At 50.3% G+C, this 285906-nt stretch overlaps 2 protein-coding genes and 1 pseudogene across 6 annotated transcripts; 1 reads left to right on the top strand and 2 right to left on the bottom strand.

The window, feature by feature from the left end:
• Positions 1-7077: 7077 nt before the first annotated feature.
• Positions 7078-7161, bottom strand: LOC143839188 (U4 spliceosomal RNA; annotated as a pseudogene).
• A 63456-nt stretch (positions 7162-70617) lies between these two features.
• LOC143837279 (igLON family member 5-like) lies at positions 70618-224173 on the top strand. 2 transcript variants are annotated; one of them, XM_077336909.1, is made up of 8 exons: positions 70618-70779; positions 185549-185627; positions 192628-192860; positions 199818-199937; positions 202335-202466; positions 212094-212214; positions 221218-221369; positions 224009-224173. In XM_077336909.1, exons 1-8 carry the CDS (start codon positions 70728-70730, stop codon positions 224107-224109), a joined length of 990 nt encoding a protein of 329 aa, XP_077193024.1. In that variant the 5' UTR covers positions 70618-70727; the 3' UTR covers positions 224110-224173. The 2 variants fall into 2 exon arrangements, with proteins under 2 accessions (XP_077193024.1, XP_077193023.1); XM_077336908.1 differs by having other exon boundaries at positions 221215-221369.
• Positions 224174-248657: 24484 nt separating this feature from the next.
• LOC143837277 (V-set and immunoglobulin domain-containing protein 10-like) lies at positions 248658-283335 on the bottom strand. 4 transcript variants are annotated; one of them, XM_077336905.1, is made up of 12 exons: positions 283015-283335; positions 270215-270544; positions 269763-270026; positions 266439-266726; positions 264556-264810; positions 263096-263371; positions 260567-260854; positions 258878-258985; positions 256923-256984; positions 255590-255715; positions 253525-253596; positions 248659-252674 (listed from the first exon to the last, which is right to left on the bottom strand). In XM_077336905.1, the coding sequence occupies exons 2-12, from the start codon at positions 270330-270332 to the stop codon at positions 252582-252584; spliced, it is 1950 nt and encodes a 649-aa protein (XP_077193020.1). In that variant the 5' UTR covers positions 270333-270544; positions 283015-283335; the 3' UTR covers positions 248659-252581. The 4 variants fall into 4 exon arrangements, with proteins under 4 accessions (XP_077193019.1, XP_077193020.1, XP_077193021.1 ...); XM_077336906.1 differs by lacking the exon at positions 283015-283335 and adding an exon at positions 281362-281458; XM_077336902.1 differs by lacking the exon at positions 283015-283335 and adding an exon at positions 280539-280753.
• Positions 283336-285906: the final 2571 nt, after the last annotated feature.

Below are 285906 nucleotides of genomic sequence, written 5' to 3'. Positions count from 1 at the left end.
GGGTCTGAACCCTTCTCACTTTTCCCGTCATTTCTGGGAAACTGCAAGCGGCCTGTTATGTGGCTCTTTGTTTTTAAGTATCCTCTTTTCTCTTTGGGACTATTTCCTCAATAATGCTTGCTTTCCCCCCGTTTTTTTGTAATGTGGCCATTGCCCTTTTCCCATCAGGGCTTCAAATGTGCTCCGTCTGTTTTGCGTGTGGAAAGAGGCCAATGAATTTCCAAGTGTTTATCAGCCTTGGCTGATGCTGGGAGTACAATTCCCGAGGGGAAATACAATCAGGAGCATGTGCATACTACATCCAGCATGGATGCACCACTGTTACGGGCTGGTCAAGAATGCTAGGAGGTGTGCAAACTTTATTGAATGCTTGCCAAGGAAACTCGCAAGTACTGAGCTGAGGCAGACAATTCAAATGGCTCCCCCTGGGGCGGTAAGGCCAGAACGAGACGTGCCGCTAGGGGCCGATTACCGTCCTCACAGCAATCCACAGAGGAGTAAACATTTCCCAGGCTTCAATCAAAACGGGGACCTTTAAATATCTCTGTAAGACATAAAATGCCATGTCTATTATGCATTCCAAACCAGATTCCCAATATTTTGAAACCACTGGGTAATTTCAGAAAATAGTCATCAAATCCACTACTAGGGGGAGAGTATTGCCAAACAATCCGATCCCCCCACAAGTAGGGTTGTGAAGTCCCTGGCTGGATCTGTACGGAGCTTTTATTCCAATCCCAGGTTGATTCAATCCCTGCCGTCGACAATGAATGCGATTTCCACTTTGTTTTGGGGCAATTTAAATTTTGCTTCTGCGACAAGCATGATTGATCCGGAGTGACCCTACCTTTCCCCTGCAATATCCTGCAATGGATATAACTCTCGATATTTGAAAAATCGGCATGAGTAAAGGTTCAGCTGTCTGCTTTCCCTGAAATAACTTGCTGCTGAGCCTCCAGCGTTGGGGCCAGAATAGCTTTCAGCATTGTTCTGTCTTTCTCCATTTTATCCTCACAACGCTCCTGCGAGGTGGGTTAGGCTAGGGAGAGTCACAGGCGAAATGGTGGCAACCCCTGGAAACCCTTTTAGAGGGGAAGGGAGAATGGGGTGGGGCAAGGTGGTGTTCTGATTAGACACACTGGTGTGACATTCTTGCCTTTACTGTGGTTCGAAGATATTTATTTTACTTTGTGCTCCAAATTTTGATAAAGTTTCGCAGGCCCGAAGCCTTCCAGGGGAGAGCTGCAGTGGAGTGTTGGTTTTGTGCTGATATATTCCCACACAAATGGGGTCGAAGAAAAGACAACACTCTCCTCCCGAGCAACCAGACTGCAGATCTGAGAAAAAAACAAAGTCAGTTCAGAGCTGACATGTGATGTTGTGATGTCACTTCCTGTTGGTACTTGTAAGTGGTGCCACAGCCCCCTAGGAATCCGTCTATCTCTGTGGGAACTTAGTCAGACAAATTCCTTGAGTGTTGTGAGGTCACTTCCAAATACAAACAGAAGTGACAGTGTGAATCTTCTCATGATGTTGCTCCTAAAGGAGGGAAGAGGCCCAAGTGCACACCAGAGCCCGAGTGCAGGAGGTTCCCCGTCGCCCCCCAGGAGAATGATAAGCATAGCTGAAGGTCATCCAGGAAGCTTCCACGGCTGAGCCTTGGAAGCCCGTGAGTCAGAAAAACAGATTACTGCGCTTTGTAACATTGTGGTAGGTCAAAATGGAAATCATGCTTTAAAATACGAAGTGCATCTTTTAAATTTTAATGCCCACGCGAAAAATGAATGTTGAGCAGCCCTGGCCCTGTAAAGCAAAACCTCGTGACTGAGAAAGGCGGTGTCCTCCTGGGGCCGCCTGCAATTCAGCTCTGGGATCCTTATTCCAGAATGGCAAGCTCAGGAAATTCAGCTCCGGGACAGCAGTGAAAGAGTGCCCCTGAGCATGCACAGAATCCTCTCTCAGCAGGCATGCTTGCATTTAGAACTGCCAGAGGGTGTTGTGATGGGATGGCAACAGGAATAAACAGCTTTAAATGGGGATTAGATCAGGGGTAGTCAAACTGCAGCCCTCCAGATGTCCATGGACTACAATTCCCATGAGCCCCCTGCCAGCGTTCGCTGGCAGGGGGCTCATGGGAATTGTAGTCCATGGACATCTGGAGGGCCGCAGTTTGACTACCCCTGGATTAGATAGATTCACAGAGGAGAAGTCTATCAATGGCCACCAACCATGATGACTGAGAGGAACCACCACCTTCAGAAGCACTAATCCTCTGAATCCCAGAGCCAGGAGGCAACATGAGGGGAAGGCCTTGGCCTCTACTCCCTGTTGCTGGTCCTCCAGAGGAACTGGTAGGCCACTATGTGGAACAGGAGGCTGGATTAGATTCAGGGGACCAGATTTTAACATTGGTAAAGCAGGACACCACTGACCGGGGGGGGGGGGGGGGTTCTTGATTTAAAAATTGGTCTATATGGAGCAACAGAAAGTTTCATAGAATGCATAGAACGCAAAAATAGTATTGTAATATGTATTTTTAAATTTCAACATAAGTACAATTTGACAGGTACCCCCAGATGTCCCTCCAAAAGTGGGGCAATCTGGCCACCTTAGATGAGATGGAATGCTGGTCTGACCCGACTGGGGCTCTGCTAATGTTCTTAAAGGTCTCGTGTCTCACCAGGTAGGCCTAGAGGGCTTCTGGAATGACAACCCATCTCCAGATAACAGAGATCAGTTCCCCTGGTGAAAATGGTTGCTTTGGAGTAGGGTTGCCAAAATACCTGGAGATTTGGGGAGTGGAGTCTGGGGAGGGACCATAGCAGGATATAATAACCCCATAGAGTCCACCCTACAAAATGGCCATTTTCTCTATGGTGCCTGGAGATCAATTGTAACAGCAGGAGATCTCCAGGTGTCACATGGAGGTTGGCAACTATGTGTTGGATGGTGGCCTCTCTGCAGGGGTGGACAAACTGTGGCAGGGGCTCATGGGAAGTGTAGTCCATGGACATCTGGAGAGCCACAGTTTCCCCTTTCAACTTCAGAACACTTTCTGTTTCAATGGGGGAGGGATAGAGGAAGACCCGAGTTCAAATCGATCTGAATTCAGCAGGATCCACAACGGAAAAAACAAATAAGTGCAGAATCAGCCCTGGAGAGTCACAGTTTGGCTACCCCTGCCCTATAGTGATATGGATTGTGTGATTTAAGAATTATTTGCTGACTGCCTTCTTAAACTGCCCAGGGACACAAGTCGGATCTCTTCTCAAGCCAGAGGTGGTCATGCCAAATAAGTAAATACTTTACGGCGTAACTTATAAATGTTCTCGGAGGGGCGCACGGGAGCTGATGCCCCTGCCTCCCCTTCCCTCTTGCGTAGAATAATTGTGCCATAGCAGAAGGCTCTTGTCTGTATTCATGGCCGTCTTTTTGAGTGAAATGGCTCCAGGTATCTCTGAAAGCCAATTAATTAGTTGACAAACGAGAGCCTAATCCAATTAAGACCCATTTTCCGGGTGTAATGAAAAAGGGTTCTCGCATAGGAAAGGTAGCAGCAGAGTTAATTTTTTTTTAAATGGTCAATTTGGCCTCCAAACAGGAAAAAATAATCATAACATCTTAAGAAGTGTTTACTCAGAAATTGGTCACCCACCACTGAGAAGCAGCTGCCTCCGAAAAGGGGGAGATGCCGGAAGCCCGTCTCCCGGGGATGCTTGAGATGTGGAGGATGCAGCCACCTCGCAGGGAGGCGGGAGAACGTGGCAGATGTTTTAACGGCACAACTCTGAGGTAAAGAAAGAAGCACTTTGCGTGGATTGAGGCAATTTGCCATGGCAGGGTAACATTATGCCTGTCTCCCACAGAAACCACACAGTGCTGGGGGTGGGTGTGCTTAAACAACCAGGGAGCCCATTCTGGGGACTTCTAGCCAATTAGGGCTCCAAGGTCCCTGGACTTTATTATTATTATTATTGTTATTGTTATTGTTATTGTTATTATTTATTCTATTTATTTATTTATTTATTACCATAGAATCATAGAATCAGAGTGGGAAGAAGAAGAAGAAGAGTTGGTTCTTATATGCCGCTTTTCCCTACCCGAAGGAGGCTCAAAGCGGCTTACAGTCGCCTTCCCATTCCTCTCCCCACAACAGTCACCCTGTGGGGTGGGTGAGGCTGAGAGAGCGCTGATATCACTGCTCGGCCAGAACAGTTTTATCAGTGCCGTGGCGAGCCCAAGGTCACCCAGCTGGTTGCATGTGGGGGAGCGTAGAATCGAACCTGGCATGCCAGATTAGAAGTCCGCACTCCTAACCACTACACCAAACTGGCTCTCTGGCCCTTCCATGAGGAAGGGACCTCATGGGTCATCTAGTCCAACCCCCTGCACTATGCAGAGCAAGATTTATAGCCCGACACTCCCAGTTCGAGATGCCTCATGGCGGGTAACATAGTACAAAAAAAACATAATAAAACTTCATAAAACAGTATATAAAATCATCCCTCCCCAGTAGCGAAAAAACAAACCTCTCCCCATACCGCTCCCATAATCCCGTGCTTCAGGAGACAGTTGGAGGGGTACGCTGGATGCTTTTGCCCATTTGGTTCGGGGGGCGCTAGATCAAACAAATTTTATTATTATTGCTAATGAATTAATAAATTAATTGCTGTACTGTCCTCCCATGAGGCTGAGGGCGGTAAGCAACATACATTCACAACAATAAAACGTGCATATTAAGTGCCTTAAAAGCAATAAATAAATCACAGTGTTAAAATCTCAGCATCTCAGCATTACCAAGCAGTTTTCCAATGCAACCTATTAGGGGGCATTCTCCATGGGTGGGGGGGCTGTCTGGGGGAGGTCCATTTGAGGTTACTGGGATCACTGGCCTCAACCAGTGGAAGAGCTCCCTTTTGCAGGCCCTGCAGAACTGGGACAGCTCCGACAGGGCCCTGATCTCCTCCAGGAGCTCATTCCACCAGGACGGGGCCAGGACGGAGAAGGCTCTGGCCCTGGTTGAGGCCAGACATACTTCTGTGGGGCCAGGGACTACTAGCTTGTTGGAGTTTGCCAAGCACTACGCTCTTCAGGGGACATAAGCAGAGAGGGTACACCAAGCCCAGACCGCGGATGTCACTGAGGGCAAGAACCAGCACCTTAAACTTGATCCAGAATTCGACCCTAAGTCAGTGGAACTGGGGCTGATGCGCAGAGAAAACATTCTTGCCCCTTGGTTGAATGCTATGAATAACTACGTTAGGGAGACCGACCCTGAGGTAGGTCATGGATCTGTATTGGCCAGGAATTGGTCAGCCACCATTGAGAAGCGACGGACTGCAAGGAGGAGGAAACGGGAGGCCGTCTTACAAGGACCCTTGAGGAGCGACGCATGCAGCCACCTTGTGCGCAGGAGAAGAACATGGCAGAGGTTTTAACTGCACAACTTTGAGGTAGAGAAGGAGCTGCTGACACAACATGAGGCAATCACATTTGCTACAGCAGGGCAACACATTATAGCAGGGGTAATCAAACTGTGGCCCTCCAGATGTCCATGGACTACAATTCCCAGGAGCCCCTGCCAGCGAATGCTGGCAGGGGCTTCTGGGAATTGTAGTCCATGGACATCTGGAGGGCCGCAGTTTGACTACCCCTGCATTATAGAGTCCAGGGGCACCTTTAATACCAGCCAAGTTTTATTCAAGGGGTGAGCTGCTGTGCATGTACACAATTCTTCAGAGAGTGTGAAACGGAAACCAGGCTGCTTGTAGATGTTTATACCATGCCCCAGTGGTGTGGCTGCAGGATTTGTGTGATGGGTAAGGGGACAAAGATGAAACCATCGCCACTCACCTGTGGCTGAGGCGTGGAGAAATCCTTCCCACCACTTGGTCGGATGCTGCAGATAACTGAACTACCTGAGCCGTGTAACCCACCCTGAGGCACCTCAGCTATCTATGCAGGTGGTCTCGGTCTGTAGAGGTGGGCCACTTTTCAAACCAGCCCCTCTGATCTGTAGACGTTAGCAGTTAGCTACCTTAGGCTCATCATACAGGGCGACCAAGTTTCTCTCCCCCAGGCCACTGGCAGGGGAGGGGGTGAGTATGGGTTGCCAGCTCCAGGTTGGGAAAACCCTGGAGGTTTGGGAATGGAGGTGGGGAGACAGGGGTCTCCCCTCAGTGGGGTGCAATGCCACACAGACCATCCTCCAAAGCATCTGTTTTCTCCACTCGTCTGGAGACGAGCCTTAATCCAGGGATCTCCTGGCCCTAGTGGAGGCTGGCCTCCTCAGTTTATCTCACTTGATGGACAAGTGGCCCAGGGAGCGAGGTTATCCCGTGGTCTCCCTCCACACAAATACAGCGACACGGCAGATATTTGGTTGCTGAAGTCGGCCGCGAAGTTGTCTGCTTACACCCTACTCAGTGAATTGCAGGCAAACCGGAACGGGGAGGCAGAGGAAATGCGCCTCGAGCTACGAGGGGGAAATTAGTGCGTGAAGTTAGCGCCACAGCTGAGGGGAAACGGCGCTTAGCAGATGTCTCTGCGGCAGGTCTCCGTGAAAGCACAGACGCACCAATAGAAGAGAAGTGGCAATCGTATCAGCAGCATAGAAATGGAGGGGGGGGGTAGGGAATGAGTTAGTTATTGGACTAGGATTCGGGAGATCTGTGTTCGAATCCCACCCAGCCTTGGGCTGACCCCACAATTGCTGTGAGGACAGGATGGAGGACGGGAGAATGAGTGCTCATTAGGGCCAAAGGTGGGAAACGTTTGGGGAGAAAGGAAGGAAATGTTCTTGGTTGTGTGGGTGGATCTGCTTGAGGTCTGCGGCAGGATCCAAGCTGACATGTTCTGGATCCTGCGGAAAGCTCAACAGGGTCGGCCCTGGCTAGCATTCGGCTTCCCCAAGGAAGTCCAGGGTTCCTCCACAGAGTCAGGCGGTGGCAAATCACACCTGAGCGTCTCTCACTTTGAAAGCCCAATGGGGTCGCCGTATGTCTTCCGCAACTTGACGGCAAAAGACCCCCAGCAAAACATGTACGGTTAAGCATGCATAAGTCAAGTCGTCATGGTGGAGTATTGAGGGAAGATTTCAATTAGCAATAGTCACTCCTCGGATTAACCTCATTGCCTACGGTATTGCCACCACGCAAAGCACAGATGACATGAGTCCTCGGGATTTTACAGGGCACTGATAGGGCATCCTGGGATTGGTTCCTATATGCCGCTTTTCTCTACCCGAAGGAGTCTCAAAGCAGCTTACGTTCGCCTTCCCTTTCCTCTCCCCACAACAGACACCCTGTGAGGTGGTGAGGCTGAGAGAGCCCTGATATTATTGAAGAAGAGAACTTGTTCTTATATGCTGCTTTTCTCCACCTGAAGGAGTCTCAAAGCGGCTTACAGTCACCTTCCCTTTCCTTTCCCCTCCACAGGCACCCAGTGAGGGAGGTGAGGCTGAGAGAGCCCAGATATTACTGAAGAAGAAGAAGAGTTGGTTCTTATATGCCACTTAGAGAGCCCTGATATTCCTGCTCAGTCAGAACAGCTTGATCAGTGCTGTGGTGAGCCCAAGGTTACCCAGCAGGCTGCATGTGGATGTGGAGTGGAGAATCAAACCCTGCTTGCCAGATTAGAAGTCTGCACTCCTAACCACTACACCAAGCTGATGCCAGGGAAGCCTCTGTTCACGTTCTCCCTGCCCTCTGCTTGGGCCCTTTTTTTATCCTTCAGGCACAAAATGCTGGACAGGGGCCGAGCTCTCCTTCAGCCATTCCCTTGCATGTTTGCCATTTACTTGGGTCCTTCCGTTGAGCTCTGTGGCTCCCTTGTTCTGGCAAAAAGAGCAGGTATTGATCAGAAAGAGAGGAGGCGGAGAAATTTACAGTCCGACATCTCCTTGCGGATTCTTGCACCCTTCAAGCTCAGCTGGACAGCTTCTCTGCATCTGCATGCTGCAGTCCAGATGTTAGTTTGGGTCCTGCCCGGGTAGCAAACCTCCAGGCCTGCCCTGGTGACCTCCCAGAACAGCAATTGATTCCCAGATGACAGATATCATTTCCTGAGGAAGAACAGCCATTTGGAGAGCGGGGTGTGTGGCATTATACCCAGGGTTGCCAACATCCAGGCGGACCCTGAAGATCTCCTGGAATTGCAGCCTGGGGAGGGAGTTCTTTGGGGGAAGGGAAAGATCTCAGCAGGATATAATGCCACCAAATCCATCCTACAAAGCAGGCCTTTTCTCCAGGGGAGCTGATCTTGGCGATCTCTTTGGATCACTTGTAATAGCAGATCTCCAGGTGCTGCCTGGCAGTTGGCAACCTTATCAAATGGGCAGGAGAAGCCTTTTCTTCACAGCACAGAGGCTGAGCTGAACGCCTGCTAATTCTGCAGATCGAGGTGCGCTGCAGGCTCAACGGCCAATACCTACGCAGCCATTTTGTTTCTGGATATGTTGGGGTGAGAGTTGCTCCCTTCCGCAGGGGTTACAATGGGTTCTTGCACGGTCTGAGTTGGTCCTAAGAACCTGGAATTCTGCAAGACACTAGACAACCTCTTGTTAAATAACTGGACACCACTACCTGAGCCAGGAAGAGCCTGCAGGCGTTCTTCCATACGTAAATGGGTGTTTTGGGTAAAGAAAACCATTTTGGCATGGCCGGTAGTTCCGCGTGAGTTGCAGGCACGTCTGAATTTTCCTCAATGTCCCTTTATCCTCCTGCCCCCATTCAATATCCCCAAACCAGAGTTAGCGTCCTCCAGAGCTCTATTCATTATAAAATTATGAAGGGTGAGTGGACCGAGAGAACATTTTTGTCATTTCTCAGAGCGTTAAAAGACACGTCTGTGGAACGGATTGGAAGTCAGTTCCAGACGGATGGAATGAAATATTTCTTCTCAACAAGTCTGCCATGAGTTGAGAGAGCTTTTTTTTGCCACAAGATATGATGCCAGTCACTGGCTTGAGTGGTTTAAAAGGGCTTAGATCCTCTAGCACCTTTTCTGGCACCCACCAAGTATTTTTAGGAAGAGGATGGGGCTGGGTCGGACTTCTAATCAACTACTGGAGATTTGCTTGTCTGTGCAATTTTTTTTTTTAATGTCGCGTCAACAATATCTGACAACACCGCATAAGGATCTACACCAGGGGTAGTCAAACTGCGGCCCTCCAGATGTCCATGGACTACAATTCCCAGGAGCCCCTGCCAGCATTTGCTGGCAGGGGCTCCTGGGAATTGTAGTCCATGGACATCTGGAGGGCCGCAGTTTGACTACCCCTGATCTACACTGTGCTATTGAAGTTAAGCTGTGCCAATCAATTTACGGCTGCCTCTTCCTCTTAGGGCAGCCATTCTGGGGCAGCCATTTTGATACTGCACTCAACATGCTGCGACGGAAATCCAAATGTGTTAGCAGGCTCAAAAAGGATGGGCACCCCCCTGGCTTCGACAGCATCACAGCGGGTCCATCATCAGCCATTAGCATAATAGAACATCCAGGTTCAGGGGCAGTCTACCTCAGGATACCTGACGGAAGGAACAAACAAATGCGAAGGAGAGGGACCAAACTGCTTTCTGGGGTTATCCACACCCTGGAAGGTCTGTGTGACCTGGACCTTACAAGTGGCATATTAAAGGGTCTGTTCATGTATTAATGTGCTCAGCCTCTTGTGGCGCAGAGTGGTAAGGCAGCAGACATGCAGTCTGAAGCTCTGCCCATGAGGCTGGGAGTTCGATCCCAGCAGCCGGCTCAAGGTTGACTAAGCCTTCCATCCTTCCGAGGTCGGTAAAATGAGTACCCAGCTTGCTGGGGGGTAAATGGTAATGACTGGGGAAGGCACTGGCAAACAACCCCGTATTGAGTCTGCCATGAAAACGCTAGAAGGCGTCACCCCAAGGGTCAGACATGACCCGGTGCTTGCACAGGGGATACCTTTACCTTTACCTTTAATGCGCTCAGAGAAGTATACGTAATTGCACATCTAGGCTGTTTACAGTCTCAGACTTTGTTAACCCCAGCAATCTAACTGCATCGGACAGGCCCCTTCTGACCTCTGTGTGGAGTCCTTTAAAGAGCACCTCTTCCCTCACAATTATCCACTATGGTGCCATGGTCAGAGTGTCAGACTGGGATCTGGGGAACCCAGGGATGAATCCCCCTCTTCCCTGAATACTCGCTGGTTGACTTTGGCTCAGCCGAGCACAGAGGAGGGGAAAAGAATGTAAACGGCTTGGAGGGGAAAGATGGGGTCGAAATGGTGCAAATGAATTATCTCCCATTATGATCTCGGAAGACCAGCCAGGTTAATCGCACTAAACCAGTGGTCCTCAACCTTCCTGATGCCGTGGCCCTTTAATGCAGTTCCCCCTGTTCTGGTGACCCCCAACCATAAAATGATGCAAGGGTTCATTCACAGAAATTAAACCGAAACTGACCAATGGAATGAAGATCCATGGTTCACGATTGTATATGAATTGGTTTTTTCCCGGGGTTTCTCAGTTCAGTTCTGCCTCTTGTCCCATCATGCCGATTTTGCTCTTTTCCCGCTGCTCCAGACAGACAAACGCTCTATCTCGATCTACTCAGCAAGGCTGTTGTGTAGATGGCGCCCTCCCGGCCAAGCTGCTTGCCCTGCTGAGACCCCTGTGAAAGGGTCGTTCAACCCCCCAATGGCTCCCAACCCCCAGGTTGAGAACCACGGCACTAACCCTTTGGACGGGAATGCCAGAGGCCCTCCTGGCCCGACAACCTCTAAAAACGTCGACATGACAGTGAACGGGGAACCTGCTTTCCACAGCCACCAAAAGACTCACAAAGCCCAGGGCTGTGACCACCAGAGAACACCACCTTCCCACGGTTTCCCCTTTTTCGTGCAAACTGAGATCTTCCCAACTCCCAGCCCCCCACACACCTCTCCAGAATAAGTTACAGCTTAATGACGCTTCTTCCATCCTGTGCTTTGCTTAACAGCAGGGGAAAGGGAGCGTGTCTCTTTGGAGCCCGTGATGGATCATCCAATTTAGCCCCAACAAAATGAAGTGTGAGTGAATCCATTGACAAACTAGCAGGGAATTAATTTCCATCAGGGTTAACCAGTCGAGCGCTGTGGCGGGGAGATTTCGGAAAGGAGGCCCTCTCGGAAGGATCCAGGCGGTGCCGATTAGTTACCCCTTAACACCCTTTAAGCAGCTTGTCACCCACACGGCTGGGATGGGTAATAGGGTGGGTTTCGCCCCCTGCTCTTACCGGATTCATTTATACATCCGAGGCAGTTCTTTATCGTTGTGTCTGTGGCGATGAGCAGAGGGCGATAATTATCCCATGGTGATGTATGGGGAGGGTTAAGGGACACGAACTTGCATCTGCTTAGTTGAAGGACTGCAGGGGTCTTATCTTAAGACCAAGGAAGAAGTGAAAGCATTTGGGGGGGGGCACAGTGGTCCTCTGGGAGGGAAGCCGTCATGGCATCGCCCAATCTTGGAAGCTAAGCGGACCAGTCCTTTGAGGGGAGAACACGGAGGAAGGCTCTGCAGAAGAATGTGATGGCAAACCTTTGCTTCCCCCTGAAATCCCTTTGCTGGGGTCACTGCAAGTTGGCCGTGCATTTGACAAACACACACACGATCTCTGCAATGGGAGCCCACGTTTTTAAGAACAGTGATGTCATCCCCTGCATTTTACTGTGTACATGGAAGGTCGTGGTTGTAAGAAATGTAGGTTTGCGTTTGTCCCAGGATGGAGATATACTGTCCCAGGACATGGAGGTTCCATTGACACTGTATATAATAAATTAGGGCTGCCAGGTCCGGGTTGGGAAATTTGCAGAGATTTCAGGGATATGGCCTGGGGAGAGTGGGGTTTGGGGAGGACAAGGACCTCGGAGGGCCATAATGAGATATTGCGAAATAGCCATTTTCTTCAGGGAAACTGATCTATATAACCTAGAAGTCCGGGGTAATTCTGTGAGATCTTCAGGCTCCACCTGGAGGTTGGTAGCCCTAACAATTATAACATGATGTTACCTTAATTAGGCCTTCTGTGAAGGCTGACCCACTTGCAGAGTTTTCCTTCCTTCCTTCCTTCCTTCCTTCCTTCCTTCCTTCCTTCCTTCCTTCCTTCCTTCCTTCCTTCCTTCCTTCCTTCCTTCCTTCCTTCCTTCCCTTCCTGCCTGCCTGCCTGCCTGCCTGCCTGCCTGCCTGCCTTCCTTGAGGGCAAGATAACAATCTCACCAATAAATACAATACCATCACCACAGTTTAAAGGTGACAAAGATGACAGGCATAACGGTTGCTACTAGACCCATGGTCCTCGTTCACCAATTCCCGGCAGTGTCAACAGATAAAAAGCTGGGGCGGTGGATGGCCCCAGGGGGACCCAGATGCCATAAGGACTATAGAGGACCCGATTTTATAGCCCAATATTCAGCCCGGCCTCAACCGGAAACTTGGTGGAGGAGCCACGAACCCACACTTATAATAAACACTATATTTACATGAATGGTCCTCCCCCCCCCCCAGCTATGACATCAAAAATTGGAGGAAGTCTTTTTAATTTGGCGTACAAATAGCAAATATTTAAAGTATTATTTTTTTTAAAAAGCATCAATTATAGATTGCCCATCCCAGTGATGAGATCGGGGTGGTTTATAACAGCTGGGAACCTTTAAAACTATAAAAACATCATAAAACACGATAAGCTCCAGAGCTGTCAGAGTTTAGCTGGAGAATTCAGCGTCTATGATGGGGAAATATACAGGGAAGTTTCATATGGGGAGACACATGGAGAGGAGAAAAGGGAAGCCCACAGTACTTCTAGGCTGGCTGAGTCTCAACCGTAGGCCCAGTGGAAGAGTGCCGTTTTGCAGGCCCTGCAGAATTTTAATCCTTTGTCAGACAGTGTTGTGTCTGTAGACCTGCCGAGGCCCGAATTTGACGTCCGAAGGCAGATCATAAGACTGCACTGCAATTGATCGATCCCTTCTGCCAGATCCAGTCAGCTTACAGTGAAACTGACCAACACAGCGGACTGGCAGGAAGATCGGATTGGCTGTGGGCTTCTTTGGTTCAGATTTTGCTGGGGTCACACTAAAGAGCTGAAATGAACTCCCAGCATCCTGGGCTCTGAGCTCACGGATTTAACAGGCAACTCATTCTACCAGGCGGGAGCTAGACCCAAACAGGCCCTGACTCTGGTCGAAGCCAGCCGTATCCACAAAAAACGGTGGGAATAGCCTTTATTTGGGGAGGGGAGGTACTTTTACAATCAGGGTAATCTGCCTTCCAGGTAAATACACAGGGCTGCCAAGTCTGCTGGGAAACTTGTAGAGATTTGGGGGGTGGAGCCTGGGAGGGTCAGCATTTAGAAGGGAGGCCCACCCTCCTCAGCAGCTGTCCCCCCCCCTGCCCCCGATCTCTGAAAAGTGGCGTTCCCCTGTGATTCTGGGAACCTCCAGGCCCTGCCCACCTCCAGGAGGGACCTGGGGATTTAGAACTCATCTCCAGACTACAGAGATCAGTTCCCCCTGGGGGAAAAAGGATGCTTCAGAGGGTGGACCCTGGGGCATATAACCCGCAGAGGTCTCCGTCCTGCCCAGGCTCCATCCCTAAAGTTCCAGGCATTTCCCAACCTACATCCAGCAACACTCCCCCTCCCCATGCCCTGCCAGTGGCTGGTAGCCACCTGGCAGCCCTAGAGGTTGGCAACCATCTCCAACTAGCGGGTAATAGCCAGTCAGCATGTTTTCCAGATGGCTTGCATTGGGAGGGGGGGTGCAGGCTTTTCAGAAGTGAATCTGATGAGCTGTAAAGTTTGGGGGCCAGTTACGATTGCTGGTGTTTTAACCCACTTTAAACAGAAGCATGGAGTCCTTGGCCATTGGGTGGGGGGGCTCTTGCTTGGCTTTTATTTCTTCCTCCCTCTCCCTCTGTCCTCCCCGCATTTACTGGGTGACCCAAACTCCCGAAAATGGACCCAGGCTAGCATTTTGTTCTCCTCTCTTCCCTGCCCGCATTGGAACTGTCTCCTGCCCATAGAATCATAGAATAATAGAGTTGGAAGCGACCTCATGGGTCATCTAGTCCAACCCCCTGCACCATGCAGGACCTCACATCCCAATCGCTCATCTACTGTCACCTGCCACCCCCTTGAACCTTCACAGAATCAGCCTCTCCGTCAGATGGCTATCCAGCCTCTGTTTAAAAATTTCCAAAGATGGAGAACCCACCATCTCCCGAGGAAGCCTGTTCCACTGAGGAACCACTCTGTCAGGAACTTCTTCCTGATGTTTGGACAGAATTTCTTTTAAATTAATTTCATCCCACTGCATCTGATTCTCTGGGGCAAGAGAGAACAACTCTGCTCCATCCACTACATGGCAGCCTTTTAAATACTTGAAGATGGTTATCAAATCCCCTCTCAGTCGTCTCCTCTCTAGCTCCCGCAATTCCCAATGCATTCTGCACCTTGGTGCACTCTGTGGAGTGTAAGCCACAGTGCACTCTGGGGAGTGTAGTCCTCTGGGTACCTGCCCATCATAAGACCAGACAGCCTGAAGACTCCATTCCCCAGGGATTTGAAGTACAACAGTTTCTAATAATTGGAAACAACGTCATGGAAGTTGGTGGAGGTGGAAGAAAGGCAAAATTCTGAACTCTGCATTTGCAATCCACTTTCAGTGCACTTTGCAGCCAGATTTAAACCTAGGCAACGAATCCTCTTGCTACAGTGCTTTGGAAGTGGATTGAAAATGGATTATTCAGCATGTGTGAAAGGCGAGGGAGGGCGCTCGCAAAGGGTCACTGGAGGGGATTAAAATTGCATCATTAATCATGTAGGAAAGCGCTCAGATTGTTCTCACTTGGTTGCTTGCTGGTTGGCCACCTAGGACCGTTTCTGCACTGGGAACTTTGGTGCCCTGGCTCCTCTGAAAGAGCACCAATCCAGGGTGGATGAGGCGCACTGGGCCAAATGTGGGAAGAGGTGGGCAACCTGCCCCAACTCAGTCTCCAGCCTGCACCCCAGCATGAAGCTTCCAGTATGGAAACGGGTCCCTGTTTTGCTGGCCGGCTGACTCCTACTGGCTGCAGTGGTTGCCAATTACAGGTTGGGAAATTTCTGGAGATAGGGGAAGGGGCGCAGAGCCTAGGAAGGGTAAGATTTGTGGGAGAATGCCAGAGTACATCACTTTCCCCAGGGGAACTGATCTCTGTAGTTTGCTGAGCATTTGTAATTCTGGGAGATCTCCAGACCCCACCTAGAGGTTGGCAACCCTGGGTGGCATCCTGGAGCTGCCATTGCCACGGATTGGGCCCTGCCCCTTCTAAAACACCACGGGGAGGGAGAAGATGGGTTTGTCCCTTTAATCCATATAGAACTTGGCAAATTCCTAATGAAAGCAAGCAATCAGCCAAGCCTTGCCAACAAAAACACATGTATCTCTAGGATGCCACAACATTCCCCCATCAGAATATCTCCAAGTTGGGAAGGTGGGTGTGATTGCCAACCTCCAGGCAGGGCCTGGAGATCTCCCAGACACATTGACTGCCTTGCCTTTCTCCCTTCCCAGCAAAATAGGGCCGTGTAGCTTTCTCTTACATCTCTTTTTCCGCGCCTGGCTGGGCACCAAACTGGCAAGCTGCTCCTGGCTTCGCTTCCGGGTCTTGGTTCTGGTGGCCGCTGAAAAATACATCCACCCCTTCTGCCTTCTTATCAACAGAAGCCACAGGCCTTGAACGCTGGCCATCATCCCTGCTCTTTGTACCCCAGCCTCATCCTTCCCGAATGACGTGGAGGTCACTGGCAGGCAAGGCCGATGCTGGCAGCTGCTAATCCTGACCCACAATAGGTGCTGGCACCGGTCGGTGCCAAGCGTCTTCCTCCTCTCCCCTTCCCCTTCCCCTTCCCGTACGTCCTCTCCGGCCCCCGCTTATTTTTGTTTGCCTATTTGGAAACTTCCCAAGCTCAAAACTAAAGGCCGAATGAAGAGGCCTTTGTCCCGAGATCCCCAAACAGACCAGAGGTGACCCAGGTGAAAGTCTAATATGGGGCTCTTCGGAGGAAGCCGACAGAATCGCTCCCTTGAGAATGACCCTCTATTTTCAGTTCCAACCTGATCAGATTCAAGACTCGTTTTTAATCTCAGCTTGTCGAATGAACACAACTTTCTGTTTTGTAGAAAAACGGGATCTCTGTCCATCTCTCTTCCCTCCCTCCTCCCTCCTTCTCAACTTTCTTTTCCTGATTTTTTCCCCCCCAAACCAAACTAATCAAAGACAAACGTGTTGTTACAAGGCGTTCTTGTCACCTCGGCCCACTTTGGGAAAAATCCACAATGAATATCTGGAAGATCCAGTATGAAATCCCCGCTCTGTTAGGGAAATTGAATGACTGACCTTAGGCCAGGGGGTTTGTTATTTTTGTTTGTTTGTTTGTTTGTTTGTTCCTTAGATTTTTAGCCCGCCACTCTCTGGGGACCTGTGGCAGGATACAATATAAGCCCACCCATAAAACATGATAAAAACCCCATCCCATAACAAACAACAAAGCGAAGATAAAAGAGGGTCGAACAAGATTGGTGGTATAGTCCCTCCCCCTATGCCTGCAGCTGTCCACCCCCAAGGTGGGGCACACCGGATGTTATTGTATAACCCGAGGAGGATCCCCTGTTGTTCCTGGCTCTGACCTCAACCAAAACTTGACAGAAGAGCTCCGTTTTGCAGGCCCTGCCGAACTCTGATAGCTCCGTTAGGGCCCTCAGCTGTCCCAGGACCAAAAAGGCTCTGGCTGAGGTTGAGGACAGCCATGCTTCTTTGGGGCCACCGACCTCCAGTAGATTAGCACCTGTAGAGTGAAGTGCCCTGTGGGGGGCATAAGGAGACAAGTGGTCCCTCAGATAGGCAGGGCCCAAGCTGCAAATGGCCTTAAAGGTTAGCACCAAAACCTTGAATTTGATCACGGTCAGCACAGGCAACCAATGCAGCTGCCTCAACACAGGATGGATATGGGCCCTCTGAGGTGTACCGGTGGGGACCCTAGAAGTTTCATTCTACACCAGCTGGAGTTTCTGGGTCAAGGACAAGGGTAGGCCTGTGTAGAGTGAGTTACAGAATTCCAGCCCAGTTGCGTGGATCACTGTGGCTAGACAGCCCAGGGGAAGATAGGGTGCTATTAGCCTTGTTTGGCGAAGGTGGTAAAATGCCATGTGGGCTACCTTTGTTGCCTGGGCCTCCATAGAGAGGGTGGCATTCAGAATCACCCCCAGATTCCTGGCTGAGGACGAGATGTTAAGTTGCACCACAGCCAAGGTGTGTAGGCATGCTTCCTGGTCTGCCACCTTTCTGCCCAGCCATAGGACCTCTGTCTTGGATGGACTGAGTTTCAGGCGACTCTGCTCTAACCATCTAGCAACAGCTTCCAAATACCTGGCAAACGTATCTGGGGAGGAGTCCAAGCAGCCATCCATGAGGAGATAGAGCTGGGTGTCATCCACGTACTGGTGACACTCCAACCCATAACTTCAGACCAGCTGTTAAATAATGCAGGGGAGAGTGCCGTCCCCTGTGGGACCCTGCAAGGGAGTCGGTAAGGGTGCGATAATTCCTCCCCCACTGCCACCCTCTGTGTCCGGTCCCAGAGAAAGGAGCACAGCCATTGAAGGACCGTCTCCTGAATCCCATCCCTGGTCAGGTCAACAATTCATGGCCGACCATGTCAAACACGGCTGACAGATCGAGCCTCATGATGATGGCTGAACCTCCCTGATCCAGCTTGTGCTGCAGATCATCCATCAAAGCAACCAGCACCATCTCCACCCCATGGCCAGGACAGAAGTCCTGTTAGGGGCAAGGCCAGGACCTCTTCTGCAACAGGAATTTGGCACAGCCCAGCACTCATCCGGTTGCAGAGCTCATTCCCGCTTCTGGAATCATTCCCTTGTCACGAGCCGACTGAGGTCCTGAGTTATGCCAGGCCAAGGCCCGCCGCAGGCTAGCGCCGATGTTGTCTGGAAGTGGGGATTAGCCCTGCGACTGGACGAGTGCTGGACCAGGTTGAATTCCTGGTGCAGAAAAGGTCCAGGGTTACCAAGCTCCAGATGGAGCTGGAGAATTGCAATTGAAGGTGGCTGGAGAGTCTCATCTCCAGGGCAGCAGAATTCAGTAAGCCTGGAGAAAACAGCTCTTTTGGAAGGTGAGCCAGAATGAAAAAAATATATTCTAAACACTTCCTTGGAGATTAGATATGGACATTCAAATGTTCAATGCTACTCCAAGTACTACTTGCTCCCCACCCCTTTTTTGGGATATCCAGCCAACATATAAACCCTCGCCAGCTTATTCATCAAGGAGGGTTTCTCTATGGGCAAGAGTAAACCCTTTTATTTCAAATGTGTCATGGGGTAGGTTACAATACAGTACAAAAACCTTTAATGGCATCCACAATACAAAACAAAAGACATGGGGTAGGTTTCACCAGATTCCTGCACTGGAAAGGGACTGTTTGCATGGTTGAAAAATTTGCGACACACTAATCCATATTGTACAAAATTGTCCAGCCTTATCAAACCAATGAGCTGTAATTCAGGATTATCTGTCTGTTCTAAATTAAAAATGTATTTATTTATTTTATTTATTTAGATTTATATACCGCCCTCCCCGAAGGCTCAGATCTAAGTTCCTTATTATAAAATCTGTGCTCTGTGAAAGGGATCTCACAAAGCTTGTTAAAATTTCTGATGTCCTTGGGAATATGTGGAGAGTAAACCGTCGTCATTTCTTAACTCAGAAGGGACAAATTTAGTTACGTATGGAATAACTCTTGATGCGGGTGAAGGAGGAGAATGCAAAAGGTGGCTTGAAACTAGAAAACCAAGATCATGGCATCCGGCCCTCTCAATTCCTGGCAAATAGATGGGGAAGAAATGGAGGTAGTGACAGATTTTATTTTCCTGGGCTCCAAGATGACTGCAGATGGAGACTGCAGCAAAGAAATTAAAAGACGCTTGCTCCTGGGGAGGAAAGCTATGGCAAATCTAGACAGCATCCTAAAAAACAGAGACATCACCCTGCCAACAAAAGTGCATCTAGTCAAGGCTATGGTCTTCTCAGTTGCAATGTATGGCTGTGAAAGTTGGACCATAAGGAAAGCCGAGTGTCAAAGAAGTGAGGCTTTTGAACTCTGGTGCTGGAGAAGACTCTTGCGCGTCCCTTGGACTGCAAGGCGAACAAACCGGTCAGTCCTAGAGGAGATCAGCCCTGACTGCTCCTTAGAAGGCCAGATCCTGAAGATGAAACTTAAATACTTTGTCCACTTCATGAGAAGGAAGGACTCCCTGGAGAAGAGCCTAATGCTGGGAGCGATCGAGGGCAAAAGAAAGGGGACGACAGAGAATGAAGTGGCTGGATGGAGTCACTGAAGCAGTCATCGTGAGCTTAAATGGACTCTGGGGAATGGTAGAGGGCAGGAAGGCCTGGAGGATTATTGTCCATGGGGTCATGATGGGTTGGACATGACTTCGCAACTAACAACAATGGAATAATTCATTTTTTTCAATATTTAGACATGTCTCCCTTGTCTTTGTGATGTGTTATGCCAGTACAGGTATCCTGAATCCTTGGAAGATGGACTCCATGGTATTATAATCCACTGAAGTCCTTCCTTTCCCTAATCCTTGCCCTCCTCAGGCTCTATCCCTAAAATCTCCAGGTGTTTCCCAACAAGGAGCTGACAAGCCTGTTTCCCTTCAGAAAAGGGTGCTCTGCTCTGCTGAGGCCCCTCCTCTACACAAACCACACCCTTTCCAGGCTTTCCCCCCAAATCTCCAGGACTTTCTCAATCCGCAGTGGGCAACCCTAGTAACTACACAGGACTAACCTGGGCGGAGTCTGCACGGGGATTTTTATCCGGTCCCACTCCGAATAAATCCCTGCCATCTATACTGAATTCGATTTTCATTTTGATTTTTGGTGCTTTAAATCTTCCCCCTGCAACATGCATGATTAAGCTGTGGTGACCTTACCTTTCTCCTGCAATATCCAGGAGCGGATATAACTTGGTATAATTGATCAGACTGCTGAGGTAGAGAAGCAGAATGTCCTTGATTGGCTGGATGCCAATTCAAAGACTTCCTGGTTCCTGGTTGCAAAGCTTTCCTCCCAAGATTTATTTTTTGTCCTCCTTTTCGAATCTGCTTTAAAGTGACTGTGCTCCAGAATCCCATACTTCTCTCAGCAAAGATTTGCCTCATTCTCTGAGAGGCTACTGCTGACTCTGCTCAGCAAGGCTCCCCTATCCTCCACCCACCCGCTCACTTCTAAACGAAAGGAAAGATATGAGCAGCCTCATGTTCAAATGCAGAAGGCTTTCTGTTTCAATTCGGGGGGGGGGGGCGGAGGACAAAGCAGGAAGACTTGGGTTCAAATCGAGCTGAATTCAGCAGGATCAACAGTGTGTGTGTGTGGGGGGGGGAGAAAGTAAGTGTGGAATCAGCCCTGTTGTAGTCTCTCCTTTTGGCTGAAGAAACCTACCCTAAATCGATAAAGTCATCAATGAATCAATAAAACCAATCCATAGTGCCCATCGATAAATCTTAACTAGCCAAGCTCAAGCTGTCAGTCGGTCGGTAATTTAATGAGTTCTATGAGTTGTTACAAAATCGGAAAGATATTTCACACATTAATTGATGGGCCTATTAAATACATTTAATGTATGGCTAGCCCTGCGTACACTATATGGATAGAGTACAGTGGATCGCAGCTGGATTTCTCTGCCTTAGCATGAGATTTCAAAATCATAAAGACTGTTGACTTGCCAAGAGCCTTCACTATAACAACCTACCAGCAAGGGGGAAACACAAGCAACTCCCCCCCCCCCAACATTTTGGGTTTTTGCCATCCTTTACAGGCATCCGGCCAGATGAAAGTGTAGCCTGGCAGTAACATCCTGGCTAACTGGCAACTCCTTCTGTTCCTCCCAGCATCAGCATGACAGGGATGCACAGAGAAAGGTCAGAGATGGAAGGCTACTGCAGCTGTATCATCTTTAGCTACTGTGCAGTTGCTGAAAGGAAAGTCACATGTCCCCCAGGTTGCGCTCTGACAACCCTCAAGAGGGATAGAGAGAGAGCTACACCTTGAGGTGAAGAACTTCGAGGGGAAGAACATGCAGGTGGAAAAGTCAGTCCCTAACTTCTCCCATTATACATAGAACCATAGAATCATGGAAGGGGCCACACAGGCCATCTAGTCCAACCCCCTGCTCAACGCAGGATCAGCCCTAAGCATCCTAAAGCATCCAAGAATCCAAGCATCCAAGTATATATGCACATCTTCTTTCTTTTTATCCTTTAGCTGGTGATTGGTGGAGCGGGTTGTCCTCTCAGCCGATATGCAACTGTAGGTGCCGCTGGAATTTTTGCCTTGTTTATAATCTGTTTCCATTCTTGGTGATTGGTGGCAGTAGTTTGGATAGTCAATCGCTGGTTTCTAAGGTCTTCTTGGATCTGTTTAAGCCATGTTTTCGTTGGCGCCAGTCGTTGGATCTTCCATTCAGTTGGTCGTTCTCGCCAGAGGAGTTTATGTCCCCGTCAGCACAACAACAAGAAAGTTGGCCCCTCGGCTGGATGATGGGATGAGACAATTAGTGATTTTTCACCTGCCACCTTATTCATAGTAGTAGTAAATTAATTAAGGGTAACTTGGGGATTTTTATTATGTTTTTACTCTTCTATTGTCTGTAAACCGCCGTGAGCCCAATTGGGAATGGAGGTATATAAATTCAAATATGAATGAATGAATGAATGAATGAATGAATGAATGAATGAATGAATCTGCTGGTGTTACTTCTGGAGACATGGCCAAACCATCGCAGTCTGGGCATGTGGATTTGTTCTTTAATTTGCGGCTGGTTGTCACATTTTGTCCAAATTGTCTCGTTTCGATTATGGTCACATGGAGAGACACCCAAAATCTGCCGCGGGCATCGCATTTGGAAGGTTTCGAGTTGTTTATGTCAGGTTTTAGGACAATCCATGTTTCTGATCCATATTGGCAGGATTAGAGTCCAAAAAAAAGACTCTTCCTGTCATGATTGATACAGTAAGGAAACTAGAAGCCCATTGGCTGCCACATAGGGTGGTTTTTGATGGTTTCAGGTGGCTCTCATCAATTGAAGTGGACCAGTTGATGGCCTCAGTAAGGATGACCAATTGCCCCTTTGTTGCCTGCCTGTCTTGGTTACTCCATGGGGGTGACCAGCGGATAGGAGTCCCTCTCAGGGATATTATCAATCTCTCCCTGCTAATCAGGGAGTTCCCTGAGGTGCTGTTGGAGGCAGTAGTGCTAAAGAAACCATTGCTGGATCCATGGGACCTGTCCAACTACCTCCCAGTCTCACATCTTGCTCTTCTGGGCAGCTGCTAGGGTTGTCACCGGTACAACTCCTAGCATTCTTGGAGGAAATTTCAGTGCTCAATCCATACCTGTTGGGCTTCTGTCCTGGCCATGGGGTGAAGATGGTGCTGGTCGCCTTGTTGGACAATCTCCAGCAACAACTGGAGCAGTTTGACAATTCTCGTAAAGTTAGATCTGTCAGCTGTATTTGATGTGGTTGGCCATGAGCTTTTGGCCCACTGGCTCGCTCAGACTGGGATTTGTGGGATTGCTTTTCAGTGGCTCCTCTCCTTCCTACAGAACCGGACACAGGGGGTTGCAGTGGGAGAAGAGATGTCACACCCCTATCGACTCCCATGTGGACTTCCTCGGGCGCAGTCCTCTCCCCAGACTTTTAAACATCTTTATGCATCCTCTGGTCCAGCTGGTCTGGAGTTTTGGGGTGGATTGTCATCAGTACATTGATGACACCCAGTTCTATCTCCTCATGAACAGCCTCCCGAACTACCCCCGTATACATTGGCCAGATGTTTGGAAGCCGTAGCTGGATGGTTAGAGCAGAGTCGCCTGAAACTCAACCCCTCCAAGACAGAGGTCCTGTGGCTGGGAAGGAAGGGGGCAGACCAGGAAGTGTGATTGCCTGACCTAGCTGGGGTGCATCTTAGTATCTCAGCCTGTGCTAGGAATCTGGGAGTGATCCTTGATGCCTCCCTTACTATGGAGGCCCGGGTCACAAGAGTAACACACCTGGCATTTTTCCATCTTCGCCAGGCAAAGCTTCTAGCGCCCTATCTGTCCCCAGAGCACTTGGCCACAGTGATCCATGTGACCGTCACCTCCAAAATTGACTTCTATAACTCGCTCTAGGTGGGTCTTCCCTTGTTCTTGACCCAGAAATTGCAGCTAGTGCACAATGCAGCAGCTAGGGTCCTCACAGGAACATCTTGGAGGGTCCACATCCAGCTGGTGCTGAGGCAGCTGCATTGGCTTCCGGTTGCAGCCCAGATCAAGTTCAAGATCAAGCCTTGACCTTTAAGGCCCTTCATGGTCTAGGAACGATCTATGGCCTTATGCTCCCCACAGGGCTCTGCGCTCTGCGGGTACTATTCTGTTGGTGGTTACTGGCTCTCAAGAAATTTGCCTGTCGTCAACCAGGGAAGGGGCCTTTTCAGTCCTGGCCCCGACCTGATGGAATGAGCTCCCAGAAGAGCTGGGGGCCCTGATGGAACTATCTAGGTTCCACAGGGCCTGCAAGACAGAGCTCTTCTGCCAGGCCAGAGCGCAGAAGATCCTCTGAGCCCCTTCATTGGATGAAAACAACTCAGCACCCCTGGAAATATTTGCTCTGAGGCATTGAGAGAGTAGAGGCGGACTGTGGGGGGGGGGGGAGAGGGAGGATGAGTTTGGGTTTTCTTATTGCCAGTTACTATTTATAATGTTAATGTTTTAAATAGTTTTATGTGATGTGAGGATTTTATTCTGTCACCCACCCGCAAGACGTTTGACAAGAGCGGTGGGCAATAATTAATTAATTATTTAAAATGCCGATTGCGATGCTGGGATCAGGAGGTGAATTTCTTCCAGGCCAGAAGATTCTGGTGGGTATGGAATTTGGGTCCCTGCGGGTGGGCAGGTAGTCATGAGTTCCTGCATTGTGCAGGGGGTTGGACTAGATGACCCTGGGGTTCCCTTCCAACTCTATGATTCTGCTAATGGCATATGGAAAGAACAGCATGACATGCAGAAATGAATGGATGAACCATTAAACTGTAAAAAGCAGCAAATCGAAACCTCTGACCAAAAATAGCTGGAGCTACTGGGTGAGGCTGATAGGATACTATGTAATTTTTTTTAATTGCCATATTCATTATCCACCTTTCTCACAGGGACAAAACGATAACTGCACAAACACGGACACTTTCAGACATATTAAATAATGCAGTTTCAATCCACTTCAGTAAACAGTAAAATCCAGTTGTTCTCTGGCTGCCTCCAAGCAGTGGCTGGACAGATCCTTATCCTGGATGCTTGAGGCTGATCCTGCATTGAGCAGGGGGTGGACTAGATGGCCTACATGGGTCTTACCACTCTAGGATTCTATCAGTCTAGTTCAGCAGTGGGATGGGCTGCCTAAGGAGGTGGGGAGCTCCCCCTCGCTGGCGGTCTTCAAGCAGCAGTTGGACAGATCATTATCCTGGGTGCTTTCTGCTGATCCTGCATTGAGCGGGGGGTGGGACTAGATGGCCTGGATGGTCCCCTTCCCACTTTAGGATTCAGAAGAAGAAGAGTTGATTCTTATATGCCGCTTTTCTCTCCCTGAAGGAGTCTCAAAGCAGCTTACACCCCCTGTGGGGTGGGTGAGGCTGAGAGAGCCCTGATATCACTGCTCAGTCAGAACAGCTTGATCAGTGCTGTGGCAAGCCCAAGGTCACCCAGCTGGCTGCATGTGGGGGAGCGGGGAATCAAACTCGGTTCCTAACCACTCCAGCAAGCTGGCTCTAGCTGCAAAGTGTGTCAACAGTGGATTAAAAGTGCGTTACTTAGTACACGTGTGAAAGTGCCTGCTGTGAGTCAGTATAATCAACAACATGGGACATTCAATAACCGATGCATTAGGATTGTAGACGTCTGGAACTGACCGGAACGAACTGGAGCATGGCATAAGTATCCGCATGACACGTTAAGCGGTACAGGAATTACATACTGTGGTCCTATTTACAACAAGCTCTACCCAGCAGCGAAGGCCACAGTCCCTAATCATTTATCCAAGGAAGTCGGAGAACCATTTCGAACAGGGCAGCCCTGTTACTCTGTGCAGAAAAGCCCTCTGGGTTTGTTCAGGTTAGCATCCTTCGCAGAAGGTTTCCTGACATCTTTGGGCAGGACATTCCATAGGTGGGAGGAAGTGGACCAGTGAGGGGAGGGTGGGACATCTGGGACACCCTAACCCTCTTGTGGCACAGAGTGGTAAGGCAGCAGACATGCAGTCTGAAAGCTGTTGCCCATGAGGCTGGGAGTTCCATCCCAGCAGCCGGCTCAAGGTCGACTCAGCCTTCCATCCTTCCGAGGTGGGTAAAATGAGTACCCAGCTTGCTGGGGGGTAAACAGTAATGACTGGGGAAGGCACTGGCAAACCACCCCGTATTGACTCTGCCATCAAAACGCCAGAGGGCGTCAGGCATGACCCAGTGCTTGCACAGGGGATACCTTTACCTTTTTTAACCCAAATATTCTGAAGCAAGGCTTTCTGAAACCCTGGAGTTTATTGTCAGCTCTGAAGGCTTTCCTGAATGGTTGGGAGTTAATTAATTTTTAATATATATCTATTTCAAATATGTTAAACATTTATCGGGTGAGACGACCAAATATGGTCATGTTGACCCCCCCCCCCTCCAATGGTCAATGATGGGCCTGGAGGAAATCAGGAAATCAGTTGTCTCCAGGAAATCAGTTGTAATAGAAAATCTCCGGCCACCACCTAGAACTTGGCAACCTTTGTTTGTATCAACCCAGTGGCTCTTTGAAGCCAGGTGGAAAGCAGGCATGCAGCTTTGTGGGACTACGGTTGCCAAACCCCAGGTGTTGGCTGGAGATCTCCTGGTCTAACAACTGACCTCTAGTTGACAGAGATCAGTACCCCAGAGAAAAAGGTGGGTTTGGAAGGTGGACTCCATAGCATTATATCCCCTCCCCAAACCCCTCCCTCCTTAGGCTCCACCCCGAAAATCTCCAGATATTTCTCAACCTAGAGCTCAAAACTCTAGTAAGATCCAGTTTAGAAAAGACGTGATAATGCATTGAATGCCCTTGCAACCTGCCGCCTGGTTATAACCCCTCCAAAACGGAGGTCCTATGGTTGGGGAGAGGAGGACAGGAGCAGGAAGCGCACCTCCCATGCCTGGATAGGGTGCCATTGACACCTGCACCAACCGCAAGGAATCTGGGGGTGAGCTTTGATGCCTCCCTTTCCATGGAAGCTCAGGTCACAAAGGTAGCCCAAATGGCATTTTTTCATCTGCACCAAGCATGGCTACTAGCATCTTACCTGTCCTCTGAACACCTGGCCACAGTGATCCATGCAACGATCACTTCCAGATTGGACTACTGTAACTTGCTCTATGCAGGCCTACCCTTAGCTTTGACCCAGAAATTACAGCTGGTACATAATGCGCTGTGAGGGTCCTCACCGGTACATCTTGGAGGGCCCATATCCAGCCGGTGCTATGTCATCAGCACTGGTTACCAATCTGTTTCTGGATCAAGATTAAGGTATTGGTTTTAACTTTTAAGGCTATATGTGGCTTGGGCCCAGCATATCTGCAGGACCGCTTGTCTACCTATGGCCCCTGGGACATTCACCTGGCCTCGACCAGGGCCAGGGCTTTTTCAGCCCTGGCCCCAGCCTGGTGGAATGAGCTCCCGGAAGACCTAAGTGCCCTGGTGGAGTTACCAGCTTTCCGCAAGGCCTGTAACATGGAGCTCTTCTTCCAGGCGTATGGTTGAGGCCACGTTGAGGTCCTGGAATGACCATCTGGGGATCCCCTAGAGCTGGTGAGATCAGGTCCCTCATTCCTACGGAAAGAGCTCCGGAGAGCTAGCTGGACAGGGGTGGGGGGAGCAGACGGGGGGAGGGGGTTAACTCCAACTAATAGTCGTCTTTAATGTGTTTTATGTGCAGGGGATTTTAAGGGTTCTGTGTTTTATCATTTTATTGTAAACCACCACGAGTTTTTGAGAGTGGCGGTATATGAATGGATGGATGGATGGATGGATGGATGGATGGATGGATGGATGGATGGATGGATGGATGGATGAATGAATGAATGAATGAATGAATGAATGAATGAATGAATGAATGAATGAATGGAAAAAAAACAATGTGTGTTCATTTGTGGAACGAAGCTAAGGACCAGTCCCCGGATAAAAGTGCGGTTTTGATCACACCGTCCGCAGCATACGTGTGGAATGTAACATCAACATCACTCAATGCACATGTAAAGAAAAGCCAAGCGTATGTACAGCCATGCAGGATGTACACTCATTCAATGTAAGATGAGGAGACAGCGACCGAGGGACGGCACACCCCCCTGCGGGAAAGTGCTTTTGAGGCATCACATTTCAATCAAACCTCAGAGAGAAGAGAAGAAAGGAATTCACCCCAAAGAGGTGAAAGTTGGCCATCTCCCCTCTTCGCCAGGGGGAACAATGTGGGGGGAACCTGGTAGCAAATGAAGTTAAATACCCTATTGTCACGGAGAAATTAACACCTTATAAATCACCCCGACAGGCGCTGGTTAAGGACAATTTTCTTCCTGTCAGGTCTCCTGGCGCATGATGTATTGGACAATATTTCCCAGGCTGCGCGGAGAGGTTTAGGCCCGAGGTGTTGCCATAACAACATAATTTTGGTCAGAGGTTTTATCTATATTGCTCCCCTCTCAATATGGATATAATAGAAATATTTGGGGTTAGGCTGAACCTCGAAGAGACAAAGATTCAACTGCTCCTTGACACGGAAAAGAAAGGGGGGGGGGAACTCTTCCGCTGATGCGCGAGGGCTTGGGTCACACACAATCGCAGGCTTTGAGGTTAATACAGCTGTGACTGTGTGTTCCGGCTTGGCCTTTGTGCAAGCCTCTGCATCCCTTGTGCTTGTTCTCCTTTTATTATTAGTGTTTTCTACACAGCCCTTCTCATGTTCAAGAGGCAGTAAGGGCTCTCACAGTGCTGGACATACGAGGGAAACGTGTTGAAATAGACCCATGTGGCTGTTCCCATTTTACAGATGGAGATGTGAGGCTCACAGCTGGTGGGGTCTAGTGGTTCAAGGAAGCGGAGAGATCTGGGTTCAAATTCTCTGTGGTCAAGCCCACTGGGAGATCTTAGACTTCTCATGTTCTCTCAGTTGTAAAGCGGCTGCCTCCGGCGCGGAGCCTGTATGGTACCCACCGGAAGGTTGGCCTGTGTCCACCTCTTCTGAAAGGCACAGAGCCCACAAGAGGTGCTTCAGGAATGCTGGCAGAGTTTAAATATGCAAAGGATAAGCACAGTGTAGAGAGAGTTTAAATACGCAAAGGGTCTGTACAGCACTGGGTGCTTAAAGGATAAATAACTTGATTGAGAAAAGAAACAACTTTGTAAAGGAGAGAGGAAAGAGACTGTCCTAACAGTCCGACTGACTGTAGTTTAAGAGGCAAGCAGGGAGGAAGTCTACTCAAAGGAGCAGGAAGTCTCCATTACAGCCAATCAGGACACGAGGTGATGATTGGGAAAATACCAGGAAATTCCTTATCTGAATATGCTAGCTATGCATCTCCTCTGATCCCACCCATAGCTTCGTATGCTGTTGAATATTCCAGCAAGACGACCCCCACAGAGTTATCACCTTTGGATTGACAGGGGGTAGTCATTTGGAAATCGTGAGCCCCATCCTAGGGAGTGATTTCCCTAGGAAACACCAAACATGATCTGATTTTGGGACTGCTGCCCACTCAAGTGCCTCCCAGATGTCCTGCTCTGCATACCGTACCTTTGACACACGTCACAGTGAATGTATGTATCATCAGTGCATCCAACAGCCAAGTGCATTTGGCTGTTGTGGCTTTTCTAGTGTAGCCTAGTTGTTTTAGTCCCTGATGTTTTGCCAGTAACTGTGGCTGGAATCTTCAGAGGTAGGACATGCCAAGATGGTGATTTCTCTGCGTGGTCATGCCATGTCCTGCCTCTGAAGATGCCAGTCTGAGTGACTGAAGAAGAAGAAGAGTTGGTTCTTATATGCCGCTTTTCCCTACCCATAGGAGGCTCAAAGCGGCTTACAGTCGCCTTCCCTTTCCTCTCCCCACAACAGACACCCTGTGGGGTGGGTGAGGCTGAGAGAGCCCTGATATCACTGCTCGGTCAGAACAGTTTTATCAGTGCCATGGCCCAAGGTCACCCAGCTGGTTGCATGTGGGGGAGAGCAGAATCGAACCTGGCATGCCAGATTAGAAGTCCGCACTCCCAACCACTACACCAAGCTGGTGAAATGTCAGGGACTAGAGCGACCAAATCAGAGCCACACAGCCCAGAAAACCCAGAAAACCCAGAACAACAACAAGAGCAACATACACAACAAGAATGTAATTGGGAATTCCTTTAAATATACAATTGATACTTTAAAACTTCCAATACTGAATAATCCGTCACCTCACAAGGGACACTGTTCCGATGTTGAACGCACCTAACATTGCCAGGAGATTTGGGGGGTGGAGCCTGAGGAGAGTGAGGTTGGGGTGGGGCTTCAATGGGGGTATAATGCCATAGACTCCACCTCCCAAAGTGGCCATTTTCTCCAGGTGCACCGATCTCTGTAGTCTGGAGATCAGTGGTAACCCCAGGAAATATCTAGGTATCACCTGTAGGTTGGCAGCCCTAAACACAACTCTATCTACCTATCTGTCTGTCTGTCTGTCTGTCTGTCTGTCTGTCTGTCTGTCTGTCTGTCTATCTATCTATCTATCTATCTATCTATCTATCTATCTATCTATCTAATTTATCTGTATTGTTTCTGTTCTGTTTTATGTGAATCTCCGGAGCCTTCGGAGAGGGTGGTATACAAATATAATAAGTAAGTAAGTAAGTAAATAAGTAAGTAAGTAAGTAAGTAAGTAAGTAAGTAAGTAAGTAAGTCTATTGGATCCTACACTTGTAATCAGAAGGCATGTGGGAACATACGGAATTCCTACAGGTTGCAATTTGACAGTTTGCTTTTTACTTTTAAACCTCTTGTTGAACAGGTTCCCATAGCTTCTGAGGCCCGGGTTACCTCTGCTAAACAACCCCCCCCACACACACACACACACACACCGCCTGCCCAGTGTCGACCTCTTCCTGCCTTTGGGGTCTTCCTTCCCACAGCAAATGGCTGAGCTATACGAGCCAAAGGGTTTGGAGGGAAATGGACGGGAGAGGCAGTTAAAATGATTTTCAAATGGATTTCTCAGCATGATTGAATTGCCTTTCCCCCCCTCCCCTTTATGGTATTATTTTCATGTAAAAGACCCGAAGCACCAAGTGTCTGGAACTCCATATATCATCCTCATTCTCTGTACTGAGGAATGCAATACGGATCCGAAATACCTGTGCTGAGGCATTTGCCCGTGATTGTGACTTGGCACCGGGCTTCATGCCAGAGCAGTAGCCAGAGCTCTTCTTCCTGGACATACAGAGTCGGCACCATAACTTGGGGGGAGGGTCTCTTTGCATGGTACCCTCAGTGGGATCCAAGAAATTGAGGCTGCTTCCATACTGGAGTTTAGCTCCACTCTGCATCTCAATCTGGAACAGGTTGCTCCATAGTTCCCACCTTACCTTCTCCTCCATTGGTTCCTCTGTCCCCTTCTGCGGTTTCCCCTAGCTTACACCAACGTTTTTCAAACATGTTTATCTCTATGGTTGCCAGCCTCCAGGTGAGGCCTGGAGTTCTCTAGGGATAACAATTGGTCTCCACAAATCAGAGAATAGTTCCCCCTGTGAGGGTGGATGGTAGGATGTTGAATTTCTCATCCCCAAACTTTGACATCTCGGTTTGTCTTGTGCAGAGTTTCTGATTTTATCAACCTGAGCACAGAATCTAGCTACCCAGCATGTCGTCTGATGATTCCTGTCAGAGAGGAGATAATTTAACTTAATTGTGTTTGACTGCCCAGGAAACCCATTGAACAAAGGGCTAACAATTTCCATGTGTATGTATTTTACTGTAAAACAGGCAGTTGAAAATTATATGTGTGATTGATTCAATCTTCTCTTGTAAACAATTACAAAGCCTCTGTTTATAAAGTATTTTCTTGAATTTCCCTTCCAAAACTGCAGAAAGCGATGCCTTACTTCTAGTTAATGTGAAGGTCCTTCTAGGACTATCTTAACACAGCCCGTGGCGCCGCAGGCGCCGCGGACTAAATAAAGCTGTAAGGGCTTAGTGGGAGGAGTTAGGGCGGGCTCTGTCCGGGATGAGGAAGGGTTCCGATTGGCCCCTTCCTCCAGACAGACCATCGGCCGGGCCAATCGGCAGCCGCAAAGTGCCTGCCGATTGGCCCGGCTGATTCCCACCCTGCCGACAAGTGAGCAACTGCAAGCCGCGCAGAGCCGCCTCCGATGCGTCAGGCCGCTGGCCAAGGGAGCCCCCACCAGCCACGCTGCGCGCGACTGCCAGGGGCTCCCTTTCCTAGCGTCCACTGTATTTTTCGTACAGCGGGCTTGATTACTAGTTGGAGTAGATTTTTAAAAACCTGTTGTGGGTATGGCGTTATAGCACTATTGCACTGTAGTGATATCTCTGCATGGCTTAACAATGTTACCCAAAAGCACCCAGTGAAACTAAGATCATAGGAAGAGGCCCTTTTGCCTGTCGTTCAAAGAAGTGTGACTGGGGGAGCCCCACAATTACGAAACAAGAACCCCAGGGAGGTGCACCTGGCCCCCACATTCTAGATCTTTAGGAGGCATCTGAAGACGATTTTATTTAGGGCTGCCTTTGTTTGGTTCTTCTGCCTACTGGCAGTTTAAAATTATTGATTTTAGAGCATGGGTTTTTATGTATTTTATTATTATTTACATTATAAGAAGAGTTTTTATAGCTTGTTTTTAAAATTCGACAAGGAATCTAAAAGCGGTTTACATTCACCTTCCTTTTCCTCTCCCCACAACAGATACCCTGTGAGGGAGGTGAGGCTGAGAGAACCTTGATATTACTGATATTACTGAAGAAGAAGAAGAGTTGGTTCTTATATGCCACTTTTCTCTACCCGAAGGAGGCTCAAAGCAGCTTACAGTCACCTTCCCTTTCCTCTCCCCACAACAGACACCCTGTGAGGGAGGTGAGTCTGAGAGAGCCCTGATATTACTGAAGAAGAGTTGATACTTATATGCCGCTTTTCTCTAATCGAAGGAGTCTCAAAATGCCTTACAATCACCTTCCCTTTCCTCTCCCCACAGCAGACACCCTGTGAAGGACATGAGGCTGAGTGAGCCCTGATGTTACTGAAGAAGAAGAAGATTTGGTTCTTATATGCCACTTTTCTCTACCCGAAGGTGTCCCAAAGCGGCTTAGGGAGCCCTGATATTACTACTCAGTCAGAACAGCTTTCTCAGTGCTGTAGTGAGCCCAAGGTCACCCAGCTGGCTGCATGCGGGGAAGGAGCGCAGAGTCAAACCCAGCTTGCCAGATTAGATATTCACACTCCTAACCACTACACCTCAACATGCCCTGGATTTAATGTGACATTGGGGACCTCAGGATGATGCTCTGATTTTGGGGCAACAAATCTACCATATCATAGAGCTTTTCCCCCAAAACCAGACTGTTCCCCTGACGTCCGCATTATGCCTACTTTACTTCCTAATCACGTTGGGAGAAACGTGGGCACCTCACTGGAACGTGTGATGACCTTCCCAGCTTCCAGTAAGTCCACCCTCCTATCCCCATAGGCTGGCTAGAGGGACCTGGCAACCTCATAACTGCTGTCTTATAAAGTAGAAAATGTGACTAATACATGTTTTAAATAATTAAATCAACAGCAAAGAGGCCGTATTTGCTAGCACTTAATCATGCAGTCCACGGGAATTTGCAAAGGGAGAGGATATGTATTTCAAATGCAAGGGTTTGATTCCCACCCCCTTCCTGGTGCTACCACTTGTGGGCTGCACATGGCTATGCCTGCATCTCTCTCTGTGCGTGACGGGAGTTTGTATATCTTAAAGCCCTGTTTATTAACTTCCAGATAATTTTCTGCTAATATGAGCTTGTAAGCCCCATAATAACTTCTTCATCGTCACATTATAAACCTTTGACCTTCTCCTCCAGCCAATTCTCAGTCATAAAAAAACACACACATCCATAAATACTTAGCACAGGGCTGGCCACAGCTATTACCGAGGGGCAAGCCAAAAGAGGGCAAATCGACCGTATTTTTCCAGGGTCGTTACAATGGATGCTCATTTGAGTGGGGTTTCTGCAGAAACTACTTTTGCTTCTCTTCCATCTGCAGGTGGAAAGGACTCCCTGTCGAGTTCCTTAACTGGAAAACAGGGTCTGATACTACATGATGAGTGACGCCAGCCTCTCTGTAGGACCAGGGGAGTGCCACAAATTACAGCTCATCTCCAGACTACAGAGATCAGTTCCTTTGGAGAAAATGAATGCTTTGGAAGGTCAACTGCATCGGGCTGTAGCCCTGTCCTCCATCACCAAATCTTTCCCAGCCCTACCACCCCAAATCCCCTGCTGATGGTCAGGGTGACTCATAACTATAATACAGCAGTAGTTTCTCTAATGCAGTGGTTCTCAATCAGGGGGTTGGGACCCCTTTGGGGGTCGAACAACCCTTTCACAGGGGTCACGGCAAGGCATGCAGCTTGGCCAGGGGCGGGGGAGGCGCCATCCACACAACATCCTTGCGGGATAGATCGAGATAGAGCGTTTGTCTGGCTGAAGCAGCGGAAAAAAGCGAGATCTGCATAGTGGGACAAGAGGCAGAACTGAACTGAGAAACCCCGGGAAAAAACCCAGTTTATATACAATCATGAGCAATGGATCTTCACGCCACGGGTCAATTTTTGGTTTAATTTCTATGAAAGAACCCTTGCATCATTTTATGGTTGGGGGTCACCACAACATGAGGAAGTGCATCAAAGGGTCGAGGTATCAGGAAGGTGGAGAACCACTGCTCTGATGGCTCCATTTTCAAGGAACACTGCCATGCTGATGTCTCCTGAGGTTGGTTCATCCTGGAAAAGGATTCTGAGGCAAATTTGAGGGAGTGACGCGGCTCCCCTGGAGCACAGAACCATAGAGTTGGAAGGGGCCACACAAGCCAGCTAGTCCTACCTCCTGCTCAATGCAGGATTGTTGTTGCTGTCTTTCAGGACTGTCAAATTACACATTGGGAAATTCCTGAAGGCTGGGGGAGGGGCTAGCTTGAGGGTGGTAGGGTTTGTGAATGGGAGGGACCTCAGCAGATTGCAAGACCATAAAGGTCATCCTCCAAAGCAATTATTTACCCTCCGGGAGAATTGATCTCTGTGGTCTGGAGATCAGTTGTGATTCTGGGAGAACTCCAGGCCCCACCTGGAGGTTGGCAACTATTTTCAGAAGAAGTTGTGCTCTGTTAGCGATGAATTCGGCTCTCTTGCTCTCCACTCCAGCTCCATCCTTCTGTTTCCAGACACAGTACAAAGTCTGGACCTCCTACCTTTAAAATCCTACTTGGGGCTGTGGTGGGAACTCTTGTTGGGAAATCTTTGGAGATTTGAGGGCAGAGATCAGGGAGGGCAGAATTCGGGGAGGGAGCACAGCAGAAATGTGGCATGTGAGCAGCTACGTGAAGCTGCCTTTTTCTCCAATGCAACCGATCCTAGAAAATCCCAGACCCCACCAAGAAGTTGGTCACCTTAGGCTGGGCACTCCAAGGCCCACCTTGTCACCTATTTACAGCCTCCATGTTAAGATCCTCTTCTCAGATGCTTCCCTCTGAACCCCTGAATGAAGAAATGAGGCAGATGGCCAGTGGAGATGGGTTTACTCAGTAGTAGAGCCTCCCCTCTGGAACACCCAGCTTGGTGTTGTGATTAAGAATGGCGGCCTTTAATATGGTGAGCCGGGTTTGATTCCCCATTTCTCTTCCATAGGAGGCCAGCTGGGTGACCTTGGGCCTGTCCCAGTTCTCTCAAAGCTCTCTCAACCCCACCTACCTCACTGGATGACTGTTGTGGGGAGAGGAAGGGAAAGCAATTGTAAGCTGCCTTGAGACTCCATGAAAGTAGAGAATAAGCAGGGTATAAAAACCAACTCCTACCCCTCCTCTTCTTCCTTTGGCATGCCTATCTCAAAGCCCTTTGGGTAGTTTGAGTCAATGCTATTGGCTGACTGAGCGGGTGTTCTGGCAGATCAGACAGAATTAGGGTTGCCAAATCTCCAGGTAGTGGCTGGAGAGTCAACTTGGTGTAGTGGTTTGATTCCCCGCTCCCCCACATGCAACTAGCTGGGTGACCTTGGGCTCGCCACAGCACTAAGAAAGCTGTTCTGATGGAGCATTAATATCAGGGCTCTCTCAGCCTCACCTCACTCACATGGGCTCTGTTGTGGGGAGAGAAAAGGGAAGGAAAATGTAAGCCACTTTGAGACTCCTTCAAGTAGAGAAAGGCGGCATATAAGAACCAATTCTCTTCTTCAGTAATATTAGGGCTCTCTCAGCCTCAGCTCCCTCCCAGGGTGTCTGTTGTGGGGAGAGCAAAGGGAAGGTGTGTATAAGAATCAGCTCTTCTTCTTCTTCTTCTTCTTCTTCTTCTTCTTCTTCTTCTTCTTCTTCTTCTTCTTCTTCCCTCCATCCTCAGGCTCCACCTCCCAAATCTCCAGGTATTTCTTAACTGGGAGCTGTTTACCGACTACAATTCCCCTGTGCTCTGCTTCCTCCATGGCTTTCTCTCCCTGCCCACGAGTGAGCGGGTGATGGGAGGTAGGATTGCCAGAGCCGGGTTGGGAAACTTCTGGAGATTTGAGGATGACTTCTAGGGACCTCAGTGGAGTACACTGCCACAGGGCCCACCCTACAAAACTTCAATTCCCCCCCCCGGGTTATTTATCCCTGCTGTCTGGAGATGAGCTGTCTTTCCAGGGGAGCCTCACCTCCCACCTGGAGGCCAGCATGCCTGCTGGACTTGTGCCAGCTGGACGAAGGGCTCACGCTTGCCTCATTCGAGTGGCACCTCAGCCAGTTTTTCACTGCGTCCCAGACCTTCCTCCACACCCAACGCCCACTGAAAAGGAAAGCAGCTCAAACCAAAGGAAGGAACGGAGACCAAATTTCTCCTACTGTACTGCCGGCACATATTTCAACCACGCGACCGACGCCATCTATTATCATCAAAAACGGCTTTGTGTTTGATGCTATGTCAGCGACATCATATTAATAGCACTGACAACGTACAAATGCGCATTCACAAATAGAGATACACTGGGGGGGGGGGGTGCCAGGCGAATCCCAGTTCCCTGTCAATCCGTCATCAGGTAACGAACAGTGAAGAACACCCTCTGAAAAGGAGGCTCTGCGTCTCCACGGCTGTTTAAGACCATCAATACAGTTGGGGGGGGGGGGAGAAGAAAATAAAATTCCACACGAGAGACCTTGAAAGTATTCAAATGCTTAATACAGCCGGGGAGTTGACAGGTGGAATCCAAATGGCTTTCAGTTGCAATTCCCCCTCCAGAGGGGGGGAACATTAGCATCAATCATCGTAAATGTTCCTCTCTTTTGATATGCAGGTAGATTACATATGAAAAGTTTCTATTAAGGTGTGCTCCTTGGCTAAAGACGAAAGACAACAGGCCCTCCCTGGATCCTGTCTTTTGCATCTGGATTTTGCTTTGTCTCCGAGCCCGGGAAACATTTTTGCTATTTGCTCTGTGTGTGTGACTGGATGCTGGACTAGATAGACCAGTGGTCTGATCCAGCAGGGCTTTACTTATGTTCTTAAAGTTGCAGATTCAATTCCCGGCATATCCAGTTCAAAGGCTCTGGATGGAGGGGATACAAGAATTCTGCCTGAGACCTTGGACTGCTGGACCGATCTGAGTTTAGGACTTGGAAACTGAGATGCAGTTCATTCTTACAGCGACTTGAAAAGTTTTGTCTTCTAGAAACAGAGAAGCCTGCTGCCTGCTTGGTATAGTGGTTAGGAGTGCGGGCTTCTAATCTGGCGAGCCGGGTTTGATTCTGAGCTCCCCCACATGCAGCCAGCTGGGTGACCTTGGGCTCGCCACAGCATCTGAGAAAGCTGTTCTGACCGAGCAAGAATATCAGGGCTCTCTCAGCCTCACCCACCTCACGGGGTGGGGGGAGAGGAAAGGGAAGGCAAATGTAATCAGCTTTGAGACTCCTTCAGGTAGAGAAAAGCAGCATATAAGAACCAACTCTTCTTCTTCTGCACCGGCCTCTGTGTTGCCGCCTGATAAGAAACAGCTGAACTCTGAGCATGGACTCATGAAGAGACACAACGGAACAACTCCTACCAGGTGAAAGATTCCGAAAGCAGAGTTCCTCGCCAGTCCCATCAAAGCATGCACTCAAAACCACCCATTTCGGAGGGGCAGTTTGGGCTCCTAGGAATCTCTAATCATTGAATTGATTTCTTGCCACGTGTTAGTAAGAAGGCCCTCGAATGCAGTTTGGGGAATGGCCGAGGTAGAATAATGTAGCTTTTTCTACGTTTTCCTCAGGGGTCGGGGAAGGGTCATGGACTCTCTTGCATTAGAAGACGTCGGGGTGGTATAATTAAGAGCATGAAATAGGACCCTTTGACCATGCATAAAAAGGTTCAGCATAGGGGCTGACCTTTGGCCTCCGGCGACCGTCTCCAAAGGACGGAGGGACCACCCTGCTCACGCGAACATTTATTAAAAGCTGTCCTGGCAAAAAATGAAAAATCCCCTCTTCAGCACAACTATTAACCGTGCAGGGCTGCCATCCTCCTTTGCTCCAGATTGCCCTGCGCTATCAAACATGACACCCGATGAAAAATCAAAGCAGAAGGGCTTTTTTTTTTTTTTTTTTAGGAAAGAAAAGAAAAGGAATCGGTATCCTTCAAAGCTACCGTCAGAGACACAGACGGAGGGGGGCGGGGAGAAGGGAGAGGATTTCTACAAAGGTGATCGATCGGGGTGGGGGTATATCAATTGTAGAACCTGTTTTCTAAATGTCCCGTTAATTAGAATGGAGGACGTCGATGGGAATTACGGCCTTGAATAAATACCCCGGCCAAACATATGGCTTTGTTAGGCTTAATAGGACAATTACGGCACGTTCGATACAAATTAATAATTTATCCTTGAAATTATTTTTCCTCCAAGGTTTAAGTAATGTTGCCATCAGATCTGGGCATTGATATCGATGGGCCAGACGTCCGTGCGCGGCGACCACGGGGAAGGGGAGAGGCGGAGGGACGGGAGAATTTGTTACGGAGCGGAGGGGAGGCCGAGCCAGCCTGGTGCAGGGAATGTTTTGTCAGGGGAAAGGCATCTGGGACACCACGGTAATCACCACCATCATTAAAATGTGGGCTAACAGTGGCTTGCCTAACTTTCTGTGGTTGCCAGCTCTGGGTTGGGAAACGCCTGGAGACTTTGGGGGTGGAGCCGGGAGTGGGAAGGATTTGGGGCAGGGAGGAACCTCATTGGAGCATAAAGCAGCCATTTCCTAGGGGAGCTGATATCTGTCATCTAAAGATGAGCTATAATTCTGGGGGATTTTGAGGTCTCACCTGGGGACCGGCATCCCTAAAAATTGTGCTGGGGAATTAGTAGTTTAGGGATGTTGCAGATTTTACTCATAGAATTATCTTCTACCTCTTTGAAAGCCAGTTTTGAACAGACCATGAGATACAGAGAAAGTGGCCAGCCTCCTGGTAGGGTTGTCAGACCCCTGGGGGGACCTGTAAACTGGCATGGGGGAGGTAAGATGGGGGTAAGAGGGGAACCCTACAGACTGAGTCCAAGGTGGCATGGCAACAACTCTTCCAGCATGCTCTGGAAATGATGTCATTGCATTGCCAGTGACATGGGGACAATCTGGTATTTGCGCAAAAACTTTATGGTAGAAGCTGCTTTTACCATAGAGGATTTGCTAGGGATACCGGGCCCCCACTGGGGCTGGGGGAACTCCCACTTTAACTTTGCTTCCCCACTTTGGGGGTTTCAGTAAATGGGGAAAATGCCCCCCAAACAGCTGCTTTTGTGGTGACCCTGCCCCCCAAGACCTCCACTCCCCACTCCCTGCCCCACACTCACTGGGAGCAGGAAGTATGTCCCAATGTACTGACATCATCTGGAAGTGATGTCACAATGCCAGCATTGTTGGGGATTGATGCTCTGGGTTTGGGGCAAAACTCTATGGCTTGAAGCTGATTTCTGTACCATAGAGTTCTCTGAAAAGCCAGAGTGTGGCCCCTGATGTCTCCAACGTTCTGATGTCACTTCCTGGTGATGTCAGCAGCACACCGGACACTCTTCAAATAAATGTGGGGAGAGGTTCTCGAGAACACTCCTCCGAAAGCCCGGTAGCTCCTGGCAACCCTAGTTTCTGCCCAAATACCAGAGTATCCACTTGTCTCTGGTGATGGGATGATGTCACTTCCTGTGCATGCCACAAGTGACATCACTGATCTCCAGCGACAGGGGTCTAGGCCTCAGTTTGCTACTGATAAGTCCCCTTACCAGCCAGCAGATTGGCACCAGAGGGAGAGGCCTCAGACTGGGGGATTCTCCCACCCACTGCGGAGGTCTGGGAACCCTATCCCCACCTGTACAATTTTTGCCCTGGGGTGAACACATGGAGACCATGAAAGGAACTGACAATTCCTCTCAATGGCTACTTCCACATGAACACATGACTAAAAGACGACATCGGTCTATGTGTATTTTGGACTCTGAACTGTAACACACGGCATCTGTCTCTAGGCCTAAAATGAGCACCCTTTAGCCCGGAGTTGCTCTGGGTCTTCTCCTTTCCTTGTCCAGCCCATGATCTTTCTGGGCCACGGATTCTGTTTTGCTCCTTCCGCACAGGGCACGGAACACTGGAGCTCATATTAGTGATGGAAGGGAGGAGTGTAATAGTGGGGGAGATGGAGGCGATGAGGTATGCGCTGGGCCATAATCCCCGCAATAATGACACGCCATATTTCACCGTGGAAGTCTCCTTTCTGAGTGGGAGAAGTTCTCTTGCTGACGAGGCAGCATGAAGGATTCCTCCTGCTTCTTGTGGGTTGGCAAGTGGGAGGGAAGCATGAAAATCAATGAGATATCAGTGCCTGTGGTTTGAGAGACAGAGAAATAGACCGCAGCAGAGATGCATCATTTTTGACAGAGACGGGCTCCCTCCTCCCCCGGCAACAGAAAGGGAGTCATAAATGTTCTGCAGCACCTAGAAGCATAGATTCATAGCATTGGAAGGGGCCATCCAGGCCATCTAGTCCCACTCCCTGCTCAATGCAGGATCAGCCTAGTGCATGCAGGATAAGGATATGTCTAGCAGCTGCTTGAAGACTGCCAGTGAGGGGGAGCCCCCAATCTCCTTAGGCAGCCCATCCCACTGCTGAACTAGACTCACAGAATCCTAGAGTGGGAAGGGGCCACAAGGGCCATGTAGTCCCACCCCCTGCTCAATGCAGGATCAGCCTAGTGCATCCAGGATAAGGATATGTCTAGCAGCTGCTTGAAGACTGCCAGTGAGGGGGAGCCCCCAATCTCCTTAGGCAGCCCATCCCACTGCTGAACTAGACTCACAGAATCCTAGAGTGGGAAGGGGCCACAAGGGCCATGTAGTCCCACCCCCTGCTCAATGCAGGATCAGCCTCAAGCATCCAGGATAAGGATCCGTCCACCTGCTGCTTGAAGATCTCCAGTGAGGGGGAGCTCCCCATCTTCCGAGGCAACAATTTTACTGCTGAACTACTCTGATTGACCTCCAACATGGCTTTGGCCTACTGTAAAAAGGTAAAGGTATCCCCTGTGCAAGCAGCGGATCATGTCTGACCCTTGGGGTGATGCCCTTTAGCGTGTTCATGGCAGACTTACTACGGGGTGGTTTGCCAGTGCCTTCCCCAGTCATTACCGTTTACCCCTCAGCAAGCTGGGTACTCATTTTACCGACCTCGGAAGGATGGAAGGCTGAGTTGACCTTGAGCCGGCTGCTGGGATGGAACTCCCAGCCTCGTGGGCAGAGCTTTCAGACTGCATGTCTGCTGCCTTACCACTCTATGCCACAAGAGGCTCTTTGGCCTACTGTGGTGGTCCTGAAATGATGCTTTGGCGGGGGTCCACTGTTCAAGTTTTGCTTCATCACCTCACGGATGCCAGATTGACTTTAGGATGAGGGGATGCCAGACCAGAATTCAGCATCATTTGAGACAGTCATTCCGCACAGTCCCTGTGGAAGAAAGACTGAGGATATTCAAAATATCTGGCCGTGTGAAGTTTCAAACCCAACATTTGAATCTGCTCAGTGAATGTGAAGTTTGACCTTAGAAAAAGAGCAGTTACTAAGTTCCTAATTTTCCTGGTAGCTGGCTGAGATTCAAAATGGATTACCGAATTTGAAAACAATGCAGTAAGAACTGTATCAGACACACTGCACGTGAAAGGTCCCCTCTGGGCACCGTTGAGGCAGGTGACACCTTATCTGTTTTAGAAAGTGGGCGGGGCCAGAGGGGGCTTTTGCTAAGGAAAACCTTCTGAGGGCTGAGCAGATTGGTTTTTAAAGTGGTTTTGGCAGCAGCTGCTACCACAGCACTGTTGGCAGAGTTTAAATATGCAATGAATGGTGAAGCACGCAAATGCTTAAAAGAATAACAGTTTTTTTAAAGAAGAGAAACAAGAGGAAAGTTCTGTTCTGCACTCCTTCTGTTGTTCAAGAGTACCATGGACAGCTCCAGGTGGGGAAAACCCAGGTTATTTTGAGGGTAGAGCCTAGAGATGGTGAGGTTTGGGGAGGAAAGGGACTTTGATGGGGTATAACTCTTCTAAGGAGTCGTTTTCTTCAGAGGAACTGATCTCTGTTGCCTGGAGATGAGTTGGAATTCTGTGGGATCACCAGGTCCCGCCTGGAGGCTGGCATCCCTATCAGGAAGCAAGGAGGGAGGGAAATGTGCTCAAGGGAGCAGGAAGTCTCCAATGAGCCCATCAGGATCCTGGAGGGGACTATTTGAAACAAAATATTAGTAAGCTCCTAATCTAACTTTGCTAAATACGTATCTCCTCGGATGCCTCCTTCTTACGCTGTCGAATCACACACACTACACGCACAGTTGGTCAGGCTGTGGCTCGCCAGACGTCCATGGACTACAATTCCCATGATCCCCTGCATCTGGATAGCCACAGTTTGGCCACCCTTCCCTGCGTGACTGGAGGGAAGCTGCAGTAATTGACTTCTGTGTGTGTGCCTGGCTCTACCACCCGCAGCAGCCATCTTGTGGCGGCCATTTTGAGCCCAACACACTGCGACAGATCTTCAAATGTGCGCTCAGGTTCAAAAAAATTGACCCTCATACAACAATGCCATGAGACAGGGTCATGGTATTAGAAAACGATGCAATAAAAAGCTGTATTCCAGAAAGAATGACAAAACTGAGAAGGCTACAAGTTAAGAAGCCGTAAGCCTCCTTGTGTGTCAGCTATCCCAGGGGTAGTCAACCTGTGGTCCTCCAGATTTCCATGGACTACAATTCCCATGATCCCCTGCCAGCAAACGCTGGCAGGGGATCATGGGAATTGTAGTCCATGAACATCTGGAGGGCCACAGGTTGACTACCCCTGAGCTATCCGGAGCTGTCTGGTGACACCCCGTTTATGTCAGTGAGGAAATAATGCAAAAGAACTATTTACTTGGCATACTATAATATAAGATTGAATGGCATACCTTCAGAGTTAAGATCTGAGGAGATGAAATACAGAGGAGGAAATTAAATACTGGAGGAGGTTAAGTACTGGAGAGTTTTTATCAAGAAATCAGAAAACTGATCATAACTGGAGGGCATATTTTGGCAGTCACGGGATCTGGGGAAAGCTCAGTCCTAAAACAAAGCAACATCCTTGGTGTTAGCTGAAACAGTTTTCACACTGCCTTTGAATTCTATCTTGGTATCTGGTTGCTAATGGATTTTCCCCTGTCATTTCAAACAGACCCATTTTAGTAACCAGCTGCTAGTGGAATTTACTTACCTGTCTATACAAAACAGCTTGCTTCAGGTTATCAATGCATGGCTGAGCTGCTTTTTGCTGTAGTGGTTAGGAGTGCAGACTTCTAATCTGGCGAGCCAGGTTCGATTCTGCACTTCCCCACATGCAGCCACCTGGGTGGCCTTGGGCTCACCACAGCACTGAGAAAGCTGTTCTGACCAAGCAGAAATATCAGGGCTCTCTCAGCCTCACCCACCTCACAGGGTGTCTGTTGTGGGGAGAGGAAAGGGAAGGTGAATGTAAGCCACTTTGAGACTCCTTCGGGTAGAGAAAAGCGGCATATAAAAACCAACTCTTCTTCTTCTTCTTCTTCTTCTTTTGAGGGAACTTGCTTTCTTCCATTTTCTGCTCCTTCATTGCACTTCTGAACCTTTGTGGTGTGCTTTTTAAAATGTCTGCAGTGCTTCCATGGGGCTTCCCCTACCCCCTGCCCTTTCCCACCATGCAATCTTTTGTGGACGTTTTAAAAATGTCCTGTGTTGAGCGCTACAGCAATAAACCAATAGAGCATTCCATTGAGATGCTACTACAGTGGTGCACTATAGCACTGTAGCGCTGTGTTCGTTTAGCACTATAGCGCTCAACTTAGAATGTTAAAAATAACAACCTACAAGGAAGATTGTACAGCCAAAAAAGGACGGAGAAAAAATCGGCACTGTTTGAAATGACCATTGTGTTTCAGAGAGCTCATTAACATAAGGAAATTCACTGTATGAACGCCTTCCCATCCCTATATCATGTTGCTCAAATTTGAAAACAACAAATAACATTGGGTTTAGAATGTAATGTGAAAATCTTCTCAAATGCTCTTGATAATAATACATAATTCCATTCCATTCCATTCGAGTCCATTAAGGCAGGAGGGGAAAGGCTGTGGACCCCGGCTGTTCCAGGCTGATTCGGACGCCGCTGGACACAACCCTAGTTGGGAATCCCTGCTCTGGATTATAAATATCAGTTTTCGAGGAGGAAAGTCAGCTTCAAAGGTGTATTGCATGGCGTCGAATCCCAGCTGAACTCCTTCCTCTCCCCAGGCACTGCTTCCAAATCCACAGGCATTTCCCACCCTTGAGTGGGCTTCCCTACTGAGTTCCCATCTGCTGATTCTCAGCTGCAAATCCCCCCTTCTTCAAATGGCCACAGAAGAGGGCAGCGAGAACCGGCCGGTGTAGGGAGGTGTCTCACCCACCTGACTGTCATTTCTCCCTCGCAGGCGCCCGCTACCCAAACTCTACATTATTGTTATGAGGGAAGCATGGGACACTATGCTCATCTCCTAATATCTGACGCTGCTCTTTAGTACTGTTAATCTTTCTGTTGATCACTGTGTCATTCAAACTGAGCTCTTAAATACCATAATTTGCAGAACTCAGTCTAGCTGCAAAGTGGCTACACGCAGCACAAAAAATAATTGGTGTTTTAACCAGCTAGGCATGGTTTGATGATATAATCCCATATTTTTTATAGAACAGGCTAAAACCTTTGCCCTTTTCTCAGCAGCAGCCCCTCCCTCCCCCCCCCCCCATCCCCAATTTCTTGGAAGGATTGCAGTGATGTCACGGGATATGTATGAACATTCTAACTCCTGAAAAGGGAAAAGCGGTCCGAGAGCCGAAGCAGATAAACAGTGCAGCTTTTAGAAAGGCAGTAGAAAATATTACTAGGGAGTAACATACTCAGGGCTGAGGAATGTGGGTGTGATTTGTGTGCTATAGGCACATAAAAAGAGCATTGAATGATGGAATGTTGAAGGCCACAGAGTTCAAGACATTAGGAACGATACGATGGGGGAAAGGGGTGGGTTTCATATTCTGATTTGAACCAACCAGCCAAATCTTCGCCTGGAGGGTTCATCTTAGACTTCTAACGGGGTGTGCATTGTGTGAACAGGACGCTGGACTTGATGGGCCTGTGTTCTGATCCAGCATGGCTCTTCTTACATTCTCAGCAAGAGACACGTGACAGGGAGGTATTGTGGCTCTGCAGCGGAATGTCTGCTTGGCATGCAGAAGGTCCAATCTCCAGCATCTCCGGTCAAAAAGGGTCAGTAAGAAATTACACGAAAGATTTCTACTGGAGACTCTAGAGCAGGGGTGGTCAATCTGTGGTCCTCCAGATGTCCATGGACTACAATTCCCATGAGCCCCTGCCAGCGCTGCTGGCAGGGGCTCATGGGAATTGTAGTCCATGGACATCTGGAGGACCACAGGTTGACTACCCCTGCTCCAAAGAGCTGCTGCCAGTCTGAGTAGAAAATATTGACAGGATTGAGGGTCAGATTCAGTAAAGGGCAGCTTCAGGTGTGTTCATGTGTGGGTAAGGACAGGGACTATGTCCATTAAAATAGGCAGGGCTGCCAGCTGTGGTCGGGAATATTCCTGAAGATTTGGGAGCAACCTCAGCGGAAAGTTTTGGAAGGGATTTTGCCTAGAATCGGTGGTCTGTCTTGGAGTCCACCCTACAAAGCTGCTGTTTGCTAAGGGGAACTCATCTCTATAACCTGGAAAACTGTTGTAATTCCAGGCGAACTCTCGAAGTTAGCTCCTGTATGGGGGGCTGTTTGCGAGTGGTCCTTCTTGTTGTTGGCAGAGTTTCGACAGGCAGAAGAGCAATGCTGTTTAAAAGAAGACCATCATTTTATTATGAAGAGAAGCAACTTCGGGTTGAAAGGAAGGAGAGAGTGCCACTTAACCATCTCCCTGTTGTCTGCAGCCATTCTTCCCTTCTGCAGTTCGTTCAGCCTGTTCAGGAGGCAAGCAGGGAGGAAGTGTGCTCGAAGGAAGTCTCCACAGAGCCAATCAGGAAAAAAAAAATCCAGGAAGTTCCTAACCTAGCCATGCTAAATACACATCTCCTTCTTCATTTGTTTCCGAATCAAACACAATACAGACCTTGCATGCTCCTGGCTAGCGTGACTTCAGACCCTGAGAGAACCATGTCCCTTTTTATATTCCCAACCACTTATTGTTTAAGGCAGTGGTCCCCGACCTTTTTATCGCCGGGGACCAGTCAATGCTTGACAATTTTAATGAGGCCCGTGGGGGGGGTAGTCTTTTGCCAAGGGACGTTGCTGCCACCGCCTGAGCCCCTTCTCTGCTTGCTTTCCCACCGGTGCCCCTGACTTCCCGCCATCCACTGGGGGGTGCTGCCAGCAGCAGCTGTGCAGTGCCACACCGAGGGGGAGCCCCAGCCATGGCGACCACTGGAAAGCACCACTGGAAAGCACCAAAGGTGAACCAGCAGCAGCTGGGGAGGAAGATGAGGAGGAGCCACAGCCCGGTACCAACTGATCCACGGACCGGTACAGGTCCTCAGACCGGGGCTTGGGGACCACTGGTTTAAGGTACTTGAAATCACACATATGCGCGCTGTGCCAGTTTTCCAGGCAAGTCTGCTAAGGGTCCACGAACGCTGACATCTGCCACGGAAAAGCAGGATTGTGCTAATGAAGATCCCTCCACTCCCGGCAGGGTTCCAGTTCCTTTCCTTTCCCGTCTCCACTGGTGGGAGGCACGGAACTCCTCCGAGCTTGGCCTAGCCAGTCCTCTCAAGGGCAGCCAGGTAATGTAAGAGTCTGCTGGTTTCCCATTGATCCGAGCACCATCCTGGCTGCGTCAAAGAGGCCCAAGTAACCTAGAAACCACTGGGGAATCGACCAGACAGTAAACTGGCTGATTGATTTCCTATGGCAGGCAGACACATAGGAGGTGAGGATGGAACGAACAGAGCGGTACAAGGTCTAAATGGAGAGTGTGCATCACAGCTGTGCAGATGCCTTAGGGCTGTGCCATAGTGGGGAGAAGGAACGCGCTACCCCCTTGACTGTGTGTTGAGCAAGGGGTTTTGGCCTGCTCTTAGTAGGGTGCCGTTTCCAGTTCAACGGGGTAGAGGTGAGTACAGGTAAGGGGTTTGGAGTCCAAGACGTATGAAGAAAGGTTGGGGGAGCTTGGTCTGTTTAGCTTGGAGAGGAGACAACTGAGAGGGGATCTGATAACCATCTTCAAGCATTTAAAAGGCTGCCGTATAGAGGATGGAGCAGAGTTGTTCTCTCTTGCCACGGAAAACCAGATCCAGTGGGATGAAATTAATTCAAAAGAAATTCTGTCCAAACATCCGGAAGAAGTTCCTGAGAGTCAGATCGGTTTCTCAGTGGAACAGGCTTCCTTGGGAGGTGGTGGGTTCTCCACCTTTGGAAATTTTTAAACAGAGGCTGGAGAGCCATCTGACTGAGAGGCTGATTCTGTGAAGGTTCAAGGGGGTGGCAGGGGACTGGATGAGCGATAGGATTGTGAGTGTCCTGCATTGTGGGAGGGGGGTTGGACTAGATGGCCCAGGAGGTCCCTTCCAACTCTATGATTCTAGGTCCTTCATGGGACCTTAAACAATAAATCTGCATTGCCAACCTCAGTTTATGAAATACCTGGGTGGGGGTTTGAATGAGGGGAGGGACCTTTTGGCAATCAGAAGCCTTTCTAGGCCAGATCTCCATCTAGCCCTGGCAAGCACCAGGAGAGATGTCAATGGGCATCAGGCGTCCATGGGTACCGTCTTGGGGACCTCTGCCCTTCAGGGGCCTGTCCCGCCTCCCAAGATATCGCAGCGGTTTCCACATTAATTGACAAGTCTAAGTTTCTAGTCCACAAGAGCTTTATGTGCATATTCTACCCCAACTGCTTCTGCCTTCCAGTACTCTGGCGGAGGCTCTGCGATTAACTGTCAAGCGCCGGGAACTTACTTTCACCCTATTGTAAAATTAAACTTGCTTCTCTTAACACGCAAGAGTGGACTGCGCATTCCGCTCTTTGTTTTTCACTTCCGGCTGCCCTGCATTCATCCACCCCCACGGCTCGAGCGCATCTTTTGTCCGTGCTGTCCCTGCATCCCATTAACCAGAAAAATTCTGGCTGCAAGCCTGTGGTTTTCTGACCCGCGGAAGAGTGCTCTCTGAGGGCGAGCCTACGTGAGTTCACAACAGCCACGTGGACGCTGCCGGGAAACGATTCCGCACGGCTTCAGCTCGACAAAGTGGGCATTGACTGGGGCTGCCAGCTTCCTGGAGTGGCCTCGCTGGCACCGAAGCCGGCCTCATCCCTGCCCTCCCAGCATCTCACCGGGCAGCCCTGAACAAAGCTGCACCCTGCAAAGCTCACGGGAGTCAATGGGCTTAGAAGTAGGGTCAGCAACCTCCAGGCGGGGCCTGGAGTTCTGGAGTTATGATGAATGAAGAAGCAGCAGCAAAGGTGGGTTTTATATTCCCCTTTTCACTTACCCCAGGAGTCTCAAGGTGGCTTACAACCCCCTTCTTCTCCCCACAAAACAGTCAAAGCCTTGGTGGAGGGTGTCACTCCTGGATGTTCGTGTTGCACTATGCAAGATCTGTGCTGGGCATGGCTCTGCTGCATTATTCCCTTCTGAAGTTTCACCTTTCCCTACCTGCAAATATCCAGGCAGTAAAGCAGGAGCTGGCAAACCTCTCATGTTCCACTATCTACTGGCTTGGCCAATGTGATTTTGTTCACCCCATGTTAGTGACCCGGTACACAGTGGGTTGGTATGTAACACTGCCATGTTTCTCTCATGGAATCTTCTTGGCTACATAACCCACTGGGGAATAGGGATGCTAGCCCTCCAGATCTCCCAGAATTACAGGTCATCTTCGGACTAAAGAGACCTGTTCCCCTGGAGAAAATGGCTGCTTTGGAGGGGGGACTCCACAGATATTCCACTGAAGTCCCTCCCCACCCCAAATTCTGCTCACTCCTGGCTCCAACCACCAAGGTCTGTGCTGCACATGATTCAACAGCATATGAAGAATATCCTGCAGGGGGCATCGGAGGAGCTCTGTATTTAGCATAGTTACATTAGGAACTTTCTGATATTTTCCTGCGTCCTGATTGCGTCCACTGGAAGCTTCCTGTTCCTTTAAGCGCCATTCCTCCCGGCTTGCTTCTCGAATTACGACAGTTAATCAGTTAGGACTCTCTCTCTCTCCTCTCTCCTTTACAAAGCTTTTTTTTTCCTCTTCAGAATAAAAGTATTCTTTATGCAGTTGGTGCTTCGAATCTCCTTTGCCTAGTTAACCTCTGCTGACAATTCAAAGGTGGTAGGGGTGTTGCCAAATGAGTAGAGGAGATGATGTTTGGGTCAGGGTGACTTTAGCTCACAGGACAATGATAACTTTTGTATATGGATGAATGTCCGGGATGGTTTTAATGGGCTTTTAATGGGGCTTTTAATGGGGCTTTTAATGGGGCTTTTAACACGGACAAACTGTAATCCCCATGAGCCAGTTATGAGAGTGGCGGGCAAGGAGTCGAAGCAATAAATAAACAAACAAACAAACAAATAAATTTTATTGTCATTTTTTCAGCCCCTTTCCCACCTCCTCCCACCCACTTAGTTGAGAGCCGGATCAAGGTAATTGACTGTATTTAATTTCATACCCCTTAATGTGTTTAAAGTAATCCCTTTCGCCTAATCTGACCCTGTTAATCTCTTCATCTGTTTCATCCCCTTAAACCGTTAAACTGTAATCCTTAATCTGTGTACTGGAAGAGTCTTCCCTCTGCCTCCTCCCTCTTTCTTCCCGTCTCCTCCTCTTACTCTCCCTGCCTGTCTGCAAGAGTCCTGCATAAACTCTGGGGTTGCTCAAAACATGAGTGTGAACAAGGACTTCCACAAACTTTCTTTCCCATTGAGGAGGTTGAGTGAGAAGACAGCAGAAGGTTCAAAGCTGGGAGTGCCTTGGAGTTAAGAGTTGCCAGCTCTGGGTTGGTGAATTCCTGAGTATAATGATTTATTACCCAAATGCTGCGGCTACTGCTGACTCTTGTCCCCTTCTGTGAATGCTTTGTTAAACTTGCTCTGGGATTCTGTTCTCCCCCAAAGGGATGCAGCTGGATAGCCATCTGATGGAGAGGCTGATTCTGTGAAGGCTCAGGGGGGTGGCAGGTTACAGTGGATGAGTGAGAGGGTTGTGAGTGTCCTGCATAGTGCAGGGGGTTGGACTAGATGACCCATGAGATCCCCTCCAACTCTATTATTCTATTATTCTGTTCTCTGAGCTCACAGGGTGGATAATGCTGGATACGATTGCATTACCTCTCCTCGTATGTCACATTTAGCAGAAGGTGGTCAGTTAGCCTTAGTTGGAGAAATATGTCATTGGGGGCCTGAGATCTTGTGTTGGCCAGAATTGAACCCAGGACCTGCTAGGTCATTAAGTCATGAGGCTTCCCTGCCTCTTGGAACCACTTGTGCTGAAGTTCAGCCAAGACTCCTCACCTGTTGGCAACAATGTTTTAAAAAGAACCAGCTTAATTTTTAGCTTTTGAAGGAACAGCTCAGCCTTTTAAACTCTGAGCGTTTGAAAATGATGCATGTGGGTCAAGAAGCAAAGCTAAGTCATGGGAGAACAGACCATCTATTGCATCAGCAGAGTGGTCCTTATCATGTTCTAGGAGTGCCAGCCTTTGGGGGGGGGTAGAACTCTACCAGAAGGACCGCAGAATTACAACAGAGATCAGGTCCCTTGGGGGAAATGGCTGGTTTGGAGAGGGCCACATTATTCCCTTCTGACGTTCCTCCTTTCCCCACCCGCAAATATCCAGGCAGGAGCTGGCAACCCTCCCGTGTTCTGCTATCTGTTGGCTTGGCCAGTGTGAATTTGTTCACCCCATGTTAGTGACCCGGTACACTGTGGGTTGGTATGTAACACTGCCATGTTTCTCTCATGAAACCTTCTCAGCTACATAACCCACTGGGGAATAGGGAGGCTAGTCCTCCAGATCTCCCAGAATGACAGGTCATCTCCAGACTAAAGAGACCTGTTCCCCTGGAGAAAATGGCTGCTTTGGAGAGCAGACTCCATTGCATTACACAATGCTGAGATCCCTCCCCACCCCAAATCCTGCTCTTTCCTGGCTCCACCTGGCTCCAGATATGTCCCAACCCAGAGCTGGCAAACCCTACTGGGAAATCAAAATGGCATCTACCGTGGTCCTTGATTTGCTGTCTTGGCCAATGTGATATTGTCCTTGTGAGGAACCATATGTTAGTATGTAATGCTGAGATGTTTCCTGCATGGAAACTTATTGCCTGTGGAATGTCACCGGTCCCATTTGCTGGGTATTCAGAAGGGTCCTTTCTAGGGTTCCCAGGTCCCCTTTGGTCATGGAGTACAATGCCATACAGCCCACTCCGCAGAGGAACAGATCTCTGGCTTCTGAAGATGAGCTGGAATTCCAGGGGATCCCCAGTTCCCGCCTGGAGGTTGGCATCCCTAGTGCCTACTTTGTTCCTAGAGTTGCCAATGTGAATTTGCCTGTGCTAGAGTGACATTGTGATATTTCAAGCATGGAACCATATAGTCTACATAATATAACAGAACATTTTCGGACCTCACTGTAGCTGTCAGGGCTGAGTATTGACAGGGGCTGAGTATATCTTTCTGGCACGGGACTGTAAGGCCAGGGAACGGAGGGTGGGGGACGGGGGGTGGGGAGACGTCTCTTACAGACTTTATTTTTAAATGAGATTTGGCTATGTGGAGGGAACAGGGGCAAACGGGTAAGTGAAATCATGTGGTTTTCCACCTCTGACATTACTATGACTCTGACGGGATTCTGAAGTCGTCTTTTTGTCCTTGTTATCCTGGCATGCCTTAATATTGCCAGTTGCTGCCCTTTGATGCTTAATAAAAAACTCTTAATAAAAACAAATGGAATATTCTGTCGTAACGACTCTGTGGCACGTGAAACCCCAGATCCTGGAAACCCACAAGAGTTTTAAGAGAGGTGCAAGAGGTCTTTGGGGTTTTCGGAATATAAAAACCTGCTGGACGGGGCCCCAGATGCATGAGCCGCAATCCCTCTTGAAAAGCCGAAATCAGAGCTCTGAAGAAAATATTTCGCCGCTCGCCCCAGCATGCCCTGTTTCCATTGAAGTTAAATCAGTTCAGCAGGCTTTATAGTTGGAAAACCTGAAAGGCCACCTGTGTGAGCCCCTGTATGCTGCTGACGGTACAAAAACGGTCCATTCTTTCTCCAGTACAGTTATAAAAAAAATATTTTAAAATTATAAAAAATAATATGCATTGTCAAAAATGTTCTTCTTCCTCCTCTTTAGAAAAAAAATACATTATCCGATCATCTGTAAACCGCCCGTGGCAGCGCGGGCGCCACGGACTAAATAAAAGAGTAAGCCGTTCTGGGGCGGGATGTGTCCGGGATGAGGAAGGGTCCAGATTGGACCCTTCCTCATGACAGACAATCGGAGGGACCAATCGGCAGGCACTTTGCACCTGCCGATTGGTCCCTCTGATTCCCAGCCCCAGGAACTGCGAGCTGCGTGCAGCGCGGCTCGCAGTTGCTCCCGGCCTGACGCAGCGAGAGGCGCGAAGCTCCCTGCCCGGCGGCCTGATGCGGCGAGAGGCGCAAAGCGCCTCTCGCCGCATCAGGCTGCCGCCGCCGCAACCCCAGGACTGCTCCAAGAAACAGGATTCCGCCGCCGCTTCTCGGCCTTTTGGCTATGATCAAGTGTAGGACTCTGCTGCCGCAACCCCAGGACTCCAGGGACACATGCAGCCACTCGCCGCCCGCTCGCCACCCGCTCGCCGCCGCCGCAAGACCCGCCGAAAGACTGCAGGTAGTACCCCCCCCCTAACCCACTCTCACTGCTAGCGCCCATTGCATTTCAATCTGCAATGGGCTATATTTCTAGTTAGTAATAAAATAATTGTTTATTTGGGGTGTGGCTTTTGGAACCAAGGGGTAGGGGCTTTGATTATTTGGGGCATGTTCTTTGGAACCAAGGGGTAGGGATTGTGTTAATTTGGGATGTGGCTTTCGGAACCAAGGGGTAGGGATTATGTTTATTTGGAGCGTGGCCTTTAGAACCAAGGGGCAGGGATGGCTGGACCTGGGGGCGGGGCTTCTGTCTGCAAGCACATCTTCTTCTCAACTGAGAGCCAGTTTGGTGTAGTGGTTAGGAGTGCGGACTTCTAATCTGGCATGCCAGGTTCGATTCTGGACTCCCCCACATGCAGCCAGCTGGGTGACCTTGGGCTCTCCACGGCACTGATAAAACTGTTCTGAACGGGCAGTGATATCAGCGCTCTCTCAGCTTCACCCACCCCACAGGGTGTCTGTTGTGGGGAGAGGAAAGGGAAGGCGACTGTAAGCCGCTTTGAGCCTCCTTTGGGTAGGGAAAAGCGGCATATAAGAACCAACTCTTCTTCTTCTTCTTCTTCTTATCATTTGGCTCTGCGTTAACCTTGAACCGTTTTCTCTCCCCTTCCGCTGCCACCGCCTTCTCTTCCTCCTTCTCTCTGTCACTCTGCCTGTTCTTCACTTCTGGACTGAATGAGTCGGAGACGGCTCCTTTGTACCTGTTAACTATCTTGGGCCCACCATCCATGACGCCACTTAAGACCTTCATTACTATGTGCGGCACGAGTTTAATGAAGTGGCTGAGCTCTTGTACTGCATAATGAGGAGGGCTTCGCGCGGCTCATTATATTTGCTTCTCCTTTTGTGCAAATTCTGTTTCTACACTCCAGAATTCAAAGAACAATCATCAGAAACGGAACAATTTTTTTTTTTTTAAATAATAAAAGGGAGGGGAAAGAACCCGGCCTCTTTTGAAACGGTAACCCCCATTATGAATGTGTTGGAAGACTTTGCCCCAGTTGAACCCTTTTGGACATGGGGAGGTTAGATCTAGCGCTGGAAGGGGAGGGGGGAATTAATTCCACACGTGAAAATCGACAATAGATACGTTTTATGTGGGTCTTTAGCTTCCCTCTTTGTTTAATTTTTATCAAACGGATGTTCCCATTAGTTGTAATGCTGCTGAGTTCAAGTGTCCAAATTTAGAAATGCCCTGGACATTTGCACGTCTTTTAATTATCTTCTCGTTCACTGTCTTTACACAAACAGTATCAAACAACATTCTTTTCCTTATTCTGAAGAATTTCCACCCTGCCTTCCAACTCTCTCTCTCTCTCTCTCTCTCTCTCTCACACACACACACACACACACACACACACACACACCTTAATCCTACTCTTGTGCCAAGGAACCAGGTGGGAATATGAACCCCAATTCCCCCCCCCAAAAAATGTACACTAACCACTGCACTGTACCGTCTCTCAAAACAACGAAATGAAAAAAAAAAAAGAAGACAATGGATTTAGAAGACGTTGTCTGTTCAGAACTGTGCTGTTCAGCTAATTGCAATGAGAAATAAAATACTTATCTCCCCAAAACAGGGAATGGAGTGGTCAGCATTCTGGTAGCTTATTTAAACCAGAGGTTTACAATCCATCTGAAATGCTACAGTGGCCCAGATTCCTGGGCTGACATAATGGTGGCAAGCATTCTCTCTCTTTGCCCCAGGGCAACTCAGTGAAAGGAGGAAAAATGGACCCAGAGAGGACCCAAAAGTCAAAAATGGGTCCCAAATGGTGTCCTGGATCAGACTACCCCTGTCCTAGAGGACCCTCATCTAGCTGTTCTTCTGCAGATTTATACGGCTATCCTCTGAAACATATTTATACCCTGTTTTTCATCCCAAGGGAAACCCAAAGGAGGGTACATTCTCCCCACTTCCATTTTATCCTGAAAACGACAACCCTGTTAGGTAGGTTAGACCTGGCCCAAGGTCTCCCAACATATCTCTGTCGAAGGCATTCGGAACTGGGCTCCCCAGTTCTCAGCCCAACCCTCCAGCCATGACACCACCCTGGTTCTCTCAACAGGAGTTCCTCTTCCTCCTGTTTTTCATAGTGCCTAGACATGATATTGCCCTGACTGGAATGGCCCAGGTGTGACTGATCTAGTCAGATCTCAGAGGCTAAGCAGAGCCAGCCGTGGTTAGCGCTTGGGTGGGAGACCCATGAGAGCATCAAGGGTATCACACAGAAGCAGCACATGTTAAAACACCCCTGCCGTGTCTTGCCTTGAAAATCCTACAGGGCTGCCCTAACTTGGTTGCGATGTGATCTTACCCAGAGATAGGGCTGCCAACCTCCAGGCAGCACCTGGAGAACTCCTGGGATTACAGTTTATCTCCTGGTGGGCTAGAGAACCATTTCCCTGTCGCAAATGGTGTCAGCAGGGCAGACAAGTCATTGATATGCACACGCTGTAATTTAGGCTAAAGCAGGAAAAGGCTTAGTTCTGGAAGGACATTTCTGATAGTGTAGAGGAAGAGATAGGATAGGAGCTGCCTACATCTCCAGCGCAAGAGAGAGAGTGATGGAGAGAAGCTTCTGTGAGGAAAGAGGAAATTGCCCTGAGAGTATCAGTCTAGGGACAGACAAAAGGCACACTTAAAAGACAGAAAGGTCCTAAACTCTCTGGCCTATCTCATAGAATAATAGAGTTGGAAGGGACCTCATGGGTCATCTAGTCCAACCCCCTGCACTATGCAGGACACTCACATCCCGATCACTCATCTACTGTAACTCCTTTGCCTTCACAGAATCAGCCTCTCCGTCAGATGGCTATCCAGCCTCTGTTTAAAAATTCCCAAAGGTGGAGAACCCACCACCTCCCGAGGAAGCCTATCTAACAGTCTTCTCGCTGCCCCCTTCAGGGTTTTCTTCTTCCTCTTAACTTTGTACACCAGACATTGCCTTGATTAAAAATTTGGTCCATGTGGAGCAACAAATATTTGCATAGAAGGCATAGAACGCAAAAATAGTATTATAATATATATTTCTTAATTTCAACATAAGTACAGTTTGCCAGGTGCCCCCAGACGTCCCTCCAAAAGTGGGACAATCTGGTCACCTTACTCTAGCGCAGGGGTAGTCAAACTGCGGCCCTCCAGATGTCCATGGACTACAATTCCCAGGCGCCCCTGCCAGCATTCGTTGGCAGGGGCTTCTGGGAATTGTAGTACATGGACATCTGGAGGGCCGCAGTTTGACTACCCCTGCTCTAGCGCCTTCTGCCCCACCAGGGTCCCTCCCCAGCTTTCCAAGGCTCCCCCCCCCCCAAATAAAACTCCAGGTACTTCAAAACCCAGAGCTGGTAACCCAAACCAGAGAGGGCATCCTGAGAAGAACCAAAAGGGGCGGGAATAAGACGAAAGCCAGCAGTGCAGGATTGTTTGAGCAGTCTGTGACAGTGCCTCCCCCCCCCCCCCGCCATGAACACTTGGTTGGGGGGGGGCTCAGTCAGACCCTGGCAGCGAGAACCGCAATTATCCCTGTTTGTTTGTGTTTGGTGTTTGCGAGCAATAAACGAAATTAGTTTTGGGGGTCCCTGCGGGAGATCGAGGGGAGGTCACGTGGCCCAGGCGGGGTGGGTGGCGGGGTGGGGGCCAGGTTTCCTGGGTCCTTTGGGGAAGGAGGGCCAGGCTGACTTAGGGGAGAAGGAGGGGGGGGGGGGGTTGAGGAACAAGCCATATCAGGCCTCTGCTCCACGTTGGTTGCTCCGCACTGTCTCACCCAATGTAATCGACTTAATGACTTCCTAACTAATTAAATGTCTGCCACAACTGCCACTGTTTACCATTTATTTAGCAAATGAGTGATACGCCACCGTGCAGAGGAAAGGAGCCATGCCGCTTTGGCTCAGAGGGCAACCCGTTTAAGCTACGGGCACCGGTCGCTGCCATCTGGCCAAGGGCGGCCTCCACCCGGTCCCCGGGGGCCTCCATCCAGCTCCCAATAATGCCCCCCCTGTGGGGTTGCCAGATCCAGGCTGCGAAACTCCTGGAGGCTTGGGGGGGTGGAGCCTGGGGAGAGCAGGGACCTTAGGGGGACACAGTGTCCTAGATTCCTTCCCCTCCCAAGTATCTGTTTTCTCTGTGGGAACCAATCTCTGTGGACTGGAGATGAGAGCCAGCTTGGTGCAGGGGTTAGGAGCGCTGATTTCTAATCTGGCAAGCTGGGTTTGATTCCCCGCTCCCCCACATGCAGCCAGCTGGGTGACCTTGGGCTTGCCAGGGCACTGATAAAGTTTTTCTGACCGAGCAATAATATCAGGCCTCTCTCAGGCTCACCCACCTCACAGGGTGTCTGTTGTGGGGAGAGGAAAGGGAAGGGGATTGTAAGGCGCTTTGAGCCTCCTTCGGGTAGAGAAAAGCGGCATATAAGAACCAATTATCTTCTTCAGTAATATCAGGGCTCTCTCAGCCTCACCTCCCTCACAGGGTGTCTGTTGTGGGGAGAGGAAAGGGAAGGCAAATGTAAGCCACTTTGGGACTCCTTCGGGGAGAGAAAAGCAGCATATAAGAACCAACTCTTCTTCTTCTTCTTCTTCTTCTTCTTCTTCTTCTTCTTCTTCTTCTTCTTCAGTAATCTTAGGGCTCTCTCAACCTCACCTCCCTCACAGGGTGTCTGTTGTGGGGAGAGGAAAGGGAAGATGATTGTGAGCTGCTCTGAGACTCCTTTGGGTAGAGAAACACAACCAACTCTTCTTCTTCTTCTTCTTCTTCTTCTTCTTCTTCTTCTTCTTCTTCTTCTTCTTCTTCTTCTTCTTCTTCTTCTTCTTCTTCTTCTTCTTCTAGTAATTCTCTGGGGTCCCCAGGTCCCACCTGGAGGCTGGCATCCCTAACCTGATAATATTCAAGGCTTGCTCCTGTTTGGAATTCTGCAATTCAGAATCCATAGGCAATTCATTTGACTGTCAAATTATTCCTCAGCCCTTGGGACAGGTGGCAAACATGCAACCTTTAGCGTTGCTGAGCTGCCTTTATCGCCTGAGAACAATCAGTCGCAAAACAGGGGCGGGGGTGGGTGGGCGGGTTAGGGTTGTTTGTTCTTATCTGTCTTGGTTTTAAATTCTGTTCTCCCACTGTTGTGCACCGCCCCAAGTCGGCTGGCCGGGAGGGGCGGTGTAGAAGTCAATTAATTAATTAATTGTTGAATTAATATTGCAGTCACGCCTAATCAGTTCTCAAATACCGGTGTGCGTTCGAGCAGGGACCGGCGAACATTCAGAGGGGGGAAATTAAAGGAGGACAGAACGACACACAAAAGGCAGTTTCTCCCCAAACCTCCTCATCTTGAGATCCAGATTGCCAGCCTTGGGTCTCGAGTCTAATAAGATGTTTGCTTCATAGGACAGTTCACGGAGCATAGGGACGGAGGGACGGAGGGACGGAGCACAGAAATTGAGGGACTTCTTGGCTGGACTGAAGCCTCTGCCGTCTGCTTTGCAATGGCCTTGGGCAACCCACCCGTTCTCAGCCGCAGCCCCCGCCAAATGGGGATCGTAATCCCAAACTGTTTTACTAGGTGCTTGTAAAGATGCCTCTGATAATGCTTTCAGCATTCAAAAAGGGCCGCAATAAATGCACCAGCGTTTAAGGGATGCACGATCTCACCCAATCTGGCATTTATTTTATTTAAGGCAGGGCCGAGAGAGAAAGCTACCGGCCCAAGGTCACCTAGCAAACTCCCACGGCAGAGCGAAGATTCAAACCCGGGTCTCTGTGATTCTATGACACTGCTCTAGCCACTACTTTGTACTGGACTGCATGCAGTTGGATCCTGTGTTTTTCTACCCTGCTGCACAGTCTTCAGGGCAGGTGAGGTGGGATCTCATCTTCAGGCTGCAGAGATCCGTCCCCCTGGAGGAACAGGACAATTTGGAGGGTGGACGCTGTGGCATTGCCCCTCACGGAGATCTCTTTCCTCCCCAGGCTCCATCCCCAAATCTCCAGCAATTTCCCAATCTTACTCTCTAGTAGAGACCCATTCCTTTCATGGGATCTGAACTCAGGGCCCTCAACTTGGCTAGTGCCGACCCACACTGGAAAGCTCATTTGCAAAGCAGTGAGAAGCAAGCTGGGGAAGGAAAGTAGCAGGATGCAGAATCAATCATAGAATAACAGAGTAGGAAGGGACTTCCTGGGTCATCTAGTCCAACCCCCTGCACTATGCAGGACACTCACAGCCTTATGGTGAGGCATTTGGAGACCAAGACGTATGAAGAAAGGCTGGGGGAGCTTGGTCTGATTGGTCTAGAGAGGAGACGACTGAGAGGGGATCTGATAACAATCTTCAAGTATTTAAAAGGCTGCCATATAGAGGATGGAGCAGAGTTGTTCTCTCTTGCCCCAGAGGGACAGGCCAGAACCAATAGGATGAAATTAATTCAAAAGAAATTCCTTCTCAACATCCGGAAGAAGTTCCTGACAGAGTGGTTTCTCAGTGGAACATGCTTTCTTGGGAGGTGGTGAGTTCTCCATATTTGGAAATTTTTAAACAGAGGCTGGATAGCCATCTGAAGGAGAGGCTGATCCTGTGAAGGCAAAGGGGTGGCAGGTTACAGTAGATGAGTGATAGGGATGTGAGTGTCCTGCATAGTGCAGGGGGTTGGATTAGATGACCCATGAGGTCCCTTCCAACTCTATTATTCTATGATTCTATGATTCTATGATTTTATGATTCTATTGCTCATCCACTGTAACCTGCCACTTCCTTGTGCCTTCACAGAATCAGCTTCTCCGTCATTTGGCTATCCAGACTCTGTTTAAAAATTTCCAAAGATGGAGAACCCACCATCTCCCAAGGAAGTCTTGTCAGATCTTGGAAGCTAAGTAGTGTCAGTGCTTGGATGAGAGGCCCCCAAAGAATGCTCCGCAGAGGAAGACGATGGCCAACCACCACTGCTTATCACTGGCCTGGAAAACCCCTTCCTGGGGTCACCGTAAGTTGTCTGTGACAGGACAGCATTTTCCACACACACAAATGGCAACTTGATTTGCCTTCCTCCTCCAGCTTCCTGCCTACCATCCATCCTGCGGGGAGAGCATAACAACCTAGTTGAAGGATAGGGGTCATATCTTTTGCAAAAAAAAAAAAAATTGTGTTTGAAAGTCTGAAAGGGGCTTTGATGGAGATCAGCTTTGCTCAACCTGGGCTGCTGGGCTACTGACAGCTCAGGTCTTGCAAAGGACGCCTAGGTCAGAAAATTCAAGCCTGGGGAAATACTGAACTCAGAGCGACACCTTGGGGGATGGAGCCTCAAATGCACCTTTTTCTCCTGCTGTTGAATCAAAGCAATGAGACATCCGCTCCGGCTTGCCACGTGCGTTCTTTCCTTGCTGCTGTGGGTGCCTCCCTCGCCACCCGTTTCCAGCTCCTCTGATGCTGCGTGCCCGGCCAGTGGGTCCACTGAACCCGATCTTCTCTCCTTGGCCCCAACGGATCAGACCCACGGCCCCTGCCTAGCGCTGAAGCGTGAAATTCGATTACAACGTCCCTATCATTAGCCTCATTGCTATAGCAACAGATGTTATTAGCAGTCATAAAATTCCCCAACCCCTTTATTAAATCTAACTGTGGAATTTGACTCCTTGACCCGCTGCGTCTTTTGCAGCTGTTCGGTGATCGGTGCACGGGGGGGGGGGGGGCGTGCTTTGCTTTGCTGCCCCAAAAACCTCATTGGTAACTATGTTGAGGGACGTATCACTAGTGCTCATCTTGCTTTAGGGTTGCCATGTTTCAAAATTAGCCCCACTCCTGCGCTTTAGCAGCCATTGGTCTCATAGAGATTTTGTCAGGGGAGATATTCCCACCAAGTCTTCCCATGTACGAAGATGTATTGCCCGTTTAATTTCTCCAAAGTAGATTTCTGGAGACAGCAGGCCGGGCTCATTCCTCATACCGTGCGATCTTTAAGAAAACGTTAAGAAAACGACTAACGCGTAAGAAAGCTGGGTAGCCCCCATGATCATTCCTGCCCTCTCAGTCACTGGCTGAGCTGCTGTGTGCTATCCTGGAATGTTCACCGACATTCTAACTTGTGAAGGGAAGGGGCAAAAAGCGTAGCTCCGGCAAAGGGACGAGGAGGGCGTAAAAGTCTCTCAAGTTTCCCAAGAGGGAAGACCTCAGTCAGGGGCCTGAGAGAGAAATGGTTGTGTGCTGTTTGGCAGCGAGCGGAAATTAATTAATAGGCCTTCATTGTTATCACCTGACTTCCCCCTGCTGGATGACTGGCAGGTGAATGTGTGCACCGAGTCGCTGACTTGCCAGGAAAGAAATGTCTTTGAACGTGATGCAGAGTGCCATCAAAATTCGAACAGGGGTTCTGCGACAGCTCATTCACACGCACGAGGCGTCACTTGGTGGGACACCCAGCAGATGAGATTTGTACAAGAGTCGCCAACTTTTATTATAATTATTTTTTTGCAGTCTGCCTCTAACAGGACGTTGTCTGGCCAAAGAGTGGCAGGCGATAATGTTATTTCCAGGCCATGAAAAAACACCATTGGCTCATTTCTGCCAATCTAGCTGTACTTCGGGTGGGAGTCCCTGACCTTTGAATGTCTGGGGGCACATTTGGAATTCTAACACAGCAGGGTGGGTGGGGCCACAAAATGGCTGCCCCAAGAGGCGGAGAGAGCCACAAAATTACGGCCACGGCTTAACTGGTGAGGTTCCTTGTCTCTGGTGGCCACTGCTACCAAAGCAATTAAAAAAAAATCTGCACAACCAATCAAGTCTCCAGTAGTCACCCTTGCTGGTGAAAAGCCCTATCTGGCACCACCCACTCTCTAAAAACTTAGGACAGGCCCCAGAAAAGGTATAATTGAGTGCCATGTTGGAGTCCCATGACTTAGAGCAGGGGTAGTCAAACTGCAGCCCTCCAGATGTCCATGGACTACAATTCCCAGGAGCCCCTGCCAGCGAATGCTGGCAGGGGTTCCTGGGAATTGTAGTCCATGGACATCTGGAGGGCCACAGTTTGACTACCCCTGACTTAGAGGATCCTTCCTCAACCTTTTAACCAATGAGAAACCCCTGAAATATTCTTCATGTACCGAGAAGCCCCAGAAATGGTGTGATCAGGAAGAATATGGTTGGGAAGCAGAGTTGTAGACACGCCTGGGGACCCTCCTTTTCCCACCCCCTCTAGTCCCCTCAGTGGCCATTTTGGGAGGGGTGAGTGGGTTGATACGACCATCTATGGTCCTCTCACCCGCTAAATGTTTAACATATTTAGAAAATATATTATAAATACATTCTTTCCCACCCATTCAGGAAACCCTTCCAGGGCCATCAAAAAGAAAAAAATCCAGGATATCACAAAACCCTGGTTGAAAAAAATCTGAGTTAGAGGTACAAGAACAGGCCATGCTGTGTGGTCAGTTGGCAATGTGGTTTACGGCCTCCCTGAACTGGGAACTGTGGGGAAATTTAGCATCCGTCTTTTGCCGTAATAATATCTGCTCTGAGAAAAGACCACGAAGAGTAAAGCCACGGTGAATCTTCTAGTCCTTAAGGCACCACAGTGAAATTCTTTAACTTTTCTCTCTCTCAGCAAGGCTTCTTTCTGTGAATTCAACAGGCAAAGTTTTTTTTTAACATGACAGGGGAAGTTTCACTTGTTGAATTTCCTTGGGGCATACAGCAGCTATAAGTAAAAGAGCCCAGCCAACAGAGTTGGCCAAGATCCTTACAGAAGGATGCCCTGGGAATAAGAGATGGCTCAGGTGTTCCGAGCAAATGAAACAGAGAGAATCGAAAAAGAACCCCTCTCTCTAGCCCCCCTCCCCAACGGCCTCCTTGGGAATTGCTCATATTAATGATGCTCTCCCTATCCCAGAAGCTGAGTGCTTCATCGTTAATGGTGTAAAGAGGACCAATTAAACCCCTGGTAATTAGCATCCATCACTGGCTCGCCAACATCAGCATTTCTGGAACTGATATCGCGTCAAAATTAATAGGCATAGGTTGCGGTAGGTGGCGCTGTCCATGGAGTCATGGTGCCGACCCACATCAGCCTGCTGTGTCCCCCACTAGGTGGCGCTGTCCATGGAGTCATGGTGCTGACCCACATCAGCCTGCTGTGTCCCCCACTAGGTGGCACTGTCAATGGAGTCATGGTGCTGACCCACATCAGCCAGCTGTGCCCCCCACTAGGGGGTGCTGTGCCACTGGAGGGTGGAGAGTAGCTGTCGGTCCTCAGTCAATGAGAGAAATCGGCTCAGTGGGTTTTTCCCTGGTCTTCAACGTCCCTGGAAAAGAGGGTTGCCATATTTACATTTGTCATTGTTAGTAATGACAAGAGGATAAACACAGGAGGCTCTCAGATAACTCATAACAAGAAAATAAAAGACCTATCCTTATGGCATTAAACAACAATAAAGGATGTTTTCAAACAACGTCCTTTCCTGAGTTTATTTTTCGTTTATTTCTTCCCAAGGACGTCCGCCAGAACGGATTTCCAGATAAACTCCGTTTTCTACTGTCTTTTCCTCAGTGGCAAGTCCTCTCACCTTTTAAAGACAATTAATTTCAGTAGGTTTTTTTCACAACCTCAATCAACACAAGTAATATTACAAATTGGCCAGTGGCTCAAAATAGTATGGAGATCCTGGTCCAAAAAGGCGAGATACAGGGATGGCCAAACTGAGGCTCTCCAGATGTCCATGGACTACAATGTCTGCCACGATTCAAAGGAAATTGGAGAACTGAAAGCCACAGGATCCTTGTTGGGAGAAAAGGGGTATAAAGGAACATTGCCAAGTGCCAACCTCCAGGTAAGGGCCTGGATGGCCTGGGAATTACAACTGATCTCCAACGGACAGAGATCGGTTCCCCTGGAGAAAATGGCTGCTTCGGAGGGCGGGCTCTATGGCCTTATGGCCTGCTGAGGACCCTTCACTCTCCAAACCCCGCCCACATGAGACTCCACCCCCCAATCTTCAGGTATGTGTCAAGCAGGATCTGGAAAACCCTTGATAGAAATGATATCTGTCCTAGGCTCCTGGGACCTTCGTCTGGCCTCAATCAGGGGCAGGGCCTTTTTGGCACTTGCCCCAACCTGGTGCAATTAGCTCCTGGAAGAGCCGAGGGCCCTGGTGGAACTACCTAGGTTCTGCACCTGGATCGCTTCCACCAGGCGTTTGGTTGAGGCCGGGTGGATGATCGGGGTTGTCAGCTGCAGTTCCCCCTGGTTATGCACTGAGATCAACAATTATCATTATATAATATAATACTTATATTATATAGGTTATGCATAGACTTCTAGGCTGGAATAGTAGAGCTGGGACTGAGAGACTGTCTTTTTGTATTTATGTCACCATTTATTGCTCTGTTTTGTAACTTTATTGGGGGGGGGTTATGTTTTTTTATTGTGATTTTTATTAGTTTTACTAGCCAGAAAGCCGGTTGCAGCCAGGGATGCAATGGGTGCTAGAAGTGGCCCCCATGACATGGCCGCAGCCTGCCTACCTTCGGGCTGCACACGTGGTGGCGGGTCCAGACATCCTGAAGGGTCCAAAGGTGTGTGAACAGGGCAGCCACGTCAGGGTGTGGGCTCAGACGGGCTGAGCAGCAGCCAGATCAGCATGCCACAGGTCCGCCCCCCTTGCTGGGACTGCAGCTGTGAGCAGGGTGAGCAGAGGTGGGGCCAGCGTGGCGCAGGGCCACTCCCCTTGGCAGCCAGGCTGCGTCTGCTGGTGAGCCTGCCGGAGTGCCGCACAGCTGCCTTGTGGGTGTGGCCACTCTAGGTCCAGCCCAATTGTCCTGATTGGCCCGTGAAGCATGTCTGGCCCGAAATGGACATGCTCTGCCCACCATGGCTGTGCACAAATATATATAACAGATACTAAGGATATTTTAAACCACCAGGAGACGGATGTCACCATGAGTGGCCACATATGAACTAAAATATCAATAAATATAAATAAATATCTACCTGCTATGTTTCTGAGTCTCAATAACAGAAACACCCAAGAGTAAAACCATTATTAAAAAGGTGACAACTTTAAATGGGGTGAGGGGAAGGTGGTCTGATCCCGGGTTCAAGGATGGCCCTCCAGGGAGCTCTCCTGTCTCCCTCAGACGGCAAGGGGTCATGCAGGGGTCTTAAGGGGTCATGCAGCACAGCAGCAATTTCAGAGGCCATGACTAGAGCTAAGCTGCAGTCCAGGAAGCACATCCCAGAGCCACATGCCAATGAAAGAGACTTGAGACTTGACCTCACGCTTGCCTCGGAGCCTGCATACGCCGTGTGGACTGCTTGAAAGGAGCATTTCGGAACTGCACAGCCGAACACAATTATCATTCTCAGAGACAGCACACGACACCGCGACACACCTGCGCATTTCCCCCTCGCCGGTGCGCAAACATGTTTTGTTGCTCACAACCACCTCCGGTGACATTTCAAGAGGGAGCAGAAATCTTCGGGACTGGGAAATTCAACTCTAGTGTCTTTGTGCCGTCGAGGGTATCTATTTATTACGTGAGGCCATCAATTCCCTTTTGTCTCTTTACCCTCAGGTTGCAGCTGAAAACCCCTTAGGGTTCTCGAGGCATGAGATGTTCAGGGTTGGTTTGCTATTTCTCTGCCTCTGCACGGCAGCCCGGGGGTTTCTTGGTGGTCTCTCCCTCCAAGTATTCCCCAGGGCTGATCCCTGCTTTGCTTCCCATGAGGTCTGGCTAGCCTGGAGCCGCCCAGGGCAAAGCAGAGGCAGAAGGGATATGCCATTGCCTGCCCTTGCATAGTGACCTTGCTCTTCCTCCGGGGCCTCCCATGCAACTTCTAGGCCAGAGGTAGTCAAACTGCGGTCCTCCAGATGTCCATGGACTACAATTCCCACGAGCCCTTGCCAGCATTCGCTGGCGAATGCTGGCAAGGGCTCCTGGGAATTGTAGTCCATGGACATCTGGAGGGCCGCAGTTTGACTACCCCTGTTCTAGGCAGAGTTGACCCTGCTGGATTCCAAGAACAGAGCAGATTCTGGAGGAATCTCCAGCCCCTGCCTGGAAGTTTCCAAAATAGAAAAATACGACCGGTTGGCTATCAACCCCCCCCCCTCCCATTTTTGTTTATCCTTGTTCCAATTTATTGTAAAAGACTAATCACTTCCATAATTAATATTCAATAGATAATGTCTTCATATCTGTGATGTCATGGTTATAGGCATGAAGACACAAGTCAAACCCAAACGGGTTCTGGATAAACACAAATTCTTTCTCAGTACCCCGTTTTCAATGTCTCCTTCCTCGGTGGTTTTATTTTGAAATGATTCGTGTCGCAATATCATCAGGTGTTTCATATCAACAGTCCCTCAGGCTCAGCATTTCATGGAGGTCTCCTAACTCCTGTATGGAAACATTGAAAACGGGATATTGAGGGGGGAAATTGTTTATGAAGAAGAGTTGGTTCTTATATGCCGCTTTTCTCTACCCGAAGGAATCTCAAAGTGGCTTACATTCCGCTTCCCTTTCCTCTCCCCACAACAGACACCCTGTGAGGTGGGTGAGGCTGAGAGAGCCCTGATATTCCTGCTTGATCAGAACAGCTTCTACCCGAAGGAATCTCCACACTAGACACCCTGTGAGGGAAGTGAGGCTGAGAGAGCACTGAGATTACTGAAGAAGATTTGGTTTTTATATCCCACTTTTCTCTACCCGAAGGAATCTCAAAGCGGCTTACATTCACCTTCCCTTTCCTCTCCCCACAACAGACACCCTGTGAGGGAGGTGAGGCTGAGAGAGCCCTGATCTCACTGCTCGATCAGAACAGCTTTATCAGTACTGTGGCTAGCCCAAGGTCACCCAGCTGGTTGCATGTGGGGGAGCGCAGAATCGAACCCGGCATGCCAGATTAGAAGTCCGCACTCCTAACCACTACAACAAACTGGCTCCGGAACCCATTTTGGTTTGGTTTATGTTTTCATGCCTATAACCATGACATCGCAGATATGAAGATATCTATTGAATAATAATTATTGAAGTTATTCATCTTTTTGAAGAAACTGGAACCATTCTAAACAAAAACAGATTCTTTTTTGATAGCCAACCGGTCGAATTTTTCAATTTGAGATGCTTCCATTCGACCAGCTCTCTTTTGCAGCCACCTGGAGGATGGCAAACCTGCCTGTAAGGTCATTTGCCCAAGAGACAGTGTCAGTGAGTCCCTCTCAGGGTGGAGTAGGGATTTCGGTCCTTCTCAGACGCCCTCGTGGCAGCAGTCCCAATCTCCTCTGCTATGTGGCGGGAAGCACCCTTCAGTCTCAGCCATTCGTGCCATCCAGCATGAATAAAGTTGTTAAATAAAACGGACAGCCCTCACACAGAAGGACTGAGTTTTCTGAATGGCAGAATTGTTCTCTCAGAAATGCATTTTTCCCCTTTTCCTGGAACGGCACATTCTATGTGAGATTGGCCTTAAAAATGAAAGGCCCCCTGTGAAACACTGCTGCTTGGAGTGACACTTTACATTTTACGCTGCCTGGCGTTCGCAAAGTGCTTTTGGCTCCTCATAGTGTCTCACAGATCCACCGCTGGCTGTCAGATTTACAACGCCCCTGTGTGGTAGGCTGCAGCCAGAGTGCAGAGAAGGGCAGGGGGGCTCACCTGGTGAGTTTACAGCAGAGATGAAATACACACCAGGGGGGGAAGGTTGGGACCCTTGAATTGTTCTTCAATTGACTAAGAAAACTGCTCCCTCTGAGACTGGTTCAGATATGGGCTGAAACTAGGGTTGCCATCCTCCAGATGTCCCCTGGAGATTTCCTGCTATTACAATTGCTCTCTTGATGACCAAACTCAGTTCTTCTGGAACTTTGTACCTCTCAGAGGTCCCTACTGTCCCCCAAACCCACCTTCCCCAGGATCTACCCCCAAATCTCCAGGTGTTTCCCAGACCTGGCAACCCACAGGGGTATTGCTCGCTCCCCACTGCTTTCCACAGCCAGCCAGAGTGGTGTAATGGTTCAGAGTGATGGACTCTAATCTGGAGACCTCCTCCACATGTAGCCAGCTAGGTGACCTTGGGCTAGTCACAGTTCTTTTAGGATTGTTATTACACAGTTCTCTCAGAGCTCTCTCAGCCCCACCTTCCTCCCGGGTATCTGTTGTGGGGAGAGGAAGGGAAAGGAGTTTATAAGCTGCTTTGGGATTCCTTTGGGTAGTGAAAAGCAGGGTATAAAAAACCAGCTCTTCTTCACTGTGGAAAAGCATATTCCTATATTTTGTGTGCAAGCCAGAGAGCCAACTTCAGCTTGGCGGGAGATCATTTGAGGTCTGGACCCCTCCGCGATCTGATTCGGGCCCTTCCCCAGCCACTATTGATCAGTTTTAAAACTTGTGCCTGAATTTCCCGGCATCGCTTCTAGTTTGCTTAGGGTCAAATTAGACATCCCAGTGGGAGTTCTGTGAACAGACCTCCTGTGGTTTTTTTGAAAATTGTGAATTGTGGCTCTGTGTGTTTGCATGCTTGAGGGGGGAAGGGGAGTAATTGAATCAGGCAACAAGGGTAACAGTGATGGGGAAGGAATAGGGTTGCCACCTCCAGGTTGGGAAACGCCTGGAGATTCGAGGGAAGGACAGTGCTGGGGAGGAGAGGGACCTCGGCTGGATACAGTGTCCTGGAGTCCCCCCCTCCAAAGCAGCCATCTTCTCCAGGGGAACTGATCTCTGTCATCTGGAGATTAGTTGTAATTCCAGGAGATCTCCAGGACCCATCTGGAGGCTGGAAACCAGGGGGGGGTAACCCTTTCCTCTCAAGCTCATTTTATTATTTAATCCCCCCCCCTCAAATGTCCAGTACCAAATAGATACCTTGTTTTGGCACCGTTAAGATGGACAACGTTTAATTCTGGGCATATGTTTTCTTGTGTCTCCCGCAGCCTTTAGCAGCCGTGTGGGGTGCCAGCATTCAAAATGGCCAAGGGCGGGCCCAGGGTTGCCAACTCTGGGTTAGGAATTTCTGGCGATTTAGGGATGGAGCCAGGGGAGGGCGGGGCTGAGGGAGGGGATGTGATGCCATGCTGGCCACCCCCCAAAGCAGCCATTTTCTCCAGGGGAACGGATCTCTGAAGTATGGAGGTCCGGTATAATTGTGGGAGAGCTCTAGGCTCCACCAGGGGGTTGGCAACCTCAAATCATACTGCTTGGCTTTGGGCATGGTGGGTATGCTCAAAGCACATGGGCAGAAAGGAATGTGACATGTTTCTCAAGCAGAATTTTTAATGGTGTGTGGGGGGGGAGGGTTCCAGGAGTCAAATAAAGGCAGAGATTTGAAGAGGGATTCCATGGATCAAGCGATCCACCACTTCAGCCGTGGTTAAACTGAGGAATCCAGTTCCCTGGGACATCATCCCCCCCCCCCCCCCCCCGTCCTCCAATCCTGTCTAGCTCTGGCTGTGGCTAGCTTGTGAACTATTATTTTTTTAATTTTGACTTTCCTCCAGGGAGCTCAGTTCCGCCTCGTTTCCCTGGAGGAAAGGGCTGCTTTGATTCCCCAATGGAGTCTCAGAATGGCTCCCAGCCTCGTCTCCATTTTAATCCTCACAACACCCCTGTGAGGTAGGGCAGGCTGAGAGTCCGCAACTGGCCCACGGTCACCCAGCCAGCCCTCATCCATGGACTCTGACCTGGGTCTCCGAGGTCCTTCCATTGTCCCAGCGCCCACTGGGAAGTGTAATGGGAAGGGATCAAGAGAAGGAAAGATTTGGAGGCAGCGTGTCATTTGAAAGATGGACCTTTGCAGGGCGGATTCCTTGACTCGGCCTCAACGTTTGGAAGGGTGGGGGAAATAAATGAGGGGGTGGGCCTGAACGGCAGATTTCCCCATGATTTTCCAGACAGAGCGTGTTCCCCTCCCCGAGATCATACAGACCAGCTAGGATTTGGGGAGGGGGTCTCGCGCAGCAGCCCAGAGAGGCGGCTCTTGCCCTGCCTTTCACCCAGCAGCCGTGCCCTTGAGCATGTGCAGAGAGCCCCCTTCTCTGCACGTGCAGAGAGCGGCTGCAGGGGGGGGCAAGGGTGAGGGATTGGAGGTCCAAATCCAAAAATGGGGGGGGCTCCTAAAAAGGGGAGGGGGAAAGAAAATGTGCTGCGTGGGGGGGGGGGGGGGTTAGCTTTGCAAAGTAGCCCGGGGGGGAGAGAAGAGGGGAGGCTTTGGAGTTGGGGACGGGATGGGGGGTGGGGGGGAGGAATTGCCTCCACTCCTCCCTCCCTGGTCTCCTAGCAGAGGATCGTGGGGGTGGGGGCGAGGTAAGGCGGGGGGGGGGGGCAGGGAAGGCGAGAGCTTCGCCGGGATCTCTCTGGGCTTCCCTGATCATGTGCCCGGGCGGGAGGGGAGGGGTGGGGGGGTCTACCTCCTCTCCCCCCCCTCCTTCCCCAGCATCGCTGCAGTAACAAAGAACCCCTCATAAATCAGAGTCCCCCCCTCCTCCCCCGGCCCCTCCCCCGGCCTCCTCTCCTCCCCCCGCATTGGCCGGGCTCCCCCTGCCTGCTTTGCATAGCCGCGCCCCTCCCCGTCCACCCCGGCCCCCGATTGGCCCCGGCGGGCGCCTCCCTCCCCCTCAGCCCGGCCGTCCGTCAGCGGCGACCGCCCCCTCCCCCGCCGCCCCCCCTTCCCCGTCCTCGCCCCCCCCCCCTCCTGAGATGCAGCAGGGCTGGCGGGCTGGCGGCGAGAGGCAGGCCGGCAAGCAGGCAAGCAGGCAGGCAGGCAGGCGGCAGCTCCCTCCCGCCCGCCCTCCCTCTCCTCCTCCTCCTCCTCCTCCTCCTCCAGCACCACCGCGCGCCCCGCGTCTCTCCCGCGCCCCTGCCTCGCTTGCTCCTCTCGTCCGGCCGCGGCGCCCAGGCAGAGCGAGCCATGCAGGGCGTCGAGCTGCTCTCCCGCCTCGCCGCGATGTTCCTCTCGCAAGGTACCGCAGTCCGGGCCCGGGGGCTGGGGCTGGGGGCGCGGGCGGCATACCCAATGCCTACCTTGGAGGGGGGGCGCACGATGCGGGGAGACCCTGCCGCGTGGGGGCACGCCTTGGCCGGGGCAGCCCCCGCTGGGACGCGGCTCCGCTGGGGCTGGGGGGGGGGGTCTACCTCTTTGGATTTCCGCTTCACTGCGGGGGGGGGGGGTGTATGGAGGGGGTCCCGAATCTTGACAGGTGCCCCCCCTCCCGTGGACCCAACCCCGCAGGGGACCCAACCCCGCAGGGACGCACCATTCCGGTGTCACGGGCGCCCCCACCTTCTCCTCCTCCTCCTCCTCCCGCGACGAAGTGTCACAACAACTGCAGGCGTGCGGTGGGGATGCGAAACGGAATGCGGCCGTCGGGCGGGCTCGGGCTCCCTTGGGAGGGGGGGGGAGAGGGATGCCCTCCTGCCTCTGCCCCCAACTGGCCTCGGGGCGCGCTCCGGTGCCTGCCACGGGGTGGTGGCGGGGGGTGGGGGGTGGGTGGGGAGAGGCGCCTCGGAGCAAGCCGGGCGCAGATCTGCAGAGGGGATGGGGGCGCCGTGGAGGAACACTGGGCGCACTGTCTGGCGCTGGAGGGGAACGGGAGGGCGATGCGCGCGTGTGTGTTTGTCTGTGTGTGTGTGTGTGTGTGTGAGTGCACGGTGGCGTTTGGAGAGGCGAAGGGCCGATCAATGAAAGGTTTGTGTGGACGGCCGTGGCTGGCCAGACGTCCCTTCCTTGTGTGGGGAGAAATAGGGGTGGGTGGGGGTTGTGTAATATTGGAGGAATGGGGTGGGGGTGGGGGGGGCTGGCAGAAGGTGACAGAGGTGACGCTGGGTAATGGTGGCAGCGAAGACGAGCAGAATATTTATGGACTGGAAGCGCCCAAGGTGAGACGGTGCCGGAGAGAGAGGCAGGAGGACCAAGCCGGAGAGTCCCCTTTGGGAAGGGGGATCTGTGGCTCTCCCCAGGCTTGCCTGGGACTCAGTGGGACTTCTTTCCAAGGAAAACGTGCTCGGTGAGGTTGAAGTGGGTGGGGTGCAAACCTTTCCCCCTCCTCCCTCTCGCTGACCCACCAGTAAAAGCTTTTGAGGGGTGTGTGAGTTTAGGGGGTAGGGGGAGCCTGTGGGAAGTTCTGGGGCTCACCGCCAGAGCTTCTGAGTGGGATGGAGCTGGCCCCATCGGGAGTGGCATTGTGGGAATGAACATGACGTGACAATTGTGCTGGTTTTGGAGCACATGTCATTCTTGGCCTTCTCCGGCTGGCTGCTGGTCTTGACAGGGGAGGGAGTGGGGATGGCCGTGTGGATCAGCAACCGGGGCAGAGGTGACAGTGCGGACCGCCGGGGCTGCTTCTGGTGTCTTGAATTGGGCTCATGTGTGGTTGACGTTTCGGGTGGCCCCGATCGGCTGTTGGCTTAAAAAAACGACTGGGTCAGATGGCTGAGGAGTCCGGCGTTTTGTTTCCCGACAGTGGCTAGCGAGATAGACTTCAAATCCCACAACCACCTTCTCCTGTTTGCCTCCACCATTCAGAGGTAGACTGCCTCTGAGCATGGAGGCTCCGGGTGGCTGGTGCTGAGTCGCTGATGTTAATTACGCCTTGTACAAAGGAGTGTTTTCGTTTATGTCTCTGAAAGCTGCTACCAAACAAATTACTCGAGTGACCCTAAGCTCCACGGCTATCAAGAAGGGGAGAAGAATTTCTCTCCCTCTTCTATTCTCTTCAGATACTCAGGTTCTGGCCAGGCAGGAGGTGTGGGATATTAATGGTGACAACTTCCATGCGGGAGATTGCCACAGTGTCATCTAGTGTCTGCAACTATGTTGTTATTTTGTGGTTCTTCCTGCTCCGCGGGTAATGTCTACAAAGGCCGGACTGCTTCTTTTCATGTGGCCAGCCGAGACTCCTGCAGTACCTGCATGTTTATCACACCAGAAGCTGTTCTGGCCTAGAACCCACATCCCCAGTTGCGGGCCTGAAAGCTCCGACAGCTACAGAAACGTCGGGACTTGTACTGCAGGATTCCTGGCCTGCTTGGACGTCGTGCCACATCCAGCTTCTGCAAACAGAATTTCTGGAGTGTGATTTGACCTGAAAAGCAGTCACGGAGGGCTCCGTGCAGAGCTGTGGTTCTGGGGAAGGAAGGGTTAACTCTTCCCTCTCCTCATGCCATTTTCCCCCAATTGAAAAAAAAGCACCCATTCCTAAGGACGGAGGCCCTTCTCTCTGTCTTTCCCTTTCCAGGACTTAAAACAGCGATTTCTAAGTGGTGAAACCAACAGTGGGCGAGTGGGGGGGGGGGATCAACGCAAGCACCCCTCTGTGCCCCCTGCAGCTGCTTTCTACAGCCCAGATCCACATCTGGAGTCTGAACGGTGGAGCTCCAAGCAGAGCAGTCTGGCTTCGCCAACTGACCTTCGAGGGTGGATGTCCTCATGGGCAGGGGTGTTGGGGTGGATCCTACCCCACTCAGGAAAGCTATTTGATTTATCAAACTAAACTCTATCCCAAGGGTGGCCGAAGTGTGGCTCTCTGGCTGTCCACGGACTACAATTCCCATAAGCCCCTGGTTTTTGCCCTGACCTGGGCAGCCTAGGAGCTAAGCGGGGCCATTCCTGGTTAGCCTTCCCGGTTAGGAATGCCAGAAGTAGCTGCCGTACAGAAACAAGCAATGGCCAATGATCTTTGTTAGGCCCTTGCCTTAAAAACCTGCTGGGGTTGCTGTAAGTCAACTTGGGCCTTGAAGGCAGACAGCAATGGACTGCCTTCCCTTTTTGGCTCGAGTCCCTCCCGTTTAAGAAGTCTTCCTCCAAATTGAATGACTCTTTTGTCGGAGGAAGTGCCAACTAGCCCATTATGCCGGTGGAAGGCTCCTTGGAGAGTGGTTGGATCCAGCCCGTAATCATTGGGATGAGCCAAAGCAGGCGAGGATGAGATTCCTTTTTATTTATTCCTCTGCATGATTTACAGACCCCCGTGGGCTCCAGGCAGGTTGCACGGAGAGGATGGGCCATTGGACGAACAACGTGAGGGTGATTTGGGGTGCAGGACCTGCCAGGAGCCTAAAAACCAGAGTGGAAGCAAAGTGTATATATTAGCCTTGGGATGAAATTAATTCAAAAGAAATTCTGTCTAAACATCCGGAAGAAGTTCCTGACAGTCAGCGTGGTTCCTCAGTGGAATAGGCTTCCTTGGGAGGTGGTGGGTTCTCCATCCTTGGAGATTTTTAAACAGAGGTTGGATAGCCATCTGACAGAGAGGCTGATTCTGTGAATGCTCAAGGGGGTGGCAGGTTACGGTGGCTGAGCGATAAGGTTGTGAGTGTCCTGCATAGTGCAGGGGGTTGGACTAGATCAGGGGTCATCAACCTGTGGTCCTCCAGATGTCCATGGACTACAATTCCCATGAGCCCCTGCCAGCGTTTGCTGGCAGGGGCTCATGGGAATTGTAGTCCATGGACATCTGGAGGACCACAGGTTGACGACCCCTGGACTAGATGACCCATGAGGTCCCTTCCAACTCTATTATTCTATGATTCTAAATAATGGAACAAATTCCATAACGGGACCCAGTTCCAGCCACCATGCACCATCAAAGAGACTTCCGCCCCTCGTGTTTGGCCCGAGTAGCTTTGTAAATCAGTTAGTACTCTGGAGTTCTGTTGCCTGTGTAGGAAAAACCCTCTCGAATCATGCCGTTTTGTGTCGTGCATGGACACAGGCGCCAGGAGAGCTGCGGAGGGGCGGGGGAGCCGTCCTGAGCTGTCCTGTAAGGTGGGGGCCACAACAGAGAAGGCATTTGAAGGGGCAGTTATCGATTTGGCCTATTTTTTGGGTTGACACCTGCAGAAGACCTTGCCCCAATGTCTTGCTGAGCAACAGCCAGATTGGCACTCAGCCATAGTCCTTTGGCACCGAAAGAACAGTGCCAGCCTCCATCTGGATGTGCCATCTTTTTTCTTCCAGTGCTGGAACCCCGTTTCTGAAACGCGCATGCACCGACTGTGCACTCTTTCAGACACCCCGTTTCCTCTTTGAAGAAAAATGTCTTGAGCTTTCAATGGTTAATTCTCAGCTTTTGGGTTTGTTCCTTGCTGCTTGAGTGCAGCCCTGTTGTGTGGGTTTCAGTTTTGATGTACTTGGGTTGTGGGTGTGTGGGTGTGTGTGTTTTAAAAGCTTCCTTTTCTTTACAAAATTTGTTTTGGGTGTGGAAAAAAGCAGGAAGTACAGAGCTTGAACGGAAAAAAAAACAACAGGGAAGGTAATCCTAAACAGAGTTACACCCTTCTGAATTCATGGATATCAGTGGATTTCGAAGGGTGTTCAGGATGGCACCATGAGAGATCAGACGGCAGCTAAAGGGTAAGAAGGCATCTAAAAGTCAGACTGTAAATCCATCTAGCCCAGCTGCCAGTTTGGAGACTGCCCCCTTTGGATCATCGAATCATAGAGTTGGAAGGGACCTGCAGGGTCATCTAGTCCAACCCCCTGCAGAATGCAAGAAATTCACAACTGCCTGCCCATCACAGTGACCCCAATTGCATGGCCAGATGATGCCTCCCCCCGGAAACCAGAATCTAGTCTGGCCTGGAAGGAATTTGCCTCCCGGCCCCAAAGTAGTGATGGGCATTTCCCTGGGCATGCAAGAAAGGGCCACAAGAGCCAAGCACTGACACAATCCCTTCTTCCCATCTACTCACAATTTGCCTAAGCTCACAGAATCAGCAGTCTAAAGTCACTTCATTTGTCTGCTTGTTTACTTCATGTCTACCTCTGCCTTTCTCCGCAATAGGGACCCAAAGTAGCTTACCTCATTCTCCATTTTAGATTCACAGGAATCCTGTGAGGTAAATTAGGCTGAGGGAATGTGAATGGTCCAAAGGCACGTGTAGTAGAGGGGGGATTTGAACCCAGATCCTCACACAACGCTTTAAGCATTGCCCCAAACTGGCTTTCTTTCATAGCCCCTCGGGGCGGGGTGAGGGGAGTATTTTGTTGACACCAACCATGGCCGTTATCATGGCACCTTTAGACTTCTGTCATGCGCATGGGGTAATGCACTTTCAGGGCACTTTAGCTGTCATTTGAGACCAAATTTTCCAGAAAACCCAATAGCAAATTATTATTGTTATATTGCTTATTTAATTTATATGCCACTCTTCCATACTGGCTCAGGGCAGTGGACATCAATGAAATAACAAGCAAATAAATTACTTAACATTAAGTTCCAGGAAGTGAGGGTTGCTAGCAACCCTGCTCCCTCCTCTCCCCCACTCCTCCTTAAGATGTTCAGATAACTGAGATTTGAGGCTTTGTTTTTTCCGCCGTGGTCGATTCATTTTGTGTGTGTATCTTTTTGCGGTTGATTGATTTGTATGTGTTTCTTTTCTGGGATTTTAATTGGGGAGTTTTAGGGGATTTTTACCCAGTTGTTGTAAGCCATCCGGGAGTGGCGGGGCATAAATCGAATTAACAATAACAATAACAACAGTACGAATAAGAACAACAACAACAACAACAGTAAAAACCATTCAAAATTACCTCTCATAATTGAATCTCCAGTCAGCAGCGTCATCGGTGTAGTCACAAATATGTAGAAACATATTTGATATTCTCCAGGGGTGTTTTGCTAAAGTGATTGCTAAAGTGCCTTGAAAGTACATTATCCAGTGGGCACTTTCAAGGCACTTTGGCAGTTGTTTGGAACAGGAAAATCCAGTTGCAAACTGTTGATAAGTCCAGAGAAAGTGCATTGTCCACAGTTCACTTCCAACACACTTTACCAGTCGTTTTTCATAGGAAAATCGAGTTGCAAAGAAATGCTAAAGTGCATCTAAAGTACCTTGTCCGACATGTATGGAAGCTGCCCGGCTAGGGTTTTCTCCTCTGCCTGGCAGCCGCTCTCCAGGGTCTCAGGCTGAGAAAGGTCTTTCCTCACACCTGCTGCCCGAGAGCTTTGACTACAGATGTCAGGCATCGAGCCTGAGGACCATCTGGATGCAAGGCAGGTGTTCTGCCACCGCTATGATCACCGTTATGGCGATGACACCTTGGGTAGGGTTGAGATCATTTGCACAGAAACGATTAGCGGGAAATCCTGAAGGATGAAAGCTGGTTGGTGTCTGGGTGCGGGAGGCAAGCCGGCACTTGTGTGTGCCGCGCATAAAGCTTCTTTCTACGGTGTCAGACCATGGGGCTATTGAAGCCACTTATGGTCTCTCTGCAAACTCTCAGCAGCTCTCCAGGATCTCAGGCAGAGTTTTCCCCCATCATTTACTACCTGATTCCTTCAAGTGGAGATGCTGGGGATTGAATTTGGGACCTTCTGCTGAGGATGCTGGGGATTGAATTGGGGAACCCCTGCTGGGGATTGAATTTGGGACCTCCTGCTGGGGATGCTGGGGATTGAATTTGGGACCTTCTGCTGGGCATGCTGGGGATTGAATTTGGGACCTCCTGCTGGGGATTGAACTTGAGACCTCCTGCTGGGGATTGAACTTGGGACCTTCTGCTGGGCATGCTGGGGATTGAACTTGGCACCTTCTGCTTTATGGCCAAGCCACAGCCCCTCCCAGATGATGTTGGTAGTCCTGCTGGTTGGTGTGATGGTTAACAGGATCAAAGACACATGCAAGCCATGCCAGTTACCACAGTTGCCAGCTCTGGGTTGGGAAATACCTGGAGGTTTTGGGGGTGTAGCCCTGGGAAGGCGGGATTTGGGGAGGGGTTGAATGCCACATATTCCACCCTCCAAAGCTACCCTTTTCTCCAGGGGAATGAATTTTGGTTGTCTGGAGATGGGTGTAATTTTGAGAGATCTGCAGCCATGTCCGGGAGACTAGCAACTCCAGGTTGGGATTGTGGAACTAGTTGTCCATCTCCAACCGCTGTGATGTTGTGGACCATATCCAAAGTAGGAGGCCAGGTTTCCTGTATTTATTTGTAGTCTGGCCAATCCAAAGGCTTCATATTGCTTGCCAGTCACAGGGGTTGATACTGCGTGCCCCAGTGGGAACAGGTTTTGAAAGTTGGAGCATATGTTGTCCGTGATGGTTCACAGGCTAGATCCCAACCTGAGGCCATTAAAGTAGCTCTGGAGCTCTTAACAGGAAAGGAGAAATTGGCTTTCTGTTCTGGCTCATCCATGTGCCACAAGGGGGAAATATTCCCCACCAGAATCAGGTCAGATTGACTAGCGGTTGTTCTGTTTCTTCTCTGTCTCACGTGGCTCCTTGGGAGTCACCTAGGTCAAGGTTTGCCAGCTCCTGGTTGGGAAATTCTTGGAAATTTGGGGATGTGATCTTGGGAGGGCGGGGTTTTGGAAGAGGAAGAAGGTCAAGGCGAGGAAGACCTGATTGGGCAGCAGTTCTCAACCTTCTTAATGCCTCGACCCTTGAATCCAGTTCCTCGTGTTGTGATGACCCCCAACCAAAAATTATGCAGGTGTTCTTTCACAGAAATTAAACCGAAACTGACCATGGCGTGAAGAGCCATTGTTCACGATTGTATATAAATTGGTTTTTTTTTTCTGGGGTTTCTCAGTTCAGTTCTGTCTCTTGTCCCACCATGCCGATCTCGCTCTTTTCTGCTGCACCAGACAGACGGACCCTCTATCTCAATCTACCCCGCAAGGCTGTTGTGTGGATGGATCCCCCCCCCCGGCCAAGCTGCTTGCCCTGCTGTGACCCCTGTGTCCCTCCCCCCAGGTTGAGAACTACTGTGATTCGCCCCCCCCCGGCACTAGGCAACGTTAAGGTCATCTGTTAATTATGCACCCCTCTTCCCACTCCACTTATTAGATGTTTTATTGGGGGGGTTGGGTGACTGAGGACTACTGCCATGTTGTTTGGTTCGTTGTTGTATGTTTTTGTTTTGTGTCCTTGGATTTAATGGAAATTGATTGGGGTTTTGGCATGGATGATTGTAACCTGCCAAGAGCCGGTTTCAGGAGTGGTGGGAAATAAATTTAAATAATAACAATAATAACAATAAATTTAAATAATAATAAGGTTGAATGCCATAGATCCCACCCTCAGGTTCTTCATAATCTGGAGATCACTTGTAACTACAAAATATCACTTGTAACTTCAAAATATCTCTAGGCTCCACCCTGAGGTTGGTCACCCTATCTGGACCTGTTCTATGTACTCAGCTTGTCCCTAGTCTCTACATATGAATATAAGAGAAGCCCCGTTGGAGCTCCCCACTTCCTTAGCAGCCCATTCCACTGCTGACTTCTGTAAATTTCCTCCCAATATCTAGCTGGTACCATTCTACGTGCAGTTTTAATCCATTACTGCAGGTCCTCTCCTCTGATGCCAACAGGGACCTTTCCCTGCCCCCCTCAAAGTCACAAGCTTTAAAATATTTAGATTCAAGTGGGTAGCCATGTTGGTCTGAAGTAGCACAACAAAAATGAGTCTTAAAGGTGCTACTGGACTCAATTTCTGTTTCAAATAGTTAAAGAGAGCAGTCATGTCCCCTCTCAACCTCTTCTTCCCCAGGCTGAACATTCCCAAGCCCCTCAGCCTTTCCTCCTAGGGCTTGGTCCCCAGGCCCCGGTTCATCCTCGTCACTCTCCTCTGAACCCTCTCAATTTTGTCCACATCCCTTGTGAAGTGAGGCCTCCAGAACTATACACAGTACTCCAGGTGGGGTCTGACCAATGTGGTATAGAGCGGGACTAGAATATCTTGCGGTTTGGATGTGATGCTTCTGTTGATCCAGCCCAAAACTCTCTTTGTCTTGCTTACCTCCACATCATGCTGTCTGCTCATATTTAGCTTACAGTCCACAAGGACTCTAAGATCTTGTTCACACACACATACACTGCTTCCCAGATATGTATCTCCCACCCAGTATGTATACTTCTCATTTGTGTGACCCAGAACTCTGCACTTCTCCTTATTCAATTGCATCTTGTTCTCACTTGCCCACTTTCCCAGCATGTTCAGCTCTTGTTGAATTCTGTCTTCTGGGCTGTTCACTGCTGTTCCCAATTTGGTGTTGTTTGCAGACTTAATGGGGAGTCCCTCCTCCCCCTTATCCAGATCACTGATAAAAATGTTGAAAAGTACCAGACCCCGTACCAAGCCCTGAGGCACCCCACTGCTCACTCACCTCACATCTGATGAAATACCATGTCTGACCTGGAGGTTGGTAACCCTACCTCTGAAGCAGGATTATTATGAGAGTCTGGCCTGTCAAAGAAGTTTGCCTTGGAAATGGGGTTGGATCTGGTGCCCTAAGTATATGGAACGTAGACCTATGTAGATAGATCAAGGTTACACTCTGTTTGTAGCAGTAGAAAAGAGCAAGAGTCCCATTGCATCTTAAAAGACTAACATGATTTGTGTCAGGGAAGGAACTTTTGTGAGTCAGATACTTGAAGGATCTGAAGACCTGAAAACCGTTCGGAAAAAGTGAGGCATGACTCACGAACGCCCCTACCCTGCCACAAATGCTGTTCCGTGCTTTTGGACCCTTGATCTATGTATCAGAGAGACAGCCCCTACTCCAGAGAACCAGGTTTGATTCTCCCCTCCTCTTCCACATGCGGACAGCTGGGTGACCTTGGGCCTGTCACAGTTCTCTCAGAGCTCTCTCAGCCTCACCTACCTCTCAGGGTATCTGAAGTGAGGAGAGGAAGAGAAGGCGATTCTAAGCGGCTTTGAGACGCCTTTGGGGAGTGAAAAGTAAGATACAAAAACCCAGCTCATCGGTTCAAGTTCCAGGTGATCTCCAGGCCCAATCTAATGTGCACTTACTCTTCTGTAACTTGTTATTCTGGCTCTTACTCCTGTTAAGTAGCTACTCATATATTTATTATTGAAGACATAGTTAGATTGTTACTAATACCGGTTCTGTATGAAAATCGGAAAAAAAATTCTTTGTGACTATTAATTAAGTACCAGCAATGTCCCCCCCCCTTTATTTACCCTGTGGGTTTTTGAAATCACTAACTTAAAAAACAACAACATGGTTTATTATGTCCCTCTTATACTTTGCCACTGAAGAAAATATTTCTGAAAACACCTAATAACCGGTCTGCGTTCTGGGATACTTTGGTTTGGGAACAAAAGAGGGCTTCTTTTCTTGACTTCCCCTGAGCAGCCTGTTTGTCAGCTCCCTTGATAGTTTGCTCTCCCCAAGTCTGACAAGTCATTGTTCCAACCTGGGGATTGGGAGCCCGGCTGCCATATCCCCCAAAAGTGGAGTCTCCTGTCTTTCTACTCCACAGATCCTTAGGCACTTGCTTCTGATTTCCTAGCCGAAAGTGGTTGGTGTCTGGTTTTCCGCTGCCCGTCGCTAGCTCAGCTACACGCTTCCCCCGCTGCAGGCAGAAAAATGTCTACTGCTATATCCACTGCAAGTCCAATACAAGGGATTATGCTGGGGGTGTCCATGACAAGGATGCCAGGGCCGCCGGTCGTGTCAGGAGAGATACGCTTGGTGTTTTTACCTTTCTCGTTGGCAGGCTCTGTTCCTCTGCAATTTGGGGTGGTGTTTTTTTGTGCCATCCTGTCCGGGGCTGGCTTCCCAGCAATTGGCGCACGCATACCAATGAGACTGGCAGTGCTTGTTTTTGTGTCTGTGGCACCGCTGGGAGTCCACGCCGCTTGCCAAGTTCGGATTTCAAGCTTTCTCATACCAGAGGATTGAAGGGATCCTCCGCAGTCTTCTGCCTGTGAGCAGCTCCAGAGGACTCCACCAAAAAGGACTAGGGGGGGGGGGGGAAAGTTCTCTGTTCGTTTCTCGGGATGTGCCGGAAGATACGGTGGGCTGGATTCGGCAGTGTGTGGGTGTTTTTTTTGGGGGGGGGAGGGGAAGGAATTGCATGGTATGGGGGGAGCATCTCTCACGGTTGGCGCAGCTGTTGCCCCATCACGGCTCCCTCCAGCTTCACTTGGGTCTGCAGAAACATACGCAGTCTCTGGAGCATGAAAAGATGCATTGTGGCCGGCGTCACGAAAGACATTGTGGTTGTAGTGGTTTTAAGTTTGAGATCCGAATGAATTCCGGATCCGTTTCAAGGTTTCGGCTCTGGCCTTCAAGGCCTTCCGTGGTCTGGGCCCTGCGGGTCTCAGGGACCACCTCTCTGAATATGTTGCCCAAACGTATACATTCGAGTAGTACTAGCCAGGTTCCCTGGCCCCAAGGAACTACGGCTGGCCTCAGCCAGAGCCAGGTCCTGGTGGAATGAGCTCCCAAGCAAGATCAGGACCCTGCCTGAACTATCAGTGATCTGTAGGGCCTGCAAGACAGAGGTCTTCCGCCAGGCCTATGGTTGAGGCCAGGTAGATCACAGCTTTATAACAGCCGTGGCTAATATCGGGCCTTCCCCCTGCCCCCTCTGCCCTCCTTTCCTTCCCCGTTCCCTCCCTATATGCTAACATCTGCTGGCTACCACTTGACCTCAGTCGTCAAAATCGATGCAACCGTGTTAAATTGTGGGCTTTATATAATTTTAACCGGGTTTTTTATCTTTATGAATCATTGTTTTATTGAGTTTTTAGACTCTGTAAACTGCCCCGAGATGGGTAACCGAGAGGGGCGGTATATAAATCATGAAACAAAGAAAGAAAAGAAGTATCGTGCCAGGAATGAGGAGCTCCAGGTGACTTCTCAATCTTCCAAGAATCTCCTGTAGGATGATCACTCTCTGTTTGTCTAACTCCTTCTATCTATTCTAAATATATTTCTTGTGCTGGGCCTCGAGCTCCTTGGAACATGACTGGGTTCATTTGGGTAGCCATGTTGTTCTGAACCCACAACACAGGGTTTGAGGCCTGTGGCACAAACCTTGTGTTGGGACTTCAGGGGATAGACCTACCATCAGACCCTTGATCCATTGAGGTCAATATGTGTATTCCAGGGGTGGCTCATGGGAATTGTAGTCCATGGACATCTGGAGAGCCACAGTTTGGCCACTTCTGGTCTAGTCAAACTGGCAGTGGCTCTACAGGATCTCAGGTAGAAGTCTGTTTGCGTCACTTGTTGCCTCATCCCTTTAACTGGTGCTGAGGATGGCACTGGGGACCTTCTGCATGCCAAGAAGATGCCCTGCCACTGAGTGGTGGTCCCTGCCTAACTAGCAACACAGGGAGCTCCCTTATATTGAATCAGATCTTTCACCTATCATGGTCCATATTGTCTACTCCGGGTTGCCGCAGGTCTCCAAGGACCCAGGCAGAGGACTGAACCTGGGGATTGAACCCGGGACCTGCAGGGGATTGAACCTGGGACCTTCTTTATACCGTGCTAGCACTGTACCATTGAGCCACAGCCCCTGCCTAATGAAACACATGAGGGTGCTTTAGATTATCAGATCTCCATTCTTTCACAGTATTGTCTACTCTGACTGCCAGTGGCTCTCCAAGGTCAGAAGAAGAGGTCTGCCAGGGATTGAACCCAGAATCTTCTGCACTAAGAACTCAGAATCTTCTGCCACTAAGAAGAAGAGCTGAGTTTTTTATACTCCACTTTGCGCTATCCATAGGATATCCAAGTGGCTTAAAAACACCTTTTGCTTCCTTTCTCTGCAACAGACACCTATGAGGTCAATGGGGCTGAGAGAGCTCTGAGAGAAGTGCTCTGTGAGAACAGCCCCAAGAGAATTGTGGCTGGCCCAAGGTCACCCAGCTGGCTGCATGTGGAGGAGTGGGGAGTCCGCCCTGGTCCTCCAAATTCGAGGCGGCCACCCTTAACCACTGTGCCACGGCCCATTCCCAAAACGTAGTTAAAGAAAAAGACAGAGAGAGCCTTTAGAACCCCTTGTTTGGGATACGCAGTTCAAACATTGTGCACTAAATGAGCATTTGAGTTGTATGCCAACTCTCGCTTTTTCAAACCAAACTCCCCCAAATCTGGCAGGGAGCCCAGGGCCCGCATCCTGGCAGGGACATCATTTTCTCCGCTCGGCTGGCAGTCCTCGTGGGTGGATGGGTGCAGAATCCGGCATCGCATGAAAGACAGGAACTCCCTTCCACCGAGTGTGTGTTCTTATTGTCTCTTTGGAACGGCAGAGGCTCTCCAGGGGTCTGCGTTGCAGAAAAGCTTTTCCCAGCCCCTGTGGCCTGAGATCCTTTCTCTGTGGGCGCCAGGAAAAGCATCTTGGCAGGGGGCAATGATTTATGAGCTGAGGAACTTCTGTGGGGCGGGTGGGGGGGGGAGAGGAGATACAGAAGTTCTTTCCTCCCCCGTCCCCCTGGGTCGAAAATTCTTTCCAGAATGACCCAGGTGTAACCACCAGGGCTACTCCATCCTCCGTCCTAAAAATATGAAATAAAACACGATAGTCGGACGAGCCAGATTGCCCTCTGAGAGTAACTGCAATCTGGTTCTTGTGTGGACGGTGCAAACAAAGCTAATTTGCACCAAGACTCTTTCATTGTATCACCTCCCCCCTTTATAATGCCTTCTTATTTCTCTCCCTTGTCCTGGGCAAAGGAGCTGTTCCTCAACCCCGGTTCTGAAACCCTCGAATCTCTTTCTGTTACCTCTAACTTGTGACATTTCAGCAAACGTCACCTGGACTCTTCCAAACATATTTTTGTACTCCTAAGAACTAGAAACCCGGTCTCTTTTTTTTGTAAAAGAGTGAGCTGGGATTCTCAGCCAAAATGTCATGCCCATTCGCACATTCTGTGCCCCCCCTCCTCAATCCCGTGAGATGACAGCATCTCCTTTGTATCTGCCGGTCTGCCTTACGTAAGGTGATTAGGTAATGGCTTGAAATCCAAGAGCCGAGCTACTTCTTAGTGATTGTAGATGTTAAAGAGCATAGATGCTCTCTGCTGTGGACCGTACTTGCAATGCTGGTGGGAAGGTGAATGTGCCAGAGAATTGACTTGACTTCTTTCTTGACACCTTGTCTCTTTCTTTTCTGGCTGACGGGGCCTCCAAAAGAGCCTCCATCAAGCTCCCCTTGACTATTGCATCCTCATAATAACCCTGCGAGGTAGGTCAGGCAGATAAGCTGGCACCTTTAAGGTATCTTCAGATGTGTGTTTCTCATTGGGTTGCTGGCCTCTGAGCGGAAGCTAGTGATCCCTCTGGAATTACATCTCATATCTAGAGGTGACATACCTGGATTATGAGAGCCAGCTTGGAATAGTGGCTAAGAGCGCCGGCCTCTAATCTGGAGAACCAGGTTGGATTCCCCCACTCTTCCTCCACATGCAGCCAGCTGGGTGACCTTGAGCCAGACCCAGTTCTCTCAGGGCTCTCTCCACCTCGCCTCCCTCACAGACTGTCTGTTGTGGGGAGAGGAAGAGGAGGCGATTGGAGGCTGCTTGGAGACTCATGAGATTCCCTGAGTGACCTTGGGCCAGTCCCAGATCTCTCAGAGCTCTCTCAGCCTCATCTGCCTCACAGACTGTCGTTTGTGGGGAAAGGATGGGAAGGCAATTGGAAGCCACTTTGAGACTCCTTCAGGTAGTAAAAGTGGGGTACAAAAAACCCATCTCTCTTTCTTATTTATTTATTTAAAACATTTATACCGTTTTTATCTGAAGAAAATGGCTGCTTTGGAAGACGTCTTTATGGTACTATATTCCCACCCCTAAAGCTGACCTACGTTCCCAAGGTCCTCCCTGGCCCCCAGCAGGGTGGCCACCCAACTACCTTGCTTTAGGATGCTTAGGGCTAATCCTGCGTTGAGCAGGGGGTTGGACTAGATGGCCTGTATGGCCCCTTCCAACTCTATGATTCTATGATTCTATACCTAGTTTGAGAAACTCCTGGGTATTTGGGGGCGGTGCTGGGGGAGGGCAGAGGCCACAGTGGGGCAAAAAGTCCACGCACCCAAGCATCCATTTTCCCCAGAGAAACTGATCTCTATTCTGGAGATGAGCAGTAGTTCTGGTGGCTCCCCAGGGCCTGCCTGGAGGTTGGCAACCCTAGTTTTTCACACAGTGGCTTGACTGGGAATGACACACACAATCTCCATCTCTTCTGCTCTCTCGTGCTAAACATGGCCGTTCTGGTTTAGGGATTCCTGGCAATTTGGTGCTGGAGTCTAGGGAAGGTGGGGCTTGGGAGGAGTGGGACCTTAGTGAGGTATAAGGTTATCTCCAGGGGATCAGATCTCTGTCATCAGTAGAACAGTTGCCCCTCCATAGGATTTCCAGGCCAAACCTTGAGGTTGGCAACTGTATCCCCTGCTGACTTGAGTGACGGATGTTTTAAAAATTGCAGCCCTGAACCAGCAAGAGATGAAAAATATAACAACTGTACAGTGGTGCCAAGTCTATAAGCATCTACAAAAAGGTTTGCAAATATCTGAAAGTGCGTCCCTGCGTGGTCACCCTCCACACACCATGTGCTGAAAAGTCAAGAAGGCCGTACAGCGCTCGATCCGCTGGATTACTGAAGCTGGACATTTATCCCTTCAGGGTCATGGCAATCTTTAAGCAACAGCGAGGGCACCGAGGGTCTGTTTGTGTTGATCCTCAGCGAGTCTCCGGGAGACAGGTGGATAGTTTAAAAGTGCGCAAGCGTCCTCAAAGATCAATGCGCAGGCTAACCCAAAATTGATCAGGAGTAATGGCTGCCTCCCCCAAAAAGGCCGAATAACTGAACCAGCCCAAAAGCACACATTTAAGAATTACAGCTGCAAGTTACAGCGTCAGCAATCGGATGGGGTCGGAATGGCTTTGATTTGGCAGCCGGAATGTTACACAATTGGATTTTCTGAATTCCCAAAGAACACTTCTTTATTTCCCTGATCTATTTATCTCCAGACAGGCTGATGAGGTAAGCTGCTGAGTCTGGGTATATGCAGGGAATGGTAAATATGCCTCCCCCGACCCTTGATGAAAGAACTTGATGGCTTGCCCAAATCTGTTTAGTTTGGCGATTTGTGTCCCAAAGTGGCCAACCGGGTGTTTCTGGAAAAGCCACACACAAAACAGGAAAAGGATAGCTTGGCCCTCTTGTTTATCTGTTCGGAGGCCCCGTTTAGCTGTCATGTCTGACATGACATGTCCTTGAGTGATTTCTCCTTGGTGAATTTGTCTAATGCAGCTTTTCTCGATTTGTTGACCATCGAGAAACTCCTGAAACACCCTTAAGGCTTTGAGAAACCCCAAAAGCGGTGTGATTATACAGAATATGGTTAGGAAGCAGAGCTGTGGACATGCCCACCTGGGGCCCCTCCCCTTCCCACCCCCTCCAGGCCCATTGTTGGCCATTTGGAGAGGTGTGGGTGGGTCGACATGACCATATATGGGTGATAGCCTAATAACAGTTTAACAATTAAAAATATATATATTAAAAGTTAATTAACTCCCACCCATTCGGGAAACCTTTCCCATGCTGTCAAGAAACCCCCGGGTTTCACAAAGCCCTGGTGGAGACAGCCTGGTCTAATGCTAGGACAGCCCTGTGTGGTAGGTTAGGGCTGAGGGCATGGGACTAGCTCAAGGTCAACCAGCCACTTTCCATGGCTAGGGTGGCCAACATGCAGGTGACACTGGGAAATCTTCCTCTGTAACCACAGATCCCAAGATGACCAAGATCGGTTCCCCTGGAGAAGAATGGCCACCATGGAGGGTGGACTCTGTGGCTTTATACCCTGCTAAATCCCCCTCCCTTTCCAAATCTATCCTCCCTAGGTACCACCGGCAAAATTTCCAATCCAGAACTGGCAACTCGATCCAGGGCAGAGGGGAAGATTTGAACCTGGGTCTCACAGGGCTTAGTCTGATGCTCTAATTCAGTCAAATTGCGACCCTCCAGATATCCATGGACTACAATTTCCATGAGCCCCTGCCAGCGAATGCTGGCAGGGGCTCATGGGAATTGTAGTCCATGGACATCTGGAGGGCCACAGTTTGACTACCCCTGCTCTAACTGCTGCGCCCACCCCCATGCTGTGAGCTTTGCCCTCAGGATCTTGGGCCTGCTTCCAGTCAGGGCCCAGTCTGTGGAATAGGGTCCCCTACACTCGGGGTGCCGGGGTGTCTGTGAGCTGAGGCAGGTTGGAACTAGCTAGAAAATACCCCCATGAAAAAAATTTTTCCTGGAATTTAAATCCTTGGAGTCTCGTGTCCTTTAGCAGGCCACTGTGGTCACCATAGCAACGGGGTTTTTGACAAGAGCCTGTGGCTCAGGGGGAAGAGAGTTGGATCTGCCTGTGGAAGGCGGCAGGTTCAAATCCGGCCATCTCCAGTTGAAAGGATGAGATGGGAAGTGAAATGAAAGACCGCGGCCTGAGACCCTGGAGAAGAGCTGCTGGTCGGGGAACCCAAAGATCTGATTCAGATGGAGACCAGGGCTCTGACTCCAGACAAGACAGCTTCCTTGGGCTCTCTTCGAGAGGAGGGGCCGTGGCTCAATGGTGGAGCACCTGTTTTGCCTGCAGAATGTCCTAGGTTCGTTACAGGATTTCAGAAGGCAGGTGTCTCAGATAATACCTGAGAGCCTGGAGAACCAATGTCATTCCAAGTCTCAGGCAAGAGGGATCAATGGATTAAGCCCCATATGTTCAGATACATTTTGTAGTCCAGGGCTACTTGGACATATGGATGGACCAGACTTGGTCTCCAGCAAGGAAAGTTCATCTACAACTCCAGCTTCCTGAAATCCTATCACTGGAGGTGCCAGGAATTGAACCTTGGACCTTCTGTGCACAGAGCAGATGTTCTGCTCCTGAATTGTGGCCTCTCCTTGCTAGGGTTGCTTGCCATTGTGTGAACTTGGGGTTATTCCAGGCCAAGGACCAAAGCCCACATTATTTTATAAATTCTTTTTTGGATTGGAATTATTACATATCTTGTATCTTTTTTTGCCATCCCTCCTGCTCTTATGAGCCAGATGTGTGCATGGCAGATGGGGGGCAGGAAGGGCCCTGGAGGGTTAAGACCAGGGGTGGTCAAACATCATCTCTCCAAATGTATATGGACCACAATTCTCATGAGCCCCTGCCACTGCATGGGCATTGTAGTCCATGGACCTCTGGCGAGCCAGTTTGGCCACCCCTGGTCTAGACACTCACTACTTGGTTCAGATGATGGCAGAAATCTTCCATAGGGTGTCCTTTCACCCCCTTGCACAGCAGACCTGGTAGAGTTGCCATCTTCCAGGTTGCACCCGGATTCTCAGACTTATCACGGATCACCGGACAATGGAGACCCAGGAGGGTTAGGTGATTAAGAGCTCCTCCCTCAAAATTGCAGCCAGATACATTTCTCTCAGAGCTCTCTCAGCCCCACTGACTTCTCAGGGTGTATGTTGAGGGGAGAGGAAGGGAAGGCGATTGTATGCTGCTTTGAAATTCTTCCGGGCATTGAAAACTGGGGTCCAAAAACCAAACTCTTCTTCTCTGTGAGGAAGCAGCAGCTTTGTAGGAGGGGCCTGTAGGGCGTCAGAACCCTGCCAAGCTTCCCCCTTCCCCAAATGCCACCACCCTCAGCCACTGCCCCGAAATCTCCCAACATTTCCCAAGCCAGAACAACTTGCATCCAGAACAACTTGTGGAATGCATGACCACCTAGGCTGGGTATGGCTTATGATAAAATAAAATACACATCGCTTTTGCATGAAATTAGATCAGGGTTGCCAGCCTCCAGGTGGAACCTGGAGGTCTCCCTGAATGACAGTTGGCCTCCATGCAGATGCTGACAATGATCCAGCTCTGGTGACCAGGCAGAGTTGGGCGTATGGGCTGGAGATCTCCTGGAATGACCACTGGTCTCCAGACTGCATAAGTGGCTGGCTTCTTATTTATTCCAGATGTTTATTCCGTTTCTCCTGGTGACAATGGCTGCTTGAGAAGGCGGAACACACGGCCTTATTCCTCCATGGGGTCCCTCCCTTCCCTCAATCCTGCTCTTCCAGGCCCCGCTCCCAGTGCTCCAGGCAGAGTCGCCTACCCTCTGAGCAGGCAAGGACGGGTGACCAGACGACTGCTATTTCTGTATCCTCAGGTATTTTCAAAGAGGAAAGCAGAAGCCAGGCTTTAAAGACTGTTATTTGTGTCTCAACCATTATAGTCCAAGTATGCCACCTTCAGGTTAGGACATACCTGGAGATTTCGAGGTGGGGCCAGAGGAGGGCAGGGATTGGGGAGGGGAAGGACTTCAGTGGCACATAATACCATAGAACAGGGGTAGTCAACCTGTGGTCCTCCAGATGCCCATGGACTACAATTCCCATGAGCCCCTGCCAGCATTTGCTGGCAGGGGCTCATGGGAATTGTAGTCCATGGGCATCTGGAAAACCACAGGTTGACTACCCCTGCCATAGAGTTTACCTTCCAAAGTGGCAGTTTTTCTGCAAGGCCAAGGCTGTGACAAGGGGGAGGGGTTGATGGTTTAAGCTCCCCCCTCCCCGATTAAATAAAAGATATAATACAAAAAGCAATTCCTTGAATCAATGAAAACCTATTAACAGTGGTACAAGATAGCCAGCGTGGTGCAGTGGTTAAGAGTGGCAGCTTCTAATCTAGCAAGCCGGGCGATCCCTCGGTCTTCCACATGCAGCCAGCTGGGTGACCTTGAGCTAGTCAGAGCCCTGATAGTGCTGTTTTGACCGAGCCGTCTTGTCAGATCTCTCTCAGCCTCACCTGCCTCACAGAGTGTCTACTGCGGGGAGAGGAAGGGAAGGCGATTGTAAGCTGCTTCGAGACTCCTTTGGGCAGTGAAAACCAGCTCTTCTTCTTCGTCATAGAAAAATAATAGAAAAGGAATTTAAAAATGAAAGAAAAGGTGAGAAATAATCTGTTCCACATAATATATTTCTGGCAAGGCCTTGGAGGAGGAGCGTGTCTCATGGCTTAAGTGCCACTCAGCGCTTAACACCCACTCAGGGTGGCTGTCCCGCCCCTGAGTGCCTCCTCCTCCTCCAACTGGCTTACCTATCTGCTCAACGGCCAGCCAATCGCCTTCTGTTCCCCACCCCTGACCACCCCCTCCACCTTCCACTTCCCTCTGAGGCTCGGAGGCTGCGGATCTCTGCCATGTGAGAGCTGCCCCTGCTGGTGAGTTCCCTATCAGCTGCCTTCAGCCTTTCCAGGTCCTGAGGGAAGGGGGAGGCTGTCTGCAGAGTTCTTCCGACCCACCCCCAATCTAGTGCCTGGCGTATTCCTGAATACAACGGGCTTAGCCCCTAGTTAATTAAGAAGCTTCATGAAGGTTCTGGAAAGTATTATAACCCCCCTCCCTCTAAAAATCCAGTTGGAATCCTAGGAGATCTCCAGCCACTAGGTGGAAGACACACTGTTGTAGTTGTTAGGTACAAAGTCGTGTCCGACCCATTGCGATCCCATGGGCAATTATCCTCCAGGCCTTCCTGTCCTCTACCATTCCCCGGAGTCCATTTAAGTTTGCACCGACTGCTTCAGTGACTCCATCCAGCCACCTCATTCTCTGTCGTCCCCTTCTTCTTCTGCCCGCGATCGCTCCCAGCTTTAGGCTCTTCTCCAGGAAGTCCTTCCTTCTCATGAGGTGGCCAAAGTATTTGAGCTTCATCTTCAGGATCTGGCCTTCTAAGGAGCAGTCCGGGCTGATCTCCTCTAGGACTGACCGGTTTGTTCGCCTTGCAGTCCAAGGGACTCGCAAGAGTCTTCTCCAGCACCGGAGTTCAAAAGCCTCACCAGAGTTCAAAAATTAGGCACACTAATAAGAGAAGAACTGGAACACCACACCGCACCATTCGAATTTCTTCATGTCTTTTAATGCTGGTCAACAGGCAGAAGGCTTGTTGGAACTTTCCCCAGTTTCTTATTCCTTATACAAATTGGGATTGCACTTTGAAGGGCTTTAAGGAAAGTCGGCTTTTGCCGCCCTTCCCAGCCTTCCGCGTTTTGCTCCAAATCTGTGCAACATTTCTTGAGACTTTTTGCCATTTATGCTCAGGACAGGCTCATTTGTATTAGGACTGTAGCTCCTTTTGAAAGCTATTATAAAACAAACATTGTCACTGAAGAAATGCATTTCTGAAAGTGTCCAGAGAGCCATGGGGTGCTACTTCTTCACCGGCATTAAAAGAAAACGGAGACATTCGACTGGTGCAGCTTTCCATCCCAGCTCTTTTCTTACCGGTGTCACTTTTGTACCGGACCGCCTTTGTTTGTGTATCTCCTGGAGGTTGGCAACCGTGCAGCCTTCCCTTTCATTGGTTTCTGCAGCCCTTTCCCCTCCACACCCTGCATTGTTTTACAAGCCACAAAGATGTTTGTTCTTTATGTGAAAGATATGTGAGCTAACCCTCCTGTTCCCCCCGAAGCTGTTATCAAAACATCCTGCCTACCAGGACGGGGAGTGGCCGCCGCATACAGCAGAACTATCTTTATGTTGATGCGCTTGCATATACATGAGCACGCCTGAGAGAGAGAGGGGGTGGGAGAGAGAGGGAGAGCAGACACATCCATGCGACCAACCGCCCGGAAAGATTTATGGCACAAAGTTATGCCTGCCTAAATCCACAGGGAGCTGACACAATTGAAGGTTGCAGGGCTAACTTCTGGAGACTCCCCTAGAAAGGGAGAGAGATCCAGAAGATCAACAACCCTACTTGCAGACCAGGAAGCATAGTCAACGAGGCATCCCTCTGCAGGGCCGAAAAAGGGCCGGCCATTCAGCGGGCCCCCAAAACAGGGCCTGTAGTTCATAAGGGGTCGTCCATGGGCACTTTAGCTCAGGGGTAGTCAAACTGCGGCCCTCCAGATGTCCATGGACTGCAATTCCCATGGGCCCCTGTCCATGGACTGCAATTCCCATGGGCCCCTGCCAGCCCATAACAGTTGTCTGCTCTGGCTTGGGAAATTCTTGAAAGTTATGGGGGTGCAGTCAAAGTACCAGGAAGTTTAAATGGATGGGAACATTTGGCCAAATGTTAAAAGTACTTTGCATAGACTCAGAAATATCCTGATATATGAAAACACACGTATTTGATATTAAGGAAGATTGGAAACACTAAACTGGGGGCCAGCAGCCTAAGCCAGAGGTGTTTTGGCGCACCAGCGGTCTTCAGTGGCCGCGCATGGAACGGCGCGATGCATCTGGTTTAGGTCTTGGGTCCTTGTTTGCTTATTGCAGTATTGATTTTGCACGTGAGGCTGATAGTGAGGGATTGTAGTGTTTTTAACCTTTAATAATAAATACATGCATTTTCGTATCTCATGATATTTCTAATGCTTCTGCGTAATGCACTTTTTAACATTTGGCTGTAAATTTATATTTATTTCACCTTTGGGGAGTGCTTTTAACCTTTTGAAATAATAAATGCATGTATTTCCATATGTTATAATATTTCTAATTTTTCCGTGTACAGTATTTATAACATTTGGCCGTATGTTTATATTTAGTTAACCTTTTTGGTTCTTTGACTCAGTGTTTTTGGGGTTGCATATTTTTTTCTGGGAATTTCTGGATTTGGAGGTGAAGCCTGAGGAGGGGAAGGACTTTGATAGGGGCCCCTAAGCCCCTATCAATTCCCATGTGGGGTTCCTCAGGGGGGTGGTCCTTTCCCCCCCCCTCCCATTCTTTTTAAGACCTTTATGCACCTTCTGACCCAACTGGTCTGGAGTTATGGGCTGGATTGTCACCAATATGCAGATGACACCCAGCTCTGTCTCCTCATGGACGGCCACCTGGACTCCCCCTGTATACATTTTCCAGATGTTTAGAAGCCATGGCTGGATGGTTGGAGCAGAGTCACCTGAAGCTCAGCCCATCCAAGACGGAGGTTCTGTGGCTGGGCAGGAAGGTGGTAGATCAGGATATACAAATTAATATTGCACCGTCCATCAGAAATCTGGGGGTGATCCTTGATGCCTCTTTATCAGTGGAGGTGTAGTCACAAGAGTAGCCTGGCAGGCATTCTTCTCTCTAGCGTCCTACCTGTCGGAGCATCTAGCCACTGTGATCCATGCAATGGTCACCTCCAGGATTGACCTCTGTAGCTCGCTTTACATGGGCCTGCCCTTGTCCTTGACAATTGCAATTGGTACAGAACGTAACTGCTAGGGCCCTCACTGGAACACCTTGGAAGGCCCATATCCAGCAGGCGCCGAGGCAGCTGCATTGGTTGCCAGTTGCATACCAGATGAAGTTCAAGGTCTTCATATTAACTTTTAAGGCCATCTGCAGTCTGGGCCCCACATACCTGAGAGATGGTCTCTCTCTTTATGCCTCCTACAAGGTCTTGCTCTCTGTGAGTACAAATCCGTTGATAGTCCCTGGCTCACAAGAAGTATGCCTGGGCTCGACCAGGACCAGGGCCTTTTCCGTCCTGGCCCCGTCCTGGTGGAATGAGCTCCCGGAAGAGCTAACGGCCCTGATGGGGCTTTCGCAGTTCCACAGGGCCTGCAAGATGGAGCTCTTCCACCAGGCATTTGGTTGAGGCTGGGGTAATCAAGATCAACTAAGCCAGGACAGCAGGCCATCCCCTCCTAAGTCCTCTAAGGCAGGGGTAGTCAACCTGTGGTCCTCCAGATGTGCATGAACTACAATTCCCATGAGCCCCTGCCAGCAAACGCTGTAAAAGTGGGGGAATCCCCAGGTCTCACCTGGGGACTGGCATCCCTAATGAGCATTGAGTAATTCTCTTGTTCCAGACCATAAGTGTTCGGCTGAACAGGGGATTGAAAACCCCGCATTTATCCAGGCAGTGTTGGTTCTTTCTTAGAAAGAACAAGGAGGGGAGAAATGTTACACTGAACAGAGAATAAAAAAACTAACCGGAAATAGTTAGGACTTAAAAGGTTGAATGTTTGTGTGAAATAGACAACAAGTTACAAAAATATGTGAAGATTTATTGTGTACAACTTTTTAAAAAACCCTTAAGGCAGGGGTAGTCAAACTGCGGCCCTCCAGATGTCCATGGACTACAATTCCCATGAGCCCCTGCCAGCATTCATGGACATCTGGAGGGCCGCAGTTTGACTACCCCTGCTTAAAAACATGCCTGAAGCCCATAGGCCACTGCTGAAAAATTATCCTGCGCGCTGTGCAATCTTAGGTTTTAGACCTGGCTCGTTTCAACCCTCACTGGGTCTTCCTCAGAGGTCTAATTTTGACACATGTACAGTGATAAAATGTAATAAAATACATAAAGCAGCCAGTAAAATAAATCACGAGAACTTATTTTTAAGGGTGACAAAATAAATGGATCTGATGAAAAATGCCCATTTATCAGTTAATCGTTCCCTTCTTGGTGTAGTGGTTAGGAGTGCAGACTTCAAATCTTGTGAGCTGTGTTTGATTCCCCTCTCCCCCACATGCAGCCAGCTGGGTGACCTTGGGCCAGTCACTGCCCTTATACTACTGTTCTGATTGAGCAGTCCTGTCAGAGCTCTCTCAGCCAGACCTACTGCACAGGGTGTCTATTGTGGGGAGAGGAAAGGGAAGGCGACTGTAAGCCGCTTTGATACTCCTTCGGATAGAGAAAAGCAGCATATCAGAACCAACTCTTCTTCTTCAGCAATATCAGGGCTCTCTCAGACTCCCCTCCCTCACAGATTGTCTGTTGTAGGGAGAGGAAAGGGAAAGCAATTGTAAGGTGCTTTGAGACTCCTTCGGGTAGAGAAAAGTGGCATATAAGGACCAACTCTTCTCCTCCTTTGGCCACCTCATGAGAAATACTTTGGCCACCTCATGAGAAGGAAGGACTCCCTGGAGAAGAGCCTAATGCTGCGAGCGATTGAGGGCAAAAGAAGAAGGGGACGACAGAGAATGAGGTGGCTGGATGGAGTCCAGCAGAGAATGAGGTGGCTGGATGGAGTCATTGAAGCAGTCGGTGCAAGCTTAAATGGACTCCGGGGAATGGTAGAGGACAGGAAGACCTGGAGGATCATTGTCCATGGGGTCACGATGGGTCGGACACGACTTCGCACCTAACAACAAGCCTGTCGGGAGAGGCGGGAAATAAATCTAAAAATAATAATAATAATAATAATAAAAACAACTTCTCCTCCTCCTCCTCCCTCCTCCTCCTCCTCCTCTCCTCCTCCTTCTTCCAGGCTGCCAAGAACGTCTGTTGCACGCCCATCAAATCAGTCCAGCCCAGTCCTTTCTTACAAGCAGCTATACCTTCGCTGTCACATGCACACAGGGCTAATTATAAGGCAGCTCCACGCACTCAGCATGTGGCTTGTGTAATGTGTGAACGGGCCATGCCGGAAGAGCACGTCAAAGCCGGCCTCAGTCCGAGGTTTGGACAGGCCTGCTCTTTCCCAGGGCGAATCGTGGCCCGCTTTCCCCAAGCCAGGGTGAGCCTTTTGTCTGGCACCGCACCGGGGTTCAGAGGCCAACCTGAAACCTTTTCTCTCAGCCGAGCCCTCGGAGACGAATCAGAGGTGGGAGGGAAGGGGCAGGGCCGAAGGCAGCCTTTCTGAAGGATGAGCCAGCCGGCCTCCAGCGCGGGAGGGGAACTGATGCCATCATGATTTCTGCGAGGGGCAGGGAAGGATGTGACAGGTTGGGCTGCCTGTGCCAGTGTGTGGGGAGTGGGAGGGGGGAAGGTCGTTCTGAAGGCTGCTTGAAGGGTGTCTGGTGAAGTGGGAAGCCAGATGGAGAAAGGAGCTGACAGGGCAGTTGGTGTTTACCTGGCTCCGAACGGCACAGGACAGAAGGAGCAGAGCGGTGCCCTAACAGCCTTTGTCTGGTGGCTGCCAAACCCGATTCTGTGGCAGCTTAGCAGAGATTCCTGAATGAGAAAGCCAGGGCTGGCAGAGGAGCATGCTGGAATGCAGAAGGCGCATTCTGGCTTCCAAATGGGAGGCAGAGAGGTTTGCCAGGCACAGCCAGGGCCGTTGCAAGGGACAGGCACCCCACCATGTGTTTCCCAGCATCCCTTGCGACGTAGAAGGGTCGCTCAGTTTGAGGAGAGTGTTTCTGAAGAGGAAGAGCTGGTTCTTTTCCGTGTCTTGCTTTTCACTACCCAGAGGAATCCCAAAGAGATGTGCAAACACTTTCCCCTTCCTCTCCCCATAACAGTTACCCTATGAGGCAGGTGGGACTGAGAGAGCTCTGGGAGAACTGAGGCTGGCCCAAGGTCATGTGGAGGAGTGGAGAATTAAACCCGGTTCTCCAGATTAGAGTCCCCTGCTCTTAACCACGACACCATGCTGGCACTGAGGAGACGGGCACAAGGGGGACATAGAGTCTGCCATCTTAACCACAACACCACGCTGACTCTTTCTAATAGACCAATGTGTAAGGCCACAGGTGTTTGTCTGTGTGGCGAAATTTGTGTCAGAAATGTACCCTGAAGGTGGGAGGTGTGAAAACTGTGCCAGCAATCTATGCGTCCAGATTAATTAATGTGTTCAAATTAATTACACTCATTTTTATCTTTACAGGGTGAGTGTGCCTTGAGCAAGTGTTTGAAGGCCCCCACCATCAATAAATCCAGTCGCCCATTCGGGAGAGGACTGTTCCTTCTTTAAATTATATTCAGGATAGGATATTCAGAGCATCGGACACGGGAAAGTATGCACACAGGCAAGCCTTGACCTCCAGACAAAATGTAATTTAGATCTTGCTTGTCCCCTAAAAATTGGTTCTTTACAAAGCTACTGGTAATAAAAATCAAACAGAAATTCTAATGAAAATTTGTTATTAATTTTAACAGGGCTACTCAGCATTACAGCTCGGCTGGACCTGTCTCCCTGGGGTTTCCAACTCTGGGTTGGAGAATTCCTGGAGGTTTGGGGGTGGAGCTTGGGGGCATTGGAAGTAGGGAGGGAAAGGACCCTCAGAAGATGCCTCAGAAGCTGGGAGATGGGTTGTAACTCCAGTAGTGTCCCAGGCCCCACGTGGAGGTTGGCAACTTCAGCCTTCCCTGCCCTCTCCTCCTGTTGGTTCAGGGTTTCTGCCTCAGTGGTGCTCTGTGATCACATGTTTCTGAAAGCATTGATGCAGCAAAGGTTCAGGCGGGCCTCTGAAGAAGAAGAAGAGTTGGTTCTTATATGCCGCTTTTCCCTACCCGAAGGAGGCTCAAAGCGGCTTACAGTCGCCTTCCCATTCCTCTCCCCACAACAGACACCCTGTGGGGTGGGTGAGGCTGAGAGAGTCCTGATATCACTGCTCAGTTAGAACAGTTTTATCAATGTCCTGCCGAGCCCAAGGTCACCCAGCTGGGTGGGGGAGCGCAGAATCGAACCTGGCATGCCAGATTAGGAGTCCGCACTCCTAACCACTACACCAAACTGGCTCTCTGAGCTGGGCCAAAGCAGCAGAACCAAGTTTGAGTCTGGTGGCACCTGAAAGACTGACCGTTTCATTTCCAGTGGATACGCTTTCGTGTGCCCACCCTCCCTCCAGAAAAGGAGAGAGTTTTGCGGCCTGCAGAAGTTACGTAAATGAACATGACTGGCTTGGCAAGATGGATTAGGTGCTGGTTTGTTCACAAGGAAGGGTATCAGTGGGGCTCCGTGGGGCGTCAGAACCTCAATCTTCCCAATCTCTAGAAATCTGATTCAGCTTCCAAAAATCACCTTGAAGCACACCTTTGTTGTCATAAGGACTAGAAGCCTGAGCTTGCCTTGCTGTCATTTGGTTCATTGCAGGGGGGAACTCTTTGAGGTGTGGCACTTTTCTCTGGAGCCAGGCGCTTTTTGGTGCATTGAAAGAGACTGTTCAGACATGAGCATAGTAATATTGCCAGGTCCGCCCCCCTCCCAGCCACTGTTCAGGTATGGGGTGGGGGATAGTATTTCCACCCTGGAGATCGGGGTGGGGCCCAAGAAGGACAAGGAACTCAGTGGGGTACAATGCCACAGAGCTCAACCTCTAAAGCAGGGGTAGTCAACCTGTGGTCCTCCAGATGTCCATGGACTACAATTCCCATGAGCCCCTGCCAGCATTTGCTGGCAGGGGCTCATGGGAATTGTAGTCCATGGACATCTGGAGGACCACAGGTTGACTACCCCTGCTCTAAAGTATCCATTTCCTCCAGGGGAATTGATCACTGTAGTCTGGATGTGAGTTGTGATCCTGGGGGGATCCCCAGCTCCCTAGGGCAGAGGCCTTAAATGCTGGAGTAACCCACTCCATAAGGAAGGCTACTTTATAAAATCCCCACAAGCCTGAGGTTCTTGGGAGACAGAATCTGCACCTGCTGCTGTATTATGCCCCCCCGCCTTATCTGCAGGCAAACGCTGGAAGCCCCCTTGCCACATCTGCGTTAGGATGCACCGCGGAAGGGCTCTGCCCTTAGCTGCCAGCTTTTTAAAGCCTCTTTAGAGAGGCTCACCTCCCGCTCCGAGAGCCACCATGATAAAAGGGACGGCCCATCAGCCCTGAGATAACAAGAAGCGCCTGCCAGAATCCGGCTGTCAAACTTTGAGAGAGAGAGAGAGAGAGAGAGAGAGAGAGAGAGAGAGAGAGAGAGAGAGAGAGAGAGTTTGCAGGGAGGTATATTTGCTGGCAAAAGTCTGCCTATTTATATCGCATCGGAATCTTGCAGCTCAGGAATATTTTATGCGTTGGAGGGAAGAAGACATAATCAGGGTAAACATCAGCGGCAGGGCACATCTCTTTGTTCCATGCAAAGAGTAATAACAAAGAAAGGGAACGGTATAGAACAGTGGTTCTCAACCTCCCTAATGCCGCGACCCTTTAATACATTTCCTCATGTCGTGGTGACCCCCCCCCCCCCAACCATAAAACTATGCAAGGGTTCTTTTCATAGAGAGCCAGTTTGGTGTAGTGGTTAGGAGTGCGGACTTCTAATCTGGCATGCAGGGTTCGATTCTGCACTCCCCCACATGCAACCATCTGGGTGACCTTGGGCTTGCCACGGCACCGATAAAACTGTTCTGAGCGAGCAGGAATATCAGGGCTCTCTCAGCCTCACCCACCCCACAGGGTGTCTGTTGTGGGGAGAGGAAATGGAAGGCGACTGTAAGCCACTTTGAGCCTCCTTCGGGTAGGGAAAAGCGGCATATAAGAACCAACTCTTCTTCCTCTTCTTCTTCTTCTAGAAATTAAACCAAAAATTGACCCACGGTGTGAAGATCCATTGCTCCTGATTGTATATAAATTTGGTTTGTTTCCGGGGTTTCTCAGTTCAGTTCTGCCTCTTGTCCTACTATACCGATCTCGCTGTTTTCCGCTGCTCCAGACAGACGAACACTCTATCTCAATCTACCCCGCAAGGCTGCTGTGTAGATGGCACACCCCTGGCCAAGCTGCTTGCCCTGCCGCCACCCCCAGAGGGGTCCCACCCCCAGGATGAGAACCACTGGTATAGAAGCTGGCAGGGGCGGGGGCTCATGGCCTGAGGGTCCTTTGGCCTGGGGCACTCAGCGGATGTGACCCCTGACAACCAGATTTCATAAGGAAGCCAGCCTCACGGTGGGACCTGGGCAGCTCTAGGAATTACAGCTGATCTCCAGACTACAGAGACCGGTTCCCCTGGAGAAAAAAGATGCAGTGGTGACCCCAGAATAATAGACCCTTCTGCCTTGCATGCCTCTGGCTGGCAGAGTTGCCAGTTCCAGACTGGGAAATACCTGGAGATTCTGGAGCTGGAGCCTGGGGAGGGTGGGGTTTGGGGAGGAAAGGGACTACAGTGTGGGGCAAATGCCAGTCAGCGGTCCTTCCAAAGTAGCCACTTTCTCCCACGTAGCTGGTCTCTGGAGCCCAGTTGCAATCTGAGAAGACCTCCAGCCATCACCTGGAGGTTGGCAAGCCTACCCCATCCCTCCCCAAGACTTATAGAGGGAGGAGATTAAAAAGACTGTGCCGTTTGACTCTGTGCTGTTGGGGGCCGCAGGTGGGGCCTGGAGTCCGCCCAGAATTCCTTTTCCTCTCCAGGCAGCTGAGATCGGTCCCCCTGGAGGAAATTGCTGCTTTGCACTCCGGGCACTTTGGCATCACCTCTCCCCTGAGCTCCCTCTCCAAGCTTTGCCCTCTGCAGAAACCGCCTCCAAATGTTCACGAATTTCCAACGCCGGAGTTGGCAATCCGCCACCTCCGCTCTGTGGCTGAGGAAAAAAGAGTCAAATTTAGCTCCGTGCGGCATTTTTGTGATGTTCTGTATGAAACGGCTTCTTCCGAAAGGATCCTTTCCCTTGTTAGCAGAGCTTCCCTGTTCCTTTGCGGGGGGTCGTGGGGGGGGGGCGGAGGCGGAATCAAGGCCACCGTCGTAAATGGTTGCTCGCGGCAGAAACGGTGGACAATTTTCTTGCCCCCCACAAATTCCCATGATGCTCTAGGCCCCGATGGCTGGCAGCGACTGATGGAATGAATATCATTGGACAGGGACAGGCAAACGGTGGGCCTCCAGATGTTCATGGACTACAATTCCCATGAGCCCCTGCCAGCGAATGCTGGCAGGGGCTTGTGGGAATTGTAGTCCATGAACATCTGGAGGCCCACAGTTTGCCCACCCCTGTCATTGGACGTCAGGCAGCCTTGAATGCTCTGTGCCATCACATTTAAGGGCCAGGAGTCACGTTGGAGTCACATTGGAGCCAGGAGTGGGCAAGATTTAGAACAGGCAGGGGCCTCCGAGGAGTACAATGCTGTGGAGCCCACCCTAACAGCGGCCCTTTTCTCCAGGGGAACTGAATCTATTTAGTCTGGAGGTGAGCTCTCATTTCAGGGGGATCCCCAGGCCCCACCTGGAAACTGGCATCCCTGGAGTGGAACCTGAAGAGGGTGGTGTTTGGAGAGGGAAGGTACCTCAGCATCGTACAGTGTTATATACACCCCTTTCCAAAAGCACCCATTTGTTCCAGGGCAACTGATCTGTGCAGTCCGTAGAACTAAAAGGTCTCCAGCCCTCATCTGGAGGTTGGCCACCCTGTCACCATTGCCCACCTCGATTTCATTGCTAGCCTGAGTGCACCAACTTCAAGCAAGCCCAGGTTTCAGGGAGTTCTGCAGCAGGTGAATATGCTTAAAACCCCCGATGAATAGTCTCTGAAGACCTCTGTGGTGGCTTCCGTGGGCCCAAAAAAGCCTTCCTCAGCTGTCTGACAGGCACAACTGATGACCGTCTGAGCCAGACGCTACTGTGGGCTTTCTGTGCATTTCGGGTACCTAATTCAAAGTGTTGCTGTTGACCTTTCAAGCTGTAAATGGTTGGGAAGGCAGTCCCTGGCGGGCTGTAGCTCCGCGGCAGAATGCATGCCTTGCATACCAAAGGTCCTGGGTTCGATTCTTGCAGCGCTACTCAGAATGCCTCAGGCTGTAAGTGTGGGGACAGAACGTCATCTGCTTGGGAGGGGCTGCTAATCGGAGCACGGGGCTCGGCTTGGCAGATCGGGCGGCATCGTAGGTATCTGGGAAATAGGGTGGCCGCATGGTAGGGAAGGCTGAGAAAATCCTGCATATAGGGTTTGCCAACCTCTAAGTAGGAGGGGCAATAGGAAATGGGTTTGCCATCCTCTAGGTAGAAGGGGCAATAGGAAATAGGGCTTGCCAATCTCTAGGTAGAAGGGGCAATAGGAAATAGGGTTTGCCATCCTCTGGGTAGAAGGGGCAATAGGAAATAGGGTTAGCCATCCTCTAGGTAGAAGGGGCAATAGGAAATAGGGTTTGCCATCCTCTAGACCAGGGGTAGTCAAACTGCGGCCCTCCAGATGTCCATGGACTACAATTCCCAGGAGCCCCTGCCAGCAAATGCTGGCAGGGGCTCCTGGGAATTGTAGTCCATGGACATCTGGAGGGCTGCAGTTTGACTACCCCTGGTCTAGGTAGAAGGGGCAATGGGAAATAGGGTTTGCCATCCTCTAGGTAGACGGGCCAATAGAAAATAGGGCTTGCCAACCTCTGGGTAGAAGGGGCAATAGGTAGGCCACATGGTAGTGAAGGCTGAGAAAATCCTGCAATGAACGAACAGTATGGAAGAATGTCGATTGTAATGTAGTTTATTCTGACCCAAGAGTCTTTACACTGGAGTTTTTCGACCAGGGAAACCCTGTGGTTTCTTGATAGCCCTGGAAGGATTTCCTGAATGGGTGGGAAATAATTAATTTTATGTACGTTTTTTAAAAATGTGTTGTTTATCAGGTGATATGACCTTATATGGTCGTGTCCACCCCACCCACCCCTCCCTCCCAAGATGGCCAATGATGGGATTGGAGGGGGTGGGAAGCAAAGCCCCCCCCCCAGGGTGGGCGGGTACACAGCTTTGCTTCCCAACCATATTCTGCACGATTGCCCCTCTGCGTCCTTTTCTCTTGGCCTGAAGAAAGTTTCAGGGGTTTCTCAACGGTAAAAAGGTTGAGAACGGCTGCTGTAGAGAAGTACTTCAAGTGTTCAGGCTGGTAAAGCCTTCCACAATGTTTGGAATAGCTACCAATTAAAGCTACTTTCAGGAACGATTCCTTCCTTCAGAAAACGTTTCCTCATGCCAGAAGAGGGAAGACAAGCGTTGTCTCCAGGTCTACTCTTGAGCTTGAATCTTTTAAGACTCTTGGGTCAGAATAAATGATGTTACAGCCTCTAGGTCAGGGGTCCCCCACCCTGGGGATCCGTGGGAGTTCTGAAGGGTGTCTGCAGGAGCTCTGAAATGGCATGGTATTGGGGAGGGGGCGGGTCCAGGCTGTCTTCTCAGCTCCTACTCTTCATTTCCAGTCTACATGAGGCAGAGCCACCAATAGTAGACGTAAAGGTGGAGGGGAGGGAGCAAAAGGTAGTGTGGGTAGTGATGTCACTTCTGGGGGCATGGCAGGGGTGTGGCCTGCTGACATCACTTCCGGGGCTCCTGGAAGCCAAATAAAATTATTCCAGGGGCTCCTCCATGGTCAAAAGGTTGAAAAAGGCTGCTCTAGGTAGAGCCTGGAGATTTCCCAGAGTTACAAAAATGGAGTCTACCTTTCAAAGTAGCCATTTTCTGCAGGAGAAGTGGAATGAATGTGTCTGATAAATAAATGATAACCAAGCAAGTGATTGTTGGCTGAAGATCAGTTGTAATTCTGGGACATCTCCAGACCCTGTCTGGAGGTTGGAAACCCCAGTTGGGACTTTCTGGTCTATTTGGGGGTCAAGCTTGAGGGAGATGGGTTGGGGAAGGGACGGAGCTCAGCTGGGTGCAATCCTGTAGAGTCCAGGGAACATGAACTCAGTCACCTGGAGATGTGCTGTAATTCTGAAATCTCTTCAGGCCCCACCTGGAGGTTGGCCACCCTGTCTCCACATGACAGAGCTCTATTCTCCCGGAGATAATTGATGCCTTGGAGCAGGGACTCGGGTGCCAGCCTCCAGGTGGGACCTGGGGATCTCCTGGAATTACAGCTCATCTCTAGGTGACAGAGATCAGCTCCCTTGAAGAAAATGGCTGCTTTGGAGTGGGGACTCCATAGAACAGGGGTAATCAACCTGTGGTCCTCCACATGTTCATGAACTACAATTCCCATGAGCCCCTGCCAGCAACACTGGCAGGGGCTCATGAGAATTGTAGTTCATGAACATCTGGAGGACCCCAGGTTGACTACCCTTGCAATACTCCACTGAGGTTCCTCCCAGTGCCCCAGCTCCCATGGAGGATCACAAATTGGGGGAAGATGAGGTGCACCAGACCAAATGCTCCCCCATGTGGGTGCAGAAAAAAGTGGGGCAACCTGCCATGACTAAAACTCAAGCCTGTAACCCGGCAAGAAACCTCCAGCGCATAAATGGTCAAAGTGGCTTTCAGAACCAATAGAGTGGCCAACTCCCAGCCAGTAGCTGGAGATCTCCTTCCCTCCATTTTCTCACAACTCTCACCCTGTAAGGTAGGCCAGGCTGAGAGTTTCTGATGAGCCCAAGATCACCCAGCGAGCTCCCATGGGAGAAGTGGGGACCTGAATCTGGGTTGCCCAGGGCATTCTCATGCACCACTCTGTCCAGTGTGTGGCAGTGGTTTAAGAGTGGCGGTCTCTGATCAGGAGCACCGGGTTTGATTTCTGACTCTTCCATATGACCTTGGGCCAGACACAGTTCTCTCAGAGCTCTCCACCCCACTTTCTGCACAAGTGGCCTGTTGTGGGGAGAGGAAGGAAGGTGATTGAAAGCTGTTTTTGGGACTCCTTCTGGTACAGAACAGCGGGGTGTCAAAACCAACATCGTCTACCCAATACACCAGTGGATCCCTATTGGGAGAGAAAGGCAGGGTAGAAATGAAGGAAAATAAGCAAAGATCATCTGGAGAGACTGGAATCTGGATTCAAAACCCTTCACTGGTTTGGTTGGAAGCTGGCAAGCATGGCTGAGCCACTTTGGTGGCAGCCCCCACCCCCCCCTCCAAAGCTCATTTGACTCTGCCTCTATATTTTGCAAAACAACAACAACAAAACCTTGTTGTATATGAGGGCTTTTAATTGGTTTCTCCTGTGCAAGTTTATCTGCCAGCATGCCCACTTTGCCTGGCTTTTAGTATTTTTGGAACGGCCTGATAGTCGGTTATTGTCTATTTTACGATTAGATGCTCCTTGCAGGGGAATGTTTCTGCAAGCCGAGAAGGGTCCTCGGGGAGACCAAAGATGGCGGGCAAGGAAATAAATATTTTAGTCATTAAATTAGAGAAATCAAAGCAGTCTAACTGGCTGTGACTGACAGCCCAACAGGGGCTTGAAAAGCGCCTCTTTTGAGGGGAGGGCAAAGAGGTAATCAAGCACCTGGGAGGACAAAGTGAGCTGAGTTGCCAACTCTGGGTTCAGAACTGCCTGGAGATTTGGGGGAGATGGATGGGAAAGGCATTATCTGGGGAGGGGAGGGGAGGGGCCTCAGTGGAATATAAATTTATTTATTTATTTATTTATTTATTTGTTTGTTTGTTTGTTTGTTTGTTTGTTTGTTTGTTTATATTTTAACTTCTATACTGCTGCTCTCAAAGACTCACGGCGGTTTACAATAAAAGAATACAACAACCCTTAAAATCCCCAGACATTAAAGATGGCAATTAATTAAAAATTAACCCCCCATCTCCTCCCCTGTCCAGCTTGCAGTCCGGAGCTCTTTCACTAGGAGCGAGGGTCCTGATCTCAATGGCTCTAGGGGAATCCCTTGATGGTAACTCTGGGACCGCAGCCCAGCCTCAACCATACACCTGGCGGAAGAGGTCCGACTTACGGGTCCTGCGGAAAGCTGGTAACTTCGGCAGGGCCCTCAGGTCTTCCAGGAGTTCATTCTACCAGGTTGAGGCCAGCGCCAAAAAGGCCCTGGCCCTGGTCTAGGCCAACAAATGTCCCAGGAGCCCGGGACCACCAGCACATTCATGCCCACAGAGCAGAGCGCCCTGCGGGGGGAATAGGCATCCATCAAGACCACCTCCCAAAGCAGTTACAGGAACCTATCTCTGTCTCCTGGAGACCAGTTATAATTCCCAGAGATCTCCAGCTACAGCCTGGAAGTTGGTAACCCTATTGGTGAACAGTGTTTGGCTCAAAGAGCTACCACCCAGCAGCAGCCATCTCCCTGAAGCCTGGAGATCCCGTGGAGAAATTGGCTGTTCTGGAGGGCACACTCTATGGCATTAGACCCTCCTGAGGTCCCTCCCCTCCCCAAACCCTGCCCCTTTCAGGTTTCTTAGGCCCCACCCCCAAATCTCCAGGAGTTCTCATAGCATGTGTGTCTTTTGTGAGGCTGGATGTGTCTGAGGAGCAGGAGGCGTAAAATACTATTCATTTAATTAGAGCTAAAGATCTCAGGCCTCGTTTATCCCACCGGCAGCATTAGGAGATGTCACAGCCTTGGATGTCCCTCCCAGCGACTGCTGATGCTGCCCGTGTGGAGGAGCTGTCCAGAAGAATCAGAGCCCTGGGAAACATGGGGACTGGCACCAAGAAGCCCTGGGGTCTGAGTTCGGCTCAGGAGGGGGAGGATGGGGTCTCGTGGCTCAAGCTAAGCAGGGCTGGTATTCCTGGGCTCCCATCACAAGTCAGAAGGGCCTTGCCGGATCCTTCTAGTCCAGGGGGGGGGGCAAACCGTGGCTCTCCAGATGCCCGTGGACTACAGTTCCCATAAGCAGGTGGTCATGTGAATTGTAGTCCATCTGGAGAGCCACAGTTTGGTCAGTCCTGTAAATCCAGCTGAGCTCAGCCAAATCCTTCTGGGTGGTCTTCCACCAGAGGTGGCTGTACTGCCTCAGTTACCTGCTGAGTGTGACCCTCCGGGTGACAGCTAGGGTCAGGGTATAAGGGCATCGGCCCAGGGCTCACAAGGGGCCAGATACAAAATGGGCATTACAAAATCAATTAAGAAAAATTCTCAAATCAATTAAGAAAAAATCTCAAATCTGGGATTGCCGGCGGGGAGGGGGGGAGTACAGTTGCTAGGTCCGTCTTGCGAAACTCCTGGAGATTTGGGGGGGGGAAATGGAGTGGACAAGGACCCCAGTAGAGTAGAACGCCAAAGGGTCCCCCTTCCAATGCACCCATCTTCTCCAGGGGAACTCATCTCTGTAATCTGCAGATGAGCTGTAATTCCAGGGGGCCCCCAGGGCCCACCTGCAGGCTGGCAACCGTGAAATCATATACTCCTTTCAATATTAAACAGTTAATCCTGTTTTAAGCACAGTAGATGAAAAGCCGGGTGGTTTTCATCCTTGGAGGCTTAGTGAGGGCAGCAGACCAGAGAGTGTGGCACCTGGTTGTAAATTCGCTTGGACTTCATGCTTGCAAGTAAAAGATGCTAAGGCGGGGGGGGGGGAATTGGAGATGTGATATTAGTACAAGATGTTATGGGGGTTACTCATTATTTTGGAGGAGGAGCAGGATGAGTAAAAGGGGTTTAAAATTGCAAGTCCTCATCCATCTCAGAAATGTCTAAGAGTGGAACTGGTCATGATGGAGAGAGATGACCTGGGGGAATTTATCTCCCTCTTCCATTCCAAGCAGTAGTTCTCACATTTATGGCTGTGTGGCCCAGGGTACAACAGATCTCATTGGCAGCTATTGAAATAATAATTGTTTGCAGTCAAGTTGCCACTGACTCGCAATGAACCCAAGACCCAGGTTTTCAAGGCAAGAGGTGTGCAGGGGTGGTTCCACATTGTCTTCCTCTGCATAGTGAACTCTCCATCCCAGTACAAACTGTGCCCCCCCCCCCCAGCTTAGCTTCTGAACTTTACTGAGAGGAGTCTGAGAGAGAGCCAGCTTGATGTCGTGGTTAGGAGTGTGGACTTCTGTTCTGGCAAGCTGGGTTTGATTATGTGCTCCCCCACATGGAGCCAGCTGGGTGACTTTGGGCTTGCCACAGCACTGATAAAGCTGTTCTGACTGAGCAGTGATATCAGGGCTCCCTCATCCTCACCCACCTCACAGGGTGTCTGTTGTGGGGAGAGGAATGGGAAGGCGAATGTAAGCCGTTCTGACACTCCTTCGGGTAGAGAAAAGCGGCATATAAGAACCAACTCTCCTTCTTCAGTGATATCAGGGCTCTCTCAGCCTCACCTCCCTCACAGGGTGTCTGTTGTCGGGAGAGGAAAGGGAAGGTGAATGTAAACTGCATATAATGACCAATTCTTCTTCTTCTTCTTCTTCTTCTTCTTCTTCTTCTTCTTCTTCTTCTTCTTCTTCTTCTTCTTCTTCTGCTTCTTCTTCTTCTTCTTCTTCTTCTGCTTCTGCTTCTTCTTCTTCTTGTCAGCCTGCTCTTTAGCAGCTCCAGCTTGATGTGCTTGTTCAGGCACTGCTACCCCCACAGTCTCTATAGCTGAATAGGCAGAGGGACCGAGCCTTCCCAGGGCAGCAAAGGGTCTGGGTGAATTGGTGGCCCTCACTGAGTGAACCAACCTTTCAATAAGTTGGCTTGCCAACTTCCGTGTGGAGCCTGGAGATCTTCTGGAATTAGAGCTGATCTCTAGGTGACAGAGATCAGCTCCCCTGGAGAATATGGGTGCTTCGGAGGGTGGGATCGATGACCTGAGGTCCTGCCCCTTCCTAAACCCCTCTCCTCCCCAGGATAATTCATAATAATGAATATATTTTAACCCGCCCTTCCCCAGAGGCCCGGGGTTCAGGCGTCAGCCCATCTAAAAACAGTAGATTGCTATATTTAAAAATTCTACAGTCAGATGAGTTTTAAATCATCTGTAATTTCCCTTTGTGTGTGGGGGGGGGCGCAGTGCTGACGTCAAATATGGTGAATACTTGGCTGACGTTTCAGGCTGGCGGGGGGGGGGGGGGCAGAATTTCGGTGTAGTTCCTGGCCTCAGCTGCAGAATAGCTGTGACTTGTAGGCCCCGTGGAACTGTCCATGGTCCTGCAGGTCCTGATCTCCCCAGGGAGAGTTCCACCTGGCCAGGGCCAGTGGCCCAAGATTGTTCCAGAATACGTAATAGTCAGAATGATGATGATGTAGATGTGTATAAATACAAAAGGGTAAAGCGTCATTGATTGGGAAGGTCTTGGCAACTTCCCTGACGCCGTGACGTCAAAGGTGGGTCATGGAATGATTCCAAAAGGGAAAGCCAGAGGAAAGGGTTCACCTCTGTGATTGGCAGGGCAGAGGGGGAGGTGTGGAACGGAGGGGAAAGGATCCTAAATTGCCAAGATGGGTGGTGAGTGGGCAGAGAAAGCACAGGGGAAAAGAGGGAGGGGAGATGATGAACCTGGAGAGAGAGGAAGGTTGGGAATAGCAGGATAACATCTAAGTCTGTCGTTTTTCTTCCACTAAAGTACCAAGAGAAACTGTCCCCTTTCACCTCATTCTCTGTAAATAATGTTTTGTTGTACGCATGAATTTCCCACCCTTGAAATATCTCTGCCCACAAGGACTCTGGTACGACCCAAACCACCTTGCACTGCTCAAGTTACCCAGTGCCTGAAATAAAATGGGACCACAAGAAATAGCAGCAAACTTTACAATACCCCCTTTAGCTTCTGAGCTCTGAGCAGACCGGCCTGGGCTGGGCTATCAGGCAGTTAATGAAAGGATCCTGGAGGCATGATAGTCTGGGACCCGAGGAGTTTGCTCAGTCAATATTATCACTAGAATCTACTGGTGTGTCTAACTGAGTATGCACAGGAACAAACTTTGAGTCCTCTGTCACCTTTAAGGCCCACAAAGTTTAATTCCGGGGATCAGCTTTCATGTGCATGCAAAATTGAACTGTGTTAGTTAGACAGGGATTCCCAACCGGGGGTCCGTGGGCCCCTGGGGGTCCACGGGGGCCCCAGAGCAGATCCGTGGCCTTTCCCCTCCTACCTAAATGGACTTGTTCACAAGCTAAGGAACTCCACAGTCCAAAAGTTGAAAAAGGCTGGCTTAAGGGGTGTCACTGGACTCAAACTTTGTTCTGCTGCTTCGGGCCAACACAGTGACCCACCTGGATCTATGCAGAGCAGGGTGGCCAAACTGAGCCTCTCCAGATGTCCATGGACTACAGTTCCCATGAGCGCCTGCTGGCCACCCCTGTCGTAGAGGAACTTATTCTTCCAGGGGACCAGGGGGGCTCAGGGAAATGGGTTTCCTTCTTTACTGAATTTATTCCCTGCCTTTCTGCCCAATGGGGACCCGAGTGGCAGTCCTCCTCTTCCTCTCTTCTGCTTTATCCTCACAACAACCCTGTGAGGTAGGCGAGGCTGAGAAAGCGTGACTGGCCCAAGGTCGGTCAATGAGCTACCGTGGCAGAGCGGAGATGTGTCTGATGCCCAAGTCCTAGTCTGACGCTCTAACCACTATACCACGCTGGCTGCCTAACTGAGCAACCCAGCCCATCATAACCCCCCCCCCCCCCCGATCCCCTCCAGCCCCCTTCCAAACACCAATCCTTCATCTCTCCAGTGATTCATTCTTTCCAAGAACAGCAGCACTCCGCTCTCTATGCAATCCCACCACGGTCATTAAGTCCTACGTATCGTGAGTCATGGCCGCTTTGTCAGTTTATTCTAGGAAGATGGGTCTAAAATAACACATCAGAATAAAATCAAGGCCTCGGCACACTCCACCCCTTCCGCGCGCTGGAAAAGGTGGCTTTGATCAGAGCCGCGGCAAAGAGATCAATCTTTGGGCAACGTCTCCTGGACGTGTGGGGTTTGAGCATGAGGCAGGGTGTCCTGGAATTGACGCTCCTATACTTGATGTGCCTTGTTCACGAATCTCAAGGTGGAAGGGAACCCTTTATCCACAGACCTAGGAATTTAAAAAAATCAGGAATTTCGGCCAGCCTTTGGGATGCTAGTCTCCAGGTGGGACCTGGGGATTGCCTGGAATTAGAGTGCATCTCCAGGCTACCAAGATCAGTTCCCCTGGATAAAATGGCTGCTTTGGAGGGTGGGTTTAATAGCATCACACTTCACAGGGCCCCTCCCTGCCTCACATCCCATCCACTTTCAGCTCTACCCTCCAAATCTCCAGGTATTTCCCAACCCAGAGCTGGCAATCGTAGCAGGCCTGAAGGAGGGGGAGGAACTGGGCCCAATGGGGGGGGGGGTGCCAGAGGAAGTAGCCCACAACTTTGGATGTGTTCAGGAATAGACACCTGTTCGACGTGACAATCAAACAAAGCTGGGAGAGGGGGAGCGCCTGGCTGTTCTGGCAATAATCCTGAATGAAAAGAGGAAGGGAGAGAGAGAGAGAAAGAGAGAGAGAAAGAAAGAAAGAAAGAAAGAAAGAAAGAAAGAAAGAAAGAAAGAAAGAAAGAAAGAAAGAAAGAAAGAAAGAAAGAAAGAAAGAAAGAAAGAAAGAAAAAGTCTGGCAGGGGCTCTTATTCCTTGCCACAGCCCCTGTGTCTTGTCACTTGCCTGGAACTGCAATGGATAAAATGAGAGTTGCCAACTTTGGGTTGGGAAATCGCTGGAGATTTGGGGCTAGATCCTGAGTAGGGCAGGGTTTAGATTGGGGAGGGACCTCAGCAGGAGACAATACCATGCCCTCCCCTTCTGAAACAACCATTTTTTTTTTCTCCAGGGAAATTGTTCTTTTGTCACCTGGAGATTTGTTAGAATCCTTGTAGATCTACCTGGAGGTTGGTGAGCCTCAATGAAGCACATCAAGTACCTGCCAATTAAAAGGGCCTGGTGAGGTTGATCTGACTTAGTGTTGCCAAGTTCCAGGTGGTGTCTGGAGATCTCTCACTGTTACAATTGCTATCCCGACAATCAAGATCAGTTCCTCTGGAGAAGATGGCTGCTTTGGAAGTTGGTCTTTATGGCATTATACCCTGCTGAAATCTATCCCCTTCCCAAATCCTGCCCTCCCCAGGTTCTCCCCCCCCCAGCTCCCTGAGTTGGCAGCCTAGACCCATGTACAAGCTACAGGACAGCCGGAAGCCTGTGAATTTCACACCGCCTACAAGCATGAGGAGGGAGGAATCCCAAGAGCAGCTGCAGGATTATTCATTGTGAGCCCATCCAAAACCATTCCTTTAAAAAGCAAGTTGCTAGTCCTCATGGCCGAGAAGCTAGAGCCAATCAGAGAACAGACGGTTTGTCAGCCACATTTCCATTTTTCTCATTCCTTTTCTTTCTCTCTCCCCCGCCCAGCGATACAGTCTCATGCACAATTTTAATCCATACCATTTTAATGAATATATGATAATGAGATCAAAACTTGGTGATATCGCGTATTGTCGGGGAAAGCTGTTTATTAATACGTTGATTATAGTTGTTTGTCTGTTTATTTATCCCGCTAATTATAGCAATCTCACGGCAGCCTTGAAAACGAAGGGCAGTGGGGGGAGGGAGGGGAAACCTGTGCCCAAATTGGAGGAAGGAAGAGCGGCAAAGAGAGTGAGGCAATTTGCGGGCCAGGTAGTGTGAGACTTTTCCCTCCCTGGCCTAAGTTGTGCCCAATTAATATTGCCTTCAAGGCAGGGATCCTCAACCTGTGGTCCTCCAGATGTTCATGGACTACAATTCCCATGAGCCCCTGCCAGCAAATGCTGGCAGGGGCTCATGGGAATTGTAGTCCATGAACATCTGGAGGACCACAGGTTGAGGATCTCTGCTTCGAGGTATTACTGAGAACCAGCTTGGTGTCGTGGTTAGGAGTGCCGACTTCTAATCTGGCAAGCTGGGTTTGATTCCCCGCTCCTCCTCCACATACAGCCAGCTGGGTGTCCTTGGGCTCGCCACAGCACTGATCAAGCTGTTCTGACCGAGCAGGAATATCTGGGCTCTCTCAGCCTCACCCACCTCACAGGGTGTCTGTTGTGGGGAGAGGAAAGGGAAGGCAAATGTCAGCCACTCTGAGACTCCTTCGGGTAGAGAAAAGCGGCATATAAGAACCAATTCTCTTCTTCAGTAATATCAGGGCTCTTTCCACCTCCCCTCCCTCACAGGGGGTCTGTTGTGGGGAGAGGAAAGGGAAGGCAATTGGAAGCTGCTTTGAGACTCCTTCAGGTAGAGAAAGGCAGCATGTAAGAACCAATTCTCTTCTTCTTTGTTGACTGGCAGCACCATCAGATTCTGCCCCAGGGTTGCCAGCTCTGATTTGGGGAATACCAGGAACTTTGGGGGTGGAGCCAGGAGTGGGTGGGATTTGGGGCAGGGAGGGGCCGTAGTGGAGTAAAATGCTATGGAGTCCCCCCTCCAAAGCAGCCATTTTCTCCAGGGGAAGTGATCTCTTTTGCTGTAATTCCAGGGGATCCTTAGGTCCCACTTGGGGACGGGCATCCTTATCTATTCCCCTTCTGATATTTCAACACCTGTGCACCTGCAAATCCATATAATTTGGGAATCGCTTCAATTTTTTTGGGTGGGGGGGGGAGGTTTAAGATAGAAGAAGCTGTCTTCTGCTGGAGAGCCAGGCCTGTATTTTCTGTCCTACCTGGTAGCAACTTGCCAGCTAGTACCAGCGCGGTGCTAGCCATGCAAAATCTGGGGTGGGTCCAATGTTTGCGGTGGGCCTGCTTGACTGCTGTACAGCCAGCTTGGCTGTGCAGCCAATGAGGCTTCATTGCTGAGCCCCAAGCTGCCCGAGAATTAATTAAATCAGTCTGTCTGTCTGTCTGTCATTCAATTTGTGGACTGCCCCTCCCTAATGACAGGTTTAGGTTGGTTTAAAACAGTTGTGTACATTTAAAACTATCATAAAAATATCATAAAATACAATAAATTCCGTAGCGGCCACAGTTTAGCTGGCGAATACAGGGATTATGATGGTAAGATGTCTCCTATACAGGGGAAGACTCCTATGAGGAGGGTGGGAAACATGGAGAGGAGAGGAGGAAGGCCCACAGAATTCCTATGCCAACTGGGCCTCAGCCATGGGCCTTGTGGAAAAGCACAATTTAACAAGCTCTGTGGAACTTCCACAGTTCCGTCAGGGCCGGGATCTCCACTGGGCACCCAGAAGGCCAGCTGGATCCCCCTGAAGCCTGGGATCACCAACAAGTTGATGTTTGTTGTACATAAGGTTCTTTGGGGAACATATTGGGAAAGGTGATCCCTCAGATACACAAGTCCCAGACCACGTAAGGCCTTAAAGGTTAATACCAGCACCTTGAACTCGATCCAGATCTTTACTGGTAACCAATGCAGCTGCTGGAGGGCAGGTCGAATGTGGGCCCTGTGTGGGGTTCTTGTGGAGAAGAAGAAGAAGAAGAAGAAGAAGAAGAAGAAGAAGAAGAAGAAGAAGAGTTGGTTCTTATCTGCCGCTTTTCCCTACCCGAAGGAGGCTCAAAGCGGCTTACAGTCGCCTTCCCATTCCTCTCCCCACAACAGACACCCTGTGGGGTGGGTGAGGCTGAGAGAGCCCTGATATCACTGCCCAGTCAGAACAGTTTTATCAGTGCTGTGGTGAGCCCAAGGTCACCCAGCTGGCTGCATGTGGGGGAGCGGAGAATCGAACCTGGCTTGCCAGATTAGAAGTCCGCACTCCTAACCACTACACCAAACTGGCTGGGGTGAGAACCCCAGCAGCCACATTTTGCACCAGCTGCAATTTCCAGGTCAGGGGCAAGGGCAGCCCACATAGAGCAGGTTAGAATCATAGAGTCATAGAGCTGGAAGGGACCTCCAGGGTCATCTAAACCCCCCCTGCGCAGTGCAGGAACTCACAACTAGTTATATAGTAATCCAGCCTGGAACTTGACCGTTGCATGGATCACTGTGGCTGGATACCAGGGAATGAATTTGACCTGATCTTTGTAGAACATGAACCTCCCTCCTCCTTGGCTTTCGGGGGGGGAGGGGGAGGCAGCTTTTGCTTCCACACGAGAACACGCTTCAGCTGGCAGAATCCCACAAAGCCTCCATCCCTCAGCATCAGTCTGGTCTACCCTGTAGGGCTGCTGGCTCCAGGTTGGGAAAAAAACAGGAAACTTTGGGGGTGGAGCCTGGAGAGGGAGGGGCTTGGGAAAGGGAGGAACAATGTCATGTAGTCCACCTTCTAAACGGCCGGTTCCTCCAGGGGAACCAGAGAGCCAGCTTGGTGTCGTGTTCAAGAATCATAGAATCATAGAGTTGGAAGGGGTCATACAGGCCATCTAGTCCAACCCCCTGCTCTACGCAGGATCAGCCCTAAGCATCCTAAAGCATCCAAGAAAAGTGTGTATCCAACCTTTGCTTGAGGACTACCAGTGAGGGGGAGCTCACCACCTCCTTAGGCAGCCTATTCCACTGCTGAGTGGCAGGCACTGTTCTGGAGAGCCGGTTTTGATTCCCCACTCCTCCTCCTCCTCCACATGCAGCCAGGGGGGTGACCTTGGAACAGTCCCAGTTCTCTCAGAGCTCTCTCAGCCCCCGACCACCCTGTTCTGAGCTGCCCCCCCCCCTGCGAGGAAAAAACAGAGGAGGGGGAAATGAGTGGCTTTGAGTCCCCATTGGAGAGAAAAGAACATAAATATCTAAATAGGTGAATATTGAGTGTTTTCTCTCAAGCACTTAAACAGCGTTGGAGGCCGTGTGTTTTCAAGAGCGCCTATATGGTACTAAGGCAAGCATAGGGGTCTTGTGGGTTGGAATCTGCTCTGTGATGGGGTGGCTTCTTCAAAGCCACAGAGCGGGGGTCCCCAGCCTCTTTGAGCCTGCGGGCACCCCTGGAATTCTGCGAGGAAGGTATGAGCACCAAATTAAACTTGGCTTCTACAGGAGGTGGAGCCAGACCCAAAATGGCTTCCAGAGGAGGTGGAACCAGACTCAAAATGGCTTCCAAAGGGGGTGGAGCCAGGCCTAAAATGGCTTGCTGAGGAAGTGGAGCCAGGCCCAAAATGACTTCCACAGGAAGTGGAGCCAAACCCAAAATGGCCTCCGCAGGAGGTGGAATGAAAATAAATTCCTCTACCTCACACCTCCTTGGGAGCAGTGAGGCCTGAAGGAGGAAAGGAAACCGCCCAGTGACTGAGGAAAACTTGCCATTCTTTCTGATTTTCCAATGGGAAAGCAGCCAGGAACAAGCACTGCTTTCCAGTGGTCCCACCACCTTTCCAGTTCCAGAGCCAGTTTGGTGTAGTGGTTAGGAGTGCGGACTTCTAATCTGGCATGCCAGGTTCGATTATGCGCTCCCCCACATGCAACCAGCTAGGTGACCTTGGGCTCACCACGGCACTGATAAAACTGTTCTGACCGGGCAGTGATATCAGGGCTCTCTCAGCCTCACCCACCCCACAGGGTGTCTGTTGTGGGGAGAGGAATGGGAAGGCGACTGTAAGCCACTTTGAGCCTCCTTTGGGTAGGGAAAAGCGGCATATAAGAACCAACTCTTCTTCTTCTTTCTGAAAAGCTCAGTAGATGCTAAGGGCAGTACTTGTGAGTACCATGGTGCACATGGGCACCATGTTGGGGAACACTATCATAGACAGATTCAAATGAGTAGCCGTGTTGGTCTGAAGTAGCACAATAAAATCAGAGTCCAGTAGCACCTTTAAGACCAACAAAGATTTCTTCAAGGCGTGAGCTTTCGAGTGCAAGCAAGTCTGACGAAGGGTGCTTGCACTCGAAAGCTCACGCCTTGAATAAATCTTTGTTGGTCTTAAAGGTGCGACTGGAGTCTGATTTTATTGTACTGTCATAGTTTCAGTCTGGAGTAGCACTAGGCCACCCTCTGGAATCTCTTCAAAGGCTCGTGGGAACTGCAGTTTTCCTTGTCCTTTAAAACAACAGGCCAAATTTCTCGAACTCGTGGTTGCAAGGATAGATTTGACAGTTAGAGGGGGAGGGAATCCGAGAGATCAGAAACGGTGAAGGATGTAGTAAAGAGGAATTTATACAAAGCATAAGGGGAATAAATTGTCCCAATTCCCGTTCCGTTCTGTTTCATGGCTGCGGTGGGTTCCCTGCTCGTATATCAAGGCGTTTCAAGGACTGAAGTCGCTTTTCCACACTTGAGGGCAAACCATTCCAGAATGTGAATCTTGTCGAACAACTGGCGCGTCCTTCGCAGCTGTATTTTTGGCATCTGCTCAATTTGCAGGAATGATATGCAACGGATGTTAATGACAGGCAACAAAAAGAAATGCGTTTGAACTGCTACACGCCTGCCTGCGAAATGCGTGACTTTCTCCAGCGAGCGACTTCCCGCAGTCTTGGTTTTGAGCAGGGGGGCCCACACTGTGGCTCTCCAGATGTCCATGGACTACAATCCCCATGAGCCCCTGGCAGGGGCTCATGGGGATTGTAGTCCATGGACATCTGGAGAGCCACAGTTTGACCACCCCTGGTTAAGAGAGCGGCAGAGATGCCAGAAAATAGAGAATTTGAAGGTCGTTGCCGGAGAGAAAAACAGGATCACCCGGAGAGGGATCAAGGCAACTTGATTGGCGGTGATCTCACCCAAGGAATGGAGATTTGGGGGTGCAGCCTGGGCAGGGCAAGGTTTCGTAAACGGAGGGACCTCAATGGGGCATAATGCCGTAGAGTCCTTCTTCCAAAATAAGGTTGCCAACATGCAGGTTGTCTTCGAGATCTGCAGGAGATACAACTAGTCTCCTGCCGACAGAGATCAGCTCCTCTGGAGGAAATATCTGTTCTGGACGTTGATCTTGACAGCATTATCCCTTTCTGAAATCCCTCCCGAAACCCCAAACTCCCTAGGCTCCACCTCTCAAATCTCCGGGAATTTCCTCCTCTAAAGCCGCCAGGGGAGCTCATCTCTGCCGACAAGAAAACAATTGAGATTCCGCGAGATCTCCATCCCGGAACTGGCTGTTGGCTTCAAGGCCGGCAGGCGAAAAGAAAAAGGAGCGTGCATCTTTCTGCACTACGTATCGTCCACCTGCGGAACTCGCCACCACAAGATGCCGTAATGGCTTCTTTCTGAGCTCGCGTTCCCAGTTGGCTCACGTACGATTTCTGTTCCCCCACCCCCAGAGACTCCAGGCAGCTCACTTCTCCCCCCCACCCCCGAACCGCAAGCACAGCAGGCTGAACATAATGCAATATTAAAAGCCTCAAAGAAGCAGGCAAACAAGGCATCGCTTCCTGACCACAACAATTCAATCAGACAAGGACACAGGCCAGGGACGGAGGCAGTCCGCAGCAAAAACTAGGTCCACCCGCTGCAGCAAGAAGGCCTTTTGGCAACAGATGAACGCATTAGGCAAATTGACCGAAGAAAGCGCTGCGTGGATGGAGTGGAATGGAGCTTCTGGGCTCAGCAGCAGTCTACCTTTGCTTCCAAGATTCTTGGGGGAAGGACAGGATCGGTAACGCTCGGACATTCACGCCTGGCCTGCAGATGTCCCTGAGGCATTCCCCTGGCCATCCTCACCAATCAAAGAACGCCAGAAGGCTCACATTCATGCTCCGGCCATACAAGGACTGTGGTCACCAACTGCCCCAAGCTGGCTTCCCAAGCGGGGCAGTATAGAAATCTCATATAAATAAAGAAACCTCCAGGTGGGGCCTGGAGATCCCCTAGAATTATAACATCTGCAGGCTACAGGGATCCGTTCCCTTGGAGAAAATAGCTGCTTTGAAGGATGGCATTAAAAACCACTCTCTCCTTTCTCCCTAAACCCCGCCCTCTCCCAGGCTCCGCCCCCAGGAACTTCCCACTCCGGAGCTAGGGTAGCCGCCTCTGGATTAGGAAATCCTCGGAGATTTTGGTTGTGGCGCCTGGGGAGGGAGGCTGATTTCCTAAACACCTGTTTTCTCCAGGGGAGAGAATCTCTGCCACCCAGAGACCTGTTGTAATCCAGGGAGATCTCCGATCATCCCTGGAGGTTAGCAGCACTCCTGGCAGCTGGCATCCCTCAAAGGATCCCTCGTTCAATCTCCAGCTTCCCAGGGGGAACGGGTCCAGTGGCAGATGGTGTGAAAGACCTCCCAAGACCCCAGAGAGCTGCCGTCAGCCAGAGAGGACACTATCGCCCCCCCCCCCCCCCCGAGAGACAAGGGTGTCTGACTCCGGGAAAAGCAGCTCCAGGTGTATATAGCCACTCAGGGTCTGAACCAGGGACTCATTGTCTACCTAATCGACTTCTTCTTGGGTGAGCCACACTCTTGCAGCCTAATCCACCCCTCGGGCCTGTCGGAAGGTCATGCCGCTGCTCTGATCTCACCGCAGAAGGTTGATGATACAGAGACGGACGACGGGCGAACAAGACCGGAGGCAGGCCGGGCAAGTTTAGGCTTTTGTCCGCCATAGTCCAGGCATTCAGAAAGAGGGCCCCAGTTTCCCCTCTCCCTCCACCCCCCCTCTCCGGTCTCCAAAGCACCATTTGCTGCAATCTGCAGGGACTCTTTGCAGACCTCTAGATCAGGGGTAGTCAAACTGCGGCCCTCCAGATGTCCATGGACTACAATTCCCTGAAGCCCCTGCCAGGATTTGCTGGCAGGGGCTTCTGGGAGTTGTAGTTCATGGACATCTGGAGGGCCGCAGTTTGACTACCCCTGCTCTAGATAGTGTCTGAATGATGGCAGATATCAACGTCGGCGCAGGGACACAAAATGAAAGGAACGCGCTGATCGATGATCTGATGATATAGCAGATGAGGATGGATGGATAAAGATAGAGGCAGGACTGCGGAGGGAGAAATAAAAGAGCAGACGCCCGACCGGCCTCTGCTTTCGGAACGGGCTCAGTTTCGGCGGGCCGAGAGGGTTTTCTCGCTGAGTCACTCCTAACTCAAAAGACGGCCCAGGGTTCCCGAGAGAGGCGGCCATGTTGCTCCGGTGCGGCAGAAAGGGGATGCCGGCCCAAGGGCTTCTGGGATGCCAGCTCAGCCCACCTGCTGTTCCCCCAGGAGGCTTGCCAACCTCCAGGTGGAGACTTTAAATCCCCCAGAATTGCAACTGATTTCCAGGTGGCTTAAATCAGTTCCCCTGGAGAAAATGACTGGTTCGGAGGGGGAACTCTATGGCAGGACACCCTGCCAAGGTCTCCCCCCAGCCCTCCGTCTCCAGGCATTTCCCACCCCAGGGTCACCAGGAAGAGCCAGGACAGGGGTACCGCTTGGGGAAAGTTGCTTTTGGGTCCCCCAACACCCACCACCAAGGGGTATTCCTAGGATCACCAAATTCCTGTAGATTTTTCGGGTGGCGCCTTGGGAGGGCAGGGGTTCTTACGGGGGGAAGGGACCTCTGTGGAAATCCCGGCCTCCATCTGCTTCTTGTTCTCGCCGTCCAGCCCTCCCTATAAGAACCCCCTTCCCGCTGCCTTGTCTGTCTGTCCTACAGTGTGACAGTGCGCCTCGAAATCTGCTATTTCCATCAGGCGACATACCCTGGGGCTCCCTTGTAATGCCGGGAAATCTCCAGGGCCCAGGTGGAGGTCGGCAAGCCTCCTCCCCGGGGACCCTGAAGCAGGCTGGAGGGAACGAGGCGACTCTTGTAGCGGCTTCATAATGTGGATCGATGTGGGCGGCCCAAAGAGCCTTGTGCTGAAGGAGCAGGGGTCAGAACTGACACCTTGGCAGTGGAGCATGGCAGGCAGGCCCAATTTATAATTGCATGGACCCTCTGCGCACCAGGCCTGTGCAGGCTGGCACGGCACCCGCAGGGCCCTTCAGGGTCTTTGAGTTGTTATTGCAGTCTCCCAAACCCTCCCCCCTTTTTCTTTTTTAGCCCTGGATCTGTAGGAGGCTGGCTGGTTATTGTTCCACCTCGGAGCTTTGTCACCGTAGAGCAGGGGTAGTCAACCTGTGGTCCTCCAGATGTCCATGGACTACAATTCCCATGAGCCCCTGCCAGCATTCGCTGGCAGGGGCTCATGGGAATTGTAGTCCATGGACATCTGGAGGACCACAGGTTGACTACCCCTGCCGTAGAGGTCTGGGGGACGGTCATCTTGCAGGGCGACGGAGTTTTGTGTTCCTGCCCCGCTTTTCTACCGCAGGTTCTCTGGGGAGCATTGATTTGTTGTTGAGAGGCATTATTTACACTGGATGGCATTTGTAGAATCCCTGGGCTCCATCTGTCTCTCGTTCTCACCATCTATCACAGCCCGTAGCAACGCCTCCCCCCCCTTCCCCTGTCGGGTCTGTCTGTCAGCCTGTGACTCTTCCAGATCCATGTTAAGTGTGCCTCCCCCCCCCCCACCCCGATAACTGTCTTTGGGATAACACATCCTACCCTTCCAACATATGTCCCGAGATTAACGGCAGAGCTGGAAGAATACCAGGTGCCTAGTTATTGGGGCTCTTAGGAATCTGGAACAGGTTTTCAAAGCAGGCCGTCTCTCTCTCTCTCTCTCTCTCTCTCTCTCTCTCTCTCTTCCTCTCTTTCACTTCTCTTCCTCTTTCTCCCTCTCCCTCTCCCTCTTCTACTCTCTCTCTCTTCCTCTTGTCTCTATCTTCTTCTCTTTCACTTTCTCTTTCTCTCCCACTCACTCTCTTCCTCTCTCTCTCTCTTTCTCTTTCTCTTCCTCTTTCTCTCTCTCTTCCTCTTCTTTCTGTCTCTTCCTCCTCCTCTTCCCCTTGCTCTCTCTTCTCTCTCTCTCTCCCTCTCTCTCACTTCTTTTTCTTCTCTCTCTCTCTCTCTCTCTCTCTCTCTCTCTCTCTCTCTCTTCCTCTCTTTCACTTCTCTTCCTCTTTCTCCCTCTCCCTCTCCCTCTCCCTCTTCTACTCTCTCTCTCTTCCTCTTGTCTCTATCTTCTTCTCTTTCACTTTCTCTTTCTCTCCCACTCACTCTCTTCCTCTCTCTCTCTTTCTCTTTCTCTTCCTCTTTCTCTCTCTCTTCCTCTTCTTTCTGTCTCTTCCTCTTCCTCTTCCCCTTGCTCTCTCTTCTCTTTCTCACTCTCTCCCTCTCTCAAATGTAAGCCACTTTGAGACTCCAGGTAGAAGAAAGCGGCATATAAGAACCAACTCTTCTTCTTCTTCTTCTTCTTCTTCTTCTTCTTCTTCTTCTTCTTCTTCTTCTTCTTCTTCTTCTTCTGGGCTGTTTCCATTTATTTCTATTTGGATTTGTTTCCCACCCTCGCTTTTTGGACTCAGGGTGGATTATATCAGGGTCACGTTACAGCCTTAAAATGAAAGAAAACACAAAACAGAAATTTATGTTGAATTCATAAGACGAAAACCTGAAAACAAAAAATCACAGACTCAGTTTGCCCAGGCTCTCTTTCTTTGGAAAAAGGAGAGGAGTGTCGCATGAAACCCTCTAGACGAAATATGGTTTTGGTGGATTCCCAGCAGGGAGGTCAGCGGTTTCAGATGTTATTTCAGGCCTCAGCCACAGGCCTGGCAGAACAGCTCCGTCATTAAGCTTCCTCAGGGCTCTGACCCCATGGGCGGACTCCATGGAGTTATGCCGAGGCCCCTCTGCTCTGCTCCCCAAAAACTCTCTCTCCCCCTATCTCCTGAAATTTCCCAGCCTGCAGTTGGCCACCCTATTGGGAACGGTGCCTACTTGAACGCCCCCCCGCAGCCGTTCTGGCAGTGAAGAGAAACAAGTGGAGCATGATGTTCCCCTTTAATACAGAGGCTTTGAGCAAAGATCCTCATGTGAGAACATCTAGGCTGGGGTCTTAGCTGCCGTTCCTTGTGGCTGTCATTTGCATTCGGATTCTCTGGCTTCTCCTGGAAATCCGGCTGGGAATCTATCCTGCTATAGCACATGGACTGAGAAATACACAGCCGGGTGTGCATGCAGCATTTGAGTCTAGTTGTCGCTTAATCCTGCCCGAGGAACCCAAGTCACTGATAAAGGAGCAGCCCTCAGTTGGGTAGGGCGCCTGCCGACGGGCACTGCAACAAACGGGAGTGAGTGGAAGATTTTATTTATTTGATTATTCGTTTGTTATGAGATTCCGTAGGCCGCCCCCCTCCAAAAATGGCCTCGGTACGGCTTACATCAAACATAACAAATGCAGATTCAAGTAAAACATCTCAGTCCTTGGTTTGGCAGGAATCAAGGGGCACAACCTCCAGGCTGGAGTTCTCCGGGCATCCCATCTGCCCTCCAGGGCAGTGGTCCCCAACCCCCGGTCCGGTGACCGGTTCCGGTCCGTAGATCTGTTGGTACTGGGCTGCGGCTCTTCCTCATCCTCCTCCCCGGCTGCTGCCTCGGGGGCTGCCCTGCCACTCTGCCACCAGCTCACCTTTGGTGCTCTCCGGTGGCTGCCATGGCTGGGGCTACCCCTAGGAGTGGCACTGCACAGCTGCTGCTGGCAGTGCTCCCCAGTAGGTGGCGGGAAGTCAGGGGCGTCAGCGGGAAAGCAAGTGGAGCAGGGGCTCAGGCAAAATCCCTCGGCAAAATACTACCCCCCCCCCCGGGCATCAGTAAAATTGTCAAGCATTGACTGGTTCCCGGTGATAAATAGGTTGGGGACCACTGTTCCAGGGTACAGAGATCAGGCTCCCTGGAGAACACAGCCTGCTCCTGATGGGTGGGGTTGGCCAGCTCCAGACGGCTGCCTGAGGGCTCCTGGAATTACAGCTGTTCTGCAGACGGCCAAAGTACCCTGGAGAAGATGGATGCTGCAGGGGGGGGGGGCACGTGATACAGCCTTCGGACTAAGCTCCCTGTTTGCCCAAATTCTGCTCTTCCCAAGCTCCATGGCCAAATTTCCAGGCATTGACTAATCCAGAGCTGGCAACCCTAGGGATGTATGTGCAAGAAAAAAAATCTTTCAAAATCACGCGTTCCTTTCCAGAGGCCGCCTGTTCAACACAGCCGTTTCCTGATGCTGAAATGTGACGATTAGAGTTATGCATAACATGCACACGCTGACATTTTGTGGCTCGCTCTGCCTCCAGCATGGCACCGTGGTTAGGAGCAGCAGACTCTAATCTGGAGAGCCAGGTTCAATCCCCCACACCTCCCGTTCCAGCCAGCTGGGTGACCTTTGGGCCACTGGCAGTTTGTTTATTTATATATTTACAATTATATTTATAGACCACCACTCCCAGTGGCTCACAATACACATAAAAATGCAGCATCCGACCATAAAAAACATTAATCAGATCTTAAAAGCACATTAACTTACAGCAACACTCCCCCAAGGTAATAAAAACCAAGATGGCGGTTAAAAATACAAAACGCTTCCCCCAACTCGTACAAAACGTGACTGGTGATGGAAAGAGAAAGAAAAAAGAAAGAAAAAAGAAAAAAAGTTTCCTTAGGGCTGTTTTCGTGGAACAGTTCTGTTAGAGCTCTCTCAGCCCCACCTTCCTCACAGGGTGTCTGTTGTGGGAAAAGGAAAGGGAAGGTGATTGTAAGCAGCTTTGAGACTTCTTCGGGTAGAGAGAAGTGGCATATAAGAACCAACTCTTCTTCTTCTTCTTCTTCAGTAATATCAGGGCTCTCTCAGCCTCACCTCCCTCACAGGGTGTCTGTTGTGGGGAGAGGGAAGGGAAGGTGAATGTAAGCTGCTTTGAGACTCCTTTGGGTAGAGAAAAGCGTCATATGAACCAACTCTTCTTCTTCTTCAGTAATCTCAAGGCTCTCTCAGCCTCACCTCCCTCACAGGGTGTCTGTTGTGGGGAGAGGGAAGGGAAGGAGATTGTAAGCCGCTTTGAGCCTCCTTTGGGTAGAGAAAGTGGCATATAAGAACCAACTCTTCTTCTTCTTCAGTAATATCAGGGCTCTCTCAGCCTCACCTCCCTCACAGGGTGTCTGTTGTGGGGAGAGGGAAGGGAAGGAGATTGTAAGCCGCTTTGAGATGCCTTCTGTTTGAGAAAAGCAGTATATAAGAACCAGATCTGGGTTGGGAAATATTTGGAAAATGGGGGAGCGGGATCCTGGGGAGAGTTGTGTTTGGGGAGGGAAGGGACCTCAGCATTGTATAATGCCATAAAGTCCCTCCTCCAAAGCAACTGTCTTCTCCATCGGAACTGATCTTGCTCAATTGTAGTAGAGGGCAACCTCCAGGGGTCATCTGGAGGTTGGCAACCTAGTCTTGGGTTCTGATGTCGGCTCCATGTGGCTACAATCTCTGGGGGGTTTTCCTTTAAAAAAACAACCCTTTTTTATTTGGTTTTTCAGTTCGCAAAACATTAAGAGCATTAAACACAATATAAACAAATAAAATGGAATTTACTTAACAGAAATATGCCAACGCCTCCTCATAACCAGGCCCCTTCGTCCCCCTCCGAGGCAGACAGCTTTTATTCCTGCCTCCTTTTCCCCCCCAGCCTTCGTGGAGCTGGCTTCTCCGCGGCCGTCTGAGGCAGGGGCTCCAGAGCTCCGAAACGGCGTGCCGGGGTAAAATTTCGTTAGATCTTTCGAGGGAGACTCCGGTGTGATATTGCCGAATTAGGATTTTAATTGAGAGTTCCACGCTCTCTCTTATTCCCCCTCCTGGCGGGTTGAAATGGGAGTTTTCTCTCCCTGGAAAATGTAAACCATCTCCGCAATGAAATTTCCTTTTTTTTACAGACATTAACTAGTTTATCATGAACTGCGGATGCCAGACTCCAGATGGGGTCTGCTGGGTTCCCAGGATTTCAGCTCATATACAAAAGGCAGAGTTCAGTTCCTTTGGAGCAGGGGTAGTCAAACTGCGGCCCTCCAGATGTCAATAGACTACAATTCCCATGAGCCCCTGCCAGCGACCATTAGCAGGGGATCATGGGTATTGTAGTCCACGGACATCTGGAGGGCCGCAGTTTGACTACCCCTGCTCTGGAGAAATGGCTGCTTCGAAGGGTGGACTCTAGGGCAGGGGTGGCCAAACTGTGGCTCGCCAGAAGTCCAAGGACTACAATTCCCATGAGCCCCTGCTGGCAGGAGCTCATGGGAATTGTAGTACTTGGACATCTTGCGAGCCACAGTTTGGCCACCCCTATGGGAATTGTAGTCCATGGACATCTGGTGAGCTACAGTTTGCTGGCAGGGGCTCATGGGAATTGTAGTCCATGGACATCTGGAGATCTACAGTTTGGCCACCCCTGCCCGATGGCCTTCTACCTCTCTGTGATCCCTTTCCTCCCAAGGTTCCACCTCCAAATCTACAGGACCTTCTCAGCTTGGAGCTGTTGGCCAGTGGGGATCTGACAAATCCTCATTCATAACTGGTGGCTGGTCTCTGTGTTTGAATGTCACATTATTTATATCTCGCTGTATACTTTCCTGCATTTCAGGATACCTTGACCCCAGAACTGCCAAATCCGGGATGGGAATTCCTGGAGATTTGGGTATGGAGCCTGGGGAAGGCAGAGTTTAGGGTCGGGGAAGGCCACAGCGGAGTATAGTGCCACAGAGTTCCTTTTCCATATATATCTGGAGAGATCAGTTGTAATTCCAAGAGGAGTCCAGTGCTGAATCTGCTTCTATTCCAATCGCAGGTCGATTCTTTCCCTGCTGTCTACACTGAATGCGATTTCCATTTTGATTTTGGGTGATTTAAATTTTCCCTTTGCAACAAGCAGGATTGATCCGGAGTGACCCTACCTTTCCCCCATGATATCCTGGAGTGGATATAACCCTAAATATTTGAAAAATCAGCATGAGTAAAGGTGCAGCTCTCTGCTTTTCCCCAAACTAACTGGCTGCCTCTAGCCTCCAAAAGGCATCAGTTGGCCAGGGCATCAGTTCAAAGGCTTCCTCGTTCCCTGGTTGCAAGTCTTCCCTTAAAGGGGAATCCCTAAGTTCTCTTGGCAGAAGCTCCAAAAGCCCTAACTTCTCTCGGCAGAGATTTGCCTCTTGGTTCCCCCCTCCTCTGCTATCTCTGATCCCCTCCCCCTTCAAGAAAAGAAAGAAAGAGGCTCCTGCTGCGCTTTGCTCCCCCTGTTTCTGAGCTGACCCGAGTTCAGATTGATCTGAATTCAGCAGGATCCACAACAGAATGAACAAAGTAAGTGCAGAATCAGCCCTGGTCCCATCTGGAAGGTAGCAACCCTGAGAACGACCAGCTCTGGACTTCATTGATGAGGTTCCATATCAGCCTCTTCCTCTGGAGACCATCTCTCTTCTCCTCCAACTTTACTTCTATGGAGCAGGGCCCAGCCTGCTGACTGCATGCAACGGCGGCAGCGGCACTGGCTATCGACGGTGCAATCCTATGCAGAATTAATTCTCTCTAAGCCCACAAGTTGAGTCCACACAAGATTGCTCCGATGGAGAGTCAGTGGGTCCAGGTTTTATATAGGATGCATTTAAATCTATTTATACAGCACACATTTCAAGTGTGAAGTACTTTTAATTATGATTGGTGCTTGCCCCAGTGTTTATTTTTGGTGCCAGGGCCCTGCTTGGAACACAGCTAATAAGGAATCAAGGAGAGGGCCTCCCCTTCCTCGCCAGCCGCAGCCAGATCTCCCTTGTCAAAAAACCACTGGAGGCAAAAAGCAAAGGTACAAAGAAGATCCTCTTGTGGTACAGGGTGGTAAGGCAGCCGACATGCTGTCTGAAGCTCTGACCATGAGGCTGGGAGTTCGATCCCAGCAGCCAGCTCAAGGTTGACTCAGCCTTCCATCCTTCTGAGGTTGGTAAAATGAGTACCCAGCTTGCTGGGGGGTAAAACGGTAATGACTGGGGAAGGGAATAGCAAACTATCCCGTATTCAGTCTGCCAAGAAAATGCTGGAGGGCGTCACCCCAAGTGTCAGACACGACTTGGTGTTTGCACAGGGGATACCTTTACCTTTTTGTAAGGCACAAAACTGATTCCTTCTATCTAAACTTTGTTTTTCAGTCAAACACTTCACAAATGAGGGGGGGGGACGGGAAATCTGAAAATGTAATGCGAAACTCAAGTCAATATAGTTATGGGGAAGCATCTACACCATAAATTTGTCAGAAAAACCTATCTAGCTCATCTCCGGACTGAAGAGATCGGTTCAGTTTTTTTCTGCCAAATTATGGTGTAGATGCTTCTACTTAGCTATTTGGACTTGAGTTTGCATCGCTACTCCTCCCAATTTGGTGTCCTCTGCAAATTTAAAGAGTAGTTTCTCCAGCCCCTCATTCAGATCACTGATAATTTCGAAAAGTACTAGAGCCCTGAGATACCCCACAGCTCACTTCCCTCCAATCCTATGAAACACCCTTGGCAACAACTCTTTGGGTGCAGTTTTCTAGCCTATCCTCCTAACCATCCGAAAAGCCAGTCTGCAGTCCTCCAGTTTACCCATCAGATACATGTCAGAAGCCTTACTGAAATCCAGGTCAGCAACATCAACTGAGTTTCCACTGTCTAGTAAGCCCATCACTCAGTCAAAGAAGGAAACCAGGTTGCTCTGGCAGGACCTGTTGGAGACAAATTCGTGCTGATGAACAAAGTTCTCCAGAAAGTTCTTTGAGCATTCTAAGGTGCACCCCTCTGGCCCAGGGGATTTGAACTCATCCAGTGCCGCTAGATCCCTCTCGACAAGCTCCCTGTCCAGGGTAGAATCTGTACTCACATTTTTTCCACTGTAAATCTTGCCGAATTCTGGTCAATTGGAACCCATATCTACAGCCTTCCTTTCCCCCGATTTTAAACATGCCGCCCTTCTGCATTTGCATTGTCCCAATTTTCAGTCCCCTTCCCATTTGATTGGGGGTGGAGGTTGGGTGAAGCTCTAGCCAGCATTGAATGAGCACAAGGCTGAAGAGGGGAGGGGAGGCAGCAGCCTCACAGATAACGAAGAGGGAAAAGTAAATCCAAGAGGCAAATCTCAGCTTATAGAAGTATGGACCTTTGGAGCACAGTCACTTTAAAACAGATCCCAAAATGAGGGCAGAAATAAACCTTGCAAGGGAATGGCAACTAGAAACCAGGCAGTCTTTGAACTGATGCCCTAACCAATCAGTGACAGACTGCTTCACTTCATTAGAATTGGAGGCACTGGGAAGGAAGTTAATCCAACAAAAAACAGAGGTCTACACTTAATACTAGGGCTCTTGGAGCAGTTTCCTCAAATAGAGTAAGTTATATCTACTCCTGGATATCATGGGGAAAAGGTAGTGTCGCTGTGGATAAATCATAGACATTGCAGAGGGAAAATTTAAAGCGCCAACTATCAGAATGGAAATCAAATAATGTGTAGATGACTTTCTTTAATTTGGGGACACCAAGGATAAAAGCCTGGTCAGTCCTCTACCCAAACACCGTACTTTGCCTACTACCATCCCTAGGTGTATTCATATTCTTCTGGGTAAACACAGACGCAAAATAGGTATGGAGCCTTTCTGCTTTCTCTTTGTCCTCTGTCTGAGTCTCTCCATCTTCACCCAACAGCGGGCCTATTGCCTCACTTACCTTACATAAGCTCCTCACATATCTGAAGAATCTTTTCTTGTTATAGTAGGCGTCCCTCGCCAGTCTCAGCTCCCGCCCAGGTTTGACGCCTCTGCTTTGCAACAGAGATCCGGTCACCTGGAGAAAATGGCTGCTTTGAAAGGTAGAGTCTATGGCAGGGGTGGCCAAAGCTTGGCTCTCCAGGTGTTTGGGGACTACGGTTCCCAATGAGCCCCTGAGGCTCATGGGAATTGTAGTCCCCAGTCAACCAGAGAGCCACCCTTTGGCCACCCCTGCCATGGACTCTACCTTTCGAAGCAGCCATTTCCTCCAGGTGACCTGATCTCTGTTGCCTGGAGCTCGGTTTTAATCCCAGGAGATCTCCAGCCGCCACCTGGAGGGGTTGAGAACCCAGATCCCAAGCCAAGTGCTGCCGAACGGCCCTTTCTCCCACCCTGCCACCACGGACTCCCGTCACATCCTGCCTTCACAGCACATCAGTCTGACACTTGCTAGCCTGCCGAACCCTCAGGCTCTCCGGAGGGCTGGGCAGGCAGCTATGTCAGTGGTCAGAGGTTGCCAAGATTCAGTGCCCTGCATAGCCTCTCCTCTTTCTCCCCCCCCCCCCATCTCTCCCCGTCTCCTCTCTCTTCCTGCTCCCCATCCTTTAGGTTTGCAAAACATAAAGAGAGACAGAGAGAGGTAGTGATTTGAAAAGCGGTTGTTGTCGTTTCGGGAGCAGCCAAATATTCAGACAAATGGGGACGCGTCTTTGTACGAGGGTGGCGGGGGACGGATTCCGACAACACTCGGGGGAATTGACCTGATTTCTCCGGTCCACGTAGTCTTTTGCACTGTGTTGGTCGGGGGCGGGAAAGAGAGGCCTTGGCTTTGAACGAAGCCAACGTGAGGGAGGTGGAGTAGGTTGGGGGAAGAGATGGTGTGTGTCTGTACACACATTGGGGGAACGTCCCTCTCTTCTCGCCTCCCTTCCCCGAGACACCCCACAGCCCTCGAGGCCAATTCCTGGTCTCCAATGGTCACTAATTCATTCCCCACCCCCATCCCCAGCCGTCCGGGCCTCCTTCTGCTGCCTCTGCATTTTCCACCTGATTGCTTCCTCTGCTTTCTCTGCGTCTTGGTGCTGGCGCGGAGGAGGCACACCGCCATCGCTACATGGGTGCACGTATTTCCCCCACAGCTGACCCATCTGGGGGAGGGCTACATCTCTGCACCCACCCTCCCAAAGCAAAGCAAACCGCCCCCGGGGCTAATTGAGCGCTCAGACTGGGAATTGCAGGGAAAGGCAGAGAGAGCTGAGAAGCCCGGCCACATCGAGGGGTTGGTTAGGCAGTTAATAGAATCATAGAATCAGAGAGTTGGAAGGGGCCTCATGGGTCATCTAGTCCAACCCCCTGCATCATGCAGGAAACTCACAACCCTCTTGCTCATCCACTGTAACCGGCCACCCCCTTGAGCCTTCACAGAATCAGCCTTTCCGTCAGATGGCTATCCAGCTTCTGTTTAAAAATTTCCAAAGATGGAGAACCCACCACCTCCCGAGGAAGCCTGTTCTTCAGGGCCAGGATCCCCCCCCTCCAGTAGGACCTGTGGCCCTGGGGTGTCAAGGGCAGATACTGTTCTTTGTAGAAATCCACAGGACATTGTTGGATCGACCCTTTCTTAGGACACTTAACCTCCCAGGCCCAGAATATTATTCTTTATTTCTATTATTTATTTAGAATTGTATTCCGCCCTTCCATACGGCTCTGGGCGGTTTACATGAAACGTCATGGGGTAATTATGTGGAACATCATAACAAACAGAACCATCATAACACAGCATATATGAACTAGGATATTTCAACAGAACATTGTTCAACAAAGATAGTGACTATAACGGAACCCTTGGGTAGGTCATATTTAGTCGTATAAGGGGAGGGTGTTAGGGGGGACCAGCAGGTGTTGTCCGGTCGATCGGCCTCAAGCAAATGCCTGTTGGGGGAGCTCCCTCTTGCAGGCCCTGCGGAATTGTGGGAGTTCAGTCAGGGCCCTGTTCTCTTCAGGGAGCTCATTCCACCACGTTGGGGCCAGGACCAAAAAGGTCCTGGCCCTTGTTGAGGTCCCATGTGTCTCTTTGAGGCCAAGGTTCACCAGCCGGTTGGTGGTGGCGGAGCATAGTGCTCTTTTGGGGAGGTGGGCCCAGACCGCATATGGCCTTGAAGGTAAATACCAAAACCTTAAGCCTGATCTGGAATTCTACTGGGAGCCAGCCGAGTTGTTGGAGTACCGGCGGGATGTGGGATCTCCATGGTGTATTAGTGGGAATCTTGGCTGCAGTGTTCTGCACCAATTGTCATTTCTGGATCAAGGATAAGGGCAGGCTTGCGTAGAGCAAGTTGCAGAAGTCTAATCTAGAGGTGACCATCGCATGGATCACTGTGGCTAGGTGCTCTGGGCCCTAACGGATGGGAGACCGTTAAGGAGGCCTGAGGTTCCTACGCAGAGGCTGGCAATGGCAACCCACCTCTCATGACCTTGAAAACCCTCTGGGGGTTGCCACAAGGAATGGGTCTCAGCCGCAAAGCCAAGTTCACCCTGGTTCATCCTTGGACGGAGGGACCACCAAGGAAGGCCAGAGTTGTCACCCAGAGGGAGGCAAAGGGAGACCACCTCGGCTAATTTCCAGCTTTGAATCTCCGCTGCCTCTTGACGGCACTTCCCACCCCCAGACGTCCCCCCAGAGGCAAACAGGCTTCCTAGTTCCCCCAGACCAGGGGTAGTCAAACTGCGGCCCTCCAGATGTCCATGGACTACAATTCCCAGAAGCCCCTGCCAGCATTCGCTGGCAGGGGCTTCTGGGAATTGTGGTCCATGGACATCTGGAGGGCCGCAGTTTGACTACCCCTGCCCCAGACCCTTTTTCAGGCTGGACACAAAACCAAAGAGCAGCAAGAGAAATGCCTGGGGAACATAAGGATGAGCCCAAGTCTGCAGGAAACAACAGCTCTTGGACAGAGCAGCGTGGACAGGAAGGAGAATTAGTTTGTAAAGAGTGCAAGATAGACTTCCAGTTTTACCAAAGACCCCAAGGGACGAAAACGCAGCATCTCTTTCTTGTGACTGTTGCATCCCCCTGGTAGTTCGGATCTAGCCCAGCCTCATCCTACTTCAGAAGCTTATCATGGTCAGGCCTTGATGGGAAGCTGTCAAGGACGTCCAGGGTGGCTACGCAGAGCCAGGCCCTGAGAAACCACCACTGGAAATCATAGAATCATAGAATCATAGAATCATAGAGTTGGAAGGGGCCATACAGGCCATCTAGTCCAACCCCCTGCTCAACGCAGGATCAGCCCTAAGCATCCTAAAGCAAATACCTACAAGGTTGCCATAAGTTGCATGCAACTCAGCGGCTCTTTCGGTTCCGATCTGCACAGTTCACCTGCAGGCCCTGTCCGTCTTCCGTGGGGCAAGAGTCCCCACATGGTTATCATAAGACGTCGTGAGGCACGAGTACCCTGCAAATGCCTGACTAGCCTGAAGTCTATCAGAGCTCCAAAGCTAATCAGGGCCTGTCGTGGTTGGTATTTGGATGGGAGACCACTGAAGAAACCCTGGGTTGCAACGCAGAGGCAGGACATGGCAAAACCCCTCTGCTGGTTTCTTGCCTTGCAAACCCCAGGAGGGGTTACAGTGAGTCGGTTACAGCTTCACAGCACTTTCTTGATTACTGGGCAATGTTCTTCTCCTGGGCAAGAGCAAAATGTTTTCAGATCGGGCCACCAAGAAGCCACTTCGGTCGCATACAGCTGCCAGCTTGGGGTAGTGCGTAGGAGTGCGGACTTCTAATCTGGCGAGCCAGGTTTGATTCTGTGCTCCTCCCCCACAAACGCTGGCAGGGGCTCATGGAATTGTAGTCCATGGACCTCTGGAGGGCTGAAATTTGACCACCCCTGATCTAGTCGCTCCTTATTCTGTTTGTACGCCAAATGCTTCCCATGCAATGCCATTCGATCTCAAGGGAATACAAACACATCCAAATGGCTGTTTTCCCCTGTTTATCTCTGGAACTTGTCAACCATTTTCATTGTGCTGTATGTTAATTTAACTCTCACACCCTGCCTGTAAGTTTGAACTGATTCCTTCCATTCCATGACATTGTCTCTGAGGAAGGAGCTCAGAGCTTGAATAAAACTTTGTTGGTCTTAAGGGTGCCCCTGAAGTCTAAATTTATTCCCTTTAACCCTCATTCTGCTCAATGTAAAGGATGTCTGCTCCCAAGGCTGATTTCACATGGTGGTTTTGTTCTGGTCTGACATCTAAACTGGAGGGGGGGGGTTGTGTGTGTGTTGGGGGGGAGTGATTCCACATACCTTTGTTCTGGGATTGTCAACCTTCTAGATCAGTGGTTCTCAACATTCTTAATGCCGCAACCCTTTAATATAGTTCCTCATGTTGTGGTGTCCCCCAACCATAAAATTATGCAAGGGTCCTTTCATAGAAATTAAACCGAAACTGACCAATGGCGTGAAGATCCATTGTTCGTGATTGTATATAAATTGGTATTTTTCCGGGGTTTCTCAGTCCAGTTCTGCCTCTTGTCCCACCATGCCCATCTCGCTCTTTTCCGCTGCTCCGGACAGATGAACGCTCTATCTCGGCCCACCCCGCAGGGCTGTTGTGTGGGTGAAATGAAAGAGGAGCGCTGTTGGCCACTTTGGGACCCTCTTGGAGAGAAGGGTGGGGTATGAACCGAGTAACGAAGACCAATGATTTGGAAGAACAAAAATTGAGTCCAGGGGCACCTTTAAGACCTGCAGGAGGAGCAGCAACAGGGGCGGTGCCCACTCCCCCCAACCCCCAAGCTGCTCACCCCTGTGAAAGTGTTGTTCGACCCCCAAAGGGGTCCCGACCCCCAGGTTGAGGACCATTGTTCTAGGTTCCCTCTTGTGGGGCACCCCTAGAAGCAGCCCTGGTTTCATCAGCACCTCCCCAAGGTCCCCATTTAAATTGTGTGTGTATGTGGGGGGGATGTCCCAGGACAGTGGGGTTGCCAACCTCCTGGTGTTGGCTGGAGATCTGCAATTTCAACTGCTCTCCCGGTGACTCAGATTAGTTTCCCTGGAAAAATCACCTACCTTAGAGGGTGGACTCCGGCCCTCTGCCCCACTGAATCGCCTTCAAACCCCACCCTCCCCAAACCCCACTCCCGAAATCTTCAGGAATTTCCTAAACCAGGGCTGGCCAGCCTATGAAGTCAGGGACTGAGGCTGGGATTTCCCTCATCCAAATCTTTTCGCCCTACCGCTAAGGTCTGGCACGCCTTTCCCTCCTTTGCATATTTTTATCCCATTGTTCTAAAAAGCTCCCCTGTTCTTTATTCCGAAATGTCTTGTGGGAGGGGGGGGGAACCCAGGCTGGGTTATAGGTGATGGGAAAGATAGGAATGAGCCCAGCCAAGGATGATGCAAGGAGCATTCCGTAGTTTCTGAGTCAAACATTGGATTTCTGGCTCCATTCCTAAATCCCTTCCATTATTCCTCGGCTGGAGGGAGGGAGGGGCAGGGCGGGGGGGGGCTCTTCATTGCCATTCATTGCAGAGGCATCCTTCCTTCCACTGTCCCTCTCGCCGCGCAGGGGGATTATCTGCAGCGGCTTTTCCACCGCAGTGGCCCCCCATCACAGCATCAGGAGGTGGGCAGGTGAAGTGAACCGGGAAATAGCGCCAAGGCGGGTTCTGCCGCAGACTCCCGTCTTCACGTTTATCAGATCAGCTCCTTTGGAAAATGCCAGCTCGGCGGGGAGAGAGATCCCAGGCTCCTTGTGTGTTAGACAAAGCAGGGGGAAGCCAAAAACAAAAGCCAGTTGAGGGCCTGCGCTTGCAAGCAGACTGCAGCCGCAGCGTCCCCGGCTTACCTGGCCTCCGGCCGGGCTCTCTGGCCTCTCTCTCTCTCTTTCCAAGTTTCCCTTTTGCTTTTTGTCTCTTGGCTCCAAATCTTTTGAAAAGAGGTTTTTTTAAAGGCATCCACCTGTGCTTTTTACACACAAAAATGAACCCTGTGTTTTGTTTGGGAAAGAACCTCCGGAGCAAGGAGCCGGCCCGGAACCCATGCGACTGGCCTCCTTCCCAGCTGGTGAACGCCAGCGGCTGGCATCGAGGGGACCGCAGGAGAGCCACTCTCCCTTGGCAGCTGGATCCGAGCCAGGCCCACACCTGCTGGGGAGGGGCCAAGATGCCCTCCTCCTCCCCTAGCCCCTCTCTCAGTGGGGACCGCCCCCAGGTTTTCCCACCTAGCAGATGTGCTGCAGTATGGGGTGACCTTTTCCCCCAGGGGACGCTGCAGGCTTTCAAAGCGCTGCTCCTCCCAAGCCAGGCTACTGTCAGTCACCGGCTGGGAAGGGGAGAGAGAAAAGCCATCATCAATTAGAGAGGGTTGGGATGATGATTATTTGTGCAGCTCTCGGTTGGCTCTTTATGGGCTGTTCCCTAGCAGAGAGGGGCAAATGCTTGATGGGTCAGGGCTGGGGGTTTTGAGCCCGGGGTTCCAGGTTCCAGCTCTGAGAAGCAGGGCTCTAGCAGATGGGGCTGCTGGATATTGCTTTTGGGTGGGCTGTGTTTGGAGGGGCCAACTCTCTAGAATGGCTGAGCTCCTATGCTTTTGCCCCCAGCTTGGTACAAAGGCCCTGAGCATGTGGTTCTTGTCGTGGTGCAAAGATCGAAGCAAGAAGGAAAGCTGAGCCGCTTCGTGTTTAGGTGGCTGCTATAGGTGGAGGCGCAGAGTGGTAAGGCAGCAGAAATGCAGTCTGAAAGCTCTGCCCATGAGGTTGGGAGTTCAATCCCAGCAGCTGGCTCAAGGTTGACTCAGCCTTCCATCCTTCCGAGGTCGGTGAAATGAGTACCCAGCTTGCTGGGGGGTAAACGGTAATGACTGGGGAAGGCACTGGCAAACCACCCTGTATTGAGTCTGCAATGAAAACGCTAGAGGGCGTCACCCCAAGGGTCAGACATGACTCGGTGCTTGCACAGGGGATACCGTTACCTTTACAGGTGGAGGAGCAGAGCTGGCTGCTTAAGAAAGGCCGGCAATTGTGGGCCCTGTAACAGATAGCCGAGGGTCATCTAGTCCAACCCCCTGCGTAATGCTACTAGTTGTTTTTTGTTGCCCCGGAGGGTCGGACCAGAACCAGTGGATTGAAATTAATTCAAAATAACTTTCGGCTATACATCCGGAAGAAGGTCGCAGCAGTTAGAGTGATTCCTCAGTGGGAAAGGCTTCCTCGGGGGGGGGGGGGGTCTCCTTATTTGGAGGTTTTTAAGCATAGGCTAGATAGTCATCTGACAGAATTGCTGATCTTATGGACTTAGGCAGATTGGGAGTGGGTGGGCAGGAAGGGATGTGCCAGCATTAGTTTCTTGTGGCCCTTCCTTGTATACCTAGGGAATCGCTGATTGTCACTGTGAGATGGTAGGTGAATTCCCTCCAGGCCAGGCTAGGTTCTAGAGATTTTTGGTGGGGGAGATCACCTGGGCATGAAATTGGAGTCATTGTGGGCAGGCTGATAGTTGTGAATTCCTGCATTGTGGACTAGATGATTGGACTAGATGATCCTGGAGGTCCCTTCCATGATTATATGATTCTGTATGTGCCCACCCACAATGACCCCAAATCCATACCCAGATGATGCCCTCCCCTTGTCTGAGCCTCCATCTTCTGCCTTTCTTGGTGAGCTTGAGAAAAAACAAGCTGATAGTAAATTGCACTGAGGGCTGAAAGGCTGGGGAGGAATGTTTGGGGCTGAGACTTGGATGCTCAGACGATAGTCAATCCTTTATCCAACAGCAAACTGGGACATGTTGCAAGACCTCCCCTTCCCTCCTTGGCCCACACCATAGATTTGGATGTCACCAGAGACCTCATGTCTCAACGGAGCCAACTCCTGCAGGGATAGATTCCCACTGCGCCCCGGACTGCTAGATTGGAGCCAGTTTGGTGTAGTGGTTAGGAGTACGGACTTCTAATCTGGCAAGCCAGGTTCGATTCTGCACTCCCCCACATGCAACCAGCTGGGTGACCTTGGGCTCGCCATGGCACTGATAAAACTGTTCTGACCGAGCAGGAATATCAGGGCTCTCTCAGCCTCACCCACCCCACAGGGTGTCTGTTGTGGGGAGAGGAATGGGAAGGCGACTGTAAGCTGCTTTGAGCCTCCTTCGGGTAGGGAAAAGCGACATATAAGAACCAACTCTTCTTCTTCTTCTAGATTTAAAATTAGGGTTGGGAAATTCCTATGGAGATTTGGGGGGGTGGGTCCTGAAAAGGGTAGGATTTGGGGAGGGGAGGGAGCTGAAAGGGGTTTACTCTCCACCTTCTAATGGCAGCCATTTTCTCCAGAAGATCTGCACCCTGACAGCTGGAGACCCATTGGTGGCCCTGGGAGATCTCCAGGCCTCCCCTGGAAATTGGCAAGCCTCGAGCTGCGAGACCTGCTGTGTGATCTGAACCACACCTGCCATCTTTGCAGTGCAATCCTAAACAGAGTTATACCCATTGAAGTCTGTTGCGAGTCAGTGGGCGTAGAAGGGTAGAACTGCTTAGGGTGGCCCTCTTGGGCGCGCTCAGTTGTTAACGCCTCTGCCTGGATGGGCAGCAAGAGTAAGAGTCAGCCTGCTGGGTAGGGATGCCAGCTCTGGGTTGGGGAAAACCTGGAGACGATGGGGGTGGAGCCTGCAGAACGCAGGGTTTGGGGAGGAAAGGGACTTCAATGGGGTAGAACGTCATACTGTTCACTTACTAAGGCGCCTTTTTTTCTCATGAGCTGTAATTCCAGGGTATCCCCAGGTCCCACCTGGAGGATGGCATCTTCAGCACTGGGTAGGTTAGGTGTGTCCTGCCTCCCTGGGCAGTGGCCCAACCACCGCCTGTCGTGCTGAGTATTGCCTGAACCGGCTGTAATGGGAAAGAAATCTGTCTTTGCATGGAAAAAGAACAAAGCGTGTTCCGTTGTTTGAACCACAAAGAGGTTAGATGTATGTGAACACCAGTTACGGTGGGGGTGAGGTTATTTTGGGAATCGCCATAAAGCAAAATACGCTGCAGTTTCCGAAACTTCTGGGCAGCTTTGGCAAAGTACATTGTCTTCCCTGATCAAGGGGTTGACCCTCAAAAGGTTATACCTTGAAAATCCAGCCATCTTCTGCCGGAAGATTAGGGGTGTGAAAAGGAACCAGAAATGCAGCAGGAAATACCTGACTCCTTCCCCCCCCCCCCCCAAATTGAGATTATCGGGTGGGAAGCCTTCAAAACCTTGGCTATGCCTGGTACCGTTCTTATTTCTAATTTAGCCCAATCTGAGGCTGTAGGTTTGGTGACACCGTTTTTACAACCTCGTAAAGCACCTATGCAAAGAGGATTCCTTTCCTTCATTTCTACCTTGCCTTTCTTCCCCGTAAGCTTCCCCAAGCAGCTTTCCTTGCTCTCTCCTCCACTTTAGCCTCATAAGAACCCTGTGAGGTAGGCTCGGCTGGCCGTTGACTGGCCGAAGCTTCCTGTCAGGGTGGGGATTCGGTCCTGGGTCTCCCAGCACATAGCTTGACACTCTGAACCAGGGGTTGTCAAACTGTGGCCCTCCAGATGTCCATGGACTACAATTCCCATGAACCCCTGTCAGCAAACACTACTCCACATGGATAGATGCCCAAAGGGGATGTTCAAACATGGACTCCTCTGGAGAAAATGGCTGGGTTGGGGTTAGGGTTGCCAGCTCCGGGTTGGGAAATACCAGGAGACTTTGGGGGTGGAGACAGGAGTGTGTGGGGTTTGGAGAGGGGAGCAGGAGTGGATGAAGGATTTGCAGGTCTGTAGCAACAGAGCCAGTTTAAGGGTTTGAAGAAGAGTTGGTTCTTATATGCCGCTTTTCTCTACGCGAAGGAGGCTCAAAGCGGCTTACAATCACCTTCCCTTTCCTCTCCCCACAACAGACACCCTGTGAGGTGGGTGAGGCTGAGAGAGCCCTGATATTCCTGCTCGGTTAGAACAGCTCTATCGGTGCTGTGGCCAGCCCAAGGTCACCCAGCTGGCTGCATGGGGGGGAGGAGCGGGGAATCAAACCCAGCTTGCCAGAGTAGAAGTCCGCACTCCTAAGCACTGCACCAAGCTGTGATGCCTTAGCAGAGCAAAATATTGGTGGGAGCAGTCAGACTAACGGTGGAGAGTCCCCCCACACACACAGTGGAAAGGGATGTTACTCTGAGCGCCCTTAAAGAGGGGGAAGGGGGCAGGTGAGAGGCTACATCCCATATCCATGGGGGGGGGGAAGGCACTGTGTGGGGCCCCTGGAAGTGCTGCATGCGCTATGTGGATAAACCAGCCTTGGCAGGAAGGGGCCTCAGAGGAGTCGAATGGGATGGATTTCCCCTCCCAAGCAGCCATGTTCTCCAGGGGACCGAGCTCTGTAATCTGAAGAATGTTCAGGAATGTTCATCCTGGAGAAAAGGAGTGGAGAGGGGACATGATAGCCCTCTTTCAGTATTTGAAAAGGATGCTGTTTCTGCTGACTGCAGAGGAAAGGACGCACAGTAATGGGTTTAAACTACAAGTACAACGATATAGGCTAGATATCAGGAAAGAAATGTTCACAGTCAGAGTAGTTCAGCAGTGGAATAGGCTGCCTAAGGAGATGGTGAGCTCCCCCTCACTGGCAGTCTTCAAGCAAAGGTTGGATATGCACTTTTCTTGGATGCTTTAGGATGCTTAGGGCTGATCCTGTGTCGAGCAGGGGGTTGGACTAGATGGCCTGCATGGCCCCTTCCAACTCTATGATTCTATGATGAGCTATAAGACCAGGGTATCCCCAGGTCCCATTTGGAAGCCGGCATTCCAAGCTGGGGACTCTCTGGCACTTGGGGTGGGCATGTTAAGCCTCACAGCAAAGGCTTTTCCCATTCAGCCTCCTGGGTGAGCATGTGTGAGAACGTTCCAGCCCGCCCAGGCCGCTCCCTCCCACACAACGTGATGTGGACCCAACCCGGCTGTTCCCTCCCCCTTATCGGAATCCCGATAAACTTGTAATAGAAAGAAAATTGTTTCCTAACGTGCCAAAACTGCGAGAAACAAACATCGCCTACGCTTTCGTGTTAATCCACTTTAGGGGGGCTGCAAGAAAGCGATGCGCCAGATCTTCAAGGGCCAGTAACTGTGGAGAAGCAATGAGACACCAGGTGCGTGGTGCGCCATGTGTACGAGCAGTCTGGGGAGCAAGGGTAATGAGGCCTGCTCTCCAGGCGACAGAGATCAGCTCCCCTGGCGAACATGGCAGCTTTGGAAGGGGGGCTCTATGTACCTCTGCCCCACTGAGGCCCTTACCGTCCCCTCCCTCCACCCTCCCCAGGTTCCACCCTCAGAAAGCCCCCCTTTCTCCAAAGTATAATGAGGTTCCTATAGCAGGGGTAGCCAACCTGTGGTCCTCCAGATGTTCGTGGACTACAATTCCCATGAGCCCCTGCCAGCGTTTGCTGGCAGGGGCTCATGGGAATTGTAGTCCATGAACATCTGGAAGACCACAGGTTGGCTACCCCTGCCTATAAGACACTCACTGGACACTGTTATACCCATCTGGACCACGGCCTGCTTTAGAAACATAAGAAGTTTATCTGAAGTGGTCCATAGAATCGATTATGGTCCTTAGTGCCCTACATAGTTGGCAGCCCTACCAGCTACGCCATCAGGAAGAATCTGAGGGTAATACATGCATCCCTCAGTCCCCACTAAGGCTAATTCAGCAGTCTGCACCCAGCTGCAGAAATGGGCACTTCAGCGGCAAAATGCCTTGGCTTGATTCCTGGCCTGCAAATATCAGCTCGCTGGGCCTTGAGAGCCAGCGTGATGTGGTGGGCTATAACCCGGAGAACTGGGTTTGATTCTCCACTCCTCCCCATGCAGCCAGATGGGTGGCCTTGGGGTAATCACGCTTCTCTTAGGGCTGTTGTCACAGAGCAGTTCTGGTAGAGCTGTCTCAGCCCCCACCGACCTCAGAGGGTGGCTGTTGTGAGCAGGGGAAGGGAAAGGTGTTTGGAAGCCACTCCAGGACTCCTTCAGGGAGTGAAAACTAGCTCTTCTTCTTTGTTGTTATTGCTTCCCATGTTTGAGCCTGCCCCCTCTTACCCAAAGGGGCCTACTGCTCTTGTGCCAGGGCCCAATGAGGAACATAACCAGTGAGAGTCCAGAAACAGGCAAAATTTGACTCATTGTGGGTGCCAGGATGCACACCTTTCCCATTACAGAGATCTATGCCTGTTCTACTCCCGGACTTATCCCCATCAACCCGAAGCTGAAATGGAAGATCAAAATCCCAACAAAACTAAATCCAGTTACCTGTCCCAAAGACATCTCCCATTCTTTTGTCCAATTCTCAAAACCCCAGAGGAGTTGCACCTCATTAACCAAAGTAGCAACGAGGTCCTAGGCTGTGGGACACTTATCTAGAACCCAAATGATGCGATGCTAGCAGAGAAAGGCATGTAGTCTGCACGGGGCTTTTAACCCACTTGCAGTTCAAATAAATCCCTCCCATCTACACTGAATTTGATTTCCATTTTGATTTTGGTGCTTTAAATTTTACCTTTGCAACATGCATGATTGATCTGCAGTGGCCCTGCCTTTCCCCCACGATATCCAGAAGTGGGTATAAGCCTTGATAGTTGAAAAATCGCCATCAGTAAGTGCACAGATTTCTGCTTTTTTTGCGAATTCACTTCCATCTCCATGCCTTGGAGCAAAGCAGTCTTCCCTGATTGGCCAGGGCATCAGTTCAAAGACTTCCTGGTTCTCGGTTGCAAGGCATGTCTTAAAGTGACTGTGCTCCAGAAGCCCTAACTTCTCTCAGCACAGATTTGCCTCTTGGATTTATTCCCCCCTCCTCTTCTGTCTCATCCTCTCGCCCCCTTCAAGTGAAGAAAGAAAGAGACTTATGCTGTGCTTGGCTCCCTCCCCACTCTGAGCTTCCCCAATCAAGCGCAGAACACTTTCTGTTCCAATTTGGGGGGGGGGGGAGCTAGAGGAAGACCCGAGTTCAAATCGATCTGAATTCAGCAGGATCCACAACAGAAAAAAACAAAAAAACAAAATAAGTGCAGAATCAGGCTAGGTCTTCATGCAGAATGCAGAATCCCATCCGGATCGCCAGAAGGTGTGTCAATGCCTAATAATGAACACAACCAGGGGGGTTCCAGAAGTAGACAAAACTTTATTTGGATAAAAAGTGATCTTGGCACCAAAATGCGATGAATCCGTTAAAACGCTGTCAGCGTCAGCTTTTTATGCAATGCGATAAACAGTTTTTAGACGTGCACAAATGTCTGTAGGTTACGCAGCTGAAACTGCCTTTATGTATCTATATAAGTATATCTGCCCCTATTGGGAGTCTTCACACTCCTCTTTAGCTTTGCAAAACTGTTTCCCCTGCTTCTTAATCAGCTACATTCTGGAACATCCCTACATCCTCTTTTGCACATTGGTTGCATTTTGTAAATGGTGTAAGCCTTGCATATGACTCGGGTTGCCAGCTCTGGGCTGAGAAATATCTGGAGCAGACCTTTTCAGCCTTTTTACCAATGAGAAACACCTGAAACATTCAAGAAGCTTCAAGAAGCCCCAGAAGTTATGTCAGCAGGACACAACTCCCTGCCACGTCACCAGAAGTGCCATTGGCCAGATACTACCCGCCCCCCCTTCCCATCCCCTCCACACCCATCATTGGCCATTTTAGGAGGGGGTACGTGGGTCGACATGACCATTTATGATCATATCACCCAATGAATTTGTTAAAAATTAATTCACTCCACCCATTTGAGAAAACCCTTCCAGGACTGTCGTGACACCCTGGTTTAGAATGCCTAATCCGGAGACTTTGGGGGTGGAGCCAGGAATAGGCGGGGTTTGGGATGGGGAGGGACCTCAGTGGAGTATAATCTTCAAAGTGGCCATTTCCTCCAGAGGGATGGATTTCTTTCACCTGGAGAGGAGCTGTAAAACTGGGGGATCTGGCATCTTTAGCTATCACTTCTAAAGTGCTTTGGGTTGCCAGCCTCCTGCTGGCTCCTGGAGATCTCCCAGTATTACAGCTGATCTCCAGGCAACTGAGATCAGTTCCCCTGGAGAAGATGGCTGCTTTGGAGGGTGAACTCCATAGCATTGTATTTTGCTGAAGCCTCTATGGCGAAGCCTTCCATAAATGAACTTTTTCTTTTCACGGACTTCGTAAAACAAACAAACAAACAAAAACCAGGCAGGTTAAGCCATAATTGGGCCAGATACCGCAAGGAATGCTGGGGATTCCTATAGATTTACACACCTTCTTGTAGAATAATGTTTATTTATTTCCCTTATTTCGGGTCCACCTTTGTTGCCGAGACCAGAGGGGATTGCTTACAAACTTTTTAAAAAACGCAAGAGAAACCGTATGATTCATACTGTAAACAATGCCATAAAAACGAGGTGCTAAATTAGAAGACACATGCAATGAAAACTGTGTAATACGTACGATAAACAAAATGCCGTTACACTCGGCTGCAAAATTTGAGAACCATGCGATAAAAACAAAGTAAGGGATGCAATAAACAATGATGTAAAACTGGGGTACAAAATTAGAAGAAAATGCAATAAAAGCCGTCTAATACACACACAGAGCCAAGCCGTAAAAAGTCGGGTTGTCCGCTCTTGACGGGCAAATACTAGGGGATGTTGGGGGTGGAGCCTAAGGAGGGTGGGGCTGGAGGAAGGGGTGGGGCCCCAGTGCCACAGAGCCCCTCCTTCCAATTTTCTAGGGGAACTGTCGTATGTAGATCCTAGAGGATCTCCAGCCAATCTAGGGTTGCCAACCTCCAGATCTCCCACTATTACAACTGGGTCCAGGAACCAGAAATCAGTTCCCTTGGGGATAATGGCCGCTTTAGAAGGTAGACTCTACGGGACTGTAACCCAGCGAAGGCCCTCCCCTCTCCCAACCCGTCCTCTTCAGGCTCCCTGCCCAACATGTTCAGATATCTCCCTACCCAGAGCTGGCATCTGTACCAGACACCGCCTGGAGGTTGGCAACACTACAACTATTCTCTTTATCAAAAATGTGGTCCTGATTTATTCCATGGGCATATGAGAGACAGAGCCTCGACTGCTATATCGATTTTGTCCTTTATTCTTTGGATTCTCTATTCAAAATTCAGAGAGGAAAAGCAAATGGCTTAATGATTTCCTTCCTTCCTTCCTTCCTTCCTTCCTTCCTTCCTTCCTTCCTTCCTTCCTTCCTTTCTTCCTTCCTTCCTTCCTTCCTTCCTTCCTTCCTTCCTTCCTTCCTTCCTTCCTTCCTTCCTTCACTGTTCTCTTCCATTTTCATCAATTATCCCCTTCCTTCCTTCCTTCCTTCCTTCCTTCCTTCCTTCCTTCCTTCCTTCCTTCCTTCCTTCCTTCCTTCCTTCCTTCCTTCCTTCCTTCCTTCCTTCCTTTCTCTTTCTTTCTTTCTTTCTTTCTTTCTTTCTTCCTTTCTTTCTTTCTTTCTTCCTTCCTTCCTTCCTTCCTTCCTTCCTTCCTTCCTTCCACTGTTCTCTTCCATTTCATCAATTATCCCCTTCCTTCCTTCCTTCCTTCCTTCCTTCCTTCCTTCCTTCCTTCCTTCCTTCCTTCCTTCCTTCTTCCACTGTTCTCTTCCATTTTCATCAATTATCCCCTTCCTTCCTTCCTTCCTTCCTTCCTTCCTTCCTTCCTTCCTTCCTTCCTTCCTTCCTCTCCTTCCTTTCTCTTTCTTTCTTTCTTTCTTTCTTTCTTCCTTTCTTTCTCTTTTTCTTTCTTTCTTTCTTTCTTTCTTCTTCTTCTTCTTCCTTCCTTCCTTCCTTCCTTCCTTCCTTCCTTCCTTCCTTCCTTCCTTCCTTCCTTCCTTCCTTCCACTGTTCTCTTCCATTTTCATCAATTATCCCCTTCCTTCCTTCCTTCCTTCCTTCCTTCCTTCCTTCCTTCCTTCCTTCCTTCCTTCCTTCCTCTCTCTCTCTCTCTCTCTCTCTCTCTCTCCTCCCCTCCTCCCTCCCCCCCCCACTTTCCCCCCCTGCCCGGCCTTTAGCTGCTGCCTCAGCGACTGCGTGAAGTTGAGCGGGGCTGGCAGGCGCATCTCTCTCGCTTGCCGCTCCCACCCAGTGGCCTTTTCACAATCAATAAGCCGGCAAAGAGCCACTTTCTTATTAAAATCCCGGCCTCTCTCTGCCTCTGCCTCCCTGCCTGTCTCGCTCTCCTCCCCCCCCTCCCTTGCGTCTTTGGCCTCTGCCAGGATGAAGAGAGGTGGTCACCGCAGACAGACAGGCAGCTCCTGCCAGCCCCAGGCCCAGGGAGACGGAAGGAAGGAGGCAAACGTTGGAGCGGAGAGGGGGGAAGGCCCTGCAGAGAGGGAGGAGAGGGTGATCGGGACTGCAAGGAGGCAGACTGAGAAATTTGCCCAGTCAAAGGAGGCAGGGCTGGAACTGTACGGGGCCAGGGGGGAGGAGGGGTCTAGCCCCCCTCAGGATAACCTATGCTCCTCTAGCCCCCCCCCCCTCCTGCATTTTAAGGGTTTTTGTGTCTGTGTAAATCTCTTTACCTGCTGTGGGTCCCTGGTTCACTTTCTGAGACCAAGAATCTCAGGTTGCAGCTGTTTAAATCCATGCCAGTGTTATTCACCTTTTCTCTAAGGAGAGTTGGTTACCTGTTTCTCCCCTCGCAGTCACCCTGCAAGGTGAGTTAGGCAGAGAAAGAGAAGGCAGCTGGTTCAAGATTACCTGCTGGTTTGAACTCAGGTCTCCCCGATTTCTGTTAAGGATGCCAGGCTCCAGGTGAACAGCTTCCCTGGAGAAAATGGCTGCTCTGATGGGTAGACTTTATGTCATTGGACCCCACTGAGGTCCTCCCGAGGATCCATCCCCAAATCTCCAGGTGTTTCCTGACGTGGTGCTGGCAACCATCATTCTGATCTGCCTCTCTAGGACTGTGGAGAATTGTTTCTGACAGAGTAGACAATGTTGACGCGGAGGGACCAACGTGAGTGAGGTGGGCTGAGACTAGCTCAATTGGGTTGCCACTTCCTGGGTTGGGAAATTCCTGAGTTTGGAAAGGGCTCTGACTCACTGGCAGTCTTCAAGCAAAGGTTGGATACACACTTTTCTTGGATGCTTTAGGATGCTTTGGGCTGATCCTGCATTGAGCAGGGGGTTGGACTAGATGGCCTGGATGGCCCCCTTCAACTCTATGATTCTATGATTCTGTATAAGGCTCTAAAGCAGAGGTGGCCAAACCATGGTTCTCCAGATGTCCCTGGACTACAATTCCCATAAGACCGTGCCAGCACATGCTGTCAGGGGCTCATGGGAATAGTAGTCCATGGACATCTGGTTAGCCACAGTTTGCCAGTCCTGTGGGAATTGTAGTCCATGGACATCTGGTGAGCCGCAGTTTGCTGTCAGGGGCTCATGGGAATTGTAGTCCATGAAGAGCCACAATTTGGCCAACCCTGTGAAGGTTACTTTCCAAAGCCACCATATTCTCTGGGGAACTGATCTCTGTGGTGTGGAGATTGTTGTAAGATCTCCAGGACCCTTCTTGAGGATGTCCATCCTAGGGCCCAAGATCACCCAGTATGCTCATAAATTGAGCAAGGCATTGAACCTGGGTCACCCTATTTCTAGTCCCACACTGAAACACTCTCTCTCATTGGCTGTCATCGTTAGAGAAGCCAAAACACACAGGTAATATTTTGCCTTTCAGAACCAGCCTTCTTCTGGCTTCCTGTGTTCTGGCTGGCAAGTGCAAAGGAAACGTACAACATGACTCTCCCTTTCTGTTTTACTCTCCTGAAATCCCTTCCGGGGAAAGGACGAGTCACCCAAGTTCCCCTGGCAAGATTCCAGTGGCAGACAGGGGATTCAAACCTGGGTATCCCAGATTCTGGTCTCAGCACTGCTAGCTTCTGCACCGTGCTGTCTGCTTTAGACCCATTTGCCAATTTTTTTCTGGCTCCAGTCCTGAAACAGAGAGAAAACGGCACAAGAACAAGGCTAGTAAGAAAGCTGATTTGTTTTATCCCTGGGCATGGGATTCCAGCCTCTGATGAGCCCCTCACTGAGCCATACTAAGCGTAGTTATATGTACATATGTGCTTAGGGTTGCCAGGTCTGGGCTGTGAAATACCTGGAGACTTTAAAGGTAGATCTGGGAATGGGCAGGGTTTAGGAGCAGGGAGGGGCCTCAGTATTGTTTAGTGTTAGGGAGCCTCTTGTGGCGCAGGGTGGTAAGGCAGCCGACATGCTGTCTGAAGCTCTGCCCATGAGGCTGGGAGTTCGATCCCAGCAGCCGGCTCAAGGTTGACTCAGCCTTCCATCCTTCCGAGGTTGGTAAAATGAGTACCCAGCTTGCTGGGGGGTAAAAAGACAATGACTGGGGAAGGGAATGGCAAACCACACCACATTGAGTCAGCCATGAAAACGCTAGAGGGCGTCATCCCAAGGGTTAGACATGACTCAGTACTTGCACTTTACCTTTATGGAGCCTGCTTTCCAAAGCATCCCTTTCTCTCCAGGGGAACTGATCTCTTTAGCGATGACCTTTAATTACAGGGGATTCCCAGGTCCCACCTGGAGGCTGGCATCCCAGAGACAGGCTTTTGGTGACCCCAACAAGGGGCTTCAAGGCAAATGGGAAGCAGAAGTGGCCGGCTGGTACCTTCCTCTACAGGGCCTTCCTTGTTGGACTTCCATGCAGGGGCCCGAAATCTGACAAGCTCTGGGTGTGCCCTGCCGTCTCCCCTCCCAGGAACCCCAGTTATGTACCAGGGATGTCCCCAACCCTTTTGAGCCAGGGGTCACATTAGGAACTCTGATTTGGCACGGTGGGCACAGCCGCAAAATGGCTGCAGAGGCAGCCACAAGACAATCACCGCAGCTTAACTTCAAGAGCACAGCCTCGGGTCTTGTGTTCTCCCGGAAGCTGTTGCCAATGCAATTTTTTTTTTAAATCTGCACAACCGAGTTTAATCAGAAGCCTTGGTGGTCAAGGGCCAGACGTGGCCCCGCCCATACCCTAAAACACTTGGAAGGCACCAGAAAACTTGTTGGCGGCTGCAATGGCGCCCATGGGACCCCTGTTAGGTAGCCCTCTAAACCCATTGACTTTGGCAGTCACAGAAGGGTGTCATTCTGCTTAGGAGTGCCTTGTGAATGTCTCCTGCCCAGTCGGATTCTAGGTAGTGGGCAACTGCTCTATTTGCGTTTTCTCGCTTCCGAGCATCCCTTAATTTCTAGTTATTTGTCTGGTTCAACACTGTTTTTTCCACGGAGGAGTTGCTGAGTCGGATCTGGGCTGGCGCCTGGAGGAGCGGGGCTGTGACACCCCGTGCCCAGGTGAAGAGTGATTGATGGCACATCGCAAAGGTCAGGAGTTAATTGAGTAATTGGGGAATGGCAGCCATTTATTGACAGAGATTGATTGCCGGGGGCAGGCCAGGAGGGGGTGCTGAGGGGGGGGGGGCTGCCGAGATAGGCAGAAGGATGGGCCAGACCAGTCGAGAAAGGGACAAAGGCAGAGAAGGGCCTGAAGGCATCTTGACCTGCTGCAGGGCAAGAGGTGGCTCATGCCTGGAAGAGAGAAAAAGGTTGCCAACTGATCAAGGAAAATTTCCCTGCTCATGTGCCTTTTTATATGGTGGTTGGACCTGCATAACACAGTCTTTGAGAGGGGGCAGGCTGTGGCTCAATGTAGATCCTCTGCTTGGCATGCAGAAAGGCCCCAGGTTCAATCCCCAGTGTCTCCAGGGGAAAGAATTAGGTAGTAGGTGATGCACAAGAGCTCTGTCTGAGTACCCAGAAAGCTTCTGCCCATCTAAGGGGACTATGCTGACTCTGGCTGATTCCACGCGGCGGCAGCTACACCGAGCCGCTGGCGGTGGCTTGCTGCGGAGCGCCATGCTCCACAGCTGTCTGTATCCATATGGGGGATACATTTTCACTGGGACATCTGGGTATAATCTGCACTCACATTTTTCCCCACTATAAATCTTGTCGAATTCCGCTTGATTTGAACGGTCACCCTTCCGCATTTGCATTGTCTCAATTTTCAGTCATCTTTCCGCTTCTTTTGGGGGGAGGGGGGTTGGGTGAAGCTCCAACTGGCATTGAAGGAGCACAGAGCTGGAGAGTGCTTTATTTCCTGCCTTTTGACTAGTCCCGAGTCTACAGCCGGAGCAAACTGGGGGAGGGGCAAGTGAATCAGGAGGCTGCTTGTTTTTCTTTCTTTCTTTTCCTGCAGGAGTGGGGGGGGGGAAGGAGGTGAGGGGAGGCAGCATCCTCACATAGAACGAGGATGGGAAAATAAATCCAAGAGGCAAATCTCTGCTCAGAGAAGTGTGGGCTTTGGGAGCGCAGTCACTTTAAAACACATCCCACAATCAGGGCAAAAATAAGTCTTGTGAGGGAATGGCAACTGGGAACGAGGCAGTCTTCGAACTGGTGCCCTGACCAATCAGCGACAGACGACTTCGCTATGTCAGCATTGGAGGCGCAGGGTAGGAAGTTAATCCAGCAAAACGCAGAACATCCACACTTCATACTGTGGATCTCGGAGCAGTTTCCTCAAATGTAGTAAGTTATATCCACTCCTGGATGTCGTGGGGGAAAGGTAGCGTCACCGTGGATCAATCATAGACGTTGCAGAGGGGAAATTTAATGCCCTAAGTATCAAAATGGAAATAGAATAACGTGTAGATGACTTTCTTTAATTCAGGGTCACTGGGGATAAAAAGCCCAGTGCAGATTCAACACTGGTGTCCTGCTGAAATGTGTTCCTCTGGGAAGCAAAAGAGCAGTGGCTTAGTTCTGCTGTGCAGGAGGGGGTGGAGTGCAGGGGATGTCTTTATTTTGCAGGAAGGTGGCATTCTCATGGCAGAGGAGGGATTCAACCCCCAAAGAAGTCCAGGGTTGCTACACACAGGCAGGCAATGGCAAACCACAGCTTGGTGTAGTGGAGAGGCAGCACGGTGCCATGGTTAAAAGCTGTGGCCTCTAAACTGAAGAGCTGGGTTTGATTCCCCACTCCTCCTCCTCCTCCTCCACAGCCAGCCAGCTGGGTGACCTTGGGCCAGTCCCAGTTCTCTCAGAGCTTTCTCAGCTCCCTCCCAGGGTGTCTGTTGTGGGGAAGGGAAAAAACCCAGCTCTTTTTGCCTAGAAAACACTACGGGGCCGCCCTAAGTCTGCTCCAGCTTGGGAGTACACGCACTGGGAAGAAATGGGGCATATGACCCGAACGGAATCTGGCAGCAATGATCTCAGCTCCTTTTTCTGGTTCTGACCTCATCTCTCTCCTCTTTGAGGGCCAGATTAGCATCTGGGAAACTAATGGGCAACATGGCCACTCAGGTCTCTCAAGGAAGGGGGCGGATATTCCGACGGCAATTTGAAAGTTCGAACCCAGCGCCCTCGGTTGGGGCAGCCCGCTGGGCCCTCCCGCTCCACTTTCCCTGCCGAGGCAAGGGCTGGGGGAGGAGCCGTCTGGGAGTGGGATTTGGGGGCGAATAGAAGCTGAGACGGGAGAACCGGCTCTGGAAGCCGTGCCAGGAGATTTCGGTTCCTTTAAATTTCTTTGTAGGATTACGGGAGGTTTTAAGGCGGAGGATGGGTTTAAAAGCAGGATTAGTCAGGCTTAAGCCATTGTGAGTGTGTGAGCGAGGGTGCGAGGGAAGTTCCTGTGTATCCGCATTTCAAAACGCCTTTTGTTCACGTATTATGTGTGTTCAGATCTCTCTCTATCACATTAACGGGCAGGTGGTAATGTGCGGCGTTACTCAATATTTACTCTAACTTGAGCGGGAACACCGTTGCCTGTGATATTATTAATTTTTATTATGATACGGGGCTGTTTTCCGGTCCCTGACAGAGTATTTATTTATCTGGGAATATTTATGGACAGACGAAGCTGCTTTGTGCGGAATCAGACCATGGAAGCCACTATTGTCCAGCAGTCAGACAGGCAGCAATTCTCCAGGGCCTCAGGCGGAGGTCTTCCACATCACCAGTCGCCAGATCTTTTAACCCAGTGGTTTTCAACCTTCTAACGCCACGACCCTTTAATACACTTCCTCATGTTGCGGTGACCCATAAAATTATGCCAGGGTTCTTTCACAGAAATTAAATCAAAACTAACCAATGGCATGAAGATCCATTGTTCAAGACTGTATATAAATTGTTTTTCCCATGGGGTTTCTCTGTTCAGTTCTGCCTCTTGTCCCACCATGCCAATCTCACTCTTTTCTGCTGATCCAGACAGACGAATGCTCTATCTCAATCTACCCTGCAAGGCTGTTGTGTGGATGGCACCCCCCCCCCCGGTCAAGCTGTTTGCCCTGCCGCAACCCCTGTGAAAGGGTCGTTCGACCCCCAGAGGGGTCCCGACCCCCAGGTTGAGAACCACTGCTTTAATCAAAGGTGTTGGGGATTGAACCTGGGACCTTCAGCATGCAAAGCAAAGGCCCTTTCACTTAGCCAGGGCCCTTCCCCTAGGCATGTGCTGTTCCTTTTCAGTCTTCACCTCCACAAGGCAATCTTACAACAAAACGAAGAGAGCACGTCACAAAATCCATCATGCTGGGGTGCCAGCAGTGAACTAAAGCGCATCAGAATCATAGGTCCGAAGGGGCAACCATTTCTCTGCAGCCCCAAATGGCCTCCCACATAGGCAGGTCTGGCCAAATCCCACTCATGAGGGAGTCAGGTGGGCCTCACTTGGGAGGGAGTCCTACAAAGCGTGGGGCCATTCCCTGAAAAGGCCCTGTCTGCTTTTTGCTCTTTGCATATCACAATCGACCATGTACGTCATCTGTATGAGGAAAGATATGCCCCCTGTGATCCTTAAAGAACACACACCTGCCTGTTTGCTAGGGTTGCCAGCTCTGGATTGGGAAATACCTGGAGATTTTGGGGGTAGAGCTGGGATTGGGCAGAAATTGGGGCAGGGAAGGATCTCAGCAGGGTACAATGCCCTGGAGAACACCCTCCAAAGCATCCCTTTTCTCCAGGGGAACTGATATCTGTACTCTGGAGATGAGCTGTCATTCCAGGAGATCCCCAGGTCCCACCTGGAGGCTGGCATCCATATGGTTTGGTTGCTGTAAGGTTGATGAGCACGTGTGCGTTTTGAGGGGCTCTCTTGTGTGTGTCGGCAGCCTAGATGGAATCTCATAAAACGGAGGTGAGAGAACCACCTTCCATCCTGCACAAGTTCTTGCCCTTGTTGTTCAGGCACCGTGGAAGGTATCCGTCATTCTTTGCTCACCTGCCCCTCATATAGATCGTTTAAGAAGGCCTTTTGGGGGATCATTTCTCAGGAACGTGATTGGTTGTCCTTCACGGGATAGACTGATTTATCTCTTAGACGCGATCGCACAGCACAGAGCCGCACAGTCCGGGGCCGGTTCCTTCCTGGCGCATTTGAAATGCAGTGGCAAATTGCAGAAGTGGCAATAGATGATTCATTGTTTTTGTTTTACATAACTATTTTTATGTTGCAAGACGTACTCACTCGGTGCGAACGAACAGAGGCGGCTGGATTTGAGCGGCTGGAATCCCATTGGCGGCAGGCATGTAGACTTCAGGACAAATTGTTGGGAAGGCAGAGATGGCCATGCAGAACTAGTACAGGACAGCAGAGGAGAGAAACTAAAATTTTATGGCTGAAATCTGACATTACACAAAACCTTGGTATAATTCAGGGGGCCCTAACCTTCTTTTGTCTGTGGGCACTGTTGGAATTTTGACACAGCTCATCGGGCGCAGCCACAAAATGGCTGCTGCAGGAGGCGGAGCCAGTCACAAAATGGCTGCTGCAGTTTACCTTCGGTCATGCAGGGAAGAGCCTTGTGTTGTGGTGGCAGCTGCTACTGAAGTAACATTAAAAAAAAAACTGCATCGCCATCAAATCTGCAGTAGCCAGTCAGAAGACTTGCTGGCCAAAAGCCGCAGCTGATCCTTCCTACTTTCTCAAAACACTTGTGAGGGGTTAGGAAAGGTGTTAGAGGGCGTCCGGGTGCCCATTGAGGACCCCTTGTTTAACTGAACCAGTTGTGATTGTCAGAATGCAGGCCACGCTGCTAACTGTGCTTAGTTAGGGTCCATCAAACCAGGATCTGAAACCATTCTTTGGGCTTAACTTATAGCCACAGTGGGTTTGAAGTATGGATTTGTGGTACATGTAAATGCTTTCTTTTGGGCTAATCCTAGCCTGTTCTTCAGCAGCACGGTCCCAGGCCACACCGAGAAGGAAAAACAACCATTTTTTGCTGCTGCAAACCAGGATGGGAAAATTCTGGCTGCAGCCTAAGATTATGAACGCTGGGAATTCCTGTCAGTTCGCGGGTGGAGCTTACGGAGGGCGGAGTTGGGGGGAGGGACCTCATAGGGGATGTCACACCACAGTGTCCATTATTATCAATTGGCCATGGATTTCTTCCACATTGCAGAGGATTCTGGGAAGGGCAAACCAGGGCTGGGAAGAGCACGCTGTATACATGGAGGCCTTGCCAGTTCTGTGAGCCCCTTGACCGCAATGCACAAACAGAACATGCGCACAAGAATACAGCTATGCGTTTGAGAAACCAGTCACTAGTGAAAGACAAGCTATCCTTCAGAGAAGCCTTTCTCTGCTACCTGAGCCAGTTCTGGGTTTGAATCCTCACTTGGCCACTTTCAGGCTAGCCTCCCTGACTAGGCCGACATAGAGTTACCAACCGCCAGGTGGTGGTTGGAGATCTCCCACTATTACAGCTGATCTCCAGGTGACAGAGATCAGCTCCCCTGGAGAATATGGCTGCTCTGGAGGGTGAGATCGAAGACCTGAGGTCCTGCCTCTTCCCAAACCCCTCCCCTCTCCAGGATCATTCATAATAATGAATATATTTTTACCTGTCCATCCCCAGAGGCCCAGGGCTCGGGCGTCAACCCATATAAAAACAGTACAATTATATATTTAAACATTCTGCATTCAGATGAGTTTAAAATCACCTCTATTTTCCTAGTCGGGGTGGAGTTGGAGCTGACGTCAAATATGGTGAAGACATTTCAAGCAGAGAGGCCAGAATTTCAGCATCCTTCCTGGTCTCCATCGTAGGCCTGGCACAGCAGCAGTGTCTTGCAGGCCCCATGGAACTGCCCATGGTCCTGAAGGGTCCTGTTCTTCCCAGAGAGAACATCCTACTGGGGTAGGGCCAAGTCCAGTGGCCCAGGATTGTTCTGGAATACGTAATCGTCATAATAATGATAATGATGTATATGTGTATAAATACGAAAGGGTATAGAGCCAGTTTGGTGTGGTTAGGAGTGTGGACTTCTAATCTGGCAAGCTGGGTTCGATTCTGCACTCCCCCACATGCAACCAGCTGGGTGACCTCGGGTTTGCCACAGCGCTAATAAAGCTGTTCTGACTGAGCCCCACCTCCCTCACAGGGTGTTTGTTGTGGGGAGAGGAAAGTGAAGGTGACTGTAAGCTGCTTTGAGCCTCCTTTGGGGAGAGAAAAGCAGCATATAAGAACCAATTCTTCTTCAGTAATATCAGGGCTATCTCCGCCCCTGAGAGACTCTGTGGACTCTGTGGCATGAAGCCCCTCCCCAAACCCTACCCTCTTCAGGCTCCACCTTCAAAATCTCCAGGTGTTTCCAAGCCCAGAGCTGGCAACCCTAGGTTGTCATGAGGATAAAATTGAGGAGAGGAGAATGATATATGCCTCTTCGAGTCCCCATTGGGGGAGTATAAACACACTTAATGATAAACTGGCTCTCCAGATGTCCATGGACTACACAGAGAAGAGCTTTCCCTCTTGCCAGTTGCTCAGCCTTGACTACGGCAGTACTAGAGAGATGATTTTTTAAAGATTCCCCTTCCTCGGAGACTATGCCCCTGCCCCAAAAATCAGGTTTAAACAAGGGAGCATTTTCCATGCCACTGTTCCATATATGATACATTACACCAGTGGTCCCCAACCCCTGGTCTGGAGACTGGTACTGGACCATGAATCAGTTGGTACCGGGCCACAGCTCCTCCTCATCCTCCTCCCCAGCTGCTGCCTCGGGGGTTGCCCTGCCACTCTGTCGCCGGCTCACCTTTGGTGGTCTCCGGTGGCCGCCATGGCTGGGGCTTCCCCTCGGCGTGGCAATGCACAGCTGCTGCTGGCAGCACCCCCCAGAGGGCGGCGGGAAGTCAGGGGCATCGTGGGAAAGCAAGTGGAGCAGGTGCTCAGGTGGTGGCAGCAACGTCCCTCGGCAAAAGACTACCCCCCCCCGACCTCAGTAAAATTGTCAAGTGGGGACCACTGCGTTACACGACAATACAATTCAGATTATATTAGAGAGGTACTCAAGCCTAGTAGCAAAAGAAAAGGTAAAGAAACATTCAAATGATGAGAACTCCCAAACGACCCTACGTACTACCGATTTCTCTGCTGCCACCATTAAACTGCATGAAAATTTTATAGGAAAATGAATTCTTTGCATTTTTATGCTTAATAACTTTATATTGATCATAATCTAAACTGTGATTTTATGATTTCTAACATTTTACCTTGTGTTTTCGAACAAGATTTTACTTGTTTTGACATCTCACCATCTATTGTACTGGTCGAAATGACTGTAAATAAAGTGTTGTTGTTGTCGTCCATGGGCTATAATTTCCACGAGACCCTGGGGCTTGTGGGAATTGTAGTCCATGGATGTCTGGGGAGCCACAGTTTGGCCACCCCTGATCTAGAACAAGCTTGAAGGATTGTAGGCCTGGACCTTCCCACCCCTACCCCTCCTCCAGCTTTCAGAACGGCACCTCGCAGTCCTGTCTCCTCAGCCCTCCCAACGTCACCGTCTTCTCTCTGCCGCTTAAATTCACCTCTCTCCAATTTACATAATTCCCAGGCACCATTAATCATTCTAATTAGCTAGAGCCAGTGAACTGAACACTAGTGAAGAAGGCAGAAAGCAGGCACGGGCAGGGGGGAGTCCGGTTTAACTGGCGCGGAAGGAGGGGAGCAAACGTGGGCGGGGAGGCATGATCAATTCGCTCAGTTCAGTGGCTTGCAGATAGATTTTCTGGCCTTGCACAAGTGTGGGAAGGCAGAAATTCGTCAGGTAAAGCTATTTCCCCGTCCTTCCCAAAAGCTAAGAGTGCCAAATGCCTGCCAGAAATTCCTGGAGATTTGGGGCTGGGAACTTGGGGAAGGAGGGGAGAAACCTCAATAAGGATGTGACATCATTCAGTCCTCCCTCTGACGCTATCAGCTAGATATCAGGAAACAAATTTTCCAAGTAGTTCAGCAGTGGAATATGCTGCTGAAGGGGATGGTGATCTCCCCCTTGCTGGCTGTAATCAAACAGCGGCCAGACAGATGCTGATACTGGGCTGATTTTGCACTTCCTTTGTTTTTTTTGTGTGGATAGATTCAAATGAGTGTTGGTCTGAAGTAGCACAATAAAATCAGAGTCCAGTGGCACCTTTAAGACCAACAAAGATTTATTCAAGGCGTGAGCTTTCGAGTGCAAGCACTCTTCGTCAGACTAAGAACTGACCCTCGTAACAGTAGGAATATATAAGCAAAAGTTAATCCTGCTTCATTAGTAAATTGTGTCACAGCATCCACACACAGCCACATGAAAATTCCCTGCCAAACCAGGGGATTTGCTACAAGGCATGGAGAAGGAAGTTAATTTGCAAGAAGCAGCAATCTGCACACTTACTGATGGTGATTTTTCAAATATTGAGGGTTATATCCACTCTGGAGCAACCATGCATGTTGCAGAGGGAAAATTTAAAGTGCCCCAAATCAAAATGGAAATCAAATTCAGTGCAGATGGGAGGGATTTATTCGATCTGGGAATGGGTAAAAAGCTGCTTGAGGCTGATCCCACACTGAGCAGGGGGTTGGACAGATGGCCCCTTCCAACTCCAGGATGCTATGATTCTGTGATTTTGTTTTGGGTTTTTTTTAAACATTTTTTTAATTGAAAGTTTTACACAACCACAAAAAAAGACACAAAACCTATGAAACACTACCCCCAACACCACTGCTATAACTCCCAATAACAAGTAATAATAAAAACACCTCCCCTAATAACCAAAAACATACAATAACAACAACAACAACAAAACATTTAGAAAAGATTCTGTGATTTGGTTCATGGGAGCTGATCTCTGTATCAAGGGGAGCAGATCTTAACCTGCTAGTTTCCAACTCTAGTCTCTGCTCTGAGACCGAGGATGGTTTTAGACCAGCCTCTTCCCCCTCCCACCAGCTGTTATTTACAACAATAACATGGACAAGATTGCCACAGTGCTGTGGAAACCTGACATCACGCACCTGAAACGCTTAGAAATATGAAGTCTTGTTCTTCAGTGAAATATGAAGTATTATTCAAATTAGGGTTTGTTTGTTTTTTGCTGGCACCCATTTTTTTCTTTTTTCTACACCTCAGCTGTTGGATAATGCCGTCGGCTGTGGGTTGAGTTTCTTTTCTTAATTTGTGTGAGGAACAATGGGGAGGACAGCAAGGAACCTCACAAAAATGGGTATAAGCCGGGATGAGGAGGTTAAGATTCAAGATCTGAGGATGCTGTGGGTTCTGTCACTAATGTCACTCCCCTATCCTTAATTCAGCTGACACTGTTGAGTTCCTGGCTGAGCAACGCCCACCAAGATCAAAAGTCATCTGTTAAGCTTCAGGGAGACAGTGTCACAACTTTTTCGTTTCCCGAGCAGGGAGTAATTCAGAAGCCTACAGATTTACTTGGATTCCCCCCCCATGCTGCCCCTACTTTCCAATTGCTGCCCCTCAGAGGTCACTCCCCAGTCCCATTAAGGTTGTTCCGCCCACTCTGTACCTTCCGCCATTCAATAGTGTGAAGCTAGAAAGACATGAGGGGTTTTGAGCAAACCTTTTATAAAGGAAAGTTAAAGGTAAGAGAAAGGGTCCTGGTAAGAATTGGGGGGGGCATGGAGTTCATGGACATCCTAGACTGCCCTGTTCCTCTGGGTGGCACTGCTGAGAATACAACCAGTCCAGCCTTTAGGTTCTGTGCCTACCGCATCAGTGTATTTATTTGGCAGCTTACAGCCCAAAAACACAGTTTGTTTATTCTGCAGCTATTTATTTAGGATTTTATTCCGCAGCTACAACAAACTAGCCCAGAGTTTTTCGTAATTGTGGTGGGAATTTCGCAATGTCTGTGGGGAGGGGGATGTCCAGCACCACCAGCTGACTTGGGTTTTTGTGTGTGGTTGTGGGAGATTTCCCAGACTTGGCTGTCAGCGTTGTGCCGATCATTCTACAAGAGAAACTGAACGACAGTTCAGCCCCATCACTGCAGGGGCCCGATGGCAAATCTTTTGCAAGGGCGCAAAACCACGACCCTTTCTCCTTGCTTTAACTTGATGTGTCCCCTTTCCTATACAATACTTTTGCTCAGAAATCCCCTCGAGGCTTTCTAGCTTCAGACTGATGTATGGAGGAAGGTATAGAGCGGGTGGAAAAACCTCAATGTGGTTGGGGAGTGAACTTCTAGGGCCTTCCTAATACCACAACCCTTTAATCCAGTTCCTCGTGTGGTGACCCCCAACCATGCAATTATGCAAGGGTTCTTTCACAGACATTGAACCAAAACGGACCAATGGCGTGAAGATCCATTGTTCATGATTGTATATAAATTGTTTTTTCCCCCGGGGTTTCTCAGTTCAGTTCTGCTTCTGGTCCCACCATGCCCATCTCGCTCTTTTCCACTGCTCCAGACAGACAAATGCTCGATCTCGATCTACCCCGCAAGGCTGTTGTACGGATGGCTCTCTCCTGGCCAAGCTGCTTGCCTTGCCACGACCCCTGTGAAAGGGTCTCTTGAACCCCAAAGGAGTCCCGACCCCAGGTTGAGAACCACTGTTCTAGGGGCTGCAAAGCCCAGGGACCAGTTTTAATCCGGGAGATCTCCAGCCACCACCTGGAGGTTGGCAACTGTACTCTGATTCATCCCTCCAGGGAGCTGCTAGCAGCTGGCAACTCTATGGTCCATGCTCCTATGCCTTAAACAGAAGCTGTAATCGGCAGACATTAGCAAGTGATAATGTTTAGTTCCATACAGGGAAGACATTTCACATGCTGTTTTTTTTTTCAGACTAACAGCATTCAAGTAGACCGGAGTTTTTGTTGGGGAGAGAGATTAGTTGGCTGCAAATTAGGTGTTTTTTCTTCGCGTCGGGTTGCCAATTCCAGGTTATTAAACTCCTGGAAGGGTGGGGGGGGGTTAAGCTTGGGAACGGTGAAGATTGAGGCAGAGAGGGGGTATCAGGAGTGTTTAATGCTATAGCGACTACACTCCAGATCAGCCATTTTCTCCAGGGGAACTGGTCTCTGTCGTGAGACTTCTGGGAGGTCTCTAGGCTTTGCCTGGAGGTTGGCAACCGTTTATCCAACTGAATAGCACCCTGGCTGACTCTCACGTAACCTGCCTCTCGTTTAGGGTTGCCAACCTCCAGGTGGTGGGGGAAGTCTCCTGGGATGACATAGTTCAGTTCCTATGGAGAAAATGGCTGACTTGGAGACATTATACCAGTGATTCTCAACCTGGGGGGTCGGGACCCCTTTGGGGGTCAAACGACCCTTTGATAGGGGTCACAGCCGGGTGGGGGGGCACCACCACTGTTGCCACTCCTACCGCAGGCAGAAAAGAACGAGATCGGCATGGTGGGACAAGAGGCAGAGATGAACTGAGAAAACCCAGGAAAAAAACCCAATTTATATACAATCATGAACAATGGATCTTAACGCCATTGCATAATTTTATGGCTGGGGGTCACCAGAACATGAGGAACTATATTAAAGGGTTGCGGCATTAGGAAGGTTGAGAACCATTGCATTATGCCCTGCTAACCATTGCATTATGCCCTACTCCAAAAAACATTCCAGATATTTCCCAAGCAGGAATTGGACACCTGACTTCCTTTCCATAGCCCCCTGGGTTCAGTGGTTAAAGAGACTCTAATCTGGAAAACCGGGTTTGATTTGCCATTTCTCCACTTGCAGCCAGCTGGGTGATTTGGTGTAGCCCCAGTTCTCTTAGAGCTGTCCCTACAGGGCAGTTGTCTTAGAGGTCACTCAGCCCCACCTACCTCCCAGGTTGTCTGTTATGGGGAAAGGAAGGAAAGGCTTTGGGACTCATTTGAGTTGTGAAAAGTTGTACATTAAAAAACAGCTGTTCTTTCTGATCAGTGGAAGAACGCACAGGTTCCCCAGTTAAACAGAGTTCCTCACCAAGCGGTAAAGCTTTGCTGCACGTACCCCGGTAGAGAAAGGGCAATGTTACCCATTAAAGTCGAGCAGAAGGTTAAGATGGATAAAAAAAATCCCTGGGGAATGATCGTCTCTTTCTTGCCCTCACCCTAGGAGCAGACGTCACAGTTAATTTTCCCTTCCTTCATCTTCCCAGCGCGAATTTTCCCATTTTCAGATGGCAAGTTCCGGTATCTTTCATAGTAATGGGATACAGACAGCTGTCGCCGTGTTGGGCCCAGAGATTAAGAGAGACAAAATGGGTTTAGGTGATAAGTTTATTACAACATTAGCGAGCACAGAAGAGCACTCGGAAACAGTGCCGACTTCTCTTGTCTCTCAGGCAAAATTCATAGTGCTGGTTTCAACAGCTGTGGTGTGGTCCAGTCCCCAGTTTGTGGAGGGGGGCTTATCCCTATTTTTCCTGTGTTTCAAAAATGGTGCAAGATGCCTTTGAAATTCCATAAGGCCTTTTTTGCACTTGACTGTGCAACTTGGGTGCTTGTGAGGTCTTAACCGATTTTTTCACCTTCTGGATAGGAATTGTAACCAAACTGCCCTTTGCCTAATATGTTTGAGCCCCTTTCCTATAAGAGAAGGTGGAAGAGTCTGGGATTTCTGGGTCTAGAACAGGGGTTCTCCTCAGTTTCGGGGCCCGGGAACACCTTTGGAATTCTGGCACAGCTACAAAATGGCTGCCTCAGGAGAGCGAGACAACCTCAAAATGGCCGCTGCAGTTTACCTTGAGTCACACAATGAAGTGCCCTGTGCTGCGCGGGAAGCTGCTGCCCAAACAATGTTCTTATGACAATATCTGCGTGACTGATCAAATCTCCAGTAGCCCATCAGAAACCTTGCTGGGCAGAAGACACATCTGGCCCTGCCCACTTTCTAAAAACACTTTATGGGTGCCAGGAAAGTTGTCGACAGGCAAATGGCATCCATGGACACTATGTTGGGACCCTGTTCTAGAAGAAAGTTGCCTAAGGGGTGGATGTAACAGAGGTTTATATAATTACTAGGGGCCAAGCCTGCTGCATTCAGGAATACAATGGGCGCTAGATTAGGGGTGGGGTGGGGTAGAAGAACTCTGTGGACTGCCTCCCCTTTCCCCTAGAACCATGAAAGGCTGCAGGCAGCTGTTAGGGAACACACCAGCAGGGGTAGCTCTCAAGCAACTGAGATCTGCAGCCTCCGAGCCTCAGAGGGAAGTGGAAGGAGGTTTGGGTGGTTGGGTGGGGGAAGGAAGGCGATTGGCTGGCCAGTGGACAGACAGGCAAGCCGATTGGAGGAGGAGGAGGTACTCAGGGGCAGAACAGCCACCCGGAGTGGGTGTTAAGTGCCGAGTGGCACTGAAGCCATGAGACGTGCTCCTCCTCCAAGGCCTTATCAGAAATATATTATGTGGAACAGATGGAACAGATGTATGAGGCGGAGAAAATGGAGAGAGAGAGAGAGAGAGAGAGAGAGAGAGAGAGAGAGAGAGAGAGAGAGAGAGAGAGAATTCCCCCCTCTCCCAATGAAGTTGATGGACAGACTAAAGGAAATAATTCTTTACTTAGCAGATAATTAAATTATGAAATTAACTGCCAGTGGGCATAGAAATGCCCACAAGGGAAGACGGTTTTGAAACTGGGCTAGACAAATTCACGGAGGAGAGGTCCTGCAAAGGCCATGGTGATTAAAGGGAACCTCCATATCCAGAGGCAGCAAACCTCCAAGTACAGATTCTACGAGGCAGCAGCAGGTGGAATCCTGTTTGCTGGTCCTCCAAGGCAACCAGCTGGCCGCTGTGTGAAACAGGATGCTGGATTAGATGGACCACTTATCTGATCCAGCAGGGATCTTCTAATGTTCTTGACATTACCCAAGAAGAGAAGAAATAGAAAATGTCTACAATTGCATTGGAAGGAGAGGCGGAACACAAGGTTCTGCAAAGGTGTCGTGTGCTTTTGTCAATAAGCAATGCATCTAGGGCTGCCAACTCAGTTTGGGAAATACCTTGAAATCTGGGGGTGGGGCCTGATTGTCCGTGCCCCATAGACTTCCCCAGTAAGAAGAATCTTGGTTGAAGAAATCTTCTTTATTGCAAGGATTAGCGAAACAGGTACAAGACATTCTGTGCCAAAACTAAAGTTAGCACAAGCCTGCCTACCTATCTGGCTGCTTTGAAGTCCACCCCCCCCCCTCCACACCCTTTGACACCTAAAAGCCAGTTGCTATAAGTCAGTGTCCCCACGGCTGCAAGCCTTCCAAAACAAAAGCGATAAAGCAAACTGCTGAAGGCATGCCAAGAACTTGGTCCCTGCCGCCCAAGGTCGAAAGATAACCAGGAGCCACTGAGGAGGCTCTTTGGGAATTTACTGTGAGCCACTCCGGGGTTGGAAAGTTAAAATAACAAAGTTCACCCTTTTCTAACAGCCCCTGTTCTTCGGTCAAGCACGGCAGAAAAAGGACAGCAAATAAATGGCACAATAAGACACAAGATAAATGCAACGCAGATACAAATAAATGCAACACAGGCTATTTATGCATCACGGCGAGAATATGTGACAACAGGATCTTGACCCTGGTGAGGCCAGAGACTGGGGATGGGAGGGTTCTTAGCAGAGTCTTCCCTCCAAGTCGGAGGATAAAGGGAAAAGGTAGGCTGCACCCAGGAACGTGTCACAAAACAAAATAAGGGGATAAAATGCCAGGTGATTAATAGTTTGATTTAACAAAGTCTCCATGCCAGGGGTGGCCAAGCTGTGGCTGTCCAGATGCCCATGGACTACAATTCCCATGAGCCCCTGCCAGCTGGGAACTGTAGTCCATGGACATCTGGAGAGGCATAGTTTGGCCACCCTTGTTCTAAACATTTTGCCTTGTGAGGGGGAATTCTAGAAAAAACACAATTTTATATTTAATATACGCCTAACAGAAAGACCCCATAGTAAGATTATTTAAAAAAACAATTTTAAAAAGGGAGGATCTAAACTGAGATACATATTTGTCAATATACCATGTAAGATAAATGGGGCAGGGTGTACACCCAAGGGAACAGACAGGGTTTTACCAAACAGTTCATCAATGTAGGGGGAATGGATTAACTTTTGCACAGACTCAGAAAACCTTTATTAGCATACTAACCTTTGCACATTCTGTGGATTAAGTGGATTTTCCTGCCAGAGGGATCCTCATCGTGGTTCTCATGGCCGCCATGGTGCCCACCATCACCTTTCATGGCCCCCGCCCAAAGTTTTGGCATCCAGGCTGGACCAGGTAGGGCATTTGCCCTGCAAAACATCTAATTGACCACTGCAAGCTTGATTGGTTGTGTAGATATTTAAAAAAAAACACCTCAAAAAGGATGTGGACAAAATTGTGAAGGTGTGGAGGAGAGCAAGGAGGATGATCCAGGGTAAGGCGATCAAGCCCTGTGGTGAAGGACTTGAGAATGCTCAGCCTGGAGAAGCAGAGATTGAGAGGTGACAGGGTTGCTATCTTTAAGGATTTGAAAGGTTGTCACTTGGAGGAAGGAAGGGAAAGGTTCTTGTTGGCAGCATAGGAGAGGACCCACAGTAATGGCTTTAAACTATGTGGAGAACAGTACTGGCTAGATAACAAGGAAAAGAATGTTCACAATCAGAGTAGTTCACCAGTATAATTGGCTGCTGAAGGAGGTTGTGAGCTCCCCCTCACTGGCAGTCTTCAAGCAGTGGTTCGACCAGCCTTTCTCAACTTCTTTACCACTGAGAAACCCCAGAAGTGGCGGAATATGGTGGGAAGCAGAGCTGTGTACATGCCCATCTTGGGCACCTCCCCTTCCCACCCCCTCCAGGCCCATCGCTGGCTCATCACTGGCCATATCACCCGGTAAATATTTAACACATTTTTAAAATCTATTGTAATTCTTTGATTTATCTCCCGCCACTCCCAGAACCGCATCGTGGTGGGGTACATTAATTATCCATCATAAAAAACCCATGTAAAGCCCCATTAAAATACACTAGGACATGAAAAATATCATACACAGAACAAACTGCCAAAAAAGACAGCGGTGTAACTCAACTCCTGTCCTCCCCCCAAAATTAATAGAGGGAGCAGGGAAAAGGGGACATAGTTGACATAACATGGGGGGGGGGGCAATCAGATCTTCCAATGAAAGATTAACTCCCATGCATTTGGGCCATCAAGAAACTCCAAGGCCATCAAGAAACTCCAAGGCCATCAAGAAACTCCAAGGCTTTCACAAAATTCTGGTTGAGAAAGTCTGGGCTACACAGATATTTATCATGGATGCTTGAGGCTGATCCTGCATTGATCAGGGGGTTGGGCTGGAGTCCCCTTAGGACTCCAGGATCCAGTGATTCTAACATTGCTTTGGCAGGAGCTGCCCGCACAGGATCTTCATGGCATGGCTAAACGTAAGCTGGGGCACCCATTTTGTGGCCACCTCTGCCTTTTGTGGCAGCCATGTTCAGGCAGCCATTTTGTGGCCTCAAAAGGCCGGAGAACCCTGGCTGACCGCAAGGCTTTTCCTACAAAATCTTTCATCGCTGGGGACCAAAACAAGTCGCAAACGGCACGGCCGTGTTGGTCTGATTCCTACAGCAAGTGCTGAGAATTCAGCTCCCAGCCTCATCCTCGTGATCTGCGATAGAAGCGTTTATTTCTGACGTTATGGGCAAAGCAGGCTTCCTGGGCATTTTTATAGTACCTCCAAAATGGCTCCTTAAATACAAACCAGTCTCCCTCCCCAAAAAGCATAACCGGTGGGAATGTTATGAAGGTGACTATATTTCTAAGCCAGGATAATGTCCATTTCCCTTTTCTTCCCTGCTGAGCCTGAATAGGTTGGGGACTTCTTCTTCTTCTCCTTCTTTTTTAAGTATGTTTGCATCCACGCATGGGTATGTGTGTGTAGTGTTGCATAATTTAGTAGCTAACAGCGGGAGCGCTGAGCTGAGAAATCCAAGCATGAATTCTCGCCTCCGCAATGAACTCAGTGGGCGGCCAGAGGTAAGCCGCTATCTCTCAGGCTCAGCTCTTGGCCTGCTCTGTGAAGATATACTACCCTACCTTACAGGGCTGTTGTTATGAGATGATCTGTAGGGAAGATGTAAAGCCTGGGAGAAGTGCTTTCTTCCCCTGTGTAACATTTAGGGCTTCTTATGCATGCGTCTAGTCAAGGCTATGGTCTTCCCAGTTGCAATGTATGTCTGTGAAAGTTGGAACATAAGGAAGGCCGAGCGTCAAAGAATTGAGGCTTTTGAACTCTGGTGCTGGAGAAGACTCTTGCGAGTCCCTTGGTCTGCAAGGCAAACAAACCGGTCAGTCCTAGAGGAGATCAGCCCTGACTGCTCCTTAGAAGTCCAGATCCTGAAGATGAAACTCAAATACACCTCATGAGAAGGATGGACTCCCTGGAGAACAGCCTAATGCTGGGAGCGAATGAGGGCCAAAGAAGAAGGGGGCAACAGAAAATGAGGTGGCTGGATGGAGTCACTGAAGCAGTAGTTATGAACGTAAATCGACTCTGGGGAATGGTAGAGGACAGGAAGGCCTGGATGATCTTTGTCCATGAGGTCGCAATGGGTCAGACACGACTTCGCACCCAACAACAACAGCATGCATGCTGTGATAGCATCCCTTCCCACTCTGCCTCTTGGCGCAGGCAAGGGTTTCTACATGTGTTTTGAGGGAATAAAAAAACTGTTGCTGCTATTTTCACGGGAACCCCTGTGGCCCCCAGTCCTGTCCCTAGTTCTGCAACACTTATCAGCCTAATCTATTTCATTGGTATCCCTCTGGTCCTCCAAGGAGATCAGGGCGATCCATGTGGTCCTCTTTCCCTCAATTTTATCCCCCTGTGAGTTAGGCCAAGACAATGCAGATAGTTAATCCCTGGGTTCAGTAAAGACACGGACACTTCAGCTCCAAAGCAACCAGCACTTTACTGGAACCAGACTAACAAAACTGATGAGTTGAAATGCTTGAGTCTCCCGCCAAGACATACGATTGGACCTTAAGCCCGGGTCTCTCGTAGTTATTCTGCAAGTTCAGTGTCAGAGCTGCCAGACAACAGAACGTCATAAAATACGGAATTACACCTGGAAGGCCTTTCTGGACATCTTCCATTAGGTTTTGGAAGATCCATGGAGCCACGCTGGTTCTGAATTGCAGTCTTCTGACCCACAACACCCCTTTGTGCATGATGATGATTTGCACTTCAGTGGTCGTATTATTGACCAGTTGGCCTGGGCGAGGTCAAATTGGCCGAGTCCTTGCCACCGGCGAGGAGATGACTCACCACTTGTATCAGATACACATGTTCTTGGTATCAGATACACATGTTTGTTATTGTTGTTAGGTGCGAAGTCGTGTCCGACCCATCGCGACCCCATGGACAATGATCCTCCAGGCCTTCCTGTCCTCTACCATTCCCCGGAGTCCATTTAAGTTTGCACCTACTGCTTCACTGAAGCAGTACACATGTTAAGAGAGCACATATAGATGGCACAGATTCGGATGTCCACGTTGGGTTTAAGGAGGGTGACGATCAGGGTCTCCCATCTTGCGTGAGGAACCAGTTTGAGTACTCCTTGTTTGATGAGACAGTCCCATTCGGCATCGGTTTTTGGTTTGTGTAAAGCAGGGGTAGTCAAACTGCGGCCCTCCAGATGTCCATGGACTACAATTCCCAGGAGCCCCCTGCCAGCGAATGCTGGCAGGGGGCTCCTGGGAATTGTAGTCCATGGACATCTGGAGGGCCGCAGTTTGACTACCCCTTGTGTAAAGGGAAGCCATCTGGCCTTTAACTGTATCGGCTGACATGCGGGGTCGAGGGTCAGGGACAATGACAGGCCAGCGTAACATCCAAGGGACTTGTCGAAGACGGCCACAAACTCCATGCAGACCTCTTTGAAGATGTCGCTACAGATGTGATGGATTCTGGTGACGTTTATGCCCAATGGTTCAAACCAGTCGAGGCCAAGGAGACTGGGGTGATGGCCATTGACTCCGACTAGCTTCAGGGTGCTAGAGAAGTGCCTGAATTTCACCCTGAAGTTCCCAGTGCCCTGGAATGACATCCTCTTCACTTGGAAATCTGTGAGAAGTTTGAGAGGATAGAGACAGGGCCTTCCGTTGGGACACAGTTGCTTGAGAGTCTCTTGGGAGATTATGAGGAGTACTTGAGCTGGAGTCTGTCTCCATTTCTCACAACACCCCTTGGATCTGGACGATGTCCTTGATTTTCTTTTGTCATGGCAACTGGATGTCTTGGACCGATGTCTGTGTGGCTGGTGAGTTGACTGTGTTGGAGTCTGTATATTGCGGTAGGTCAGTAGCTCTAATTATTTTCCCCCTCATTCGGAGATGAGTTTGGGAAGGTGGTGCTGGTTGGCCTCCTTGAACGTGGCTCTTGCAATGTGGCCTTGTTTCCCGCAAGCCGTGCATTTGGCATTCCTGAATTTGCACTCACATCTCTGATGATTTCCCCCTGCAGTTGTCGCAGGGATTCAATTCCTGCCATGGGCTAGAACGCACAGAAAAGGCGAGATTCATGCGCTCCACCTCTTCTTCGATATCCTCAGAGCGGACTGGTTCCGGAGTGGGTTTTGGCTTGGTTGGCAGGCTCCTCCTAACCCAGTGGACCTCTTGTGTGATCCTGTCGGCCACTTCTGCTGCCAGGACCTCTTCCAATGCCACTTGGAGTGTGAGCTCTCTCCTGGCGAAGAGGCGTTGTTGTGCTTGCTCATCCCTTTTCTCAGCATTCCCTCTAAATCTGAGAAGTTAGAGCATTGGGTAGCATGCCACAGAGCAGTGACGCAAGCAGCTATGGATTCAGCCTCATCCTGGTCCCTCTTGTAAAAGGTGGACCTTCGAGCGATATCATCCAGTTGTGGAGAGAACCTGCTTCTAGAGTGTGCCGATGATAACATTATGCCTTGCCATCTCTGTCTTGTTTGGGGCCATCAGATCCTGGGCGAGCTCGAAGGTAGCTGCTCTGCAGACTCTGAGTCTCCTCATGCCTGCTTCCGTGATTCTATTTGCCACCAGGAAAGAGCCAAGGGGAGTGGCGTATGATGCCCATTTGGCGGGATCACATCAGAGTCCGGTAGCACCTTTAAGACCAACAAAGATTTATTCAAGGTGTGAGCTTTTGAGTGCAGGCACCTTTAAGACCAACACAGATTTATTCAAGGTGTGAGATTTCGAGTGCAGGCACCTTTAAGACCCACACAGATTTATTCAAGGTGTGAGCTTTCGAATGCAGGCACCTTTAAGACCAGCAAAGATTTATTCAAGGTGTGAGCTTTCGAGTGCAAGCATCTTTAAGACCAGCAAAGATTTATTCAAGGTGTGAGCTTTCGAGTGCAAGCACCTTTAAGACCAGCCAAGATTTATTCAAGGTGTGAGCTTTCAAGTGCAAGCACCTTTAAGACCAGCAAAGATTTATTCAAGGTGTGAGCTTTCGAGTGCAGGCACCTTTAAGACCAACAAAGATTTATTCAACGTGTGAGCTTTTGAGTGCAGGCACTCTTCAGACTATGAACTGCCATCATGACAGTGGGAATATAAATAATAATAATAATTCTGTTAAATTAGTTAACTGTGTCACATCCAAATGCATCTATTTGATAATTCTTTGCTAAAACAGCCAATCAGTCCCCTCAAATTCAGTTGTAGTTCACATAGGTGGGGTCAGCAGCAAATGGTAAGGTGGGAGCCATTGATCATTAACATAATTTTATTTTTCCTATGTTTTCCCATTTGAATCTGTCCGTTTGATGGGGAATTCAGGATTGAGCTCCTCAATGTTACCCCTAGTGGCCATGATTTCAACTTACACTGCGTCCCTTCATGCAAGCCCAGTGATGTAGGACAGGGGTAGTCAACTTGTGGTCCTCCAGATGTCCATGGACTACAATTCCCATGAGCCCCTGCCAGCATTTGCTGGCAGGGGCTCATGGGAATTGTAGTCCATGGACATCTGGAGGACCACAGGTTGACTACCCCTGATGTAGGACAGGCCCTCCTTGGAAGGTAGGGAACAGAAGCTATTTCAGTAGCTGGCCAGGGCTGCTTATCTAGTATAACAATCTCGCCCACATCACAGTATTAAATCCGTGGGTTCAGTAAAGATACGGACACTTCAGCTCTGAACCAACCAACACGTTACTGGAACCAGAAAACACTGAGTGCAGTCAAGCCCAACTGAATTTATATACATGCCTGAGACTTCTGCCAAGACACGTGATTGGTTCTTAACGGAGGCCCATGATAGGTCTATAAATCTGTTTGCTGATAGGTTAGAAGCTAGGAGCTGGCGAAGCCCTAAAAAGTGTTTGCGATTTCACTCTTTGCCCTGGGCTCAAGGTTTCTGAATGTCCACAGACACAACAGGGGATTTTCGAATCACCATTCTAAACTGCATGTTATTCATTATTGGCCCAATTTTGAGAGAAATGATACAGGGGTGGGGGTTTCATACAGGGAGGCTCCTTCCATTACGGAGCCATCTATGAAGCGCTGCAGGAATTTCAAACAGTGCCCTTCCCCGTCACTCCCGTTTTTCTCTGTGAAATCTTCCCCTTTTTTAAAAAAAAAGCTTTCTAAATGGTGCAACTGTAGTGCTAAACCGATATTTATGAATTTATTCCTAAAGGCTTATATACCGCCCTTCCTGACGGACGGGCCCTGGGCAGTTCACAAAACGCATGCAGTTAAAAGATCCTTGGTACCGTTTACAGTTAAAATCCATGATCCATCGATGAAATAGTTAAGATAATAAAACATCTGAAATCTCATTCCAACGTTCCGTTTGTACAGATGGCTCTATGGGACTTGCAAAAGAGGAAAGGAAAGGAAAGGAAAGGAAAGGAAAGGAGAAAGGAAAGGAAAGGAAAGGAAAGGAAAGGAAAGGAGAAAGGAAAGGAAAGGAAAGGAAAGGAAAGGAGAAAGGAAAGGAAAGGAAAGGAAAGGAAAGGAAAGGAAAGGAAAGGAAAGGAGAAAGGAAAGGAAAGGAAAGGAAAGGAAAGGAAAGGAAAGGAAAGGAAAGGAGAAAGGAAAGGAAAGGAAAGGAAAGGAAGGAAAGGAGAAAGGAAAGGAAAGGAAAGGAAAGGAAAGGAAAGGAAAGGAAAGGAAAGGAAAGGAAAGGAAAGGAAAGGAAAGGAGGGGAGTCAGTCAGGGAATTTCAGCACCCATCAATAAAAGGTCTGGTAGAACAGCGCCTTTTTATAGGGCCTGTGGAATTGGATCAAGTCCCACAGGAACTAGATCTCAGTCAGAAGCATCCATAATAAATACCTGTCCTGTGCGGCTCAAAGGCTGCCAGGGAGGGGGAAACTCACCGCCTCCTTAGGCAGCCGATTCCACGGTTGAACTACTCTGTGAAATTTCTTCCTGATACCTAATGGTACCATTCTACATGTCGTTTAAAGCCATTACTGCAGGTCCTATCCTCTGCTGCCAACGGGAACTACTCTCTGCCCTCATATGAGAGCCAGTTCGGTGTAGCGTAGTGGCTCTCAACCTTCCTAATGCCGTGACCCTTTAATACAGTTCCTCCTGTTGTGGTGACCCCCAGCCATAAAATGATGCAAGCGTTCTTTCACAGAAAATAAACCAAAACTGACCAATGGCATGAAGATCCCTTGTTCATGACTGTATAGAAATTGTTCTTTTCCCCTGGGGTTTCTCAGGTCAGTTCTGCCTCTTGTCCCACCATGTCGATCTCGCTGTTTTCTGTTGTTCCAGACAGACCAACACTCTATCTTGACCTACCCTACAAGGCTGTTGGGTGGCACCTGCAGGAGGAGCAGCAACATTGGCGGTGCCCCCAGGGCAAGCTGCTCACCCTGCTGTGGCCCCTGTGAAAGGGTCGTTCAACCCCTGAATGGGTCCAGACCCCCAGGTTGAGAACCACTGGTGTAATGGCCAGGAGCACGGATTTCTAATCTGGCAAGCTGGGTTCAATTTTGTGCTCCCCCACATGCTGGGTGACCTTGGGCTGGTCACAGCACTGAGAAAGCTGTTCTGACCGAGAAGTAATACCAGGGCTATCTCAGCCTCAATTCCCTCACAGGGTGTCTGTTGCGGGGAGAGGAAAGGGAAGGTGAATGTAAGCCACTTTGAGACTCCTTCAGGTAGAGAAAAGTGGCATATAAGAATCAACTCTTCTTCCTCAGTGATATCAGGGCTCTCTCAGCCTCATCTCCCTCACAGGGTGTCTGTTGTGGGGAGAGGAAGGGGAAGACGATTGTAAGCTGCTTTGAGACTCCTTCAGGTAGAGAAAAGTGGCATATAAGAACCAACTCTTCTTCTTCTTCAGTAATATCAGGACTCTCTCAGCCTCCCCTCCCTCACAGGGTGTCTGTTGTGGGGAGAGGAAAGGGAAGGTGACTTGCAAGCCACTTTGAGACTCTTTCGGGTAGAGAATAGTGGCATATAAGAACCCACTCTTCTTCTATGGGTGAGAAACTTTCAGTTACTTAAAGAGAGCAATCATGTTCCCTCTCAACCTCTTCTTCCCGAATCCCTCAGCCTTTCCTCATTATGATTATTAATTAAATTTATATCCTGCCCTCCCAAAGTCAGTCCACAGGCTCTGGATCATCTGTGCCCTCTCAATTTTGTCCACATATTTTTGAAGTGAGGCCTCCAGGGCTGCACCCAGGACTCCAGGTGGGATCTGATCAGGTACAGACAGGGGAGGCGCACCTGTGCAGGTTACAGACCACAGTCCCCATCAGACTCCCTGGGGCCTAGAAGTTTTCCTACCTCAGGGTATGGTGTTGGGGCCAATGGAAACATCATCTTACCGTGGGTGTTTTGTTAGAGACTGGTAAAGGTGTGTGGGTGTGTGTGTGTGTGTTGGTACGATCCTTTCCAAAGAAACCCGAAAAGCCGACCTTCCCACGAAGCTGCCTTTTTTCCTCACCCTATACTGCCTCGACCAGGTTTCTTCAGAACCTTTCTGAACCAGAACATTTGCATTCTCTCCGTGGAGAACTTTGAGGACTGCGTCCTGAGCCGGGTCACCCATCGGGAAGGGCGGAATATAAAGCCGGCAGATGAAAGCAGAGGGACTACGCCTTGGGATCCAGAGATTCAAAAGAAAGCTGGCAGATTCAATCGCAGGCCCGATTGGGGGAGAGGACTAAGCAGGGAGGGGGAAGACAGAGAAGGGAGACTGGCGCTGTGAGCCATGCATTCATCCCCGTCTCCCCAGGTTTGACCTTCCCGACTCCTTCAGGTAGAAAGAATGATATTGACGGGCAGCCATGTATGCCGGTGGGACGTGAAGGCCGTTCACGAGCGAGACAAAGAGAAGGGGGAAGGGCTGGGGACGGCCATATGGATGGATCCGGGCGATGGATGGGAAGGGAGCCCCAAGCCTGCCGCATCGGAATGGGAGAGGGCCGCTTGCATTGGGCCACGAGATGCATTTGCACGACCGCAGTCTTTTAAAAGCCCAGTAAATATATGTGCAGGTTATGGAACTACAATTATTGGCTTAGGAAATTCCTGGGCTCCACCCTCCTAAGCAGGCTTTTTCCCTAGGGGAGGAACTGAACTCTGCAACCCAGGGACCAGTCGTAATTTTGGTAGAACTGCTGGCGGGTAGGATTGCCAACCTCCAGGCTGTCCCTGGAGATCTCCCAGAATTGTTATGGAGAGGGGAAGGGGTTAAAAGGTTGAGAAATGCCATGTCTTTGGGGGGGAATTGATTCTGTTGTATGGTTTTTATGTTCTAGAATGTTTTAATGGAGTTTTATGGGGTTTTCATTATGGACAAATTGTACCCCTCTGAGAGACGGTTCCGGGAGATAGATAGATAGATAGATAGATAGATAGATAGATAGATAGATAGATAGATGGATGGATGGATGGATGGATGGATGGATGGATGGATGGATGGATGGATGGATGGATGGATGGATGGATGGATGGATGGATGGATGGATGGATGGATGGATGGATGGATGGGTGGGTGGGTGGGTGGATGGATGGATGGATGGATGGATGGGAGGGAAGGAGGGAGGGAAGGAGGGAGGGAGGGACGGACGGACGGACGGACGGACGGACAGATATTACAACTGGTCTCTGGACTACAGAAAAAACGGGTGCTTTGGAAGGTGGATTTTACCGCAGTGAACCCCACTGAGCTCCTTCCCCTCCCCAATTCCCACCCCTACTAGGCTCTATCCCCAAATCTCCAGGGAGCTGTTGGCAACTCCAGTCTTGGCTCCAAGGCAGGCTTACTTTGGAAGCCCCTACTCTCTTAGTAGCCCTGGGTGACTCACGCACATCTGAGCTGGAATTCCTAACAGTGGTTACAAACCTGCTGTAGCCGTAGGAGCTGGGCCTCCACATGGCCAGCTCATGAAATGGGTCTGTTACAGACAAGGACTCTGGCGCTATTTGCAGGGAACTGGATAAGGAGAGATAAGTGGCTCTTTTTACAAGCGCAAGAGTCCGATAAGTGGCCTGCAGACTCCAAAGCTGCTCATGTTCGGCTCTGCGTTGGGTCAAAGCTGAGGGATGCCGGCAGAGGACGGAGGTCCCCCAGTGGGAAGATTAATGAGGCAGACAGGAAAAACCCAGATAGCTGGTGTGTGTTATTGGACGCCAACCCAAAGAGGAGTGTTTCTATCCGGTGTGTGTGTTCTGTGAAAGAAACAGATACCTTGTAGAAACAATCAAGAAACGGGCAACTTGGTCCCGCTCTCTTTTGGTTCTCTGGGTCTGGGGGTTAGGCAGGATTGCCAGCTCTATGTTGGGATATTCCTGGATATTTGGGGGTCTAACTTGAGGAGGGAAGGGAACTTCAGCAGGGGATAAGGCCATAGAAAGCTGTCAGAGTTGGAACAGATCTTTGTAGTCAAGAGAAGAGTTCTGATTCCGGCAGATCTCCAGGCCCCACCCAGAGGCTACAACAAAAAGACGATGACCCGCCAGCCAAAGGAGATCGCGGACAATAAGAAAGCTGAGAACGGGCTACAGGGTTTTCTTTTGAGGTAGGCTGTAGCCATGCTGAACCCCCACCCAAACTATTGAACCTAAGGTCCCCTGGAAATTTTGCAGAGTTGGATACTTGTAGAGTATGATTCAGAATATTCTGTAAAAACGCTGACACTTCAGACGTTGGATGTTACGTTTAGGTAAACAGAAGCCACTGAGGAAGAACTTTCTCCTTGAAACAAACTTCATATTGGATCTGGCTGTGGCATTGGCATTTCTGCTGAAGAATAAAGAAGATTCTCTGTTTGTTCATCAGCTTTCTTCTCATCTGGGCCCACCCAGAGACTGGCAACTTACTTGGTGGTAGTAACCAATGGGATGGAATTAAGTCAACAGAAATTCCGTCTAAACATCCGGAAGAAGTTCCTGACAGTTAGAGCAGTTTCTCAGTGGAACAGACTTCCTCGGGAGGTGGTGGGTTCTCCATCTTTGGAGATTTTTAAACAGAGGCTGGAGAGCCATCTGAAGGAAAGGCTGATTCTGTGAAGGCTCAAGGGGGTGGCAGGTCACAGTGGATGGGAGATAGGGTTGTGAGTGTCCTGCAGGAGGTTGGACTAGATGACCCAGGAGGTCCCTTCCAACTCTATGATTCTAATTGCAGTTGTGGTCACCCTCCCCAAATCACAAACTGTCTAGGTTATTCCTCTCCCCCAAATCTCCAGGAATTTCCCAGCCCGGAGTTGGCAACCCTAGCCATAATGAAGGGTGTAACGAAGGGAGCTGGGACAGCACATTGTTCCTCCACTGCTATTTCCTAGTCCCAGGTTGTCCCTTTGCAGACAGGGAGAATATGCTTAAATACTGGATTTGGCATGTAGAAGGCCCCAAGTTCGATCCCCAGCATGTCTGATGAGAAAGACCTCTCCCTTGTGACCCTGGAGAATCTCTGCCAGTTTGAGTCAGCACTGACCTTGAGGGGCCAGGGGTCGGATCCAGTGCAAGGCACCTCCATGGGCGTCCATGGGCAAAGACATGGCTTCAGTCGTCTACCAGGTCTGTGTGGGGTTGGAGATCCCCCACTGTTACAACTGATCTCCAGCTCTGCATGGGGTTTAAGAGGCAGCATAGAGCCAACGGGGAGTCATGGTTAAGAGCAGTGGCCTCTAATCTGGAGAACTGGGTCGGATCCCCCCAAGGGGGTGAACAGGCAAGTCCCCAGTTCTCTCAGAACTCTCTCAGCTCCACCTTCCTCTCAGGGTGCCTTTTGTTGGGAGGGGAAGGGAATGTGAAAGGGAAGCCGCTTCGAGACTCCTTTGAGAGCCAGCGTGATGTCATGGTTAAGAGCGGTGGCCTCTAATCTGAAGAACTGGGTTTGATTCCCCACTCCTCCCCCCACATGCAGGAGGGCCAGTCCCAGTTCTCTTAGAGTCCCCTCAGCCCAGTCTACCTCACAGGGTGTCTGTTGTGGAGAGAGGAAGGAAAGGCGATTGTAAGCTGCTTTGAGTAGTAAAAAGTTCAGAGAGCAACAAAAACAGCTGTTTTTCTCCAGGTAATAAAGTCCTATTCCTTTGGAGAAAAAGACCGCTTTGGGGGCTGTGTATCATGGTCTGCTGCTGAAGTTCCTCCCCTCCCCAATTCTCACCTTCCTCCGGTCTGCCTCTAAACTCTTCATGTATTTCTGTACTCAGAGCTGGCAACCTTGGCTCTGCGTTTGGTTCTTAAGACCTTTGCTGGAGACCCTGTTGTTATTTGTATTTATTATTAATTCCAAACATTCATTAGCTGCCTTTCTACCTTGTAAATATTATAATAATAAAATACGTTAAAATCAATAATTCAGAACTGCTGGTCAGCAGAAGAACAAGTCCAACGCTGTCCTGAAAAAACAAAAAACAGCTTTCAGTTGCCTTTTAAATATTGAGAGTGAGAAGAAGAGGAAGAAGAAGAGTTGGTTCTTATATGCCGCTTTTCCCTACCTGAAGGAGGCTCAAAGCAGCTTACAGTCACCTTTCCATTCCTCTCCCCACAACAGACACCCTGTGGGGTGGGTGAGGCTGAGAGAGCCCTGATATCACTGCTCACTCAGAACGGCTTTATCAGTGCCATGGAGAGCCCAAGGTCACCCAGCTGGTTGCATGTAGGGCAGCGCGGAATCGAACCCGGCATGCCAGATTAGAAGTCCACACTCCTAACCACTACACCAACCACTACACCAAGTGAGGAGGCTAAGCACACTGGAGAGGTTTTTCCAGAATCGTTGGGCTGCCACCAAAAAGACCCTGTCTCATGTACCCACCAGACAAGTTTATTTGGTGGATGGGCAGTCAAGAATAAGATGGCCAGCTCTGATTGGGAAAGTACTAGGAGATTTTGGGGAGTGGGGGGTAGGCTAGGGAAGGTGGGATTTGGAGCAGGGACGGACCTCTGCAAGGTGTAATGCAATAGTGTCTGCCTTCCACAGCAGCAGTTTTCTCTGGAGGAACTGATTTTGGTTGTCTGGAAATCCTTTGTGTTAGCACAAGGCTCTCATTTCTGTTATCTGCTGATGATGGCTTTATAACTAACAGAGACTGTTTACGCACTGGAGGATTCATGCTGTGCTGCAGGCTGGGGTTTTAGTCGGGGTAGGTTGCCCCACCTCTTCCTGCACCCACACGAGGGAGCATTTGGCCCAGTGCACCGTATTTGCCCCCGATTTGTGCTCCTGCATGAGACCTGGGGCAGTGAAGTGCCCCGTGCATAAACGGTCAGAGAACTTTTGCTCTGGTTGCTAGGAAGCTATGAGCCAAGCAAGCAAGACTTTTGTAACCAAATACATAGCAGGCATAGTGCCTTAATTAAACTATGGGTGTCTTGGTGGCTTCAGTTGCACAGTTTTATTGCAAGTTTTTTTCCCCCTCTGGTGTCTTGATTTTTTAATATTATATACTAGGGGCAAAGCCCGTTATATTCAGGAATACAACGGGTGCTAGAGCTTGGCGATGGGAAGAGGAAGGGGAGAGGTTGTCTAGTCTGTAAGGCATGGGGTTGAATGTTTGTGTTGTGGTGGTGTGGTGGCAAATGAGGGCATGGAAGTGAAAAGATGGGTGTCAAGAGTGTCCTGCATACTGCAGGGGGTTGGACTAGATGACCCATGAGGTCCCTTCCAACTCTATGATTCTGTGATTCTAAGAAAGCGTGGTTTGGAAAGTTTGTTCAGTGTGGGGAGGACTGACCTTTGGGAATTGTGGCATAGTGGTTACAGATGAGCTTTCCAGAGCCTTGTCTTCAGATATGTGAAGGGAAAATCAGACTGGAGACTCTTCTTAGGGGGAGATTGCACGACAAACAATTCCTCCCGGTTCTGCATTCAACTTCATTTCCCTTCTTGTGTGAATTAGGCCACAGACACCAAAGTGTCCCCCTGCCCTAATTCATATGATACACAGGTTTCTGCCCTGCTCCTTCTGTCTCCATTTTTTTTTACTGTTGATGAAATGTTATGTGCCCACATGCTTCTTTCACAGTTTCCCCTTAGAAGAAAAAGAGCTGGATTTTTGTACCCTGTTGTTTACCACCCAAAGGAGTCTCAAAGCAGTTTGCCAACATATTTTGTATTTATTTCATACCATATCCAATACATTCCACTCATGTGAGAGAGAGAGAGAGAGAGAGAGAGAGAGAGAGAGAGAGAGAGAGAGAGAGAGAGAGGGAGGGAGGGAGGGAGGGAGGGAGGGAGGGAGGGAGGGAGATTAAAGACGCCACATGTAGCTTAAGGAGCTCTCCTGGTGCCACCTGGAGGTTGTCAACTGTACTCAAGAGGGCCTCTCCCTGTGATCCTGCTCCCTCCTGAGCAAGCATGTATGGCAGGAAGACCATCTTTCAGCCACGGAGGCCTTTTCATGGGATGCCCACTAACCTTCAGGCCTTTTGGCAACATTGCCCCTCTCTTGTAAAACTGGGGGTCGGGGATGTTACCAAACAAAACTGATTTGCAGTCCAGTCTGGACAGACCAACAGAAGGACCTCTTTACACCATTCTTTCTCTATTGAGAAACCCCTGAAACATTCTTCCGGCTTTGAGAAACCCCAGAAGTGGCGCAATCCTGCAGAATATGGTTGGGAAGCAGAGCTGTGGATACGCCCACTTGGGGCCCCTCCCACCCACTCCAGGCCCATCACTGGCCATTTTGGGAGGAGGGGTAGGGCTGACTTGACCATATAGGGTCCTATCACCCACTAGATCTTTAACACATTTTAAAAATATATTTAAAAAATAATGAACTTCCACCCAGTCCGGAAACCCTTCCAGGCCCGCCAGGAAACCCCAGGGTTTCACGATCCTCTAGTTGAGGAAGCCTGCTTTAGACAATGGCCCTTAAAGAAATGAAATCAGCACAGGAGGTGGCGAATTGCCCCTTCAATTGCAAAGCAGCACAGGTGAATCTCCATTTCTCCAGGGAGACCAGGAGCTCCAGGATTCCGAAGGGTTGGCTGATGTCATCAAGGTGTCCTCAGACTTTGACAATGGCGGTGGTGTGCTCAGGGGGGGGGGGCATTGAGAGGAAGGAGCGCCTCTGGCTTTCTCCCGCAGCTGTCGAGCTGTCCGAGAGCCACAATGTCAGCGCTCGTCTATTGACAGTCCCCGCTCGTCGCTGGAGCGAGGACATGAAGTAAACATGGTGTCACATCGGAGCGAGGGCCGCCAATTAGATACCTGTCCATCGTGAACTGTCATCGAGAAAGGCCATCTGGCTTGTAGGGGGGACAGGGCAGGGGCAGGGGCAGAGGGGAGGGCGCCTGGCGAAGACACCGACGGGCCAGGCGCGGCACGGCTGCACCCTCTCGGGTGCCAGCGGGAGAGGGTGAGGAAGAGCTCCCGGTTTGCGGGGCTCGGCAGAGGAAACCTGGCCAATCTCGTGCAGGCTGCGATTGATCTCTGCCCGCGTCTCTCTCCCCCCTCGTCACCTTCTCTCTGGTCCTGCATGCAAAGCAACCGTCTGCCTCCCCGGCTCATGTCCGGCTCCATCCGTCAGCCAGACAGAATCTTAATCAAGCGCTTCACCGAGAAGAACTGGGCAGGCTCCGTCACATTCTCCCTCCTACACAAAAACACACACACACACAAACTCATGGCTGAGCAGATTTGAGGATCCACAAGGTCAACCTGGCCCTATTGGATTGGGGTCTTCCCACCCCACCCTACACGTATAGAAGACACATCCTTTTGTTCTGAATCTGGGGTGTGTGTTTGCGTGTTGTGAATTCCACACCTTCCAGATTTATAAGTCACAAATAGGCCTCACGCTAACCAGTCTTGTCATTCTGGATCTACAACCAGCAGTTACAATGGAGCAGAAATTTCTCTTTGAAAACTGCTTGGGCGGTTTGGTTGCTCCCAGTTTTCATTGGGGCGCTTTCCCGTTTTGGCTGCTGTGTCCCGCTTCTTCCAGGCCGGGTCATGGAAGCCGTCATCACCCTGCCTGGTATCCCTGAATGGACGCCATGACGTCATGGTATTATTCAGCTAATCGGATTTGGCTGGGCGATGATGTCACGGACAGGAAGCGGGGGCCGTTTAAAGGAACAAATGAATATTTTCACAAAGAGGGAGCCAGGAAACAATCACCCAAAAGGGGAAGTGTGTTCCTACCTTGTTTTGTTTCCATCGTATGGAGGACTACAGTCCCCACTGAATAGACTCATAGACTCATCGAATCATAGAGTTGGAAGGGACCTCACAATAGTTTGAAATGGTAATTATGATTATTTCTTTATTACGGTCATTGACCAGCATCAAAGTATCTATAGACATACATTATTACAGCGAATGTCCCAACAGGACATTCGGCATCAGGGAGTTGACAAAGGCACAAAACATGAATACAGCATTTTGACAGTCAGGTCATTCAGCATCAACAATAGCCAAAGATTTCCGCACTCTGCTGGCAGTATAGCAAAACTTTGCCACCGTGTAAGAAACAGAATTATCTTTATCTGCAAGCAAGATGTTAATTAGATGATCATCTGTAAGTCCAGGAAACCTTGATAGCAAGGGCAAGATTAAACGGCTTCTGGCAACCTGTTTGAAATGGTAGGAGTCAATTTGAGCAGTAAACGAAAGATGGGAATCATTCAAACACTATTTCAGAATTCCCGACACCTCCCCCCCAAATGGGGAACTTTCACGCATTATAATAAACATGATGGGTATTTTTAAATATAAAGTTTTAATTCAAGAGTCAGACAAAACTTGTATGTTTCCGATTGCTAACGGCTCTATCCTACACCTTAGTTTCCCCTTCAGTTTCTAAATCTGAGGGTCAAAACTATACAAAACATCTCTTCTTATTCTTACAAAGAGTTTTTTTTTTAAATTATTAAATGCAGCCACAAGAAATCCTGCTTTTATGGAAATTCCGAGGGGAAGGGGAGGTGGAGAATAAGGGCTATCAGCTCTGGGTTGCAACATACATGGAGATTCTGGGGGCGGAGCTTGGGAAGGGGAGGGACTTAAGCAGGTGTAATGTCATTCCATAATGAGCTGTAGGGAGAGGAAAGGGAAGGTGAATGTAAGCTGCTTTGAGCCTCCTTCTGGTAGAGAAAAGCTGTATATAAGAACCAACTCTTCTTCCTAGTATCAGGGCTCTCTCAGCCTCACCTCCCTCACAGGGTATTTGTTGTGGGGAGAGGAAAGGGAAGGTGAATGTAAATTGCTATGAGACTCTTTCTGGTAGAGAAAAGCGGCATATAAGAACCAATTCTTCTTCAGTAATATCAGGGCTCTCTCAGACACACCCGCCTCACAGGGGGTCTGTTGTGGAGAGAGGAAAGGGAAGGCAAATGTAAGCCCCTTTTGCGACTCCTTCGGGTAGAGAAAAGTGGCATATAAGAACCAACTCTTCTTCTTCTTCAGTAATCTCAGGGCTCTCTCAGCCTCACCTCCCTCACAGGGTGTTTGTTGTGGGGAGAGGAAAGGGAAGGCGAATGTAAGCCGCTTTGAGCCTTCTTCGGGAAGGGAAAAGCGGCATATAAGAACCAATTCTTCTTCTTCTTCTTCTTCTTCTTCTTCTTCTTCTTCTTCTTCTTCTTCTTCTTCACATCCCTTTTCTCCAGGATAACTGATCTGGAGGTGAGCTGTAACCCTGTGGGATCCCCAGGTCCCACCTAGAGGCTGGCATGACACAGACCCGTTCTCCAGCGTATTCACCTCCCTGCCAGCCCCACAGCAGCCGCCCTGCTAATCCAGCCGCCGTGATATTTGAGCTGAAAAGTCGGCTGTCACCATATAAAAACGAGATACTCGCTAGTCCATAATAACTGGCAAATTAGGAGGAACGCCCTTTGGAACATTCACAAGCCCTGCTGGGCCAAGAAGATTTGCCTCGAAGCGCAATCAGGGGCAATCTTGCGCTCCTGCGGCGGAGAGAAGGGGGCTCAATCTGTCTCCATCTGAGCCCCTCCAGCCTCTTCCCTGGCTCGATTCACATCAGCGGCCGGCTCTGTGGCCGGTGGCGCAGCCAGACATGGAACGAATTCGCCGGAGGCTTCTCTGCTCCATAAACATGAATCCACCATAAAGACGGTGCCCCCTGGAATCCCAGCATACATCTGCTGACTCAGCTCTGACCGGCAGGTCACTTCCTGGAACTGGGGGCTGTCAGTCATGCAACCAGGGCCCTGGCTAAGAGGGAGCGAGGGAGGGGATGTTTGTCCTGCAGCAGTGCCTGTCATTTCCCACCCCCCTTAGGACTAATATGCCTTTTGGGGGATGGTTTTGAGATGGAAGATGGCAAGTGGAGAAACCTCATTGCTACTGGAGTTGGGGGGAGGTGAGTGTTGCTACTGGCAAACGGTTTCATTTTATTTCATTTCACACTCTTCTTCTTTCTTCTTTCTTCTTTCTTCTTTTTCTTCTTCCTTTCTTCCTCCTTCTTTTTCTTCTTCTTCTTTCTTCTTTTTCTTCTTTCTTCATTCTTCTTTTTCTTCTTTCTTCTTTCTTCTTTCTTCTTTCTTCTTCTTTCTTCTTTCTTCTTTCTTCTTTCTTCTTTCTTCTTTCTTCTTTCTTCTTTCTCGAGAGGCGGTTTTGTGGCATGCTGGCTGTTGGTGGCGAAGAGCAGGCAGAACGCCATGGCCTCGGTGCCTTGCTTTGAGCTTCTTTCCCCACAGAGTGATAAAATTACATTCATTTGGGAGGGCTGCTCTTGTGCTGGGCTCAGCTCCATCCTCGGGTCATTCCTCTTCCCAGGAATTTATTCCATGGCTCACATCCCCCATCCTTTACAGAGCAATGGGGCAGGGCTAGCGTGCCGTTGTGGCTAAGGAGCAGCAGATTCTATTCTGGAAGGCTGGGTTAGATTCCCTGCTCCTCCACATGTGGCCGGTTGGGCAACCTTGGGCGAGGCACATTTCTCTTAGGGCTGTTCTTGCAGAGCAGCTCTCACAGAGCTCTCTCAGCCCCTGCTACCTCACAGGGTGTCTGTTGTGGGGAGAGGAAGGGAAAGACAATGGTAAGCCATTCTGGGACTCCTTTGGGTCGTGAAAAGCGGGGTATAACAAAATGAGCTCTTCATCTTCTCCTCCTTCTCCTTCCTTTGGAGGGAAAATCCAGATGGATGTCTACCCTGGACAAGCACACCCCTCTTAGCCAGGCACACGTACATGGCCAAGAGATCGGAATAGAGGGACATTAGAACCCTAGATTTGGAAAGGGCCATGCAGGGCATCTTGTCCAACTCCCTGCTCAGTGCAGTATCAGCTTAAAGCATCCAGGATAAGGATCTGTCCAGCTGCTGCTTGAAGACTGCCAGAGAGGGAGAGCTCCCCACCTCCTTAGGCAGCCCATCCCACTGCTGAACAAGACTCCTAGAATCCTAGAGCGGGAAGGGGCCATCCAGGCCATCTAGTCCCACCCCCTGCTCAATGTAGAATCAGCCTAAAGCATCCAGGTTAAGGATCTGTCCAGCTGCTGCTTGAAGACCACCAGCGAGGGGGAGCTCCCCATCTATTAGGCAGCCAAGGGGGAAGGGTTGGCCTTGAATTAAGGGAGGAGGCCAAATCATGCTCCCCTAAAAGCAAATCTAAAGTAGAGTTTCAAAAGAGGGGGGGAGGGCAATTGTGCCAGCAGGACTTGTGTTCTTGTGTGTTGAGCCAGCTTGGTGTAGTGGTTCGATTCTGCACTCCCCCACGTGCAGCCAGCTGGGTGACCTTGGGCTCTCCATGGCACTGATAAAACTGTACTGATTGGGCGGTGATATCAGCGCTCTCTCCGCCTCACCCACCTCACAGGGTGTCTGTTGTGGGGAGAGGAAAGGGAAGGCGACTGTAAGCCACTTTGAGACTCCTTCAGGTAGAGAAAAGCGGCATATAAGAACCAATTCTCTTCTTCTTCAGTAATCTCAAGGCTCTCTCAGCCTCGCCTACCTCACAGGGTGTCTGTTGTGGGGAGAGGAAAGGGAAGGCGACTGTAAACCACTCTGAGACTCCTTCGGGTAGAGAAAAATGGCATATAAGTACCAACTCGTTAACAACAACAATAATAATTTATTGTTATAGCCAGCCCTTCCCCAGTCCGCTTAGGGTTGGCTAACATCAGAAATTAAAACCATTTATCTGCAATCACATCCGTTTCTCTAAACTTTTGGGTGAATCATGGACCATTTCGGGGGCAGTCTCCTCCCTGCTTATGTCCCCCACTGCTTGGGAGGGGGGGGACGTCTTGAGGCTGTTGGACTTTACTTGGAGCACGGAGCATCCTCATGCCATTCTCCGGCCTGCTGCCCGAGCAGTTGTGCAATGGACTTCAGTGTGCTTCATTGCTGCTCAGTGAGCCCTACCTTGAAGGGAAAAGGCCACATTCGAGAGTCATTAATCGGCTTAAAGAAGAGGTAAATGAGTCAAAAAGAGTTGCAGCCTGGCAGGGGTGGGGGGAGAGAAATCAGAGTGCTGCTATAAAACTAGTCTTAGGCTGTTCTTTTTCAGCCTGTGGGTGATTCGATACTTAAATGTTCCCCGCATTAGAACAAACAAACTTCCCTGCTCATAGAAAACTAGCATTCTAAGGGGAGCCTTGCTTGTTTGTTTTTTTCCAGAGTATTTCTTTTTTCAATCTTGGGGACGCGTTCAAACATACCACTCTTCACCTGCAGCCACATGAGGTGTTTTCTCTCCTTCTTCAGATCTGGATATCCCATTTTTGTCCCTGATGGGGACCCAAAGCAACAGTTTTTAAAATTTGTGTATGTATTTTTGCTGCCCAGTCTCAGACGATTTACAGCAACCCCAAAGGATTTTGAAGGCAAGAGACGTCTGCCATTGCCTGCCTCTGCTTTGCGACCCCGGACTTCCTTGCAGGTCTCCCATCCGTATACTAACAAGGGCCGACCCTGCTTAGCTTGTGAGATCTGATGAGATCAGGCTACCTGGGCAGGTGTATGTATATGTAAAACACCTGGGAAGCTACAGGCACAGACAGATTTAAGAGGGGGATATGGAGCAGAGATCCCTCAGGTATACAGAAAGAACACTCTGAGGCTGTGATGCTGTCTTCTTGGTGCTTGAGGGGCCACAGTGGGAGGGCTTCTGGAGTTCTGGCCCCACTGGTGGACCTCCTGATGGCTCTTGGGTTTTGACGGCTGTTTGACACGTGTTATAATGGATGGGCCATTGGCCTAATCCAACATGGCTTCTGTTATGTTCTTATAGATGGAACATTCTTTCTAGGGCAGAGATGCTCTGTATTCTTTGGCACTTGTGGGGCAACAGTGGGAGGACTTTTGCCATTTTGGCAGTACTGGTGGACCTCCAGATGATGCCTGGGTTTTGGCTGCTGTGTGACACAAGAGTGTTGGACCGGATGGGCCATTGGCCTGGTCCAGCATGACTTGCCTTATGTTCTTATGTCTGGGACAGTGATGTAGGGAGGGCTTCTGGAGTTCTGGCCCCACTGGTGAACCTCCTGATGGCGTCTGAGTTTTGGTTGCTGGGTGACACAGAGCATTGGGCTGGATGGGCCATTGGCCTGATCCAACATGGCTTCTCTTATGGCCTAACGTTAAGCCATTCCTCTACCAGACCCTAACGGCGTCTTCCGTCTTTCACTGCACAGGGCTGCTGGTGCGAAGTGCGGATTTTAATCAGCCAGCAGACAACTATACAGTTTGCCAGGGGGACAACGCAACGCTAAGGTGAGTCACCGGCCTTTGATGGGGGACAGCGAAATTCTCATATGTGTGCAGGGATGGTTCTCCCTGCTGGATGCTTCTGGAAACCTTCCTTGATGATTTGCATGGCGGGGTTCCTCAGACTTTATTATTATTATTATTATTATTATTATTATTATTATTATTATTATTATTATTATTATTATTATTATTATTATTATTATTTCTATTTATTTCCCGCCACTCCGAAATGGCTCGTGGCGGGTTACAGTGTCTTAAAACCCCATTAAAACTCCCATTAAAAGACTTTAAAATGTCACAGCATGGCGGCACAATAATAAGATCCCCTTCCTACTCCCCTTCCTAAAAAATGGGGGGGGGGGGTGGAGGAGAAGGAGGTTGTGGTTCTCTTTCTTCCTTAAAACAAATTGTTCCCCCTTCCCTCCCCCCCTCCCCAGCAAATGCTTGGCTGGCTGAATTCTGCCCAACCCTCTGCTGGTTGGGAAATTCCTGGATATTTGGGGATAGAGCCTGGGGAGGGCGGGGGAAGGAATTTCAGCGGGGTCCAATGCCACAGAGCCCCCCCCTCCAAAGCAGCCATTTTCTCCAGGGAAACAGATCTCTGTCACCTGGAGATCAATTGTAATTCCTGGAAATCCCCAGGCCCCACCTGGAGGTTGGCAACCCTATTGTTTCCCATGGCATTCTCTGGTGCAGTCTCTTGCCATATATGACCAACACAGAAGTTGTGTCCTCTGCTTGATCAGGGGTGGCCAAACTGTGCTCTCCAGATGTCCCTGCTAGCTGGCAGGAGCTCATGGGAACTGAAGTCTGTGGACATCTGGAGAGCCACAGTTTGGCCACCCCTGCCCTAGATCCTGATCCTCCTCCTCCTCTTCCCTGTGGATCCATTCCTCCTTCACCCAGCCTGGCTTTCCTGGCACGTTCTTCACTTTGACCATCTCCTCTTTTCTTTCTCCCACTGGCCTTGATTTTCTCCTTGCTGCTTTCCTCACCCCTCTTCCTCGTCCCGCATCCTCTGTGTACCCCATCAAGGGGAACTCCAAGGGCTCTTGGTTTCATTTTGCCTGCCTAAAGAGAAATAACAAATTGTGGGACAGGTGTAGTGAGTCCCAGAGGCCACCCTACACGGCTCTCACGCAAGCTGCCCCAAGACGCATGAGATCCCTCCGGCCTGCTGTCCCGGCACATCTTTCTTGCCCACAGTGCCCTCCAGTGGTGCACTGATCTTGTGCTTGAATTCTCTGCACCATCCAAGCGCTCTGGCTGGGGGCACCAAACAGGGCCTTTCTCTGACCCCGTCCTCCTGCTGTCCCTTCCCTTCCTCCTTGAACTCAGTGCGGTTCCACGCCACTGGCATGTGGTTCAATCATTCAGCCCCCCCCCTCCCACCGCTGCCATTAAAGTTTCATCGCGACATCCTGACTGTATTTAAATAAAAGATGGGCCCCTGGCAAAATGCGCTATTACCTTCTCATAACGTGTTAATAGCAACCAGAGAAGACTTACGGAATGGCTAATAACTCTGTCAAGCATGGCATTCATTCCAGGGCTTTGATTTTAATACTTTTTTTTTTGCATTTGCTTTAAAAAGCAGGCGTTTGCCAATATTGAAGGGAATATTGTTAGAAAAGGTCTCGGACCTCGCATGCAACCTGTGTCCCGTCATCTCATCCCCCACCTGATTAGAATTCTTAATCGCCTTCTAAATCAGCGGTTCAGATAGGGGAGAGAGGCCCGGCATAGATTGAGGCTACCAAAAGAGGGTTTTAATCCCCCCCTCCCCTATGCTTTCCCCTCCTAGAACAGCCCTTCCCCTCGGCTGTTTTAAATTCTGGAATGGAAGAGAGGAAAACTAAATACTAATTGATCCCAAAATGAGGGACCGGTGGATTTACGAGGTTCTCTTCCTCGGCGGTTCCTTTATCACGCTGCTTCCTGAATACTAGTTGAAAGAGGAGAGTTTCTAAAATTAATTCCATGCATTGTTTGCCATCGTTCTTTGCCATTTCTTTTTCATATGTGGCCCCTTCTGAGACTGCCTTTTTAATCCGTTTTAGTGGCCGGTTGCTAACGGATAGTTTTGTGTTATTTCAGACACAACTGTTTTAGCAGCTGGCGGCTAATGGATTTTGTTTACCTTTTCCTACAAAGCCATTTGTGTCCTGTTGACAGAGCGTGGTTGAGTTGTTCTCGAGCTGAGATGCTTTCTTCCATTTTCTCCTCTTATTTGCACTTCTGAATAACTGTAGTGTGCTGTTTAAAATGTCAACAGCACTCCCAGTAATACTGCACTTCCCCCCCACCTGACCTTTTTTGCTGTGCAATCTTTCTCAAAAAAACAGTCTAAATTGAGCACTATGGCGCTAGACTAATACAGCATCATTGAGACGCCTTGGCACCATTGAGACACATTAAGAAGTGCTATATTGGCGTAGCGCTATAGCACTCAACTTAGAATATATTTTTAAAAGCCCAAGGAATATCGCAAAGCGGAAAAGGGCGAGGACAAAAGCACAGAGCCAGATCTGTTCAGAGGTGGCGCGTTAATGGGACTAAATTTGCTGCATGAAACCTCTATCCCTGTATTGCTTCCCTTGAAACACTGCCCAAAAACCAAGATCATAATACTGGTCCAGAATGCAGCTGCATGGGTCCTTATTGGGAGCCTGTTGAATTCTGTATTATTTATTTTTAAAAATCATCCTGACCTTTTTTTATACTTGTTTATCACATCATCTTGTAGGAAAAGAGCATAATTTAGTCTCTTAGTTTTCTGTTCCAATGCCAAACTACCTTTATCTATTCCACATAATATTTCTGGTAAGGCCTTGGAGGAGGAGCATGTCTCATGGCTTAAGCGCCACTCAGCGCTTAACACCCACTCAGGGTGGCTGTCCTGCCCGTGAGTACCTCCTCCTCCAATTGGCTTGCCTGTCTATCCAGCGGCCAGCCAATCGCCTTCCGTCCCCCACCCTTGACCACCCCCTCCTCCTTCCACATCCCTCTGAGGCTCGGAGGCTGCTGATCTCTGCTGCGTGAGAGCTGCCCCTACCAGTGGGTTCCCTAACAGCTGCCTGCAGCCTTTCCAGGTCCTGGGGGGCAGGGGAGGCCATGTACAGAGTCCTTCCTCCACCACCCCTCCAATCTAGCGTCCGTTGTATCCCTGAATGCAACGGGCTTGGCCCCTAGCAGGATAATAATCTGCAAATATTTTCAGTTGAATCTCTGCTTTATCTAAATTCATTGTTAAAAGGTAAAGGTATCCCCTGTGCAAGCACCGGGTCATGTCCTACCCTTGGGGTGACACCCTCTAGCGTTTTCATGGCAGACTCAATACGGGGTGGTTTGCCAGTGCCTTCCCCACTCATTACCGTTTACCCCCCAGCAAGCTGGGTACTCATTTTACCGACCTCAGATGGATGGAAGGCTGAGTCAACCTTGAGCCGGCTGCTGGGATCGAACCCCCAGCCTCATGGGCAGAGCTTTCAGACTGCATGTCGCTGCCTTACCACCCTGCGCCACAAGAGGCTCTTAAATTCATTGTTAGATTGTTTTATATCCAACCATATCTATAATTTTTTTTGGGGGGGATCTCCAAAAATATCAACTTTGGCATTGTTTGACACACATATCATTGCTAGTATGGGGGATGCGCGCTTCAGCTCGGCTCGAATACCTCAGTGATTACCGAAGCCCGAGGCAGCTCGTAGGAGGCCAGCGCCATGGTGTGGAGAGGAGGGGTGTGGCAGCGGTGGTGGCGTGCTAGCCACCGGCCACACACAGGCTTACCTTCCCCACTCTCCCTCCACGTGATGCCAGCTGGGTGACCTTGGGCCAGTCTCAGTTCTCTCAGAGATTTCTCAGCCTCACCTATCTCACAGGGTGCCTGTTGTGAGTAGAGGAAAGGAAGGCGATTCTAAGCTGCTTTGAGACTCCTGTGAGTAGCAAAAAGCAGGCTACAAACACCAGCTCCTCTTCTTCTTTAACCACTACACCATGGTAGTCCACAGAGGCCGGCAACGGCAAACCTCCTCTGTGAACCTCTTGCCTCGAAATCCCTCCAGGGCCATCAGAAACCTGCTGCGATCCGACAGCCCTCGAGTCTGTGCCAGCGACTCTCTTGGCTCCGTCCGTCCGGCAGAGACCAAGGGGTCCGTTCAAAAGGGTCTGGGCTCCCGACTGTTCCCTTAACATGCGTCAAAAAGCCAGCTGGGCTTCTGGAGGGGGAAGCCGGCCAGGCGTCCACCGGGAGCCCTCCATCCCCCCCCCCCACCACCACCACCCCGCCTCCTCTGCATCCGTCCCTCCCTGCACGCAAACGCACACACGAACACACACAGAGCTGGAGATTGTGAGTCAGCAGTGCCAAGCCGTGTGGCTGTCGTTCCCTGCTCCCTGCAGTGCGCCGGGCTCTCACCAGCCTGAGTCAGCAGAGAGTCTGACCTGCTTTCCAAGACCTATCCCTCCTCCCACACTCACTGCGGAATAGAAAGTGGGGAAGGGGAGGGAGGGCTCAAAGGCTCTGTGGGAACCCTGGGAGAGAGGCACCATGCCAGGCATCCTCGAGCGTGTCCTTTCCCCTGGAACGAGGGCTGTATGTAGGGTTGCCACCTTCCAGGTGCGGCCTGGAGAGACAGGGATCAGTTCCCCGGGAGAAAATGGCAGCTTTGGCAGACGGACTCCATCTCTTTCGGCCCTGCTGACATCCCTCGTAAAGCCCTCTCTGGACTGGGAACTATCTGGGTGTTTTGAGAATGGAGCCTGGGCTTGGGGACTGAACCACTGCAAGGTCTAATGCCATAAAGCCCGTCCTCCAAAGCTTTCTCCAGAAGAACAGAACTTGGTTGTCTGGACATCCGCTGGAATAGCAGATCTCCAGGTGCCAGCCGGAAGTTGGCAACTGTAGTCCCTCCTGACTGCAACAACACCCCCCCCCCCAGGTATTTCTAACCCAGAACTGGTAACCCGAGCCATCAAGGTCCCAGCAAGCTTTCACGGCCAAGGACAGAATTAGAACCTGGAGCTCACGGACATTAAGCCGCGGCGGCTCGCCTCCGCTGGGCTTCTTCCTCCTTACCATGGGCCTTTTAAACACTCAAACATGTCATGTTTGGAATGCGTTCCTGTGTCAGAATTTGAACCTGGGCCTAATCTTTGACATCTAGAGAGAAGCTGAAATGACGGGAGATTTCCAGACCCCACCTGGAGGCTGGCTAGAACTTGCAGGGGAGTTCACCAAGAAAGAATGTTGTTGTTAGTTGTGAAGTTGTGCCCGACCCATCGCGGCCCCATGGACAATGATCCTCCAGGCCGTCCTGTCCTCCACCATTCCCCGGGGTCCATTTAAGCTCGCACCAACTGCTTCAGTGACTCCATCCAGCCGCCTCATTCTCTGTCGTCCACTTCTTCTTTTGCCCTCGATCGCTCCCAGCATTAGGCTCTTCTCCAGGGAGTCCGTCCTTCTCATGAGGTGGCCAAAGTATTTGAGTTTCATCTGGCCTTATAAAGAGCAGTCTCAAAGAGCAGAAAGAGTAGATTTGTTATTATATACCTTGTTTTTTACTACCTGAAGGAGTTCCAAAATGGCTTGCAAATGCCTCTCTCTGCAACAGACACCCTGTGAGGTAGGTGGGGATGAGAGAGCTCTAAGAGATCTCCTGTTCTGCTCGAACAGCTCTCAGAGAACTTTGACGGTCACCCAGCTGGCTGCATGTGTCTGCTGCTCTTAACCGCTACATGAGGGCCGTAACCAGGAGGACTAGCTATCCTGTAGGATCAGATAAGGCTGGAAAGAGCTGACAAAGACAAAAAGGAAAAGGAAAAATAATCACACCTTTGCACCGGAGTAATACCTTCAGCCTCGAAGAGATGGGGGAGGTTCCGGTGGATGTGGTGGCCCTGTCTACGGCCCTGTGGGACGCGCCTCTAGCAGAGAGTTTCCTCTGCACCGCAGCGTCAAGAAGGAGGAATACCACTTTCCCCCAACAGTTTAGGGTTGCCAACCTCCAGGTGAGGCCTAGCAGTCTGGATCTCCAGGCACCCATTCCCCTGGGTTGTTTTCACTGGGAGTTGTCAACCCTAGAATATACCCTAAACAGCATTGCTAGTCGGCTAGTTTTCTACTGGCACAATGGCCCCCCTACCTCCTTGTTTCTGGCCAACTTCTGGTTTTCTTCCACATTTCCCCCCACTGGGGACCGAAAGGCTGCTTATTTCATTCTCCCCTTCCTCTATGTTGTCCAGAGTTGTCCACCCAGCACTGACATGAAGCAGGAGATTACAGGGAGCAGGGACCTACCTGACTGGCATCATGCCAATTTAACCATAGAGGCTTAGGGGAATCCTAGACCATAAAGTTGCCATGATGACGTCACTTCTGTTTAATGTAGGAAATGACATCATGACACTAGTTTGCAGTGGAATCACTTTCCCTGCTGCCCTGTTGAGTAACACTGGGAAATTTCAGGTCCAGGGCAGGACTTCATTCACTATAGCAGAAAATCAGACTTCCCTAATCTTTGATGTGGAAACACATCTTATGCTGCGCGTGGTGAAACGGAAATGCCAGTGGATGTGACGTCTGTTGTTCCCGGTGCAAACATGGCATAACAGGCAGGGAGGTGGTGGAGGTAGGGCCGGGTGCAGACGGTGGGTGGTGGCGGTGGCTGAGTGAGTGGGCCTCAGCGCAGCCATGAGCCAGGGCCAGGCGCCAAAGGCGGGCGGATGTAGAGTGAGCATGACTCAACGCAGCCTGAGGTACAGTGCCAAAGATGGGCAGGAGGAGCACAGCGAGTGGGGCTGAGTGCAGCCACAGGCCGGAGGTGAATCTGTCCACCAGTGATGGGCAGCGGCTGTAACGGAGTGAGTGGGGCTCCACACCAGTCCTGGCCAGCTGCCACCACACCCATTATGTGGAACTGCTTGGACTCCCAGCGTGGCTGGCTTCGCTTCTCCTCCGAGTCCTGCTGTTCACCCTGCCTCCCCTCTCCCTTTTCCACAGCTGCTACATAGACCAGCAAGTGACCCGTGTGGCCTGGTTGAACCGTTCCAACATCCTTTACGCCGGCAACGACAAATGGTCCATCGACTCGCGGGTGCAGCTGCTGACCAACAGCGCCTCTGAATTCAGTATCGTCATCACCAACGTCGACCTCTATGACGAGGGCCTCTACACCTGCTCCTTCCAGACGCAGGACAAGCCCCACACCTCTCAAGTGTATCTCATCGTTCACGGTACGGGTGAGGGATGGGTCATGCAAATACACAAAGCTTTCTTACCCTGGGTCCGACCACTGATCTGTCAGTGTAGTGCAGTGGTTAAGAGCGGCAGCTTCTAAGGTGGGAATGCTTGGGCTAGTCACAGTCCTGATAGAGCTGTTCTTACAGAGCAGTTCTCTCAGAGCTCCCTGAGCCCCACCTATCTCACAGGGTGCCCGTGGTGGGGAGAGGAAAGGGAAGGCGACTGTAAGCCGCTTTGAGATTCCTTTGGGCAGTGAAAAGCAGGGTATGAAAACCAGCTCTTCTCCTTCTGTCCAGGGCAAGACTGTCTACTGGCAGCAGTTCTCCAGGAACTCCAGGGCAGAGGTCTTTTCTATTAGTTTCTACCTGATATTTTTAATTGCTGGGAATTGAACCTGTGACCTTAAAGCCATGTTGGCCCAATGGCCCATCTTGTCCAGCATTCTCTGTCACACAGTGGCCCAAACCCAGGTGTCATCAGGAGGTCCACCAGCAGGGCCACAACTCCAGAAGCCCTTCCACTCATGCCCCCCAAGCACCAAGAATCCAGAGCATCACTGCCCCAGACAAACTATTCTAGCTATACCTTGGGGCTAAGAGCCACCGAAGGAGCTCTGCTCCATATGTTCAGCCAATCCCCTCTTGAAACTGTCTACGCTCATAGCCTCCACCACTTCTTGTGATAGGGAATTCCAGGTGTCAATCACTCTTTGGGTGAAGGACTTCCTTTGAGCTCTTGTAAAGCAGATGCTCGGTCATTGAACCACAGCACCTGCCTTTATCAAGAGCATAAAGTGTATGTCTGGTGTATCAATAAGGTTATCAGCACTGGATTGTGAAATTGTTGGAGATTTGGGAGGGGGAGGAACCCAGCAAGGGCCTCAGAGGGGTGTAATGTCATAAAATTCTCCTCCCAAAACAGCCGTTACTCCAGGTGAATGTATCCTTTTTCCCTGGAGACCAGCCGTAATTCTGGGAGATATCCAGCCACCACCTGGAGACTAGCAACCTTATGTATCAAGGCCAATATTAGCTAGTCTGGCTGGTAGCAGCTCTTCATGGTCTCCAGTTGAGGTCTTTCAGGTCTCCAACTTTCCTGACCCATTCCACCGGCCATGCCAGGGACGACAAGTGGGACCTTCTATCTGTGAAGTTGATTTTCTGCCACTGTGCCTTGGTTCCTTCCCAGTTTGGGTCTCGTCTCCTAACTATTTGCATTTATTTGTTTACTAGCTTCAAAGCCCATTCCTAAGGGTGGGAGCTGCAGGGGCAGGGCCAATCAGTGTGCAGCCAGCAAAGCTAGCTGCACCCTGATTGGCCCTATTCCAACTTGGACAGCCAGACACGTTCCACCCCCCAGGCTGTTTCACAAATATATAGAGGAACCATGGATGGACAAGGATTGGCGTAACCTGGGACTAGGCGAGGTGTTGGGTACACCCATTCTCCTTTTCACGGGTTCAAGGGCTTAGTTCAAAGGCACATGATAGTTTGCCCCCTTGCTGAGCCAAAGAACTTCTGAATCTGGACAGGAACTGGATGGGAGGCCGTTCAGGAAAACCTTCTCCCCGCCATGAGCCATGCTTTGATGGAAGGAGGGCAAGAAATAAATGGCTCCATTCCGTACAAAGTTCCAGGAGTGTCCAGACAGGGAGCACATGGGTTTCTGGTTGATGATGGTCGGGTCGGGTGCTGGACCGGATGGTTTACTCGAATCCAGACATTGATGAATTCTGAATTTCCGTTGCAGAAGAGCCCATTTCCATAGATTGCACTGCCTTCGCCTTAGCATGCCCAGCTGTACTTCCTTGAATGGCGGCAGTGCAAAATCCCAGCCTGTCTTTGCATGCGGTCAGTGCTTGCCTATAAACATCCCCCCTGGAATAGGGCCACACTTTGCCCCGGCCGCGGAATTTCTCACCGGCTGTCAAAACAGCCAGAGTCCCCCCTTCGTTCCTTCTGGCTCTTTTGCTGATTCTCAGCCGCCTCCAGGATTTCTGCAGCATTGGCAAAAGCCAGAACTGCAACGCTATCCACCCCGTAATTACCCCCCCCCTCCCTTTCCCCAGGGTTGCTGGAGCTGAGAAAACTGGTACAATAGGAGCTGATTGGACCTGGGCCGGAACGCAGCCGCCTGGGTGTCAGGAAACAGCTGTTCCCAGATGCTCCATCCTTCGCTGTCGCCGACGTCACCCCCCCCCTCCCCAAAGCTATCGGAGCAGACAATGGGGATCATTAGGACCAGTCAGGAAAAAGGCAATTTCTTTTTTGGGGCTCTTCCGCCTGGGGCAGAGAAAACAACCATCGGGAATTAACCTAGAAGGGACCCAGTGTGGTGATGGTGCTGAGGCAGCACCGGAAAGGCACCTGCTTCTAAGGAGGGGCAGCCGTTTACAAAATGTTTTTGCTGAAGCCTGTTATTATTTTAATACATATTCCAGGGGCCACTACCTCCCCCAGAGGGGAAGTGGTCCATCTCTGTTAACCCCCCTCCGCCCTAAATGATTCTTCACCGTGGGATCCCTCGGTGTTTCCTCCCGTGTTTGTTTTCTCCAGAACTCATTCGCTCACTCGTGTATTCTGGAGAATCTGGACATATTTGCTGCCAGGACGCTGCACCCGGGTTTTTGACCTGTTGTCCTCCTGCCCTTTTCAAGACCTGCTTTGTGGCGCTTTCATGATTTGCCGTGTGGACTCACAACGTGTCACAGGCTCCCTTGGCGGATGCCTCATTGGTGACCAGCCAGAGAACTTCCATCTTTCTGCACGCCTTGTTCTTGTTTCCTCTAAGAACTTCCAATATGACCGTTTGGCACTACGGCATTTCCCGGGCTGGAGGCTTTCAGGTGTGGTTAGCCATTGCCTGCCTCTGGGTAGCAACCTGGGCTCCCTTGCTGGTCTTCCATCCCCAGAGATCCCTGGCCCATGTTCAACTAGCTTCAACCAGGGCTAGGGTCTTTTCAGCCCTGCCTGGTGGAAGGAGCTTCCGGAAGAGCTGTGGGCCCTGGCGGAACTAACACAGTTCCGCCAGGCATTTGATTGAAGCTGGGCGGAAGGAAGATCTTAGCTCCCCCTCCAATATACCCAACGGTAATCTCCCTAGATATGTGGCAGTCTGGGATGGGGGGAACGACTGGCACAGAGAGGCGGGTTGGGAGGTTTATGTATTTCACTTCTGTGTTATTATTTTACTAGTAAATAAGCGTGCTGCAGGCTTAATGCAGCGGGCGCTAGCGGGGCTGGCGAGGCACGCTGGGGCTGGGGCAGCTCGGGCTGGGCGGCGCAGTCCGGCAGCATGGCCTACCATATTGTCTGTGGGCGGGTGGGTCGGCGGCGAGGCGCTCGGGGGGCGGTGCTGGGGGGTGGGAGGCCGGGCGGGCCACACAGGCACGGGGCAGGGGCCGGCTCCACAGCCACATGAGCAGTGGGTGGCATCACGGGGTGCTCCCGGCGGTGTGGGCGAGGGCCAGGGGTGGCGGAGGTGGCGGCAGGGTTGTGGCAGCTGGCGGTAGCAGGGCGCGCCGTGAGGCAGCGCCTGTCCGGGCCACATGGCAGCGAGGAAATGGTAGCGGGCGGTCGCAGGTAGGCAAGCTGGAAGGGGGGCGGTTCCCGCCTCCCGATTAGTCAGTCCGGGGGAAGGGGCCTATGGGCATCCTTCCTCATCATGGACAGGGCCTGCCCTCGGGGCCCTTAACCGATTATTTAATCCGCTCCGCTAGATGTTGCAAGCCGCCACGAGCTTGCCGGCCAGGAGCAGTTGCCTAGAAGCAGAATGGAGAAACAAATAAAATACTAACCAGGGCTAACCCTGCTTAGCTCCTGAGATCTCATGATATCAGGCTAGCCTGGTTTAGAAGAAGGCGAGCCGGGTTCAGGATTACACCCTACGCCTGATTCCTGTTTCACAGAGGAGCGATACATTTTGGAATCCCATAAAGGCATAAGGAGTGGAAATGATCTCCATGTTTCTGATTATTGCTGACAATACAGAGAATTTTAAAGCAACCTCCGGTATTTTCAGATTCAATTTGTGCTGGGGGAAATTTCCCTGGCACTCATGTGCATGCGCACGCACGGCTCCAGCGTCCTCCGCCTGAACCCCTGCAAAGGAATTTTGGGCAGGAATAGGTCACTCCAGCTCAAAGAAATCCTAATGGCCATTGTGGGGAGAGACAAACATGGTCCAATCAGTCAGGGGGGGGGGGAAGTGTGAATGAAATAAAAAGAAATGTGTCGGCATGAGAGCCAGCCATGGAGGTGGGAATCTGGAATGATGGCTGCAAGGGGGAATGCGGCTTGCAACAAGAACAGTCCTGAACTCATTTCAGCCCCCAATGGATGTGAGATCCATCAGTGGCTCTACATAATTTAAGGATGCTTTGTTTTAATCTGAGAAAAGCCAGAGTTCAAGGCCTGCCTGGGATTCTCTGCTCCCTGGAGCGGCTCAGATAGGGTTCAGACACACACACAAAGAAATGGGGGGAGGGGGGAGGGAGGGAGGGAGGGAGGGAGGGAGGGAGAGAGAGAGAGAGAGAGACTCACCAAGTCCAGAATAGGAATGAAAATCCTCAGGTGGGGCCTGGAGCTCTCTCAGAATTACAATTTATTCCCAGTTGAAAGACCAAGTTTCCCTTGGTTTTGTACTTTCCCCCCAGTTTCAGGAGTTTAAGAAATTGGGGGGAACCCTCCCCCCCCCCCATCAGGCAAGAAGCTTGGCTAGAAAAAAACACTTTTCTCCGTCACCCAGAAATTACATAGAGATGTCGGTGACATTGTGTCTGGGGGGGACACTCTCAGTTTGGGGCAATACTCTATGGTAAGAAAGAGGGGTGGGCACTTCGGTGTGCCTCGGCCAGCTTGGTGTAGTGGTTAGGAGCATCAATCTGGATTTCTAATCTGGCACACCAGGTTTGATTCCCCGCTCTTCCTCCACATGCAGCCAGCTGGGTGACCTTGGGTTCACCACAGCACTGATAAAACTGTTCTGACCGAGCAGTGATATCAGGGCTCTCTCAGCATCACACACCTTACAGGGTGTCTGTTGTGGGGAGAGGAAAGGGAAAGCGATTGTAAGTCACATTGAGACTCCTTCGGGTAGAGAAAAGTGGCATATAAGAACCAAGTCTTCTTCTTCAGTAATATCAGGTCTGTCTTGGCCTCACCTGCTTCACAGGTTGTCTGCGGTGGGGAGAGGAAAGGGAAGGTGACTATAAACCGCTTTGAGACTCCTTCAGGGAGAGAAAAGCGGCATATAAGACCCAATTCTTCTTCTTTGGAAGTCCGAGGCAGCCAGCGGAGGGGAGGGGCCGCCTCAGGCTTCCGCAATCTCCCAACCCTTGTAAGAAGCTAATTCTACCATAGAGTTTTGCCCCAAAACCAGAGCATCAACCTCCCCCTGATGTCACTTTTGGCTGATGTAGAAACGTCACGTTTTTTTTTCAGGCTTCTTGCCTCCCTGCTCCCGGTAAGTCTACACACACACACACACACACACACACACACACACCCTTCCCAGCTGGCTGGTTTGCCGACCTGGCAACCCTAGTTCCCCTACAGAAAATGGAGGAGTGGGGCCCAGAGTGTCCTTCTAGAACAGGAAAGGATTGGAAACTTTGTGGTCATAAAATAAAATAGAACAGGAAAGGATTGGAAACTTTGTGGTCATACAATTAGATGGACGGGTAATAGTTGCCCAGGGGTGTGGAGAGTTCTCGCTCCTTGGTGTTTTTGAAACAGAGGCTATTTTCCAGGAATGCTTTAGGTTGCTCTGGATTGCATAGGGGATTGGACGGGATTATTATTGTTGTTGTTGTTGTTGTTGTTGTTGTTGTTGTTGTTGTTGTTATTGCCCACCACTCCCAATCTGGCTAGTGGCAGATTACAACTGTCCATTCTTAAAGCCCCATTAAAACGCCATTAAACAATTCCGGGCATCCATCCATGTACAATAAGCAGACTCCTGAAAACTTTAAAAAAAAAACAAAAACATGGTGGTCTGCAACCCACTAACCCCCCCAAAATTTAGTACAGGAGTGGGAGGAGGGAGCATAGCCGGTCTCAACCATAGACCTGGTGGAAGAGCTCCGTTTTGCAGGCCCTGCAGAATGTCAAAAGTTCCCTCTAGGCACCTTCCAACCTGTTTTCAACCCCCTGATTCTGTTAAGGGAAAGACATTTCTTTGCCTGAGACCCTGGAGAGCTGAGCCCAACCACATGAGGCCATCTTAGAATAGCTGGGCCATCCTAAGGAGAGGTACGCCTTTCTAGGTCCACATGATAGAATGACCATCAGGGTTTTCCCTCTTGGAAAGCATCCTGCCATTCAAAAATAGAGAGTGAACTTTGTATCTGCAAGGTGCCTGGGCAGCTTGCCTGAAGGAGAGGGGAAAGTCCCTGGAAGCTGGCCCGGAAAAGGGAAGATGTCCACACATACACACACACACACACCATGTGCTTGAAGATGGGCAGACTAAAGAGACTAAACAAGCCTTCAGTTGATTGGATAAATATTTACCCGACTTGGTGCAGAGTGGTTAAATAGATAATGACCTAATTTGAATGTGTGTTATTCTGATTGCATAAAAAACAGTACCCAGTGTGTCTCCGGGTGGACACTGGATTTCAGACATGACCCTGGGCCAGCCCTTCTAAGGCTGCAGTCATTAAAATGGCATTTTGAAAGGATTCTCTGGCATTGTGGATCATTTGGACTTCTCCACACGATGAATAAAATGAACCTGAACCCGCTTGCATGGGTATATCGCGCTGAGATCAGCTGCCTTAGAAGGGGGTCACTTTGGTTAGGATTGCACAGTAAACAGGCCAGTGGCCTGCCTCTATGGAAAGAGTCTCAATCAGTGCTTAGTGCTGCCTCAGAGACAACGTCGCCCCCTGGTGGTGGGAGGCCAGGACTATCTTGATACTCACCACCTGTCTCCTCCAACCTCCGCAGTCCCAGCTCGGATCGTGAACATTTCGTCTGCGGTGACCGTTAACGAGGGAAGCAACGTGAACTTGCTCTGCCTAGCCCAGGGGAAGCCAGAGCCGACGGTTGTTTGGCGGCAGCTGAAAGGTAAGGGAGGCTGGAGGGGGGAGGGGAGATCGGGTTGGTCCCTGTTGACAGATCCTCACGCACTGTTTCATTGTTGGGAGAATGAAAGAGGGCAGGCATAGAAGAACCAGCACTGAAGCTGGCTCAAAACTTGGGTCCAAAGCAGGATTTGCCCCCCCCCCCAAATGCATTGCGTTGCTGCAGAAATCCTTTAAAGCAGGGGAAGTCAACCTGTGGTCCTCCAGATGTCCATGGACTACAATTCCCAGGAGCCCCTGCCAGCGTTTGCTGGCAGGGGCTCCTGGGAATTGTAGTCCATGGACATCTGGAGGACCACAGGTTGACTACCCCTGCTTTAAAGGGGACAACATTTGTAGATTTCAGATGTTTGAGTTCCTTGGATTCTTTATTTTTTTAAAGCGAGTTTCTCATCCTTAGATCAAGCTTTTTAAAGCCGGGGTTTCTTGACAGCCCTTCAAGGATTTCCTGAATGGGTAGGAGTTAATTAATTTTTATATATTTCTAAAAAATTATGAAACATTTATCGGGTGATATGGCCCTATATGGTCATGTCAACTCCCCTACCTCCCAAAAGGGCCAGTGATGGGCCGGGAGGAGCCCTGGGTGGGCATCTCCTCAGCTATGAATCGCAACCATCTTCTGCACGATTGCACCACCTCTGGGAGCTCTCGAAACTTGAAAAACGTTGCAGGGGTTTCACAGTGGTAAAAAAGCCTTAGGTGGACCTAGTAAAATCCTGACAGAATTAGATGGACTTTCAAATGTTCTCCATGAGAACTGATCTTGATCATCTGGAGACCGATTGTAATAGTGGGAGGACTCCAGGCACTACCTGGGGATTGGCAACCCCGTTTTGGGGTGAATCCTACAGCGCCAGCCTGGTGTAATGATGTCAATTCCCTTTTGGGGCTGGAACCGGCATTGTGCACCCATGTGGTATCAGCACACACACACACACACACACACCTGATCTCCCTCTCTTTTTATCCTGCCGGCCTGTGAAACTTTGGTGGCGCACGGGAGAAATCTTTGGGAGAATCACCCCCCAAGTTCAGTAGTGTTTGCAATGGCAAATGTGGGGCTTCTCCTTGTTCCTGTTGGAATGTATGGCTTCAGCTGCACCACTCAGCTAAAGGACAGTGGGAGTTATTCTTGTCCAAGCCTGTAGATTTCTCCATAAATCCGTGTAAATGTGTATGAGAGCCAGTTTGGTGTAGTGGTTTGGAGTGCGGACTTCTAATCTGGCAAGCCAGGTTCGATTCTGCACTCCCCCACATGCAGCCAGCTGGGTGACCTTGGGCTCACCATGGCACTGATAAAACTGTTCTGACCGAGCAGTGACATCAGCGCTCTCTCAGCCTCACCCACCCCACAGGGTGTCTGTTGTAGGGGGAGGAATAGGAAGGCGACTGTAAGCCACTTTGAGCCTCCTTCGGGTAGGGAAAAGCGCTATATAAGAACCAACTCTTCTTCTTCTTCTTCTTCTTCTTCTTCATATGAGCAAAACAACAGGGTTTTTTTGGGGGGGGGGGGGCGGGAGAGAGATTCCCTTTGATTTTGCATGATGCCTGCATCATCACCTTCTTAGGAAAGCAGAGCATGAATGCCCTTTGTTAGGACAGTGTCTGCCACCTGCAGTCTTGGCTAAGAACATACGCAGGAAAGGCTCAACTCCGACCCATCCGTCTCAGCAGCTGCCTTCGACCCAACGCCTCCCGATCCGAATCTTTGGGCTGACTGACACAAGAAGTTTATTTTTACGGATTTGGGCCTGAGTCCCCCAGGCCAGACTTACATCCCACACAGCCACACGGAAGCTGTGTGTAATGCCAATCTAAAACCTTTGTGGTGGTCCAGTTTGGCCCAGGCCAAGGAAGGTCTCCTGCCCCCTGCGGGTTCTAATGGCTGTGAGGAAAGCGGGTCAGGTCTCCGTCACTTAGAGACCAAGTTATAATTGGGAGAGGTCTCCAGCCATTGCCTGGAGGTTGGCAACCCTGCAAGCTGAGCACAGGCCACCAGCTGCCTTGTGCTGTGGCCTGATCTACTTCCGGAGGTTTCGCATTTTGTAAAAGTAGGTCTCTTGAGTCCCTGATAGGCTACCCGTTGGCACGATGTTTGGCTTGCTAGTTCATCAGCCGTGCAGGCTAAATTCCTGCTGAATTGGTGGGTAATAGGCCATCCCTGCCTAGGACACCCTCTTGCTCCTAAAACATACTGCCTGCATTGTACACACAGACAGACACACACAGTGCAAGGCAGACGTTGAGTGCAGGAAGGGTTGATAACTGCTGTGTTGTCGTATGTGTTTTCGTGTGTGTAAGTCTGTGTTTGTGTCTGTCTCCCTACTGCTGGCCCCGGCCCTCCTCCCCGTCCCCGCCCTTGCTCCCTCCCCCGCAGATGTATTCACCAGCGAAGGGGAATATCTGGAGATTACGGAGATCAACCGACAGCAGGCCGGGGAGTACGAGTGCATCACGGCTAACGGCGTCTCGATACCGGACAGGAAACGGGTTCCTATCACTGTCAATTGTAAGTATTCTCCCAAGTGCCTCCGTGATCCAACCTCTCGCCTCCTTTAAACTTTACCGGAGGCTTTGGGGCCTGTTGAGAGTGTCTGGCACAAGACAGGAAATTAGTCCTAAGATAATCATTCCACGGGAGATCCCTGATTGGCTATCCTGACATTTTGACTTGTGGCGCTAAAGTCTTTCACTCCGCCCACGATGGCGTTAACGCCTGGGGAGAACAAGGGTACCCGTATCATCCCTTTCAGGGTTTCTGCGGCCAGTTTGTGCAACTCTCTGGCAGCCTGATTACTTGTGGCAGTGTGAGGCAGGAGGGGGTCCCCGGCCGTTGAAAAACGGACCCTCCCAAATAAGTAGGGGTTTTTTTTCTCCCTCCTGAGATTGAAGGCTGACTTGTTTTTTCCTATGCTTTGCGCAGGATCAGAAAGCAAAGCCAAGAAAAACCAGGGTAGGATATTTTAATCTTTTGTTGAATTGAGACAATGTACCTTGAAGGAAGAAACTGCAAAAGCTGCAAAGATGTTCGTTCATTAGGCCTCGCAAAGCCCCCCGAAATGGAACACAGGAATGAAACTTGCTTTTAAGAGAGAGAGAGAGAGAGCCCAAACTGTTTATGATGCTCAGTCGTGCCTGGCACGTTTTAATGGTGAAAACGGCTACGCACAATTCCTTCTGCAAGATCACTATCGAAGCCTGATCCTTACCGCATTTCTCCCAAGAATGAGGACTAGGGGTGTGGTTAAAGCAAAAGAAATGAAGAGTTTTGCACAGCACTGATTGGCCAGCCTTTGCGTCAGTCGCAGGTCAATGCCTTCCCCTTCCTAAGAATCTGGATGCTGCCAGGGCTGATTGGCTAGGCTCCCTCCCTGGAGCAGATTTCATGAATCGCGAATAAAAGGTTAGGACAAGAAAAGATGATTCGGAACAAATGTCAGAGCGGGTAAGCATGTGGGGCAGATGGTGGAATAAAACAAAGCAGAAATTTGCAGAGAGCTCGCTGCTTTTAACCCGTCAGTGCCATGGTAGTGGGTGGAGGAGGAAGACCTAGAATCGGGCAGGGAAGATCAACACAACCTGCAGCTGATAATCTCCCACCCTCTCCTATTTAAACCTAACGTCTGTCTTCAACCTGAATCTTGCCAAGAAAATTAGTGCCGACTCTGGCTCGTTGGAGTCATCTGCTCAGGACTGTTCTTCTTCTTATTTCCCTTCCCAAGGCGCTTCTGGACCTGTCCACACTCATGTACTTCAGCTGTCCCTATTTATTATTTTTCTGACATCTGCCCTTACATTGCCCCATAGTGACTTCTCCTTACAATTTTCAGCATTGAAAGTCACCGCTCTTTGCAGTTCCTCCCCCTCACCAGAGTGTCAAACAATTAGGGTTGCTAGTTCCACCTTGCCCAGCTGCCAGATCCAGGTTGGGGACTCATTGGGTTGGGTACAGTGCCCTAGAGCAGGGGCAGTCAACCTGTGGTCCTCCAGATGTCCATGGACTACAATTCCCATGAGCCCCTGCCAGCATTTGGATGCGGAAGGAGGACTCTAGGGCAGGGGTAGTCAACCTGTGGTCCTCCAGATGTCCATGGACTACAATTCCCATGAGCCACTGCCAGCATTTGCTGGCAGGGGCTCATGGGAATTGTAGTCCTTGAACACCTGGAGGACCACAGGTTGACTACCCCTGCCCTAGAGTCCACCCTTCAGATCCATTTCGTCCAAGGGAACTGATCTCTGTAGTCAGGAGAGAAGCTTTAAGTCCAGGGGATCAGTAAGAAACTCCACATAACTACTAATGGCTGGATTTGAGCAGGTATCTTTAAAAGGTGCAAACAGAGACCGTCGTTTGACAGGGGACCAATGAGGATCAGTGACATTACTGCCAGCATCCCTGTGTGCAGATGGATACTATGCCACCATGTGCAGAACATTTGCTACCAGTTCCGGAACTGCAAGCGCAAAAGCAGGGGGTTGGAATGGGTGATCCTGGAGGTCCTTTCAGCTCTTTGATTCTAAGCCTGAGCCTTAGAGGAGGGCAGTATTTAAAACGAATAAATAAATAGATTTTGAGCTGTTCATAACTATGAGTGAACTCTTATGCCTTTGAATACATATTTAACAAAGAGAATATTAAGTAAATGTTGATCTGACCCTTTCTCCAGGAGCTTGAGGGCAATGCATCTCTTTCACCATCCATTTTCCTTCCACTACCCCGTGAGGTAGGTTTGGCTGAGTGAAAGAAAGAGAGCATTTTCCCCAGAGTCACTGAGAAAGTTTCATAGCCTGTGGGGATGTGAATACAGAATTTTCCAGTCCTTTTCCTGGACATTAACAACTATACCACATTGGCTCTTAGTATATGCCCACAGGTATCTGTTGTCATGGGGAAGGCACTGGCAAACCACCCCGTATTGTGTTTGCCATGAAAATGCTAGAGGGCATCACCCCAAGGATCAGACATGACCCGGTGCTTGCACAGGGGATACCTTTACTTGTTGTCATTTATGAAATGGACAGATGCGCACATGTGAACACATATCTAGCATGCTAAGGACGCCCTATAACACAGGGGTCCCCAACATAGCACCCATGAATGCCAGGGCACCCACCAAGATCTTTCCCGGTGCTGCCCAACTGTATTTATAAAGTGGGCAAGGCTTTTCCACAGCAGGGCATCTTCATTTTACGGCCAGGATTGCATTGTGCGTGACCGAAGATAAGCTGTGTGCAGGCGAGATAATGTTTAAACAACTAATCACGAGACGCATTGTGGATAAAAAATACAGCGAGGGCTACATAAGGTGTGGGTGGGGAGCTCTCTTTTCCGGCAGGAAAAGGTGTCCTAGGCTCTAGAAGAGGACCTTGCGAAGCAGTTTTGTGAAAGGAGGCAGGCACGTTGAAAGGGAAGGGGCGGGAGGTGGGCTGGTGGGAGTGAAGGGGGGGAGACATGAATGACTTGGCTACGGCTTCCCTTCAGGACCAAGGCCAGCGCCACTGCAGGCTTGTAAGTGAGAAGGGGCTTTTCTGTGGCCTCCCTGTCAGCCAGCGGTTAGGCAGAAGGAGAAAGGTCCACACACACACACACATGCCTGCTCCCTCCAAAGGACTGCATGTGCACACCCTCAGACCCCCCCCCCCTTGGAAGACCAGCGGGTATGGCCGCCCCTCAACACGGCACAGAGGCAGACAGAAACGCGTTCCTTGCCTCAACTTTTGCTTATATATTCCCACTGTTATGACGGTCGGTTCTTAGTCTGAGGGAGAGTGCTTGAACTCGAAAGCTCACGCCTGGAATAAATCTTTGTTGGTCTTAAAGGTTCCACCGGACTCTGATTCTGTCTTGCCTCAATCAGTTGCTGGCAGAGGCTTTATTTATTTGATTTGTAAACCGCCCCTCCGAAGTCAGGCTGGGGGTGGTGTGGAGCATAGTTATAATCACTACGACATTTCCAATAAGGATGATAAAACAGTAAAACTGAGTTCCCCGTTGTCCATATCTTGGGCTTTGTTCCTGCCTTTACCTCTCCAGGCTACCCTTTGTGGTGGGGAAACGGCAGGGAGGGGGAGGGGGAAGGCCCAAATGATTTTATTTACTTGCCCTGGCCTCAGCCATAGGCCTGGTGGAAAAGTGCTGTTTTGCAGGTCCCGCAGAACTTGAATAGCTCCATCAATCAATCTTTATTTTACAGTCATTTAGACCAGGGGTAGTCAACCTGTGGTCCTCCAGATGTCCATGAACTACAATTCCCCTGAGCCCCTGCCAGCGTTTGCTGGTGGGGGCTCATGGGAATTGTAGTCCATGAACATCTGGAGGACCACAGGTTGACTACCCCTGATTTAGACCAAAATTTCAGACGCACTGCTGTACGATAGCAGTTTTTATAAAGGTTAGGTAATACATAAAGAAAGGTTGGAAATGCATTAGCAGTAAAACTTAATAACTTTTAAACCATAAAAGTCAACATTTTAAAAAGCATTAAATGCCACTGGCTAATTTCCCAAAAACAAAATGAGACATGAAAGCACTAGAACTATTAAAACTGTTAAAATATAAAACAAAAAAAACAAGATTAAGAGACGCACCATAAAAGCTACTAACCAAAATAACATGAGAAGTTCTGTGGACCTATCAGCAAGGTTGCAATGGCTATACATCAGTGCCCCAATCTTTCCTAGTTCTTAAAGCTAGCCATGCAAATTTTGCTATTTGGCTAGTTAAAAAATTATTTGAATCCGATAGCAATAGTTGCAGGCAATGCTTTCTTAGGCCGCGAGGGCATTCCATAAGCATTGGTACTAATGCACCTGTGCAAATATGATCATACAGCTTGCACTCAAATAAGATGTGTTCTGTGGTCTCTAGTAGACCGTTGCAGATACAGAGCTGATCCTTGAGTTAGGGTGCTGCTGCTTTCACCTGGTGGAGATGGGAACATGCCTGATGGGTTACCTTTGTGATCTGTGCCTCCATTAATAGGGGGGCATTGAAGATCAACCCCAAATTCCTGATGAAGTGTGAGGTTGTTGATTGCACGTAGTAATTTACACGTTTCTCCCCACACTTCTTAGAGCTGGTGGCCGCTTGTGTATTATTACTAGTTTATAATAAGCTATTGGGTAGAGGTCCATTGCATTTGAAAATTGACCAGTTGGAGGACTTCCCACTGAGGAAAGTTGTTTTCCATTGAAAACGGACATTACCAGGATGCTGTTCTGGTAGAAGTCCCAACAAATAAAGGAATAAGAAAAGAAAGAGCACATAAGGAGAGACTATTCTTGTTTTTGATAGCATTAAGTTTATTGTATTGCCTTTGGGTAGGTTTCTTTTTCTGAGTTTGTATTCACTTTGAAGCCATACTATTTATCTTGTTAAAACTTTTGTTAATTGTACCCCATCAAGGCGAGGGGTCTCCCTTCCTCTTCTGGCCCCTGCCTTCCCAGCCTTAGGACCTCTGTCATTTGGGGGTTTAGTTTCAGGGGGCTCTCTGGACTCATTTCACTACCTCCTCCAAACTCCTGTCCACCCATCTGGGGGTGCATCCAGTTGGCTGCCCATAAGCAGATAGAGCTGTGTGTCACCTGCATACTGGTGAGACCCTAGCCCACACCCTCAGACCAACTGTGCTAAAGGGTCTGTAAAGATATCAAATAGCACTGGGGAGAAATCCACGCCCTGTGGTATTCCACTCTGGAGTTTGCAGTGGTATGACTGTTCCTCCCCAACAACCACTCTTTGCCCTTGACCCTGAAGGAAAGAGGTCAGCCATTGTAAGAAAGAGGTCAGCCATGTCAACACATTGGAGAGCTAAAAGCTCATGATTGCCTATGTCAAACGCTGCCATGAGGCTGAACCACACGAGCAGTGCTGACCCACTTAGGTCCAGTTGCCTCTGGAGGTCATCTGTCAGAGTGACCAGAACCATCTCCATCCCATGGCTGGGTGGGAAAACAAACTGGGATAGGTCCAGGACTGAACTGTCCTCTGGGTAGGTTTGCAATTCATCTGCAGACACCCGTTCAGACACTTTCCCTAGAAACACTAGATGTGAGACAGGGCAGTAGCTGGCGGGGTCCTGCGGATCAAGCAATGGTTTATTCAATAAAGGGCAAATCACCACCTCCTTTAGGCTCCTCGGGAAAGTCACTGTACATGGACAGTTTTATAATTTACTGAAGAGGTTTCCCAGTCTTCCCATTGCTCGTTTCTACGAGACACAAGGGACAGGAATCCAGAGGGCAGGTGGTCATCCTCATCCCGTCTGCTTCAGTTTGTATGAACTCCCTGAAGTTCTCAAAACCAATCCCAAAGATGGCCTAGGGGGCATCTAATTCCATTATCATATTAATAGTTGGGGGAAGATGGTGGCAGCGAGTCAAGATTTTATCTGCAAAATAGTTCACCGACACCTCAAAGCTAAAAGCCAATTGCCTACTATTTTGGTGCCCTTCATCTAGGGCTGTCAGCGGCTGAATGACCCTAAATAATTGAGCTTGGAGTGAGCTGGCACTTTCACTGCCATCTCATGAACATCCTATATGAAGTTCTTGATGCTTCATCCTGAGTTTTTCTCTATATTTATTCTAGTGGTCTCGGATCTCATTTCTTTCCAAGTAGCTACCTGATATACCAGGCAGCCTGCTTCAGATGGTTTGAGAGGGCACCAGGAGGCAATCTCATCAATGGTGGAAGACAGCCAGTTTTGCCTATCACCTTTGCTGCTGAGAGGCATTGTGTCCTGCAGAGTATTCAGGATTCCAGTCAGATCCATAAGTCTCTGTGGGCGGGCCTAAATTTGCCCCCCACCTACACAGGAAATGCAGATCTGGTTCTTCAGGGCCTAGTGACCTGAGCATGGCCCTTTTTCATATTATTTGATTATTTGATTTATATGCTCAGCGGCTCAGGATGGTGTACAACAGCAATGCATCAGACACAACAATAATTCTTTAAACATCCGTGAACATTACTAAAACCTTAAAAACTATTTAAACCCACCCCCATATAGTTAAAACCTCAGTGCATCAGTGCAATCTCATTCGATCAACATCTGTCCTTGCACCACAGATCAAGGGTGTGGCCTGCTTAATGGGCAGGACCAGTATCAAATAGGCAAGGACCCTAGTGCTGCCATGGAAGACACCAGTTCTGAATTTGGACTAGAGCAAGGCTCGTCTGCACGGACGTTGAACCCTCCCCGAAAAAGTATTCCGGGGAACTGCAATGCCCAAGGAGCGCCCACCTCCCATAAATTCAGCAGGGCATCTGTCAGTGAGTTTGGCAGGCGGTACACCAGCCAGATGGCCAACCTCTCAACTGAGTCCCACCCCAGGCAACACATTCAGTGCCTGGGATCATTGGCACTGGGAGTGCCTAGTAGGAGAAAGACACCTGCATCAGCATGGCCACACACACCCCTGGCCTGATGGACCGAGAAGCCTGGTAGGGTAAGCCTTTCAGGATGATAGGTTTGCCTTCCCTTTCACAGATCTTTGTCATGCAAGCCAGGTCTACTTTATGCTCCTCAAAGTAATTCTGTAGAGTTGCGTTCTTATTGTTAATTGACCTGGCATTGTACAATATCAGTGATGAAGAAAGGTAACTTCCTTTAGTCTCTTACCTTTCTTGGGACTGGACAATGGTTAGAAGGGGTCTGAGTATATCCATATCTCAAGCCCCTTCCTTTAACAGCCCTTCTTTCACCGCCATAGTTCCCCTGACCCCAGGTTATGGGAATCCCTTGTGCATCCTGCCCCCCATCCATTTCCACCGCCCTTAACAACCTCTAGCCTTGATCCTCCCATCATTTTCACTCTTACCTATAATAGAGGAGCAGCCAGCTGCCCTTATCTGACATGGCTGCCAGAGTGCTGCTTTAAGAAGCTGGAGGGGGCTGAAGCTCTGCCCGCAATGCAAAAGAGATGGCAGCAGGCAGCCAATTGGAGATTGCATGTGGAATTGTGAAGGGAACTCTAGGTAAAAAATGAGTCATTGGCAGCCCAGCCAGCTAATTATATAATAGAGCAAGGGTGGCCAGACTGTCGCTCTCCAGATGTCCATGGACTACAATTCCCATGAGCTCTTGCCAACAAGGGCTTGTGGGAATTGTAGTCCATGGACATCTGGAGAGCCACAGCTTATAGTAGAGGATATATGCATTAGAAATGGCCTGAAATATTGAAGACTTACAGTTACTCATGACCTCACTTCCTGACATTTGATGGTCAGCTCTACTTCCTGTGGCAGCCATTTTGCAGTTGTGCCCATGACCCTGTTTCAGTATTTGAAGGTATCTTCGGGCTCAAAAACATTGAGAACCCTGCTCTAACATTTCACACCTGGAAGCAGAGGTGTGTTCGGCACACCCCAGTTCTCAAATCAAGGCTCCCCGCTTCAGCCATCCCAGCCACATAACACTTTGCCGAAACCTTGACTCCATCTGAGGAGCATTAAAGTGGTATGAAGCCCATTTAGATTTGCCGTGCGGACAGGCCCTAAATCTTCCGGCCACTTAAAAGGCAGGAAGGTGTTTGTTAATTTTGTTAAAAGCCTTCCACAAATCATTATGTCCCATAATAGATTATCGACTCTTCAAAATGTACCTCAGTCAAACTGTGGGCTGTGTGCTCCAGAGTGCCTTCTTTCTTTTCGTACATGTATATTATCAGTAGAGATGCCATGAATTTAACTAATAAATACTGGACAGGATGCCAATATCTGAACAGTAACTGTTCTAGCAAGGAATTGCAACTAGGAATTCCGCTGGAGGCAACAATGGGGATAGTAAAACTAGTGATTTATTGGGAACGGGCACTAGAAAATGGGAAAATGGGAAGCCATGGTTCAGTGGTAGATTCTTCAATGCAGAAGGTTCCCGGTTCCATCCCCAGGTAAAAGGATCAGATAGGAAGTGGCAAAAAAGGCCCTGGAGAGCCTCTCCCAGTAGACCATACTGAGGATCATAGAGTTGGAAGGGACCTCCAGGGTCAGCTAGCCCAGCCCCCTGCAGAATTCAGGACATTCTCAACTACCTGCCCAACCACAGTGACCCCAATTCCATGCCCAGATTATCCCCCCCCCCCAAAAAAAATCCCTGGCCAGTCTGGTCTGGAAGAAATTCACCTTCTGTTCCCAAAGTGACATTCTCCTGGGTGTGCAAGAAGGCCACAAGAGCCAAGCTCAGACAATTCCTTCTGCCCACCCACGTACAATCTGCCTAAATTCAGATGATTATCTAGCCTCTGCATAAAAACTTCCAAAGAAGGAGAACCCACCACCTCCCGAGAACGCCTGTTGTACTGAGGAACCGCTCTGTCAGGAACTTCTTCCGAATGTTGAGCCGAAAATTCTTTTGAATTAATTACATCCCATTGGTTCAGGTCCAACCATCTGGAGCAACAGAAAACATCTCTGCTCCATCTTCTCTATGGCAGCCCTTCAAGTATTTGAAGATGGTTATCATATCACCTCTTAGTTGTCTTCTCTCCAAGCCAAGCAGATCAAGCCCCCCCAACCTTTCCTCATACGTCTTGGTCTCCAAACCTCTCACCATCTTTGTTGCCCTCTTATCCACTTTGTCTACGGTCTTCTTCAACTGTAGTGCCCAAAACTGAACATAGCCCTACAAATGAGGTCTAACCCAAGCAGAGTAATGTCATCTCACATAATCTGGATGCTATATTTCTTTTGAAACAGCCTAAAATCCCATTTCCCTTTTTAGCCACCAAGTCACACTGCTGACTTGTGGTCAGTTCATGGTCTTTTTGCACTTACTATGGCCAAGATAGGTCTCCCGCATCCTATAATGATGCTTTGATTTTTTCCTACCGAAATGCAGAACTTTACAGTTATCGCTATTGAAATTCATTTTATTCATTTTAGCCCAGTTTTATGATGATCGATAGCTTTGTGCATTCTGTGGCACAGTGGTAGAGCATCTGCTTGGCATGCAGAAGGCCCCAGGTTCGATCCCCAGCATCTCCCACCAAAGGGATCAAATAAGTGGGTACGCTCAGTGAGTTCGTGGCGGCCTGTGTGCAAGCCATCTGTTTAGGAAGATTATCCTGCAAGGTAGAGGTGCCCCATCGCTTCCATTAACACGCCTCTCTGCTCCCTCTCTCTCACCCTCTCCAGACCCTCCAACCATCACTGATGTCAAAGACTCTCCTTCCATGCTGGGAAAGCCAGCTCTGCTACGTTGCGAAGCCATGGCTGTGCCGCCTGCAGAGTTCCAGTGGTTCAAAGACGACAAGCAGTAAGTCACTCTCTTTCCTAGTTCGGTATCCCGGATGCCTGATGCAGCTAAGAGTGTAGCAATCAACTATCAATCTTTTCCCCCATTGAACCCTGGGAACTGGAGTACTGCATTCCATGGAAGGAGGGAGACGCCTTTGGCAGACTACAGTTCCCAGAAACCTTTGTGGGTTCTGATGACCATTAAAGCGGTAAGGTAAAGGTAAAGGTATCCCCTGTGCAAGCACCGAGTCATGTCTGACCCTTGGGGTGACGCCCTCTAGCGTTTTCATGGCAGACTCAATACGGGGTGGTTTGCCAGTGCCTTCCCCAGTCATGACCGTTTACCCCCCAGCAAGCTGGGTACTCATTTTACCGACCTCGGAAGGATGGAAGGCTGAGTCAACCTTGAGCCGGCTGCTGGGATTGAACTCCCAGCCTTATGGGCAAAGCTTTCAGACGGCTGCCTTACCACTCTGCGCCACAAGAGGCTCTATTAAAGCGGTATCAAGCCCATATAGTGTGGACAGGCCCTAAATCTCTAAGCTGGCTGCTGAAAAACCTTGTTCTAGTTTTCCATTTTGAAACTGGCACCCCTTTCCCACTGTTTCTCTGTCTTCTCCGCTCAAACGCTCAGAGCCCCAGAACCTTGTTGGTTTCTTAGGTGCTACTGGATTCGAATCTAGATGTTCTGCCGCAGACCAACACAAGAAAGTTGCCCACTCCAGATTGAGAAATACCTGGGCCTGAGAAGGGTTTGGTTTGTGTAGGGGAGGGGACATTGAGGCTTCATGCCATGGAATCCACCTTCCCAAGCTGGCATTTTCCCCAGATGAACCGATCTCTGTCACCAGGAGATCAGTTGTAATCTCAGGAGATCTCCAGCCAACCACCTGGAGGCCAACAAGTCTGCAACACAGGCCCTGTTCCCCGACAGTGTTTACTGAGAGACATCTCCAAGGGCAATCATCCAATGTGAATATTCTGTGTGGTTTAACAGTCAGAGAATAACGTTTGGAAACAGTTTGCAAGTGGGAAAGCCCAACAAGTAAGAAATAGAAACAGTCTTATACTAAAAGCCGTTCCCTTCTCCAGTCTACAAAAACCTGTGCTTGAAATAATAGCTGTTCCATCTTTAAGATCGTTTTTATGATGCCACAAGAATCAAGTTGGTCTTTTTGGTTTTTTTGCTGAGGACGTTGACGGGAGCCGGTGAAATCGGGAGACGCTTCCCATTTCCCCGCCTTTCTGTGCCAGCTGCGTTCGAGGATCGGAGACCGACGCCGTCCAAGCGGACTGCAGCTACCTCCGAAAGAGCCTCCGGGCTGCTTTTCCGCCGCATTCCCCTGTCAGCTCGGTGATAAAAGTTCACGGTTCAAACCTCTTACGCGTCTCGGAGGGGCCGTCTCGCGGCCAGGCCGTTTGCTGATGAGAAACCGCAGGTCGTTACTTGATTAGGAAACTGCGCCAGAGGGGCGTTGAGCATTGAGTGTGAAAAGGCAGGGGGGAGTCAAACCCGACACGGCGAAGGATCATCCATGAGCCAGTCGGTTAAGACGAGATCGGCTGGAAGGCACACTATCAATTGGCTGAAAGGAAGGAAGCCCAGAAAAGGACTAATGGGTGAACAGGGGTTTAGTTGCAGCTGACACGCTAGGCCTGGGGACGAATCTTGTGAGGGTTTATTTGTACTTAAAGACAATTAGGGATCCCCCAGAATTACGGCTTATCTCCAGACTCCAGAGATCAATACCCCTGCAGAAAATGGCTGCTTTTCTGCAGGGGGGAGCTCTGGCACGGCCTCCCTGCTGAGCTGTCTCCCCTCCCCAAATGCTTCCAAATATTCCAGAAATCAATAGCCTGAAATGGGCAAGCCTCCCGCACACATACACACAGCAACACCCTAAAAACAAATGGGGGTGCTTGCCACTTGGAGATGGGCTTGTGGGGGTTCCCGCTATTCCTACAGTCTAATGGGACCTGGGTTTCCATGTGGTGGGTTTCCCTGCATTTCCCTTCCCCTTCCTCTTGGCAGTCATCCCCTCACTGCCATTGGGAAGTGGGGTGTAGGGTCCAAATTTTTTAAATCATAAGCTGACATGTTGCTATAGCACAAGGGTGGCCAAACGGTGGCTCTCCAGATGTCCATGGCCTACAACTCCCATGAGCCTCTGGCCGCAGCTTCGTTCCCGAGGCCACGGCTTCGTTTGGGGAAAAGGAGCAGGCCTGGCGCATCTCCAACACAGCGGGCCTGCTCCTTTCCCTGGAACGAAGCCTTTTCGGGGGGGCCCCCACCACCACCCGAGGCCACGGCCTCGTTGCCCGTCCCCGCTCCTTTCCCCAGGGTGAAGGGACCCGGGGTGGGAAAGGAGCGGGGCCAGCGTGTCTTTGACGCAGCATCCTCGCTCCTTTCCCAAGGGCGAGGGGTAGCCAGCCGGGCGACTTACCTTCAGGGAAGGCTTCTTCCTTGCAGCAGTGACTCCCCGGCTGGCCCAGGCGAGGCCGGACCAACCAGCCAATGGGGAGCCGCACTTTGGCCGCTTGGCCCTGGAGTGACACTCGGAGGGACACCTGGAGTGACACTGAGAGGGACACTTGGAGTAACACTCGGAGGGCTTTGCAGCTCCTGATTGGGCCCTCCGAGTTTTTATCCCGGACAGAGCCCGCCCTTTCTCCTCCCCTTTAGCCCTTACTGTTTTATTACTACCGCTCCACAGGAGCGGTTACAGATAATAAACAAACCAAAGCTGTTTCTAAGTTGTTGTTGTTTTTTTAAGATCCATGACTTAATCACATCTAGGGTGTCATGTCTAAGCTCGGTGGCTTTCAGCCCTGGTGTCTCATTCCAGTCCCAGGGCTCTTTGGAATAGGAAAGTACTAAGGAGTCACAGAAGTTAGGATGCATCAGAACATGTGCAGTAAACCTAAGCACTCGCAGCTATCACATGTCTAGCCCTGACCTGGTTAGCACAGGCTTGTATCTGGGAGTGGTCTTGGATGGGAGACCACTGCAGAAGTCTGTGGTCACTACAGCAACTCTTAGAATTGTCAGCTCTCCGTTCATAGAACCATGGAATCATAGAGTTGGAAGGGACCTCCTGGGACATCTAGTCCAACCCCCTGCCCTACGCAGGCAAGTCACAACTACCTGCTCACCCACAGGGACTCCAATTTCATGCCAAAATGATGCCCTTCTGCCCCTCCCCCTCCCAAAAACCAGAATCTCTGGAGGAAATTTGCCTCCCAATCCCAAAGAGGCGATCGGTAGTTCCTGGGGCATTCAAGAAAGGGCCCCAAGAGCCAAGCACTTACACAGCCCACTGCCACCCACTCCCAATCTGTCTAACTTGGGACGTATCTGGAGACTTTGGAGGCGGAGCCGGGAGTAGGTGGGGTTTAGGGTAGGGAGGGACTTCAGTGGAGTATAATGCTGAAGAGTCCCCCCTCCAAGGCAGCAAGTTTTGCCAGGGGAACTGATCTCTGTCACCTGGAGATGAGCTGTAAAGCCAGGGGATCCCCAGGTCCCACTTGGGGGCTGGCATCCCTATGAGGTTGCCATAGGTTGGCTGCAGCCCGATGGCAAACAAACAGAATCTCATGTCTGGGATGCGGGTGATGATCTTCCAGGTGTTCTTTCTGGGAAATCAATCAGTGAACTTTAATAAGAGCTGATGCGAGAGAGAGCTGCTAATGGAAGCAGGGAGAGCAGAGCGAGCCAAACCGCTCTGCAGGTAAGAAACTGGATATCTCCCTTGTTTTAGAACTGCAGCTTGAAACAGAATGTAATAGCAAATCCTGGGAAACATTTGGATCCTCCCGTGAGTCATCTATCTGAGTGTACAGTTACCACTTTGCAACAGGTGGTGAATCTATGCCTGGAAGAGGCTGCACAGCCAGTGGAAATGAGCACTGCAGCACCCCCATGCTTCAGCCAGCTCTACCTGTTGAACGGCTGCCTATTCTGCCAGTCCCTTGCCCTTACAAATGGTGAAAACTGGCAAGTAATTTGCTGTACATGAGAGTTCAAAAGGGGGGGCTTAGTCTGAGGATGACTGACTCCTACAAAATCTCCATCCCTGGCAGCAGGCAGGGGCATGTCCAGTCTGCAGGCTAATCAGGATGCCCTGTGCATGTTCCGATTGGCCCGCAGACCAGAAGTGAAGTCGGGACAGGGGCCACCCACCATGGCCTTGCCCAAATATTAAACAGATGAAAAATGTTTCAGTTTCAGATTTTAAATTTGTTAAGCATTTATTGGATGATATGACCATGTATGGTCATGTTGACCCACCCCTCCTCCCCAAATGGCCAGTGATGGGCCTGGAGGGGGTAGGAGGGGGAGGGTGGGCGTGTCCACAGCTCTGCTTCCCAACCATATTCTGCATGATCACACCACGTCTGGGGTTTCTCGAAGCCTGAAGAATGTTTCAGGGGTTTCTCAATGACAAAAAAGTTGAGACAGGCTATTTGTCAGACTACGATCTGGGAGACCCAGGTTCAAATCCTAGCTCTGCCATGGATGCATGCTGAGTAAGCTGGAGCCAGTCACACCCACTCAGATTGTGCAACCTCATGGGATTGTTATGAGGATGAAATGGAGGAGAAGAGAACGGGGTCCTGAACCGCTTTGGGTTCCCAACAGGGGGAAAGATGGGATATACATATCTAAATAAATCAGGGGTGCCTGTTTCGGGGAGAGGAAGGGAAGGCCACTTTGAGACTCCTTTGGGCAGTGAAATGTAGGGTATAAACCCAACTTCTTCTTCTTCTCCTTGGTGGGCACCCACTAAAGTACTAATTAGAACAGACCTTGCTTAGCTTCTGTGAGCCGAAGATATCGGGCTAGCCTGGATCCTCTAGGTCAGAGCCAAAGCAGATGAGGCACGGCAAATCGATCATGGCAGCATGCCTGGCCTGAGGAGGTCATGAAGTCCTCGCTTGTAATAGACTTCAAATAGACACTGTACTAGGACCAGAACTACAGGACAAGAAAGAAGCCAAGAACACCAGGCACGATAGAGATACAACGCAGAAAACTACTGCAGCGACAACAGGATCATGTTCATATAATGCAAATATATGGTTTAGTCAGAGTCCCTTTATAGCTTTGATTTCCCGAACAATTCCCCGCAGCGCCTCCTTACCTTGATAGAAATGCTCTCCGGAACAATTCAGTTTTGCAGCTTTTTGGAAATGCCAGAAAGGCAGGGCCTTCATGACCTCCTCAGACGAGGCATTCCACTAGACGGAGGTCTCCACAGAGAACGCACATGTACGGGGAGCCCTGGGTCTCGCCTGAGCATGGCCCAGCAGTCACGCGTGGCAGCATCCTACAAGGGAGCTCGATAAATGTCCGGTTTCAACAGCCTGTCCAGGATGGCAAACCCAGGGAGACTCTCAAGCTCCTACACTCAGGCTCCATGTGCAGCTGAGGGACCAGATCGTTGATGGGCTTGGTTTAATTGAACCCAGAGCAGGCTAGATGAGTCCATAAAAGGCCAAGGAGAATTGAAGAGAGGGGGGGGGGTATCAGCTTATTGATTGATTGATTGTTTCGACTTATTGCCCACCACTCCCCTAACTGGCTCGTGACGGGTTACGATTTGTCCGTGTTAGAAGCCCCATTAAAACCCCACTAAAGCAAGTCCGATTCATCCATGTGCAAAACAGACTCCTAAAACATTTAAAACCATGGCAGTCTACAACCCACTAAACCACCCCCCCTCCCGCAAAAAAAAATCTAGTACAGGAGTGGGAGGAGGGAGCGCAGAGCGCATGGCGGGCGCTTACAATGGGGGGCCCATCAGATCTTAACCCTGGGGGGCCCTTCAGATCGTGGGAGGGGCATGCCCCTTGGCCCACTAAGAGAGGGGTGCGGGCACGGAAAATCCCGCCATAGCTGCCACATTTAATAATGATGAAGCAGCCCTTCTGTGCAGCTCACAGCCGCTTTAGGAGAGGGAGGCAGGTAAGAGGAGAGGCTGGATCCAGGGCTGCTGTGGGGATTGTGGTCCAGGGGAAGATGGATCGCCTGTCTGACAGGCTTGAGCAGAGACAAACAACCTCTGGGGCCGCGGGGAGGCGTGGAAACTGCCAAAAACCCCTTCATCCGCATCAGCAGCTTCAGCCGCTCCCCTCCCCCTCTGCCCGCCACCGAGATCAGCTGACTTCTAGGCATATCTTTTTGAAATCCTCCTCTTTTGAATTCGTGTCCCAAATCTTCTGTTTCCGAAAGCCCACGCCTGATTCGCAGTGTGTTCATATGGCTTCCAGCTCCCGTTTTTTTGCTTCAGCCTGGAGCAGGGGTCCTCCACCCCCAACACTGGTCCCCCCCTTCTTATGCTACTGACTTCTGCTCACATGCTGTTGCCTTGAGATCCCCTCTCCCCTTTTGGTGCCATGAATAAATCAGCACGCAGAGGAGCAGAAGTAGCTCAACAGCTTGTTTGAAAAAGAACAAGGCGAACTGTGATGTGACACCCTTCCTGAATTCATTTGAGGAATGCTCCAAGTTGTTGTTGTTGTTGTTATATTTGTTACCCGCCACTCCCATGCCGGCTCGTGGCGGGTTACAGATGCCCAGTTAAAAGCCCCCATTAAAATGGTGGCAAAAATACAAAGTACAGTAGACCAACAAACCCAACAACCTGGCAGAGACCCCATCCCCTACCCCTACCCCTACCTCTAGAGCAGTGGTTCTCCACCTTCCTAATGCCACGATCCTTTAATACAGCTCCTCATGTTGTGGTGACCCCCAACCATAAAATGCTGCAAGGGTTCTTTCACAGAAATTAAACCAAAACTGACCAAAGGGGTGAAGATCCATGGTTCAGGATTGTATATAAATTGTTTTTTCTCCGGGCTTTCTCAGTTCAGTTCTGCCTCTTGTCCCACCATGCCGATCTCGCTCTTTTCCGCTGCTTCAGACAGACGAACGCTCTCTCCCGATCTACCCCGCAAGGCTGTTGTGTGGATGCCCCCCTCCCGGCCAATATGCATGCCCTGCCGCGACCTCTGTGAAAGGGTCTCTTGACCCCCAAAGGAGTCCCGACCCCAGGTTGAGAACCACTGTTCTAGGGCCAAGGACCAGGTTTAATCCGGGAGATCTCCAGCCACCACCTGGAGGTTGGCAACTGTACTCTGATTCATCCCTCCAGGGAGCTGCTAGCAAAGGGTTGAGAACCACTGCTTCTAGAGGGAGGAAGAAGGAGAGACGAGGTAACCAGTGTTGCAGCTTGACACCAGGGGGCCCCATCGATCTTCCCCCACTGCCCCAGCCTCAACCGTAGGCCTAGCAGGAAAGCTCTGTTTTGCAGGCCCTGCGGAATGCTGGAAGTTAACCTGGGGGGGGGGGGGCAAGGCCTGCTCACAGCAGCCTAGCTCCTGGAGTTCCTCTGGATGATGGACTCTACCCTGGATCTTCAGGGATTCCCTAATCCAGAGTTAGCCTGTTCTGCTTCAGTTTGGTCCATTTCTTTTCGCATTTGAAGCCAGCCTTTGTCTCGGCAGTTTGACTACCCCTGCTCTATAGGATATAAGGGGGTCAGAAGGGGACAGTCTCTTTGGGTGCCCCTAGAATTGGACCCCCTGGTCTGATCTTCTTGAAACTTGGGGGGTCTTTAGAGAAGAGGTTCCTGGAGCTACATTGAAAGTGTGGAGCCCCTAACTCAAACCTCCAATGCCCCCCCCCAGGCCCTGGAGAAGACAGAGAGTGAATATTGCCATTGACTTTAATGACGCCATTGACTTTAATGGCCGAAACGTTTCAGAGAGCTCCGAAAAGTTTCGGGTGGCTGTGTTTCGGCCATACAAATCGATGGCCATTAGCATTTCGGACAGTTTCGGATCGTTTTGTGCCAGAATCAAGCCAGATGTGGGTTATTTCCAGCCGAAACGCTCAGAAGCACACATGCCTAGCCGCTGGTTGTAATGGAATTTGGTCATGAGTAACTTTGTCTGGAGGGTTCCCATAAAATGGAAAGACCTTGCTTAAAAATGGGAGGGAGTGTTTCTCTTGCTCGTTGTAAGACAACCATCATACTTTGGCTAGACCAGGGGTAGTCAAACTGCGGCCCTCCAGATGTCCATGGACTACAATTCCCAGGAGCCCCCTGCCAGCGAACGCTGGCAGGGGGCTCCTGGGAATTGTAGTCCATGGACATCTGGAGGGCCGCAGTTTGACTACCCCTGGGCTAGACTGTTTAAGAATGCCAGCTGGACCAGGGTGATATAGTCATTAAGCTCTGAGTTCAAATCCCTGCTCTGCCATGCAGATGACTTCGTGGCCTAGGGCCAAGGACTTTCCTTCAGCCATACATGCATCCCACCGGGTTACTGGGAGGATGAAACGAGGAAGGACCCTGAGCTCAAGGGTTGGCATCAAAATGCAAATACTGTATACTCTTCCTCGAGAAACATCTCCTTCTCCTAGGGATGGGGCAAAACCAAAAGATCTCAGCCATGCACCGTTATCCCATCCTCTTTTCTCCCCTAAAGGGGGCCGTGTCTTTATGGGGAATGGCCATCTATGTACAAGGTTTGAAACTCAGAACGGACAATGCTGACCTTGAGGCAGCAGTGGTTTGACAACGTACAAGGCAGCGTCATGTTAGGGGGAGGGGCTGTGGCTCAGTGGCAGGGCCTCTGCTTTGCATGCAGAAAGTCCCAGGTTCAATCCCCAGCATCGTCCACAAAGGTATCCAGGGAAAATGATGAGAAAGTCCTGAACACAGATCCCCTCCCAGCCACCAAGAGCACGGGAACTGTGGAATACGAGCTGCCTGTAGGAAGGCTTGGCTGGATTTAGCCAGTTGTGGTACAAATTCAGGTGGGAACAGATATGCCTTATTGGGCGGTGGGGGAGTGACATGATACCATGAATCATCCTTGCCTGCAATGCCAATTAGTGACAGGGAGTGAGATCAGACTAGCTCCTCCCACTATTTGGAATGAGCGCTGTCCGTGGGGCACAATGCTTTAACCATATACCCTCCTGCGGTCTCCCTCCCTGCCCTCTTCCTAGCAGAGTCCTCAACGGCGTGGATGGGCTGCAGATCCAGAACGAGAAGACTCGCTCCATGCTGCTCTTCACCAATGTCACCTCTCGGCATTACGGCAACTACACTTGCCTGGCTTCCAACAGCTTGGGGTCGTTCAATGTCAGCTTACGGCTTATCAGTGAGTCCCCCGTGATCCTTAGCAGGCCGTCTTCGCCCTCGACGGGTTTTCTGTCGGCCCCTCGGCGACTTTCTCAATGAACTCACTTGGCATCAGGAGCAAATGCACTGTGTTGATGGAGCGCTACAAAGCTCTGGGTTGTTCTTGTGGGAACTGAATCGATAGGCAGTACACTGGTCAATCTAACCCCAATAGGCCCACCCCTGGAAACACACAGAAATCCCCCAACTAGGGAAAGGCGGGCTTCCCTTGTTCTCAGGGAAGGCACGAAAACTAGCCCTGCACCCAGGTGAACGTCACATCATTCTTGCAAGACTGCCCCAAGGCCAACCTCACCCGTAACATCCGAGCTCCCTCTTCCATGGTTTCATCTTCCCAAGTGAACGTTAGTATCAAAAGTCCATGGCAGGGAGCTCGCAAACAGACAGAGCCGACCGGTTTCCCCACCAAACCAGGTTTGGGAGACTGAAGCCCCTAGGGTTTGGAAGGGCCTAGGCCTGAATGTGAGCGGGCTAATGGCAAACCCAGATCATGGCTTCTAAAAGTGGGCTGAGCAGAGGTACTAGCAAGAGGGGTGAGTAAGCACAGCATCTTGGTCTAATCCCCCGCCCTGGGGCTCCCAACCTAGGGTTGCCATCTCCACTGTTCCGGGCAGGGGTCTCCTGCTTTCCAGACACACCTTGCTCTCCCCCTGCCCCTAACCTGGAAAAACCCGGAAGTTATATTAGCATATGGGAGGGGGTAAAACTGGTTTGGGGGCAAAAGTCTATAGTTAGATGCTAGTTCTACCATAGAGTTTTGCCCTAAAGCCAGAACATTTCCCCTCAACATCTCAGCATCATTTCCGGGTACCATCAGTGTATCACATTGCTCCTGGAAAACTGCCCCCCATCTCCCTCCCGCAGTGCCAGTGGACCTGGCAATCACAACCTCCCCCTTGGATTGTGGAAGGGGAAGAAGTGATTAAATTGTGGGATTCGCTGCCAGTAAATGTTGTGATGCCCATGAGCATTGATAGCTTGAAATGGTGATTAGACAGATTCATGAAGGATAGACCATTCAATGACTACTAGTCATGGTGACCCAAGGGACCCTCCATATTCAGAGCCAGGGCCAACCTCTGTGTCCTAGAAGGCTACATCATGGGAAAGGCCTTGACTTTTGTATCTTGTTAGTTGGCCCTCTCAGGTTGGCCACCACATGAGAAAGGAAGCTGGGCTAGATGGACCGCTCATCTGACCCAGCCAAGCTCTTAGGTTCATATGAGGAGCAGCCCTGTTGGCTGCACTGTGAATCTTTCAGGATGGAAAGGAAATGCTTCCTTTGTAGAAAGGAGGAAAGGAGGGAGAATCGTGCAGGATCGAAACATAAGGATGTAAGAAGAGCCCTGCTGGATCTGACCAGTGGTCCATCCAGTCCAGCATCCTGTCTTCCACATCGCCCAACCAGTTGCATTGGACAGCTGACAACAGGATGAGCCCTTCTCCTGATGTTGCTTCCTGGGATTCAGAGTTTTACTGCCTCAGAACATGGAGGTTCCATTTCCAGTGGCGTGCCTATCCTATTTTGCACTTGGGGCAAGGTGGCGGGTGGGGCTTGTCGACTCAGGGGTCTCTGCAGAGAAATGCCCACCTGCAAACTGAACACCCACCCTGGTGACCGACCATTCATACCTTCACCACGGGGCAGAGGCAGAGAGGCTGGCTGCCTCAGTCTGCAAGTTCCTTGGCTTGTCCCCACGATGGAGAACCAGTGGCCATCAGAGGGCTGACCTACACCAATGCCGGAGGGAAGGCCAGAAGGTTGGCGGAGAGATGCAGAAGGTCTAAGAGAGCCAGTGTGATACAGAGCTTAAGAGTGGTGGCCTCTAATCTGGAAAGCTGAGTCTGATTCCCGACTCCTCCACACAAAATCTGCTGGGCGACTTTGGGTTGGTCCCCGTTCTCTCAGAGATCTCTCAGCTCCACCTCCCTCATGCTGCTTGTCAGGGGGAGGGAAAAGAAAGGTGGCTGTAAGCCGCTTTGAGACTCCCCGAGGTAGAGAAATCCGGATATAACAGCCTTATGCTCTTGCAGTAAGTGGGAAAGCAATATGAATTAATTCTGAAGTTGTGATCTATGTACAGCAGTGGTCCCCAACCCCCGGTCCGGGGACCGGTCCTGGTCCATGGATCAGTCAGTACTGGGCCGCGGCTCCTCCTCATTCTCCTCCCCGGCTGCTTCCTCTGGGGCTGCCCTGCCACTCTGCCATCGGCTCACCTTTGGTGCTCTCCAGCGGCCGCCATGGCTGGGGCTCCCCCTCGGCATGGGACTGCGCAGCTACTACTGGCAGCGCCCCCCAGTGGGCGGCGGGAAGTCAGCGGCACCAGCGGGAAAGCAAGCGGAGCAGGGGCTCAGGGCGTGGCGACGTCCCTCGGCAAAAGACTACCCCCACCCCCCGCCGGGCCGCAGTAAAATTGTCAAGCGTTGACCGGTCCTCGGTGATAAAAAGATTGGGGACCACTGATGCACAGAACTCTGCACCCAATCTCTCTGGTCCACAAACATTGAAATAATCGAGTCGTATATTCCTCTAGCCTAGACAGTCATCCTCCTACTTCAGTGTCTCTTCTTAATGACCCTTTCCCCCTCTTCCCACAGGACCAGGTTCTTTGGAAAACATGGCTGCCGCAGGCCAGACATCCCCTCTCTTCTTGGGCCTGCTGTCCTGCGCGTTTGTGACTCTGTTGTTTAAAATTTAGGGCCGGCCAGGGAAATGAAGCCGAAGCAAGGAAAGGAAACGAGTGAAAGGGAAGGGATCCGAAAGAGAGAGAGAGAGAAAGAAAGAAAGAGAAAGAAGCATCTCTACTTTCTGGGAAAGACGAAGCAAGAGAAATGAAATTTATCAAGAACCCCATCACTGTGAGGGAATAGAAGAAAATAAAACACACACACACACACACACACACACTACAAATATGCATTTGTTTCTACAGCCATTGACCGTCACCCGCCATCTCAGACACTTCAGTCGAACTTGTTATTTAACACAACTGAAAAGACAGAGGGCTCTAAAGGGTTAACTGCAAACAACCTCCCCTCTCCCCCCCCCCCACCTCTGCGACCCAATAAGCCACCTTCATCCTCTTCCTTGAGCCACCTGGGCCTTTCAAGAACCCAAGGCCCCGTCCTGCAATGCCAGTTCTGTAACGGTGTCTTTTTTGGGGGGTGGGACGTTCTGGGATGACCGTGTTTGTTTTCCCTTCCGATTTTTCGTCTGCTGTTATTCGGGGGGGTGAGAATTTCAGCCGTTTGCTTTTCTGGGCTTCCTTTTTTTTTTTTAATTAGTTCAGGCTGGGCTGAGAATCTCCTGTGCAAAAGGGAAGCATCCGTCCCACCCTCCAGGTCCTTCCGACGGATTTGCATTGTCAGCTTCAACCCCCACCTCAGCCTGGGAACCTCGAAAGGGAGACCGGGAAGGCGATCCTGGGCCCAGCTTTACAGCGTAGGAACCGACGGCATCTCCGTTTTACATTTTTGGGGGGCAGCGTGAGAAAGCCTGACTTGATTTACGCTCACGTTGCGAGGACCACCCCCGGCGGCCGGCACCGGGACTCGAACCCGCAGCCATTCGAACCGACGTCGCTCCAGGGACCTTGGAAGCACTCGCGTGTCAGTGAACTGAGTTTGGTCCGTTGTTGAGGTATGGCATCCCTACCCCTTAAAAAGCAGGGGGATAACAAGGTCCGAGCCGATGAGGCCGGGCACCAGGTAGCTTCGTGTTGGTTATAGCCTGGAGCAAGAAAGAGGGTGAGAATCCATTGCTGCCTGTCGCATCTGGCAGTGCCGAATCTAAGATTACCGAGAGGGAATCTCCAGGTTGCAGTTCGGCAACCTTATCTGCAAAGAAGCAGTCTCGTTTCGGGCTGGGGGATTGTCCTTGCTTGACACGCCGATCGTTTCTTCCTGGGTCAGGATTACATTTTTCCCCTCTTGAAAAATCATGACTTGGGACCTCTGCCAGCTCCTTAAATCAGTGGCATTCGTTTGCACTTTCACACAAAAAAAAATGTTTTCCCCGTGATTTCCCTAGTGGTAAGAATCTCCCCTCTCCCTCCCGCCCACCCCAATTTATACCTGATCTTTCTATATTTGTTGAACGAAAGGACTGCGCACTTGAAATTTCCCATGTTTATATGTCTCTTTTGTTCATTTTTTTTACACCTAGAAATAGTCTAAAGTTATCATTATTCATTGCACCTTAGAAACCCCTGACTTCAAAGTCCATACTCAACAAGGAGGGTAATCCCTTGGATTAGGATGAACGAATGTGTCCTAAAATACGGAGCTAAAGCTTTCGAGTCCTCCCGAATTCCTTTTTGGGGCTGGATATTCAGTCAAGATGTTTTGTATTAAAGAGGAGGAAAGGGGGACGAGTGAGATCTTTCAGGGCACAATGGAATAGACCCAGTCCGGGGTTTGTTTACGATGGAGTGCAGGAGGTGATATGCAATAAATATCTAGGTTAGGCCTTGCTAGGTTCCAGAAAGATTTCAGGTTGCCCCCCAATGCTTTAAGCCTTGGGAAAGGGTTTGAGCCTTGGTTGTTTTAGCCTTGGAAAAGATACAGGCTGCTCATAATCTGGCTTTTCTTTTGGGTGGAGTAACAGCCAGGGTTGAGGGCATGCCCTGCTTCGGCAATTGCGCCCCTCAAAAAAAATCCCGGAATTTAGATTTTATTTGGAGCGCTTTGAGGCAGCTTGGATCATTGCTCCTGGTATGTTTATGTATTTTGTTTCTGATAAACCGGTTGGGCAGTTTCGGGTACTGTCTGGTGGTGGAACTAAATATTACACAGCTGCTACCTATCTGCCAGTGGATAAGATGCAAGTATCAGGACCAACTGTGTGCGATTCCAACCTAATAAAAGCGCGGTCCTAAGCAGAGTTATGCCCTGCTAAATCCACTGAAGGCTTTAGAAGGGCATAGCTCTGTTTAGGATTGCACTGCTAACCAGACCCTTTTATTGCGTTTTCATCACTAGACGTGTATATTCAACCGTTCCATAGACACAAAATGCCATCTCATTCTGACATGTAGAAAAGCTACTCCTTCCGTTAAAATTGTCAACATCAATTTCCCCAGACGTACAACTGACTACAGAGATCTGCTGGCTTGAAGGTAATGGCAGCTTTGGGAGGTGGATGCAATAGTATATGCTAGGACTTACATTTCTTCTTAGACTCTATGGTATATCATAGAGTCTAGGAGAAAGGAAGTCCTAGAGTGGCATCATGTCTCCACTTAACTCCCCCTCCCTTCTCGGGAGATTGCCCTCAAATCTCTCAAAAAATGCCCAAATTGGAGTAGGCCATCCTAATTTGAAAAAATGTCATTTTTCACTATAGAGAATAAAGACACTGTGTCCCGTAATGTTGGGGCTTGAAAATTTGGAGTCTGCTGCTGCTACATCATGAATGGGAGTGCTTCTCAAATTGTCCTCATCCAAATTCCTCCCCAGATCTTTGAGTTCTGTTGCGGTGCATTCAAGATTTCTCCATTGATTCATATATTTAATGTTCATTTCTAAATTTTGTACCGTGCCGTGTGCTGCTGCTTGCATCATTTCACTCCGTGGCTTATCAGTAAACGCACCGCAAATGGTAAAAACGCCCAAAGATCTTCCTTGAAATGTTTATGATTTTTATCAAGGTTCTTCCCCTCTGTTATTTGAAGCTGGCACGCCTACACGTTGGTAAAACACTGTACGAGACAAAAAAATACCTTGCTCTGTAGGATCACAGGCTGCCCTCTTTGTGCTTCCCTGTTGCACAAATGAACCGGAGCCATCGAAAGCGACGGCAAACCGCTCACGCTCCAATTCCGTAATTAATTGTGGACATTCTCCCAGCTAAGGAACTGTGGAATGCAGCACAGATGGAGATTCAGAACCAATGAAAGAGCAGAAGAGGAGAAATCTGCTCACCCCTCGCGGGTGCCTTTTCATTCATTACGCATTCCTGACCGTGCCATCCTAAGCAGACTCCTCTCCTCCCAAGCCCGTTTCCACCAATGGACTTAGAAGGGTATAACTCTGTGTAGGACAGCGCTATGAGAGGGTGAGAAGATGGTACACAACTGGTATTTCTGATCATCTCTCTTTTTCTTTTATCAACCATCGTGGAGTCGTCAAGGCCTGGGGTCAGGGGTGGCCAAACAGTGGCTCTCCAGCATGCACTGGCAGGGGCTCGTGGGAATTGTAGTCCATGGACATCTGGAGAGCCACCGTTTGGCCACTCCTGCCTGAGATGTTCAGAGGTGGCCTCAGCGTGGGAGCCCTGGGCTTCCTTGCTGGCCTCCCATCTATACACTAGGCCAGGGGTAGTCAAACTGCGGCCCTCCAGATGTCCATGGACTACAATTCCCAGAAGCCCCTGCCAGCATTCGCTGGCAGGGGCTTCTGGGAATTGTAGTCCATGGACATCTGGAGGGCCGCAGTTTGACTACCCCTGCACTAGGCAGTTCCAACCCTGCTTAGCTTCTGAGAACTGATGAGATCAGGCTCTCCAGGCTATCCCAGTCAGGGTCATGATAACTCCGGAGGTGTAATGTAGAGTTGCGCCTTTCAAAACTTGCAAAACAGTCAACTGTGCAGCAAAACCTGCAAGCACCCTGTTCGAAGTGAGGCCTGTCTTGGCCCCCTTTTCAGCCTTCCTGAAAGCAATTTCTGTCTCCAGTCTAAGTGATGCAAAAAAAAAAATGCAAATGCACAGCAATTTGCTCCGTTTCCGCACGCTATTCAGGTTGCAGCATAGGATTTACATGAGCTCATTTTGCATTTTAACTACAGAAGACCCAAAGCCCTACGCAGGTGTGTGAGTGTGTTACAATTCTGCTGAATTCAGCTTTTCGAAAACTTTTGCTTTTTGCTTTGGTTTTGTTTAAGAGCAAGCTTCTGGTTCTTACGGTCAGGGCACTAGATTTGAACGTTTGTTTGCAACGCTGCAGGAATCGTCAAAAGCCAAAGACTTCCACAGGCAGGACTCCTGTGGCCTGTGTAGCTTCTTCACCCTTCCCTTGAATGGAGGAAGCAGAGTCGATAGTCAATTGAACAACAGCTCAAATTCCATGGCAAAAAATGGTCAATTTGCATAATTACTCCAGGTCACGGAAATTTTTGTTTGTTTGTCTCAGAATTGCCATTACCTCAGTGCACATTCCCCCTTTCTGAAGGGGATCCTGGTTACAATCGAAAATTCCGGATACCGATCAATCGCTGCATACCCGCTCTGGACATGGAAAGGGCTGGGGGAGGGGTCTTTCCCTACCACCAGCATAAAGGCACTCCCCTCTTCCATCCGCCTCTAGATTTTGTCCCAGGTTTGTGCCCTCCAGTTAGCCAACCTCCCTTCATAGGGTGATTGGTATTGGAGCAGGTGGTCCTGTAGATCGGCAGCTAGGGGAAGGGATGCACCTAGGAGACCCTATGAACTGATGGTATTCAGCTTGCATGCTCAACAGGAGGGCGGCATTGCAAAGATTTGTCCTTCTGATTTCTCCTTCCAAAACAGTTTGAGCTGGACATTGCAGAAGAGAGAGTGGAGGGAAGAGGCATTTGTCATGCCAGTGGGTATTCTGGTTAATGTCGGGCTCTTGGTTCACACTGCAAGCTCAGTGGAAGGAAAGCTGCATTGGACATTATGTGGCTTCTGGTGGGCAATGCCCAGAATTAGGGGCTAGTGGCAGGCTTCTTCACAGATCTGGAGGTGATGTAGAATCATAGAAGAATAGAGTTGGAAGGAACCTCATGGGTCATCTAGTCCAACCCCCTGCACTATGTTGTCCAGCTATTATTGCCATTAGACCCCTTCTTGGCTTTGTGTCTTGCCTTGGGTTCTAATCCAACCAGTTTTTGTAAGTTTACGTAATACATCTAAGCAATACCTAGTAAAATCCAAATGGACCAGCGTTCAGCATAGTAAAAAATGCTGCAGGGTCCATCCGTGTGTGTCCCCTGGTTTAGTGATGGCGCTGATTGGCACTTTCCCCCAAACCTGGGGAGAATTGTGCCTGGAATGTTTTTAAAACAATTTTACATGGATATACCCAGCATTCATTTTTAAGTGCATGAAAGGATAAGCGCCTGGCTCCTTAGGGCATGGATAGCCAAACTGCAGCTCTCCAGATGTCCATGGACTACAATTCCTATGACCTCCTGTCGGCACAGTTAGGGGCTCATGGGAATTGTAGTCCGTGGACATCTGGGGAGCCGCAGTTTGGCCACCCCAATCTAGGGCCTTTCTGTGTTATCATTTTCCTTACTTGTAAGTGCCTGTTGCTTGGGGGGGGGGAACAGAGGGATGACCGTTCTGCATGTTTTGCTCCCTCTAGTGGTCGATTTGATTTTACATTGGTTCATGGCTGGCATCCAAACCTGCCGTTTAAACCTGCAGTGAGCTATCCAGGCATGAACCGGTGTAATGCCAAACTGACTATTAGAGGGAGCCAACCTCATGTGAAACAGAAAGACAACAAGGAAGAGATGGGAACTCACAAGCAAGGAAACGGAGAATGAAGAAATGCCTCTAAGCATGCATGCAGCCCTTTCAGGGGATGTTTTTGTTAAGTGGTTACCAATGAGAAGTGAAATTGACTACACCAGGCCCATTTCCCACCTAGTCAATTTCAACACTGTGATTAATTAGCAGGGGGATAATGGAAGAAGCTGTCATTAGGAATTAAGAAAGTGCAATGAATGGGCTATTACCCCTGTGTCACAAGATCTTTCCTTCTTCCAGCTTGGTGTAGTGGTTAACTGCGGCAGCTTCTACATCTGGAGAGTTTGGGCTAGTTAAAGTTTGAATTCCTTGGGCCTGAATTCCTTGGGCTAGTTAGTCCTATTAGACCAGTTCTCACAGAACAATTTCAGAGCTCTCTCAGCCTCACCTCCCTCACAGGCTGTCTTTGTGGAGAAAGGGAAGGTGACTTTAAGCTGCTTTGAAACTCTTTCGGGCAGGGAAAGCGTGGTATAAAAACCAACTCCTCTTCCATTAGGTCTATAGAGTTATGAAAAGATAAGGCTGTGGGGAAGTCATGGAACCTGGAACAACGAAATAATCTGTATTCAGAACATCCATATTGGTCTTTCCTGCCAGTATTTGATCATCACTGCTTAGTCACCGCAGTCACTTCTCCTGGTATCTAGGAGATGGTATCCAGATGTGTTTTACAGGCAGATTTTGAGCTTTTTGATACATTGAGGCAAATAAGGATGCCAGCCTCCAGGTGGGACCTGGGTATCCCCTGGAATTACAGGCTATGGAAATCAGGCCTTCTGAAGAAAAGGGGTGCTTTGGAGGGTGGCATTGTACCCCATTGAGGTCTCTGTCCTCCCCAGGCTCCACTCCCAAATTCCCAGGAGTTTCTCAACCAGGACTGGCCAACCCTACTCCTCCCATCCTCTGTCATGGCCAAGGAGGAACTGGCAACCCTAAAACCAGATGTCTTATCAGTAGTGTCCAGGGGTAGTGTGACAAGGAATGAATCCAGCACAGGGGTGCTGTAAGTCCACCCAGAGAATCCTGCTGGTTGTAGTTTGTTTATTTATTGCAACTATACAAATTGTATAACTTGCCTTTCTGCCCTCGTAAGGACTACCTCAGTGGCTGACAAAAATATGCATCGGGGGTGGCCAAACTGTGTGTCTCTGCATGGAGCATGACCCTGGGAGGGGCTCATGGGAATTGTAGTACATTATCAGCTGGAGAACCACCATTTGGCCACCCCTGGACTAGATGGCCTGGATGGCCACATCCAGTTCTAGGATTCCATGATTCTGTACTAAAAATCACATCTTAAAAACAATTCAAACCAACAAAACTAACAACAACCACCCCCCTTCACGTAACTAAAATGAGAGCTAAAATACACACAACGTCCCCGAAAAACAACCGTTAAAAGGAAGGCGGGAAGGATCACTGAGGGAATGCCAAGTGAAAAAATTCTTCGTTCACTAGCGGAAGATGATAACAGAATGAGAGAGACATGCCAGAGTTTTTGGAGCCATGGAAAGGCAGCATAAAAACATTCTAAAATAATAATTATTTGCTGTACTATATTTTATGACACAGCAATTCTTTTCTATGGGGTCTGGGCAGGACCATGCCTCTGGGATAGGGCTCCCTATGCTGACTCCTTTTCCTATGCTGGAAACACCTTAATGGTTCCCCACCTGAGATGATCCCATCACTGGGGTCAGGGTAGTGGCTACCCTTCTGTCCCACCCTCCACTGTCATATGTCCTAATCTGTCCCGCTGCTTCACCCACAGTGGGTAGCACTATTTCACATTGGTTGCAGAATTCGTATACAGAGCAGGGATTCCAATCTAGGGGTCTGTGGTTCCCTGGGGTCCATGGGAGCTCCATAGGGTGTCCCCAACCTTTCCCCGCCTGTCTTAATGGATTCAGTCACAAGCTAGGGAACGGGATGCTTCCCTTGCTTTCCCAAACATGTGAGCTCTCTCATGGCTTCAATGCTTGGGAGTGGGCGGAGCCTTAACGCTTACTCCCACCTTAAACTGCCTCTGTCTCCCCTTTCCCAATCTCCTTTATCCTGTTTGTCACTTCCGGGAGCCTGGGGGTGTGGCAGGGAGGCATGGCCAGCTGACATCACTTCCAGGACTCCTCAAAGCCTGCAAAATTATTCCAGCAGGTCCTCCGTGGTCAAAAGGCTAACCCAGAGCATAGAAGCAGGGCATTCCTTCCTCTCCCTTCCAGCCCTGAGAGGACTAACTTGTCTTCATTAGTGGGCAGAACTCAAATGGAGGCAAGGTCAAGGGATAAGCAAACAGTGAAGACTGGCAGTGGAAGAACGGGCCTAAGGGCATTTGTAGGCCAAGGTGTTGCATGTATGCTCCCAGCAAATAACCACGTGCCGCCTCTGGACAATGCAGGGTAGAGATTCCAAGAGGCAGCAAATACGTCAGATACCTGGAAGCTATTCCTTAAGCAGCGCCGTTGGCAAACAATTTTGGCCAGATTTGTGTCCATACAATTTCATTTTAACAAGTTTCAGAGATTGCAGCTACCAATTCAGGAGGACCTTGCCAAGATCTCTTGCAGGAAACAAAACAAGGTTTGAACTGATTGTGGTATTTGCTCGGTACAGGAAGCAGTTTGCCTGGTGGCAGTACAGGAAGCAATTTTCATGGTAGTGGTCCAGGAAGGAGTTTGCTTGGTGGCAGTAGAGGAAATAGCCCCTTGGTTATTACGAGAATTCAGACTCCTCTTCCTCCTAGAAAATCTTAAATATTGAGCCTCTGGTAGGATTGAGAGTACTTTGGTGGTGGTGAGAAGGCTTGTCAAGTCACAGCCAACTTATGGCAACCCCATAGGCAGGGATGGGCCAAACTGCAGCTCTCCAGATGTTCATGGACTACAATTCCCATGAGCCCCTGGGGCCCATGGGAATTGTAGCCCAGGGGAATCTGGAGAACCACAGTTTGGCCACCCCTGGATTTTCACGGCAAGCTCTCTGGCCCTGGATTTCCCCAGTGGTTTCCCATCCATGCACTAACCAGGGCCAATCCCGTTCGGCTTCCGAGATCTAAGAAGATCCGACAAGCCGAGACCTCAAGGTCAGGACAGAAAGGAATTGACATGAGCCTATTTTACCGAGAAATCTTACTACAATGCAAGTCACGCCTGGCGTTTCCCCATGTTCACTTGCTGTTACAAACATATCCCAATTGAGCAAAAGGGAAACAGAAATGAACGTTTCTTCTGCAACCCCCCTCCACCCCCCCCCAAAATGCAGGTGGCCTATGGAAAACATGCCAGTGGTACAGATTGCTCACCTCTTGGTGAAATATCTTGGTTCAGCACAATCCTGTCAAATCCCCCATGCTGACATTTTCACGCAGGCTATTGAAAAGGCCTCCGGGCTTCTCTTGTGTTGCTTTGAATGCACGTATGGATTATTTTAGTGCCTGAGCCATAAAGCCAAGAGAACCCTTTAGAAATGGATTTTTGTCTAGCCTGGCTGCAGCATTCCTGCTGGAAGAGGTTTGCACACCATGGGCCAGCCCGGGGAACCTGGGCCAGAGGAACATGGTTAGTGGGCCTAGCCGAAAGACTGAGAGAGATCTATATTACTGTTTCTCTCCCCTTTTCTGCACTGCAGACTGCCCCCCCCCCCCAATTGGGCTCAGGAGAGTAGAGGCAAAAGAACATAAAGCATGGTTTGAGGCCTGCATCATCAGGTGTTCCGTGCAGTCCTTTGAAGAGTCTCTCTAATCTGAAACCACTGAAGTCAATAGGTTTAGACTGAAACCAGTCTGCAGTGGATTACCCTGCTAGGCCTAACGGTTTGGATTTCTTCTGGGATCTTGGAGTTTTGATGACTCGGCCCCGTTTGCTCGGGCAGTTTGCCGCAGCGTTCAGATCCTTCTATGCAATTTTCCCTACGTTGTACGGGTGAGTGAATGAGAAAACAACAATCGAGCGCTGGGCAAACGCTGTACAGACGAGCCAACGAGAAAACACTGCGGAAATAAACGCCAGGATGGGATGGTAGGCGTGGCTGTGATAAGTTTCATTTGTGTTGGCATTTCACCGATGCAAGGATGTGATGTACGCATCAGGAAAACGCCGCAGAAAAACAGAATCTTGACACGATCGTACTGTGGTCACATCCGGGTAGTTTGGGGGGGTTTGAAGTACGAACCCTAAGTTCATACCTCCATTCTGCCACGAAACTGTCTGATCAGCTGGGCTGGACAAGATCTCAGGCAAATGGAACAAATCCGTGTCGACTCCAATCGATTAAAAGATCTGGTTTTAGAATGGAGTACTCTGCGTAGAATCGCCTTGTACCCTATCTCATCAGGTTGTTGTAAGGATGAAATGGGAAAGGGGCCAAGTAGGGTCCTTCTTCCAGGATTAAAAATTCTGTACAAACATGCCTTTGTGACATAGAGAAGTAGAGTTGTCAGGTTCCCCCTGGCCAATGGTGGAGGAATGGGGGGGGGGGGGGTAAGGATGCCAGATCCCGGTTGGGTGGGGAGTGGGGGGTAGGGATGCCAGATCTCAGTTGGGAAATATCTGGAGGTTTGGGAACTTGGGGAGAACAGAGACTTGAGTGACTGCCACAGAGTTTAGAATCCACACTCCATTTTTCTCAGGGGAACTGATCTCTCTTGTCTAGAGATGAGCTGTCATTCCACAGGATCTCCTGGTCCAACCTGGGGGTCTGGCATCCCAAAGGGGAAAAGACAGGAGGGAGCAGAAAGCTGCCACAAATGGGACACAGTCCAGTTCTGGAATTTTTAAAAGGCAGTCTCCAAACTTAAATAGTCCCAAGACAGGTAGCTGTGTTAGTCTGTAGCATCAAATTCAAACAGCGGGCTCCCGTAAAAATTACCGAAAGGAATTGTGGCATGTGCTTTTTGTGACTCAGTGCCCATTTCCCGCATCGTGCACTCATTTGACAGATGTGTTTGTACTAAAAGCTGCAAACAACAGACAGGTTTAGAAAGGTTTCTCTTTTTTTTTCTTTTAAAGATGTTATGTCTCTCTCCGTGGCCATTGTAAAGATTTGCCTTTCCATCTATATCAGCCTTCCTCAGCCTTCTTTACCATTGAGGGCCCTCTGAAACATTCCGCAGGCTTCAAGAATCCCCAGAAGTGGCACGATTGCGCAGAATAGTGTTGGGAAGCAGAGCAGTGGACACACCCGCCTGGGTCACCTCCCCCTCTTACACCTCCAGGTCCATCAGTGTCCATGGAGGGGAGGGGGGAGAGAACAGGTCGACATGGCCCTATATGGTCATATCACCTGATAAAGTTTTAACGCATTAAAAAAAAATATAGAGTGAAATTCGAGAAACCTTTCCAGGGCTATCAAGAAACCCCAAGGCTGGGAAAACCTGATCTCCCTCTTCATCATGGAAGCGACTAGAGACTTACTTTTTGAAAGAAAAAGCAAGCTGTGCATTCAGAGGATGGACGATGCAAGTCGTTGCTGTTGTGATGTAATAATTCCACTGTCGAATTTCTTAAAAGCTTCTTGGGAGCAGGCAAGAGGGAATGGCGTCTGGGGAAATGGCTCCAGTGGGGGTGGGGGAATCCAAATGTCCCCACCCACCCTGAAGCCACCTAGACTTTTTCTACGATATTTCCCAGTAGTTTTCAGCAAAGCAGGTTTGTCAAAAACTGGGGGGAGGCTGGGAAATCCCCTAGAGGTGCACGGGTGTACCCCGATGCTGTGGGGAAGCAGAAAAATAAACCGCTTCCCAACAGGGCTGAAATCGGGGCATATAACCAGGAGGGAACAGGCAAAAGACAGACAATTTAAAACAAGATCCAGTCCAAAGAGGAATCAGTGCCAGACAGGGGTACTAGCTCCGGCCTGAGGGATTCCTGGAGATGTAGGGGCAGAGTCTGGGGAGGGTGAGCCTTGCGAATGGGAAGACCAAACTGTGGCTCTCCAGATGTCCAAGGACTACAATTCCCATGAGCTCCTGCCATAGCTGCCATATCCCTGTTGTAGACACTGCCCTCCAAGGCAGCCATTTCCTCCAGAGAAACTGATCTGTGTCACTAGGAGACCATTTGCAATTCTGGGTGCTCTCCCAGCCCCACCTCAAGGCTGGCAATAGAAGGACAGAACTGGGGAGTTGGGTGGGGAGGAGGGATCCACTCATCCTTCATGTCATGTATGCAAATGTCCTCATCGGTTCCTCTAATTAGGTAGAGGGAAGAAGGCCAGGGGGTAAAGATGGGGGAGCAGGTAGCTCACCTCCCTCTGATCCTCATAGCACCTTTGTCGCACCGCCATAACCCCACCGGCTGAGCTGTGACTTGCGAAGCCAGCCTGTTACTTCGGCACGGATGAAACGGGTAAGCCTCGGAGACGCCATTAGGCTCCGGAAGCCAGGAAGAGGCATTTGCAGCCGAGGCTGCGGAGGAAGCCCCGAATCCTGGGATCTCAAGGCTTTCTTCACACTTTGAGATAATCTGTGCATTTTTGCTCGGCAATCATCTTTTGCTGGTACTGGTGATGGGAGAGGAGGGGGGCGGTGGAGTTAAGCAGCCAGCCCTGAATTTATTTCGACGGACGTTGCAGCCACTGTATTCTATCCAGCAGCGCCTCTGAAGCAAAAGCCGCCGTGCCCCTCAAGCAGTTTACGGTCCAAATGTTGACAAGGCAGAGAAAGGAGAGTGAGCAGAGTCTCTGGGGTGGTTGGCCAAGGCCCAGGGCCTGCGGACAGAAAATAAAACGTGGGATATCGGCTCTTAAAAGGCCAGGGTGTTCCCAAAAGGTGCCTGTGGATTCATCACCGGGCAGATAGGTAATCCTTCCTCCAGTTGCCCAGCAACCGTGATGGCCTCCGTTGAACTCAACCAGGTTGCCAAGGCCTATTATGAAGCCTAACTCGAGTAGCTGTACTAAGGGCAGGATTGTGGCCTGGTTTGATCTCCTCCCAGTCTAGCTCTTCTCACCTTGGGTTGCCATGTCCCTCCTGTCAGCTGGCAGGATACGGGATGGACTTACCGGGAATGGCGGGGAGGTCCGATGTACAGCAATGTGTCCACATCACTGCCCATGTGAACGGGAAGGTCACGTCATCCCATTTGGGACGTCAGGGCGACGCTCTGGTATTTGGGCAAAACCTCTATGGTAAGTTTGACTTCTGCCATTTCTGACCAAATACCAGAGCGTCACCCGCAACGTCCGGGATGTGATGACATCACTTCCGTGTCATGTGGGCAGTGGGTTGCCACCTCCCGGCAGTCAGTGGGGGATGGGAGAGGGCTGGGAGATCCAGGTTGGGAAAGTCCTGGAGGTGGAGCCTAGGAGGGACAGGAACCTCAGTGGGGTACATAGCTATAGGGTCCACCCTCCAGAACATCCATATTCAACAGGGGGGCTGACCTCTGTAAGTTGAAGATAATTCCAGGGGAAACTCAGATCCTACCTGGAGACTGGTATCCCTTTTTGGGCAGTGACACGTTGCTGCACGTTGGGTAAATCTCCCTCTTTCTCAGGGTAAGGGAGCTAAAGGAGGCGTGGCTTGCTTATGGGGGACCCCCGACTCCCCCGGGAGATCTGGGAAACCTACTCTCACTAGGATTGGCAGGTCCCCCCTGGCCACTGGCAGGGGATGGAAGAGTCAGGGTTGCCAGCTTCAAGCTGAGAAACTCCTGGAGATTTGGGGATGACGTCTAGGGAGGACAGTGACCTCAGTGGGTCACACTGCCATAGAGTCCACCCTCCAAAGCTTCCATTCTCTCCAGGGAACAGATCTCAGTAGTCCAGAAATGAGCTGTAATTCCAAGGACTCTCCAGGTCCGATCAGGAGGCTGGCATCCCTAACTTTTAGCAATTACTGGGGCAGCCAAGCCCCCCCCCCCACATCCTAAACAAAACATGAACGATGGACAGTAGATTGAAATTGTCCTACAAGTCTGCAATGCTGCCACATTAGGACTCCTTAAATGTAGGCCCACAAGTAGGGTTGTCATGTAACAGGAGGGGGATGTGAGGAGGCGCTGATCTTTGTTGCTGCATGAGGATGTCACTCCTAGCATGTCCCAAAAGCATCAGCATCGCACCCGGGCGATGCTGTAACATTCACTGCAAAACTTGCCATAGAGTTTCCAGGATGGTGAGAGAACATTGCCCTGGCGAGATGCGGTGCTTCCAAATCATGCCGGGAGCGACCTCAACAGCTGGCAACAAATATCAATCTCTGCCCAATCCCATCCTGGCCTTTGAGAGAGCTCCCTGGATTCTCACAGCTGCCACTGGAGCAGGTGTGTCCATTGCCAATCCTCACCTTGAGCCCCAAAGAAGAAACCCTGGTGCATAGGTGGAATATCATGTTGGAAGTCCCAGGCCAGGGAGGAGGGTAGCCAGGTGGAATCAGGTAAACTGGGAGAACTTAAATGACCATGATTGAGAGCAGTCTGTGCGTTGGTATAAGCTTTTCCCAAACAGAAGCTAAATATGCACAATTTAGACCTATAAAATACTCTCCAATGTTGATGTTGTTGAAGTGCATCCATCTTCCTTCCTTCCTTCCTTCCTTCCTTCCTTCCTTCCTTCCTTCCTTCCTTCTTTCCTTCCTTCCTTCCTTCCTTCCTTCCATCCACCATGTATGTTGGAGTTACCAACTCCAGTTGGGGGCTGGTGGAGTCCTCCCAGAATACCACAATCACCCAGCCCCAAAGGTCAGCTGCTCTGGAGGAAATGACAGCCAGGAGGGTCACCTCTATGGGTTCCCACCTCTGCCAAATTCCCTTGCCTCTTCACACTCTGCTCTCCCCAGTCTCTGCCCCCAAATCCCCAGGGATTTTTCCATCCCAAAGTTGGCAACCCCAAGGGTTGTGGCCTGCCTGCCAACCTCTGCTCTTCCATTTCCTGGGGGCTTGTTCTCCTCTAGGAGGAAAGCATATTCATTCACCACAGCTTGCTGTTCTTTCCCTGGGAACGGCTTCTGGAGAAAAGTGTTCTGCAGACCCTTTGGTTGAAACCGGACAGAAATGCAACAGGTTTCGCTTTGCCAGCCTGAGGCTGCAGTGGCGGAAAGGAAGGAGACGCCGGGAAAGGCCTGTGCACCTGGCCTAGCAAAGCCACGGGTGACATTTGGGGACCTCAGGCACCGAGAGGGACGGCTGCCCTGTCGCCATGCGCTCCCCCCTTCCCTAGCAGACCAGGACCATTTTCACACCGCAGCATTAAGCCACGGCATGCACACCTGCGAATGAGTCACCACTTTCCAAATGCCCGCGAAAGAACAAGCCTCAAGCCCCAGTGCTTTTCCGCACAGTCGGGTCACCCACTGGGTTGCAGTGAGTCATCAAACGCTGGGCAAAAACAGGGAGGTGGAGGCGCATGGCGCCGTGCCTCCGTTCCTCCGAGCCTCACCAAAGCTGGAGTATCTTTCTGCAGAGCTGTCTTTCCCTTTGGGCCGACTTGGGGGGCGGGGAGGGAAGTGGGGGAAGGCACTTTAATGCAGGAGGGGATCCGGCTCTTTAATATATGCAATATATCCACAGCTCTTGGACTGAATCTGAAGTCTGCGTTTTGAATAGGATTTTAAATGTGCGTGTGTGTGTGTGTATTTGTGTGTGTGCGTGTGTTAGTTTTTAAGCTGTTGCTTCCTAATCCTGAGTCCTGGGGAAGAGGTTGGCTGTCCAGGCCTCAGCAAAGAACAAGGCCTCGAATAAATAAGGAAATGCAGGACCCCCTAGAGCGGGGGTCCTCAACCCCCGGTCTTCGGTCCGGTACCATACTGGGCCGCGAAGGCAACAGTACTCGCGGCCCGGCTAGCTGCTCGCTACAAGAGAGGGGGAGAGGCAGGTGCGGCTGCCGGCACGCCGGGGGCGCAAACGCGAACGTGCATTGCTGCTGCGCATGCACATTTGCGCCCCCTGCTGGCAAAAGCGCACATGCACGGCAACTCTGCGCATAGAATCATAGAATCATAGAGTTGGAAGGGGCCATACAGGCCATCTAGTCCAACCCCCTGCATGTGCGTTAGCGCCACCTGGTGGCAAAAACGTGCATGCGCGGCAACTGTGCACGCACGTTTATGCACAGCTGCCGCACATGCGCAGCGCCCGGGCCGCCGGCTCTCCCCTACCCCCGGAGGCGGTCCTCGACCACAAGACGATTGGGGACCGCTGCCCTAGAGTAGTGGTTCTCAACCTTCCTAATGCCGCGACCCTTTAATACCGTTCCTCATGTGGTGGTGACCCCCAACCGTAAAATGATGCAAGCGTTCTTTCACAGAAATTAAACCGAAACTGACCAATGGCGTGAAGATCCATGGTTCAGGAATGTCTATAAATTGTTCTTTTATCCGGGGGTTCCTCAGTTCCCCCTGCTCCAGACAGACGAATACTCTTGCCTCGATCTACCCTGCAAGGCTGTTGTGTGGATGGTGCCTCCTCGGCCATGCTGCTTGCCGTGCCGCGACCACTGTAAAAGGGCCCGACCCCCAGGTTGAGAACCACTGCCCTAGAGGGAATGACAGCTGCTGAGACCACCAGCTCCAGCATTACTGTGGGTTGAGATCCTCCCCAAACGCCGTTCCCCACCCCCTGGATCCATCCCAAATCTCCAAGAATTCCCCAATTCCCCAAGGTGGCAACCCTACAGCAAGCAGATGTGACACTGGCAGTGATTTTCTTGTCCTGTTTTTACACTTGCAGACCGCACAGACTTAAAGAATCGCGTATTATGAGGGGAGAGGCATTTGTGTTGACAGCGTGCAATTAATATGTCGCAGCATTGTTCCATGTGCAGGCGGTGAGTGGCGGCCCAAAGTGGGTCTTGTGTATGCATGGCCTCAGGAGTGGTGGGTGGGCAGAGAGTAGGCATGCGCATTCCTGTTTCTGTGTCGGAGCCGCATGTACATGAGCAATTTGCAGGCTGTTAGTAAGCCGTGTGTAAAGCACGAGTAGGCTCTGTTCCGGTCACGAGGAAGCCGTGTTAGGTTCCCAAGGGGATCAGAAGCATAAGATACAAAGCATGAGGAAGCAGTGAGTAAATCAGGTGTTCAACCAGGAGCAAAGCATTTGTTAGTGATGGGTGTGATAGATACTTTCCGGAACAATGTCCCGTGTGCAAGGTACCAGCCTCAATCCGTCTCTTCCAGAAAAATAATTTTAAAAACCTTTTGCACACATATCACATGCCAAGCATGTGAATACGAGGTGCGAACCATACCTAGTCCCCCGGCGTAAACATATGTGTCAACCATGTGTCAACCCATGTGTACACCATGTGTAAGTCACATGAAAATTCACATGTAATACATGTCAGTACTAATGAAAGCATACATACACTCATGAGCCTGGACAAGCTCATAGTGTTATTTTGGAGTAAGCTTACTACAGTTTTCCGTATTTAAGCCTTGATGTACTGGACAGCGTAGCTTGGCTAGCATCCTGAACCAACGGTGATATTTTACTTTACCAGTGTTAATAAATGAAACAATGAAACATTTCTCAGTTTATCTGTGAAGTGCAAGAACATATTATCCAGACGTGTGGAGTGTGCAAATAACATGTAAACTTTTAAATGCCCATGTAAACGGAAACAAACAAACAAACAAACAAAAAAAGAATCATTTTACAACAAGTTGCAAACCGTGTATAAACTCTATGTAAACCAGGCATAACTTTGTGTAAAGCACTTGTAAACGCTGTGTAAAGTGCATGCCGAGAAAAAAAAAAAGCGCAGACTCATTATAAAGCATATGCAAATCCATTGTAAAGCACAGGCGGACCAAGGTGTGAACTCAGTGTAAATTGTGTGGAAAAAAAAAAAAAGCAATTGTGTGTACTCTGCCTAAAGCATGTGTAAGCAGAGTGCCGGTTTGTCCCCAATCGCCACGCCGTGTGAAGTATGTGCAAAAAAACAAAACGAAACAAAAACAAAAAAAAAAGAGGATGTAAATGATTTGTGGAGCACATGTTAAGCCAGATGTATAATAGTTGTAAAATGTGTGTGTGTGCGTGTGTGTGTGTGCAGCTCGCGCATTGCACAGAGCTTCAGCTCTTTGCAAACCAGATGTAAACAATCCATCAAGCATGTGGACAGCCGTTGCGAGCTGGGCAGGACAGGCAAGAAGATTCCCCCCCCCTCCCAGCTGACGCCAAGACGTCCAGGGTTGCCAACCTTCGGGTGGGACCTGGAGATCTCCCAGAACGACAAACGATCCCCGCACAACAGAGATCGCTTCCCACCGGAGAAAGCGGCTGCTTGGGAGGTGGTAGTGTGACAGCCCACTGAGCTCCCTCCCCTGCCCCCCCCCAATCTCCAGGAATTCCCCAACCCGGAGTTGGCAACCCTATATAAAAGCCACGTGGATTTGGAATGGAGCTGCCAGCTCTGTGCCGTGTGTCTAAACGCGGTGAGATTTGCGTCCCGGGGGTGTTGCAAGGCTGGGGGAGAGAGAGCATCAACCTTCCCCAGGCTTTACACAGACTTAACACCTTGTCTGCACGTGCAATTTACTTGTGCAAGCCACTGAACGAATATGCACCGCGTCCGTATTGTCAAATTCGAGGGGGAGGGAGTGGGAATTGGAGCTCCATGGTTCTTCTTCCAAACCCCCCCACCCCAAGGAAGAGAGTTGAGTGCTTTCTGATGGAGCGGGTAAGTCTTCCTCCGATGCCCCTGGCTATTCTTATGCACAACTTGGGGATAAGTTTAGACCAGAGGTGAGATACGCTTCCAGGTTGCTAGCATCAGAGAAGAGAACTGGTTTTGGGGGGGTGGGGTAGCGTGTGTGCGGTGGTGGGGGCCTGCTGTCCTCTGGAAGAGAGAGATGTCCCCATGCCCCGTGCAGCAAGGCAGCTGTGCAAAAGTCAACAGGCCCGTTTCTTCCCTCTCATTTAAGAGCAGAGGGATCAGGCAGAAGGCCAGCAGGTGCAGCTTGCTGCAGCACAGAGCATTTGCAGAAGGCCTTACCTGTTTAGTGTCTGCCTGTCACACCTCTGTGACAGGAGCCAGGGCTTTCAGAAGGGGAAATCAGAGGGCAACCTCTGCGGGGCTGCAGGAGAGGGATCTCCTGTGATTTCTGGTTGGAAGGCTAGGAGCAATGGAGTGACAGGTGATTTGGTACGGAAGAGTTAATCATCAATTGTCTCTCTTTTGGATGCCCTTTCCGCCACCCCAAGGTGCCATTGGCCTCACGGGTACAAATTCCCATAACGAGGGTGGCCAGCTATGCAGAGCCCACTTGGAAAAATCTGCCTTAGAGTGCAGCTTTCCAAGAGAAAGATCTCACCGGTGGTCCTGGGAAGCTGGGAAGGGAGAAACAGAGATGGGACAGACAGAGTTACAGCATAGAAAAAGCAGTGGCTACCCCCCGGCCTTCCACAGCAGCAGTCCACAGGCCGGCCCTCAGCCTCTTAAGCAGCTGGCAAAAGCATTGTCCCTCGTAATTTCCTTGCCACTACTTCAGTGGCTCAGGTTGCACACCTTCCTTGCTACAAAAAGGGTGACCTGTCCTGCCCTTGAAGCAGAAACCAGACCGGGGGTGGCCAAACGGTGGCAGTCCAGATGTCCGTGGACTACAATTCCCATGAGCCCGCAGGGGCTCGTGGGACTTGTAGTCCACGGACATCTGGACTGCCACCGTTTGGCCACCCCTGAACATCTGGAGGTATGCAATAGCAGGGGTAGTCAAACTGCGGCCGTCCAGATGTCCATGGACTACAATTCCCATGAGCCCCTGCCAGCATTTGCTGGCAGGGGCTCATGGGAATTGTAGTCCATGGCCATCTGGAGGGCAGCAGTTTGACTAACCCTGCAGTAGAGAGTTGCCAACTGGCCAGGCAAAGCTGCTCCTTTCCTTTCCACCCATCCGTCTGCTGACACTTTGCTCGGTCAGGGGGAGATGGAGTTAAAAGGAGAGAGAGCAGGAGCAGAGAGGAAGAGATGGGAGAAAGGAGTGACAGAAAGGAGAAAGGAGTGACAGCTGGAGGGAAGGCAGGGAGGAGGCCGGGGCCAGAGGGAGAAGACCCAGCGAGGAAGGGGCTCTGAGCAGACAACAAGACGACAGAGGAGCCTTGCGGGATAGGTAGGCCCAAGTCTGCGTCCAGCGGCACCTTCAAGACTGCTTGTTGTAAATTGGCATAAAGCACCAGAAAGATGCTTAACGGGTTCAGGGGCCCAATCGGAATGACAAGCTCAGCATGTGAGGTGGCCAGTCGCCCCACTTGAGAGGGGACGGATGGAGCATCAAGGCAGCATTTTGACATTAAGGATTCATCTGTCCATTTTCTTCACTATGTCCTGCCCCCCCGCCCCCCTATCTGTATGTAACTGTCCTAGTCATCCTCTATCTAGATCGGTCATTTCCATCTCATTGTACCTGAGGAAATGGGCTGCCACGTTAAAACTTCCACCTCACATCAAAATTATGGAATTGAAAGTGCCGCTGGACTCACAGCATCCTTCTGCTGCTTCAGACCGACACGGCAGCCCCCAGGAATGGGTGTCACGGTAAAGAGCAGTGACCTCTAATCAGGAGAACTGGGTTTGATTCCCCACTCCTCCTCCACCTGCAGCCAGCTAGGTGGCACTGGGCTAGTCACAGTTGTCGCAGAGCTGTTCTCTTAGAGCTCTCTCAGGCCCACATACTACACAGGGTGTCTCTCGCAAGGAGAGGAAGGGAAGGCGGTGGTCAGAGAAGAGGGTAGAGAAAAACAGCATAGAAGAACCAAATCTTCATTTTCACCAGCATCTGAGGAATTCCTCGCCACCAGATCCAGCAACGGCCACTCGCTCCGGTAGCTGTAAAGAAAAGCTGGACAAACCCACGGTGGAGGGTTTTGTTTGTGGTTATTAGGAAAAGCAATGAGGTGTGGAGCTTCCACATTCAAAGGCAGTGTATCTGAGGCTGAGGGACAGGTGGCCGGTGCTGTTTGTGCCCTGCATGTGAACTCTACACACACACATACCCACACACACACAGACACACACCAAGAATCTGATTGTCAGGGCTGGGACTATCCCGAGACTGAGAACAAGGCAGCGGAAAGGAGGAAGGTGGGCGAATGAATGAACTAGCAGTGAAGAATGGAGGGGGTCTGGGGTCGCAGGCAAAAGGTCTGGGGGAGTGACCCTGGTGGGGACTACTCAGAAGTAAGTCCCTTTGGGGTCCGTGGGGCTTGCTCCCCGGAAATCGTCCTTCAGATTGTGACCTAGGATGGGTGAACTTCTTGGTCCACCTGCTCCATCAGGGTCCCGCACTCAAGCAGTCGCAGAAGTTGGGGGGGGGGGCAGGAAAACAAGAGGGCAGCCGGGCGGGGGGAGGGGCATGTTGTTGGATGCTGTACCTCAACGTTTTAAAAAATGACAAAAAATATTGTAAAAAAAAAGAGAGAGAGAGAGAGAGCAAGAAACTTTATTGTAAAGCAAAGCAAACAAAACCACCTTGTCTTCCATCTCATGAGCCCCCCTTGGGGGGGGCCACACCCATCGTAGGGAAGTCGTTCCCCCATCCCCAAGAGGCGGGATTCGAATGCACCTCATAGCCCGGGGACTCGAACCCGTCTCTCCCTGGGAGTCGGGGGACGCTACAGCCGGACTCCTGATCCTTTGGGTTGTTTTAAGAAAATTATTTATTATTTTTTGCCAAATCCATGAGGGGGAAAAAAATAAAATGACAAATTAAACTACTAAAAGAAAAGTTCTTTTTCCAATAAAATCCAAATAAAACCATGAAATGGAGTGCTGTCTTTGTGTCTGAAATATGGATTGTGCTGCAAAAAGAGGTTGATGGAATTGCCCGCCACAGGTGTGACTTTGTAAAGTGCCATCAGGGTGCAAGCTGACTGCACAGGATTTCCGAGGAAAGGGACCATCGGAGGTGTATTGATTCTGGACTTGCTCACTGGTCTCCGATCCAGGTACTCAACAGGGCTTCGCTTCTAGACCGGTGGTTCTAATGCCACAGCCCTTTAAAACAGTTGTGGTGACCCCAACCCTCAAATTAGGCAACTGATTTCACAGAAATTAAACCGAAACTGACCAATGCCGGGTTGATCCATTGTTCATGATTGGTTATAATTTATTTCCCAAGTTTCTCAGTTCACTTCTGCCTCTTGTCCCACCAGGCGGACTCGCTCTTTTCCGCTGCTCCAGACAGACGAACGCTCTGTCTCGATCTACCCCGCAAGGCTGTTGTGTGGATGGCACCCCCCCCCCCCGGCCAAGCTGCTCGCCCTGCCGCGACCCCTGTGAAAGGGTCGTTCGACCCCTAAAGGGGTCCCGATCCCCAGGTTGGGAACCACTGTTCTAGACCGATTGGGCTAGCCTGGGCTTCAACTCTAGATGTTGGAATTGTGTGTGGAGGGTCTGGGGATATTTGGGGTTAGCCGGGGGGGGGGGATCCAGCCTCCCCCCTCCCATATGCATAACACACACAGCACCTTGATCCCACACAAGTCTCTCTTGTTCAGTATCTTCATTCCAGGACTAACTTCCTGTAGGCAAAACAAACCAGCAGGGAAACTGCTGGGAAAGCCAAAAGGGGTACAAAGAAGGAGCCTGCTGTTTAAAGGGCAATATTCCAAATTTCTTTCTTTCTTTCTTTCTTTCTTTCTTTCTTTCTTTCTTTCTTTCTTTCTTTCTTTCTTTCTTTCTTTCTTTCTTTCTATCTATCTATCTATCTATCTATCTATCGATTTATATGCCGCCACTCCCCAGCAGGTCTCGGGGCAGTTTACATAAGAAAATATTAAAAATACAATAAAACCCCCATAATTTACCCAATTACCAGTAAAAAAAAAACCCCAATATAACAGGCAGCAGTGGGCATCCTCTATAATCTATTCTAATCCCATCTTGTTCAGCCTGAGGCCCTACCATATCTCCAGTGAGAGAGGGAGCTGGTCCGATGGACCCTGGGATCCGAGTTGGAAGCCCGGGACTCTGCCCTGCCCTCAACCGTATGCCTGGCGGAAGAGCTCCGTCTTGCAGGCCCTGCGGAAAGATGGCAACTCCGGCAGGGCCCTTAGCTCTTCCGGGAGCTCATTCCACCAGCTTGAAACTTAAACACATCCTCTTCAATTTATCAGAGCTTTATCACACACATCCAAACATAAGTGATGTAGTATATAAGCGTGATGTGTTCTAAATAAATCCAAACACAACGGATACATATACATTATGCCTGTGTATATTCTAAATAAATATGTGAAGGTTCTACACCGTATCACTCATGTCTGGAGGCTTGTGATAAAACCCTGATAAATTGAGGAGGGTGTGTTTTAAGTGTCATGATTTATTGCCCTTTAATATTGCCCTTTAAACGGCAGGCTCTTCCTACAACTTCCGGGGAGGGCCTACAGATCTCCCAGAGCTACAGCTAGGGATGCCAGCCTCCAGGTGGGACCTGGAGATCCCCTGGAATTACAGCTCTTCTCCAGACCACAGAGATTATTCCCCTTGAAGGAAATGGATGCTTTGGAAGGGGGACTGTATGGTATTGTCCCCCACTGAAGCCCCTATCCTCTGTGGGGTCTCCCAACCTGGAGAAGGCAGATCTGTTTCCTGGGAAGAAATGGCTCATCTATTATGCTACATCCTACTAAAGTCCCCTTTCTGAACCAGCCATTTTCATCAGGGGGACTAAAGTTGCCAACTTTGAATTGGGAAACTTCTGGAGATTTGGGTGGTGGAGCCTGGAGAGGACAGGATTAGGGAAGAGACCTTAGCAGGATGATAATGCCAGAGAGTCAGCCCTGGACATCAGTTCCCTGGTCGCCAACCTACAGGGATCACCTGGAGAATGCTAGTCATCACAGTTCATCTCCAGGTGATCCCTGTGGGCTGGTGACCAGTGAATTGATCTCCATCACCCAAAGATCAGTTGTGATCCTGTGAGATCTCCAAGCTACTCCTGGATATCCACAGAGAAAAAGAAAGCTGACAAACCGGCTACGTGGAAGCTGAGAATCTTCTTTATTCTTAAACGGAAACGGCGAGGCCAAAACAAGATCTGGAAATAAGCTTGTTTGCAAACTGTGACAAGTTTGGTTTTTGGAGGTTTATCGTAATTAGCCATTTCTGCCACACAGTCTTCTCTTTGTTTTACTCCCGACTGGAGGTTGACATCCCTGGGGCCTGGAGATCTCCAGGAATTACAACTGATCTCCAGATGGCAAAAACCAGTTTGTCAGCTAAAATTGGCAGCTTTGGTGGGCACTACGGCATTATACCCCGCTGAGGGTCTTCTCCCTTCCCAAACCCTGCCCTCTCCAAACTCCAGCCCCAAATCTCTAGGAGTTTTACAGCCTTGTTCTGGCTACCAACCCTACCCCCCATCCTCTGCAGGAGCCCAGAGGGGCCTGGCAACTATATTTCAATTCAAGATCCAATTCAATTCATTCATCCATCCATCCATTCATTCATTCATTCATTCATTCAGTGACTGTAGCCATGACAATTTCCAAATCAGTTCACACTCAGGGCCATTTCCCACGGCTTAAAAATAGCACAATGGTTGCTAATTGAAAACGCTACTAATTTGGCATTACCCACGACGTCGTAGACAATCTGCAACACTCCTGAAACCGATCAGCAATAAGCGCTTCGTTTTAGCGCTTTCAGGGGAATCCAGAAAAATGGATTCACCCTCCGGATAGCGATACACTCCTGCAACCAATCTGCAACACTAGCGCTAAAGACCTGTGCGTTACCATTGTTGCTGGTTCTTCAAAGTCCCTCCCCCTGGCTCTCTCCTCCAAACTTCCGGCGAAGCGATCGCCATTTTTTTTTCTCGGAGCGAGCGGGGATAAACGCACCGGCGAGCCTCTTTCTGTTTAGAGGCTTCCCTGGCTTCAGTCCTTCACCTTTAGTCACTAAGCACAAACCACTTAAAAGCCCGTTTGCTGAAATAAAGTCCCTTTATTTTTTACACATAAATTCAGCCGAAAATCGAGCCCGTGAGAAGGGGGGGGGGGAATTTTTTTTTATCACTCGAGGCAGCGTGCAAACGATCATACAATCAAACGACAGCTCACATTAGGCAGCTGGATGGGTTTCTCCGTAGCAACGAATCTACACAGATTCGTTGCTATGGGTCTGTTTTTTTTTTTTAAAACCTTTCTTAAAGGGAAAGCGGCTGTTTGGGAGCATGCTAACGGCTGCCCATTGGCTGCTTGACGGCCAGGGGCGGGACGAGCTTGGCAATAGCGCTTCCTTTCTAGCGATTTCTGCCGAGACCGGAAGCCTGTGGGAAACGCTAAAAAACGCAACTGATTCCACTACAAAGCCAGGTGTGCAAAACGACGAATTCCACTATTTTAAATGGCGATTTTTCATTCCGCAAACAATTTGCAACAAAGATCCCCGTGCGAAATGGCCCTCATTGTTTTAGAAAAATAAATACATCTTTTAAACAACTGACATTTGACTCACAAAATACACAACATTGGCTACAAATCAAAATGCACATCAGCAGAAATAGTGAAACCAGTTAAGTTGAAATTGAATAAAATACTCCCCCTCCTTTAAAAAAAAAAAGTCAGCACGAATCTTCTCGTTAATGTAATCTCTTATGGCACATTATTGTGTTCCCCGAAAAAACTTCCAAACTTCCAAATTAAAAAAAAACAACAACTGAGAGACTGCCTGCTGGACTTTCAAAGGGGGCCACCACCGAAAAGGCCCAGCCTGTTGTTGGGAGGAGCTGAATGTCCACAATAGGTTACTCCCTGAGCTGGACTTTGCTGGAAAATTCTTAAATCATGGCAGGATTAGGATGGGGGGGGGGGAAGCTTGAAAGAGAGAAGAGCACTCCCTGAGATAATTAAGACACAGGCTGTCTCTGGCATTAAAGTCTGAAGCCTGCACCTATGCTTAGGCACAGAAAGACCCATGGCAGTGCTACTAAGGGTTAAATGTCCAGGATGGCTTGCAAATGAGCAACTGAACCTTTGCAGAGTTTCTGGATCACCTTCCTGGGCAGCCCCATGTACCAGGGGTAATCAAGCTGCAGCCCTCCAGATTTCCATGGACTACGATTCCCATGAGCACCTGCCAATGAATGTTGGCGGGGGGTTAATGGAAATTGTATTCCATGGACATCTGGAGGGCCGCAGTTTGACTACCTTTGGAATGCAGAGCGTATTACACTAACACTAGAGTCTTGTTGTATACAGCAGTGGTCCCCAACCCCTGGTTTGGAGACCGGTACTGGTCCATGAATCAGTCTGCACCGGGCTGCGGCTCCTCCTTGTCCTCCTCCCCGGCGGCAGCCCTGCCACTCTGTCGCCGGCTCACCTTTGGTGGTCTCTGGTGGTCTCTTTGGTGGTCACCATGGCTGGGGCTCCCCCTCGGCCTAGCATTGTGCCGCTGCTGCTGGCAGCACCCCCCAGTGGGTGGCGGGAAGTCAGGGGCGCCGGCAGGAAAGCAAGTGGAGCAGGGGCTCAGGTGGTGGCATCCCTCGACAAAAGACTACCCCCCTTCCCGGGCCTCAGTAAAATTGCCAAGCATTGACCGGTCCCCAGTGATAAAAAGGTTGGGGACCACTGATATACAGCATGTACTGGAGCCATTCTTGCATTACCCTCAACCTGTATGGAGCTCAATGTGACTCAAACCCCACGTTTATCCAGGAACCGGTTCCTGGTGCCAGCTGCAGAGTCAATGCACACGGGTCCTTTCTTTGAATTAGATGTGTGCTAATCCAGGTGAGCAATAATAAAGATACGCAAGCAAAGACTGTCCAGTACAAAGCCGGACCGTTAGAATCATAGAATAATAGAGATGGAAGGGACCTCCTGAGTCATCTATTCCAACCCCCTGCACTATGCAGGACACTCACAATCCTATCGCTCATCCACTGTAACCTGCCAACACCTTGAACCTTCACAGAATCAGCCTCTCAGTCAGATGGCTATCCAGCCTCTGTTTAAAAATTTACAAAGATGGAGAACCCACCACCTCCCGAGGAAGCCTGTTCCACTGAGAAACCGCTCTGTCAGGAACTTCTTCCGGATGTTTAGATGGAATTTCTTTTGAATTAATTTCATCCCATTTGTTCTGGACTGTCCCTCTGGGGCAAGAGAGAACAACTCTGCTCCATCCTCCATATGGCACTCTTTTAAATACTTGAAGATGGTTATCAGATCCCCTCTCAGTCGTCTCCTCTCTAGGCTAGGTTAGATTCTCTTCATTTTCTTTTAATGCTGCTGAAGAGGGAGAAGACTTCTCAGGGCATCACCCGGTTTTCTATCAACGCTTTCAGACTAAAATTTCTTCAGTGACAAGTCATCTTTTTATAATAGCTTTAGGAGCAGGAGGGCTTTTGCCAACTCCAGCTTGAGAATGTCCTGGAGGTTTGGAAGCAGAAATTGTTGAGGGCAGTGTTTTGGCAGAGGACGCAATTCGGCAGGAACTTGATGCTGCCCTTTCCTCCAAGGCAGGCTTTCTCAAACAGGGTATCGTAACGGCCCAGAAAGGGTTCCCTGAATGGGTGGGAGTTAATTAGTTTCTAATGGTTCTATAATATGTGTTAAACATTTATCGGGTGGAATGACGATACATGATCATGTCAACCCGCCCCAAATGTCCAATGAGGGGCCCGGAGGGGGTGGAAAGGGGGAGGGGCCACAGGTGGGCGTGTCCACAGCTCTGCTTCCCAGCCATATTCTGCATCATCGCACCACTGCTGGGGCCTCTTGAAGCCTCAAGAACATTTCAGGGGTCTCTCAATGGTAAGATAGTGGAGAAAGGTCACTCCAAGGGGACTGTAGTCTGGAGAGCAGCTAGAATCCAGCCTCCACCAGGAGGTTGGTAACCCAGAATCATGTGTCAATTCTCTGTGTGATTCGGGCTTCTGAATTACACCAGGGGGCAGAGCTCTGGTCCTCTGCCTTGCTTATCTAGAGAATATCTGGCCAATTAAATGCCGGAGCTGGGGTTACCAACTCTGGTTTGGGAAGTTCCTGGAGGTTTTGGGGGGATAGAGCCTGGGAAAGGACCACAGCAGGGTCCAATGCCAAAGAGCCTACCCTCCAAAATGGCCATTTTTCTCCAGCAGGGGACTATTCCCGGTCATCTAGAGATGAAGTATAATTCCAGGAGATCTCCAGGCCCTGCCTGGAGGTTGGCCACCCTAGTTGTAGTTGACAAACAGGAGAAATGTTCTGATCAAGGCACGTGCTCATCTGGCCGCTCCCAGCATCACCTCCCCAAGCAGGCAGCTCTCTTTGGCCTTCTTCCCAACACCTGGAATGAGCCTGTCTCTTATAAGCACCACCCTCCTATGCTGTGAGCATAAATGCACCATGCTGGGTCAGCTCTGGGACTCTCTGCGCCGGGCTCGTGGCCTCACACCAAGGACCTAGCTTGTTCCACAGCCAAGTCCATTCCCAGAGAGCCGGTGAGATCCTCAGCGCAGCCCCGGAAACCTCAGAATCCCTGAAATCTTTTTTTCCGATGCCAGAACTCCATGGCCGTGCGCAAGACACCCCAAAGACTTCCTGCTTCACATGCTGCTTTCCCGAAGCCGCTGCCCCCAAGGCATGACCAGTCCTCTGTGCTCTGCGAGGGAAAACCACAGATCGGGTTCCAGAAACCAGCCACTGCCGGTCCCCATGCTTGGTCCTCTGTTAAGGCACCGTTCCACTTCTGGAGTCCTACACCGATGCACGGCCTGCGGTCTGCTCCCGAGACGAAGTCTCACGTTGTGCCCTGCTGAAGTCACACCTGAGTAGCGCTGCGAGTGCTCTTGGGGGTGGCTTGTAGAGGCGGGGCAGTGGGCTCGCAGGAGCCACTGTCTCTGGGATCCACATACTGCGGAGAATTGGGAAGGGGAGAGGATGGGCAAGAAAGTCAGGGATTCTCCTTCTGCAGAAACATCACACACGCCCTTTATTTAGGGGGACTTGCCAAGAAACACCTTTGGCCACCCTACAGAGGGAGAAAAGCCACCCCCTATTCTGGGAAAAGCCACCCCCTATTGATGGGAAGGCTGTGGCCCAGTGAGAGAGCCTCTGCTTAGCACGCAGAGGTCCCCAGGTCCAGCCCCTGGCAGCTCCAGTAGGAAAGGACCGGGCAGTAGGGGATGGGAAAGAGCCTGGAGGGCCACTGCCGATCTGAGCAGATCATACTGACCTTGTTGGACCCCGGGGTCCGATTCAGTCAAAGGCAGCTTTATGCATGACCATGAGCAACTACGCCGAGGCCGCCCAAGTGCAGAGGCGTGAGAAAGAGTAAACCCAACAGCAGGGGCCCCTGAGGCTGAAAGACGTTCCTTTCCCCTGCCCAGTCAACTGGATCTCCATTGGCCAATCAGATGCCCTGCTGGGCAAGCGTCTCACCCGGCCCCTACCCACATTCAGAAACCACACGGCAGGTGCCAGGAAAGGTGTCCGTGGTAGGGGTGCCAGCTTCCAGGTGGGACCTGGGTCACCTCTCCGGGTGACAGAGAACAGTTCCCCTGGGGAAAATGGAGGCTTTGGAGGGGGGGACTCCATAACGTTGTCCTCCACTGAGGCCTCTCCCTGCCCCAAATCCTGCCCACTCCCAGCTCGACCACCAAAGTCTCCAGGTAGAGCTGGGAACCCTACTCCATGGGCATCTCAGTGCCCACGGGCACCTTGTTGGGTGCCTTAGCCCTTCAGGCCCTGCCGGACCAACTCACCCGGAAACAAAAAGCAGGGCGATGTGCTCCATTCCTATGGTTGCCAGTCTCCAGGTGGGGCTCGGAATTGTCCTAGAACGACAAGTGACCTCTAGATTAAAGGGATCAGTCGCCCTGGAGCGGAGGGCAGCTGTGGAGGGTGGGCAGAATCTGTGGCCTCACACCCCTGCCTGGCTGCCCCTCCTCTCTGAATTCTGCTGTCCTCAGGCTCCTCCCCCAGATCTCTCAGAGTCCGCAACTGTATGTGCCAGGGCTCTGCTGCACAGGGTAGGGTCAATTTGTCTCTCAGTAGCTGAGAAGCAAGAAAGGCCACATGTCTCAGGGAACACATGGACATCTGGGGGGTTAGGAAGAGCCAGCTTTGCCAGAACAAGCAAGATGTGTAGCGTGCATGATTCAAGGGATGTGAAGGGCATCCTACAAGGAGCATCGGAGGATATATGGATTTAGTGTCATTAGACTGGGAACTTCCTGGACGTTTTTCAAATAGTCTCCTCCTATGTCCTGATTGGCTCAATGGGCACACTTCCTCCCTGCTTGCCTCCAGAATGAACTGAATTAACGAACAACAGTTAGGCAGACAGTTGGGTCTCTCCCCCCTCTCTCTTTCCCTCTCTCTCTCTTTCTATACAAATTTATTTCTCTTCACAATAAAATTATTTTATTCTTTTAGGCGGCCTGGTGCTCCACCTTCCTGAATCCCTGAACTCTGCCAACAAACTTTACAAATGAAACTGGGAACCAGTATCCGGATAAATGAGGGGCCTAAATCATGCATTCAGCAGTACATGTGTGGAATATAGTATGGGAACAAATCAAGAGTTTACACAGATTGTCTGTGCATCCACTGGAATCTGCAATGAGGCTGAAGCTTCAGGGAGTTTGGTGGTAGACGGGAAGGCCTTTGGGAGTAAGACTCGCCCAGGAACGTAGAGTTGCCAACTGTGGGTTGAGAAATTCCAGGACTTTGGGGGTGGAGACTGGGGAGGGTGGGTTTGGAGAAGAGAGAGGGGCCTCAGCAGGGTATGATGCCTTAGAGTCCACCCTCCAGAGTGGCCATTAGCTCCAGGGGAAGTGATCCCTGTAGTCTGGAGATCAGTAATAAGGCCAGGAGATCTCCAGGCCCCACCTGGAAGTTACAGAGAAGGCAACTTGTCAGACTCACAGAGAGCAAACTATCAAAGAAGCTGACAAACAGGCTACACCAGCAAAGTCAATAAGTGAAGTCCTCTTCTGTTCTAAAAATAAAGTCCGCCAGAACGCAGACCGGTTATTAAACATTTTCAAATGTATTTTCTTCACTGGCAAATCAGCTAGAAATATTACAAAGAAATGTTTCTATTTTCATACAGGACTGGTATTAATAATTATCATAATGCTGTAGCACAAGGGAAAATTCTTCTTATACATATTTTATATAATAATAGAATCTTATTCCAGGTAGTTTTGGAGGGCGAGCAAGTTCTGCAGAAGCCTACTAATTGCTTCTGTCCACACTTGCTTGTCCCCCAAACTAACTGGAATAAGACTGTATGATGTACAAACACAATTTATGAAGACTTTTCTCTTGTACGACAGTGTTAAGATCATTATTCATACCGGTCCTGTATGAAAATAGAAAAAAATACTTTTTAACATTTCTAGCTGATCGGCCACTGAAGAAAACACGTTTGCAAACGTTTAATAACCGGTCTGCGTTCTGGCAGACTTAGTTTTTGGAATAAAAGAGGGCTTTACCGGTGGAGCCCATTTGCTGGCTTCTTTGATTGTTTGCTTCCCACATGGAGGCTGGCAATCTTGGCCCAGAGATATCTGACCCTCCTCAGTAGGCAGTGCTCTTATCGAGACCAGCCTTGGAGCTAACAGTAGAAGGAGCATTCTGCTGCCAGGAATGGGACCTGGAGAGCTGGGCAGGAGGGTTCCTTCTCCCCACTATTCCTGGGCCCTCTTGTGTCCCAAGACAACGCTGGGGGGGGGGGGAAGGACCGCCAAAATCGCACAGCAGGGGGCTCTTCTGAAGCCAGTCATCTAAGCTGAAGAACCGTATGGAAACGGCAGGCCTTACCAAGTTGGCTGGTCCCCCGTATCTGCGCAGGTGTTCTTCGTAGGTGATGGCGTAGATGTCCGAGTCTCCGGCCGACCAGCGGGGGTTGCCCCAGGAGGGCTCCTTGGACTCCCTACCATGGGGGAACTGACACAGGGTGGAGAGAGGAACAAGGCGCAGAGTCAGTGGCACCCACTAAAAAGGCCAAACCTTTCGACCAGGGAGGTACCCCTGAAATAGTTTTCTGGCTTCGAGGCACCAGGAAGTGATGTCAGATGGCCACGCCTCCCTGCCACAACCCCGGAAGTGAGAGGGACCTCAGCGGACAAAGGTTGAAAGGGCCAGGGCCCCTCTCCTTCCCACCTCCTCCAGGCCCATCACTGGCCACTTGGGGAGGGGGGTGGGGGGGTGGGTCAACCTGCCCAAAAAAGGGTAGATTTTTTAAAATTTAAATTTTTAAAATCCTTTTCACACGGAGCTGGAAATGGCAGACAGAGGGTGGGAGGGCTCCCTCCAGCCGCCATTTTGAAACCCCCCATGCTGCAGTACCATTGAGGAGCCTGACAGAGTGGCCGTTTTAGTCTCCCTCTGGATAAATGGAGGTTGCTTCAGGCTGACGTCTCTAAGACGTCTGCAGGAGTCTTGGCAGCCTTCTACGGCGTTGTACAGAGTGCAGAGTAAAGGGGGCGGAACGTGCTTGAGGCGGGAGACACGGGACAAGAGAATGACATCATGCCAGGCCTGGCTCCTGGCCAGCGCTTGGCCTTGACGATCCTTACTAGGGAATGGACAGGAGTGGCTGATCAGATAAGGACCAAATGTGAGGGGTGTTGTGCTAACTGCATAAACGTCTGTGCCCTGGGGTAGCTCTGGACACTGGATTTGGGGAAAGAAGCCCAGAGTCACTTCTGAATCACTGCAGCCGTTAAAATGATACCTTGGAAGAATTCTCTGGCCTGGTGTGGTGATAATCTGGATCCGTATCTTGCAACGGGTCCCATATAATGAAGAAATCAGACCTTTGCAATACCGTTCTGTACAGCAGTACCATGGTTGGGAAACTCTGAGTTAGAGAGTATCTGGGAGACCCAGATTCGAATCTCTCCTCTGTTGTGGGAGCTTCGGTCAGTCACAGGCTCTCGGGTTAGCCTAACTCACAGGTGTGTGGTGAGGATCACGCGGAGGCGTGGAGAACAATGGAAGCCACTTTGGCTTCCCTCCTCCCAATGGGGAACCAAAGGAAGTAAATAAAGATACCCTCAGAAGGACGGGGTGTGCTTTTGAGCTGTTCCTCCTCCTACAGCTTGTTCACACATCGCTCAGAACCCTTGGATTGTACCCCAATTGCTCTCACCTGGCGAGACAGGTAATGTTGCTGGTTTTCTGTTGGTGTGGGGGGCACTTTCCGTCGGCGTGCTACAAAGTGATTAAGAACAAGATTAGTGCCTCGCATTGAGAGTTCAACGATCTCTGAATGTCGAAATACATAAAGCACAAAATGTGAGCCAGAAGAATCTAATGTGTCAAGAAGAAAACTCCATTTGGAGGAAAGTTTCTTTATGCTGAAGTACAACCGTGTTTCATCCCAAACAATCCTTGCTAAGACTGAAGTCAGGTGACTTCTGTTTTAATCTCTACCCCACCCTCTTGCTTCCCTGGCTAGACTTTTTGGGTGTGAAGAGTTGTGATGGTGTTTTTTCACTAGCCACATTCCACGGACTAGAGAGAGGGTCATAGTGATCCGGCCAAGTAGCAAGTCCCCTATAACTAACTCTTTGCTGCCATAATTCACACCTAAAACGTCTAAGGTAATCAGTTGCATAGACAGAGCCAGCAGAAGAAGAAGAAGGAAGGAAGGAAGGAAGGAAGGAAGGAAGGAAGGAAGGAAGGAAGGAAGGAAGGAAGGAAGGAAGGAAGGAAGGAAGGAAGGAAGGAAGGAAGGAAGGAAGGAAGGAAGGAAGGAAGGAAGGAAAATTAGTCTCCATTGGCATCGATCTGAACTCCCTACTACCTCTGGAAGAAAAATGTATCTTCCGGATTATTAAACAGAGAATATTAGACCATGAGCAGCAGGAACTCATACCTACTCAGCCTCGAGTCTGCTCACGAGCATTCTTTGGCATCATTATGCAGAGAAATATTATGCCTACATATTTGCATCTCCTTGATGTCCCACCCCAGAGAAGAGCTTTTCTCCTGGCACGAATGAATGCTTCCCCCTCAAAGGTCTTAGAGGGAAGATTCCACCGTATCCCATACCATGCGAGACTCTGTCCGTGTGGTTCTGGCTGCCCTGACTCTGTCTTAGATTGCCCCTTATATGAGCAGTGTCGTGATGACAGCTTTGTTGCTTTGCTGGGAAACAAGTCTTCTGTAAGTAAATCTATGACCTTGCAATTTCTGCTCTTTGACAAAGGCCCAGAGGTAACCATTTTAGTTGCCAGAGTTTTAACTAAGATGCTTTTATAATATGCTGCCTACCTTGTATTTTATCTTTTAGTTTATTTAATCATTTTAAGATCTGTTTGGTTATGTAACCCCATTTTATTATTTTGTTGAAATTTTAAACCCTATTTTTATATGTCTTATACATATTTAATGCCAATAAAAGGTTACTGACTGACTGAGGAAGGAAGGAAGGAGGAAGGAAGGAAGGAAGGAAGGAAGGAAGGAAGGAAGGAAGGAAGGAAGGAGGAAGGAAGGAAGGAAGGAAGGAAGGAAGGAAGGAAGGAAGGAAGGAAGGAAGGAAGGAAGGAAGAAGAAGAAAGGACAGTTTGAGATACTTGGTGAAAATGAATGGCAAAAACAGATACCCTTAGCTGGGTACACTTCCAACACCCATTTGCTCAGTGTCAGACTGTTATAAAGCTGGCCAATGGTAGACCCCTGGGGATCCAAATTAATTAACCCATTCAGGGACCCAGAAACCCCAGGGTTCCCCAAAACTGAGAAAGCCCGTGCTGGGAAATCCGGGTTTGAATCCCCGCTTGTGCCCTGGAAGTTGGCTGGGTGACCTTGGGCTAATCACGGACTCTCGGCCAGACCTACCTCACAGGGTTGTTGTTGTGAGGAGAAAACAAAGGAGAGGAGAACAACGCAAGCTGCTTTGGGGCTCCCCATTGGGGTGAATGGCAGGACAGGAGTTAAGTGGGAGGGAGAAACAAATACAACGTCAGGTTTCATCGGCTGCCTTTTAGACTGGCCCTCCCCAGACCCACCCCTCGGCCCCTCTGCCTCTGCTTGGCCTGCGGCAGAGACCTTTGTCTGCGGCGGCCCCTAAAGGAATCCCCCCAGCCCTGCACGGCTCACCTCGGCAGGCGAAGAGGACCAGCAAGATCACCAGGAGAAGGATCAGGAGGAAGCCGAAGATGGCGCCAATCACAATTCCCGCAATGGCACCAGCGCTGAGGTACGGCTCTGCAAAACAGGGGGCAGGGTGAGAAGCTCAAGAGTCCTGGCCATGGCCTTGCTGCCAGCACAGAGCAGTCGGGCGCCATCTTTCCACCCCCTTTCAGGCTCTGACAGGTTGCCTCACGCATCCACGGGGGTTGCAGGGGGTGGGCAGGATAGAGTGCCAGACTTTGGAGATTTGGAGATGGAGCCTGAGGAGAATAAAGATCTCAGCGACATATAATGCCACAGACTCCGCCCTCCAAAGCAGCTATCTCCTCCAGGGGAACAGATCTCTGTAGTCTGGAAGTAGACTATAATCCCAGCAAATCCCCAGGTCTCACCTGAAGGCTGGCAGCCCTAAAACGGGCAGACACAATGCACAGATGCACCCCGCCCCCCAACAAAAAATCCTTCCACTTAAGACATAGGTTGTCCGAAGAACCTTGCAGATAAAATCACTGAAGGCACCTTAGAAACTGCTCTGGCAACCAAGGGAATTGAAGGTTTCTTACTGGCTGCCTAATGTGGGCAGGCTAGATGTACGGTCTGAAATCTGACTGGCTTGCCATGCTAGCTTTGAGTGCCAGTGTGGTGTCATGGTTCAGAGCGGCAGCTTCTAATCTGGAGAGCTGGGTTCGATCCCACGCAGCCAGCTGGGTGACATAGCAGTTCTCTTAGAGCTCTTCAGTTCTCTTAGAGCTCTCTTCACCTGCTGTGAAGGGAGCCTGTAACAGCCCATGACTGAGGCAAGAGAGGCGTTTCCGATAGCAACATGGGGGTCTGTGGGTGTACTTGTGCTTTCCCCTTCTGCCTGGACAACCCCTCCCCTTCCTCTTCCCACCACCAAGCTCTAGCACCCAATGTACTCCTGGATACAATGGGCTTTGCCCCTAGATTTTAAATAAACCAGCTCTTCTTTTTTTCTCTCAAAGGAGCCATTTTCTCCAGACGGACCCATGTCTGTTCCCTGGAGATCAGCTGCAATTCCAGGAAATCCCCAGTTCTCACCTGGAGGTTGGCAGCCCTATCCCTAATCGTGGCAGTGCCTCTCTCATCTACCCGCCCAACAAGCTGCCAGTCTGGGAGAGGAGGAGCTGTGACTTAGAGGCATGCTTGGCATGGAAAAGGTCCCGGGTTCCAATCCCGTCACCTCCAGTTAACAGATCGGGCAGCTGGTGACGTGGAAGTCGTTTGCCTGAGAGCTCGGAGGGCCACTGCCAGTCTGAGAAGACAGTTCTGACCACGATGGACTCAGGGTCTCATTCAGTAGAAGACAGTTCATGTGTTCAGGCTTCTTTAGTGAAGGGGACCACCAGGAAGGGTTAAATTCCCCAGGCAAATATGTCTTAGGAGAAGACGGTCCTTCCGATCTCTTGGTCCCAAGCCACTTGGACAACAGCAACACCTCTAATGCAGGGGTAGTCAAACTGCGGCCCTCCAGATGTCCATGGACTACAATTCCCAGGAGCCCCCTGCCAGCGTTCGCTGGCAGGGGGCTCCTGGGAATTGTAGTCCATGGACATCTGGAGGGCCGCAGTTTGACTATCCCTGCTCTAATGCATAATGGTCAGAGAGGCCCTCTTTGTGTGTGCCTGCGATGCTTACCTGCCTGCAGGGTCAGGACCTGAGAAGGCTTCCCAGGCTGGGAGCCCAAGAAGGGCACCACCTGGAAGGAATATGAGGACCGGGGATCCAGCCCCGACACAGTGGCGGACCGGTTGGCGCCTCCCAGCTCTTTCATCGTTTCCCACTCAGAGGCGGAGCGGCCTTGCTGGGGGCCCTGCCACTGGATCTGGAAGCCCGTGGTCACTGCTCCCGTGGGAACCGTCCAGACAAGGTAGGCAGATCCGGGATCGGGTCCACGGGATAGAGTTGACTCTGAGACGGTGGGACCTGCCAAAGTTGGAAAAGACAAAGGCCGGTAAAGGGAAGCCCCTTCTTCAACGGGTGAGGGGTTATGCACACAGGATCGATACCCCATTTCACGGGGATGGTGGAAGGGGATTCCGGACGAGATGGACTGGACCTCCCAGGCAAAACCAGGCAGGTCGCTATCCTCGTGGGCTGCTCCTGTGCTCTTATGAGTAGCATGGCACCTGGTGTTGGGAAATACCTGGAAGGGGGTGGAGCATGAGGAGGGCGGGGCTTACAGAGGGGCGGGGCTTACGGAGGGGCAGGACTTCAACGGGGTCCGCCTTCCAAAGCAGCCATTTTCTCCTGGGGAGCTGATCTCTGTCACCTGGTGATCTATCGTAACAACCATAGATCTCCAGCACCCACCTGGAGGCTGGCAACCCGAATGGCACAGTATTCCCAGCACTGGAATTCCGTCGCAGGCAATCATGGCCAGGTGCTGACTTTTCTTTCAACCCTGAACAGGGCTGCCCAGGGTCAGCCCCAGGGACGTCGGGGATGTGAATCATCCTGCCCTGTTTCTTCTCTGCGGCTAGGGGACCGCTGGGAAACGGCCCTTTCGCCTATCTGCAGAGCGCCTTGGCTGACCAATGGCTGGAGCCAGCTCACGTATTTATAACAGACAGGGAAAGAAGGACCCTGGTCATTTACTCTGCTCTGGTTTGGCCTCACTTGGAGTACTGTGTTCAGTTCTGGGCACCCCAGTTGAAGAGGGATGCTGACAAACTGGAGCGTATCCTGAGGAGGGCAACAAAGATGGTGAGGGATTTGGAGACCAAGACATATGAAGAAAGGTTGGGGGAGCTTGGTCTGTTTAGCCTGGAGAGGAGACAACTGAGAGGGGATCTGATAACCATCTTCAAGTATTTAAAAGGCTGCCGTGTAGAGGATGGAGCAGAATTGTTCTCTCTTGCCCCAGAGGGACAGACCAGAATGAATGGGAAGAAATTAATTCAAAAGAAATTCCGTCTAAGCATCCGGAAGAAGTTCCTGACAGTTAGAGCAGTTTCTCAATGGAACAGGCTTCCTCGGGAGGTGGTGGGTTCTCCATCTTTGGAGATTTTAAGCAGAGGCTGGATAGCCATCTGAAGGAAAGGCTGATTCTGTGAAGGCTCAAGGGGGTGGCAGGTTACAGCGGATGAGCGATAGGGTTGTGAGTGTCCTGCATAGTGCAGGGGGTTGGACTAGATGACCCATGAGTTCCCTTCCAACTCTATTATTCTACGAATCTTTCTATGACCCCCTCCCAAGAAGACCACCAGCGTGGCACAGAGGCTAGAGCTAAGAACCTGAAAGGCTGAGCAGCATCAGAACGCATATGAAATATTTATTTCAACGCACGTGCACATCTAAAACTTTAAAACATAAACCTATATCAAGCGCTATGGCACAAATCCAAAACACATGGATAAATGACAAAAACAAAACAGAAAAACCAATCGTGTTTCAACCCCTCTTGGGGTCTTCTTCAGTGGGCTAATACTGAAATACACTCATGCGATGTAGGAATGGGGACTATAAGGGGGTAAACAATATGAATGAAGAGGCTGCTGCATGAATTAAATGTCTCCAAATACATCGCTCTTGGAGGCCCCCAATTAGGATGTTTGTTCTTCAAATTACCCCTCTTACTGAAGCCCTCTCTCAGCCTGAGAGTATTCTCATATACAAAGGGGAATTGCTGTTGTGGCTAGAGTATCGACTCAGATCTGAGGGAACCGGGTTCAAATCCCTGTTCTGCTGGGCGACCTTGGTCCGGATGCGTACACTCGGATGATGCTACCTCACAGGGCCGTTGTGAATAGGGCTGCCTACTCTGGGTTGGAAAATTCTAAAGGGGCGGAGCCTGTGGAGGGCAGGGCTGGGGAGGGGAGTGGCCTCTGCAGGGCAAGGGTAGTCAAACTGCGGCCCTCCAGATGTCCATGGACTACAATTCCCAGGAGCCCCTGCCAGCGAATGCATTCGCTGGCAGGGGCTCCTGGGAATTGTAGTCCATGGACATCTGGAGGGCCGCAGTTTGACTACCCCTGCTGCAGGGTATAATATTATAGAGTCCCCCTTCCAAAGCAACCGTTTCCGCTACAGGAACTGAGCTCTGTGGTCTGGAGGTCTGCTGTAATTCCGGGAGATCGCCGTGTCAACGAAGAAAGTGAGTAAATTACTAAGTGGATGCAACCCCCTCCCACCCCATTTGCCAGTTCCCTGGAAGGTGGATCTCACCAATAAGAGTGAGGTTGGCGCTCTGTGACCCCAGTGGGTTGGAGCAGTGGGTGCTGTAATTCCCCAGGTCGTTTGCGAGGCTGAAGTTCCGGATGGTGAGTCCAGTTCCGTCGGGGCTGAACACGAAACGGTCCCCAGCGGGAACCAGCGGCAGCCCATCCCGGAGCCAGTCGATCTCGGCCGGGTTGAAGGTTCCCCGGCAGCGCATTTCCACGGTGACCGTCCCTCCGGGGTCCTTGGAGGCCTGAAACGAGAGGAAGACCCCCGAGGGGGCTTCTGCAAAGGGAGAGAGGAGGCAGACAGCTTCACAACCAACCCGACATGAGTTGTGAAGATCGTATTGGCTTTTTGACCAGGCGATCTCGACGTATGGCTTTTATGTAGAATCAGGCTGCCCAGCAGGGACCGCGGTTCCCTCCCTGGCCTCGCTGAAAGGGAGGGGACCCATGTGGTTCGTCAGAACAAAAAGATGTGTCAAAACAAGCTGTCTGCCACACAAAAGTGATACCGAAAACAAAAAGAGCCACAATGCATCGAGAACGGAGAATGGAACCAGCCCGGCAGGAACTGCATACAGCAACACAAAGAGGGAACTTTGGCCAAACAAATTTGGTGTGAAATGGTTTCAGGATAGCGACCAGCAATGGCCAAACAATACAGCCCTTAAAAATGTCAATGACAAGGACGGGAAAAGCCCTGCACGGTCATGTTGATAGCAGATTGAAGAGGGTGGCCTCCTTCCACCTGGGAGCCACTTCTGAGCCTCGGCAGCCAGTGGGACCTGTTTGGGTTTCGTTGGAAAAGGCATTTAGCCGAAAAACAAGCTCCAACCGGGGGCTTTTTCAATCATATTCATTTATAACTTTGCTGTATCCTTTAGCTTTCGTTGGTAACTATCCTGAAACGGACTACATTGTTGGTTAGAAGAATGTTTCGATATCGCTTTTGTGTGGCCTACAACTTGTTTTGACACATCTTTTTATTCTTACGAATCACACTGGTCCCCTCCCTTTCAGCGAGGTCAGGGGGAGATGAATGGAAATTTCCTCCTTTCTTTTGCCTTCACAACAGCCTTGGCAGGTAGGCTGCACAGAGACCAGCCCCTGAGCTCTGCATTAGCTTCAGAGTGGCCAGGTCTCCTAGGGGTGCTGCCGGGAGATTGGCAACCCTGAATGCCATCACATCCCACCCCCCACCACCCCCCACCCCCAGCCACTGCATCCGAGTTGGCTCCCAGAGGCATTCAAGCACCCCACGCCCTTTCCTGCCTTTGCATGAGCTGACTATGGCCTCTCTAAGTGCTTTTATACTGTTTCCAGCAATCAACCTCCAGGAAGGCCCTAGGGGTTGCTGGCCTCCAGGTGAGGCGTGGAGATCTCCTGGAATGACAGCCCACAAGACCGGCGGTGAGCTCCCCCTCCTGGCCGTTTCTGGGCTTGCACCCAGGTACTTGAGCCCACCTGGGATTATGCTGCAGCTCCTCTCCTCAGTCAAATGGCTCGCCAAGCAGGTGACGTTCTGGCCACTGAGCCCTGCTGGGAAGGGAGGGTCCACCTGTTGCTCCAAGTGAGAGGAAGTGGCCTCCACGTCCACTGGCAGGCCCAGGAAGGTTAAACAAGGCTCGGGTGATCCCCCAGGCCAGTCGCAGGCAAAACGCAAAGCCGATCCGTTGTTGATTGATGACACGGAACACTGGGGGGGTCCAGAGGGCCGTTCTAAGGAAAGGGAGGTAGAAAAGAAGGGGCGTTGGTGCAAGTCAGGGAGACGGGATCCAGAGATATCTAGGGGAGCATAGAGTGGCAGTTCTGACCTGGGTGGGCCAGTCTAGCGTGACCTCATCGGATCTCAGAGGCTAAGCAGAGCCAGCCCGGGTTGGTTCTTGGATGGGAGACTGCCCTAGAAGTCCAGGGTGGAGTCAGAGAGGCCCACTCCTCTTCATATGAAGCCAGGTCCATGTACTACAATTCCAATGAGCCCCTGCCAGCATGCTGGCAGGGGCTCATGGGAATTGTAGTACATGGACATCTGGAGACTCGCGATTGGACCACTCCTGAGCACAGGCCCATTTCAGATGGGGAAAACAACATGGGGAGAGGAGAAGCTGGAGCCCCTTCTGCCCATAGACCATTGCCTTGATAAAAACTGTGCCCCTGGGTGCCTTGATATTAACTTCCCTAGCTGACCGGGTAGTATAAAGCCTTCTAATGCAGGATCTGCCCAGGGCTGTGCTATAAATGGTTCTTCCCCCACCCCGGATGGGAGATATGCACTTCCTGAACCCAAGCAGGGTCGGTTTGGTTAGCAGTTGGATGGGAGACCATCAAGGAAGTCCAGGGCCACTACGGAGAGGCAGGCAAAGGCAAACCACCACTGGGCATCTCTTGCCTGGAACACCAGGCCTGACCTGGACACCCCAGGCAAGCCCCGTCTCGGACAGCAAGCAGGACTGACCCTGGATAGGATAGGAATGGGAGACCACCAAGGGAACAGCAGGGTCATGATGTAGAGGCCGGCAATGGCCACACCACCTCCAAAGTTCTCTCATGTGGCTGCCAGTCCTAGGATCCCCTGGCTGCACTACACACAAGCCACACAATCGATCAGACAATCAATCAATCAATCAATCAACATCAGTAATCTGTTTCACTTAATATTTCTGGTAAGGCCTTGGAGGAGGAGCTGGTCTCATGGCTTAAGTGCCACCCAGCGCTTAATACCCACTCAGGGTGGCTGTCCCGCTACTGAGTGCCTCCTCCTCCAACCGGCTTGCCTGTCTGTCCAGCAGCCAGCCAATCGTCTTCCGTCCCCCATCCCTGACCACCCCTCCTCCTTTTACTTCCCTCTGAGGCTCGGAGGCTGCAGATCACTGCCACATGAGAGCTGCCCCAGCCGGTGAGTTCCCTTCCCAGGGGCCTCCAGCCTGCAGCCTTTCCAGGTCCTGGAGGGAGGGGGAGGCCATATGCAGAGTTCTCCCACACCCCACACCCCAATCTAGCACCCGTTGTATCCCTGAATGCAACAGGCTTGGCTCCTAGTCATCCATAATCAATAATCAATAAATTGTGACTTGACAGTGCTTCCCCCCCCCCCATCACCTAGGGAGAAACGGGACAGGCCTTAACCACCCATCTCCTCACATCTCGAAAGTGAAGCCAGGTCAGCATTGGTTAGTCCCTGAATGGGTAACCAGCAAGGCAGTCCAAGGCTGTGGGGTGATGGCAGGTGGTGGCACCCTACCTCTGAACATCTCTTGCCCTGAAAGCCCTAACGTCAACAGTGCCTTGACTGTACTTTCCACCCTCCCCTGCGGGGACTGAGCGCCCAACATCCTCACTCAACTAACGGGCAACGGTGAGGCTGTAGGTGCTCCGGACGTTCCGCTGGGTGCGCCGGTTGATGGCCAAACACGCATAGGTCCCCGCTTGATTCAGCTGCACGCTGGGGAGCGGAAGAGTGGGCGAGGAGGGCACCTGGGAGTCCTCAGAGTCTGGCACATTCCAGTAGATATCCGCCGGAGGGAGGGAAGGCGCCTGGCATGTCAGGTTCACGCTGGCGTTCACCAACACGAACCCCTCCGCTTCGGGATCCTGACCCAACGAGGAGACGGTGATGATCGGGGTCTCGGGGCCGTCTGGGAGGAAGGAAAACATGGCTGAGATGTAACACGGCACGCTGAGAAGCCCGTGGAGTAAGAAAGAAACGCCGTCGGCAGCTGATTTATCTCTCGGGTCTCCCGGTGTTGAGGGCTCCACCTCCCTGGTGCGGGTTCCCGTATCCAGGTTGCGACCCCGCTGACGAATGGAGCTATTCAAATTGATGGAGTGGCCGTTTAGCTGCGGCAAGGCAGCCCTTATGGTGTGTCGTTCTGCCCGGCCGCCCGGAATGCAGAGGGCTTCTCCCCGGTCCAGTTCGCACGGTTGCGTCCGCCGGTGGATGAATGTTCGGCCTCCCTCCCTGAACGGAGCGTGCCCATTCTGGAAAGGATGGAGGTCCTACACAGAACCCGGGATTTAGCTAAATGATTCGAGCCACTTGATCTCCATAGGGGAGCTGACAAATTCAGCATCTGGGCGCACCGTTGCCAGCCTCCAGTAGGGCCTGGAGATCTCCTGGAATGACCACTGATCTCCAGATGGCCAAGAGCAGATCCCCTGCAGACAGTGGCTGCTTTGGAGGAATTTCCCATGAACCGGAGCTGGCAAGCCTACCTACGTGTGAACGGGAGGGATGTGCAGTCACATTACTAAGTCACACCGACAGAGCAGCCAGGAAAATCAGGATAAAATACCTACCTGCCTGCCTGCCTATCTACCCACCTATATTAGAGCAAAGATTGGTTTCTCTGTCTCAGTTTTTTCACGGTTGTGAAGTGGTGCGATCCTGCAGAATATGACTGAGAAGAACAGCAGTAGACACGCCCAGCTGGGGCCCCTCCCCTTCCCACCCCCTCGGGGCCATCACTGGCCATTTTGGGAGGAGGGGTCAAGTCGACATGGCCATATATGGTCATGCCCCCAGATAAATGTTTAACAAATTGAAACGCTACATTAAAAATTAATGAACTCCCACCCGTTTCGGAAACCCTTCCGGGGCCGTCAACAAAGCCTGCTCTATCTACACACATATACACAATTTGTCTGTCTGTCTGTCTGTCTGTCTATCTAGCTACACATATAGATATGCACACAAACATATAGGTAGGTAGGTAGGTAGGTAGGTAGGAAGGTAGATATAGCTACACATACATATAGATAAGGAGCCTCTTGTGACGCAGAGTGGTAAGGCAGCAGACATGCAGTCTGAAGCTCTGCCCATGAGGCTGGGAGTTCAATCCCAGCAGCCGGCTCAAGGTTGACTCAGCCTTCCATCCTTCCGAGGTCGGTAAAATGAGTACCCAGCTTGCTGGGGGGTAAACGGTAATGCCTGGGGAAGGCACTGGCAAACCACCCCGTATTGAGTCTGCCATGAAAACGCTGGAGGGCGTCACCCCAAGGGTCAGACATGCCCCGGTGCTTGCACAGGGGATACCTTTACCTTGATAGATAGATAGATAGATAGATAGATAGATAGATAGATAGATAGATAGATAGATAGATAGATAGATAGATAGATAGATAGATAGATAGATAGATAGATAGATAGATATGCACATGAACATGTAGGTAGGTAGGTAGGTAGGTAGGTAGGTAGGTAGGTAGGTAGGTAGGTAGGTAGGTAGAGAGTCAGCTTGGTGTAGTGGTTAGGAGTGTGGACTTCTAATCTGGCAAGCCAGGTTTGATTCTGCGCTCCCCCACATGCAACCAGCTGGGTGACCTTGGGCTCACCACGGCACTGATAAAAACTGTTCTGACCGGGCAGTAATATCAGGGCTCTCTCAGCCTCACCCACCTCATAGGGTGTCTGTTGTGGGGAGAGGAAAGGGAAGGCGACTGTAAGCCGCTTGTGAGTCTCCTTTGGATGGAGAAAAGCGGCATATAAGAACCAACTCTTCTTCTTCTAGGTAGGTAGCTATAGCTGCCCATACAGATAGATAGCTATAGATAGAGATATGCACACAAACATATACATTATTTATTAAGGAGCTTTCTGTTTGTCAGCGGCTTTCCCGCCAAACCAGGGCACAAAGCAGTCTATATAACACTCTCCCAATTATTAATACATAAAATTAATAAAACCAGCGTCAAAGACGGCCGATGAACATGAACCTTTCTGCTAGCTTCAGCAGTTTCCCAGCTTCCTTTTGGTCAACTCGATATCCAAAATGGGTCATAAAGTGCTGCAGATATAAAGACCTGAAGCACACCCAGCAAAATCAATGATACTATTTCAAGGCCCGGAAGTCCCCCGAGCACCCTGCAAACCTCCCAGCTTGTATCTCAAAGTAGCTTCCTATCACCTTCCCTTCCTCTCCCCAGAACAGACACCCTGTGAAGTTGGTGGGGCTGAGAGAGCTCTGAGAGAACTGTGACTGACCCAAGGTCATCCAGCTGGTTGCACATGGAGGAAAAGCGGGGAATCAAACCCAGTTCTCCAGATTAGAGGCTGCCACTCTTAACCACTACACCAAGCTGGCTGAGTCTGAGGCCATGCGACATGGAGATTACAGTAGGTAATCTCAAGATCAGTAGGGTTGCCATCTTCCAGGTGGAGCCTGGAGAACTCCAGGAATTACGCCTGATCTCGAGATGAAAAATATCAGAGCTCCTGAAGAAAAGGGCTGTTTTGAGGGGTGGGGTCTTCGGACTCCCACCCCCACTGAGGTCCTGCCCCCAGCCCTGCCCTCCGGATCCCCAGGAATTTCCTGTTCCAGTACGGGAGGCCACCTGAGAGCTGTCGAAAGGCCCTAGGTCCCAGATTCCAATCCTGGCACCTCCTGTTCAAAGGATCAAACAGCAGGTGATATGTGAGGCCTCTGGAGAACAGAATGCTGACCTGGAGAGATCAGCAGTTTGCCTTGGAGTAACACAGGCTCATGTGTTCCAGGATGGAGGGGAAATGGTTGCCCGAGGGCCGTGGAACAATTCAGTAAACAAATACAGAGCCAGTGGGCTAGATTCAAGTCTTTCCGTGCAAATTGCTCCTCTGCCCCTCCGAATCTTGGGCACAGGAATGCTGAGAAACCTAAATGCTTTTTTTTAAAAACCCATAGTCTGTCATGTGTACTCACAGTAGACTGTCAGCTGGGTTGTGCCTGTCCCATTACTGAAGGGGTTGGAGACGGTACAGCGGTAGGTGCCTGAATCAGTGTGCTGGAGGTGGTGGATTTGCAGGGAGCCGCCGGAGAGCTGGAGTCGGGGGTCCTCGCCCAGGGCCTGCCCATCCTTGGTCCAGGTGACAGACCCTTGGACTGGGCTACAGGTTAGGGTCACTGAGTCGTCCCCTTCATTTTTCTCCGCAGATGGCGGGTCCACTGACACCTTGGTCACCAGCTCTGAGAAGACACACACGGGAATGGGCTGAGAAGCTACCCCCCACTTTCCTGCTCTGACCACTAGGTCCCCCTCTCCTCTCCCGGGAATCAAGGTGACCCGTTCCCCTCCGCTCCTTCCTGGATACGTACGGGCATGGCTCCCCCTGACAGAGCGACTGTGTTTCAGAAGGGTGAAATGGTCTGCTCACCATACACCCTGAGCGTGATGTTTGCCTTCAGACCAGAGCCTCCTAGGACAATCAGGGACACGGTGTAGGAGCCGGCATCAGATAGCCTCAGCTCCGTAATATTGAGGCTCCCGCTCATGGGATCCACAGCGAACCGATGCCTGCATTCGGGCGTGACCTGGACTGTGAAGTTGGGTTTGAAGCTTCCTGTGGCCACGTAGGTCTCATCCTTCTTCCAGGCGATGGAACTTGATGTCCCAGGAGGAGGTAAAGGGAAGGAGATGGCGAGAAACGTGCTGTTTCCAACAAGTCCATCCTGGGGGGTGGAAGAAAGGACAGGAGCTAGAGGGACTGGAAAGGAAGGAGAGAAAAAAATCAGAGACACACAGGTGTGATAGTTTCCTGAGCGCACCTTTGGACCTGCTATCGTGAGTTTGCCTACACATTTTGGAGCAGTGGTCCCCAACCTTTCCGAGGCTGGGGACCGGCAGGGCATCGGGCCGCGCCCCCGCGGACCGCGCCCGTGCGGGCCACGCCCGCGGATCGGGCCGCGCCCACGGATCGGGCCGCGCCCACGCCGCGCCCGTGAGCCGCACCCATGCCGCGCCCGCGTATCGGGCCGCACCCGAGCCGCGCCCGCGAGCCGCGCCCGGGCCGCGCCCACGGATCGGGCCGCGCCTGCGGATCGGGCCGAGCGGGCGTGGCCCGCACAGGCGCGGCCCGGCCTTGATTCCCTCTCCCCGCCTCCCGCAGTAAGAAGCTTCCCGGGCCGCAAGCTTGCGGCCTGGGAAGTTTTTTACTGCGGGGGCGGGGCGGGGAGAGGGAGCCGCGGCCCGGTGCCATGGCCTTTGCGGCCCGGCACCGGGCCGCGGCCCGCAGGTTGGGGACCACTGTTTTGGAGAACCAGTGAAAGAACTTATCTGTTCCACTATATATTTCTGGTAAGGCCTTGGAGGAGGAGCTGGCCTCATGGCTTAAGTGCCACTCAGGGCGGCTGTCCTGCCCCTGAGTGCCTCCTCCTCCAACCAGCTTGCCTGTCTGTCCAGCAGCCAGCCAATCGCCTTCCGTCCCCCACCCCTGACCACCCCCTCCTCCTCCCACTTCCCTCTGAGGCTCGGAGGCTGCAGATCCCTGCTGCGTGAGAGCTGCCCCTGCCGGTGAGTTCCCTTACAGCTGCCTACAGCCTATCCAGGTCCTGGGGGGAGGAAGAAGCCATCCACAGAGTTCCTCCACTCCACCCCCCTTATCTAGTGCCCATTTTATTTCCAAATGCAATAGAGCTTGGCAGCTATTAATAAATACAACAAATTGTTGGCTGTTTTGTTTACAAGAAGCTGGAGGGGCCTGAAGAACTGTGAGAAGGAAGGAGTTGAACGCCTCACTTAGGTAGGGATGCCTGCCTCCAAGTGGGACCTGGGGATCCCCTGGTTTTACAGCTCCAAACCACAGAGGTCCGTTCCCTGGAGAAGATGGATGCTTTGGAGGGTGGACTCTAGGGCAGGGGTAGTCAACCTGTGGTCCTCCAGATGTTCACGGACTACAATTCCCATGAGCCCCTGCCAGGGGCTCATGGGAATTGTAGTCCATGAACATCTGGAGGACCACAAGTTGACTACTCCTGCTCTTGGGCACTTCCCCAGGATCCATCCCCAAATCTCCAGGATCTATCAACCCTAAACCCATCCCCTGCCAATGGCCTGGGGGGGACCTGTCAACCCTACCCTTAGACCCCCATCCCACCTTTCTTTCTCTAGCAGTGTTGCCTGGGCTGAGAAGCCCCTGGAGATTTGGAGGATGGCCCTGGGGAGAGAAGGTTACCAACTTCCTGGACAGAATGCGGGGCAAGTGAGGCCTGGAGAGGGGAGAAACCTCAGCAGGGAACCGTGTGATACGGTCCAGTTTCCACAGATGCCATTTTGCTCATCCGGAGATCAATGGTGGTTGTAGCAATGATAACGAGGAAGAGGATGTTCATTGTCTTGGTTTAATTTATACACTGCCCCTCACTGTGAGGTCTTGGGGCCACGCACCTGGATCTGCAGAACTAGCACATTGAAAACATTTGTGGCAATATGAACAGAGGCATAAGGATCATGAACAGTCAAATGGCAATCAGTGCTTGGGGACATTGCACACAGGGTAATCGACTGTGGTAGATCAGATTGGGAGGGGTTGACAACTGCTGGGCAGTCCCCCACCTCTGACCACCCCCTCCTCCTTCCACTTCCATCTGAGGCTCGGAGGCTGCAGATCCCTGCTGCATGAGAGCTGCCCCTGCCAGTGAGTTCCCTTCCTAGGGGTCTCCAGCCCCTGGGCCTTGGGGCTCCCTGGGAGGACGCCACACCCATAGAGGACCAAGCCGCCCAGCCGCAGCCAGGGACATGGTGCTCTAACAGCTCCCTGCTGCCTTTCCTGGTCCTGAGGGGGTGGGGAGGCCGTCCGCAGAGTTCTTCCAACCCCCCCCCCCGCCCAATCTAGCACTGGGAAAGTGAGAAGGGGGTGAACCCCCTAAGAATGATAAAAATAGAAAATTGCAACTTTGGCCAACAGCAGATTTTCAAACATTTCCTTTCACGTAGAACTGAGTAGCTAAGTTTTAACGAAGAAGATTTTGCTTGGTCATTCTCTCATTCTCCCAGTCCCCAAATCATTCCGGGGAAAGCAAATGATTTGCAAATCGACTTGAAGCTCCAAGAGAGCTAGGCCTAGTCTGCACACATAGGATAATGCACTTTCAATGTGCTTTCGCAGCTGTATTTTCTTGTGCAGAACAGGAAAATCTACTTCTAAAGTGCATTGAAAGTGCATTATCTGTTGTGTGCAGAATAGGCCCTAGTTTGGCCTGGGATGTAAACATTCGGCCGGCCGTCATTTTTGCCCACTGGTTTTTGGAAGCTACTCATAGCCCTTCAGTGTTTGAAGAGAGGAAATAACAATAACCAAGGGGTGTGTGTGTGTGGGGGGGAGGAGCCCCCCTCCCCCCTCCGAGGACGCGTCCCTCCAGTCTTCTTCCTCTTAAAAAAACCTATTGTCATTTGTCAGCCTCGGATTCTAATTAGCGCTAATTAATGTTATATAGCAATGAACAATAATACTAAAAAAGCACTCCCCAAGCTTGCTAACAGCTGATTTAAATTTGCATGCATTTAAATAAATTAGACGTCTCTTAAATTATTTAACTTGACGAGGGGGAGGCTTGCCGGAATGGCGTCTGTCTGGAAGTCTTGGGGAAACCGCAACCGTCGGTATCCTGTCCAGCGTCTTGCACGTTTTACTCATCTGTGCGGAAATTTACTCGTCTCGTTTTGAAAGGGAAGGTGAGTCTCTTTGGCAGTTCCAGAGCCGTGGAGGGCCTATTCTCTCCCGCTCAGCGGCTCTGACAGATGTTCATCTGCATCCAGACAAAAAATCTCCGACTGGCCGCCTTCGGGTTATAAACCATGAGGGGGAACGCCAGCGGGCCTTTTTCACTACTGAACCCACCCCCTTCCCTGCCTGCTCTCACCCCATCTGGTTCTTTGGTTTTCTTCTCTGCGGTTATCAGAGCTTGCACACAGGGCGCTCGGGGGGCTGAATGCAGGGCAAGGGATCTCACGGGGAGCAATCGACAAGTCTCTGCGACCGGCTCTGGCTAGAGCTAAATTGGGAACAAAGGTGTTTCTCCCGACACCCCGCAGGCCCCTCCCCGACCCTCGCCTACGTTCGCTGGGCTCAAAAGGCCAATTTGAAGAATGTCGCTGGAAGGAGCGTTCTGTAGGTCGTGACTTGGCTATAGAATTCATGAAAGGAGGGCTAAATATTCGTGCAGCCATGCTGGTGAAGTGGGCACGTCGCTGATGTTTGGAATTGGAGATCTCTCTACAGGGACCTGGGCTCTACATCCTGGCAACTGCTCAGTTGCTTGTGGTTGACAGCAGCGACCGTAAGACCAGGGCAGTCAGATGACCCTGACCATCGGGCCTACCCAGTGAGGGCAAAAAATGTTATTATTTTTTTTAATTTCATTCATTTACACCCTGCCTTTTGCCCAGTGGGGTCCCCAACGGATTATCAGCCATCTTGGTGTCGTGGTTAAGAGCGGCAGCTTCTAATCTGGAGAGCTGGGTTTGATTCCCCGCTCCTCTTCCACAAGCAGCCAGCTCAGCGACCATGGGCCAGTCGCAGTCCTGATAGTGCTGTTCTCACAGAGCAGTCCTGTCACAGCTCTCGCAGCCCCATCTCCCTCACAGGGAGTTTATTGTCAGGAGAGGAAGGGAAGACGATTTGTAAGGAGGGCAGTGGAAAGCAGAGTACAAAACCCACTCTTCTTCTCTCTTCTCTCCTCCACTTTCTCCTCACAACAACCCTGGAGGTAGGTCAGTTGGAGAGAGTGACTGGCCCAAGGTCACCTGGTGAGGTTGCTAACTCAAGGTTGGAAAATTCCTGGAGATTCGGAATTGGAGCCCGAGGAGGGTGGTGCTTGGGGAGGGAAGTCAGGAGGTGACATGTCGCAGCATCCACTTGCCAAAGTGGCCATGTTCTCCAGATTAGATTCAAATGAGCTGTGTTGGTTTGAAGTAGGACAATAAAATTAGAGTCCAGTAGCACCTTTAAGACCAACAAAGATTTATTCGAGGCGTGAGCTTTCGAGTGCAAGCACTCTGTGCTTGCACTCGAAAGCTCACGCCTCGAATAAATCTTTGTTGGTCTTAAAGGTGCTACTGGACTCTAATTTTATCATGTTCTCCAGGGGAACTGTAATCCAGAAACCAACTGTAACTCTGGAAGATCTCAAGTCACCACCATGGGGTGGCCAATTCTGTCCTTCCCCGTCCACCATCCCATCTTGCTCCAGTTTGACTCTCCGTCTGACAGCAGTGTGGAGAGATTCCAAAATGGCTCCGGATGTGAACCACACCAAGGGCTAGTCCACACACACAGGATAATGCACTTTCAATGTTCTTTGGCAGCTGGATTTCCCTGTGCGGAACAGGAAAATCTACTTCGAAAGTGCATTGAAAGTGCATTATCTATTGTGTGCAGACTAGGTCCCAGGCTTCCTAGAGCAGCTCCACGACGGCTGTGCTTTCTGAAGGGCCCTTCAGTGCTTCATATTTTAAGCCACTCTTAACATTAAAGTGGTGTTGGGGGGTGGGAAGAACGGCTTGTCTCTTGAAGCTGTTGTCTTACACAGTAAAACCATCTCTGGGTGTCCTGACCCAATGAAGTACAGCCTCCTTCTTGAACCCTGTATAAGTTATTAAATCAGAGGGTGACGTGCCAGCTAGTAATGGAAACGGGAGGTGAATTTTTGCCGGAACTCCCCGTAGCATCTTGCCAGAGCTTGGAATACAGTGATAAATGCAGTTGTCCCATTTCCCCCCCAGGAAACACAGACTCTTCTTCCAGAACACGTTGGCCGGGCCAGGCCAGCTTTCCCCTGCAGTGTCACAGCCAAGCTCCCAGGCCACCCCCCCCCCCCCCCATATCAACCCAAATTTCCCCTTCCCAATGTTTTGCTCTCCTTGACTCCCTCATAAACAACATATTGCAGGCCTGAGCCAGCGTCTTTTAACTCGCCCACGACAGGACACAGAATCCAATTCACGTGCCACGCGGGGGCTTGTTTTTGCGAAGGGCAGGCAACTCCCTCGGGGAGTCTGAAGGTGGCCATTCAAGTCACCTTCCCCTCCTCTCAGTTATGCACTAGGGGGCCTGCCCCCCCCCATCCCCATAGTCTCTGCTTCCTCCCGCAAATCGCTTTATTGTCTGTCAACACAGAGGAGGAGAGGTGACGCGTCTCCGATTTATTTGCCCGGTTCTAATGCTGGCCCTTCCGTTCCATCTCCGGCTCTTTGAGACCATCCATATAACAAACCCCCCGAGCCGGCGGGGCCCGCAGTTCTGAGGCCCTTGTAAATTAAAAGCCGAACAACAGCATCGGCTGCGTGCCAGGGGCTGCATTAGCGGGAGCTGAGCGGAGAGGGCCGGGAGGCAGCAGGGATGCCGACAAGGGAAGATGGATGAAAATTGACTCCGTGGGAGCCCAGCAGCCACCACAGGCTGTAATGGATGGGCCGGCTCCCTGCAGGGAAAGAGAGTGGGCCACGGATGGGGGAAGGTCATAAATCTAACAGGAGGGGGTTTGTGGGGGTCGGCATCCCGGTTGTTGTCTTCCGGGCCCAACTTTGAGAAGAACAGCAGGAGACGGGAGCAAGGTGGCCATCTTCCCTCCCACGGCCCTGCGTGTTTCGCAGGTGTGTCCTAAGGAAGGTATCCACAGAGGAAGCTGTTCTCTCCCGCCCCCCCCCCCTCCCGCCCCCCGAATTGACCGGATTTCTTGCCTGCTGTGAAGGCTATGTCTGTTGCGCGAATGGCAACCATGGTCTGGCCAAATGAAGGAGCGGGGAGTGGGAAAGCAGGTAGATTCACCCCTCACTGTGGATGTGCTTGTTCACGGAACAAGAAGAAGAAGAAGAAGAAGAAGAAGAAGAAGAAGAAGAAGAAGAAGAAGAAGAAGAAGAAGAAGAAGAAGAAGAAGAAGAAGAAGAAGAAGAAAGAGGAAGAGGAAGAGGAAGAGGAAGAGGAAGAGGAAGAAGAAGAAGAAGAAGAAGAAGAAGAAGAAGAAGAAGAAGAAGAAGAAGAAGAATTGGTTCTTATATGCCACTTTTCTCTACCTGAAGGAGTCTCAAAGCGGCTTCTAAATGCTTTCCCTTGCCTCTCCCCACAACAGACACCCTGTGAGGGAGGTGAGGCTGAAAGAGCCCTGATATTACTGAAGAAGAAGAAGAGTTGGTTCTTATATGCCACTTTTCTCTACCAGAAGGAGTCTCAAAGCGGCTTACACTCTCCTTCCCTTTCCTCTCCCCACAACAGACACCCTGTGAGGTATGATTCTATGATAGGTGAGGCTGAGACAGCCCTGATATTCCTGCTCGATCAGAACAGTTTTATCAGTGCCGTGGCGAGCCCAAGGTCACCCAGCTGGCTGCATGTGGGGGAGCGGAGAATTGAACCCGGCTCGCCAGATTAGAAGTCCGCACTCCTAACCACTACACCAAATTGGCTCTCTTGACATGAAGGTTTGGTGCAGGGGTCCCTAACATGGCGGCCATGGGCACCTGCCCCCACTTTTAGAAAACAAGTAGGGCCAGATAAGAATTCTGTCCAGTACGGCTCTTACTGGAGACCTGATTGGCCATGGAGAGTCACAAAAATATTTCTTTGGCTGCAGTTGCCACTATAGCGCAAAGCTCTTCACTGAGAGAGGTCAGAGGTCAAGTAAACATTTTCAAACATGGTCATCTGAAAAGGCATCTCGGTTAAACAGCTCCTGCCTGGACATGTTACTGTTGCAGTGATGTATAGCCTCACTTCCTCCCTTTTTGTGGTTAGCTCCGCCTCCTATGGCAGCCATTGTGCCGTTAAGCCAATCACTCTGTTTTCCAAAAGTCTCTGAAGCTTTGGGACCTCCAGTTTGGTGCTTGCATTGGGATGAGCCTGTCTGCAGGGCAAATCTCCAAGGAAGGACCCAACTCCAAATTACACTGGGGGTCATGGGAATAGGGAAAGTGTAAAGACGAAAGAGATCGAAGGGAGGCCAAAAGATTGGAAGCAGTTATTGGGGAGGAAACTGAGGACAAAATGGGACAAAATGGTAAATTGGCGTGCAAAATGGTGGGAAAAACATCCATGTGGTGGACACATGGCCCCCACAAGAGATCTGGTTGCATTCATTCTGTGCTGAGCACTCAATTCCCAGATGCGCACAAGCCCAGCTTAGATTGAGAGCATAGCACATGAGGACAAAAAGCTTTAACCCCCCCCCCCTCCCCTCAAACACACACACAACATGTTCCTGGTCTGAAATGGAATCAGCAACACCCTGTTTGAAATCATAGAAACCTAAATGGCCCTATCAGTACCTGTCCATTTCCTCAACAACCAAATAGTGGCTGTTTTTGGCATGGAGAAAAAATGCCGGTAAGGAAGGCTGAAACCCCTTTCCCTCAGTAATCTTTACAACAGCTGTGTAAGGTAGGCCACTCAAAATATCCCCCTATTACATTATTGGTACAGTGGTTAAAGGTAAAGGTAAAGGTATCCCCTGTGCAAGCACTGAGTCATGTCTGACCCTTGGGGTGACGCCCTCTAGCGTTTTCATGGCAGACTCAATACGGGGTGGTTTTCCAGTGCCTTCCCCAGTCATTACCGTTTACCCCCCAGCAAGCTGGGTACTCATTTTACCGACCTCGGAAGGATGGAAGGCTGAGCCAACCTTGAGCCGGCTGCTGGGATCAAACTCCCAGCCTCATGGGCAGAGCTTTCAGACTGCATGCCTGCTGCCTTACCACTCTGCGCCACAAGAGGCTCTTGGTACAGTGGTTAGAGCAGACTTTCTCAACCAGGGTTTCATGTAACTATGGGCTTTCCTGAGTGAGTGGGAGTTAATACATTTTTCATATAGTTTTTAATTTGTTAGACATTTAATGGGGGATGTGACTAAATATGGTCATGTCGACCCACCCACTCCTCCCAAAATGGCCTGGAGGGGCTATGAGGGGGAGAAGCTCTAGGTGGGCGTGTCCACAGCTCTGCTCCTCAACCATGTTCTGCACAATCGCGCCAGTTCTGGGTTTCTCGATGCCTGAAGAATATTTCAGGGGTTTCTCAATGGCGAAAAAAGTTGAGAAAGAGTGCCATATTAAACCTAAGGAGATCTGGGTTCAAATCCTTAGGCCCACTGGGTAACTCTGAACCACTTGTGGTGTCCCCCCTCTCTTTCTCCCTCAGCCTAACCTACCTCGCAGGGTCGTTGTACGGATAAAATGGAGGGAGGGCCTCGTTGGAAGAAGAAAGGTATATATGTATAAAGAAATCAAATCCTTTAAAAAGCGAAGACATTGGGGACTGAGAAATGCAGGCCGAGGTGGATCGTAAGGGTATGTGAAACCGAGAGCCCATTTCCAATGAGACATTTAACCAGATGCTTCAACCGGATCGAAGAAATGTAGACACCCAGCTACTAGTCAGAACCAGCAGAATCCCAGCAAGGATCTCTGACAGATGAATCATTGTGACAGAAAAGAAATAGACCCTGCTGAGTTCTGAAGAATAATTTGGACGACTGACCCATCTTTCTGACCACTGGACAGAGTCTTGGGTGTGGGCTGGGGGACCCAGGGTTCAAATCCTGCTCAGTCATAAAACAAATCTCTCTCTCTCTCTCTCTCTCTCTCTCTCTCTCTCTCTCTCTCTCTCTCTAACTTTCTTCAGTTAAGGACAAGACAAAATGAGATAACGTCATGGGCTTGCCAGTGACCTTGGGAGAAGAGCGGGAGTCAGCGGTGGAAAATATCCCCGCCACAAACACACAGGCTTCAGAAAACCGTCGAAGTTGATGGGGAAAACGTATTCCTTGAAGTCAGATGAAGGAGGGCTGCATCATACAGATCTGCATCCTTTGAACCCAGCACTTCTTAATTGGGGTGGGGGGATGACAAAAATGTCAGAGGCATAATTAGGAAGTTGAAAGTCAGCAAGACGAGCATCTCCCCCTCCCCGCCACTCAGTTATTTCCTCAAGGAAGGTTATTAACAGACGGGCCATCCTGGCCACGAGGGTATGCCTCTGGGTGCTTACAGGAGGTGCCACCTAACTTTCCGACAGCTGACAGCAACATGGGCAGAGAAGTACGCCCCCCCCCAAAAAAGGGGGTGGAGATACAGATTTGGGGGCTGAAGTTGGGGAAGGTGGGATTTGGGGAGGGAAGAGACTTCAACAGGGTCTACTGCTACAGCGTCCATCTCCCACATTTTCTCCCGGGGATTCCAGGAGATGTCCAGGCTCCAGCTGGAGGCTGGCAACCCGGCTCCCAAAACATGACACGTTTCCCCAAATCCAACTGGGAGAACAAGGATGCTGCATTTCCGATTCCGGACAGCAAGGTTTACGGTTGACCTTCCAACGACACGGCCCTCTAGAAGTCTAATAAGTCTTGGCCTGGTGGCCGTCTCTGGCTGATCCGCCTCGCAGGATTGTTGTGAGCATGTAATGGAGGGCAGGGGAAACGAAGGACTCCACATTGAGTGCTGTGGAGGAAGTCCTGTTTAGAATGTGGAGTTTGTGGGCGAAAGGGCCAACCACACCCTTTCTGTTATTTACATTCCTTCCAGAGTGCCAGGAAAAAAGGAGGTTATGTCTTTCTATCCCTGGTCAGAGCCTCTAGATTCCCTTCCACTCCCACCCCCACCCCCCTCCCCAACACACACACACACAAACCAGCAGATCTCCTCAAGTACCCAAAACGCCGAACTGGATCATCAGGAAAGGGGAGAAATCCCTGGAGCGAGCGTTCCAGACTCACCTAGGAGTGCCAGCAGCCAGCCAGTAAAGGTGGTAGAGAGACAGGTCCTCCGATGCCAGCAGTGAGCCATGCCCGGCTGGCACAACTAGGGGTGCGGTGAGCTCTAGGGCTCCCGGTGGCGTGCCATGGGGAAGGGAAGGGTGTTTCCCTCTGGCCGGAAGGCAGGTACAGCCAGGTAGCGGAAGGAGACTCAAAGGCCCGGGGCGGAGATACGATCCTCCCCCAGGGAACAATGACAATAGGAGCTCTCAGATATGCCACTTATGAAGCAGGGAAACCTGTCCGGCTATCCGAAGAGGGGTGGAGCGTCACCGTAAGAGAAGAATTCAGAAACTGGCCTTTCCAAAGTATTGCAACGGAGGTATGAAGTGTTTTGGGGAAGGGAGACTGTGACAAGCGACAGCTCTGGCTGGGAACAATGTTTCCTAAATGCCTGAATGCCAATGCACTTCTGCCTGTCATTTAAAATCATGGTCTTATTTCACTCTACCCACTTAAAAGTGTATTTTTCTAACCATATGTAAGAGCATAAACTTAGCTACCCCTGGGGTGGAGTCTACCCTCCGTGTCTCTGTGTGAGCTCTGGATCTGGACGGGCCTCCACTGAAATTCAGCCACCCCTCAGCCTCAAGAGTAAGCCAAGCAACCTACTCAACCAATTCAGTGCAGTGGTTAGGAGTGCGGACTTCTAATCTGGCAAGCCGGGTTTGATTCCCTGCTCCTCCCCCACATGCAGCCAGCTGGGTGACCTTGGGCTCACCACAGCACTGATAAAGCTGTTCTGACCGAGCAGGAATATCTGGGCTCTCTCAGCCTCACCCACCTCACAGGGTGTCTGTGGCGGGGAGAGGAAAGGGAAGATGAATGGAAGCCCCTCTGAGACTCCTTCAGGTAGAGAAAACGGCATATCAGAACTTCTTCTTCTTCTTCTTCTTCTTCTTCTTCTTCTTCTTCTTCTTCTTCTTCTTCTTCTTCAGTAATATCAGGGCTCTCTCAGCCTCACCTCCCTCACAGGGTGTCTGTTGTGGGGAGAGGAAAGGGAAGGCGACTGTAAGCTGCTTTGAGACTCCTTCGGGTAAAGAAAAGCGGCAGATAAGAACCAACTCTTTTTCTTCTTCTTCAACCTGATGTATTGGGGCAACAAAATTATCTGTCATTGATGATGAGACAGGGTATGATTGGGGGGGGGGGGAGAGGAGGGATATCTTTTCCACAACAGTTACTGCGCCACGCCCTGAACTTCATGGTCTTGTCATTTCTCAGTGACTAAACAAAGTTGACCCCAGTTACTACTTGGCTGGGAGATCACTAGGGAAATCCAGGGTTGTGTAGAAGTAGGCAATGGCCAGAGATTTCGGGGGGGGGGGGTTAGGAAGGGGCATCATCTGGGCATGGAATGGGGCTCCCTGTGCGTGGGCAGTTGTTGTGAACTTCCTGCATTATTCTGCAGGGGGTTGGACTAGATGACCCCCGGAGGTCCTTCCCAACTCTGTGATTCTATGACCTTCGCTCCTGGCCTTGAAAACACTCCACGGCCACGCCTTGCTAGCGCTTTCCGTCACCAGCAGAAGCTGCAAGTTGACTGGCACCTTGACGATGAATCAGTTTTTCTCCTGGCACTCGTTCCGAGGGAGATAAAAAGAGAAGGAAGCACTCAGGCAGTGAACGGCTGTACTGTCTCTGCCTGATCCCCCCTCCCCTTCCAGGGACTCGTCCTGCTTGCTTTCCTTCAGGTACATTCAGGTACCACCCTGAGAGGTTTTTCCGGAACCACAAATCCGCCTGAAGCTCCCAGGAAAGATTCCCCATCGGAAACTCCTTCAGTGACAAAGATACTCCCCCCTTGACTGGAGGCAGGGGTCACCGCCCCCGTCATGCCCTCAACGCAAAGGTGGCTGGCCTGCCCTCCATTTGACTGGGCTTCAAGAGCCAATCTTTTGGCCCTCGGCTTTAAATTTGCATATAAAAGGCAGATGTCAGCTAAGTCGGTTCACCTTCAGACTTTCCAAACTTGGGATATGTAAACTGTATTTTTATTATTTTTTTTTAAAGAACAAAATGGCAGAGCTCTGAACAGCCTTGACCTAGATCAGCCTCTCCCAACTTTTCGACCCTTGAGAAACCCCTTGAAAGATTCTTCAAGCATTGACAAATCCCAGAAGTGGTGAGATCTTGGCAGAATACGGCTGGGAAGCAGAGCTGGGGACGTGCCCAGCTGAGGCCCTCACCCCCTCCAGCCCCCTCACTGGCCAGTTTGGGAGGGTGGGTGAGTCAAGATGACCTTACAGCAGGGGTAGTCAACCTGTGGTCCTCCAGATGTCCATGGACTACAATTCCCATGAGCCCCTGCCAGCAACGCTGGCAGGGGCTCATGGGAATTGTAGTCCATGGACATCTGAAGGACCACAGGTTGACTACCCCTGCCTTACAGGCTTTAACAGATGATTAATATATATATATTTAAAAAATTAATTACCTCCCACCTGTAGGGATGAAAGGACACACACGACGCAGGTATCTGGAGAAAAGGAAATCTTCTGCCTATCTCTCTCTCCTGGGGCTTCTCCGGACTCCAGGCTTTATTCAGTACAGTTTGCTTACGCACTCTTTTCCTAGCTAGCCTCCATTACACACACTTATCACAGCCTTTGACCTCTCTGGTTGCCCGGAAGAGTACACAAGGATGTCCACATATCTTAATCCCTGAGAGTTTCAATCACGTACCTAAGACTGGCACTGAGTATCGGTGTGTTATTAACTCATTCAGCGCCCATCACCCACCCATTTGGGAAACCCTTCCAGGGCCTTCAAGAAACCCCAGTGTTTCACGAGACCCTGGATGATGGAGCCTGACCTAGATGTTAGCTTGATCTTATTAGATCTCCGGAGCTAAGCAGTGGTGGCCCCGATTCGTATTTGGGTGGGAGACCACGCAAAGAGTCCAAAAGACAGGCGAGGACAAAACGCCTCCGAACATCTCTTCTCTTGAACGGCTGGGACTTGGTGGCACTTTTCACCCCTCCGCGCCATAGCTATAAAGAGCATTCCTTTGAAAAAGATTGACCAAGTTTCTAGTCCTCATGTTTGCGAAGATATCCTTAAAAGCATGTTGGGGGAATGGCCGCGAAAAGTGTCCCCACAACTGGCTTATGGCAACCCCGCTCAGGGTAAGAGACATGCATTGCCTGGTTCGGCAGCCAAGCCTAAGGGTCGCCCATCCAAGTGCTACGCAAGGCTGACCCTGCTTAGCTTCCAAGCTGCTTGCCGCGACCATATCTGTGGTGATCTCCAATCCCACCGAAGGAGATTTTCTGCTCTTGGATGCCGGGTCTTCTCAACGTATAATTCCCGGCCCAATTGTGCAAAACACCAAGTCATGGCAAACTCTGCAAATGTGCATAATTGATACCACACGGCAAATGGGCTTTTTTTTTTGTGGCTGGGATTGTTTAAACGCAGGCAGGCCCCGGCCCTGACCTACTTTGGAACACGAGGGGGAGGGTGAAGCCAAAATCTCTTTTCCTCTCTCGTGCTACAAGGGGGGGGGGGAGGGGGATTCACAAGAAAGAGGGGGAATTGGGTAAAGGCGGCAGGATCGGGAAGAGAGATTTCCCCCTGCCCCACAGGAAGAGGACTTTATTTCCCCCCAAGCAGGCAGGCAAAGCAAGCGGGTTTTGCTAGGGGTAGCCCCTTCCCAAGAAAACCTTTGTGGCAGAGAAGGAGCTGCCAACATTCAAAGGCCCGGCTGCTTGGAACCAGCTCTCTGGAAAGAAGAACAGGAGGAAAATAGCTGACCCAGATCAGATTCTGGAGCCCGGCCAAAAGGGCGGAAACAAGGGCCAAGCTGTCCTCGTGTGGGATAAGGGCTTCTCATAAAGGCTCTTGTTCCCATGTGAACCACTGAAGGCGTAAATATTTAAAGCAGGGCCAAGGTTTATGGGGCTCTCCTCTCTCCCCAGAGGCTGCACCCTGCAGATAAACACCATAAATCGTTCCTGCAGGGTGGTGCACACGCTGCCAGCACAAGAAGTTGCCTACAGAGAGATCTTGCCACACCTAGCTGCCCTGTAGCCACTACCAATCTGCCCGCCAACCACAGGCATTTCCTTTTGTGATTCAAAGCGGCTGATGGGAAATGTAGTTCTTTGACACTTAACGAATTAAAATTTACATCCTCTCTTGGATTATCTTTGTTGCTCAGATATTAAGTAGCCAAGCTGTGTGACACACACACACACCAGGTAGGCCACTGCATTAGAATTGTCTTGTGCCCAGGTATATTAAAAAAAATGTTTTGGAAAAAGGAGAATCTATAGCCACAATATGAGACCAGTGACTGGGGCTGAATCTGCACTGAGCTTTAATTCCAATCCCAGGTCAATTCAGTCCCTGCCATCTACACTGAATGCGATTTCCATTTTGATTTTCAGCCATTTAAATTTTCCCTCTGCAACAAGCATGATTGATCCGGAGTAACCCTGCCCTCCCCCCCCCCGCGATATCCTGGAGTGGATATAACCCTCGACATTTGAAAAATCGGCATGAGTAAAGGTACAGCTCTCTCTACTTTCCCCGAACTAACTTGCTGCAGAGCCTCCAACGCTGTAGAAAAGCCCTGATTGGCCTGGTTCCCAGGTTTCAAGGCTTCCCTTAAAGGGGAAGCCCTAACCTCTCTCGGCAGGAGCTCCAGAAGCCCTAACTTCTCTTGGTAGAGATTTGCCTCTTGGATTTCTTCCCTCTTCTCTGCCGTCTCCAATCCCTCCCCCCCCCCCCAGTTCAAGAAAGCGGCTCCTGCTGCACTTGGCTCCCCCCCCCCCCCGTTCTGAGCTTCCCTAATCACATGCAGAACACTTTCTGTTTCAATGCGGGGGGGGGGGGGGGAGGATAGAAGAAGACCTGCAAGTTCAAATCGATCTGAATTCAGCAGGATCCACAATGGAAAAAACAAAGTAAGTTCAGAATCAGCCCAGGAGGTCAAAGGGAGAAGACATCAAGGGAGAGTGAAAAGTATAGAGAGTCACCTACTTAGAGCTTATAACAAATCTACAAACGAGCCAACATTAAGGGCAAGATTTATCCTGCCCCTAAGAGCACAAAGGAAAGGTCGGATCCTTCCTAGGGGGTGGAAAGGCTCCTACAGTCGTGGAGGTTGCCAGATATTGTTCTTGCCTTTAAAGCACATGGGCAAGACAGCTGAAGCTGCCCGAAAGAAATCCAAAGGAGATTCATCGCAATTTTTAAATCTGTCACTTGCAATTGTTAATCTTCAAGAATCTTTTTTACACTCTGTTTTTATCAAACGTTTGTGATTTTTTAAATTGCACTGTGTATATTGCACAAATATTTCATCAGGCTGCAGTGCTGTAGT

This window comes from Paroedura picta, chromosome 5 (assembly GCF_049243985.1).
Source record: "Paroedura picta isolate Pp20150507F chromosome 5, Ppicta_v3.0, whole genome shotgun sequence".
Classification (NCBI taxonomy): domain Eukaryota; kingdom Metazoa; phylum Chordata; class Lepidosauria; order Squamata; family Gekkonidae; genus Paroedura; species Paroedura picta.
This window is presented reverse-complemented; position numbering and strand designations above follow the sequence as displayed.

Excerpts from the sequence above, each read along its gene's own strand:
- LOC143837279 (XM_077336908.1), top strand. The coding sequence starts at position 70,728 with ATGCAGGGCGTCGAGCTGCTCTCCCGCCTCGCCGCGATGTTCCTCTCG. Across the intron at positions 185,628-192,627 it reads GGGGACAACGCAACGCTAAG|CTGCTACATAGACCAGCAAG; the intron begins GTGAGTCACCGG and ends CCTTTTCCACAG. Across the intron at positions 199,938-202,334 it reads TGTTTGGCGGCAGCTGAAAG|ATGTATTCACCAGCGAAGGG; the intron begins GTAAGGGAGGCT and ends CCTCCCCCGCAG.
- LOC143837277 (XM_077336902.1), bottom strand. The coding sequence starts at position 280,608 with ATGGCTCACTGCTGGCATCGGAGGACCTGTCTCTCTACCACCTTTACT. Across the intron at positions 270,545-280,538 it reads CTGGCTGCTGGCACTCCTAG|TCCCTCTAGCTCCTGTCCTT; the intron begins GTGAGTCTGGAA and ends CTTCCTTTCCAG. Across the intron at positions 253,597-255,589 it reads ACGGGGGACCAGCCAACTTG|GACAATTCCGAGCCCCACCT; the intron begins GTAAGGCCTGCC and ends TTGTCGTTCTAG.